This window comes from Colossoma macropomum, unplaced genomic scaffold (genome assembly GCF_904425465.1).
Source record: "Colossoma macropomum unplaced genomic scaffold, Colossoma_macropomum, whole genome shotgun sequence".
Taxonomy (NCBI): domain Eukaryota; kingdom Metazoa; phylum Chordata; class Actinopteri; order Characiformes; family Serrasalmidae; genus Colossoma; species Colossoma macropomum.
The window spans coordinates 23,015,395-23,303,752 of NW_023494803.1; the positions used below are offsets into that span (position 1 = coordinate 23,015,395).

General features: G+C 39.1%; 6 protein-coding genes and 1 long non-coding RNA gene across 10 annotated transcripts; 6 read left to right on the forward strand and 1 right to left on the reverse strand.

The window, feature by feature from the left end:
- The first annotated feature begins 64,722 nt into the window (after positions 1 to 64,722).
- On the forward strand, positions 64,723 to 116,499 carry plekhh1 (pleckstrin homology domain containing, family H (with MyTH4 domain) member 1). Its single transcript, XM_036593382.1, is given in 32 exon segments — positions 64,723 to 65,010; positions 72,346 to 72,427; positions 77,040 to 77,218; positions 85,667 to 85,729; positions 85,919 to 86,068; positions 86,179 to 86,262; positions 86,355 to 86,436; positions 87,944 to 88,114; positions 88,877 to 89,643; positions 90,511 to 90,589; positions 92,954 to 93,045; positions 93,173 to 93,320; positions 95,028 to 95,164; positions 95,303 to 95,413; positions 96,269 to 96,355; positions 96,722 to 96,880; positions 98,412 to 98,492; positions 98,636 to 98,815; positions 99,977 to 100,072; positions 100,074 to 100,089; positions 100,343 to 100,455; positions 106,366 to 106,542; positions 107,076 to 107,173; positions 107,772 to 107,949; positions 110,756 to 110,911; positions 111,081 to 111,178; positions 112,728 to 112,869; positions 112,952 to 113,091; positions 113,219 to 113,348; positions 113,480 to 113,563; positions 114,177 to 114,323; positions 114,797 to 116,499. Coding segments are annotated over 31 exon segments (4,356 nt in total). The 5' UTR covers positions 64,723 to 65,010; positions 72,346 to 72,399; the 3' UTR covers positions 114,980 to 116,499.
- A 2,252-nt stretch (positions 116,500 to 118,751) lies between these two features.
- On the forward strand, positions 118,752 to 211,787 carry slc25a21 (solute carrier family 25 member 21). Of its 3 annotated transcripts, XM_036592705.1 has the most exons (12): positions 118,752 to 118,768; positions 118,966 to 119,105; positions 119,327 to 119,400; positions 176,973 to 177,021; positions 188,037 to 188,120; positions 199,901 to 199,967; positions 202,923 to 202,982; positions 204,754 to 204,861; positions 204,991 to 205,155; positions 207,350 to 207,531; positions 210,260 to 210,312; positions 210,401 to 211,787. In XM_036592705.1, the coding sequence occupies exons 3-12, from the start codon at positions 119,334 to 119,336 to the stop codon at positions 210,460 to 210,462; spliced, it is 897 nt and encodes a 298-aa protein (XP_036448598.1). In that variant the 5' UTR covers positions 118,752 to 118,768; positions 118,966 to 119,105; positions 119,327 to 119,333; the 3' UTR covers positions 210,463 to 211,787. The 3 variants fall into 3 exon arrangements, with proteins under 3 accessions (XP_036448598.1, XP_036448597.1, XP_036448599.1); XM_036592704.1 differs by lacking the exon at positions 118,752 to 118,768 and having other exon boundaries at positions 118,940 to 119,105; XM_036592706.1 differs by lacking the exons at positions 118,752 to 118,768; positions 118,966 to 119,105 and having other exon boundaries at positions 119,220 to 119,400.
- Positions 211,788 to 213,875: 2,088 nt separating this feature from the next.
- Positions 213,876 to 216,337, forward strand: LOC118824144. The gene is made up of 3 exons (XR_005008576.1): positions 213,876 to 213,932; positions 214,732 to 214,847; positions 216,051 to 216,337. It is a non-coding gene; the product is annotated as an uncharacterized LOC118824144 (long non-coding RNA).
- Positions 216,338 to 216,345: 8 nt separating this feature from the next.
- Positions 216,346 to 224,439, reverse strand: pax9 (paired box 9). The gene is made up of 4 exons (XM_036594108.1): positions 224,236 to 224,439; positions 223,032 to 223,664; positions 220,569 to 220,708; positions 216,346 to 216,600 (listed from the first exon to the last, which is right to left on the reverse strand). Exons 1-4 carry the CDS (start codon positions 224,237 to 224,239, stop codon positions 216,346 to 216,348), a joined length of 1,032 nt encoding a protein of 343 aa, XP_036450001.1. The 5' UTR covers positions 224,240 to 224,439.
- A 15,580-nt stretch (positions 224,440 to 240,019) lies between these two features.
- Positions 240,020 to 241,597, forward strand: nkx2.9 (NK2 transcription factor related, locus 9 (Drosophila)). The gene is made up of 2 exons (XM_036593855.1): positions 240,020 to 240,173; positions 241,095 to 241,597. The coding sequence occupies exons 1-2, from the start codon at positions 240,020 to 240,022 to the stop codon at positions 241,595 to 241,597; spliced, it is 657 nt and encodes a 218-aa protein (XP_036449748.1).
- A 7,065-nt stretch (positions 241,598 to 248,662) lies between these two features.
- nkx2.1 (NK2 homeobox 1) lies at positions 248,663 to 250,502 on the forward strand. Its single transcript, XM_036593596.1, has 2 exons — positions 248,663 to 249,034; positions 249,779 to 250,502. Exons 1-2 carry the CDS (start codon positions 248,668 to 248,670, stop codon positions 250,453 to 250,455), a joined length of 1,044 nt encoding a protein of 347 aa, XP_036449489.1. The 5' UTR covers positions 248,663 to 248,667; the 3' UTR covers positions 250,456 to 250,502.
- A 17,640-nt stretch (positions 250,503 to 268,142) lies between these two features.
- Positions 268,143 to 278,328, forward strand: LOC118824047 (MAP3K12 binding inhibitory protein 1). Of its 2 annotated transcripts, XM_036593955.1 has the most exons (9): positions 268,143 to 268,329; positions 269,200 to 269,316; positions 269,479 to 269,709; positions 272,595 to 272,691; positions 275,135 to 275,200; positions 275,315 to 275,464; positions 275,625 to 275,722; positions 277,874 to 277,912; positions 277,993 to 278,328. In XM_036593955.1, exons 1-9 carry the CDS (start codon positions 268,177 to 268,179, stop codon positions 278,098 to 278,100), a joined length of 1,059 nt encoding a protein of 352 aa, XP_036449848.1. In that variant the 5' UTR covers positions 268,143 to 268,176; the 3' UTR covers positions 278,101 to 278,328. The 2 variants fall into 2 exon arrangements, with proteins under 2 accessions (XP_036449848.1, XP_036449847.1); XM_036593954.1 differs by lacking the exons at positions 277,874 to 277,912; positions 277,993 to 278,328 and having other exon boundaries at positions 275,625 to 277,850.
- The last annotated feature ends 10,030 nt before the right edge of the window (positions 278,329 to 288,358 follow it).

Genomic DNA, 288,358 nt, shown 5'->3' on the forward strand with positions numbered 1-288,358 from the left:
TTAAAACAAGAAGGTTTTTAAACCTTTGTTTATTACAAGTTGTTACTAAAAGAGGTGATGTGTACCTCATGGTCTGTTTGCTTTAGTTGTTTATCTTTGTGATTTAAGTGTACAGAATGATAACTTGTGCTTCCACTATACTTACGATTTTTCATATCTTTGTGTGAACTATTTTCATACATTTTATGTATAATAATAGATTGTCAATGGGATTGATGTCTGGACTTAAATGGGCCACCGAGACACTATTTAGTGTTTTGATTTGGAGCCATTTCAATGTTACTTTGATATTGTGCTTTGAATCATTGTATTTTGGATCATTGATCTGTCAAGCTTCAGAGAATGTCACAGTATATTACTGCCACCACCGTACTTCACTATAGGGATGTTGTTTATTGATGGACAGTGTTAGATTTGCACAATACACGGCGCTTTGAGTTTTGACCTAAAAGCTCTGTCTTGGTCTCATTTGACCAAAAACATTTTCCCGCTTCTTAGCTGGGTCATTCTCATGCTTTCTCTAATGTTTTCATGTTCTTCTTCTTGAGTAATAGCTTCTTTCGTGCCACCCTCCTGTACATGCCCATTTTTTGCAGAACTCTTGATATTGCAGACTGGTGCGCCTTTACTCCAATTTCAGCCTCTGAACTCTGTAACTCCTTCAAAGTGACTTTTCAGCCTCTCTGTGGCTTCTCTCAAAACGGATCTTGTTCAGATGCTTAGATTTAAAAGGCAGCCTTTTCTAACGTATGGGTGTTGTGATGCTGCTTCCACTTCCTAATTGATCCACAGTTCTCACTGGGAGATCTGAACCCTTTGATATTATTTTAAATTCTTTTCTTAATTTATTAATTTATATTCATGTCCCTTTTGTTTCACAACCTGACCAATGATCTTTAAACATGGTGTTTTTTTGTCTACAGCATGGCAGTTACTTTAATAGTTTATAGGTTATTTTGAATTTTTTTGGCATCTGTACAAGCATGGAGTTTCCAGAGCTCAGGGATTTGAATACTAAAGCAAATGCCATGTTTCACTTTTTAAAAAAATATTCAAAGGATCTGAAGAGAAGTAACTTGTTTTGGCCTTTTAGTGTTAGAGTATATAAGTTTATAATAAAAATATGTCAGTCTGTGTAGAAAAAATATGCTGATAACTTTTAAATGTTTTTTAAGTACTGGATCTTATACACACATAAAACATCACATATGGTGTTTAGATGTGATAGCATATCAGATATTTTGGGGGGTTTTCCAAACAACCACTGTCACAGCAAATACAGTCAGGCCTAACCAAAGAATGATCAAGTGCACCTGTGCTTGTGTATGTTTGGTTGGTTTTATTTCCATTTATTATGTATTACAATTCTGTGCAGAAGTCAGAGACTTATTTAATTTTTAGTCAAAACAGCTATTAAGAATAAGTCATTACATTTTGAAGAGGTATTTCTGAGGAGATTGGATGTAAGATAATCCACTTGTATAAGGAAGGGAAAGTCAAAGGAAAATCAGTGAAAAGAATAACAGTTTCTAAAACTCTAAAAGTCCAGAAAAAAGACAAAAGGTAGAAAATTTGCAAATCAAACAAAGAAGCTGCTGTCGTCCAGACTCCAACATCATTGAGTGTATTTGAGATTACTTGTCTCATGAAAGCAGAAAATCCAACCAACTTCTAAGACTGAACTTTGAAGGTGTGGAAAAATATTCCTGCAGTTTTCTTTGAAACTGAAAGCAAGTCTTCTGAAAAGAATGAAAGCTGTATTAAAGGCAAAGAGTGGACACACTAAATACTGAGAAAGTAAAACACATTTAGGTGTTGAGGCATCTGTGTAATTTTCTGTTGAAAAAGCTGAAAAATGAATAACTTGCACATAATGTTTATTTTGACTGGAAATGAAAGGTGGTCTCTGATTTTTGCACAGTATTGTAGATGAGGATATGTATTGCATACATGGCCCATGATTCCACTTAACCAAGCATTTTTCACTCTGACTGTGTCCGCTTTGTGACTCACCTTAAAATCAATCACTGCAGTCATCTATCAACACAAAAATGCATTTTTGTTTGTGCAGACGCATAATAGAAACATGAGGGTGGGAAGTGATGCCACGGAGAAGTGTGTAAACATCACCATGGGAAGAATGGCTCACTTTAAATAGGATAAACAGTTATGCAATCGGGTGAAGATGAAATAAGCAAGATTCTAGCTTGTTTATGTCCACTGAAACTGTGTTGTGGAACGGGTCTGAGGAACTTTGGTCTGCCACAGCAACTTTTGATGAGCTTGCTAACGTTGTTTTGTTTGTTCTGACCCCAAGCTCTTTGTTTATGGGGTACAGAAAGTGTTTGCTGTCTGCAGTGTGCACAATAGGACCTGATGGGTATGCTGGTGCCTATAGTGGGTGGAAATGTGGTTCGCTCAGCGAGAAGAGAGCTTGAATATATAATAGGCTCTGAACCCATTTTTCATTTCAATGGCTCATGCCATGGGAAATTGACTTTTCCTTGATATTCTTTTTTGTAAAAGGGTTTGGGGCAGTATGTAAACATTAATGTAGTTTTCAAAATGTACCATTCAATCCTGAGTCCATACAGTCCATATGTGGAAAAAAGCAGCAAAATACCTCTGCCTTCTACACTGTAGACTGGGGTTCAATCCCCCGGCTGGGCAAGCACCGTACACCATACCAATAAGAGTCCTTGGGCAAGACTCCTAACACTACCTTCGCCTGCCTGTGTAAAATGATCAAACTGTAAGTCGCTCTGGATAAGAGCGTCTGTCAAATGCCGTAATTGTAAACAGCCTATTTTGAATCAAATGTTTTTTCTGAAGTCACCAACACATTTACAAACAGCCTGTTTAATTCTAAGAGATAAAGCGAGGTTGAAAACTGTTCATGTAAAAATTTATTTTACCTGTTTTTGGTGTGGGTGGCACAGTGCAGTGTTGCCTTACAGCAAGAAGGGCCCGGGTTTGATTCCTGGCCGGGTGACCAAGGTCCTTTCTGTGTGGGGTTTGCATGTTCTCCCCGTGTCTGTGTGGGTTTCCTCCCGCAGTCCAAAGATATGCAGTCAGGCCAGTTGGACACGCTAACATGTGTGTGTGTGTGTGTGAATGTATATGTCTGTGTGTCTGACTGGCGACCTGTCCAGGGTGTTTCCTGTCTTCCACCCAATGAACGCTGGGATAGGCTCCAGCTCCCCCCCCGACCCAAAGGGATAAGTGGCTTAGAAAGTGTGTGTGTGTATATATACCAAAAACACACACACAAAAACACAAGCAAATTAAATAAAAGAAAATTGTACCATTTTAAATAAGACGGTTCTTCACAGGTTCTTTGGTAAAAAAATAGTTCTAGATAGATTGTTACAATATCAAGCTTGTTACAATAGAATAACCCTTTTTTGTGCTATATAAAACCCTTTTCAAAAAGGTTCCACATAGAACCATCTACAGCACATTCTCCATCAATTTAAAGAATGCTTTCAGGATGCAAGGAACCTGTTTATCATGCAAAGGGTTCTTTGAGTGTTCATGGTTCTATATAGAACTTGTGTTGGAGATGGCTCTTTAGATAAAAAAAAAAATACTGATTTTACATTTGATTTAACTCCTTAAAATATCTCCCAAACGTATTACGTGCTAATGCTTATCATTCAGTAACTGCCTGGAAGTCAGTGCTAACCAAGTGAGTAATGGAAGCCTGGACCCATCTAGCCATTTAATGAGTTTATAATAGTTTGCATGTCTATTTTCAAATGACACTGGATTGTGAAATCAAAATTCCTTAAACCCTAAGGGCATGTGTATGGGCCCAAACTTCAATGCCTCACTCTCATAACTACATAACATACAGGTTTCAGAGAGCAGCTACAGAAAAAGTAAAAGCAGTTATTGAATAATAAGTCTTAACATGATATGAAGGTTCAAGGAGTTAATTTATTGTGGTTCTTATAAGGTCAAACATTGTACAATGTTTTGGAACCTCCCTTGAAAATGAAACAGGCTTGAGATAAATGAGCTGCCTCTGGTAAGAGATTTGACATTTTCGGTGTTTTCCGAGGCAACCTCTGCCACAGTGAGTGTGATCAAACCTGACCAAAGCGTGTGTCGACATACCATATGCGTGTTTGTGTTCTATTTTGGTCGTAAAGAACTCCCCTCTCACTTCACTTCCTGTGCGCATGACCTTATCTGATGGGTAACGTTTGTGTGGTCCTTGCAAGACACCCACATGTCTGTTTATGTGGCTGTGTCTGTCTAATCTCTATAGGTGTTTAAAATGGAAGTGTGTATATATATATATATATATATATATATATATATATATATATATATATATACACTGGATTGTGAAATCAAAATTCCTTAAACCCTAAGGGCATGTGTATGGGCCCAAACTTCAATGCCTCACTCTCATAACTACATAACATACAGGTTTCAGAGAGCAGCTACAGAAAAAGTAAAAGCAGTTATTGAATAATAAGTCTTAACATGATATGAAGGTTCAAGGAGTTAATTTATTGTGGTTCTTATAAGGTCAAACATTGTACAATGTTTTGGAACCTCCCTTGAAAATGAAACAGGCGTGTGTATATATATATATATATATATATATATATATATATATATATATATATATATATATATATACACACAGTTAAATTCTGTGTGTGTTTGTTTTATATGGTGACTTGTATCTCCTGTGTGAGTGTACTTGTGTTCTATGAATGGGACTAGACTTTGTAACTTGACCTTTGCCCTTTGTCCTCACATATCCTCTGTTATCAGGCAGTGAGAGGCAGGATGACCTGGCCATGAGCTCCTTTTTTGGGGTGGGGGGTGGGGGCTGAGGGGGGAATTGGGATCAGCCGCTCTGAGTCATTCCACTGTCCTCCCCAGGCCAAAGCTCAGCTCTGTGGTCCAATCCCACTGGGCTTATTTACCAGCTCGTCTCACTATTGCTAAACGTACTCCATGGCTTTTGTCATGTGCTAAGAGCCAAACCAAACACAGCAGTGAAATGCTGACCTCATTTAAAAAAGGGCAGTCTTCATTTTTTTATTTTATTCCGAAGCACTGTCAAGATGCGCATAGCACTTTTGCAGGTAATTAGTGCTGGGTGTCCGTATCAATATACCGATATTGGTGTCACAGAACATTTTTGGTTGTAGTGATACTGATTAATAACACTGCAATATTTTGTTTACCAGGTGCTTTAGATTGTTTTAAAAGAGCTAAATAAAAAATAAATATTAATTTTCTTCCTAATTCTTTGTTGAGGGCAATGTGGTTTCTGTCCTAAAATTTTAAATACTGTGTATAGTTCCCTTTGGTGTACCATTAAGATAAGATTAAAACAGTCCATGTCAACTTTCCAAGACATCATTTTAGCAGTGTAGCAGTACTGAGGAAGCGTGGCTTCATTACCTTCACCAATGCGAATTTAAATATGATACTATGATAATATACTGTATTGTACTGTGCAAAAGTTTTAAACTAAAAGACTAAAAAATAAGAATTGACAAGCTAATTGCCTGAGCAGTAAGCGTTTATTTGAAAACAAAAATATTAGAATAAATACAAATAACATTAATAGAATCAGTAGTGAATTCACATGTCAGTGTGTTTATTTAACCATTTCCAAACCTGTGCTGCTCCTGGAATTCAAAACATCTGAGGGAAGGCTGGGACATTGAGGAGACATCTGGAACCAAGCTTTGTTCTTCTAACTAGCTCATGAGATATATAATTTATTTCAGAATAAAAAATTCTTGTTACTTTTACTTGTTACTTTATGTTACATCTGATAGATGATGTTTCTCAACAGGAGAGATTTCCCCACAAGCAAGGGAGCTTTCTTGGTACTTTCCGGGCCACTCTCACTGCTGTGAGGACCATGCAAAGGCTCAGTGTCGTATTGTTTACTTACTGCTGAGTACCATCACTATGAGTCATGCGGTGAACCTGGCCCTTAAGAGAGTTCAACAATCAACTTTAATGTTTCACAATGTGCCTGCTAGCTTCTTAGGACTCTCTCTCTCTCTCTCTCTCTCTCTCACTCTCACTCTCTCTCTCTCTCTCTCTCTGTCTCTGTCTCTCTGTCTGTCTGCTTTCCTACTCACAGGCCTGCATTGATGTCACACATGGAGCTCGGCTCTCAGAGAAATGAGTCAGTGATGACGACTCCTTGCTCGTATGCTGCACATTGTTTACGTCTCACAAAAGTCAGCACCTCACAAGCCGTACTCCCCAACACCACAGCGCACAGGGTCAACTTTGTTTGATGTAACACATACGCATAGAAATGTCAGTTCATTTAGGGGCTATTTTCCGAAAGGGGGCTGATTATTCCTCCAGTATTCTGTCATTAAAATGTGTAATTTTCCTTTATCAGTAGAGAGCTAACAGCTCAGTGGCATAGTGTGAGCAGTAAGTGGGACGCCTTGCTTTCTACTTCCTCTGGTCTTAGCAGGCCTTTTTTTAGGAAGTGAGGTCATTTCCTGCCCCAGTGTACCACGATGGAAACTGGCCTCAGAGTTCAGGCCCCTAGAATTTCCAGGGCTTTTTTCCCTTTATTTTGTTTTTGGTGTATTATTAGATACGCAACTTTAAGTAAAAAATCTTTCCCTTCAATAACATTTAAAGCTTCTTTATAAGCATGTATGCAGTGTAACTCAATATAATGTTCTGATGTGTTTTGTGACATTGGTTGAATTTTGAATTTGTTTATTGGGTGAAATAGATAATAACAATAATATATTAAAATATACTAAATATACTAGAATATAGAGCTCTTACTGAGCTGGTCATCTAAAACCTTTTTTGGTCATCTTTTAACTGACCAAATGGCAAAAGATATTTTTTTAACATAACTAAGTCATTCCAATCAGTCAGCCTTACAGCAAAATGAGTTCTTACCAGGACTGATACGTTAAGGTCATGAACAATCCTGTGAGTATGTGGACATATATTTCTAAAAGTAAGAGAAAAAATAACATAGTGGCATAATAAATATACTAGTGATATGTGAATCCTGTTTTTTTTCAGACTGAGTACAAGTAGTATTTTTAAGTACTTGCTAATGCCGATTCCGATAACATACTGAGTAACCTACTTAGAATAAGTAGTTGTTAATAAATTAGTGCAATATACCTCAACAGTTAAATCAGTAATATGTAAGTAAACTATTCATAGTTTTAATCATCTGTTTCTTTTAATAACTGTCTCTTTAGCACAGTGACAGCAGGAATCACATCGAGGCTAATGCATCCCGAATAGCTCACTTGTGCTAATCTTGATGGAATCTTTTGATTGACTGGTTGAGCCGTAGTTGAATGTCCTCTAAAGCCAGGCATACTTTTTGATGTTAGAAATCTTGTTCTTCTGTAACGTACACTGTACGTTTGAATAGACCATAGACAACTGTCCGAAAACCCTCTGTCCATGCTACGTGAAACGCAGCCTCTACAGATAGCTGTCAATGCACAATTTCCAATAAAGCTGTTTCATTCACCATAACATGCTGTTCACCCACATACTGAGCAAACACGCTGCTACTTTAGTGTTGCTAACTTTTGCTGTGCTGTGCATTGAAACTAAAACCAGACGGTGATGTACCTGGTAGAGTAATATGGTCTCTCTACAGCCTATTTTACAAACACACTTAAGTCAGTTGTTCACTAGTGTGGCAGTGTACACTAGGCCTACGTCACATGGTATCAGGAGGTTTCGGATATTGGTATCGGTATATTTTTAGGAGTATAAGTAAATGAACACGGAATAGATGTACAGAGGTGTCTGACAAAACCAGTAATTTAACATTAAAAGTGTTTTCTCAATTAAGTAAAAATCTGTAAAATTATAGTGATTTAATTTCTTAGAAAAACTGCTTTTTACCGTAATTCAATAGTTTCACTAGATATTCTGACTTACAGTATTTTACCATAATAATAACAATAACAACCATTAAAATAAATGCAAATGTCTGAAATAAAGGTCATACTTTGTCTAGCTGAGTAAGTTAAGGTCTTGTCAGCATTTCTCTCTGCACACCTGCTTGGATTTGTCCTCAATCTCCTTAAGTAGCTTTTTCATACATCTTCTTGGTGCCATCTTGATTTTTTTGCAGCTCTTGCTGCTGCTATCCATCTTCACATGATTTACATATGAAACTTGCTACATTGGTAATGCAAAAAAGTAAATAACTCTGTGAAGCACTGCATGTTGTGTCAGTCAGTACCAGATTCACACCATCACACTGAATTTGACATCCTAATCTCTCAAGGCTGATGTTCGATTCTTATTTAAATTTCTATATCCACCTTAAATACTGCAGCAGTTGCACGCTACCGCCCTTACAGGCATCTGAATGTAACTGCTACACCACTTAAAGTGTAACGGGAAGTAAGAATAAGAAACTAACCGTATATTTATATTATTTATAATACATTTTGGAAATAATCATAAAAACAGTGCCCTTTTATTATGGTCAACAAAGGTCAGACCACACTAAGGAACAGCTTATCATGGTTGATTTCAAGTCTATCATCAGTAATAAAATACAGTGCAGTGTGTATATACAGTGTACAGTGAAGAAGCAGCATTCATACAGATTAGAGCTCCATGAGCAAAAAAGTTATAATGTACCACTAGCAGCATTCTACTTGAGGAACAAACAAGGCTCACATAAAAGAGGTGAAGTCCATGGGAGATTGCGCTTTCCTTTTGTCTTTAGACAAACAAAGTGTGACTCAAAGTGTATTTATGCTGAGTCTGCTGGTGCACTTAGCAAAGCAGAGATGCTATTGGCCTAGTATGGTGTGGAAAGAGACAAACTGTTCCCTTTGACACAATGGTTGTTAGTACACAAAGTTTTAGTGTCGGATTTTTATGACACAGTTATCTCTCAGGAACTTGACGGCCCTGTTGTAACTGTGGAGGGTAAGTGAGTGAGAGAGAGTTGCACTCCTTTGTGGGCCTTCCAGCTTGTTGCAGAGCTTAGGAGAACACTTTTTTCTCCAAATTACGCCAGTTACTCATTTCAGACTTTATTCATAAGGGCTGAATGTTTTGCCCTATGTGTAATAGTGAAACAAATGTTATGACTACCTCAATTTTTAGAATTGCACCATTTCCAGGAATTTCAACTCAAATATTGTTTAATAATATGAGCATTCCTGTCATAGCTACTGTCACTACTGAATGATGTCTCTGAAATGAGTCCTTCTCATGACATTTGGGACTGCAAATGACAATATATTGTAGTATATGTCAACAATATATGGCAGTTGTTTTAGTATTTGCTGTGATGTCTGTTATATCTTTGTTTTATTTCTGTCAATTGATTTTGTAAGTAACCCTTAGCTTGGGAAAGGAACTGTATAAAGAAAGTTTTTACCATTATTACATGAATACTTCTAATCTGCATGCAGTTAATGCATCGCTATATACTGAGAGCTGCCATTGCTATATGAATGTACCTTATCATGATACGCAAATGACATTGAGTTGTAGGCATGTAAGAGTGTACAAACCTCAGTTCTAGGAAAGTTGAGGGATGCTAATGAAATGTTTAGAAGAAAATTATTAGTAAATTCTTTTTTAAATCTTTTTTTTGGCAATAAAAGAATCAGTTAGTCAATCAGTTAATCTTTTGTAAATGTACGCTCAGTCAGAATTTTATGCTTGCAACGTGTTACAAAAAAGTTGGGACATGAGCACTAAATAATCGTTTGGGGACTGAAGACACCAACTGATTCTACTGGAAAGTTTCTTCCATTACACAAGTCTTCAGCTGCACAAGCATAAGGAGCTTTTGTTGTCATATCTTGTGTTTCATAATGCGCCTCACATTTCCAGACAAATCTGGACTGTAAGCAGACCTGTCTTGCACTTGCCCTCTCTGACTACACAGTCATACTGTTGTAACATGCAGACTGTGATGTGATGTCATGTTGACATAAGCATGGACATCTTTGAAAAAGTTGTCATCTAGGAGGCAGCTTATGTTACTTCAAATTGTACATATATATTTCAGTCACAGCAAGCTACCTATGTCACGGGCGCTAATAGACCACGATACCATGACAGACAGTCACTTTTGAACTCTACACTGGTAACAGTATAGATGGTTGGCCCAGAGAACATGATGTCCATTATTTACATAAACAATCTGAAAGGTTGACTTGTCAGACCAAAATACACATTTTCATTATGTTTTATTCCATTTCAGATGATGAGCCCAGAGGTGTCTGCAGTGTTTCTGGACATTGTTGACATCCAGCTTCCGTTGAGCACAAAACACTCTTAGCTTGTAATTGTGGATGCAGCATACAATGCTGTTTATTGACAATATTTTATCAAAGTATTCCTGAGTTAATGTAGTGGAGGCCATCACAAAAGCCTGACAGTTTTTAATGCAGTGCCATCTGAGGGTTCGAAGGGGTTTCACAGGAGTGCTTGGATCTTTTGATTATATTATATTATACCCCTTAGAGGACAAATTACCTAAAATCCTTGCAATTGCCTGTTGAGGATGTTGGATTATTCGCTGATGCATTTTTGGCCAAGTGGTGAGCCTTGACCCATCCTTCCTTATAATGGACTAGATCTTTTCTGGATGTTCCTTTTATACTCAAGCGTGACTGCTTTTCTTTTTTAACATTTCACAACTTTCCTAGTCTTAAATTGCACCTGTTCCATCTTTTCTGGAAAGTGTTGCAAACATCAATTTCAGAATGAGTGTAAATGAAAAAAATGTTGATAAAAGTTGATAAAAGGGTAAAACATTAAATGTCCTGTTTTGGTTTAAATACAGGTCAAAGTGGATTTACAGTCACTGCTTTCTGTTGTTATTTGCATTGTATGTACTGTAGCAACTTTTTGGAACAATGAGGTTTGTATACATGTGTGTATGTAAACAGTACGTATCTAAGAGAAAGAGAGGTAGAGAGAGAGGGTGTCGACACTGGAGAAAGTAGCCTCAAAACATCCTGCCCTACTTCATCTCTCTCTCTCTTTCTGTCTCTCTGTCTCGCTCAGTGGAACATGCAGAGGTGGAAGCAGTTCTTTCTTGTCAGAGTGCACATGTATATACAGCTACATATGCAACCCACAGAAGCACAGAAACACATGCATTTAACCCTTTCCGTGCCCACTCAGGAATCTCCGCTTCATTTCATTTAAAAAGAAAAACACCTACAAACTTATTGGCAGTGGCTTGTTTACAGGAAGTGGGCTCCATCTAATACTGCAGAAGTATTAATGTTCCCCTGAAAAATTGAATTATCACACCATACTGTATAAATGCCTGCAAAATGTTTCCATTCCAGAGTGCTATGTGTTTAGTCTGAGAGTGATCAGAACTCACGCTCGCAGAATTACGTGGCCCTTCATTCTAGGCCATTGGGGTCAGGGACGCAGAGACAGAGACTATGTCTGTTTGTTGTTTTGCAACATTTTCTGGCGACAGAGGCTCGTAATGTCCCTTGTCTTTTCTTGTCTTGTAGTTTCCATTACCGAATCACAGAATCACTTAGAAGGCTGGGACAGAAGGTGAATGCCTGTTTTTGGGGCTAACCGCTAACACCCTTCCCAGTGATGGTCCAGCAAACATAGCGCTCTCTGGCCCCCTGTGTTTGTTCAGGAGGGTGATTACGGGAAGGGCCAGGATAAGTGGGTTTAAATAGAGCCAGAGTGGTTTCCTCTGGGAACGGGTTAATGATATAAGGAGGCCAAAAACAAGCGCTAGCAAACAAGTCATACTTTTACAAAAGTTCCTCAAATGACATCTTACAGCTCTCTGCTATCATAAATGTCAGATTGTTTTTGCATTTTTGACCTTTTCTTAGCGGATGATGGAAACTTAAGTGTTCCAAGTTTGACTGTAACTTCATAACAGTTAGCATCGTGCTAGTTCTACGAGCGTTTTTAATGTTGGCGCCGTAGATGGGGCCAGGTGTTCTGTAAGTGTGTGTGTGCTTATGCTTGCGTTTTTGGAGGGAGGGTGGAGGGTTAAATGGGTTTGGGTTTAACTGTAATGCAAATGCTAGTAAAGTAATCGGCCAAATTGCCAAAGCTAAAATAATTTCCTGTAGTGGTGCTTAGAATCAGCTATTTCTGCCTCGCCTTGTTTGTTTTGGTGGGGGGAGGGGGATGGAAGGGTAGAAGGGGTCTGTGGACACATAATCCTCCCCTAAAAAAGTGATTTATTTATGAATTCCATCCCTGAGTCCTTCCCCCCCTCCTCCTTTCTCCCCCCGCAGGCCTCTGGAGAGAGCACAATCCTGCCAGAAGTCACTGGCTGATGTTTACTGGACTGGATTGGCTATTTCCCATGATGCCTTGTGCCTGTGGTGATATCTTATTTATATAAGGCCCGATACGGGAGAACAGAGGGGTTTATTTTGGGATATTCCCCATAGATGGATTCGATTCCTCCAACTGGAGCTATTTCCTAAATACGTGCCGCCCTCCTGGTTCTGGAGTGTGTTTGCAGTCAGCACACAGAGTTTATTAATTGACACATTTAGCAGACATGGCTTCATTCTCTCTAGCTGTAAAATAATGTGCTGAATGTACAAGAGTTACTTATTACTGAAGTAGGTGTTTGTACCAGGCTATTGTTACTGTAAGGAGGCCAAAAAAAGTGTAGGCCACATACACAAATCACCAAGTTATCAGTGTTCTCAGACGATTGTGTTACTTTTAATTGGCTGAGAGAAAAGGCTGGATGGGATGTGAAAGCTGTGTTCCAAAGTAACAAACTCATAAAACAAGCTTTATAATGGCTTATTAAAGAATGATTATGAAACAATGCAAACTTTCAAAAGTTACAGCTGTGCCCAGAACCCCAGTGTACATGCAGCAAGTTTAACTCATGGGATGGACAAAATAAACCACTCATATCCATAGTAGGCCTCTGCATATGCCAGAGAAAGTTTGATGGTAATAATATTTGGTGCAATAAAGTACAATATCTAGACTTTGGCACTGTTTTCCTAAATGTTTGAGCTCTGAAGCACAAACAAACAAAAACAGAACATATTTTCAGCATTAGAACGGCCATCTGGCTTTTATAACACCTTGCGTCATGGTGCGTGGCGCTTGCTGCCGCTCCCAGCTACCCCCACTGCTGATAGTCTGCTGCTCTTTCGTTTTACTGGGTTCTCTCTCGGCGTGTAATCCGTGACAAACCCGTAGTGGGAAGTATGTTCTGGCTACAAAGACCCAGTGAGCTAATGAGCACCGCGGAGGGAACTGCGGAGGGAATTATGGGAAAGGGCTGTGCTTCCCGGCTACGTCAACACTCAGGCCCAGATGTGTATTGGCGCTGTGGAGTGTGTTTGTGTGTGCACACTTTTTGCTCATTGAGAAGGTTTAACAGTCCTATCTTCTCTCCCTTTCTCAGCTCCAGCACTACCAAGTTAGGAAGAGGAAGAGGCCGGTGTGGCATCTCCCCAGCAACAACATCTGCAACAGCGCTGTAGCTGCCTCGCTAGCCTGCCTTTCTCATCCAGCAAATTTATGAGGCCTGAATGAATTCATTACAATCGGCCTGAAAACAGCGCTCTTCACAAATACTTCAGCCAATGCAATTTGTATCGCACTCCTCCAGCTCCTCCAGCTATTTAAACCTGAAATGGATCTGTTTACACGTTTCCCTCAGGTTTACAGTTATTTGGATGGTTTACAGCACATTTATGTCTTTGAGGGATAAAATAAGGTAGAATATCCAACTTCATGTCATTTAGAGTCAAAATTGGGTCTATAGGCTTCAGATGTTTCTGCTACAAATTTCTAAGTTTCAGATACTGTATGGTAACATTAACCCTTATAACTTGCCAGTGATAACAAAAGTATGTTGCAATTTAAAAGTGCAGACCATAAACTTTCAATTGATATCATATTTGTGTTTATAAATAGAAGCACAAAATATTTTATTTTGATTTGAATTTGATGAAAAGTTACTGTTATGTATGCAGTCTTGTTTTGCGAAAAGGAAAAATATCCCTTGCGTTGTTACCACATTTTTTAAGTTATTGCTTGCCGTTGCGACAGATAGGACAACGGTGACTCAAAGCTGTTGGTACAGAATGTAAATGGTTTGTAATTGCAATTCATTGTGTGATTGCATAATTGCATTTGAACCATGTAGCAAATTGAAAGTAACTCTCAACTTCTGGAAAAATGGTGCTACCCCTACCTTGCTGTTTTACCCATTTTTTTAACCTATTTCAGACATCCTTGTTGCCGTGGTCCTTCAAATTCTCCATGGTCTAGTGCTTAAGTGCAGTCAGGGGTTTCTGAACTCTACCTCTGGGCCATTCTCCCTGTTGAGTGTCATACACTCAAGCAGTTTCATAGCCAGATCCACCGGAGGGCTGTGGGTTCAATCCCTGTTGAAACTCCTCTGACATCATTCTTCTGTGTTCAGTGCTTTAGCTGCATTATTTTTTGCATGAGAAGCAATGGGGACCAGGTGGAGCTGGTAACTAGGAGCCTCTACATCTACTAACATGTTCATAAGAGAGACAGCAAGAGCAGACCGGCCCCTTTCATATGGGCATTGGCTTCAGGGTTCAATACTAGGTCCTGCAATGGTTTCAATTTCATGGTTGATCTTCTGAACCACTGTAAGTCCTTTTGTATGAAAAGGTAATGCTGAAGGGTACCAGAGCCACTTTTGTTTCCTCCAGTACAATCTAGTTTATATCATGGTTTTTATTGGTATGGTTTTACATCAAGCCAGGGAGCATGCATCAGTCCTTGGAGAAAGATGTTGCACCACTATAGGGATGGTGTGCTTGTGTGCATATGATGGAAATTGTGACATTGATTTCCCTTATTCGCAGCATTGGCCTTTCACTAAATTTGCCCTAATTTCAGTTTGACTCAATATCCAGATAGTGACTTGATCTAAAACATGATACCAATTAACCTCGTTTTGGGTTGATGCACAGTTTTCACAGCTGTCCAAAGATGAAAAGCTAAGCAAAATGGTTAAAGTTTTCTAAGCTGTGTAAGCAGGCACAGTTGCATATTTCTACAAAACTCATGTAATGTATGAAGCCTAAAACAATCATAATTTAATTCATCTTCATACATTGACACAGTTTGTATCAGCAAAATAATTGGTTGTATCTGACTCCATTAATTTGATTCACATTTTGACTATCTTTTGGAGTATGAAGACCTAGATTTAACAAATAATCAACACAGTTATCTTTAGGTTCACTTCAAGGGGAGAATGGGAATGCCAAAATAAGTTGTTCTGTCTAGGGGAGATTGTCAAGGGCCTGCTCACAATTTTTGTTATTTATTCCAGCAAGGCTCATATTTCTGGAGTGGGTTCCAGGGTCTGGATCTAGAGTTGCATCGTTGTAAATATCACAATTCCTTAAGTACAGATTTCAGCGCCTTCCCTCTAACAATAAGCAGTTTCCCTCACAATGATAGACTTTACTCCAACTCATTATTAACTAGGGTTTTGGCTTTCTTAACCCCTGGTTTAGTATTACATATAGAGTTACTTTCACATGCATAATTTGTCCTGTTGAGAAATGACAGATGTTTTTCCCCTTCGTCTGTTCAGCTCAAGCCTGTCCATGCTGGTTGTACTAGATGTTCTTCAAGACTTTATGACTCAATGCCAAGTGCATTTTAACACAATCAGCAACGCAAATATAGAAGTATATCCCTTTTTAAAGGTTTACCACTAAAAATTCTTTCAAGTACTATCAGGATTTTAGCAGTGAGCCTTAAGATAGTAGCAAGAGTGTTGCCTCTGTTTCTTTGGAAATACAAACCTATAAAAGCTCTAGAGATGAATCTCTTTCTTCATCTCTATCAGACTGCGGATGAGCACTTGTGTGGTATTGTGAAACTTCCCCTGATTGAGAAAGTACTGGAGTTACCAACAGTGTGACTTTCATGCTTTACAACAATTTTTGGCACTTCTTATGCTGAAGCAGCACAAATTCTCTGAGGAACATATCACTCCTCTTATTTTGGCCTGAAGGGAGGCCCCAGTGATTCATTAGTATCATATTCTTACACAAACTGAAGTAGTCAGTAACATATCTGCAGTCATGTGTTTTTAGTGGAACATGCACCTAAGCATTATTTCTCTGAAGTTCTGTACTATTAATTTAGGCTGCATTTACATTGTATTAGTATTTACATTGTATTTGGGTGTTCAGGATTGCGAAAGAATTATCTTGAGTTCTTATTAAACTCTGTTGATTCTTGTTTTGATTAACCTTGCCCATCAAACATTTAGGGACAGTTTGCTTTTCAAGCTGTTTTTAATACATTAGAATAGCATTTTATTGGTTTTCAGTAACTTACTAGATAGAAAGTTGTCCAGGTATTACCATTTTCTTCTGTTAACTGCAAAATGACAAAAAGTACTACCTTGGGGAAAAAAAAACAGTGACACCCCATACAATTTATAGTGTAGCGCACAGCAGCACTCAATCAGTACTTACATATCAGTAACTACCTAGAGGTTCATATGTACACTTATGTGGTTGTGCGGATAAGGCATAGAAAAAAGTGAAATGTCACACACAGACACTTACAGTTGAAAGGGAAAAAAAACACCTTTGGGGAAAAGGCCTGTAAAATGGGCTTTTAGCAATAGGTTGGAAACTAGGCAAAACCTACTCTTCATGCCAAAGAAGACTCTTGGGAAATATACTTGTTAGTACTAGCAAATAGCTGTTTTCACATAACTTTTACAGCTGTTTTTTGTACTTAATTAAAAAGAAACAGAAAAAACTCAAAAGTGCCAATATTTATTTGGAACTTTTAAAGAAGGCAAAGTGACCCCAAACTTTTGATGAACAGTGTATATATATGTCTCATAATCTTCTCTTTTCCTCTGAGTGTATTCCAGTCATTGTGTTCCAGCTGTCTGAACTTTCCTTCCTCAAGGGAGTGTAGAATTCTAGCACTGAGGAAGGTTTATTGGCCCTGTGCCTTTGCTTATACCATGTCCAAACGTTTCTTCAGCATCCCCCGCCCCTCCGCTTTCCTCTTCGTCCGCTTCTCTGGGCCTTTTTATTTGTTTAATATGTGGAAAAAACCATAAACATTAGTGTATGATTTGTGGAAAGAGGCTTAAGAATGATTGGTGGAGCAAGACAGGAAGAGAAAGAGAAAGAAAAAAAGAAAGAAAACTTGCAGGGGTGTCCTGTGGGAGTGTAAGAGTGTGCATGAGTTTGAGTGCATGCATGTTCTTGCGTGTGTGTGTGACAGTGAAAGGACAAGCGTTTGTGGGGGTGAATTTATTTACAGGGGGTGGCTGGAGTCTGTAGAGATTCCACTGTGGCTCATATTAGTAGGTGTAGAAGGTTTGGGGAATGTGTGTGTGTGTATGTGTGTTTGACTCATTGACGAATCTGGGTCAAACAGTTCATCATAGCAGCACTTTTTCTGTCTTGCTTTTTTGTCCATTGGTTTTAGAGTGAAAGTGATAACCCAGTAAACCCTGTCTAAACTCAGTTTATCCCTTTGGAAACCTTGTAGATCTTTTATAATAAACAAAAACAGTAGCACACATAAGGCACTGATTCTGTATGCTGATGTGTTTAATTATGGCCAAACATGAACATTCACGTGCCATAAATCATCTCACGGCAGATTTAAACAATTTTAAATTGACTGTATTGTTGATTAACTACTCCACAATGAAAATGTATTTAAAAAAAAAGAAAAATTGAAGTGTGGGCCCAAATACAGACTCTCTTGGTTTTCTAGACAAGGATTAAGCCTAGTCCTGTACTACACAGAAAGGAACATATAGTCCAAGATATTCATTATTCAGTGTAAGAGTTATTGTGTTATTTATTGTGTCCTCCCTTTATTACAGCTTCTCTTCTTTTAAAAAAGACTTGCTAACAGTTTTTCAAAGAACAGATGTGTTTTCATACCTCCAAAGCTCAGAAGTTGGTTGCATTTTCTGCTTCTCGTGAGCCAAGTAATCCCAAACACATTCAGTGATGTTTAGGTGTGATTTTGGGGTGAACAATCCATTGTTCTAAAAAAGAAAAACACCCGCAGCTGCTTTGTTTGACTCACTCTTCTTTTTTTGATTTGTTCTTCTTTTTTGTCTACTTCCTTTTCTCAGTAATGGCTTCTTGACAGCTACACATCCTTTTAGACCCATATAACTGAGGTGTCTTCTCACAGTGGAAGGATGGACAGAAACACCTGTGGATTTTTTCCAGATCTGAAGCAAGAGTGGTCATTGTTATGATTATTATTATTATTGTTATTATTATTATTATTATTATTATTTTATAATTAGGACCACTTACAGTTTAAGTTAGACTAATGAATAATCAAATTCATATGCAGCTTCTTAGGCCCAATCCCATTTCACCCCTTGCACCCACCACTTAGCCTTACCCCTCTGTTTTGCACGTCCACACGTCGGGGTAGGGTGTCTCGTTTTTTGTTGAGATAGAAGGGTAGGGTGAAATATTAGGACTACATAGCCCTCCAAACAGAGGTTTTTCAGAGGCACACTCCAAACAGAGCGTTATGAGAAAAAAGAAAACTGGTAAGATGGCTGCACAAGTGACCAAATGTGAGTATTTTCTCCATTGAATATGATGGCATATGATGCCCTAAATTTAACTAAAGACCAGCAGCGAGGTTACTGAATGCTACCGCTCCACTGCTTTCACTGCAGACTGACAGGGTTGCCTACAAAGCACCGCTAGTAGCCTTTTAATGCAATGTTCTTTTTTATTTGTGGGTTGTCCCATTTCATAGGGGAAGATTTCATCCACTACCTCTTGTAACTCCCAAGGGGCAAGGTGACACTCAAAAACACAAGGTAAAAGTAAGAAAAGAAATAGAATTGGGACTTAGTCTTTAGATCTTGTTTCATGAGCTGGCAATAGGTCACACGTGTCATCTGATATACAGGTTACGTCACTGTCAGCAGGTTACGACACTGTCAGCAGGGCTGCATGATATGCACAAAATGCTAGTACTGTGTTTATTACGCTTAGCTAATCTAAATTTATACGAACAATGATTGCATAATTATTGCGATAAATTATACCAATTCAGTTACAAACTACTACATGTAGATCGTCACAGAAACATACACAATAGCTTGCATTTTCCCTAGTAATATAATTCCTATATAATTACCAACCGGGCTAACTTCTGTTGTTACGTAGTCATTTATAATGTTAACTACATCCTGCACAGACAACATGTAATGCTGCCAACATCCAGTGGTTCTCCATTTTCATCAGGTTGGAAACCAAAATATTGCCAAACTGGTGCTTTGACACCATTCCTCTGGACAAGCTCATCTGTTTTACTCTCTACTTTGTTTGTTTTATTTTCATGTTCCCCAGCATTATTTGCCAGACTGAAAATCTATTATATAACCTTTCCAAGTGTTCAAAGTACAGTAATTAGTTTGATAATATCAGTATTGGCCCAAGGCTTGTGATTATTTTGCTACGTATTGCAATTTATGATACATCTTGCAATACATTAAAAATGCTCTAGTCAATCAATAATGTGCAGTACATCTTTAAGGAAACTGAATTACTTTAGTTGGATTAAATTAATACATTGGTAAATCATAACGTGCATGGAAACACTCATCTGGAACTGATTTGTCAGAATGCTCAGTGTACAGTAAAAAACAGTGTAATTTGTTAGTGTTTGTTTACATATTGCAGAGATCATTATTGTTGAAGTCAATATCATTTTAACGTTTAATAAACAATATATTGTCTTTATGTGTGATTATTAGCCTGTTGCGTGAGTGTAATATGAGAGATCAGTGTCAGGACACTACAGGATGGACACTGCAGAAGTGTTACTAACTGAGTGGGACTATCAGTGATGCTGAACATTTCACTCTTTCTCCACCCATTACACACTCATACACACAGTCACACACACATGCTCACATGTAGACACTGGCTGTTGTGAGTGTGTTGAAACTAAGTTCCTGACCCTGCTGTTTGGACATTGCAGTGGAGTTGGTGATGACAGTGTGTGCTCAGGAAGGTCAAAGGTCAGGCCTGGGAGGGGTCAGGGTGCTGATGGACAGGCCGCAAACTCGTCTGTCAAATAACACTGTGACCTGTGTGCGTGTGGGTTTGTGGGTTTCTGTCATTTTTCTTTGTGTCAGTTTTATCTCTCGCTCTTTTTTACATTCTCTCTTATCTCTCTGTCTCGTATCTTTCTCTCTCTCTCTTTCTATATATATATATATATATATATATATATATATATATATATATATATATATATACACACACAAACTGTCCCTCTCTCTCTCCTTCTTCTCTCTCTTTCTCTCTCTTTCTGTCCCCTTCTCTCTGTTTCTTTTTCACTGTTTACTCTCTCTTTCTCTCTCTCTCCCTCTCTCTCTCTATCACGCTCTCTCTCTCTCTCTCTAACAGGAACCTCTAGTTCTGCATCATGGGAAGTAGTGCTCAGTAGTCTGACAGCATAAATATCTGTTATCTGACACTGATCAACATGCATCTTGCTGCTCATATCACTCGCAGTTTCCTTTGTATTCGTTTTCTCTCTCTTTTTCTCTCTTTCACTCACACTTGCTCTCTCACACTCTTTCTCACACTCTCTCACATTCAAACTTCTAAGCTCTTTCGTGCTTGAAGTGTTACATGTGTCTTAATTTGAGCGTTGAATGTGCTGTGTGAGTGACGGGTGTGTGACTGAGTATACTTTATGTAATCACTGTCATCGCACTGTATTGTCTGATAAAATGGCTGAGACAAACAACAAGGGCAAATGTACAACATCATAACCCATTACAGTAATATAGTAAATAGATAAGCAGTATATTATGCCAATAGTTTGTCATGATCTCTTTTTCAGAGTAGAGAAAAGCTGTTTTACAGTTAATACTTGTCATTTTAAACATGAATCAGTTTGATATTTACCTCTATATGCTTTTAGCTGATAAAATATATTAATATATTGAAGTATATGAGTGTAAGACTATACTACTTGTTGTGAGGTAAATGTTTTGTACAGTAGGCCAGAGATCTGTTTTGATGCAAGAAGGCAGCATACACTGCCAACTACTGTTAAAGCTGGGTATTGCGTCTCTACGTTGACATTTGTTGCTGAAATTCAGCAAAACATTTTGGTAACTGAATAACTAGAAAAACACATAACAAAGTAAACTTGTCCAACTCAGACACAAAGACAGATGCATACTGTTGCCATCTACAAAGTAATAATAGAACCGCTCCAGCCAAATGTTGTTTACTGACTAATCATGTATGTGCAATATTGGACTTGTCTATACTGATATACAGATAATGAACTGATGGGGATGTGATATCTTGGATCTAGTATAAAGCATGTCATTGTTTCAACTGGTTTTATCAGTTGTGCTGGCATTACTAAGGTATTGCTTGGGGCTTTTTAAGGTACCGTGGTGCTATGTGGGTCGCCAGTGGTTACATAACATTGATGGATGACTGATGTGTTGATAGCGTATCAGGACTTGCTGGGCTGAGAGGGATTGCTGGAGAGAGAGGTGTGGATATGCGCCAGGCTTTAGGGCTATTGTAATTGAGTAAAGATGATAAGGAGGTCAAGTTGAGATAACTAACCTCAAATACACTGTCATTGTGGGGCAGTGTTTGGAGAGATAGTGTTTGTGTGAATCATAGGTTACACTGGGATCGAAGGAGTCATAGCAGGTCAATGCAGCCTTTTGAGGTGGCCACATATATAGAAATGAACGAGGGGATTTTTATGAGAATTTTGGGCCTTGTTTGAGTTGAAATCAAATTATGTTTTATTAAAAGCAATACAACTCAGCTTTACTTGTATAGTGCTTTTGTACTGTAAAAGTACCATAAGGCGACTTCAGGAAATATAAAAAGTAAATAAACTATTAAAGGAAGAATGAAAATGAACATACATTACCTATGCCACTTATCCTACTGGGTCAGAGGGATGAAAATAAACATAGAATAAGGAAAACATAAGAACGGAGATGAAATAACAGATACTAAAAAACCAGACACATTCAATAAAATCAATAAAGGAGAAATTAACATGTCCAAATTCATGAAACTCAGTCTTAAGGAAAAGTCTATGTTTTAGCCTAGGTATTCAAATCATAACAGTGCCTAAAATTCAAACATCAGTTGATTGATTCCATATTTTATATAAAAGATAATACAAGACAATAACAAATAGATATATGAAGCACAATCAAGGAATAATTAAGATAAACACATTGATAAACTGTTGTTAGTTTAGATAAATTAGGTAACATTTTATTTAGATAGTACAATTTAGATGCTTTGTGTATACTTTACTTAATCCTAACCATTAATGATCCAAATAAAGTGAGACTTTTTTTCAATTGTCACAGCATCTGAAGTTTGAAAACAAGCTGGAAGATTGTTAGTACTTTCTGTGTATAAATGTCTTTTCTCATTTATATTTTTGACTTCTGTTTTTTTAAGTGTTGGAGTGAGCCTCTCAATTTTCTGAGCAGTAAATATGTTTCTGAATGATCTCTTCCTTATCTGCGTGGTCAGAGTGTCCAGCAGGATGTCTTTCCTCTAGGACAGGACAGGTGTCCGGTCTGGAGGTAAAGGGGCTGCCCCAGGCCTGGCTCCGCTGCTGTCTCACTCAGGGTCAGGGGTTAATGGAGGCAAGCGGCGCCAAGCCTCCCTCTCCCTGGATCTCTCCGGGTGGATTTGGTAAACACTGAAGCTGTCACAGCAGATTAATAATGAGAGAAGAGCACAGCGCAGGGGGCTAATGGCCTCTGCGCCAGCCATGAAACTACCTCCACTGCCCCAGAGCAGCTCCAGCTTATCATCACTGTCTTAATTCAACCTTGTAACTCCATTTATTGTATGTATTTATTTATTTATTTTTATGTTATTTTTAAAATTCCAACTGACATTTACATCATGTAACCATGCCATGAGAAATGGACCAACAGAAGTCTCTTATAAAGTATGCATTTTGGATATATTCTTACACAAGCAAAGAAAGAAAGAAAGAAAGAAAGAAAGAAAGAAAGAAAGAAAGAAAGAAAGAAAGAAAGAAAGAAAGAAAGAAAGAAAGAAAGAAAGAAAGAAAGAAAGAAAGAAAGAAAGAAAGAAAGAAAGAAAGAAAGAAAGAAAGAAAGAAAGGCCACATTAACAAGGACAAATAATCTTGGAAAATTTAGAAAATATTTTAATCACTGCAAGTAACATTAGATACATCAAATGATGATCAATCAAAAGAAGATGTTTTTTCCTCCTCCTATAAAGGTTTTTTATGATAATGATATTCCATCAGAGAGAGGGAAAGAGAAAAAGAAAAAGAAAAGACAATTTAATTACAGTAAGTACCAAACAGTATCTCAGAGGGTGATCAAGCGAATAGAATATAGATTTTCCCCTTTCCATTTTCATTTCAAGTTGACTCTAACTCGCAGTGCTTTCCTCAGAAGAAAATAATAGTAAATGCCAGTACATGCAGCTGCCACCCACTCTTTTCTGACGGCATTAGCTCAATATTAGCAGCTGTCTGTCAGGACTAGCTCGGGTGAAACTGCTCATAGCCCTGGGGCTTCATCTGAAGAAAGCTATTGAATGTCATTCAGAGAGCTCAGAACTTCGCATGACATTTTCAGCACACCTAAGGAAAGACAAGGAGGGTTAGACAGTAGACATATAAGAGACTTAGTTTCCTCAAGATCCAAGAAGACTGAAACCAGAGACGTGACACTTCATTATGTGTGGGAAACGTATACCGCATGTAAGCTCCTTTGATAAAAACTGTAAATATGCCCCAGCGAACCAGGCTTTACTGTAAGTCTTAGCCTCCCCCATTCCACTGTAAAACACACTCACACACATACACACAGAGGGAGCTCTCAGTTGGCCAGCAGGGGGTCAACTCCTCTCCTTTCTCTGTTTCTTCTAATAGCCTCCATTGTACAGGCAGCACAATGGGGAAATGAGGCTTTGATCTTTAGGGGGCCAAGCAAAAAAAAAAACCCATCCAAAGCTCTTTTTCTCTGAGTCTTGACCTTCCACCAGCATCAACCCACCAACGGGCCACTGGCAGAAATCAGGAAATTAAGAAGGCGGGAGGGGTTTTTCGTTATATAACCATTTTTAAAAACAACAGACAGAGAGTCACGACTCCCAAAGGGATTCCTGTTTCTTATTTATTACATCATATATTTTCATTATCTTATTTTTCCTCTCCTAGCCAAAAGGATTCCCTTATCCCCCTGCATTAGGGCAGGATGGAAGGGGTGGTTGGCGGGGGGCACTCTGGGGGAGAGAAAAGAGAGGTGAGGGGATATGCAGTGTTCGGTGTCTGGGACAACTCGCTCCAGTGTCTAGAGCCAACACTAACAGGTTTCTATAGTGGGCAAGGCCATAACTCTACTGATTCCCAGACTATAGCCCCCCCTTCTTCTCTCTCTCTTGGATTTGCAGGCTTCCAGCTGCCCTCACTTTCTCCTCCAATAGGCCAATGCTCCACTGAGCCTCTATAGAGGGCCCGCACCGGGTCCCGCATTGTCTCGCCCTCTTGGCCCTTTGCCAGCACCTCTCCCAGCTTTTTGGAAAAACTCGTCCCAACTCCAGCTCCCAAAACCTTTTCTTCTTCTTCTTTTCTTTCTTCCCCCTGCTCTCCTCTCCTCTCTTTTCTTTCCCTCCCTTTTTATCTCCTCTTTTCATTGAGGCTCCTTTCTCTCTCTTCCCGGCTCTGCTTTTCTTTCCTCCTCCCTGCACCGCAGAGCTGGTGAATATTTATTGATGCTGCTGTAGAACGCCATTGTGTGAATGAATAGATGGAGTACAGGAGAGGAGGGACCAAGAGAATGCTGCTCTCGCTCAATGGACAATATGTTTCCCTCGATGAACAGAGCATACATACCCACACACACACACGCACACACTCACACACTCACAATCACATAAAGAGTTAGTTACAAATTCAGGTTGCTAGTCTATGCTTGTCACATTCAGCGCCCCTCTCCATTCATCCCTCTCTTTATGCCTCCTTCTCTTTTCTTTTATCTCATTCCTTCTTTTTTTCTCTCAAGAACACACTGCAGTGTGTGCACATGGCCCGTGTCTCCTCAGGGCAGCTCCGTGGAGTGCATTGAGAGCCTGTGGATTTGTCCTCTTGCTCATGTCCCTGTTCACCCCCTTTTGACACAATGGTTTGGTCCCCTCAGGCTTTTTCTATGCTCTGTCAGTGACACCATCCTTCCACATGCTGGGGGGTGGTTGGTTATCAGTGCACCCCCTTCACACCTGAAGTAAACATCGGTGACAAATGACAAATGAGCCTGCAGTATCAGGTGTCAGAAGGGAGGGAAATTTATAAGGTAACAAAGACCAAAAAACACACAAAACCCGTATCTGCCATTACAGACTCCCTCTATTACACACCTTTCAGTGAATGGTTCTTTGAAAAATGTTTTGTTTTTTTTTTTGTAAAAGTGTGAGTGCGTGAGTGTGAACGTCGACGTGGTGTAAAGGTTCTACCAGAGCCTATCCTTTTTTTGTGCACAAATGCATTATTTCATTGTTAGGTTCATCGAGCTCTTTAGAACTTTGGCAAAATCCCATTCAATCTGAAGAGAAATATGCCTGTGATAGATTATGCTGTTAGGATGGCCCTTTTTGTTTTGGTAATTAAACTAACGTCAGCATGGTGGTAAATTCATCATTGTCATTTCCAGCCTGTCTAGTACTCAGGCTGAGGGTAATAAAAAAAAAAACAAAAAACAAAAAACATCTGAATCTTGAGGAATCCACCTGTTACAGAAAGCACAGAAGAAGTGGAGCGGATTTCCCTGGATGGTGTTATGGGCAGGAAGCTAGACAGTACTAGACAGCTGTCCAGGCTTCCTGCATCACAGTAAATGGACAGACTTAAGAAACTAGTACTTGTTGTGTTTGTTTCTGGTGGAGAAAGAGAGGGAGAAAAAAGAAAAACTCCATCAAATTTTTTAAATTACTGCATATTTCAGTGTTTTTTTTGCCTCACAACGCCCTGCATGTACCACTCCGCCATAATGGATTCAAATAAATGGATTAATAAGACGTTTCAGGCCAAAACTTTATAACAAAACTATTGTTAAACAATGTCTCAGGCATTAGGCAACATAACCACATACACACACACACACACACACACACATTTTCTAAGCCGCTTATCCTTCTGGGTTGCCGGGGGGAGCTGGAGCTTAACCCAGCAGTCATTGGGCGGAAGGCAGAAAACACCCTGGGCTTTGACCATTTTTAAACTCGATCTATGGGAACCTGTGGCAAAATGAGGGGACCCTGCACAATCCATGCTGTGGCACAGATTATTATGGAGTGTTGGGGCGGAATAAGCTCCACCATCTCAGCGCAGTCTCAATAAAAACCACAGTAACTTAGTCCAATTTGGTAGCGTAGCATTTTAGACTGGAAACTCTCTGTGACTCCAAAGTTTGCTACAGTTTCTCATTAGGTTGAGTGGGAGTTTTGCCAACATGCTGTAAAGCTTGTCCAACTTTGTAACAGCTATGAAACAACACATTTCTGGGCGGAACATGGACAGGTCAATCAAAGGATTTTGCTAGATCCATTTGACCAAGCCAAAAACCATTCAGGAACCTTTATTTTTAAGAGTGTATCCATGGAGTTGGATTGCTTTCTCATGCTCTATCCTGTTTGTGCAAAGCAACAGTTCACCAGGATGGCTCTGATTGAAGCCAGACGGCTGGACACAGCACAAGGACCTCTCTCATGGCGCCTCAGTCTCTCCCTCTCTCTCTCTCTCTCTCTCACTCTCTCTCTTTCTCTCTTGCTTTCTATCTCCATCTATCTCTCTCGTATGAGGTCTGGCTGGAGACCCTCGCTGAGCAGGAAGTTGTGGGTCAGCCACACAGCCGGGCTGGGACAGACTCTCAATTGTCTTTGTCTTCCAGTCTCTGCTGGTGGTCACGTTTCTTGGGCGGCTGATTGTAGTCGTTGGAGAGGAGGATGTATGACTGAAGTATTGTGAAAGACACTTCTTCAAATGCTTGCGAGTGGCCTTTTGAGTCAGAATGTCATCTGTGGACATTCTGGACTCGGTTTGCTCTGTTTACAGGAACTGCAAGGCCTTGCAGAGGTCAAAGGTCAGTATGCCTCCTCTGGCCTTTGGGTTTAAGAACTCCATTAGTTGTGCTGTGGTGTGTTTCCTGATTGCTAGCAGCCAGTGATTAGTCAGCTTTAGCACTCAACATGGAGGGTAACATAGTCATCCACACAGAGCAAAATCATCAGGCTGCTGGAGTCTTACTGAACAAGATGATGACGATACATTCAGAGACTCTGATGTTGTCCTCTTTAACTCATTACAATCTGCTGCCAGGTTAGTTGGGGCATGTTTATTCACATTGGGCAAAATAAATTGGATCAGCATGTGGAGCTTGAGCTTTCCATGTAACCATGTATTCCATTGCTATATAAAAGAAGCATGATGCTGCCTACAGTGTTGCACTGCAAAAGTTTAAAGTGAGCATGCATACAAATTCAGAATGAAATTTAGTTACTATGGAAATGTGTTTTATGGATTTGATTAACCAATAAAAGGTGGCTGAAGGGAAAATATATTTCTATGCAGCTTTATTCTCAAAAAGGTAGTTTGTACAACACTCAAAAAAATTCCAAAAGAATTTGTCTGTGTTGCATACACTTTACTTGTCAAAATAATGAGACGTCAAAATAATGAGAAATCACATTATTAAGAAAAAGAGTATATTAAAAGGTGGAAACAGCATCTCTTCTGCCTCTACATTAAAAGGATATACAACATACTGTTTGACAGTACTGTTCAAAAGTCAGATCACCCTTCTTTTATTAAATTGCATAATACATGTCAAAAGGCCATTTATTCAAGTTATTAAAGTTTTTAGCATCTGGTAAAAAAAGAAAGCCAGAAAAGACATATGTAACAGGAAATTACACAGAAGTTTATTTTTACTTTATTACAGCTTCTCTTCTTTTCAGGAGACTTCAAAGAAATATGCAGGGATATTTTTCCACACCTCCAAAGTTCAGTCTTGGAAGTTGGTTGCGTTTTCTGCTTCTGCTCCTGTTTTTTGACTTATTTTCCTTTGATTCTATCCTTTCCTATGCAAGTGGATTATCATATATCTAATCTCCTCAAATATATGCATAAAAATACATAACGTGTACTTCATAGCCATTTTGACTAGAAATTAAATAAATAAAGGGAGTTTTGCTCTTTTACAGTACACAACAGTAAAGTTGCTCTATTTTTCTTGTGATGGAAGTCTTATGTATTTTCTGAGCAGCTTTATTTTCATGCTGCATTGGTTTTACTATATGTATTCTCTATGTGTACTATATGTGTACTATATATATTTTACTATATGTGTTCTCTTTCATTTCCTCAAATGTTCATGAACTGTGCCAAAGGCCAAAGACTTGCTGTTAGTGTCAAATAGAGGAGGCTGACCTGCTCAGAAGAGGCAGGGAGTGGGAGTCTTTCTTTCAGCCACTGAGATTTACCCTGCAAAAGTCCCTCTGTTTTTTAATGACATTCAAGCCTGCTTTTGTTACATAGTGAACAGGCTGAAGGCCCAACGAGGAAAACACAAAAGCAGCCAGGCCCAGGGCCAAACACTCACCTCACCCCACCCAGAGCAGCCGTCAGTGGAGATGAAACCGGAAACCCTCACAAACACATATACTGTACAGAGAAGTAGAGTGTTCCATGGGGAGTGAGTTCATCTACAGTCTCACACCATTGACTATAGAATGTGTTTTTGATAGGTGGGGCCAGACATCAGCAAACCCTCCCCACCACCCGCCAACAAACACACATACATAGACACACACACGCCACTACCAACAACTACTACATAACATGCGTACCTAAACTTATTAAATAGAAGTAAGTTGTTCTTCAGTGCTGGTTGTCACAGTTACATCTCAGACTTTCTTTGAAGAAATCAGTTTTCATTTTACAGCACATCATTCTTGTGTTTCACTTTCCTTTACTATAGCTTTCTTCTCTATTGAGATTATTGATATTTTGGCTGCTGTGATCATAACATGCTTAACAGTGAATAAGAATTCCACAGATTTTTCAATGTTGTTGAGATGTAAACAAAGTTCTGTAAGTTAGTTTTTTATGCCATTTAAAGCTGCACTATAAGATTTTTTTGCTTTTTTTTTTGGTTAAAAGTATTAGTACAGAAAAAAAACACTTAAATATTGTGTCTGAATGCTGATGCGAGTCACCCTGTAAAGCCTGAAATAATAAATTAAAAGTGAGTGGCGTCAGGTCGAATTTCGCAGGACTTTTACATCACATAATACATCTTTACGTATTAGCATAAAAGCAAAGGCTAAAAAAACAAAGATCCAACTAGATATTTAGGTCTCAAATACAAAATCAACATTATACTGATGAGGATATGATGAAAATAGTAGATAATTCACTCATATCTTTGGAAGGTACATCCTTCACCAAGAGTTCTCTTTGAACTCTCAAATGTGCGTGCAAGCATCAAATGCATGTCCTCAGGGGGAGGGGTCCAAAACACAACCAGTGTTCTTTTACACATTCTGCGCAACTACACGTTTCCACCACATGGTCTCCAAATCACCAAAACTTATATAGTAGAGCTTAAATGTTTCAGATGTCCGGTTCCTATTACTACCACTGTGAACAATTCTGACTCAGTAAGATTCTCTAGAATGGAAGATTTCACATCAAACCTCTGTGAATGACTTTGTTGACCTCATCTCAAAGATTTAATTATCTATACATTTGGGAAAAATGGTGAAAATCCCCTTTACTCTGCTTCCTTGAAGATTTGTCACTGTTTGCAGAGTGTGATCTGATTGGTTAAACTCAAATCAAAGCAGAATTAAACCATTGGCTGCAGCTTTTAGCTTTTCCTTTCCTACAAAGCAGGAGCACATATAATCAATTGTTTTAAGACTGAGACCAACTGATTAAACAAGGAAATCAGGTGTGCTTAGGCTTGATTGGAATGAAAACCTACAGCCACACTGGTCCTTGTGCAGACAAGATTGGACACCCTTGTGCTAGAGGATCACTACAAACTGTGCATAGGCAAAGATGAGGGTTGCTGGAATTGTGCACCTCAGTATACCAGCAAGGGAGGTGATTCAAATAAAGTGGCCAGCAAGTGAATTCCAGAATAAAAACTTTACTTCTTCTGATCTTCGTTAAATTAGAATATCCCTAACAGAGATGTCAGTTGATGAGAGAATTGAGTGTCTGTGTTTCATTACAAAGCACCTTTGTCTGTTCCACATGTTTAGCCAATCAAGAGGTCAACCTCTTTGCAGTCTGACCATTAGCTGTGGGCTGTGTAGTAGGCCATGTTGCAGTTTGTGGGTGTTGTTGGCTGATTGGGTGAGGTGAAGTGTGTGAGTGGCAGCCTGTCAGAGGGGATTGTGGTAGGCCCGTTGGGCGCAGTGAGAGGTTGAGGGGGGTCAGACGGGGCAGGGCAGGGTTAATAACTGCCCCACTACTGGAGTTTGCTTTGCTGTGAAGGGCTGCTCTTTCATGTGTGCCATTTATTACTGCGTCTCCCGCTGCTATCGCCAGGAGATCTTATGTGTGTGTGTGTGTGTGTGTGTGGGTGTGTGGGTGGGGTGGGTGTGGGTGTGTGCGTACATTTCTTTGTGGATTTTTACCAATCCGTGTTGAATGGGCCCTTTCTGTGACAATGAAGGGAACACAACAGCAAATCACATAATGATTGACCTGAGCGTATCAAAGGGCCGGGTGAGTTTGGGTTAAACTGGGCCACATAACCCTCTTTGTCTCTCACTGTCACATCTTCTTTCATTGGCACCGATGCTCAACGGAGACTGTACTCAGCCTCAAGCCGACAACAAATAAGCTGAGTTAGAACCACAAACAGGGATTCATTACTCTCTATATAATGCTATATCATTACTGCACTGTGTTCTCATACCTAAGAAAAGGACCTAAGAAAAAGCTTTCTTGTGGAACGTTCCTGTGTAATTATGATTACACAAGAGCGTGCTTTATAAACACACTAGGTGCCTGGCTTGTTTGGAGTATGCTGTAGGTTCTTTATCTCTCAAAAGCCTTGAGGTGAGTTTGCAGTGTGTGTGTTAGTCTGTGTTGTATTAAGGCATGAAGCACAACTTCATTGTGAGTTTGGAGGAAAAGAACTACCATTCAGTCTAGAATCATTTGTCATAATAATTTCTGTAATTCATTCAACAATAATTTATACAGTGTGAATTAAAATCCTAGCCTGACACTGTAAGATATTTTTTGAGGAACATCAAGACTTAAATAATAATACAGTGTAATTATTAATTTACAGTAGTGTCTTGATATGTTATCTGCCTTGAGATTTTATCACCACTTTTCAAATACAAGCCATTGTGGATGCTCACTTTATTATAACTTAATTCTCAATGTTATACAGCTTTATCAATCACCATAGAACCATCTTCTCTGTATAATCTGGACACATCTAAACTTTCTTCAGTTTTTATAGATTCCTGTAAATAAGGTCAAACATTTGAAGTTGCAGATTAGTAGCATCTTAATAGATATTTTATACATGTATCTTTAACAAATGATTTTATTTATCCTTTTAAATGGTACCATATGTTCATTCGATTATGGGCTGCCCATAGTTGACGCACAGGCTAAAGTTGGCCCATGAAGACCTATGATTTGGCCTGCCAGAAAGTTACCCCAGCCTCACCCCCTCACCCAATAATATTGGAATAATAATTTTTCTGCTATATATAACTTATTAAATTCTGATTTTCCTTTTAAAACTACTTAAAAGGTCTGATTTTCCTTTAAACTTACATTCTTTATTTGTATATATTTTTTATCTTTCTGGACCTCAGCCCACCACACACATTGCATTTTGGCCCATTGAAACAAAAGTTTTGGGCACCCCGATATATATTATTCACTTTATTTATAATACTTATAAAAGGTGTCATGGGTTTATTAGGGTCACCTAGAAGAGAGTTGGTCACTAACACAATTCATTACGCAGGACACAGTCAATTAACTTGTAACGTAACTTAAAACTTTAATTTGTGATTATAAGGGCATGCATATGCACAACTGTTTTTAATTTCAAGAAGTGCTGTTTTTACTGATTTATATTGCCATTATGAGATCATATATAAGTGCTTCAGTGCTCATAACATTCTTGGTTTATGAAAGTGTTTTTTTTATATTATAACACTTTAGGCCAAACAATACACTATTGTAATACACAGTTTCATCTACTGAACATCCAAAATGCAAAACATTTGTTTCATCATTCTTTACGATTGATATTAACAGACCAAAAACCAAAAGATGTTAAATGTTTTTGATTTGCTGTATTTGAAACTGCAGAGTGTGTCTATGTGTATGTGTGTGTAGAGGGAGAGAGAGAGAGAGAGAGAGAGAGAGAGAAGAAAGGCCTCCACTGTCCCATGCCTCTGTGAGTTCATGGCCTAGGCTAAAGGGTTGTGTTTCAGTCTCTCTGGACTATTATTACAGCTGCTCCAGCCGTGAGCACTGCAGAGACCCTCGGCCCTCACCCTGCCTGAGACACACACCTCCGCTTCCCGCCCACTGGGGTCACCACCTTCGACCCCTCACCCTGGGGTCACTCGTTTAGAGACCATCATTAAAGAGAATTGTTTTGTTTCAGACATCTCTCTCTCTCAGGCTCTCTGAGTTTTGGCCGCTGTCATTGTTACTATTGATCTGTTCTGGGTGAGCTGATTAGCAGGCCTGTGATTGGTTCTGAGGGGTCAGAGCACTCACACTGGCCCACATTTTGCCCCCGTTTCCAAACACACTCTCAGAAACAGGTACATTACAGTTCATGTTTACAGGCTGTACTCATGCTTTAGCCAGGTACGTTCTGCTGAAGCTCTGTGCACGTGAAGGTACACTGAAAAAAGGAAAAAAGCACAATTTACTCAATTCATTTATTATTTCCTGATGAACGGAATATGTTACATCAACAGAACCTTGTTTTTGAGTTAACTTACATTTGGCAATAATTGTGCAAATGTAATGTTTTATGAATGTGAAAATGATACAGTCGTATGCAAAAAGTTTGACATCCTCGGAATTTAAACAGGGTAATGTTTTGTTGAGTAAAAAAAGGTTAACACATTCTACTCATTATCTAATGATTTTCCCTAAAATTTTCACTGTAACTGTTTGCCAATCAATTTAAATGCAAGACTAAAGGCCAGTTCTCAGAACACTGTGCCCTCCAAACCGTCCAAGCATACTGATGTTCTGTTTTTTTCATGTTATTACATTGGGCTAAGAATTACATACAGAAAATACAGGGTATTTTCTTATACAGGCAATATAAATAATACTATTAAGCACATTAATGAGCACATTATTTAAGGTATTATGGCTCTTGTATATGTGTGTGTGCATGTGTGTAGCAGCAAACATGTAGCTGTGTGACTACGTGTGTCTGTGGATGCAACCTTGAGCATGTCTTCACTGCGTATGTATGTGTGTGTGTGTGTGTGTGTGTGTGTGTGTGTGTGTGTGTGTAATTACAGCCTGCAGGTAATGTAAAACCGCAGCCACTCCCAGTAGAAAGCCTGTGTGTTTGGCCCTTGTTTATTAGAATGAGGAGTTTAACAGAGGTTGGGCAATAACAATAGAACACTGGATGAGCAGTAGCTGAAATTCTCCTGAGGCTCTCCTCACAGTCTCAGACTAGATCTTACTCACAGATTACATGTGAACAGTGTTGGTCAGAAAAAAGTAATCCATTACAAATGATTACTAATGTCTCTCAAACTATAATGAGATTACTTAATTACTTCTTGGAAAATGTAACCTTACTACTCATTACTTTACTTCTGTATTATTCTCTAAAACCTATACAAATCAATGCCAACTGGAAAGTACAAGGGAAAATCCAATAGTTGTTTCACTTTAGAAGGAAATAGGCAATCACAATCATTTCAAAGACCTGTCCCTGTCCCTGCTTTTGAACAAGACACAATCAGCTGCCTTGAAATAAAACCTTTAAGAATGAAATGTAAAGCTTACCAGGACATAGCTAGAACTTTTTGAATGGGGTGGCTAGGTAGGGCTCAGAGATTTTATTGGGGTGGCACCACTGCTAGGAAAAAAAGTTAAAAAAAAAAATAGTATTAATACATTAAAATTACATAAAAAGTGATGCCTTGTTTTTACTCTGTAAATAATTAAATTTGTCCATCATTTCCGCATAAACAAAGTAGTACAAGAATACATTTCATTTCATATGATGAAAAATGATGATACAAAAATGATGTAAATGCATTAAGTGCATTTAGTATAACATTAAGTACAAAAAATTCATAGAGACTGACCATAGAAATCATTCATTTAGGCTGCCCTTGCTATAGGTTATACAAGAGTCTAATAATCAGAAAGCCAGACAGCACTGTATGAGGTAACGTGCAACACATGCACATATTCATCTGTAAAAAGAAAGTATTCACATGATAAACAATTATAGCTGACTTTTTAATAGTTAACTCATCATACCATTGCATAGCCTACTTTATAATGTAGCTCACAGAACAATAGTGCTAAAGGGACCCAGCACACATTCACTCACCAGTTTGCAAGGCAAATTAGCCACACAGCTTACTGGTAACTACCCTGTAGCAAATTTTTACCATAAGCACATATGATGCTTTATTGATGATGGCTGACTGTCTCACTTTCTATGACTGGGGTGGCCAGAAGTGTGGCTGTGCTTTATTGGCTATGCCTTGAGCCTGGTCTGTTAGCTCTCTCTTCTTCAGCACAGAGATCTTCAACCATCAGATCATGCAGTCGGCTGACACAGGTTGCACCCTTGTGTGCTAATTACAAATAAGGACAGTTATGGATATTAGGAGAAGAAATCAATTTACTGTCAATGTAGAGGAAAGTTGTTGTGTCAGTGTTATGAGTAACACAAGTAACACAATTCATATTAAGTCAGTAACTTTAATGTGATCATAAGAATTTAAATTGTAATGCGTTACACTTCCTAGTTACAGGAAACCGCCTTGCCCTAGCACTGCTTGTGAATTATCAAACTTTAACCTATTTAGACAGACCTATACATGATTGTGAAAAAAATATTGTGAATTCTTTGCAATGATCTAGATTTCTACATAAACAGCTCCTAAAATATAATCTGATCTGTGATAATAAACAGCTTCTTATTTAACAAGCCATTTTACACTCAAATGTGTTTAAACAATTAGTTTAAGCAATCAAGGTCACTGAAGGAAAACATATGTGAACCTCTAGGATAGTAACTTTTTGAGCTGTGCTTGTCAGTAAAACACACAAAGACACAACTGATTTTCAAAACAGCATTATGTTGCAACATGTGCAGTATGACTCAATAAGTACGATATGACTCAATCATAGATTAACAACAGATCACAGTTCAGGAGCCAGATCATTCCCAAGAGTTCACTTGTTTTCTCACAACTGTCTATCGTGTAAGAAATGCGAAAACCAGAGACCAAACTCAGCTCCTGGGTGAATGTTCATTCAGAAATTAAAAAAAGGACCAAATCAAAGATGATATTGCTTCCATCAGACCTTTGCCTGTTTAAATGGTCCTCTATGAGACATGTGAAAAACATCAAGATTAAGGCAACTTTAACAAAAGTCCTCATCAGTTCTCTCAACTCTCTCACAAGTGGAGAGTTTGGCATGTGCTGTTGCACTGAATTAAAGCCATTTTCCTGAGTGCATTCATAAATGTCAGACTAAAGCTACCACAGCAGAACATTTTAATGAGATAAAGCTCAGAAGTCATGAGGAATGAGAGAAGACGTCTGTTTTTCAGCTGCAGTCTGCAAGCAAAAACAACCTTTACTTGGAGTACAAAACTTCTGGAGATTTGTGTTTAATGTTTGGAGTGTTACAAGCTGGTGTTGACTTCCTCTCTCTCTCTCTTTCTCTCTCTCTCTCTCTCTCTCTCTCATTCTCTCTCTCCCTCTCTCTCTCTCTCTCTCTCATTCTCTATCTCTCAGGTCAGGGGGCAGAGGTGGAGTTGCTCATGATGTTCCAGTGCTCCATCTGTCTTCATTAACTGTCTGGAACTTCTCAACTCCTCTGGAGCTCCGTCACACAACAGTTTAGTTCCTTGTACACATACATGACAACACAGCACACAACAGACAACACACAGACTCGCATGTTACATTGTAGTTAACTATTCTTTTCTACAAGTGAAGGCTGAAGTATTGTCATTACACTAGAATGTTCATGTTTTACAAAGACTGTGTGAACATTTGGAATGCCCACTTTTCCTATAGCCGTACGGACATGTACAGAAACAATATTTCTGTCCACTACAGGAATTTGGCGTCTCTTTAAGGCATAATCACAAGCCCAATTTTCATATTTACTCTATCAAACTGTTCAATTATATTTTTATGACTCTACATATAGTGATTTGGGCAGCAGCCCTAAGTCCCTGTATCTTTAGAAATGTTTTCAATGAGGTCCTTTTGTGAGTGTATTTATAGTAACGTGTGAAATTATTCTGCCTATGAGTCGGCTCTTTGGTTTGGCTCTGGGAGTTGGCTCTGTTTATCGCTGCGTCTTTTGGCAAACATTACATTCAACAGAGCGCTGTTGTTTTCCACTCACACTTGACCTGTCATTGGACAGACCTTGTATTTACCAACACTGAGAATGACCACCAGGGCCTGTATAATAAGTCTAACTGAGGTGAACATGTCATTTGAATATGAGGTTCAGGCTGATTTCTTTGTAGTATGGTGCTTCTGACACAGCACAAAAGTGACTAGAGTAGCCTGTAAGCATCCTTCTATTGTTAGTGATTGCGCACTGCAAAGCAATGCACAACACTTTTGTAATCAGACAGTGTATACTTCTTATAGTTTTTGGGATATCAGTACCGTTCCAGCTCCATAATGTTTGGTCTAATCGGGCATAGTGGGCTATTACACAGCTTTTTAATTGGACATATGGTTTTTGTACAATCATTGTTAAATTACAAATTTTTACCCATAAGAATGAATGGAGTGCAAAAGTGTGTGCACACAGCTTTTATTATGATGATGGATGTCCATTATTAACATCCTATTAACCCTGTAGGATATCATAGCAACCACCAGCATCCACCTAGCAACCACAAGAGATACCACAGCAACTGCCTAGCAACACCCTAGTGATCACCTGGAATACCATAGCAATGGCATAGCAACAACACCCTATCAGTTATGCAGGAGATCATTGCAACCACCTAGCAATACCCTAGCAGCCACCTGGGATACCATAGCAACTGGCTAGCAACATCCTAGCAACCATATGGAACACCATAGCAACCACCTAGCAACACACTAGCAACCACCTGGAATACCATAGCAATCACATAACAATGCCATAGCAACCGCCAGGAGTACCAAAGCAGCCGCCTAGCAATAGCCAAGCAACCACATAGGATACCATAGCAACCGCATAGCAACACTCTAGCAACCATCTGGGATACCATAACAACCACCTAGCAACACCCTAGTAACCACCTTGAATACCATAGCAACCACCTAGCAACATCTTAGCAAGCATAATCTGTGTAATCACTCAAGAAATGCACTTTTCTAGTTACTTGATGAAATCGCTGTAGAACTCAAGTAGAAGTACCCTAGCAAAAATCAGCTGAATCACCTATAGAACTGCAAGGGACCCTCTCAAGCATGCATCTACAGGCATAGAAACTGTTTTGTTAGCTGCTGTTCTCTTTTGGGAAGCTTTTAGTCTAAAATGAAATGCTATAGCTCAAAAATGACAGGAATATACACCATCAGGTGCTAAACCAACAGAAAAGTTAAACACAAAGTAAGCAACTAAATAGGAATGGCTAAGTAAAAACTCAGATTACTGCCCACACAAAATATACTTGAGCAGAAAAGTACTAAGTCTGTATATCCATCAAAATTATAGGTAATTACTGAGTAAATGGACTAGTTACTACACCACTGTTGCGAGAGAAGGTCATACTGAATGAAATGGATAATTAAACAAGAGCTACAGAGGCTCAAGAGTAGAATGATGACAAGAAGACGATGAAGAAGAAAAAGCAGAAGAAGAAGTGAGTGAACAAGAGAAAGGAGTGAGAGAGCTAGCTCTGATCGGTGGCTTGGCTGAACTCACCATGAACCAGGACAGATTTATTTTCTCCGGAGCCTTTCTCTCTCCCAGAGGGAGCCAGAATTTACATGCCTCTCTCTCTCTTTCTCTGTCTTTCTCTCTCTCTCTCCCTCTCCCCTCCTCACTGTCTCTCTCTGTTAGTGGGGGTATCAGTAGGCCTGGAGGACGCAGACAGGAAGACAGAAATTGTGGGAGGTTGGGGGGCTTGTTTTTTAGGTCCAGCACTGAACTATATGTGTCCACCACATATCCACCACACATAGTCTGCATAGGGGTGTAAACGTAAAGCTAGGTGAACACAAAGTGCACTTAACATGATATCATATGTGATGATGTCTAATGCTTTATATGTCAACATTCAAACACAAAAACCAAAGTGTTTTATTAACAGGAATAATAATGGCATGTATTTTTAGAGATTAAATTCTATTGTCTATTACAATGATATTATTTTTCTTTCTTTTTTGTCACTGGAACTCTCAGTCTTATTTTCATGTTGCTAGAAATACTATTGTAATATTATTGTATTAGACAGAAAAACATTCTCATGTGAGGCGATTGAAGGATCTGCTTCTGCTAAGAAGCTAATGCTCCATATGTGGTCACTTTGTAGTGTAGACAGACAAAAATGATATAATGCTGATACAAATAAAAGGTATACAAAGGTATACAAATTAAAGGTCAAATTAGTTGTTACGGCTGACCAAAATGTGGCCCTCAGGCCCATGAGGACATTTCCACCCCTCTCACACAATGACTGAACATATTTATTATACTGTATTTAACTAATTAGCCCTTCTATGCCTTAGCCAAAAATGCCCTTTCTGACTATAATGGTATAAAATACATTTTTAAAACTTGATTTAAAACCTGCCTGCCTTCTTTGCTTATAAGCGGTTTTGTCTTTTTGGTTCTTGGCCCACCACAAACATTTCCCTTTGGCTCCCCAAGAGAAAACGCTGATTCACACCTTTTTAGCCAAAACTCAGTGTGCATGTTGCATGTGTATCCACTCCAAATACCAGACTGTTTTAGTTTCCAATGACACACTGGTGTGGGAGATTTTATGGAAAAGTCACTCTGAAAAATATGATGTCAGTATGTACTTTCTTCAAAAAGCATTCTTCAGCCAGCCAAAACCATCTTGCGTAATATGAAAAGGTGTGTACACACACACATACAAACGTGAGGCATCTCCCTCCGCTGAGATTTTATGGCAGTAAGTCCACATATGATGTTGGTAAAACTCATCTTTACCTACAGTCTTAAAAATAGTGTTTTTTAAATGGGTCTTGGCTTGAATGTATGGTTCTAGAACAAACTTGTATTGTTATTCAAATGGTTATTTAAGCTTTAAAAATATTCTTCACATGTGCATATCTCATGTATAACAACGGTTCCTTAGAACTATCCACTGACAGGTTCTTTACACAACAACAAAAAGTGGTTCTTCTGTAACATCTCACTGGCATAAGTCATATGTGAATAGACTCAGGTGATCTTATCTCAACACAGTCTATCATGTGTATTGCTTTATATGAGGCAGTAAAGCAGTGGCGCAGGCATCAGGAGTGATGTATGTGTGGTTAGTGGGGGGTATATGGTGTGTGTGCTGTAGTTTGTGGGTGATGGATACTGAATTATATGGAGAGACCCTCCACCCTATATTCATGTGGAGGTTGAGTAAATATGCCGGCACAAGATATGGCTAGGTAAGGAGAGTGTGCTGAGTGAGTGAGGGGTCACATTCACACTGACTTTATACTATGTGTGTGCATGTGTGTGTGTGTGAGTGAGTGAGTGAAAGAGGGGCTGTCAAAGTGTTTTCTCTCCTCACTTATACTGTTAACCCCTTCAACTGTAGGATTATTATTCAGCTATAAATCTTAAGATTTATTTTTCACTAATTACTATAAATAATTCAGTAAGTACTATAAATGATTCAACAGCTTCTATAAATGATTCCATAGCTCCTAAAATGATTCAGTAACTACTTTAAATGATCCAGTAACTTCCAAAATGATTCAGTAACTACTTTAAATGATCCAGTAACTTCCAAAATGATTCAGTAACTACTTTATACAGTATCTATTATAAATGATTCCATAACTACTAAAATGATTCAGTAACTACTTTAAATTATACTATATCTATTATAAATGATTCAATAACTACTAAAATGATTCAGTAACTACTTTATATGATCCAATAACTTCCAAAATGATTCAGTAACTACTTTAAATGATCCAATAACTGCTAAAATGATTCAGTAACTACTTTAAATGATTCAATAACTACTATGAATGGTTCAGTCACTACCGCAAACAATTCAGCAACTACTTTAAGTGATTCAGCAATTACTATAAACGATTCAAAATCTACTGTTAATGACGGAGTAGCTACTATAAATGATTCAATAATTGCTACAAATGATTCAGTACCTACTCCAAATGAACCAGTAGCTACTGTAAGTGATTCAGTAACTAGTGTTCATGATTCAGTTACTACTACAACTATGACTGATTCAGTAACAACTATAAAATATTCAGTAACTTCTTTAAATCTAATATGTAAGTACTGTCGTTGAGTTAATTGATGTTTGGGCCTACAAAGAGTCACTTACAGATCATAGAATTCTCATCCTCTACAGATAATCTTTTTAATTTAACCCCTTAAATCGCCAGCCCACCGGTGGGCCCAAAGTTTTAATACACACCTCTATAACCTAAAAATAGCTCAGCTAGTTTGTATTAAAGTCCCTGTAGTCACTGAATAATAAGCCTTAGTATGTTATAAGCCTGGGATTTTAAGGGGTTACCTGCAGACACATCTTGTTTGTGCATTGCACATTCTACACTAGTACATCCTGTCCAATGATGGGACATCTTGCCTTCTTCGTGAACTTTCCAAGTAATATTTTGATTTTCATTGTTACTTTAAAGTAATAATTAAAGTACAAAAAAATGGCCTGCAAAACTTCACTTACCATGAAACAACTATTTACTAATACTTTGTATATATTTTGCAACATTCATGTTCATCAAAGTGTCTTCTTTGGTATGAAGAGAGAGTCTTGCCTAAATAATGATTTAACAGTTTTCTTTCCCAAACTACTATTAAAAGCACATGAAAATATTTTGGCCCAAACCGGAGAGGTTTGAAAGCTGACATCACAGCAAGGGGATAAAATGTGTGGGGTGTGTCATTCTTCATAAGGTAGTATTATTGTCAGATGTTTCTCCAGTTTTGCAAAGAAAAATTGTAAGCTCGAGCTTTATATTTGATACATTAAGTTATTGCAGCCAACAAAGAAAACATGCTGGGTTATTAAAAGCATTGTAAGAGTTTTAATAACCTCAGTTTAACTGCATACACATCATTAGCATGCATATATACAGTAGCACATAGTTACTGTAACACTTCTATATTTTACATTACAAGAACTAATATGTGTCATTCTTTAAACTCCTTTTCTTTTACACACACACCCACACACACCTATGCTCCTTGGGGCAGTGGAGCATATGAAAGGAGGCTGTGGTTTTATCTAAAAGGACAGAGCGCTCCGCCCAGCTGAGCAGAGACAGGGGGATATCTTTACAGAAGTTGGAGAAGTGCAGGCCTCCTGCACTTTTTTTTGTTTTTTTCCAGCTTAATGCACACCACACAAGGCCGGAAAGCTGCAGCAAAATCATTAATTACTCTAATCACTACGTGAGCGCCTGTTCACTCTCTCATTCAGCCAGTGAAAGAGGAAGGTGGGGCTGTTCTGCTCTCACAGAATAGAGCACACACACTCGCCTCAAATGCATACGGCACACACACATATACACACATGGACAGATGCACAGTCAGGCAGAGACATGCTGATACACACTCAGAATTGTTTTTACACAATGACATGAAATCATACATATGATACGAATCATATATACGTAACTGATAACAAGTCGCACATGCACACACAAAAACAAACGTATATGTAATAACGTCCCATATGTATCATACATATGTAAATATGTACTTACATCAGTGTTGACAAAATTAACGTGTAAATAATGTGTTACTGTGGTAAATTATTAACGCCATTGATTTTTTGTAAACGCTGCTAACACATTTACCTAATCTGACCCTTCTAACCGTCTGTAGTTTCACCCTGAAGCGCCGGTGTTCATGTGCTGGTTCTACAACTCTGCTACTGTAGTGTTCTTATTCAAATACAACTTCATTGCAACTTCTGTTGATGGCTGTTTTGATAAAAAAATGTTTCCAGTTACTGCCATGCCATGAATTTATTCATGCCTGAAGTGTATAGTCTGAAGTATCATTTACATGTGTTTATATGTTTTTTTTTCCACAGTCTTGGAGGCATACAACTGTAAAGGCTGGGACACGGGAAATGTACAGTGAAAAATGGTTTGTCTGTTCAGCCTAAAAAAATTTACTTTGTGTGATAAGTAAATGAAGTAATTTTATTTAAACGAAACATTTGTTCATTCGTCATATTTATTTGAGTTGAATGAATACAACCCTTTCAATTGCTTGTTACCAGATGAAATTTTTTGTTTCAATGGACAAATCATTTTACATGGTGTAGTGTAAAACGCTTTAAACTTTAGACAATTAACATTAAAAACGTTCACATTCAGGATTGTTTTCCCTTTTTGTTTTATTGCACTTACTAAATAATGTGCCTAGACTGTGGGTGGTAATCTAATATATATGAAATTTTGTTATTGCATGCAAGCTGTACACAGACAAAACAAAACAGATATTGTTACATGAGAAACAGGCCAGTCTATCAGAGCATCACTCCCCAGAAATGAAAACAGAGTTGCGCTGTAATAATCAGGTCATCAACAGAGGGATGAAAATTTAGAATCTCTCGTGACACAAAGCTGCAATAATAAAGATTTAGCAAAGACATTTACTCCTCAATCTCATCCTGCACGTTATGTTGTACACTAAAGCAAATAAAGTAAACATAAAATTTCTTTTTCTGTGTGAAATAATTGGCATGATTACCAGAGGAATATATTATAGTAAAGAAAATCAAAATAGGTTAAATTGCTGTTGTTGCTAATGATTTTAAGGTTACAAATGTTCTATACGGTGATGAGTGAATTTATATTGGAAGCTGTTTGGAAGCTGTTTCTAGAGCTTGATATCTGTGTGGATGATTCTACCAAATTGGTTTAAAGACAGAGTTGAAAACACATTTCAGACTTTTTAACTGACTTGGACTTAAGACTAAAATCTGTTTGCTTTGAATAACCCTATACTTTAATTATATTTATTTTATTAATATAAGCTGGCTAGCTGTTTTGGGTTAAAATTGTCACTACCAAAGCCATTATGATGCTACTAAAACTTTACCAGATGTTTCAGCAGTGACTGTTTCGGTGACAACTGCAGCTAATTTTGATCAAAACTCAAAAACTCTAGCTACCACATGACTTTCTAACACAGCTTTGAACAGTTATACATACATCATTCACACATACAAAATCATACATTATACAAATCATAATATTTTTATTAAAACACAAAAAGTTTACTTAATTACAGAAAATATTTGTTTTGGTGGTGACAGTTCTTAATGTTATACACTGATTTTGAAGCTATGAGACACACTTACTTCAAAACACTGTAGTGTTCTTATTCAAATACAACTTCATTGCAACTTCTGTTGATGGCTGTTTTGTTACTGCCATGCCATTAATTTATTCATGCCTTAAGTGTATAGTCTGAAGTATCATTTACATGTGTTTATGGGATAACTGCTCACCATGTGGCCATGAGGGCAAGGGATACAATTTCACTTCCTGCTCTTAAATGCAGGAGATTGGCTAAAATAAGGCTCCACCTGCGGACTTAAACTTTGTTTCGGTAGCGATATGTTTTTTTATTCAAAAATTAAACTAATGAAAAATCTAAATCTTTGAACTTCACTTTATAAGAAATCAAGGATTTAAATAAAAAATATAAAATATGTAATTATTATTTTCCCAAGTTGTAGTTTAGGGGTTAGGGTTTAGGACAGTTACCTCTCTACATAAATTACCCTATAAATGATAAATTTGGATATTTTTAGCTTATTACCATGTTAAAGCTTTTGGTTTAAACAGATCAAAACATAATAGGTCTGTATATCTTATTGTTTATTTTAAATGTTTTTTTAATGTGGGACTGCAGTTTGAACTAATTCAGAAGAGAGGTCCAAATACACTCACTGGTATTAACATGCAGCTACTATTGCTTTCACTAGTTGGTGATGAAAATGGAAATTACATGATTTTCATGTTCAGGTTCATCTGAAATCTATGTTCACACAATGAAAATAATGTTACTGAATTATTAAAAGTAAAAGATACATGCTGATGAAGAATATTTTGTCCACTCATATACCTAAAACAACATACACTGCCTTTAAATGAGGGGAAAGCTTTATTTAGGGTTAAATTTGGGCAAATAAGACAAGTGCTATAACTCACGATTAACTACACAAAAGAATGTGTGTGTGTGTGTGTGTGTGTGTGTGTGTTTGATTCAGTCAGTGTCAGTGAGTGACACTGAAGTATGAAGGCCATCTCTCAGTAGCTTCAGCGAGTGTTTATCTTTCCTCCTGCTTTTGCCTCCCCTCTTAGGCTTCAGAGGTCTGTTCTCTTCTCCAGCAGCCCCCTATGCACATACATACAGAAACACATGGGAGGACATTTGCCCTCCAGCTCCCTCCACTGACTGATTAGAGCAAATGAGTATGATTCACTCAGTGGAGTGGAAATTTGCTCATACACAATTTCAGAAGCACGAAAGTACACTGTGTGACTTGCAGAAGACTTTCAGTTTTCTCTGGGCTTAACCGCCAACTCCATTTCACCTGAAGAATTTTACACTGCATGTTTATGAGCTGGAATTCACCTGCAGCATCGCTGACAATCACTGCAACTTTTTTTCATGTGTTTTTTCTCTGCTCAACATCCTCATTCTCCTGCAGTTGTGTCACAGGTTACCAGGCATTGGAGTACTTTGAGTGTCAGGAAGCAGCAGTGATGTTCTTTTTGGTACCTTAACTCGCTCAACAACATTCTCTTCTCTTATTACTGCTTTAAAGCCATTAAGAACCATACCTGAGCTTAATGGCATCCAAGCCATTAACAGCCTATGTGCACGAAATCCAGCAAGCACACGTGAGTGATGCTGTCGTTTTTGGATGTGAAGCACTTCACGAACCTGTATTGTAACTTTAGTGAAATCAAGTAGAAGTAAGTTATAACACTGAAGTGGAGCTTCTTAGTACATCCAGCATCTATCAGCACAAGAGGTCAAAAAGCAAGAGAGGGAGCAACAGCAAAGCAGTCCATGGTCAAAACAAAATGAGTTAATCACACACACATTTATTTTAGGAAATGTGCTGGAGCCTATCCCAGCTGTCATTGGGAGGAAGGCAGGATACACAATGGACAGGTCGCCAGTCCATCGCAGGGCAGACAGACAGACATATACATTCACACTCACAATCACACCTAGGGGCAATGTAGCATATCCACTTGGCCTGACTGCATGTGTTTGGACTGTGGGAGGAAACTGGAGTACCTGGAGGAAACCCACGCAGACACGGGGAGAACATGCAAACTCCACACAGAAAGGAACCTGGTCGCCCGACCGGGAATTGAACCCAGGCCCTTCTTGCTGTGAGGCGACCGCACTAATGATTTAATCAGAAAAAGAGAAATATTAACTCAGTGTAATTAGCTAAGATGGAGCTGAGTAAAGGTAGATTACTCTCCTCATCAATATAATGGAATATATCTTTTGTAAAGAGTACAAATCCATTAAAAACCTTTCTTAACCGGTTTTCCCAGTAGCCATAAAATGCTATTTTATCTGTGCATTTTTTTCCTTCAGTAATGTTGTTGGAATATATCTTGATGGAAATGTATACGATTTACAAAGCTGGAAGTAAACTGGATTTTCGTCTTTGTAGGTGAGCAAACAAGTCAACATTTATAAAAGTGTTTTTACTTTGTGTTTTCATTACAATGCCTTTTTTTTGCATATTTTAAAATATATCTTAAAGAAAACATTTTTATCATAGCAGTTGTTCTTGTATCCCTCTCATTTCACCCTTCAGTTCTTTGCTAGCTGCTCAACACTGGGTCACAACATTTGACACACAGAGAACCAACTGTGTCCTAGTTAATCTGACAGCAGAGTAAGGGGAAAAAAACATTTATTTGATTATATTCACTAAAATATCTGATTCCACTAGTGCAATGGCCACTTGAGATCCAGAAGAAAGAGGCACAGTACATGTACTGAAGAAATGTAGGCTAACTACTTACTACCCATATTTCCCACCTGCATATTTAACACCAGTCCTGCAGTGAAATGGAATAACACTTTATTTTTCACCATCACCAACATGTAAATGCAGCATTACCCTTCTCAAATGTTTCTCCTGATTATGAGAACTTATGCTAGTTCCTATGGCATAGGCTACTACTTACCTAGCTAGCGAGTGTAGCATTTAACTCTGGTAGTGACAAGTAACCAATGCATTAATACTGTATTTTAAAGTGGAAAAAAGAGAAAATTGCAGTGTTCTAAAATTCACCCTAGACATCTATGCCTAGAGCTGTTAAGAGCAGGTCTGTGATTAATTAGCCTATACCCACTGTGGTATGCTGTCAGTCATAATAGTAGCTAGGCAGTTAAATGTGACATAAGCAACTATGTATTGTGTTTAAAAAATGTTTTTCCTCCACTGGTTTGGTAATGGGCCCATACTTGTCTAGATCTAGCTACAGTGAAATGGGCTAGTTGGTGGTTCTCATTCTCACTACCGCAATGATGCTGCTGCCAGTGCAGTGAAAGTAACACGGGAAACGTTCACTTTATCAGAGTAATGACACTCCAGCTAGTCTATAGAGACCACAGGCAAGAGAGCATGAGAGGGGTATTTCACAAAGCAGGATTTTTCATTTGCCTAGATAACTTAAGCTAAAATCAAGCTTGTCCAATACGAGAAGAGCAATATTATCTCTAGAATCAGATGTAATTTGTTTGCTTAAATGTCGTTCTTTCACTCAGCACTTTCTGAGTTCGTGCCCCAGGATCTGTAGCTGTACCAGCTCTGCTTAGGGCTGGGAGTAATGAGTTTGTTCAGCACTGTGTGTGCTCCAGACACACTCCTCTGCGCCTGGACGTGAGTCACCAGCCCCTCACTCACTCACTCAGTGACCCAGCACCCTGCTCCTCGTTCTGTTTGTGCTCTTGAGGCCTGTGAGCTGTTACTGCAGCTATGAAGAGAAGTTAACTCCATATGTGCTGGTTTGGTTCTCGCTGAGCTTTTCTGGAGGTTTCATGTACCACACATGGAGCACAAGTGCCACCTGGTGGAAAGAACCAGAGAAAGAACCAGACTTCAACAGCAAACAACTGAGTGCAAAAAAGCCAAGAACATGCTTGTCAGGCTAAGAATATTGTCCAAAGTTCATTCGCATAGGCTGTTTTAGTGAATGAAGCATCGCTGATGTTAACAGTTGACATGGGACTTTTAACGACCTATGTGCATAAATTTCTTACAGAGGTACTCATGTTATGTCAATGGTGGTAATATTAAGCTATCAGGTTTTTAATTTAAATGAAATGAGTGATCAAGTGGTATGGCAAAGGGGAAAAATCAGGAGAAATATCACATGCGGGGGGAAATAAATTGACTTTTAAATAAATAATAGTTAAATGTTTTGCCGAATAATACAATTGCAAAATAAACAGATATAGTAATTCCAGTGTAACAATACATTTCAGGGCATCAGTAACAGTTACAATGCATTTGTAACCTTTTTTTAATGTAACAACTTAAATCACATTCAGTGTAGGCTTTTTCAGCTATGTTAAAGGGCACCCCTGGAAATCTAGGGGCTCCTATGCTTTAAATGTCTAATTACGCCCAGACTGCTCTGACTGGCCAGTTGAATCCTGCCATCTGACTGACTGTTTGAATACTACAACCTAAGTGTCTGCTCCATTATTGCACTCTGATTGGCTAGTACAGTCATACCATTTGATTGGCTACACAGTTTATAAGCTCTGATATGTTAGTTGAATCCTGCTATCTGATTGGCAGCTTGAACCCTACCCCTGACCGGATGTTTGAATTCTGTGCCCTGATTGTCTAGTTGAATCCTGCCATCTGACTGGCAACTTAAAACCCTCATTTATGCAGTCCAGTTAAACTCTTTTGATTTGCTCACTTTCTTCACTTAAGCTTAACCTGGTTCACACATACTGTGTGACGATTTAGGGATATTATCCATGTGATCATATTGTAGGAGGACATTGGAACACCTGGAAGAAACCCACACATGCCTGTGGTGAGAATATTGAACCGGAGTCCCCAACCCTGACAGGATAGCCCCTAGAACACTCTGCTCCAATTATACTGCTCAGGTCCCCAGCCCTCCAAAATGTCACTGGAAGTGAGCTGCTTAGGCACAAGAGGACCATTTGAGAGAAGCTCTTTATTCACCTTCATTCATTTTGGGCTGATTTCAGTTGAAAAATAAAGCCACACCTGAACCATTTTGATCACCTAATGGCCCTATCTGCTTCTAGAGAGAATGAACTGTCTGTCATTTGATCTACAGGCCTGTCCATGCTTTTATTAGTTTCCAAATAAATGTTTATCCATGACAGTACAGAAAATTATGTAATAAAGCAAAGACTGTAATATTTAAAGAAGAAGCTGTTCAATAATACAAAGCACACCACGTGGCAATACAATAATTACAATAAATTACTTTATTTAAAATTGTTATTATTATTTATTTGTTTATTTTATGATGAGTATTACAACAAATGTTCGCTGAGGCTGTTTGTTTCCACTCATCTTTCTTCATGCTCTATTGTTCATATCTCTGTTCTGCAGTATGTTTTACACAAACAGCTAATAATGAAAGTTGTAACAATTTTTTTTTTCATTATGTGTTAAAAAATGTGCTGCCGTTCTGAATGGTTGCAATGATTTATGTTCAGTTCAACACATTCACAAAACTTTGCTGGGCAGCTCCTACAAGCAGTATGATTATTTGCACCACACACTTTAGATTTGTGTCATTAACATGCCTACACAGTCACACGTGTTCCCATCCCTCCAAAAGCAAAAGCCATCTGAAGTTGATTGTATTTTTCAGAATTATTACAAGATTGTACAGTAATTTGTTTTGCTATCTTATGAATAGTCAATCCCTTTCATTAGTTTTAGTGTAGTTATAGAGCTGGGCGATATGGCCAAAAATGTTATCACGATAAACAAAATTTATATTGTTCGATATCGATACATATCGCGATAAATGTCAAATCATCATTTCTTTCAAGTTTGAAGGCTGATTTTTGCTCCTGGGTGGTTAATTGCTGTTTTAAACTATCCTTTATGGTCGGAACACAACAAACACTCGCCAAACAGTGGAACATTTCACAAATCTGTCATGGGAGAGTGGGAGAAAGTGTCTGGTGAGCTGTTTTTACCAGCTGGAAAAGCATGGCTATTTTGTAATAGTCATAATTTAAGAAAGAAAACAGATTATTTTTAGCTGGTGACGAGCGCTCGGCTACCCCGTTACAAATGATATCACAGTATTCAGACACCAGCTAGCGACGACTGGATATTCAGTTGTAGTAGTTTAAGGGGTGAACCGCAAAATATCAACACCAGACAAACGGAGTCCTCCTTTTAGGTATGTTTAAACTGAAAGCGGTGCTTTGTGTCATGTTTGATCTACAGTATCATTAATTCGCCGTGTCGTGCAGTGACGAAGCGCTGCTTTAAGTTAGCCAGCTGCTAAAAACAGCTAGCCTGGAAAGCTAGCGCTCTCCCGCTTTCCAATGCCTCACAGCTTCCTCAGTTTACTTTTGTTTACATCAGGGCCGTAACTGCATGAACCCACTTCTTTTTTTCACTTTCGTTGCTTGGGAATGCACTCATACTTAAATATGACTGTCCGAGCGCTGTAACAGCGCTGTAGTTGTGAGGATTGTGATTTGACGCTGCTAAAGCTGGTTAGGATGAACAGAAAGAGGTGAGTTCGCTGTAGGACAGTACAGTTACTCCACTGACCTCGTCACTCACACTCGGTCACAGGAGATCAGATCGCCGGTCGCTCCACTCAAACAGGGAATGTATAACTCCGCGTTTCAGCCGTTGCTAAAGACTCATCTTACTCGTGGCCCCCTCCCTCTCTAATCATGTAGAAAAACTCGGAAGTGCTCCCTCTCCTGGTGACAGCACAGTAGTGTCGCTTTCCTTGCAGTAGAAAACGCCACCAAGGCTTTCGCTGAACGTGGGAGTGTGAAAACGGTGTATTATATCGAACATTTATCGAACATGTCGTATCGCTCTATCGAGGAAAAGTTATATCGCGATAATTATCATTATCGTTTTATCGCCCAGCCCTATGTAGTTACATTTTATTCTCTATGTGGTAGCTTTGTTATCTGATGAGCACTGCTATTGGGAGTATTTAGTGACTGATTTAGCATAATTTTGGAGCAGGTTTCCTGCAACTGATCTTTGTGGAAAAAGTCAGAGCTCCCAGCGTGTGGGGATTTCTTGTTATTCTTGTTATCCAAACTCATGAGATGAATAGCCAAATTGTTGTTGCTGTTTAGACCTTATCTCTTTTTCTTAAATTACTTTTTCAGTTACACTCATTGGCCTTTAATCCTGATGTATGATTTTTCTTTACCTTCAACACTGATCTACTCCTCCATCTCTCTCTCTCTCTCTTTCTCCCTCTCTCTCTGGCTGATGCAGCAGCTGTGGGGCAGATGTGGAGACAGTTCCTCTTGAGACTGAGTTTGGCATTCCCTGTTTGCTCAAAAGAAAAGCCCCCTCCCTGCCCCGTCAACCAAGAACCCTTTAGCTCCGAGTCATGCTAGCCCGTTAGCAGTTTATCAAATTACTTATCAAATTACTTACTATTGCTTAAGGCGGCTTTACTGTAAGTATGCATCATTGGAATGCTTCCGTTTGAAATTGGTTCCATTAGAAAGGATTCGGGGGCCATTTGCACGGTGGCTCTGATTTCAGGGAGATAAACTGCTGAACTGGCTTGTTTAAAATGTTCATGTCCTCTCAGCAAGCAGAGTGCACTGGGCTCCCACATTAGTCTCGCCTGCTGGAGTACTGATAACCTGATCTAAATATGAATGGGTGGAGTCAGCACATTTACAAAAGTGTACAAAAATGAGAATGAGACAACTAAAACATAAAAAACAGCTGTGTCACCTGTGTCAGCTGTGTTATCTTGGTGAATGCACACTTTTTAACATGCAATATAGTAAACAGACTAAGCAAGCATGCAAGTCTATTAATAATAGACTTATTACAATAAGATACAGGCATAATAGCATAGTGGTGTATGCGAGTTTTCATGAGCACTTCCAGGGAAATTCAAGAGCACTTCCAGGGAAAGTGAATCAGTGAAGACTGCGGACACCATATCTTGAAAAATGTAAAAATGAATGCAATGAAGTAAGAAAAAACTACGTACAATTGTTTTGTTAGCATAAAATTGCCAACTTTTTTCGGTATATTTTACATGAACATTCAGCTTCATGTTCATCAATGTGTCTTCTTTGGTATGTAGAGCAGTTCTACCTAAATATTGATTTGACAGTTTTCCTTTCCAACCTGTTATAAGCAAATATACATTTTTTTGCCCAAAGGTGGTTTAAACATCTGAAAGGTTTGAGAGCTGATATCAGAGGATAGGATGTGGGGTTTGAAATTATTGTCAATGGAGTACTGTTACAAATTTGGTCACAAATATACATACATTCATACAGTGATATTTTCCTTGAAAGCGGCCTGTTTAGTCAGTAGTATGTGAAAGTGTTTCAAAACAACTATGAAAATATGCACAGTCAGGTTAAAAAGAATTTCATGCAAACCGATACACATTTAATAGTCCATGTATGAGACAAAAATATTTTCAGAATATCATAATATGGATCAGGGGATATTGACAAAACCATTGAACCACAGACCCCCACACAAACACACACACACATCTGCTTTCCCAAGTTGGAGGCCATTGCTTTGGTATTCCCTCTGGAGAACAAACAGAACTGAATCAGGGACTTAAATAAATCCTCTGTATGGCTAGTCTAGGATTAGCTTCCAAAAAGCACTGTAATGATGAGATTTTCTTAGCCTTTAGAGAGAGCTTTAGTATGTTCATTACACTAGCTTCAGTATGATGATATATAATAATATGACACTTTTTATATTGCACAGTGTGTTATAGGCATAAATACAGCGTAAATTTCTTTGGCGCCACCTTGTGGTCTTTTTTTGTTAACATGATCATTTTACATGCTTTTACACACTAGTTTCTCTTTTACACACACACACCACACACATGCAAGAATGCATTTTTGTCAAGGAACGGAATTTGTTTTTTTTTTCTTGGGCAGACACCAAAATCCAGGATGATCCAGGAAAATCCTGGATGGTTGGCAACCCTAGTACGGATAAAAGCTGGGTTTCAACATGGCTATATGACATCATTTTTCTATTTTATAGATACAATTATCTAAATGTCATACAATGTCTGAAAATACTAAAGCCTGTTGACTCATGACTCACCATGGTTTGAGGCAAGTGTGATGATTGAGACATGCAGTTAGCACAATGCTAATTGATGCTCATAGCTTTCATTACTTGTTAGCTACATTAAACTTGTAGCTCCAGTACAAAAGTAAAGAAGTGAAGTTCAGATACCAAACGTGTCTACGTGATTACAATCAGGAGTAAGAGAAAATTGTGTAAATCTTTCTGGCGAACTATTTTTTTATCTTTTCGAGACTGAAGCTGGACTAAAGTGAAGATGGACTGAAGGGGCAGTGTGTGATGGAATCAGTGAGGACTAAATGTGGACGTCTGGACGTCTGTTGCTGAAGAATGTTGTGTATAGCAGAGTCGTGTAGTGAGGTCGCCATGTGAGTGAAAACAGACTGTTTATGGCACATTCAGACATTTATTAGGCCTGTAATATTCTTTCTCTGTTTCTGTCTGTCTGTCTGTCTCTCTCTCTCTCTCTCTCTCTCTCTCTCTCTCTCTCTCTCTCTCCCTTTTCTTTCTGTCTCTCTCTCCCTTTTTCACTCCTTTCACAGGCACAAATACATGTACATACACTCAGAGCAGACTTGTTTTTAGCTCTACACTCTATAAAGTGTACTGTTTTTCCTCTCCTCCCCCAGTGCTCATTCCATCTGCCTGGGTCTGCTAAAGCCATCACCCTGCTCCCTTCATCCCTCCCTTCTCTCTCTCTCTCTCCTTCTCTCTGTCTCTCCTTTCTCCTTTGCCTATTCTTTTTGTCATTAATACATTGTAGTATAAAGTTAACCCCTCAAACTGCAGACTTATTATTCATTTATTTATCTCAGTCTGTATTATTCAGTAATGACTATACAATACTTGGTAGCTACAATAAAACTAATACATAAGTTATAAATGAAGTAATATAAGATATGTAATAAGTATGAAGTGTGGGCCTGCATTCAGACTTTTGGTGTTCAAAGTGTTAATAGAGTCGAATCACTTCAGTAACTTGATAAAATGACATCATCTCACCTACAGTGTACCTGTGTGCTCCTCTCTCAGTGCCGCAGGGGATGAAGGAGATAGCTTGTCCTGATAGTGGAGAACGAAGAGCAGTATGTGAAGAGGCTGCTCCACTTTGGCTTCCTGCTCTTCAGTGTTAAACAGCTGAACAGTGGACACTGACAGGCCAGTATCGAGAGGCATCAGCACACGATCTGATGTAGGACGAAGAAGGAGCAACAGCAGCTGAAGGGAGCAAGTTGAGGTAAGAATCAGCAGTTTAGCTGCATCAATTCACACTGAAGTTATAAGTTTTTTAGCCCAGACTGCTTTTTGAATGAGGAACAATACAGGGCAGCCAGTCTGAATCTATGTAATTATTGACATCAGGGGTGTCCAATCTTAGCCACAAAGGGCCAATGTGGCTGCAGTGTGCTTAAGTAAGTTCTATAATCTTTCTGGAGCCACAGATGTCCTCAGTTCTAAACTTATATTTAGAGTCTTACTGAAGAAGGTTATTGTTGCTGTCATAAGAAAAACAAGCACTAAACAAATACAACATATTCCTAATATTAATGTAGGTTAATGTAACAAGATTTTATTTAGTATTTATGGACCATTTCTATTGATCCATTGATCATGAAATATATACACAATGTAAGGGGCAGCTTTACATTACATATACATTTGTGAAAACTGAACTTTTACTAATTTTGAAATGGTGTAAAAATTAAAACAAGGAAAAAAAATATTTTCATATGACAACATGTGTATCCAAAGACAGAGGAAATGCACAAACCATTTCAACCTATAGATTCATTAGCATAATCACTAAAGGGCACCTCTGCTGTAGTGTCTCTCTCAAATAAACACTAAGCTGTAGCTCTGTCAACTTCTCCTCTCCTCTGCTCTGACTGAGACCCCCCCTGCCCCCCTCCACAAACCCCACCCCGCCCCCCTCCACAAACCCCACCCCCCTGGCTGCTTATTCCTTTAGCATGCTGGAACATAAACACATGCGTGTGTCCACAGACAGATCTCATCTGTCCTCAGCAGCTATGTCAAGCGCTGATGTGTTTTGTCTGAGAGAAACAGCATGATGGACAGTGAGGGGATGTGTGTGTGTGCAGTTCTTCCTCAGCTCCTCTGTCTCTTCTCTCACTCTGCAAACAAAAGCACTGTTTGGTTTAGTCAACCACCGTCCCTCAGATGTGGAGCTGTCCTGCTTTTTTGTGATGACATTTGAAATGAGGGGTGAGTGAGTGATTGAGTATGTGTGTATGTGTGCGTATGAGTGTGTGTGTATGTGGGGCTGTGAACGTGGCAGGTTACACAGACGTGGCCAGGAAGTTGAATAGTTTTGACATAGGGGGAGCAATTGAGTGATAGAGAGCATCTATGTGTGTGAGTATGTGTGTGTGTGGGTGTGTGGGTATTTATTAGTTTATTTTTATTCATTTTCAGGTTACAAATGTCTTATGTTTGTGTTTATTGATTTCCAGGATAAAAATGATTTTGTACATATTTCAGTTGTTTAAAACTGAAAGGGCAAAACCATTTCTTTTAGTTACAAATACAACTAGTACAACTAATCAGTCCTTTATTAAATTTAGTTAGATGCGCTGGCATATTCTTCTATCAAAGATTTAATTTTTTTCTTAAGCAATATACTTAATAAATAATAAAATAATACAAGTTTTACTGTATTCACATGTCATTGTTTTACTGTAGTCACGTCATTGTAGTCAGATCAAAACCTCATATCCCAATATTTTACTATTATCAATCGATCAATCAATAAATCAACCCTTTTTAAAACTAAGACTACTCTGAGAGTGATCCACAGTGATGGGTGATGAACAATAACCAGCAAACAAAGAACAGAGAACAAAGGATTAAAATGATTAATAAACAAAAATAAAAAGCATATCAAAAACATATCAAAGTAAAATAAAATGTAAAAATAGGAAGAAGCTAGTTTTAAAAAGTGTTATTTATTAATATCACTGCTGTCGGGACAAAATCTCATATCTCCATTTTCGTTTTTCGGTTTTTGACATAATTTGAAAATGCCTGTTGCTTTTTACATTGTTTGTAAATTTCATGATGAATGGACCAAAAAAATGGCCAAAAATTACAGGGGAAATAAATCTGGTTCCATTGACTTACACTGAAAGCAAAGTATGTTTTTTCCTTCTCCTGTAAAGTTTTCATTTTGGAGATATAAGGTTTTGTTCTGACAACAGCGATATATTTATTACATGATCTGAAAGCAGCTGCTGCCCTTGAGTGATGATTTCATGAGGAATTGACCATAGAAAATGTCCAAAATTACTTGGAAAAAGATTAACATTTTGAAAACATCAGAAGAAAAAAGGTTGAAAAAAAAGAAGAACACAGGTTGGTTCCTGACTGCACTCCTTGGTGCACTCCAGCCACTGTGTAGATTTGTTTAATTCATTCAACAGCACACATCTTCTAAGCCGCTCTACCTTCTGTGTCGTGGGGGGAGCTGGAACCTATCCCAGTGGTCATTGGGTGGAAGGCAGGAAACACCCTGGACAGGTCATTCAGCAGGACACGTAATTTAATATAATGAAGGATTGATTTGCTGAAGGAGGTATTGGATGGTAGCTGTAAATACTGAGTTTCATTGATGAGTGGATGGCGTAATGTTTATTTGTATTTATTCCACTTTATCAGTGTTTTTGAACAAATAGTTGCTTACTATTCATAGTACATTATTGGTCAGCCATGTCCTGAAATTGTATAAAAACAAATCTGTGTGTGTGTATGTGTGTGTTGGGTTCTGGCTTGGACACCTTCAGTCAGTCACTAAACAGCAAATCCACAAGATTTAAGGGAGCATTGTAGCTGAGCCTTGTGCATTTATACTATAATTTTCAGAGGATCCAAAGCTTAAGGAGATAGACTGACACACAGACGCAGTCATACACTCACACACACGCTCGCACACACCACTGCAGGGACAATAGCAGAGCCGGTAAAGTACAGTGGGAGCTGCAGAAATGAGGGGCTTGAGAGAAGGCGATAAACAACCATCAATCTTGCGGCCTGTGATTTAAGGATCACCGTCTAGCCGCACTAACAGTCTTCATCCACACACTTCGGTCGTGCGCTGGGCCTTATCTGATCCAGCATGAGTTTCCATTACTTTAAACTCTAAAACCTCAGCCGGGCCTGCTCCAGCACTTGCTCTCCAGCAGACTCTCAGTGGAGACAGTGCGTCCCCCCTGGAAGCACACACTACAGCTGAGTCAGCCCATAGTGAACTCCCTGCGCGTGTGGTAACGATCATGTGGCCATAGTCATTCCTCCCTGAATGTCAGTTGACCGTTCATAGCCTCAGCTGACCTTCACCTCTGGCTGAGGCCTTCACCTATCACACTGCACACAGAGGCCAGGTAGAATAGACCTGTGATAAAGTAATAAACTACTTGTTAACACATAAATACTTAATGTGATAACAAATAGTTTACCTGGTGCGCAACTGTTTGAGGGTTTAGAATCGAATCGTTTTTAATAAAATAAATAATTTGGTTACAGATAATGAGTACGAAAATGAAAATCTGAAAAAATATATTTAAAAAAAAAGACAAATTTGATGTGTCCAGAATGATGAACAGAGCTGTAGATTGTTTTAAAACAACTGGGAAAGCTGTAGAGCATCAACAGTGAAGTCATAATAAAATTAATATTCAAAATATCTCGTTTCAAAAGTGATGATCAAATCTTGAGGTAGACAAATTGATCAAAAATAATTCTAAATACATAATCACAGTATTTTGTTCATTTTATAGTTTCTTGTTGTTCCCAAAATACTTGAAATATTGAGTAAAACATCTAAAAACACCTCATGATGTGTTGTGCTGTTACATTTAAATCTTCGTTGTATTGCAGCATAACAATGTGACACAAAAAATGATCAAAGGTCTTCTCATTCAGGAAATCTGGCCTTTTTGCAACATACAGCACATTCCTAATTCAGCCAGTACAGAGTGATGCATAAAAACCCTTCTGTGTTATCGATGTAGCCTTTTATACCGGTAGTAGCATGCACAAACTTTACCTTCACTTTAGTTTTAGCCACTTGCCACTGTAAAATCATGTATAAAAAGTAATGGGTTTCTTGGGGCATGAAGATTGGTTGGTGGGACACTGCCCCATTAGATGACCCTCTGATACCAGGCCTGCCCATAAATATCAAACTCCTCAGAGTGATCTAGAATCGGTCTTTTTGCATAACTGAACAGAATTATGTGAATTGGTAAGACCTGATATTAGACCTACTTTGAGACTAGGGGTGCGGGAAAAACTCGATTCTTAGATGCATCGCGATGCGGACGTGAACGATTCTGAATCGATTCACAAATGTCAAAAATCGATTTTCTAAATATTTAATTTATAACGTAACGTTGACGGAACGCAAAAGATGGAATTTGGAAGTGGGAAAGTGCAGCGCCCGGACAGTCTGTGGCGGCACATAACAAAAACACTACTGGATGAGTGAGAAATCCGACCGGCTCCCTCTGCATTAAAGCCAGGTTAGATCAGGAGTCACAACACAAATGTTAATAAGAGCCGTTTTGTCCTTTCAACAAAGTCAAACCACCTTGGGAGCCGCAACATTTAATGTCCAGTATGTGTAAATGTCGTAGTATGGGCTAAAAATATAAACGAGAGCGCAGATTTACTTTGCTGTACTTTAAGCTTCAGCTATAGCCGCTTTCCTCCCATCTCCGCCAGAAAACCTTTCTTCTAAAATGTCTCAGCATCCGGCTGTTTTACGAAGCTGAGGTCGCTTCTCATTCGCCAGCTTCTCGTTCTAATTTTCCCGTTTCACCTTAAATTCTGCATTCTGCATAAATTCGGCGCCGAATGTAACTGCGGCACCATTTAAGGTGGAATGGGAAAATTCGAAAGAGAAGCGAGTTCATTTTCGCAGCTTTTTTTAACTCTCGTTGCAGATTTAACCAACCGCGCTGCTTATAAATGCGAATAAGTCCTCCAGATGCAAATGTTCGTCTTAATCTCTGTTTTTTTCGTTCGCTGCTAGCGAGGCCAGACCTCGGGGCTGTGTGACCTGCTGTCTGCTGTCTGTTCTCAGTCGTTGAGAACCAGGGCTTTCGCGCTATGCTGCACACTTTGGAGCCGAGATTCAGCGTCCAGTCTCTTTATGGATCATTACAAATACTTTGCTTTAAATCCTCAGACAGTAGGAAGATAGAGATCCTGTATAGAGAAAAAAGATAATCGTTTTATAATCGCATCGCAGCCCTCTGAATCGTAATCGAATCGAATCGTGAGGTGCCAAAAGATTCCCACCCCTATTTGAGACTCTTAAAAATTGGCCAATTTTTACAATGTAGCCTTTTCTGACCCTGCTTACAAGGCCACTCATCCTGTTCCACTACAACAGCTCTGAGTAAAAGAGGCTCATTTCTTCAACAAATTAGAAATGTTGAAACATTACCTCAGTGGCTCCAACAGGAAATTCACAAACCATGTCCGCCCTCCGCACAGCATGTAAACACCATCCAGCTTAAGTTCTCTACCACTGACTGACTGCTCTCCTGCAGTTACTGAAGAACGTTTTATAATTAGATGTCATTTTATATGCCGTTTCATGTTCATCTCCGTCATCTCCATAGTCTGTTCCATTGCTTACTAGGCAACATTTAATTATAAGAAAAGAATAGAAAATGATTCACATTGTTACCATTTCAGTCTATGTTGTGGGAAGTCTCGTGATCGCCTCAGCTTGACACGCCACTTATTTTCTGGTTTGTTTTCTCCCCCTCTTTTTACTTAATGGAGTTTCCATCATGTTCCACCCTCTGTGGTTCCAGCGAGGCTGGCCAAATGGCAATAAAATGCTCAGAGGACATCACAGAGAGAAAGTGAGAGAGAGAGAGAGAGAGAGAAAGCAAGAGTGGGAACCTGTTTGTTGACCTGCATCATGCCTCTAAGAGTAGATTGGATCTGTGTAGAAGAGAACGGACTGATTCTCACTCTTAGAGCTCCTCTATACACATAGCACACTGTAATCTACCATTACGTTCTCTGTCTCTGTGCAGTTTGTCTGAGCAGCAGTGGAACAGGCAATGCAGACCAACTGCGTCGGCCTGTCAAGAGTTGTTTTGACTGAGAGCAATGGAGCACTCTTTCTCCCTTACTCTCTTACTCAATACCATGCAGACGCCAGGGATGAAGCAGTTAGAGCACAGAGAACAAGGCCACATCACTCCACTGACAAGTACAGGAAAATACATTCGGACTAGAAGGCTCATGAATGCTGTATGTCACTGTTTTTTAAACATTTTACCAACGAACCCATATTTGTTAAATGAGACTTAAACATATCAATTGGCTTCTCATTGTTTACTTGATTTGTTTATATAGCACTGCAAAAATTCTAGGCACCTGAGAAATTTTAGCTGATACATTATGTATATAGTGCAGTGAAGTGCAGTGAAAAAAATACAAAATGCGTTTGTTCAAAATTACTATTTTAATTATTTAAGGAGCGAAGAGATCCAAGTTGTTGCATGCTCCTTAGCAGCAATAACGGCAACCAGCAATTTCCCATAATTTGATATTTTCAGTTCACGCTGTTATGGAATCCACTCTTCTTTGCAGAACTGCTTTAATTCAGACATATTTTTTTTTCAAGCATGAACTGCCTGTTCAAGGCCCAGCCACAGCACCTCTATTGGGTTCAAAACAGGACCTTGGCCATTCATTAAATAACATTATTATTATTTTTTTTTTTTCAGCCATTCAGATGTGGATTTGCTTTTCTGCTTTGAATCAGTGTCGTTCTGTATAACCTGATTATGTTTCAGCTTCTGCTCATGGACAGATGAACAGACACTTTCCTTAAGAATTATCTGATCCAGAACAGAATTCCTGGTTCCATGCAAGTTGTCCAGGTCTCAAGGCAGCATGGCAGCATGATGTTTCCAGTGTGAAATGCATAAAAAGAGACCAGGATATAAAGGGGCCTATCCACACTTCTGACTGGTCTGTCCGTATGACATTATCCTAAAACACTGAGGGATTGTGTTTTGTTTTTGTGTGATTGTGTTTCCAGGTGTTTTCTTTTTTTTTTTTCGCAAATTTGAGTTGAGTCCTGATGTTTCTTTTGGTTAGCAGTGATTTCTGCCTTCCTTGCACTTCCATGAATTCCATTTTGGCCAGTCTCTTTCTTACTGTGGAATCATGTGCACTGAACCTTCGGTGATTTCCTGGATGATTTGCCTTTGCCTTTTGGGATAATATTTTGTGGACTAATAAGTCAAAGTTAGTGCTAACACCGCATTCCACCATAGGACTACCATACCAACAGTCAAACATGGTGGTGGTAGTGTGATGGTCTGGGGCTGCTTTGCTTCTCCAGGATGCAGGAAGGAAGACTTGTCATAAATGATGGAGCCATGAATTCTGCTCTCTATCAGGAAATCCTGAAGGAGAATTTAAACCTGTCAGTTTGTGATCTAAAGCTCAAGTGCAGTTGGGTTATGCAGCAGGATAGTGGTCCAAAGCAGACAAGCAAGCCAACCTCTCAGTGGCTCAAAAGAAACAAATTTAACGTTTTGAAGTGGCCAAGTCCTGACCTAAATTCTATTGAGATGCTCTGCTTGAGATGCAAGACCATAAAGTGGCAGTTCATGCTCAAAAACCCTCCAATGTAGCTGAATTAAAACAATTGTGCAAAGAAGAGTGGGCAAAATACCTCCCTGGCGATGTAAAAGACTCATTGCAAGTTGCTGCAAAAAATTTACTGAAATTGTTACTACCAGTGGTGGCACAAGCAGTCATTAGGTTTAGAGGGGCAGTTACTTTTTCACATAGGTGATATAGGTTTATCTTTAATAAATGGAACGATTGTTTTAAAGCTGTGTTTTGTGTGCACAAAATCAAAGAATATATACAGCTTACACAGAACACAAAGTATAGCCAGATGCTTTTTGTTTTTTTCTAAACTACCCCGACCCACAAGAAGGTTTTGACCCCAGGTTTGAAAACCAGAGCTATATTAGAATCTATAACATTATAGAACTGGAACATGAAATATTCATACATCAGCATCATCAGCTATTGAAAACATAACATCATATAAATTACTGTAGTCAGGGCTGCATATGTTCTTGCATTCTGCAAAAAAAAGCTTAATGTAATTCTTGTTTTATTCCTTAGCTGCACGCTCCAACTGAGCATTCCACTGAAGAAATGTTGTGAGGAGGCGTCCTGCAGAATGACAGAACTGCCAAAGTGCCCCTGTGCTGTACAGAAGGGTGCGGCTGACAATGACCTCACCACTCCACATTTTATACAGCAAGAGAAAGGCCTGTAAAGCCAGCACAAACAGCCTTACCCGAGTGAGAGAGAGAGAAAGAGAGAGAGAGAGAGAGAGAGAGAAAAAGACGCCCTACTTATCTTCCAAACAGCTGCAGGCTTTCAGAGAGTTAAATCTGTGAACTTTATTTACTTGGGTGTTGCCCTGTGAGGCCACAGTGCACTGTTAGGAAACCCACAGATGGGATACTGGAAGTGTAATAGCTGATAATGACATCAGATGGCACAAGAAGGATAGTAGTAGCTCTTTCTAAGTATCTCAGCATAAGAAAAGTTAACAGCAGCAGGTATGCAGTTAGACAGATTATATGAACAGCATGCAAATGATGCGGTGGCCATTTACCTCCGTTATGTCCAGTGTAATGTCAGTAAATTAGGAGAAAGTTTTTTTGTCTAAAAAAACACAATAAATAAGTAATTAGATTTTGTGTGGAAGCTCATTAATGTTAATAACACTTATTGGTAAAACAGAGTCCCTCACAAACCTGCTTTAATTGTACCCTCACAAACTTTTTATTGCTCAATAATGAGTCATGATCACTTATAATAGTGAACTTTCACACTATGATTTAACAGCATGAAACTGTGTGCATTGGCTAAGCGTGAAAAGCTAGTTCTTTAAAAAAGAGCTCTCACTCTCAATGTGTACATTTAAAGAGGAAAGCAACCCTGCTAAAAAAGACCATTAAAACCATTAGGATTAAAACCTAATGGATTAGCTTTCTAATGGGAATTGGCTTGTTTACCACCAGAGACCACCAGTTTCCTGTAGGACATCTTTAAATCACATTAGGAAACCATCAAATGCATCTGAAATCAGTCGGAGGTCACCTATTAGGCCACAAAAAGCCCAAACACATTGCAAAACCACCAAGAACCGACAGAAACACTTACAGGAGAACTTTTTTCCAAATTTCAACATAATTAAATGGTTAAGATGTAAACAAAGTTATTCAGAGTGGTTTGGTGTAAAATGCTTTGTTCTAGAAAAACGTACAGAGTCAGAATTGTTCACAGCAATGGTGATAGGAACCAAATGTCCACCTCTGAAAGCTCCCTCACAGAAGGTTATTACATGACATGGTTATGAGTACTCAGTGTGCTGTCTGCGACAATGAGTGTGTTTGCGTGCACTCAATAATCTGATCATAATCAGATTTCTGCAGTTATCTGATTATTCAAATGGTCATGTAAACAGCATACTCTGATTTCTTAGAGTATGGTCTAGAAATCTGATTAAGAAATCTGATAAAGAGAGCTGGTTTTTAGCTCAGTTATCAGATTTCTCAGTGCATGTAAACTCTTACCCGGATTTCTTTCAGATTTCTCAGTCTGCGCATATGTGAAACAGACTGCGGTACCGTAAATAAGCAAACAGCGTTGTTGCGAGACAGCAGCAAAACACTTTTGGAGTGACGCTGAAACCAACTACATGCTTGATGAAATGAAGAATTTAAATATTCTTCATCTTCTAGTACGATGAAGATGTATGTGCATATTTTCAGGCAAAGTTCAGGATGTTAAGCCGCAGCATGAACTTTAAGTTTTACATTGTGTTTATATCACGTTTCCTCTGTGAGTTTATTGGCCCGTTGCAAAGCAGAAATCCGATCACTGTCTGACTCATGTAGACCTGGAGTTTTCACATTACTCAAGTGCATGTAAACACATTGATTGGATTACTGACAAAATCTGATTTTCTGCAGTTATCAGATTATTAAGTGCATTTAAACGCACTCACTGTTTTACGGTAGTTTTGTGATAATGCTTTGGCCTAAAACATATTATAATCTATTTATTTTAATCTATTCATGGTGGATACATGAGGGGTCTTCTAAGGCAAAATAGTCCCCACAGAAAAAGGTTTACTGGTTTAAAATAGATTTGTGTGGTAGACATTTCAGCCCCTGGTTCCTATCACCACCACTGTAAAGGAATCGGAGTCGGTAAGTTTCACTACAAATTAACTATTTCACATCAAATCACTCTGAACGTTTTATGCATTATGTATGAATTATGCAGACATTTCGAAAAATCAGTGGAATTCCCCTTTAATGGCTTCTATGTTGTTGTTTTTTTCAGCAGGAAACGTCAATGATCTCCAAAGGCCTCTTCAAAGAAATGGCTAGAACATGTTCAAAACTCTGGGGTGTGATTTAAAGCCAAAAACAGGGAACAGGTTGGTTTAGAATAAAAAAAATCACAAAAATGACACAAAAAAGACAGATTACAGAAAATGAAATAGGGATGGCAGAAATAAATCCTTTAAATAAATAATAATAAAAAAGCAAGACAAAAAGTAAACAAAGAAGAAGAGTTATGAGGCATTCAAAAGGTCAACATAAATCTGAACTGTTTCTAGACACTAATCACTGTTTTGGGGACGAGCAGGAGAACTCTGATGCAACTTCCGGGCTCGTGTTGTGGGGGGGCGGGTAGAAGGGGCAGTAAGTGGGGTTTGGCTAGAGTTCGGGGGGCATGGCTACCGGCGTCATTTGATCCTGCCTCTGGCTCTTTAAAGGAATGAAGGATGAACTTAGTGAATGGGGACCAGGAACTGTGTTCTGTGGACGAGAGAACATTAAACGAGCGCGAGCGAGAATGAGCGCCTCGCAGCAGCAGGTCGCGTTCAGAAAGCAGCGCGAGTGAGAGTGAAAGGGTGAGAAAGTGAAGGAGCTCGGAGGTCTCAGCCCTGCAGCCGCGATGTGATGATGTGCCGGCTGGAGAAGCGGAGCGAGAGCGAATAGAGAAAGGACAGTCGTAAGGTAGGTAACGCTAAATCAGTGTTTTCACTCCACATGACTGCAGACACGACGAGGTCGGAGGAGTAATGACGCGTGTCTGCAGAGTTTGCTATGTTACAACACACAGTGTTTAGTGCTTTTGTATGGACTTCGCTTTTTTTAGCCACGAAGTTCGGAGAGCGAAGGGGCAGGCAGCAGACTGTAGCTTTAGCTGGGATGAGCTGATTAGTCAGACTGTGTGTGGAGGAGCTCAGCTTGTGTGGGGCACACACCTGTGTGGAGTGACCGTTTTTGGACAAAATGAATGGCAGGAATGGCAGGAGCCGCAGTGGAAGAGCTGCTCCATCCTTGCGCATGCATGCACCCTTCAGACAGTGTGTTAAAGAGGTGAGAGGGTCTTGCATTCAGGAATAAGGCTGTTGTTTTCAGAGTAATTGTGGAAAGAATTGTCCCTTTGGTCTCTCTCGTGGTCGCTTGTCCAATCCTTGCTCAAGGAAAGTTAAGCTTTAGCAACTCTGTGTATGGTTATGTCAGTGTCACTAAACAGAAAAAAAGAACTGTTGGTCATTTGACCAACAGTTGGACAATGACCCTTTGGTCATTTTTCTGCTCACTTGTCCAATCCTACTCTTTTTTTTATATACTGTACAGTCATGCCAATGATTATTGCAGGGAGAGAGAGTTGTTCCCCTTGGTCATCTTTGTGGTCACTTACCCAGCTTTGCTTGAGTAAAGAAAGCTTTAGAGAATATATGCTCATGTCATGGTCAGTTGTCTTAGGGAGAAAAAATTCGCCCTTTTTGTCTTCTGTGGTCATTTGTCCAGTCCTACTAGCCTTGAGTAAAGAAGGCTTTAGAAACTCTTTGTACAGAGCGTGTGCTGTGGTCACTTGTTGTGGGGAGAGAGAATTTTTCCCCTTTGGTTTCTTTCATGGTCACTTGTCCAGTCCTATGTGCCTTGAGTAAGGAAGGCTTTAGAAGCTCTTTATACAGAGTGCATGCTGTGGACACTTTTGCTTGGAGAAAGAATTGTTCTCCTTTGCTCTTTTTTATGGCCACTTGTCCAGCCTTACTGGCCTTGAGTAAGACACTCTTTATACAGAGTGTATGCTCATGCAAGTCTTTCACACACTAGCATGTTCTTTAGCATGTTTAACCGTGTGGACGGACCTGCTTTATTGAGCTTGCTCACTGCTTAACCTCGGTGACCCCAGAGTGTGGCCACTCATTCATGGAGAGGACGCCTGGACTTTTCCTTTGCGTCGTGCCCAAACCCAGCCTTGCGTTTCACCACAGCAACCGAGGAAATTCAAGGGAAATGTTTCTGTGACTCGTTCAGGGTCCAGCATCAAAGCGTGTGCTAAATCATAACTTGTTTCATGTACACATCACATAGACATCACATGCCAGTACTCTTTTTGCTGGCTTCCCAAAATGAGGTGATGTGGCTCTTGGAGGTTTTATTGTGTGTTAGTACACACACATACACGCACACACACAAACACACGCACACCATCACATGCTGTTTGAAGCTTGAGTGGGTCCCTGTCCCTCACAAGCACCCAGGATGTGTGTGTGTGTGTGTGTGTGTGTGTGCTAGGACTGCATGGTAAAGACATACTACATTGCAATTAGGAAGGAGTCTGAATCCTCAAATATTTGAATAGGCATAAAAGTCATAAATCAAAATCAAATAGTAAATTAGTATTTTGTATGTTTTGCATTCTTGTACTGAAGAAGCATGAGATGTCTGAACTCTATACTCCTCTAGAGGGCAGTGTAGAACCTGCATCTTATGTATTGGTCAGAGTTTATTGTCTTTTTAGTCCAAAGAATGAAGCATAGAAAGACTACTGCAGCCGGCTAAAGGCTGTTGCATACTGTACAAGAAATGCTGTGCAACAGATAGTACAGAGTGCAGCTATACCACATATATAACATCACAGAAAAAGTGCCAGTAAACAGTTCATTTTACACTCTATTTGTGTATATTTAACGGAATCAAATTTACAAACATAAGCATTAAAGATAAGATCACTAAATTTATATTGAAACGTTTCTCTGTGTAGATTTCTGCAATAGATTAGTGCTCAGGGTCTGGGTTTAGTATAATACAGTAATAGTAAGATGCTGAATAGGGTCACACGCTTTTTCTGGGTGGCTGGGGGGTATTATTTGAATATATTTTCCTAATAATGTCTTACAAGTTGATTATCCAATCTGCCTGAGGTTGCAGTTGCTGCTACATATTGCCATTGTTTGGGTCATGTGAATGCACTGATTTGTCAAAACACCCACAAAAACACTAAAAAATCTGTCATTGGTTATAGCGCTCATTTGCATATTGCAGTCCTCTGTGATGTCAGTATAGCCAACGTAACATTAACAATTAACAAACAAAATATTGTGCAGCCCCTCTGTGTGGTGTTTGCATGTGTTGGTCAGTGCTGAAAATGTTTACATCTCAGCACCCTGGAATGTCTTGGGCTATATTTACTACTTCAACTGATAATGAGGGTGGCCACTTTACAGTAGTCTGTTATTAGCTTGTGCATGGTGCTTCCTTTAGAGCAGAGGAGGAGAAGAAGGAGAGAAAAGACAGAGCAGAGAAGAGGGGATGCAGGAGAGACAAAGCCAAAAGGATTTCAGGAGCCTCCATGCATCATCTGCAGCTGTTCACCACTCAGATACACCATGATGGACTGTAGTGTGCAGTTGTGCTAGCACTAAGTGTATTTTAGCCTGCAACATATGTTCATTTTCCAGAAATATGAAAATCCCAAGGCTGAAGGTGCTCTGTTGTACTGTATTCAGTGATGCATTTAAGGTGTAAATCTCAGACCTGGAATTTGAAATATGGTCTTTTATAGTTCCACATTTCTAATACCTAAGCAGTCAGTCTTATCTGTGTCAGTGAGCCAATAAACATGCTCGTTCTAAAATGTGATTGGCTGTCTAAATTACATCCTGTACACTTACTATTATCATCAGCACTTCTTAAGTGCTGCATGCTGCACCTTTGGTTATTCTGCAGTCTGTTGTGGTCAGTAAATACTCACTTCCAGCACCTCATGCAAATACAAATGATTTTGTTTGTTGAATATTTATTAGTATGAATGCAATCAGCAGCAGTGTTTCTGAACACCCTCCGCACAGTCTTCAAAATCCAACGCTGCTAGATGCTAATGCAAATTTTGGAACAGATTTTTTTGGTAACCCTTTCATCTCTATTTTTGTTGTTTCATAGTTTTACATAATTTGAACACACCAGCTGCCCTTTACATCGTGTGAGTTGCTTGATTACTAAGTCAAAATAGGTCCAAAATGTCTAGGCAAAACTACTTATATTTCCATTATAAGTTAATAACCTTTTATTTGGTTTTACTTCTTATGTAAAGTTACCATTTTGGAGATATGAGGTTTGTTCTGACAGTGATGCTTATACAGTGTTGTTTTATTTTATTTTATTTTTTGCAAAAAGTATAACTCTGTATTTAAAAGAAGGTATCGAGGTCAAGATATTGATTTTGAAAACTGTTAATGATCCCCAGCTCTAATTATGATTCTTTAATGAACTATTCAGTGTATCGTGAAATCGTAACTTTTACCATGATTAGATTTGATTCATATATTGTGGTATGATTCAGAATTATTCAGCATATTTTTAAAATTTGAAAACAGCATTAGAATATAACTTTGACAAAAATGCATATTTTGCATACTTCACTGACTATTGTAAATTATTACAATTTGTAATCAATTATTATAGCAATATTCCACAAGAAGCCATGGGTTACAGTGATTTTACTATGTTACTCCAACGCAAAGTGGGCAAAATAGAATGTGATAAAATACACAGGTGTTCAGTAAATAATTTAGTTCATTATTAAATGATAAACAATTCAGCTGCCAAGCAGTGTAGTTTGTTAACAGTAGGCTATGTTTGCAAAGCAATATAATGGTTATCCACGTGTACATGTCTGCTGATGCCAATTTCAGTACATAAACATGTATGAAATGTAGAAATTGGGCTTAACAGTGCAGTTAAATGAACAAAATGCAGATATTGTAGCACAATGTTGCCTAAACATTCTGCTGCACCAGATACAATAAATCTCAAATATCAGTTTGATATCAGTTAAATTGAAACGTCTATGCGATACCGATATTATTCCAGTATCATTGTGCATCTCTTATTCTAACATTCCATGTTCTCAGAGCAGACTGTCTGTTTAAGCTGCACGTGTCATGCCGACTACCTCAAGCCAAAAGAGAAAGGGCTACGGTTGAGTCTTTGTGCCATTGTTTTTGTGAACAGTTGCAAAGTTACGTGTACTTTACGGTTAGACAGCTCTCCAGTGCTAATGTTACGCAGTGGCCATAAATTGTGGCGCAGGCACCGAGTGGAAACTTTGCTGCTGACTGGAGAGACAGAAACAAAAGCAGTGAGACTTGGTTTCAGTGTGTGTGTGTGTGTGTGTGTGTGTGTGTGTGTGTGTGTGTGTGTGTGTGTGTGTGTGAGGCTCTTTTCAGTTCTCTCTGTGAGATATATGGGCTACACTGGAGTAGAGAGTTGGAGGGTTCACAGATTACATGCTGAAGCATGTAGTTCGGCTGTTTATGTGGAAGACGCACACATCACATGCTCACATGCACACACACACACACACACACAGACACCACATGCTGACCCAGATCCACACACGTTTTTTTCTGCTGATTTGAGTAATTGGGATGAAATGCCAAATTCTTAGGAAAGAGGTTGGATCTTGACGGGCAATCCGAAAAAACAACTACGGGGATTTCAAATGTCTGATAGGATGATATCACCTAATCATCTAATCACTTACATCATCACAGCTGCATGCTCACCAGAGAGTATGTGGTGTGTCTGTGTGTGTGTACAGTGGAAAAAGTAATGCATTCGGTTTAGGAACCTGAATCTGTTTAATCTTGGTCTTGTGGGCACACCATATACATATACAACGTATATCCTGTAAATAACTTTCCAATATCCATTCTTTCAATATAAATTACATTTTGGATCATGCGTACATAAGCAGTATGCTCAATCAGAAGGGTGATGTGGCTTATTCCACCCAGTTTTGCTTTAATAAAACTTTGTTCACCTGTGGACTCGTGCTTGAGTCAGAGAAACTTACAGAGCGAAAGCTAACAACAAAGCGAAAGCTCATCTGTGATGGTCTCTGCTTATCATCTGTCTGACTATCCGTATGTTCTTTCAAGTGGCTATGCACACATTCACTGGATGCACTTCAAGCTGTAGAGTGAACAAGAACCGTCTTTAAAACGTCACCATATAAAAGCTGAATAATGTTTTTAGCGAGTCATGGATACAGTGGAGATATCATCAGAACACTAAGATCACACCCAGATAGTTTTCAGATAGTTTTGTTAAATGTTTTATAAGTTATATTTTACTATATTTCTGCCTTGTTTTTTCATTCAGATTTTGCTGGATGTTTAATATAATTCTGAATAAAACACTTGTATTCCCCTGGACAAAATACAAATAAATTAAAAACTGTTTTGATATCTTGTTTGTGTGGAAGTGATAATTGACTCAAGTATGTTCACTGCATTGCTTTTTTGTGTGGGTATGTGTGCATGTAACTCCATGAGAATGAGAGCATGGAATAATAGAAGAGTTTCTGCCCAACTAAATGATACACCAGAGAGTTCTGTGTGTTTCTGCTTTGGACCTTAGTGACCCCCACACACCCTCTCACCTAGTTAGCTCACTCTCAGCTGCCTCACCAGAGAGTGGAGCGTGCCAGATGCATTAGGCCGTGACTTTTAAGGGGAAGATCAGATATTGGAAGCTTGCTGAAGTTCATGAATCAAAAGTAGTTGTATCAACCATAAAAGGTTATAGAAGCTTTGGTACATCTCTCACTACTGTATGCTTATCATTTGATTATAACAGTTTGATTACATGTAATAGAGCAGTACACATTCCTCCTAGAGTTTACAGGATGAATTGTCCAGCCTAAACCTTATTGTTGCTCCTTGCCCAAATGTTAAATGTCAGTTAAGTAGTAAAAATAACCTTGGTTTCTGCACTGTCCTCAAAGTGGCTACTCAGCAGTTTCTGTTTATTTCATGTGATTATAAAGCTTGAATGACAACTCTACCCTGTCTAGAAGACTAGGCCTGAAGACACTGCAGGCCAAAAAATGAGAAGAGAAATGAGCAGTGAAATATTTTGCAATCCACCCACAAATGTTTTTTTTCATAGTAACTGTTGCCAGGTTAGACAAACTTTACACACCACTGGCAAAATCCCATTCAACATAGTGAGAAATTGTAGCACACAGCTCAGTTCTGTCAAAATACGTACATTTAGGGTGCATGATTAGTTTGAAATTTGTTTTTTTTTTGTATGTGTGAAAGGTTTTGCTGGTGGCATAGATTGAGTTAACATCAGCATGGTGGCAAATTTATTGTTGTAGCTTCCAACCTTGCTGGTTTTGATTAGCTACAGCAATACATTCCAGCTTAGTAGCATAGCATTTTAAACTCAGAACTCAAAGTTATGTACCAGATCCAAATGCTAACTTAAATTCATTAGGTTCAGTAGTATTTTGCCAACGTTCTGTAAAGCTTCTTCAATATATTTGTGTGCAAAGCGTGGAAATGTCAAGTCTGTCTTTTAACACCTAGTTCAAACAAATATTGGTTTGCAGGAATGTACTTATACTCTAATGTTTAATATGGGACAAGCCTTTATGCTCTTTATTAATTATGGACCATTTCAGTGACTAGTTTTTAAATTATTTACAAACTCCTAATGTAACACACTTAATTCCATTCATCAAGCCTCCAGGAGCATCTGAGTGTGAGGATCAGGTGATTATGACTAGAACTGGAATAAATATTTGATAAAAAGATTGCTGTTCATTATCTTTTTGAAAAATGTTATGTTTACTTTTACAAAGTTAATGTTGTTTCCAAACTTCTGGCCTGTAGTCTAGATCCTTTGCTTGGATTTATATGGCCTGTGTGTTGCTGTGTTTGTGGACAGAGTGTAGGAGATGGGCAGACTTTTCAGAGAGCTTGTCATGTGTGTTTATTCTGTAGAGGTGAATCTGGAGGTCTCATTCATCCCTCTTCTGTTTACAGAGTGGAAGAAGCTCCCTGAGAGAGAGAGAGAGAGAGAGAGAGAGCTAAAGAGAGAGGGAGAGGATGAGTCACAGTCTTCAGCAGCAGGGTTCAGTGCTGCGCTGGAGGCCGGGTGGCCCCCATCATGAAATCCAGCTCTGGCTGTTTTGATGGAAACTCTGTTGTGCAGTTTTTGAGTTTAGTGTGTGCCTCAGCAGCATCTTTCTCCTTACAGTTGCAGAAAAAGCCATGCTAGGAAAAGATGTGGGGATTCTAAAAGAGGGATTGTATGGAGAGATCATCCTTTTCATTCAAAGGTGAAGATTTTTAACCCTTGTGTGTTGCCGTTATGGCTGACGACAATGAAAGCATGCTGAAATTTTACATTATTACTCACTCATACACTCTTAGCGAAATGGTTCTATGAATGGTTCTGTATATTACATATCTATATCAATAGTGATGTTTCAATGTTGGGGCCCCTTTTTGGTGCGATATTGATCTCTTTTCAAAAACATTCTATATAGAAGCTTCCCCAATCTGAAAAAAACTCTCATGATGCAAAGAACCTTTTAATCATGATGCAAAGAACCTTTTAATCTTGCAAAGGGTTCTTTGAGTGTTTATTGTTTATATAGAACCATTTTCTTTACTAAAGAACCCTTAAAGAACCATCTTTTTCACCATTTTTAAGAGCTAGATATTGTAAACAGTTGGAGAAAGGTTTGAATTCTAAATTTTAAATTAATATCCCATAATTAAAGAGGAGGTTTTATTGAGATTTAAGTGCACTTCTTTACTTTTTTGTTATGTTTTTATCAGTGTTCAAGACATTGAGAAGATGGAAGAATTGTGAGGCACAGACTCAAACCTGTCAATACAGGTGTAAAGTAATTAATTGTGTAATTAAAGGCCCATGTAACTATATATCATAGATTTTATTATATGTATTGGGTAATATATAATTACATAATGTAACCACATGAATATATAAAATGTAACAAAATGGCAGTTGTAATTTTAGACTTGTTAGTGTTAAATCAGAAAAAATTCTAGAAGATCCATTGACATTTGTTTGGGGAATCTGCCACCTTACCACATTCCTGTTTCCCACAGGACATGCTTGAATCTCTAACTCTAACTCTAGCGTGTGGGTGATCTTCTGTCCTCCCTGTGTTAAACAACAGCTCAGGGTGCAAAAGCCCTTGTCCCCTGGGGCATTAGAAAAGCTCTGCCAAGCGAGCTTCACAAGCAAATGGGTTATTTGCACCCCGCTGTTGTATTTGGCAGCACTGGTGGATGTGGGCTGAGCTAACAGAAGCGCCGGCTTCATCTGACCCTTCTTCCTGACCATGCAGGGCCGTGGCTCCGAAACCTCACGTCTTGGCTGTACAGAGAGCCTGTATGGAACTGGACGTTGAGTTTTGGTCAACGAGCAGAACCTGTTCTGTAATTTGCCAGAAGGGCTGTAGTTAGTAGGCTGCTAATTGCAGAGCGCCACATGGCACTGTTGTGGTGCTGTGCACTCCCTGAGCCTGCTGCTCCACCTCCAGCTCCTCTCCAACAGCCTGCTTTTATTGTCCGACAGAGGAACCATAACGCTTATGAAGTTATTGCTTTGGAATCAAAGAGGAGCATTTGACTGTGTTTGCTATGGACATATGAACTGGGTCTAGGACTGTTTTGAGGTTGTATTTAGTATCTTAACAGTGTCTCTTCTTACTTTCCACTGCTGTGTTAGAATATCATTATCTTTAATCATTTTTGCACTTGCAGGCCAGAATGTTGTTAATGCCATGTAGAATTTAGCTGCTGTTTGGAGTTGATTTAGATCCCCTGCATTCATTAATATGTTTTTTATATGGTTAACTTCTCTTGGATGGCTTGGTGTGAGTATAAAGACTGATATGTGTATCAGGTGTGTTATAGAGCAAAGTTCACATTTTTGCTTTTAAAACACTGGCTTTCTCCGAACATCCGAAACAAAAAATTGTGGGGCGCTGTGTGAGCGTAGTTTTGTAGACCACAAATTAGCCTGAACCTATCATGGTCCAGTATACTAAAATATGCTAATGAGAGGATCATGATGTGCCAGTAAGAAACTTGCTTACTGCTACATGCCTGTGCTAACAAAGCTTAACATAGCTTACTTCTTTGAGATGTTAGGACAGTGCAGTAAGCTGTTAGCTAAAATAAATAAATGTGGGTATTTAAAGTGGGTGGTGTGTCAAATGTGGTATGTAGTGCCATAGTTGAACTGTTCTAATAGCAGGCAGCATGCTAATACAGTAGCTTAGCATGCTACAGCTTCACATCGCAGTACAGGTTCATTCCTTCTCACTGAAGCTTCATTGATAAAGACTCAAATCTAAGCAGGTAAACTTATGTATTTGCATGTGAAGCTACTTTTGCTTCAGTATCCTCATTAGCACCAGAGCCTAGCGTTATCTTAGCGAGAAGGCCTAAATAGCTTTACGTACAGCCACACAGGTCCTTTCCATCTCATGAAGTTTCACTGATGCAAATGGAGAATAAAGGCTAAAATCTTTAGCAGGTAAACCTATGTTTTTGTTTGTGGGGCTGTTAGCTTAAGCTATTTTTAAATCTTATCCTTGATAGCACCAGAGGCTAACATTAGCCTAATGAGAAGGCTAAACTACCAGCAATTCTGGCTCACTGGTGTTGCAGTGGGGCTAGTTTAGAGGATAAAGCATCTGAGTGAAATCGAGTGACTGATGCCACAGTGACAGAAAGACGTTTTTCTGATTATTGACGTTAAAGTGGGAGTTTTATATCTGCTCCACCTTGTCTCATCTGTTTAGTCTGCAACATGGAGACAGAGTGCAGGGTAGTGGAGGGAGGGGTTGGGGTTTAGTAACAGGGTGGCAATGGGACATTTGCAATTAGTAATAGTTGTGCATATTCATACATCTTTGCATTCTTAGTGTTGAGATTAGGGATGCTCCTGTGCCATTTTTAGTAGTTTCTTGGCCTTGACAAAATACATACAAATATATAGTCATTTAAATAAAAATATGCAGATGTTTATGACATTAAATAAATAACCCAGTGTTTTCTGCCACATCTGTATTTATCTGTATATTGGCATGGACACTTGTAATAGATGCCATTGAGTGATTGCTGAAATGTTGAGTCAGTTGATACACTACAAGGAAATGATGTAATTATCGTCCATGGTGATCAACCTTATGCTACAGATACAGCACATAGACTGGTTTAAAAAATGCTGGAGTGTTCTTTTAATGCCCTGGTACTGATTAACTTGTATTTTATAACCATATCCATTATAAGGTTTTTGCTTTGAAATGAGTAAATTACCTTACGCAGTGTGGAGCTTTGAGTTGGGCATGGGCTGTTTATTAGCACCTAGGGACGTCTGCTTTCCTAGAGCCATGGTAGAATGTTCTTATCTTTAATCATTTTTGCACAGCCCAGTTTTTAAAGCTGGATAGAATTTAGCCACTATATAGCCATAAAGCCGTGCTGCTTTGATTGACTGTTCCCCACAGGACCCCGGGAGCCCTCAACAGGCCACTTGTGAGACCCTTTAGAAAATGGCTGCCAGGCAGCCCCTCACAGGTAAAAAAAATAACTTTGGAGCTCCATTTTCCCACATTCAGAGTCCTTTCCATTGAGCCTGACACATTCTTTATTCCTCTTTCTGAGGGGGAAGCGGAGAGAGGGAGAAAGAGAGAAAGACCCCCTCCTCCCTCGCTCATGTCCGTAATGGCACTGTCATGCAGAAAGACTGCATTGTGTGGGCCTGGATCCTGTTTCTCCCGGGGCCTGTAATTAAGAAGGGATTGCATGGGCTGGGATATTTGGGTGCTTGCTTCGGGGGAAGGGATCGGTCTGGTTTGGTAAACTGTCTACAAAGCGCATAGTTGGACCTGCCCTGCTGCTGCTGTCCTGGAGCCCTACGCACTCTTACTGTTCAACACCCACACACAACCACAGAGTGCCAGCTCAGGCCCAGCTGGAGCTCACCAGAAAATGCTGTCTGCTCGGCATACGTTCGGAGAGGAAGAGAGAGAAAGGGAGAGGATCTCAGAAAAAAAGGAAACCTTTTGTTTAGCGTTGTCATTGTAGCATTCAGTTTGCTTTTCTCCAGTTACCAAGGTGATCCTTAAGAAGTGTGCTCTCCTTTTGACAGAAGGAAACAATAAAAGGAGGTGAGAAAGCTTTGGGCCAAAGGCTGTGATGTCAGCGTGTGTGTTTCACCTTCTAGGAAATGTCAGTCTGAGAAAGGCAGAGCAGAACACAGTCCTGGCTTAGATCCTCCAGATACTTTGGCTATTGTTGTAGTACATTGTTTGGCAATATTAGACTGTCTTCAACTGCTCCAGCGCTGTCTAGTCTGCAGAGTTTCTCTCTCGCTCTCTCTCTCAGTTGGGTGGTGTGTGAGAGCTGTTGTAATGAAATGTTGTTAAAGTAAAAAAAGAACAAGGCCTTGTGCTGGAAAACTCCTTCACAGACGAGCACTACTACACTTTACCACAGATGCAGAGAAGTCTGCAGGTCAGCTGGTAGAGAAAACAAATGCCAAGCCTGTTTCCATTATTGTTTGTTGGTCCACCACTTACACTGTAATCAAGAAGACTTTTTCATTTAAAGAGTGTCTTTTTCTCTCTGTCTTTATATCTGTAAAAGTTCATTAAGTTTGTTGTAACCGACTCCATTTCGTTACTGGTTCATGTTTGGTTGATCTTGGTGTTCTCTCTTTTCTCCTTTCGCTCTCTCTCCCTCTCTCTCTTTCTCTTTCGCTCTCTCTCTTCCCCTGTGTTTCTTCCTGTCTGTCTTTTTTCACTCTCTTATTCTCTCTTCTCTCTCTCTCTCTCTCTCTCTCTCTCCCTCTCTCTCTCTCTCTCTCTCTCTCTCTCTCTCTCTCTCTCTCTCTCTGTGGTGCAGGTTGGTACAGTGGTCTGTGGGCACAGATGGCAGAGGTGATGGAGGGTGGTGCAGTGGGTGCAGTGGTGACTGTGTCCGGTGCCAGTGTGGATTGGCAGAAGAGATGTGTCGCTCTGGAGATGCAGCTGCTCCGCTTCCGACTGCAGGCGGGCAAAATCCGGCAGCTACTGGCTGAGAAGGTATGTAGTGTGGCTGTGTGTGTGTGTGTGTGTGTGTGTGTGGTGGTAGGATAATTTAGCTATGCTTGTTGATATTTCCACACTCAAATACTCGTTTTTCCACACTCACATACTCAAATACAATATTTTAAGTGTTTTTAGTTGTCTGTCTGGCGGAACAGATACACTTCCATTTCAGTAATTTTTTGTTGCACACTGGCTCTGCTAGACGTGCTTACAGCTGTCAAAATGCAAGCCTTTTTTTCCTACTTGTGTGGTAGATGGATAAAGATCACACTACTTAATTATTTGAGATGATCTCTCAAACTTTTTAGCCTCATGATATAGAATCAGAATCAGAATTTTTATTTGCCAAGTACCAGATGTACAAGAAATGTTATACCATTTTACCACAAACTTTTCACTTACCGATTTTCTTGTAATTTCTCATTTATCTGTGCTCTTTCAGCTTCAGTGGCCACATAGAAAGTGGTGCAGTTTGTTGCATTGAGGCAAAGTGATGTGGATGTCTGGCATACATTTTTGATGCATTCAGTTAAACCAGCTTATTTATTTAGTTAAAAATCCATGTACATACCAGTGACTGTTATATCTAATGGCCTTTGATCATGAAATTTATTTAAGCTATATTATCTGTAGCTTAAAAAAGACTAAACTTCCAAAAAGAGAAATGAATTCTCACATAACAAACAAATACTTGAGTATCCAAATTATTCGGGCCAGCCCTGCTTTCCTTTTTTAGATTTTTATTTTTTTTAAACCATTTGAGAACACCAGCTGTGCTTTACACTGTATAAATATGTTTTGAAAAGCAAACCTTTCAGGCTAAGCTTGTGTTTTTTTAAGTTACATTAACAGATGGTGAGGTAACATTTTCTCTTTTTCGTGTGATGTTACTGTTTTGTAGATGTGAATATTTCTTACTACAGCACTGATGCATATTAAATTTGGCTTTCTTAGCTTAGTTTAAACTGGCATAGTGCTGTATGTGCTTTTAAAGCATTATAATAACAGTCTCTTCTGCTCCTTTTGCCATACTTGTCCTCCTCTTCAGGCAGAGAGTAGTTCTCCTCCCTTCTCCTTTACTTTCCTCTCTTCTTCCCTGTCTCCCCCGCACACACTCATGCTGCACTGACCTCGCTGGTGCAAGAAACGGTCAACTGTGTGACTTGGCAGGGAGCCCTGCAAAGAGAGTCAGGGGACACAACTGTGTGAATGTATACTTGAGTGAATATACAGGTGTGTGTATGTGTGAGAGAGATACAGTTTTATTGAAAGTACAATGGTGTATGTGTCCATCTCCGTTCTAAACAGTGGAGCAGGAGAAGCTCTTAACCCCATAAATGGCCAGGGCCCACTGGCAAGCCTAGTTTTATTACACACTTATATAGCCTAAGAATAGCTCAACCAGTTTGCATTGAAGTTCCTGTAGTTACTGAACAATAAGCCATAGTGTGTAATAAGCCTGTGATTTTAAGGGGTTAAAGTGGAAGAGCAATACTCGGTGTTAGATACACTTGTGGTCTTAAGGATGGAAAAGACTTGATATATAAAATAGTCGGTTCACCATAATCATGTGCATAGTGATACTCATGTTTACACAGATGATAAGAGTCCCAAAAGTAACAGTGCTGACAGGACATTCGCTTTATGGCTTTTGTTTTTGTTCATCTCAACTAGGGAGTGGGCCAGAGTCTCTCGCTATGTGTTTGACTCTTTAAGGCTGTTTCTCCCTTTAAGCTTCTTGTCCTGTAATTAAATTGATTTTACAGTGCTATTGTCATATTTGTTTTGGTATGTAAAAAATATTTTCAGATTTGTGAATTTTTATTCTGTCTCACAAACTATCGTTTCGCATATCGCTGAATGGATATATACAGTCAGAAATTCAAAAATAATTCAAAGATATGGATAAAATGGGACTCCTAACAACTTTGTGAGACCATCAAAACTGTCACCATCAGATAAACAGTATGTAAAGCTTTCATCTTTGAGAGAGAGAGGAGAAAATCAACAGACAAACAGAAGAATTTGTGTTACAACCCTGAAACTAGACTGGACTGATTTGTTTACATTTGAGATCTTTGGAAATAACAGAAGGCAGTGTTTTTCCTGAGGAAGCCATAAAAGACTCTTTTATGGAGTTGGTGATTTGTTTTTTGATTGAAGGCATCATGAATGCTGATAAGTACAAACAAATTTTAATACGTCATGCAGTATCATCTGGAAAATGTTTGAGATTAAATTCGTTCTTCTGCAAGATAACATCCCCAAGCACACTGCTGAGAAGATCATGGCATATTTATCAAATAAATAAGCTGCTGGTGTTCTCAGCACAATGAAGTTGCCACCCCAGAGCCAGGGCCTCAACGTCATTGAATTTGTTTGCATGGCTGCACACAGAAAACTCCAGTTTCTCATGTCGATACATTTTACTGTGCCCAACATTGACCAGCACATCCCAACTATTATGGTGGCAGGATATAATGAGTTAAAGGAGACAAAAGCATTCCTTAAATGTATTACAGCTGATAAATTAGGTAGGGAAAGGTTAAAAGTATGTGTGTACCTTCTTTCTATAGCTCTCTCTTTTTCCATCAGCAGGATGTTTGCTGTCTAAACACAGTTCACAGTGATAAGGTCTCCTCGTGGCCTGCATCAGGTCTTTCACTCCTCTCATATCATCTATCCTTCCACCCCCTCCAGTTAAGGGCAGGATTAAATCTTACCCTATCTGGCTCTCTGTGTATTTTGTAAATGAGGATGGAGGGAGTAGAGAGAGAGAGAGAGAGAGAGAGAGATGTTGATATTGCCAGAAAGACTGCTTCTCACACTTCTCCTCTGTCTCTGCAGGCCAAGTTAGGAGTGTTTTACACATTGACCCACTTTGCAGCTTGAGAATAGGACCCTGGCATGTGACAGGGGAGTGAGCGCTCGGGGTTTTGGACTGAAATGATTTCTGTGTCATCTGCTCAAGTGGCAGCACATGACTGCTGTGACTACAGAAAAGTGCACCACTACTGACGACTACATAGAAATACAAAATCAATGGTCGGTAAAATCAGTGGGTGGTCAGTGGTTGGACAGGTGGTTGGATAACTATGGACAATGTGTGAGAATGCTCTGATTTTACTTGTGGAGACAAAATATAGATAAGATGAAAACCTTCCATAAAAGATGGTTAAATTTTCATATTCTTAACTATTTCATGTAATAACTTTCTGCAAGGGGGCTTTTAGAGGCATTTAATGCTTTGGACGTCTGGTTCCTGTCAATACCACTGTGAACAATTCTGACTTGGCAAGTTTCTCTGCAACAAAGCATTCCACGTCAAACCGATCTGAATGGCTTTGTTTACATCTTAATAATTAAGTCATACAGAATTTGTCGAACTTCCCTTCGAGTTTAGACGTAAGAAAAAGCAGTTATGTTACTACATTAGTCAACCTAAAATTAAAGTGATTTTTTTTACCTTGTTAGTTCATATCATGGTCTTTTTAAACACAATTAATCATACCATACCATGTTTTTAGGATGACATTCTTATTTTCTCTTAATCTTCAGTCAAAATGTGATGACTATTGCCCTGCCTATAAAATGTCTTCTGAGCTTGGGATGGGGAAAAATATTACCCAATATCATGTTTCACCTCCCCCCAACTAACCTCCATCAACAGCATTATTCTATCTCTGTACCTCTGTCCAACTCTCTCTCCATTTCTGCCCATATTGCCCCTTTGTCTCCAGTCTTCTTTCTGTCTCGGCCTGGATTTAATAATTGAGCTTAGTTTAGAGCATGGCTGTATGTGAAATGGTTAATGATTGCTCTGCTAGGCAGCAGTTTCACTGTGGAAAGGGTTATGCTTTAATAGAGGACAGCAGTGGATCAGTTGCAATGCTCTTGGCACCCAGACCCAAACATGCGGTATTCCCCCTGTTCTCACATCTTTATTTTGATTTCCTTTTCTAAACAGGACAGTAATATATCTTATGTTTTGAATGGCATGAATGAATTTTGCTGTTTTAGGAGTTAGAGGTTAGATTTAAGCCAAAAATACAAGCCAGCCTAATGTTCCCAGTGGCAACTGCAAGTGCAGTTGGTAAATGTCCGACATGCCTGTGTTCGGCCTATTGGCCACCTGTCCAACGTACAGCCTGGCCTCTGCTGAGTCAGGAAGACAGGAATAAATGGGCTTTAGCTTATCTTGTGTCTTAATTGTGGCTGATGTTGGTATTTTTGGAAAGTAAATGTTGTTGGGTATCTTTCAGCCTTTAACCTTTTAATGCTGAGTCAGAAAGCGGCAATTCCCGCCCTTCAATCTAAAGTTCTTCTTGAATAATGTAATTTCTTAACACTGTGGTCTCATTTAGAAGGTAAAATTCTTGTTTTCTCTTAATCTTTAATAAAAATGTAACGAGTTTTGCTGCCTTTTTCAACATTTTCTGATTGATGGCTACATTGCCACATAGCAGTAGGTGTGGAAAAAATAAGATTAACCAATGATATCATGTTTCACCTTCTTTCTCTCACCACCCATCACCATTCATCAAGTGAAACACCTCAACTAGATTAGAAAACTCCCTGATAGACCATTAAATACATCACAGTATGGAAAATGTATAATTGCTAAAATATAAAATCTTATATATAAATGTTATAATTTCCCATTCACATTGCATCCGTTACAGTCCAGCCATCGGTAAAGGCAGTGTTATGCTTCTTTTATGTAGTGATAAACACAATAGCACACAGAAAACTCCAATTCTATGTGCTGATACATTTCACTATAGGTGACATGGACATACACCTGTCAACTTCTCTGAGGCCAGATTTTAAGGTGCTAAAGGGGACAAAAGCCGAGTCTCTGGCTATAGTGCTAGCAACATGTTAGGTCTTTATTAAAACTTGGTGTTTAAATTTATATATCCTGTTGAGTGTTCACTCTGGTGCAGTCTGCTCATTTTTTTGGTGAATCATGCCTCAGTTGAGGCCTAGTGTCTCATTTACCGTGATTAAACTGCCTCAGTAGCACTTAATGCACAGTGAGTCATTGCTCATTGCAGAGGGCTGTGGTGAGGCGAGTGCGTGGGCCTCAGTCCAGCACTAATTGTAATTGGTCTGTGTGCGTGTGTATGTGAGCCTGCTAGGGGACTGGTTTACGGTGGCAATCCTGAAGACTGATCTAAGACCGGGTATGAATGAGGCTTAGATCTGATCTGAAAAGATCCAATTTCATGTTCACACAGCTGTGAAAGAATCAGATTTGTGTCCCATTTATGCAAAGAAATCTCATTCATACCACCTCAGTCCTCTAATGTGAATGTGTTCATACATGGTGAGGGCATTCTGGTAAGCCTTGGCCTAGGGCTGTTGGAAGTGGGGCAAGGGGATTGAGAAACAGGAGAGGAGAACAAAAGTATAGTGGAACAAAGCAGACAAAGCTATGGTCATGCAGAGGGAATTCATTAGTCCTGCTTTCTGCTAGGTCACTGAGCCCAGGAAAGGGAGCACTGCCTCCAGCCCCAGGAACATGTGTGTGTATATGTAGTTTTGCACTGTATTTTTAGTTAAATCTGTAAATCTGTGTGCGCAGTGCTTTGCAAATGTCAGAGACCATCTTTTCGTTTGTTCAATTTCCAGTCAAAATGGCTGTTCAATTTTTATTTTTTAGGGAGAAAATGTAGGACAGATATTTAACAAAAAATTACACAAAAGCCTCCAACACCGAGCACATCAGTGCTGTCAGTGTTTAATTTGTACATTTGTTTTTACTTTTGTGCACCAATCTGCAATTGTTCCATCCTTACAGTCTTATAATCAATTTTGTCCTCTCAACAAAAGTTGTTGTTAAAGGAGTCACTGTTATTATGTTAGTGTTAGTGTTCAAAGAGACACTAACATTCATGCAAGCAAGTACCCAAACACACCTCAGCTGCCTTGCAGATTTTTCCCATGTACATGTAAAATTGCTAAATAAGGTATTTCTGATTAGATATAAGATAATTCACTTGCATAACAAAGGGTAAAGTCAAAGGAAATTATGTGAAAAAGGAGTTTCCAAAAGTTTAAAAAATGATTAAAAGATACTGAGAGAATGGGACTACTAACAACCATGCCAGACCAGATAGACCATCATAACTGTCTCCATCAGGTAAACAGTACTTAAAGTTTTCATCTTAGAGAAAGAGGAGAAAATCAAGCTCCACTCTTGCATTAGATCTGAAAAAATCCACAGGTGTTTCTGTCCATCCTTCCACTATCAGAAGACAACTTAACACTATGGGTCTGAAAGGATGTGCAGCTTTCAAGAAGCCGTTACTTAGAAAAGGAAATAGACAGAAAATTTGCAGTAGAACACCAAAACTGGATAAACTGTAATAAAGGCAAAGGATGGACACTAAATACTGAAAAAGTATCAAATTATGAAAAAGTATTCTAGTTCTGACTAGAAATTAAACAAATGAAAAGGTGGTCTCTGACTTTTGAACACTACAGTATGTGTTTGTGAGTAGTGTGTGTGTGTATGTGGAGTATAGCATGTTTAAAGAAGTCCTATGAAAGCAAGTTTTAGAATTAAAAGTATGCTGCAGAATCTTTTCCCACATCTGTCTTTTGAGCTCTACCTACAGACTCACTGGTGCCAAGAGTTTACTTTAACATGCCTTTAACTGCACGTTCCTCTTTAGGTGTATAAAAACAGCTGATCCCAGCACAGATTAGCATTCATCTGAGCCACTTTTCTCTCTTTTGTGCTCACTTTCTCCTCTACTTATGTTTAAGATGTGGGTTTCTTTCCAACCATAAAAAGCTTTTATAAAACTCTATATGCCGTACAGTCCTGTAGTTGGGAAAAGTTCTTCATTCCCAGTTAAAAGCCTGACAAATACAAGCTCTGCTTCATCCTAAACCGTCATCAGTTGAACATCTGTGCTCTATATGTGTTCAAGTGTGTGTGTGCAACTGTTGTGAGTGATGAGTGGGAGGTAAGTTTATAATGGCGAGGTGCAGTCAGACATGCCCTGACCACCTCTCTCCTGTCAGCTGGTCATGGTGGTCTGCTAGAGTACTGTGGCAGACTGTGGTGGGAACATGTCCAGCCTTGCACTGATAAACCACAGGCTAAATTTAGTGCCGTCCATTGACTGAAAATCAGTTTAAAGGTTAACAAGGACCCTTGCTCAGCATCCACGACAGGTGAACCTCTCACCTTTTATTTTGATTTTATTTCATTCCTCACTCTCATACAGCCATATGCAAAGATTTGAACACCACTGGTCAAATTACTTGTTTTGTTGATTGTCTAAGTGAAAAGAATTTCCACAGAGAACAAACCAAAAAATGCAGATTTCTGCAGATTTTAGTGCACAATTTCTATTTATTTGCTAACATATTGTAAAAAATGAAACATAAGGTATAAAATGTTCTGTAACTTTGGCACAGGCCATATTTTATGTTTTTTTTTTTCGAATGTGAAACACGGTGGGTTCATGGTGTCCCGAGAAAATCCAGTTTTGTTTAAATCTAAAAAAGATTTCCTATGGTGTAAGAAACCACAAAGTCTGTGTGAGATTACTTGACCCCTTGTCATGGTTTGAGGGAAGTGTGATGATTTAGTTGTGCAGTTTGAATGCTGCTAATTGGTTGGGTATAGCCATGACTTGCTAGCTGCATTAGCCTTACAGCTTATAGAGCAAAACTGAAGACAACAAACATGTCTTGGCTGATCGATAGGCATGTCGCCCTGGATTTTGAATGTCTGTCCAGGTAAAAAATTTATTCCATTCCTGGAATCCAAGCATTTTCATATGTTATGTTATTTTTTGTGCAATTTTTTAAAAATGATTTTTTAATAAACCATGCAACCAAGTACAAAGTACAAACAACAAAAAAGCGCGGAGCAACAATGTGAGAAAAATAATGAGATGTATATATGGATCCATTATTAACTAAGACACTGTTCTAATATGAATGAGAATATTCTGTATAACACAGTAAGAGTGGGGGAAGAGGAAGAAATGGCGCACATTTAGTGGGTTCATATGTTATCATTTATTATGAAGTTTAAACAGCTTCTTTACATCCAGTCAGACTATTTATAAAAAACGGGTTTGGTTCAGACTGCCCTCAATATAGGCGCTAAATGTTTTGGAAAGGTGCACGGCTAGTGACGTGTTTAGGCACAAGGCAGCACTAGTATGTAGGTGAGCATAGCTACCTGTACACTGAATTTAGTAAAAAATCAAGCCACTGTTCAAGTACCCATGTTTTTCACAGGCCTGAGGTGGCAACCCTACTGATCGATTATATTTGGGTGTAAATGGAAAACTGAGCAAATTTTATGTTTTTGCCTAAATATTCCTTTAAAATCAGTAATACAAGATCGTCCAGTTCAAGGTACTTTACAAGCAGGTTTAAATCACCATGGCGTTCATGTGTGTCTACGTGCAGATGCAAGAGCTGGAGCAGAGAGTGACCGAGGCTGACCAGCGGGCTGAGAATGCTGAGAAACAGGTACGATCATTACAGCGGACTGTCCTCTTCAGCTAGAGCTGATTAGTGCCTGTCACTGCTAAAAAAAAGGCTTCTCATTTGGTTCGTTTCTCCAACATGAGCCTAATAAACTGCCTCATCATTTAAACTTGAGGCTTTATCAGCAAGGGAGTGCTCACTCAAAGATATGGCTAATCTTCTTCACTCAAGGTACAAATAATGGAAGAGAAGCTTAAATCAGCAAATGTGCAACCCAGCGAATCAGAAAGCTCCTTATACAGACGATATCAAGAGCTGACCAGTCAGATGCAGGAGAAAGATGTGATGATGAAGAGACTTGAAACACAGCTGGAAAAACAGGTATGTGGAGATTAGAGGGAGACAGATGGCCATGTATGTCCATAAAACTCACAGGCAGGGATGAGCCTGACCTTTTCAGATGCACAAAATTGTTTTCTCCTCCTCCTCAGAGTCTGGTTCGGGCCCAAGAAGCCAAGATTATAGAGGAGAAGGCAGCCAAAATCAAAGACTGGGTCACATTCAAGTTAAGAGAAGTGAGTTATGTGTTAGGTTGTACAGTTACCATACTAGCTTTTCTCTAAAACATTTTAATGAAATATTTTATTCCTCTTACTTTCTCTTTTAGATGGAGATAGAGAACCAGCAGTTAAAAATGGCCAACCTGAAGCAGGCGGAGCAGATTGTCCTACTCCAGGACAAGCTCCAAAGTAAATACACAGCTCTTCATCTTTAATGCTCCATTCTACTCTCCTCTTTTTTTAAATAAGGTCTTCCCTCATAGATCTGGCAGGAAACTAACTGACTGACTAACTGCTATATTTACTAAACAGTCTACAAAATCAAAATATTTAGTGTGTGAAACTGGCTCCACTCATGCAACTGATCTGTTGTGACCTGCTGTTTAAATTACATCAACTGCAAACTGGCTAATTTCAACATCAGAGGTGCTAATATACACTTTCACTCACAGCACATCTAAAACTGCTGTATGCAGGAGAAACTGAGAATGGCTCGATTCTGTCTAGAAGAGCTAGAAGTTTTGACAGGAAATGAGTCCCAGCTGCTAATAGATGAGCAGTTTGGAAAATAAGTGTGAAGAAAATAAATGCAATTGGAATAACTAGTCTGTGGATACACAATAAAAAGACCAGCGTGACCATCTGTCTGGCATTTCGCAAGACAGTTCTGAAAACCAGTACAAACAAAACAATTTCCTACTTTTCAAATAGGGAGAAACTAAAAATATTTTATTGTGTATATTTTTGTAGGTTTTTTTATTAGATAAAAACATTAAAACATTACCATTTACAGTGTGTAAAGCCTAAAAATGACATATGTAGTTCATATAAGGCCTTGTTCCAATGATCATACTCATTCACTAAAATATGTCATTGAGGAAATGCCATTGACCGGGGGGAAAAAAGAGAAAAATACATACATTTTATGTATATTCCACATATGCACTTCAGATTTTTGGCCATTTTCATACATTTTAAATATATTCGATAAATACACATTGTATCTTTTTTGTATGCTAAGGTGCAAGAGCTAATGTGCACCTTAAAGTGAAAGAGAAAGAGACAGTAAAAGAAAATTGGTAAATGCAGAAAATGAAGTAGAATTATGTTATATGCAGAATGTTTTTGCCTAAATATTGCAGAAAAGCTTGCTTTTAATAAGAAATCTGTCTTCTCTCAAGCCTTTAGTGAGGTTGGCATTTCTAAAATAATTATGCATCCTTCTTTTGGCCTTTAAAATCGTGCAGTTTTTCCAGTGAGTTCATAGTAGTAAATCAGTCCACATTGATATTTATAGCCTATTTTATGCCTCAACAGTTCCACAGCCCAAAATGCATATTCCTTAAGCCAGACACACTAAAACCTGCAGCTCAGTGGTGGCCTCTGTGCATAAAATAGCTCCACAAAATGTTTAGTGCTTATAGCCCTAAATGACTCACTCACTCGCTCAAGGTTTAGCAGGCTAAAGGTTGTCCACACTGGGGAGCTGTTAGCACTCCAGAAGCTTTGTTTGGACTTTTTTCTGTTATGGGAAATGTTCAATTGACAAAAGCCACTATACTTCTGCTACGTGTTGAGATGACAAAAACCAGCCCTGGAGATGCTATGAAAGAGTGGTACTTTGCACCAGTGACTCTGTGTGTCATTATTACAGATCTGTTTCAACTGATATTTCAAAAGCTGTGGTCTATTATAGCTCTGCTGGAGAGACCCACGTCTCCTGCTTCTCCCCGGTCTCCAGTGCTTGATGCTCACCTGGTTCCTTCCAGCCCTCTGCACCCCCCCAGCTGCCCTGGAACACCCCCAATACAGGATGAGGGCTGGAGACTGACAGGCTCACGCATGCCTTTGTCCAGTTTTACTACAGGTACACTGCCCATGGACAGCTTGAGGACACGTAGCTTTCCAAAAAACATTCTTAAATAAACAATAATGTTTTCTTTGCAATACCTTACAGAAAGTTACCTTGTTTATTTAGAGAAAAGCATACATGGAAATATTTCATTGCTATTATAAGAAAATTCATTTTGTTCTAATTTTTTTCACACCATTGGAAAACACCAGCTGCCCTTTACAATGTGTAAATATGCCATGATGAATGGACCAATTAAAATAAAATTTAAAAAAGGAAACATTACAAGTCACATTCATTTCTTCTTGAGCTATTGTTTCAGATATGCAACATTTTCTAATGACATCTGCAATTGGGACAATAGCTGAAATGAACTAAATCTCTCTTTATAACTATAACTGCTGAAAACACTTTTCTTTTTATGAACAGTGAGAAATGCCTGGGTGAAAAAACTGCAGTTAAAGCAGTTATAGCTATAGTTATAACTAAGAGAGGGATTTCTTTAAGCAGGTATAGTTACTCTTGTGCACGTTATTTAATTATTGTCATAAATATTTGTGATTTGTAAAAATATTGTTTTTCTTTAAATATACCTAGTTAAACTTTAACTTTGGTTAGACTTACTTTTACATTTATTCAAAATGTTTTAAAAAGCTAGATGTCCCCAGACCTTTCATGTTTAAGGTACATCTTCCTGTTTACTTGCCCATCACAACATACTGTGTAAATGTGCAATGTTTGACCTTGTCACAGTAAGTGTTTGTGTGTTTGCTGCAGATGCTAAGCGGAAGGCTGTGGATGGTTTAGACTCTCCTTACCACACTGCACCCAAACACCTGCCTTTACATGACAGAGGAGACAGTTCTCTGAAGCCTGGCCTGGACAGAGGTGATCCTATAGCAACAGAAGAGCAAGATGGGCTAGAGCCTTCTGTGGCTGTGCCCCGGGAGAGGGGAACTGGAGGAGGTTCGGACAGAGACCACTCCTCTGACGAGCTCAACAGCAAGTTCCGCTCTCAGCGCCTTCGCTCTTCTTCCTCATCATCTTCCTCTTCCTCCTCTGCCTATGAAACCACTGGCCCTAGTGGCTTTGACACACCTACCCCAACTCCCAAAAGCCCTCTCCCTATGTGTATCCCTTCCTCTGTGGGCCGTGGTCCTCAGTCAGGCACCAGTATGACTTTGCCCAAAGTGCGCACCCCTCTGACACCCCGGGACAGCATCCAACTGGTAAAGAAGCACCACAGTCAGCCCCAGCCAGGCCTGGAGCGCCTCCACCAAGTCAACGTAAGCATAGATATTGGATCCTGCCTAGCCTTGTCATGCCGCAGCCTGGCCCCAGCTTCTGTATCGACACCGGGAGTGGAGGAGACTGACATTGATGAAGGACCGCCCGAGAGCATGGAGGGGGTGGTGGAAGGGCCAGCTGCAGAAACTGTGCCCCATGATGGAGTCTCGTTTGTGGGATTGGCTGAGGAGCTGGAGATGCTTGATACGGAGGCTTTGAAACCACCAACACCACCTCTGCACCGCTTTCCTTCCTGGGTAGGATAGGGAACAAGAGAAACTAGGGATGTGATATGAAAGATGAAGGAATAGTGATAACAATGCATTGAAGATAGTAGGCACTAATTAGCATGCTCTCAATTGCATCATGCTGACTAAACTATCCTTTAACTATCCTTTAATGGACAGTTCCTTTAATATACCTGCTATATTTAGCCTGGGCCAATCCTTTGTCAAGGATCCTTTATTTACTCCTGGCACATGTTCAAAAGTTGAAAAGCCTTTGAAATGCTTGCACTGGGAATAGAAAACAACCCAGCATCCATTTAAAATACCTGTAGTGCCAGTGATTTCACTGTGGTTAAGCCCCTTTTGTCATAATATAGTTAACCTAGTAGCATATAAAACGTGAGGGCACAGCAAACAATTGGGTTTCATCAGCACATTCAATATTCAGAAGTAAATGCAGGCTACATCACACATGTTAGAACAACTTGAAATGTGAAAGTATTCAAGACAATATAAAATTGTCAGTTAAAAAAAAATAGTGCAAAAACACAAAACATAGTTTAAATTGTGTCTCATCTTCCTCACACTACACATGATGTGATTTTACAGTACCATTTTCAATGAATTATATGCTTTGTATATGATACGTTAATTGGCTTGGTTTTACTAACGTAAATCGACATTGTGGGCTTGTGCTATGTATGTAAAGACAAATATCAGCTCAGGGCTTGGTATCAGCTGATAATCAGTATTAAATGACTCAGTTTACGATTACGAACAAGAAAATTTAAACTTGAGACTAAAATGTATTCTGTATTTATAAAAAGCACAGACTGAATCAGACAAAGCTTATGCTCACTCCTGCGTTGTTATTGACTGTCATCTTGTGTTCTGCAGGAGAGCCGCATCTATGCAGTGGCAAAATCTGGCATGAGAGTGTCTGAGGCAAGCCCTGGAGCCAGAAGTACAGGGAGAGGTCAGATAACCAATTATTAACAAATACCAGTCCAGCATTAACCAATCACAATCATTCATCTCTCAGTCACCAAACAGTTACCAGCAACACCACTCCATCACCAGCCCAAGCACCACACCCCACTCACATGGTGCCATCGTAAACAGATGTGCTTTGGGGGGGGATTGTGCTAGAATGTGTCTGTGATTTTGCTCCTCTTGATCTGTCAGTGAGAGGCCAGGGTTTGTTTGATGTCACTTCCTTTCACCTGGGGGAACACATACACACCTGTGCAGGTGAGGCCACCATTCATTGAAGCTTTTAGAAGCTTTTAGAGGAGTGTCAGAGTACAGGGTGAGAATGGAAAAGCTTCTTTCTAATTAACCTTGATGAAAGGACGAAAGCAGTATGTAATTATCACTCCCTCCCCTCCTTCTCTCTCTACCAACAAAGAAGAGCAATCTGTAGAACTGGGTTACAGATTCTTAACCTGATCCATTGCCCTTAAGAGTCAAGTTCCAAAATGAATCCAAAGCTGGATTAGTTTTACCAGAGGGTGTTCTGCAATGTAATTTGTGGGATTTGACTGTCCGATTTATACAGGATATAGGTTCTATGTCTTTTCTCCAAATTCCCACAGAAAAACGTAAAGAATTAAAACATCAAGGCCTGGATGTACATTTCAGTGAGGTGCCTCACTCAAAAACAATAACAACACTGACATTACAGACATTACATACTCCAGACAATCATAAGCTCTGTTCACACTTTTTACTTGCGTTATCATTTTAGCTGGTCATAAGTGGACAGTGAGATGTATAGTCATTTGCAAATGTCATCTCCATATGCCTCGAGTATGTTTTCAGTCACCACATGTGATCAGATATTGTGACTGGAGGAAGGATGCCACACACACTTTCAATTGTATTCAAAAGTTTGAACATCCCTGGTAAAATTACATGTCTTGTTCATGTTCTCTAAATGAAAATAAGTTACACATCCTCTACAGACAACAAACCTAAATATTACATTATTCAGCAAATTTGCTGAAACATTTGAGAAAAAAAACATACAACAATATTTGCATAGGCCACAGTTTGTGTTTGTTTTTTCCAATATGTTACATTTAACAAATAAACAGTAATGGTGATATGAAATGTGCAGGTGTTCTCTAGTGTTCTCTGTAGAGTAAGTACTTCCCTGCATTTGTAAGCAGACAGAAATGTACAGTGAGTAAACATTTGTAACTGCTTGTACATGTGCATCAACAAGGTGTTGATGCACATGTACAAGCAGTTACAAATGTTTAAAGCGCATTTATGAACAAGTGGGAGAGGAGATGTAGAATGCAGCTGCTTTTGTTTCTGCTGTGATGACATAGTTGATTTATCATTCCTTCAGGATGCTTTTCACGTTCACACTACAAATATGTGGCCATATCCGTCCCTGATCACCTTCAAAGGTGATTTAAATGACACATTGGGCCCTGTGCACACCTGTGTTTAGCTCTGTCCACTTATGATCAGATCACCCAAGATGTATGTTAATACCAGAGATGAAAGGAGCCAAAGGTGTTTAGAATATGAATATTAGAACCAGCTTCTTAAAACCTGGGGTCATGGCTAATCTCAGCAGGCAGGAAGCAGTGTTGGACACCTTGTAGAATGTATTGTCTATTTTTCTTACTGTGACAGTCTGCTTCACTGATGTTTTTTCTTGTCACATTCACCAAGCACCATTCAGAAAGGTCTTTTCATGAAGGTCTTTAAAGTCTTGATAATCTTAATCATAAGCAAGACATGTAGGCAGTACTTCAAGTAACACTGAATCAGTGAGATTATTTCATGATACCTTGTAAGGTGACAGCATTGACAACTATATGTAATATTGTACTGTGGCATATGGTACTGTATGGGCGATCCTATATATAATTCCTAAATATAAGGCCTAATATTCGCCATTAACAGCAAGTATGAGCCATTAACTATGGAAAATCATCAGTTGATCTATGTATTCTTGCAGTTTAAAGCAGAGATTTTTTGTATCTTATTTCTGAATGTAAATACATCCCTAAACACGCACCAATTATTACTAGCATGTTACACATACATAACTATATGCTGAGAAGCCATGGATCAGTCATAGTGCAATGCTGCCGTAGCCACCTTAGTGAGACTCCACCAATTCATTCTCTACCAAGTGGACAGGACCAAATTCCTGTCATGTTCTTTCTTGCAATCATGGTTCATGTCTAGCTGTATTTTATCCAGAAAAGCTAGGCAATGCAAAATGTAAAAAAAATGACTTTGCTCTACTGTATTTTTCAGTAATGTTCTTTTAGTATTGTCTTTCTAAATGTCATTTTTGATTAATTGTACTCTGCAGTATCCACTCTGCCTCAGTACCCTGCAGCTGGTCCTTTCACACATCTCATCTACAAGAACATCAGTGTGCCGGTCTACTCCACACTCAAAGGGGTGAGACAGTGCATTCATATTTTTATCTTAGTGCCTACAGTTCATCAGTTGTCACATCAATAAGGTGTCCATTGGTAGAGGGTGAAATTGTCTTCACTGTATGCCGTGTATGTGTGTTCTGTCCCAGAAAGCCACTCAGATCAGTAGTGTTCCTCTCCCTGATGATGACTCAGGTTCAGAGGATGACAGCAGCTCGCTGGCCAGCCTGCGCACATCAGCAGTGGGGCCAGAGAGAAAGGGCAGCACCCCTGGAAGCCCTCGTGCTGTGAAGAGAGGTAAGGAAGTTTAATGCTACTTGGGATATGTTACTTTTACCAGGAAAAGTTCTGTAACATAATCTGTTAAGGATTTGACTATCCAGTTTGTATGGGATAAAGTTTCCGTAAATAACTCAGATAAATTGAGATATCGGTGTTATGCTACAGGCAGCATGCTCAATAACAATAACAATACTGCTGTGTCAATAAAAGGTTTTGTTATTAAATTACAGTAAGGTCAAGTGTGCAGTACTACTATTATAAGCTTGTAAAAACTACAGATGTTGCTGATTAATACTAGATTGAAAATACATATCTTATTGCTAATTACTTGAATTATAAAAAATTCTCATGTAAGACTAATCCACATAAGCTATAAAAGGGCTTATGACTATCTAAAATTCCTTTCGACCCATTTATTAATTTCCAGAAAAGTTGCCGCCTTCTCTGGGCCTGAGCTCATTTAAAATGGACTGACGGGAAGTGGAAAAGTGTTATGTGGGCCGACGAATCAAAATTTGAAATTCTTCTTGGAAATCATGGACGTTGCGTCCTCCGGGCTAAAGACCGCTCAGCTTGTTATCAGTGCACAGTTCAAAAGCCAGTATTCATGATGGTATATGGGGGCATTTGTGCACATGGCATGGGTAACTGGCACATCTGTGAAGGCACCATTATGCTGAACGATGTATACATGTTTTGGCAATATATGCTGCCATTCAGACGTTGTCTTTTTTAGGGAAGGCCTTGCTTATTTCAGCAAGACAATGTCAAACCACATTCTGCATGTATTACAGCAGCATGGCTCTGTAGTAAAAGAGTCCGGGTGCTAAACTGACCTGCCTGAAGTCCAGACCTATCACCCACTGAAAACATTTGTCACATTATTAAACAAAAATATTTTCCTTTAAAAAATATGAAAACATGATTTGCAAATCATTGCATTCTATTTTTATTTACATTTTGCACAGCATCCCAACTTTTTTGGAAATGGGGTTGGCAGTGCTATCCACAGAAAGTAAAGGTTGGACTAGTAGTGGGTGGTATAGCCAAAAACCATCATATAATTCAAGTTTCTGATGGTTTCTGTACATATATTTTGAAATAAAAGCATTTCAGATGCTAAAATCTACTTAACAGTGTTAACAGTGGCTTATTGTTCAGGGATATCTTTCACTTTTTAATAAGAAACATTTTAAACAACTAAAGTAAATCTGAGACATTTTAGTGTGTAAAACAGTAAAAACAGAACTGAGCAATATATAGATAAACCTATGTCAACATTGCTTTCTAAAACAAGCCCTGCAAGTCTGGCAAAAACAGTGCTAAATGTTGTTTCATGTCTGAATTTCTCCAATGCTGAAGTTGGTTTCCTGTTTGGCAGCTTTTTGTTTTTGTTCCACCTTTTACAATTCACATGTCTCATATGTAATTGAGAATATGGTGTGTTTTCATTTTCATTTGAAATGTGACTGAAACATTGATGGGCTAACATGAGCATGGTTGTATATCTCGTTATCTGTACTTATTTGTGGGATTACTTTATAACAGTTATGACAGCTTATATCTGGTTAAGAATTTCAACCAATATACCTGGTGAACTGGTATACATTTACCACCCACATCTAGGTAGAACAATATATTAATGGAGAGAAATGAAAAGATAATGTTGTGTAAATATATATGTGAGCAACTTTTTCTTACCTCCTTTCTCTTGTTTTCTAGGGGTGTCTATGTCTTCTGTCAGTTCAGAAAGCGATTATGCCATCCCTCCAGATGCCTATTCACTGGACAGTGACTACTCTGAGCCTGAGCAGAAAGTACAGCGCACTTCATCATACTCCTGCGAGAGCGTTGGACCTGTACGTCTCCTGCTAATATAATCACTCACTTATCACTCTCTGTTTCTTGTCATGCTTTTGATTACAGTGATTTGTGTATCACTGGAACATGCAGATGTGCAAAGGTTGAGGTGCTGATGTGTGTTTGTGTTTCTGTAGGAGACTCTAGAGAAGTCAGGCTATCTGCTGAAGATGGGCAGCCAGGTGAAGGCATGGAAGAGGCGCTGGTTTATCCTGAGGAATGGAGAAATCCTGTATTTTAAATCTCCAGTGAGTAAACACTGACGCTCTACAGCACTGTGCCAGCTTTTGAGATAGTGGTAGACTTTGTTTCAAGCCCTCTGGTCTATTTCTAGTCTGTGGTGTTTGGCAGGAAAATAGTGAACAGATGGACCTGATATTCTGGGGAAATGGAGTGAGGCAGCGTAGTTGCAGGAGCAGCAGAAGAGGACATGACAGATATAATACACTGTAACAGTGGTTCTCAATAACTTTGTTCATCACCAGTCTTTCTGTCAAATTTCTGTTGCAATGGTATTGTGGTGGCACTTCCCCCTGCTGCTCTGCATATGGGGAGAGGACATTGTTTAGCTGGGGTGCCACTGGGCTCAGTTTAGTTATGGCATTGTGGAAATTCAAGTTTAGTGCACTGTATATTTTTTTAAATTTGGGTTCACTGCAGTGTCACTCTTCTTCACTGTTATCTCTTCAATATTATGAGCAAAAACAGAGTAGCTGCGTTAGAGAAGTTCTTATGCCTTTATTACAAAAAGCTACAGAACATCAATTGCGTGTACCACAATCATGAGTTCCACTGCGTATAATGTAGGGGTAAGAAATCTATGGTAGGTCTTTCCGAAGGAGCCACATATTCAGAAGAGAATTAACAGGAGAGCCACATTTACAGCAGATCACTAATGGTCTACCCATTTAAGAAGTCTCTTCTCACAACATACAGTGCATCTCTGAAAGTGATACATGGATCCCATGTGCTTGTTGACGAAGCCTTTACACTAAGCACACACAAGAAGTGTAGCACCACAAGGCAGAATTATTCTCCGTGAGCAGGTAGTGGGTACACTTACAGGACTAATGATGTGTTGTTTGGTTCCTTTGTGCTCTCAGAGTGACGTGATCCGAAAGCCTCAGGGCCAGATTGAGCTCAACTCTTCCTGTCGTATAGCCCGCGGAGAGGGAGCACAGACATTCCAGGTGAGAAACATGCACATTTCATTTTGCTTCTAAAACCCTTTAACAAAATCTGTCAACCATGAGTTTACCATCAAAAGATGCTGTAGGTAGTCTGTCTGCTTGATGTTTTAAGTTTTGTTTGAGCAGTGTTTTTGTCATAGAAATGAGTGTTTATCCTTGGAGTGTTTATATTATTGGATTACCAGAGTTGCCGTGGTAGCAATTATGTTTAATACTCTTAAGTCATTATACACTAGTTATCTAATCTTTCCACCGTTTGGAAATCCCCTTTCGGCTCTGAACTTCTGACAGTATTAATGTGTTTAATTTCTGGGTCAAAATGTAACAAAAATGGTCTGTTTGTGTGTGTGTGTGTGTGTGTGCTAGTTAATCACAGAAAAGAAGACATTCTACCTGACTGCAGACTCCCCCAACATCCTGGAGGAGTGGATCAGAGTTCTCCAGAGCATTCTTAAAGTCCAGGCCAGCGGACCCATCTCAGTAGAGACGCAAACTAAGCCCACAGTTCGGGGCTGGCTGACTAAGGTCGGAGTTCACACACTGTGCACACTAAGCCCTCTGATTGCTTAGCTGAGGGCTAGAGTTTCCGCCACAGCATTCTCAGGACACCAACTATCAAACACTTAAAGGGTTTATTTTCATTCACCCGAGAACAGCTGTTTGAAAGCATCTGATCTGGTACGATTAGACTGTAATGCACATGGCTGTTATTAAACAGGATTTGTCAGGTTTCCGGTAGTTGCTTGTCTCCGGAGTGGGAGGTGGTCTGATTAGGCCAGGCTGTTTGTGAGTGGGTGTGTGTAAAGAGGGGGGAGTGTTGATGAGGTAAGGCTGAAGAGGCTCTGAGGAAGATTCCTGGGTGACTAGCACACGTTCAGACAGAACTGAGGTCAGCATGCCTGGAATTTTACTAAAGCACAGAACCTTTTCTCAAGCTGTGTGTGCTCTCTAGCATGTGTTTGTTTTTGTACATTTTTGGGGCATAAATGTGGTGATTTCATAGGAAAATAGGGGTAACCTACAATGTGAAAACCAAGAGAATGATTTTGACTTTGTAAAGCATTTGGCACTGTTGGAATAAAACTTTGTATTGCTGAAATTTATATTTACAGAGGAAAGATAAGAGCTTCTTCACTTGTAATGTATGTTTATATACTTCAAATTGTTTGGGACCATTCTATTGGTTCATTCTTCATGAACTGTCAAATGTCAAGGGCAGCTGGCATTTTCAAATGGTGTAAAAAAAGGTTTTAATAGGATGCGACACGAAAAGTGTTTTACTGACTTACTTTCTTTGTTATTTAAGGGGGTTTAAGTTAGGTTAAGTTAGGTTTAGGATTAGGCTATACTCTTATCACATATAGGCACTGACATATTGTTGCTTTCCAAAGAAAAACGTATATCTCCAAAATAGCACAGGAGAAGGCATAAACATTCTTAACTTTTAATGCAAGTTTATGTTTTGGAGCATTTCTGCTGGTCCATTCATTATTTTTTTTTACATAATGAAAAGGTCATCTGCGGTGATGAAATGATCAGAAAATGAAAATTGAAACAAATGGAAGTACATGTTTTTTTTGGACAGTGACTATGTGTCAAAAAGGGCTTAGTGGCTGTTTTGAGTGGAAATCACATAAATAAAGGGTCTCTGAATTGTGCACAGTGCTCTAGGTACTTTAAAAATACAATACACCAGGGACATATATATTACTTCATGTCCTCACATTGTATAAAAACAGACTTTTGTGTATATGCATGCATGACCTCACCACATCAGAGGAGCGTGGCTGTGCATCTCCAACAGCTGAGTGACAGCTGAGGCTGTAATGTATGGCCTTTTCCTGTGTGAGGGCTTTGATGTGCTCTGTGAGAATCCACTGCTGTTCCTTCTCTGGCTGTAATTTGTGTGTACATCTGTGTACAGCTGGTGGTGTTGACACATTTGTGAAGTAACCATTGCCCTTCTACGTGTCTTTTTTTTTTCTCCTCACCTCTCACCTCCTTCTGCCTCTCTTACCATCTCTGTTCTTCTTTCTGCGCCTTATTTAATCTGTAGGTTAAACATGGCCATTCAAAGCTAGTGTGGTGCACTTTAATAGGGAAAGTTTTCTACTATTACCGCAACCAGGACGACAAGGTGAGCTAATTCTAATCTCAATTATTTAATATGTTGTTTTTTTTTTATTTTACTGTTTTGTCCTGTTGCCTGAAATTTTGCTGGTATATTGAGTCATGGTGTGTGTATGTGTGTGTGTGTGTGTGTGTGTGTGTGTACATCAGTTCCCATTGGGCCAGCTCCGTGTGAGAGAGGCACGAGTGGAGGAGGTGGACAGGTCATGTGACTCTGATGAAGATTATGAAGCAGGAGGGCGTGGCTTTCTTTCTTCTCACTGTACACTGGTGGTCCATCCCAAAGAGCAAAGCCCCACCTACCTGCTCATTGGCACCAAGCAAGAAAAAGTAATATTCATATTACACCACTTAGTAAATGGTTAAAACCAGAATATACATAGATGATCGGCTACAGAGGGCTTTTTCATACCATATTTTTATATCATACCTACTCATGAACATAACGCTGACTTTTAAAGTACATGTAACTGAAAGCCGTGCAAGGACCTTAAATAGAGCCTGGCCAATTTTGTGACTGATACAGATAGCAAATTTAAGGGGAATTCCACTCATTTTTCAGATGTAAATAAATCATTTAGAGTGGTTTAATGAGGAATGGTTTATTGTAAAGAGACTTACAGACTTGGATTTCCTTACAGTGGTGGTGATAGGAACCAGGGGTCGCCATGTCTACAACACAACATAGCCATTTCATTTACTATCCAAAACAGTGAACCTACATATTTTTATATGTAAATGTTGATGATGGTAAATCTGAAAAAAAAATTCTTTGGAGATTTTTTTCCTTATAATGTTCTGCATGTACCTCTCTGCCATGAATGAGTTTTAAAAAATATGTTTTTGGCCTTGAAGCTTGTCTCAGGCATAAGGCAGTGTGTTCATAACTATTCCATGTAATAACTCAGGTAATAACTGAATAACTGAAGCTTTTAGAGGTTTTAAACTCTTCAGACGTCTGGTTCCTATCACCACCACTATGAACAATTCTGACTCAATAAGCTGTTCTAGAACAGAGCATTTCACATCAAACCACTCTGAATGCCTTTGTTTACATCTTAAAAATTTAATTATAAATTAAAAAAAAATAGAATTCCCCTATAAGGAGCTAAAAATTCTACTAACTGATAATATTGGTTGATAAAATGTATAAATTATAAGCTTATTGTTCTTGTTTTTTATTTCTATTTATAGAGATTTAACAGAATTTATGTTATGTTATGCTAAAGGTTAGTTTTGGATGTTTTTTTTAAATCATGATGGTGTTCTGCTGCTGGCTTAGCTATGTTTTTTTGCTGTTAGCAGATTTTTTGCCTGTGCTGATAAATCTGTGGGACATCAACCAATTTAAATAAATTTGAAACAACAGAGTCCCTAGGTTTTGTTAACATTGTATGGGTCTAGGAAGATGTTCTAAGAAAAATAAACATCTGAGTTGCTTTTCATGTGTGAGTGTGCTCAAACTCCTTCTTCTCTGTGTCTTTCTCTCAGGACACCTGGCTGTACCACTTGACAGTGGCAGCAGGCAGCTGTGCTAGTCTTAAAGTGGGTACAGAATATGAGCAGCTGATCGGCAAACTGCTGGATTTCGGATGGAGACCCAGGTGAAAGAGCATTTTGGAGTGAACCTCTATAAAAGTATCTCTATTAAAGTGGGCACAAATGTTTGGTGTCCTGCCATGTAACAAGCAGGAGGGGTTTGTTGTGTAATGTCGTTTTAAATTAAAGCTGACAGTTTCAATGACTCCATGCAGACCTCAGACAGTGTTTATGGCCATTCCCTAGGGTTTGAAGTCAGCTGTCATGCCATTTTAATTTGTAACTGAATCTTCCCATGGTGTGTGTGTGTGTGTGTAGACTCTTCACTGTGGAAACACGAGGTGCTGTGCTTCAGTAAGGACGGCCTGCGATCACCTCTGACCACTCTGCCCTCGGAGGCACTTCAAACAGAGGCACTCAAACTCTTTAAGGTTTGCATGTTTTCTTTCTTTCACCCTCTCAGACCCCATCCACAGGTATACAGGTATTTTTGGAAATATAAGTCTTTTTTTGCTATGTGGATGTGTAAAACGCTCTTTTTGATTTTTTGGCTTATATCATGGTGTCACCTTGTGCATATTCACATTATATTTTTCTTTACTGCATTGAGCATACTTTAAGACTCAGGACTCAGAATTTAATGTCTTTGGTTGTAGCGACGATGACGATCACAAACAAGTAAGAAAAATACTCCTCTATTACACAACCGGAGAGTGAACAAAAATTTAAACGTAACACACAATTGCTTAAGTCACATTTAACTGCCTGTGGGTATTGGCTAATTAACTACAGGCCTACCTTTTACAGCACTAGGTGTAGATTTTTACAGCCAGTATTTTAAGACTGCCATTTTCTTTTTTTCCTTTACAAAAAAACCCACAGTATTGATACTGGCTAGCTAGGTATGTACTCGCCTATGCCAGGAATAAGCACACTACAATCAGGAGAAAGGGTCAAGCAGGATATGCTGTATTTACATGTTGGAAAAAATGAGTGTCACTCGATTAGTTTTTGTAGAAGTGGTGTTAAACAGCAATGGTACGCATCTGATGCCATGTAAATGCTACATAGTGATAGCTGCCAAAAATTGATGATAATCAGTGGAGAGCATCGACAGTCTGTATTATTTATTCTATTTTATTTATATTCAACATAAGTGACAAACTGTATCAACATTTTATCTGCGTCAACTTTAAATTATTAGCTAATTACTCTACAAGGCAAAATGAAATTAAAGCCAAAATAGGTGCTGAGGCATGCCTCTCCATGGGTTAAAAGCCAAAACAATTTTCTTAAAAAAAGTCAATCAGATTTCGTGCATGTTATTTATTGGATGTTATATAGCTTCATGTGTTTTGCAGCTTGTGATAATTAGTAATGTGTTTATGTCTGCAGCACACTTGCAGCTTATTTGTTGCCTGCCCATCTGCTTTTACAAGCAGCCAATAATTGTCCAAGCCCGCTAGACCCAGCTAGCCAAAATGCACCCCAACACGTGCCCACAACCTGTTGGCTGTTTACCCACAATGACCACAGTGCCTCAAAACAAATCCTGCCTGCAAATTATTTTGCAGATCACGCGAGTCCCATGGGTGAGCCTGCCTTGTGCAGATCTCTATTTAGCAAACAGAAGATTCATGTGGGCCACCCTATAGCAATAACACTGCTGAATTCCCCTTTTGTTGTAATTTGTTGATTTTTTGAGGCTTTTAGATTTAGCCGCTGTATGGTTGCATTTGCAACATGCCATCATGCCCACTCTTCAACTTTGTGCTCTACATTTCATGCAAAACACAGGCTCATAGTATGTTTCTCAAGATATTTGACCAAATTTGAAGACATTTTATAAAGTATTATTGCTTCATCCTGGGCTGGCATGCTCTTATGAGTCTTTTCAAGTTGTTTTTGTGTATATGAATGGACAATGGCAGGGTTTTTGTGTGTACAGTGGCGGGGGAAAAACATGTTTTTAAAAAAAATATCCGGGTACGTGTGGATGAGACACACACACACACACACACACACACACATATACACACGCACACACACAACCACTTTGCTCTTTCATTATGGCCTCTTATTCTATTTCTGTTCTTTTTCTGTGTTCTCTTTCTGTTACTACTTCTCTCTGTCCCTCTTACATATAAATGTTCTTTTCTTTGAGGGTCCTCTTGTTCTCTCTCCTGGCCTCCGTTGACTTACTCGTTATCTCCTCCACACTTCTTTTATTTTTTTATCTCTCCTCTTTTTTGTCCTTCATCCCCTCTTTAGGGCTGATAGTGTTGCCCAGTGTGTTCTCAGAGTAACAGAGAGAGCAGCTGTCTCTCCCACAGTCACATCAAAGGCAGAGCTGTGAGGCCCGCAACTCATTAGAGCAGCATGAGAAGATAATGGGCTGGATTAAGCACTGATTGAGACAGAGCTCCTCAAAAAAACACTGCCTCAGCTCGCTGTATAGAGTACCGCACCAACACTGTACAGCAAGAAAAACGTTCAGCTTGGGCTCAAAGAGGAACTATAAATTTACTCTGGTCTACTCCAGTTGTCTTTTTACTCCATAACTCATCGCTTATTTTGTTACCACTTTTTTCTTCTGAACCCCAGTGGCCTCGCCTTGAGGTTTACACAGTTGACATAGTTTGTATTCAGCTCTGTACACCCACTGGGCTAGCTGCACAGGTCTTTTTTAAAAGAAAATCAGGCCTTTATAATAACATTTGATACTAGGGTAGAAAGCCTCCCACTCGGTAATGGAGGGCTGTTAGACAGCTACATCCTGACTTGATTTAATTTACATTGTAATTTCTGTTGGAGCATAAATGGAACACTAATGGGAAAGAAAAACTTGTCCCATGCGCATACTAACCGCAAAGCAAACTTTGTACACAAGCATACTGGATGTGTGGAGCCTGCCATCTAGTGGCAGAGCAGATGAATGACAGTATTACTCTCTGAAGTTAATGTGATAGTGCTGATAAGCTCAATGAAGAATATTAACTCTGATTGCAGAGAGTCTATTGCTTGAAGGATCAAAGGGTCCATAGCACATAAAAACATTTAGTTGTAAAACAGAACTAAGTACTTATTCTACAACGTCAAAGCAAGGAGTTACCCAAATATCTGTAGGTGCTTGTTTTCAGAAAAAAACAGAAAACGTATGTTCAATAGAAAATTACACAGAAGACCAAACAACTAAATATATCTATTTTTTCAGTATTCATGTTCATCCTTTGCCTTTAGTACAGATTTCATTCTTTTCAGGAGACTTGCTTTCAGTTTTTCAGAGAAATCTGCAGTGATATTTTTCTATTTTCAAAGTTCACTCTTAGAAGTTGGTTGCATTTTCTGCTTTTTAAAATCTAAATAATGACAAACACATTTAATGATGTCGAGGTCTGGACTTTTCAGTCTATTTCCTTTTCTCAGTAATGGCTTCTTGACAGCTATGCATCCTTTTAGACTCATAGCATTGAATTCTCACATAAATTAAAGCTTGCTGTTTAACTGATGGTTAAAGTTTGAGTGTCTACCAGGTCTTTCAAGGTTGTTACGAGTCCCATTTTCTCTGTATCTTTTAATAATTTCTCAATTTATCATTTATTTAATTTCATTTTATTTAATTTATTCCTTGGACTTTTCCCTTCCTTAACTTATATCTAATCTCTTCTGAAAAAAAATCTTCTACTTAATGGCTGTCTTGACTGGAAATAAATAAATGAAGGGTAGTCTCTGAATTTTGCACAGTACTGTAAGTTACTGCAACCTTGAATTAAGAATAAATGTTTAGCATAATCTTAGAGATATGGGGTCAGTACAGCTCCTCAGCTTCTTTAGTGTTTATTATGAGGTGTGCTGTATTATGTTCTATATTATGATTGTATTCTGCTGTTATTGTGAGCCTGTTTCTCACTGATCATGTATCGTAGGCTACCTTTCTTTCTGCTTGGCCCTTATACTTGTTTTCGGCCCTTAGCCCTGCCCCCAGTACTGTTCAGAGCAAAGATATGCCCATAAGACATCTTAAAGATGCCTTACTCACTCATCGCCGCGCATGGTGGTACTGACAGCATGATTGACAGTTATATCTTTGCTGTGAGTCATGAATCAGTATACAACCCTGTTTCCAAAAAAGTTGGGACACTGTGCAGAATGTAAATAAAAATAGAATGCAATGATGTGCAAATCATGTAAACCACATTTTTAAAGGAATGTACTACAAAGACAACATATCAAATGTTGAAACTGAGAAATTTTATTGTAATATGCACATTTTGAATTTGATGCCAACAAATTCCTTAAAAAGTAATTAATGGTCAAAATGTAAAGATCTAATGGCCATGGGCCCTTTTCACAAAGAGTCACGATTATGTCCGGATTAAGCATTAGCAGTGAACTATAATGCTCAAATACTGAGCTACAACAGACATATGTTAGTTTTCGTGCACTATCATGACAAAATGGCCATTAGATCTTTACATTTTGACCATTAATTACTTCTTAAATTCCTCTTACTTAACCATTAATTACTGATTTTGTGTTGTCACTTTACTTGGAGGGACACAAAAGCAGTAATTAATGGTTAAGTAAGAGGAATTTAAGAAGTAATTAATGATTAAGTATGAGGAATTTAAGAAGCAATGAATGGTTGATTAAGTGGAATTTAAGAAGTAATTAATGGTCAAAATGTAAAGATCTAATGGCCATTAATCATCAAAGTAAAAAAGAACACCTTTTTTTTGCCTTTTATACGGTATGAACTGCTCTGCGTCTGATTCATAACAGTTTTGTATGATGTGGAAACAAGTGGAGATTTGAGCATAAATGATAAATCAGCTTCAGTGCATGAAACCAGCCTACCAGCACCTCATTTACATATCATTTACATGAAGCACACACTAATTTATGCAGATGTTTCAGTAGCCAGCCAATAAAACGGCAGTGTTTGGCATGAAAGCTAATGGCCATGCTCGTGGGTGGAGTTTGATGTCCAGCAGTGAGTGCACTCCTCCGCTGCTGACCAAACTTCTTAGTATTAAAATGAAAACAACTGGAAAAAATAAAATGTGAAATAAAACAAAATACTCAGTGTTGTTAACACAGTAGAGTGATTGTTTAGTGTAATTAATTCCCTAAAATAAACGCTGTATTATTGCAGTGTATGACCGAAGCTGTGTTTATGAGTCAGTAGTATGAAACAAAAGCACAGTGTAATGTGTCTTTAAATGGAACATGAAATAGTTGCAGCACTTGTTCATATCAATGTGCATGTAAAGTAAGTACATCCACTTTTGTACTGGACTGTCATGCACACAAATTAGTATTATTGAAATTTTCTATTGTTGTTCTTATTTTTGCAATTACAGATTATGTTGATAATAGTTTTGGTTAATTAGCCACATATCCAGCATTTATGCCCAAATTTACATGCACTCCTACCAGATATGAGTACAGATATGCCAAGATGAACGTGATGAATAACAAAACCGTCCATGAATTTGTGTGCGTCCCTTCACAGATGTGCACGTCACCCATGCCATATGCACTAATGCCCCCAATACCATCATGAATACTGGCTTTTGAACTGTGCACTGATAACAAGCTGGGTGGTCTTTAGCCCAGAGGACACTTTTCCACTTCCCGTCAGTCCATTTTAAATGAGCTCAGACCCAGAGAAGGTGGAAGCGTTTCTGGATCCTGTTTATATATGGTTTCTTCTTTGCGTTTTGGAATTTTAACTTGCGTTTGTGGATGCAACCAAACTGTGTTCACAGGCAGTTTTTTTTAGAATTTTTTCTGAGCCCATGCATTTCCACTAGAGACTCATGTCTGTTTTTAATGCAGTGCTGCCTGAGGGATTTCTCTGGATTCTTTGAATCTTTTAATGTTATTGTATATTGTAGATGATGAAAAGCAAAAGCTCTTTGCTGTTTTACATTGAGAAACACTGTACAATTGCTGCACTTTTGATCTTTCAGAGTGGTGAACCTTCTGAAAGACTCAGCCTCTCTGGGATGTTTTTATATACCCAGTCATGTTACTGACCTGTTGCCTATTAACTCCCCAGTTGTTTTTTTTAGCATTACACAACTTTACCAGCCTTTTGTTGCCCCCGTTCCCAACTTTTTTGGAACATGTTGTTTATATAGAGGAAAGCGCCAACCGCCAGATCTGTTACGTCAGCTAACATCATTGCATTTTGTTTTTATTTACATTTTGCACAGCGTCCCACATTTTTTGGAAATGGGGTTGTATAATTTTAAATGAAATAGCTAGAAAACCATTTGCACACACAGATAATTATGATCAGAAACATTTTATGTTATTTATCTCTTCCTTCTTAGTCCTGTCAGCTATTCATCAATGTTCTGGTGGAAGCGCCCTCCATAGACTACCACACCTCACTGGCCCAGAGTGCACTACAGGTCTGTCTGACACACACTGAGCTGCAGAATGAGATGTACTGTCAGCTCATCAAGCAGACCAACTGCCGCACGCCCAGCAACTACTCTCTCACACAGGTCAGACACATGCACACACAGTGCCTCATTGGTTTCATCCCAAATGGCTCCCTACTCTCTATGTTGTACACTATGTAGGTTAGGGGTGTCCAAAGTCTGCGGCATTTAGTCAAGACTACAGCCACAAAGCACAAACTCAACACTGAGAACCAGCAAGTTTAGCGAGATGGAAATTTGAATACTTTTTCATGAAGAGCGACAACAAGTGTGCCCTCATATATCAAAAGACTGTAATGAATTTAATATCAGTAGACAAACAAAGCATGGACATTACAAAAAATATTCAGGAGAGAAAGTAAAGCAATTACAGCTGCCTGAGTCTCACAGCACCAACTTCTTTTCAGAGCAAATTCAGTAGTTCAGTTAATATTAACCCTTTAAGGCCAGACAATAACGTGGCTGTTTATGCTGTTTAATCTGCCTTCTTGTTTAATAGACTGATTTCTGAATTCTGTTGCTGCATTCATTTGATATGTAAAGAACATGATCTAACAAAACAGTAAACACACTCTAAATTCTCTCGTGTCTTCCAGTGTTGGCAGCTGTTATCGGTATGTGTGGCCCTTTTCCTGCCCCAGCATCACTTCCTTTGGTACCTGAGGCAGTACCTGCAGAGAAATGCTGATCCCAAGTCAGTTGGAATGCATATTCATGTACATATAACCCCATTCTCAGTAAACACGAGGCTATGATAAATATGGCTGTGTATTGCTTACCAGGTTTGTCATGATCATAATATGTTAGCTTATTAATTCCATAAAATAAGTGTGATTAACAATTTAATTGCCTTTTTTAAACTATAAATTGTATTACAGTACCAGCCTAAAATGGCCCAGTTAGCTGATTATCTGTCTTGCTGCCTAGCTATCGATACTAAGTAGCTCCCAACAGACAACAGAAAGCTCAAATAAACAAACATTACTCACCACTACCCTCCTGTTGCACCAATCAAATGTTAGAACTTTTGTTTTCATAAGACCCATGGTGTGTTTCAATAAAGGTGGAAAAAGAGGAAGACACACCCAATTTAATTCTGTTTATTGCAACTTAAACTTATGATTGTGAAAGCTAACAACCATGGAAAATAATTGCAGTCAGCTCAAACAATTGTGATCAAATAATTATGTATTAATTGTTAAAAGGCCTATTCCTTATGCTGTTTTTTTATATTGTATAAATGCTGCCATAATAAATTGTGTATGTTCATGTTGCTCTCTGTGTTTGTACAGAAGTGAAGTGGGGAAGTATGCAGTGTACTGTCAGCGGTCAGTAGAGAGAGCGCTGCAGAATGGAGAGCGAGAGGCCAAGCCTTCTCGTATGGAGATTGTGTCTATTCTGCTAAGAAACCCGTACCATCACTCACTACCTTTCAGCATACCTGTCCACTTCATGAACAATACCTACCAGGTAAACACACGCAAACACACATAGTGATTTAAAAATATCTATCCCCTATCCTTTGGGACTATGAACAATTGACTATAGACCAAATAACAATACTGATTTTGTACAAGTCAATTTTTTTCTAAGGGTAATATGTCCAGTAACACTGAACAAAAGGGTCTGACTAAATGTCAGTGCAGCATTTGGTTCTTAATCTGTTTTGCTCCTGGTGATTCTCCTGCAGAACAGAAAAGTAGAAAACATATAGTTATTAGAAAATTACACAGAAGCCTCAATTACTACATATCCAATTTCTCAGTATTTTTTGTGTTCACACTTTGCCTTTATTACAGCTTCCAAACTTTTTGGGAGATTTCTTTTTTCCAAAGAAATCTGGTTTTCCAAAGAAATCTGCAGAGATATTTTCCCACACCTCCAAAGTTCAGCATTTTCTGCTTCTCAGTGATGTTGTGTTAAGGACTCTGTGGTTATTTGTTTGAGCTTATTTGTTTGATTTGATAAATATTTTATTTGTTTATTTCTTTTTCTCAGTAATGGCTTCTTGACAGCTACCCATCCTTTTAGACCCATAGCACTGAGTTGTTTTCTCACAGTGGAAAGATGAAAAACACCTGTAGATTTTTTTTTCGTTTCCGAAGCAAGAGTGGAGCTCAGAAATAACTTTAAGTACTGTTTATCTGATGATGACAATTTTGGTGATCTACCAGGTGTTGCACAGTTGTTAGGAATCCCATTTTCATGTCTTTTAATAATTTTTTCATAGTGGTCGAAATACCATTTTGAGGTAATTGGCATCGGCTGATGTCTGTGCTCACAAGGCCGATAATCAAAAAATGTCCGCAGACACGGCTGCAGGTAGTTTTTGTCAGTGTGGCTACTGTGGAACAACGGGCAGGTGTGCTGTGAGACAGTTGGAAACATGCCCACGTCCTGAATGTAACGTTTCTGGGTGAAAAAAAAACATTAAGACTTAAATTCCTAGCTTTATATTTCATAGCTATGTATTTAGTTGGCCACTCTTAATAATACATGTTTATTGTCTGTGTATAATTAGATTCTGGTCTTTTAGTGAGTGCAAATAACCATAGTTGGAAATTGTAATGTTAACGGTTGCAAACCTTCAACCAGCTAAACTAGCTTACAAGGCTCAAAAATCTATTGTTCTTGTCTCAAGTCAACAATGTGCTATCATAAGCGATTGATTTGATAGTTATAAGATGCCCAACATTAGTTACAGTCGGTTGCATTAGCTGATGGGCTAGAGATAGCCTTGATTTAACAAGGTGGCTTAGAGTCTGAAAGCCAGCGTTAGTGTGATTAACTTGTTTTGGGGAACAAACATACAGGAAGTCGAGTCAGCTTCTTGCTCTGATTTTTACCATTTCACCTTAAATGGAGAATGTAATTGCTGCACCATTTAAGGTGGAAAATTCAAACAAGAGGCTGGCAAATATAAAGCCAAAACTTCAGCCTTGTCACATAGTTTCTGCACTTGTGTGCATGTCTCTCTCCCCCTGTGTGTCTCTCTTTCTCTGTGTCTCTCTCCCTCTGCGTGTCACTCTCCCTGTGCGCATATCTCTCTCTCTGTCTGTGTGTTCGTCTGTGTTTCAATACATCAAACTAACTTGTCACAGTGTTTAATGACAGACAATAGTGGACTTGTGAGACAGAATCTCTGCTCTAGCACATTGTTGTCACCTGTAGTCACTTGGTAGATGATATGAACAGGATGTGTAATGCGCGAGAAAAAAATTATTAATTTTTTTAATGTGTTTGATTCCTTAGATTGGCTATATGGCTTGTAATCTAATGTGTCAACAAACGTAAACAAACATACAAAAATATGCGTTGGGACAGTTTTGGAAAGGTGGTGAAAAAGTTAGAGCCCTGTACTATAACTCTCATGCACCCTGCTATAAACATTTGCATAAATTTCATCAGTTACTATCGTCTTTTCTAAATGTTAACATGTTTTTCTAATCCTAAATAACAGCAAATCTAATCAAAAACCATTGCTAGCATTAAACATATATATATATATATATATATATATACATATATATATATATATATATATATATATATATATATACATATACACACATATATATATATATATATATATATATATATATATATATATATATGTATATGTATATATATATATATATATATATGTATATATATATATATAGATAGATAGATAGATAGATAGATATTATTATGTATAGAATAATGCAGTTGCCTGATGTAGACAGAGTGCAGATCTACTTAAACAAACAGAGACCATACAGACAATAACAGTGCTAATTTAATGCAATTTTGTGTCTCATTTATTATTATTATCATTATTATTATTATTATTATTATTAAATTGTTTTATCAAATGCAAAAAACAACAACAGCAACAACAAACAATAACATGATATTGGCATTGTATATTGGCCATCGGCCGCTCTGTTCTCTAACTATTGCCATCAGCCACTGAAAAGCCCATACTGGTCGGCCATTATTTTTTTAACTCCAGTTTTAGAAACTTATTTTACCTTTTTTGACTTCCCCCCCTTACTTATGCAAGTGGATTACCTTGTATCTAATCTCCTCAGAAATATCTCCTGAAAATGAAAAACTCATACTTAATCGCAAGTTTGATTTTAAATTTAATAAAGAAGGGTGGTCTCTGACTTTGGCATAGAATTGTACATAACCCTGATGCCAAAGACAAAACTTTCATAAACTGATTTCCAGAAAAAAACTCTTTGTTTCTGAATAGTGCTTTTTCTCTCTTTTCTTCTTGAATGCACTGTAGGTGGTGGGGTTTGATGGTTCCACAACAGTGGAGGAATTTGTGAACACGCTGAACCAAAGAGCAGGCATGAGGAAGCCTCAGCTCTCTGGCTTCGCCCTCTTCACCGACGACCCCTCAGGAAAAGACCTGGAGCACTGCCTGCAGCCTGCTGCCAAGGTAACACACTCTGTCACACTCTAAAATTGCTGGAATAACCATCGCTTAGCTTTTGGCCCATGGCTCACAGATGCAGGAACTGGCCCTCCACTGATCCATACAGTGGAAGACCGCATTGACTGTATTTACTGCTTTTTCAAGTAAACTTTTTTTTTGTTGTTTTTGTTAGATATGTGATGTGATCTCAAAGTGGGAACAGGCCCTGAAAGAACTGCAACCTGGGAAGTATGAGGGGACACGCATTGTTCGTTTAACATACAAAAGCAGGTATGGCATTAATATTTGTTTTCTCTCGTACATATTATAATTAGTGATGATACAATTATTTTCTGCCCCTGATTCTGATCATATAATATTAAACATCTTCCAATAACCTTACATCCTGATCTGAAATTTGTATTTTTGTAGATAATACTTCAAGTACTACTTCAAGTTTAAAATGCAAGTGTCATTCCACACTATCTCACCTAGGGGCTGTGTGGTCACATCATATATTTAAATCCCATTTAAAAAATAAAGCAAAAAATAAAGCAAAAACTAAATCATGTAAAGTTTCAAAGCTGTTTTTCAAGTAGTTTCTAGTTCTGAATTTGCCCCATCAGGTTCTAAATTGCATTTTAAGTATTGACATTAATTGTTTACAACATCATTGAACTGTAATACAACACCAGGAATAATGTTTCACTTTAAATCAATTGGTTTGATTTTAATAAATGCGTTTTACAGGTTAATCTACTAGAGGATGTACTTTTTTGTGTCAGAGCTCCGTAACACTTCATAATTATGCAATATTTCATCTTTGATTTTTAATCTTTTAGCTTTAAAAATTATTTTCTGCAAAATGTAGGTTTTATGTAGTGTGCCTACATTTTAGCAAATGTATTAATTATTAATTTCTCAGGATTTGAAACTACATCTTGAATTTAAAGACTACAAGGATGAAGAGGATGAAAAGAAAATACTAAGACATCTCTATCATCTGAAGTTTAGAGATGGCATCCTCCATTTTCCATCAAATCAAAAGGCAATGTTCTTTCCTGGGATACAGTCTTTCCCTATTACTATTCTGCTGATTTCACCTGAATTTCCATTTCCTGCTGCTGGTGTCACTGACATTTTCAAAATGCAGGTGATGTAAAATTGATGTCACCTGATATTCTCATAAATTTCAAGATCCTTCCTGCAGCTGAATGTAGAAAAAGTTGTACTAATTTGTATATTGTGCTTCAACACAATAAACTAAACCGTGAAAGAGTCATAGCATATCTATATTGTTGTAAGTTTGAAGGGAATAGGTTTAGTCGATTTAGGGACTAATATTTTTCTTTTTACATTTTTTTTTAAAGAAAAAAATACTGCAGAATTTAACATAAAAGTACATCCTCCATCCAGACATCCAGACTTTAAAACTACCTGGAGCACAGCTGTGAACCTTTGCAAGGTTTCATGACTTAAACTGAAATTTTCTTGAAATTTTTTGATCTGCCTACACATGGCTGGGCAGGGCTAAGGTGAGTTGACATGTATTGTTCCTACAGTAAATTATTTTGTATTTAGTATTCACATTGCGTGGCATCTTTTTGGACTACTTTTTAAAAAATATTTCGTATTTCAAGATTATCTAACTCTTACATATTCCGTGTAGCCTATATCTCTTGGACAAAAGGTGGCTAGCTTAACCGCAGTTATAAAAACATGCTTCATCATAAACGGTGGATGTTCTTCAGATCAGATCAGGAAATCCCTACATTAAATGAACTGTATTTAACATGCAAATATAACAGGTAGCAATAGGCTTCTGTGCTTTGTTGTCTAGGCTGTGGTTCCGAGCACAGGCGAAAGGGGAAACTGAGAGAGAGCGCCTCCTGCTGGCATATCAAGTGAATGAAGAGGTGCATCAAAGCCATTTTCCTGTCAACAAGGAGTTGGCCCTGGAGGTGGCAGCGTTAATGGCCCAGGTGTGCAAAAGTCGACTGTGTCAGAGTTTTTATGTCTGTGTGTTGAAATATGAAAGCCCTGTATGGTGTTTCTGTGGTGCAGGTGGAACATGGGGACTTGGATCGAACACCTGCATCTCCCAGCGGCTCTCCCCAGTCTAAGATCCAACAGATACTGCTGCAGGTTCTGGAACGGTTCTATCCCAAACGCTACAAACAAGACTGCAGCATGGAGCAACTCAGGTAAAACCACATCTGGCATAATTACTTTGTATAAAGCTGCATATTACAGATGAAACAATGAACATAAATCTGTGTGTAAAAAAGGAAGACAGAAAAAGATGATTTTCGGTTGCCATATATTCCACAGGGAGCTGGCTGAGCGGCTGGCCGCTAAGTGGTCTGTTCTGCGGGGTTGCTCTGCTGCCGAATGTGTGAGGATCTATTTGACTGTGGCTCGCAAATGGCCCCTGTTTGGAGCCAAACTATTCAGTGCCAAAGTAAGTGTACTTCTACAGCCTTGAACGTGCTCTGTGAAATATAAATGCTGTTTTGATGGCTTTTTCAGGCTTATTTTAAAAGTGCCAATCACGTATCTTTTCCTTCCAATCTCTCACTCTTTTTCCTGTAGCCAGTGCCTCCCTCTGCGTTACAGCAGACACAAGTGTGGCTTGCTGTCAGCGAGGATGGGTTAAGTGTGTTAGATTACTCCATGGTGAGTGGAAACATGTTCACAAATAAAATGGAAATGCATGACTATTACCATTTATCATCACAGATGTTTAGCACACTCTACTGGAGGATGGGCGAATTGTTTTTTATGGCAGCACTTGCCATTCGTTTTCTGGCCTGTTCTTCAAGTTAAGAGTATTTAAGGTTAAGGCCTTTTTCTTGGCCCTGCAAACCTCCCAGAAACAGGCCTGCTGGTCTGGAATGATTTTCTGCAGCAGTGCTTCCAAAAGTTCCTTCTCTACAGAGTGGCCCAAATAGCCGCTTGTTGGCATGACTGATCTTCTCTGCTTGCAGAAATGCAGTCATTTAGAGCAGGAATAAACAGTGTCGGCATGACTCTGTAATTTGCTGCAGCTTTTACTCTTCCATTTTCGGTTTGGCTTAGGCCCATCCACTTGCCACTCTCAGCAGCTCCCTCTTTAAAATCTTTAAGAGACTGGAAACTCTGTCCATTTTCTTTATGCCAAAATGACATTTTAGAAATCAGAAATCAGTGCATGAATATTATTTTAGCTCTGCAGCACCCGTTCTTCTCTGGGTCATTTGACACCTATTGATGACTGCTCAGATATGTGCATATGTTTATTTGTATGTAGCACCTGTTGGTCACTTACCCATACCAGTCAGTGATCACCTTTGGAGGGTGCAAGGAGGACTTCATGGTGGTGGTCAGCCAGACTAAAGACCAGGCTTTGGGGAAGAGGACTGTGGACAAGCTTGTTTTCGCGATGGCTAAACCAAAGGTAAAAGATAAGATTGGTCATTAAATACATTTTAACTGTTCTGCCAATCAGCACTCTGCACTAAACCAGCTCATTCTGATATATCAGTTTCTTTAATCATAATTTTATGGGGTGGGAAAGAAAGTTAATCTACCATATGTGGGGGTGAACTCTGATGTTGAAAATCACTTAAAATCAAAAAATCAAAGCTACCCTCCTGCTCCTTCACTCAGCTTTGATATATCAGGCTGACAGATGCTTAAAACAGGTTTTCTTATACTGAGCGAGGTTTCAGATTCACTTTCTGGAACTGAGTCACCTCAAAGCCTTACAGCATTATATATGACACAGGAAGTGCTAACAAGCTCTTTGTGTTAGCAGCAACTGGACCTTTACCCTGTGGGGCTACAATTCTTTTGGCTAGTAATGTTGTGATGCCCAGGTGACACATATTATTTTTTAGATTCAATTTTCTCTCTGTTGTGATTGTTCAGATCTTAGAATTGACTCTGCTGATGGCCAGCTATATCAACTACTGGACGTCAGGCCTTCCAACAGCTGTGAATCAGACGCAGCCCTCCGCACTGGCGTCTCGAGGAGACAGGAAGCTGTGGGACATTGACAGCAGACACTTCCCCTCAATGACATACACAACCAAAGGCCCCACACTTTTGTGAGGGCTTAACAGTTCCGATAACAGACACTCCAAACATGTCCACAGGGTACTGAGAGAGCTAAAGCCGAAGATTTCCTCTGTCTTGCGTAAACACCCTCTGGTGGTCATCATGGTCTTTACGCAGTATTTGCAATTGCACAGACCTCAAACTTCTGAGTGGGGAGTGGGATGAAAAGCCAGAACATGAATTATTTTTGTCATTCATCACGTGAAAAGATCAAATACTTGCAAAAAAAGGACAAGCAGTCCTTTTATTTATAAGCTACACATTCCTTAGACCTTTACTGTGAGCCGCGCTGCGAGTGGGATTTCAGGGTCACGCAGCCCCTCTACTCCTAGCTTCCTCTCTTTCCTACCACTTCTCTACTCAATTAAGATGGAAAAGAGGTTTTGCCAGTGCCTGAAAAGGGAGAGTACAGACCACTAGCAAAGGTACTTTGCTTAAAATATTGGCCGAGGCATAAAGGAAGAAGACAGTATGTAAATCATTAATGCTTTTAACAAGGGCTTCTAGCTGGAGTTCTGTGCCCCTTTTTAAAATTCTGCTTTGATTTTCTTAGCTGATTTTCTTACCTCTGTTTTGCATTATTTTTTATTTTTAAGTTTTTTTGTTTTTTTTTGGTTGTCTATTTGAATAGTTTATTTACCCGAGTCTGTCTCAATATTTGTACCATTTCATGTACATTTCTACACCTTATATTTAAAATTTCAAGTACAAATAGTTATGTGGAGACAACTTTTTGATTAAAGTAGCATGGAAATTTTACAAAATTAAACCACAAAAATTTTGGGTCTGGATGACTGCAAACATTGGCACTTCTGTTCCCTTATAACTGAATTATTACCCATAATTAACTGAATTAATATTTAGTTAATTCAATTATTCTCACTGACATCAACTATTATTCTTATTTTTAAAAAAAAGAACATTACATTTTTAATTTTCATCCCTTAAAATGAAATGAAATGGAACAGACTCTGATGAACAGACTACTTTGGTTGCCATTCACCACTGTTACAACCATGCATTGGAAAATGTGGATTTTTTTCTGGTCAAGAAAGTACAGATCTATTATACAGCACAGTCACAAATCAAACATGTTTACACCTGTTTAAATCTGTAATGGCAACTGTTGACAGGGCTGTAGCATAGAATAATGGGACATATTACAACATGCTGCGCTGATATGAAGACTTTAAGAAGGAGACGTTGATCTTCTGATGTGCTTATGTAGAAATTAATCTGCAAAAGAGCTATCAAATTATTGAGTGACTTGAATTGTTCTATGGATCAAACCACTGTCTGAGTTTTAGGTATTTATTTTGTTTTCATAACATTGCTGCTTTTAGTGAAAAACAGCTTGCTTTTCTAAGCCAGTCCTTGCTGCGTTTTCTTGAGCAGTTCCAAGAAGCTAAGGAATAATGCCTTCTTTTTCTGCAAATAGGCTGTCCATAGACAGAAACTAAGAGCGCTGTGAAGGCATCAAATCTTTCATGCATAAATAATTTGTGTGTTGAAAATAAAAGGTACGTTGTTCTCATCTAATTGGATGTTCTTTCTTTTCTTGCTAAATTATTAAAATGCTAAGTTGATTAATAAAAGACCTATGTGGAATAATATAGTTTAAGTGAAATGGCTTAAACCTTCAGAGCATAGAAATGTAATGTTTTTTTTTTACGTGTGGTCATAGTTTCACAAGCAATTTAGAGATAATCATTTTAATGCATATTGTTGTATTACTTAAAATTACTTTTGCATTCTTAAAAGTGCACTTGCATTCTCTTATTACAGGAACAAGTACTTCTCAATTCACACACTTATTTTTGTACTTCTCCCTAATGGTGAAGAACAGATTATTGCATCTCTATGGATACGTAGCTGTTTGCTGCACATAAATGATATTAATGCAAGCCTTTTATAGAGAGAAACATTTTATGATCATACACAATTCATTCAGATCTCATTACTGTTGTATTCCATAATTAAGCAAATGTGTAAATAAATAAGTAAAAACAAATAAAAGAAGGATCAATACACACGCTGGCCAGCACACCAGTTTATGGCAAGGGTGGGATCCCTCTGCATGAAGCCAGGTCAAAGTGCTAATGGCATTTTCCTGCCAACGGCATGCTATAAATTCAACATTTTAAAATTAAATCAGGGAGGAAAAAAATCTCATTCTGAAGTAACACAGCAGTGTGGTTGTTGCTCTGCATGCCTGTCTCTATGTCCACTTTCATACAGGAAAAGAAACTATTTTATTGTGCATTGTGAAGAAGCAAAACTAGAGCAGCTTCTTGCGCAGTCTGGTAAAATCTCTCTGCATAATGTATTTTTGTTTTATGTTGACCTGTGATGTTAAATGACAGCTTTAAGTTTATGAGACATCAAACAAATAAGAAATGTTAAGCTTTGCTTTGTTTTATTAAAGGACGAGAGCCAGTTTCTCAAAATAGAAAGTCTTTTAGTGATGATATGGTAATTCCAGAGGATATCAGGCCTTTTATATGGCTGCTGTTTAGGTTAACCAGGTTGACTACTGCCTCATCTTTCATGGGTTTTAACTACATTAAACAGTTCCTAAAAATCCAAGAGTTTTCCACCCGATGAACTTAGTATGGTACTAAATTCACAATTTAACAGCAGCTTCCTGAAATGCTCAATTTTGAATTGTTCAGTTATTTTGCCACTGAGCATAGATTTACATCTGAGATAAATGTTGATCCAGGTTAGACAGGACATGTAAATGCAGGCATCTCAGTCGAGATGAGTGGGGCAATTCAGATTCTGTTTCAGTTGTCTAAAGTGATTAGGGCCTATGCAACAAATGCGCTATAACAGCAACATACAGCATATGATGTACAGTTAACTCATTAATGTCCACATCTGAATTTGTAAACTTATATTTTAATTCAATTAAACAATGTGGCTAAAAAGTACGTTTTTATCCATTTCTTAAGAAATTTAGTCGTTTGGTTACATGAATGTGGCTGGGCCATTTTGTCAAGTACTGTTAATTGTTAATACAAGATTTAACTGTACAAAATTGTTTTATTTGGACCAATTAGAATGGGTGGGATTTTTCGTTATACTAAACTTGGGATAGTTTGGGTTTAATGGGATAGTTTGGGTTTAATAAACACGAGAGAAAAGTGCCTTCCTGCAAATTCTTTAATTCTTTGTTCACCATGTTGATACAGTCCAAGTGCAACACAAACATTAGCTAATGATTTGGCTTTACAGAAGCAGTGAAAACGTAACTGCGCGCGCCACGCGCCAAATGACTTGTGGCTCAGTAGCTGATAACGGCCGGAAAATACATTTCTCACGAAAAACAAAAAAAAAAAACTTAACTGCAACTTGATAACAAAAACGGTTTTTCTAAGGATACGATGGTAACGTACATACATTTCCTCACAGAAGCAACCGCGGTCAGTTCACTCTTAAATAAGTGACTCGAGCCGTCGTTCAGTTAAAATGCTGAAGGCTAACGTTTACGCTACATGTTTTAACTTTTAGCCAATAGGCTAAAAAATAGCCTAAAAATGAACGTCAATGTTAGTATGCAGACTGACATCCTCCGCCCAAATTAACACAAAATAGTTTTAAAACCAGTCTCCCGCTTTTTTCAAACTAGCATTTAATGTCAGCTTAACGCAAATAGCCTCGACCGTTATTAGCCTTACCCACAAAGCCTTTTACTTATTGGACGATTATAGCGTTACCTTCAGTTTTATCGTGCAACTGTCAAAACAACCTGATTTACCTCGACAAAATGGATGTCATAAGGTAAGAAATAGTATTCACGGTGTGGATATTTTTCCTCAAATCAACTGTATGTGTAAAAACATGGTTCTGTAAATGTCTTATCGTAAATGATTAGAGCTTTTAGCTCGTATATTTGCTGCCTGGTCCTTCTGCTGCTGATCTGTCACGTCCAGCAATCGATATCTTCCTCTGTAACGTTAGTTAAAATTAAACTCCAGGCACTAGGTTAGGAGTGTGCTGGGTTAGACAGAGACTGGACCTCCGGGCTTCTGAGCAGCTGAAACTCGGAACGAGACCTGAGAAGCTTCCTGCACACACGGCGTGTGGTGTTCACTTCACCAGCACAGCCCAAGATCAGGTAACCCTGCGTAAAACTCACAAATATGAAACTGAAATACTGAAAACTCGACTCATCTCAGTGTTTTAAAAAGACACACACATAGCCTGTTAATATTAACTATTTGTATTCAGGTTAAAGTACAACTAAAACAGTCAGTTTGTTTAAAACTCTGGATTTGGATGTGTGGACCTATAGGTTAGTCTGCCTATTAAGTTTCGCTGTTTTCCCCGCTTGAACAGATCGATCATGAGCCCCACTAAAAAGAGTTTGCTACGGGAGGCATCTCATCAGATCATTGCTGGTGGATCTGCAGGTAGGTGGTTGAGAAGAAGCAGCTTTCCGTTCAGTAGAGAGTTTAGTACAGTGTTTAGCGAGCTAAGGCTGAGTTAGCCTGCATGCCTGCCTGAGTCCTCCAGCAGCGCAGTCCAGACATTTCACCGAGAAAACTCGGACACTCTTCATAACTGTTGGTTGGGCGTGAATGTCGGCGATTAAAAAGATATTTTAATGTGTAGTTTTAAGCCAAGGCCGTGTGAACATGTATTTTAAAACAGCAAATTTGCTAAAAATGAGTAGCCTCTGGACCGGATGGTCTGAGCACTGTCTTCGGAAAACACGGCGCACTAAGAAGTAGTTCCGCTATGTAAATGTTCCTTTGGAGAAATCACGTTTGGTAGACGTCAGAAAGTGCTTAGACTAATGTATTATTAAAGGGAGTCAGTCTGCTTTTTACATTCGGAGCATCTGCAGTCCTTCTGTTATATCTGCATGTTTCTATTGCCAGACCCGGTCATTCTCGTCTCAAGCACCTGATTAAACGTGCTACTTCATTAAGGAGAACATTGGAGCACAAATAAGCAGAGCTTAAAGTTCCCAATGACCCACTGGGCTAAAAAACGTGTTGAAGGCTGCTAGGATTTTGATATGAGCATTGCTTTCAGGGCAGTTCCTATATCTTGTTCTCAGAGAAACATTTTTATTCAGTGATGATAAAATTATGGTTTTGATATCCATTGTTTACAGACTTGTGCTAAAAAGAAAGTGGGGAAAAATTCAGTGACCACATAAAAGCACTGAGGTTGTTGGCAGAATTTTGCATCTGGAGCAATTTGGTATGGGCAGCATGTCGCCGACCTCTTTCTTGAACTGCACAGGGAATCATGTTGTGGAATCGTAGGTTTGTGAAATTTAAAAATCTGAACATTTCTCTAACTGCAGCTGAGTGTGGATCGAATGTTTGGCTTTCTTCAAAAATAAACCATCCAAATGATTACACTGTTCCTTAGAGTTTTAGTGATGTAAGAATAAATCATGTCAGTGAGTTGACAGTTTTTTTTCTTTTTAATACTGAATTCTATTACTAAATAAGACTGGAATTTTTTTCAGAAACCACATAATAGCTTATATAATTAATACGCTTAATTAATTTGCTTCTGTAAATCCCATTTGTGTAGGCCATTATTCATTTGTTTTTCACTTGTTGCTGACAAAGCTGATTACTCACCTTGATTACGTTTGTACATTACAGCTTTAGGGAAATGTTTCTACAGTACACAGATGATGTGGATACTGGAGACATGCAAGATCTTGTTTTATTTCCTTACATATATGTTTTTTTCTTCATTTAAGTTGCAGTACCTAAATTTAAAAATAAAAATTGCTGACAAAATTGACGTGAGCATAAGGATAGCTGTGCTCTGAGTTTAAGTGTTTCTTAAGAATGCTAACAGGCTAATTAGGCTAATTAGTTCTCTATCATATGCACACTCTGTAGTAGTCAAATAGTCTTAATATTATACCAGTATGGATATTTTAAGCAGTTATTTTCTGATACAAACATGGTAGCGTTATTTTTATGCTGCTTGATGCAGTGGCATTTCAGAGAGTTTGAATGATAGTTTTATTTTGGCGATTGAAAACAAAATTCGCTAGAAATGAATAGATGAATTACAGTTTTTGAAATCCGTGTCAGTTCATTTCTTGATCTTTTTGCTGAAGTGAAATTGAATGGACCCAACTGTAATATGTATTTGGCCCTTTGCAAGTATTCAGCAATCTCATAAAATGTGCTATAATTTTTACCACGAAAACACTGCAATAGGACTTGTGAAGGCTTTGCTTACATCTTGTATAGACACTCTGTTTCACAAGGCCTGCTTCCATAAAATCTTACTCTCTAATCTAATTCCGTCTCTCTAAAATCATGCCAGTTCTACTTCATGCTCTTATGTAGGCTGCATGTAGTCCTGTGCTCTCCATTTTCCTGTTATGATTAAATGTTTGTAAACAGAGACTAGAAATCGCCAGCGACGATAAATGGTATATTTTCTTAAAGCTCCAGTGTAACTTAAGTAAGGACGACTGTTCCTACCTTAGCTATTATGGTGTCCTTCGTGAACTCTGCACTGTAGTCATATTTAGAGGTCATCTGGGACTATGGAGTTCTCTCTCTATCTGTCTCTCTCTCTCTCTCTGCGGACAGTTTGTAAGATTTTATTAGGCTGCCTGAGTGCAGTCGTGGCTTCTCCTGTAGAATGATCTACCCTCAGTTCATGTGTACGTTCTCCTGTTCTGGTCGCATTCCCCGTAAAACCCCAGTTAATGGGGCTTGGTTCAGTTGTGTGTCCTGGTCATGGGGCTGGGCTGGGTGTAAGTGTAATTTTCTTCAAGGCTGCCATTGTTAGGGTTTCCTTGCTGAGCTGCCAGTCACTGTGACCTTTAGATGGATGCTTGTGTTGGTTACTGATCTTTATTTCATCCATCTAAAAACCAAATTCCTTTGGAGATGGTATTTTCTTTCACATTACTTATAGGGATGGAACAGATTCCACACAGATGTTTGATTTGTGTGACCCCATTGCAGCATTTTATATTTATCCATGACATCAGGTCAGTGTTTCATCACATTCGGCCTTTTGCCACAAGGTGGAAGCATTGTATCTTTTAATTTTAGGCTACATGCTCAACCAGTAAGCTCATTCTCACTTTGGGTAACTTTTAGTGCTTGTTGATGAGACAGCTATTTCAGTATCTTTCAGATAAGCTCATGAAATTTTGTTAGTAATTTAGCCTAGTTGCCTAAACTAAAACGCTCAATTGTTATTAATCTGTTCTTAATTGTAAATGTTTATTACATGCCATCATATGTTGGTTCAGCCTTAGTTACACGAGCTCACGTGAAGTTAAGAAGATAAAGTTTCAGTTCTATTATTCATTCTGTTATTACTGTTGTTGTTGTTTGTTGCTGCTGCTGCTAAACATTTATTTATTTTTAAATAAATAATACTGTAATTGACAACCTGTCCAATAAATTAGGTAACATCTTTTTAACGTACCAGATCCCTTCAACAGATATGTACATTTTATGTTTTGAGTGAAAAATTACAAATTTTTGTTCTGTGTAGTTTTTTTCTTCATCAAAGAGAAACTAGTTTCCATTGAACCAATTATCTCAGTCATTACCAGAATGTCAGGAAAAACTGTCAGATGTAACCTTAAGTGTTTTTGGTATTGATTTCCTCTCTACTTCCCTGTTGCGCCATGTAATTTGGTAAGATTTACACAGAAATGTTTAAGTTATGATTAGTTTCTGTGTAAACGTATCCGCTGACTGCAAATGGAGTGTGTCGAGAAAAGACAGACAGCCTAAGTATGATTGAACTCAGTCCACTTGTCTGCAGCAGACTGTCAGGCCTGCACTTAAAATGCACTCAGACTTCACTAATTGTAATGGTCTTAAACTGTGAAACAAGGTTTAGGCAACATCGAACAAATAAATCCACTTATTTGGACTAAGGCAGGAAGAAAAAAGTGCCTAAAAGAAGATCAAATAAATGTAGGCGAAGGGAACAGGCGACTCAGGGAAGGATTATTCTCTGACATGAGATATCTGCTCCAAATGAGCGTTTCCTCTCAGAGCCACAATTGGCTGCCATAATCAGAGCTGAATTAGGCCTAATATTTATTTCCAGAAACAATTGTACATGCTTTAGAAGGGCTTTGATTAAGCTCTGCATAGCCATGTTGTAGACAGATGTTTAAATGACCTCATGTTTGAAGTAATGTTGATTTTGGAAGAATACTTCACTGTGTCTCTTCTAAATCTGCTCCCACCTCTTCCATGTCACAGTTTGGGATAATCCCTTATGCATGCGATTTGACTTACTGAGAAGCTTTGCATTACTTTTACATCAAGCTACTGTTCTATATAGACACAGGAGTGGACAGAAAGAATAAGCTTCTTTATTTCATGAGTTTTTGCAATATACATTGAAGTGGTAGGGTAATAATTTTCCTATTTTTATGAATTTGACTTTTATAATTAAGTAACTAAGATAATAACATAATTTTTGCATATCACATGCTCTCTTGTTTGCATATTAAAAGCTGACCTTGAGATTGGAGGCTCTCAAGTAAACCACAGCAAACACTGCAAAAACAAACAGAGGAGATTTATTGACCACTGTGACTAATTACACATGAGGAAATGTGCAGGATCATGATGTCACAAGAAATCAGTTGACTGCAACCAGGCATAAAGCATAATGGTAACACACAGCAAGGGGCTTAGCCTCTAAAAGCTATACAGATTGTATGGTTCTGCCTGCCTCTAGATTCCATAAACCATGACAGCGGTGGGATTTTTATATAAATGGCAACAAAATACAGTATGAGAAAGTAGTTAATATTAATTGTTAATAATAAAAAAATTATAGTTATTATTGATAAAAATCCTATCAAAATTATTCTGCCAATGAGTGTAGTTCATTAACAGTAGGCTTTACAAAATTGCAACATTACAACATTGCCATATAACATTATGGTTAAAAGATTTTCCATGAACAGTTTGGGGTCTTTATAATACCTCGCCACGTTAATAAAGAATTGTGTATATTGAGTATTTTCCAGTGTTCTTGGCTGTAGCTCAGCCAGTCGTATTTCAGCACTACAGCTATCCGTTTCTTAATCTGTGAATAGTGGTGTATCCTGTTAGATTACTTCGATGCCACCCCTTGTCTAGTGGGGAGGGACTGTTGTTAAACTGCTGTAGGATTGTGCTGGGTTGGGAAACATTCCTATTGGATTAGCTCTGTGTCAGAGATTAGCCTTTTATCTGAGCTGATGGGGCTTTATTCTGCCTGTGTAATGTATGAGCTGGTCAGAGGCTGCTGACGTTATCTTAATGACGTGATTTATGGCACTTGTTGACCTAGTGGACCAGGACAAACGCGCGTGGGAGACATCTCTATTGTAGGCTGTGTAGGAATTGAAGACATTTATGCACACACACAAGCACACATATTCATCCAATCCATCATGCATGTTAAGTTGCTGTAAGCAATAAGGATAATTGCAATGTTATGTTAAGAGCAGAATCAGCAGCGTAATTATGATTGTTCAACATGGGAGGCTGTCTCTGGACCATTACACCCACACTCAATTACAGGCAGCAATTATTAAAATCAGTCCAGTGGAGCTGTAGATGGAAAAATGCATCAGAATCAGCATCACTAAACATGCCCAGGTATATCACTCACCTAACTCCTTTACTGGGACTCTCTCTAAATGAGAGAAATTAAATCTGCTCAAACTTCCACGTTATTTGGTTTCATGTATCTGCTGTGTTATAGTTGTTTTGCAACATCACCATACCTTGCAGCTCTTGAAAAACCCCTGTAGATTATTTGTTATTTTATTTTTTAAAGTTTTAGTTTTTAGATAAAAAAACACCCTGTCGTTCTCTCAGCTAATGACACAATTGCAGAGATAAAGACTTTATTCCAAATAAAGGCGTAGAATGCACTGTAAAAGAAAGTCTTACAGAATCTGTTTCATGGAAGGAAGAGTTAAAATACTAAAAAAAACTATTCCAAAACAACAGACTCAGAAAACAGGAACGCATTGCATGTCAGCCCCAAGCTTAAGTATACATGCACTAATACAGCACATGGCAGCAATAACATAACTGGCTAGGAAATCAGCTGAACAAGCTATGCTTAATTGAGCGCTTCGTCTAAGTAGTCAAGGGCCATAGTCTGAATAACCCTGTAAGAAAATGAAACTGCACTGTTGGTTTTGTGTTCTGTTTGTGTGTTGTGTGTGTGTGTGTGTGTGTGTGCGTGTGTGTGTGTGCGTGCACGCGTGGTGGTTTGCGTGCAAGCATTCCCTTTTTTGCAAGACTTGGGTGTCCTGTTGGCCGTTTTCAAACATTATAATTAAGTTGGAGCATAGAAAGACCTTTTGGCTGAAGAGCATTTGATTGTGCAGAGTTATCACAAAGCTGTATTCCAATGTAAAAAAAACCCATAAGTACTTGAATTTCCATACACAGTCAGCTCTAAGAATAAGATCATACCTCACTCCCATATTACTCATTTTGTCTGCTGTTGGATAAAAGTTGACCTTTCTGTTGAACTCGTTCCAAACAATAGAGTTTTCTGGGTCTCTCTAGTCTGTATATGATTTTTTTCTGAGTTCAGTGCCCATTGGATATGTTCTTTGCCTCTGAGTGTGAGAGATTTACTACTGTTTTCATATTCTGCTGCTCACTGTCCGGAAATCGTGGGTGAATCTGCCCTTAGATTACAGTAATGCCATTTTTGTAAGCTTCTATTTTCTTTTAGAAACCAGAATGTTCTACTTGAGAGAGCGAAGAAGGATTGCTCTAATATAGACATCATAGTCAAAACTGAGGCAAGGTTAACTGAACCTAATTTGAGAATCAAGCATGTAGAAAATTACAAACCTGATGATTTTTGAGAAGAAACTTTTGAATTATAAATAAACATAATAAGTAGTGTCAAAGAAAAAGGGATTATGAAGTAAGAAGCCTTTGATTTATGAGACTGCATGTGTGCATTTATGTAGATACTTGAGTATTTATATGTCAAGAGTATCGCAACTACTCTGCTTTTTCTTCTCTCCTTCAGCAGAAAGACAGCCTCTTGAGATAGTTAGCCTGGTCTAACTATCTCAAGATGAGGGGCACTGGGGCTAGTGTGGTCCTGAGGATTTGTTGTGCTTAGGAGCCAATTTGAGTCTTTGAAAGGAAAAAGTATTCAGCCTGGTTACTCATGGTGGTATGCCTTGAGAAAAGGCCCTTAATTAGGGAATCTCAGATTTATACACACTTCAGATTATTTCTGATCTTGAGCAGTAAAAGAGTGACATTTCTTGGGAAGGGGACATTAGTAGAGAAAACAGCAGAATTTGATAATGAGAACCAAAGCTGAGAAGAGAGGCTTGTTTTGAATTTGTTTACAGTTTTATTATCCTTTCAAAAGGAGGGAGTCATCCAATAAAATCAGGACAGACACAAACGTCACAATTGTGAGAGAGCAAGAGAAAGATGGGGGGGAAATGCAGCGATTTCCTTTATTGTGTTTGAAATATGGGAAATTATACAATGGAATAAAGCTATAAAAATTACACTGGATCACGGAAAAGTGCACAGTCTATACGTCTAGGATTCCTATTTGCTCATGTTATCCACTGGCACTGGATGGGTCCTAACATGCTAACAGGTTTCAACAGGGGAATAGCCCAGTTGTCTTGCTTATTCATTCACATTCTGACACATTCTTCTTCTAGTAGAGAGTTGTGTGAGATAAAAAGCAGTAATGATTTCAGCAAATCTACTACACTTATCTACACCAAGAGTTATTTTAAATTATCCTTGTGGTTGCTGTACTGATTTATAAAGGCTCAAGTATTGGTGATGAAATGAAATTACTACCTACCTTTCAGTAGTTACTAGGGATGAACATTTTGGCGAATTCTTTTGACCAGTAACTAACTGTCTAAGTCTGGTTATTTATCATTAACCGACTAGCCTAAAATCAAGAGTGCGACCCATCAAAATATCAGTTATGATATGGAAAGTTCCAGATCTGAATGAGCTATGTTTAGATCCATTGTAAAATACTACATGCATCAACTGAATTCTGTATTAAATATACTCTATGTAAGAACATGATTTTATATATTATGTACTATATGTTTATATTTAAATAAAAAATTACAGTATACAGTAAATATACAATGAAAATGAAAGTTCTTAGGTTGTTTGTTGTATATGGCAATTATTATTAATATTAAAATACTTTTTTATTTAAGCACCTCTTACCCATGGTAAAATCAGTTTATGCTTTAGCATAGCACTTTGTTTTATGGCTTTAGGCTTTGGGTTTTATTGAATGAAAAATGTTGCCTAGTAATATTTACCACGCATTACTACTAAGGTAAAATGAACCTTAAAACCGAGACTGTGGCTAGCCTGCCATTCAGAAAGTGCATTTAAGCTATAAATAAACAGTTTGGCTCAATGTACCACAGTAGCTTTCGAAAGCCATCACCATCCACCATCTATTATTTTGCACACCCATGTGTCATTTCAACTTCCGTGCATCATGCTTTCTTCCTGAGAATATGGATGAAATAGTTGGCAATACTTGGAAGTAGTTATCTTACTGCTTGCAGATGTTTGCTTTTGATATGGTGCATCATTGTAGTAGCTTCACGTAACATAATTTACATCAAACCACTTTGTCTTTTTGAAAATAATAGTCCTACACAGCTGCACGTTTGATTTTTTTTTTTTTGATTAGGGTTGTCTACTGGAACCGGTTGCCTGTTGCTCCCACAAGCACATAGTTCAAAAATATATCTCAATATTGAATGTTAAACTCAATTATTCAAATAGAAATTGTTGTTTATTGGAAATTAAATACAATTAACAGATAGCATTGATCGAATAGTTGTTTCTTAATCATTTTATCATTGTCATCCTATCATTACCAAAGAGGTTTTTTTCTTAGCTTCCTTTCAAAAGCCTCAACATTTTGCCATGAATGCAGTGCGACCACTACTAGGGAAAAGATTATCAGTCAGGCTTAGACATTCTCTGTCACAATAACCCGCCATAAAACATGTCGAAAAAGGTTTTGAATAGTGTAACTTAAACCTGTAAATTTTCAACCTTAAAAAAAATATTCTTTTTCATAAGCCTATGCGTCATGTGCTTCATGGCTCTCTGTTTGTATCTTTTTTTTTCTGTGCTGCCAGTCAGTGGTGTAACTCCCACTGTCTCATTGTTTCTGGACTGTGTGACTAGGGGGCAGTAGAGAGCTATGATAGTGCTTCACTTCTGTTCTACATTCCAAACTCTGCAAATGTTTCACATAGAGTTGACATTAAATGTGGGGGTTTTGCTATGATTGCCCCAGAGCGAAAAAATTAGAAAAACTTCCTGTGGTGAATATTTATCTAGCAGTAAATGATAGGCCTACTAGAAATAATAACAGAGGATAGGGATGTTACAGTCTATCAGGAAACTACTTTGTTAATTGCATTTGTATGAGGAAATTATGATGATAAAGGACCAAACATATTAATGGTTCATTGCTGTTGCAGATTGTGCTTAGCTAATCAATACAGAGAGACCAATGTCTGTATTACAGAATTTCTCTTTTGTGGGCAAACTGTAATTTATTGACTTATTTCTATGAATGGCTTTAGTGCGGATACATTTTTTAATAGAAATAAATGTTTTTAAAAAAGAGAATCTTCAGGATTTTAGAGGGGATAGAAAATGTTTTTCTTATTCTAGTGATTTTATACAAGCATAAATATGTTTCACAACTTCTTTATTAGAATTGTGACAGAAACCTCATGAAAACGGTGGAGATGGTAGTGTTCAAGCCCACAGTGTGATGCAGCATATTGACATGTTTTGTTATCATGACTGCAGAGAATTCAGGCTAACTTGGACGACAGAAATAACTTTGACAGACAAAAGAGAAAAATGGCAGGTGTCTCTATCCTGTGCTCGATCTTGCAGAATGGAGCGTTCATTCAGAGAGCAGTGGAGCGGAGAGAGCGGACCACACAGGGTGGGAGTCTTGGGATTGTGTCTGTGTTTTGAAGTGCAGAACGGGGAAAGGTTAAGTTATCAGTCTGCTGACAGAGGGAGCATGGGGCAGCAAAGGCCCATGATGAGATATGACAGATGCTTTCTCGATAAAACCTCTCTGGCAGGGCACACGGACTGCTCTGTCGTCTCCATAGAGAAGAATGAGAGGGATGAGGATTGAGAATGTCTTCAAATGGAAAAACAAGCCACTGCGTCATTTAAGTGTTTCTCTGGCTAACAATATGTTCATTCATGTGGGATCCTGTTCACATTTACTGTGTGTTCAAAGGGAAGAAAAAGAATTTTAAAATGTGTCTTAGCAAATGGCACAGTTGCGTCAAAACCTTGTAACTTTTTAAAAAAGAAATTTGGTGTTTAATTTTTTTTACGCTGACTGCTTTGTGTGAACTTATCTTGACCAGTGGACCAAGAGAAATGGACCAAGAGAAATGGTCCAGAAATGCTGGGAAGGAAATCTCACTTTAAATCTAAAACCTTTTTTATATATCAGTATTAATTATATTATTTAGCATAACAGAAATATAGCATGTACAACATTTTACATTTGTTAGCTGTAGGCAGTTTTTGCCCTCTGTATTGTACTGTGCTGCAAGTATGGCTTGCACAGTATCCCTTATCTTAGCAGGTGTGTGTGTTTGAACATCTGGGTTAAAGTAGAGGAGACGAGATCAAAGATATATCTTCTTCTCCGTAACCACTTGTTCCTCTCTGGGAGCCCATCACCGCCCATGTTGAGCCGGATCCAGAATGGCCCTGGTGTCAGACTCTCTCATGCGTGGCTGAGCTCTGGGGTGCTTTTGAAAATGGCCCTCTCTGTTGCATTCAGCTGAATGGATGGTGCCCAAGGGGCAATTTGCAGCAGCCACCAATTTATCAGCCCACATCCAGACCAATGCAGGCTGACATTGCCCGTGCTTTCCCTGTTTGTCCCCCTACATGTTTATAAATGGCTTTGAGTGGATGGTAAGGGCTTGCCATAGAGGAAATGTCTTACTGTGATTATATGCAGGTCGCTGCCGTTTTCTTGAGTCTGTTTGTGTTTTGATTGCTTGAGGAAATGTTTTGTTTGGTAATTTTTTCAACCCACCCACCCACAGATTTAATTTCATTTGTATGTTTTTTTTTTTTATTTCAATGTTCAAAAGAGTTATGTAGTGCAGCATTTTTAATAGAATTTAAATAGTATTTTAGACGACAACAACAATGACAATAATGACAATAATAATAATATTTTTTATTTAGTGCAGTAGGATGATTGCTCCTGAATCCCTTTAATAGCTAAAGAGAGAGGGTTACAAAAATTACCCCCGGGGCAAGTACCAAAAAGGCTGAAGGAGCGGCAAAGTCATTTTCTAAGCCAAACATCCTGATGCTAGGGCAATGGTGGCCAGGCAGCTTGCGGGAAGCATTTTGTGGGGAACTGGATCAGGGTTTGTTTTCTTTCACTGGGAGTCAGCCTCTGAGAGCTCTGCCAGATGAGCAGCACCTGAACTTTAAACTCCCTTTATCCCCTCCCTAAATGTCCGTGGAGTCAAGTCTGCTGTTGGACTGGTCATTCAATGTGAACACCCTTATACATGCTAATGCACTGCCCTGTATTAAATAAAATTGATAATAATAATTTTAAATCCTTTTTTTTTTAAAGCCCTTTTCATACTATAGATCGCTTTACAATTGGGTGAGAGAATCAATACACAGAATTGTGCAAAGACCTTAAGACAAAAAGAATAACAAACAGGAGACATGGAAACAAATACAGTAATTTCACAGAGGAGAACTTAAAACGACATTTAAATTTCATGTATATCAGGATGTATTGTTAAAATAATTCATAGAGAAATATGTTTGTAAAACATCTATAGTGTCCAATTAAATTAATTGACTGATTGAAGTAATTTGAATTTGAATAGATAAGTGTGTGTATGTGAGTGTGTGTGTGGAGGAAGGGGGCAAGGATGTTTTTACAGCTATCTAAAGGGCATTCATATGTCCGTTGTGCAGAATTTGCACAATTTAGGTTGGACAGTGGTTGTATTACCCTTCATAGTTTTCCTGTTAGAGAAGTCAGTATTCTGAGAATAGTAGAAAGCGTTTTTTAAGCTTTAGAGCATGATTTGTGTCTTCCACACAGAGCAATAAATAGAGTGATAGAGTGGATGAAGGAATGCAGAATGAGATTAAGGATGTCAGAGGAGATTTTCAGGACAAGGAGAAAGGTGAGAGGCAGAGTGATCAGTAGTGGAGCAGCGATCTCGCAGTGTCCGGTTCTAAGTCACACTGATGACATGTGAATGGGTGATGTTTCAGTGCCAGAGCAAGTCTAAACTTTATAAACCAGAAGCTCTCAGAAGCTAAACAGCGCATAAGTGCTATCCATCATCACAGGAGCCCAGCTGAAAGACCTGTCTTTGAAAAGCGAAGAAAGCTTGCATGAAAAATGGAGTGGTGTGGGAAAAATGAGAGCGAAATGAGCATTTTGCGTGTGGGTAAATCAAACGTCATTCCATCTGAAGCACAGAGCTGCCTAAACGACAGAGCCAATCCATTTATTAGTCATGCTAGAAGAGCAGATTATTTTTCCCCTTCTTCGTTATTTCACATCGTACTAATCTGAGTGTAATTTCCCCGAGTCAAAAACTGAGAGAGAAAAAGCACAAGGCTCATATTTGCCCTTACGACTGAATGCAAATTATTCTTGGCCATAGACCAGGAATGGCTAATGAGCAAACAGCAAATGACATCATCCTGGTGTTGTCAGAGAATTAACTTGATTAGAATAACCCTTCACTCTCACCTTGGCAAGGAATCCCAAAATTCTGCAAGAAGGCTGTCAGAGGAGTTCCCTAGACTTATTTTGAGTTTTTTTCCCTCTACCTCCTTTGCTGTGGTGCTTTTTATGTGGAATAAAATCACTTTGGGAGGGAAAGAAAAATGAACACTACTCCGTCATTTTGTTTGGTTCCATTGCATTTTTTGTTTAGCTTTCTGTGTGTTGGGGGAGGGTCATGGGGTGTATTTGTCACTCTTGAGCTAGTACAGTCTCTTTTGGCTGGGATGAGTGAGGTTTGCCATCGGCCCTCTAAAAACAACATGCCTCTCCTGCCAAACTTCCTAGTTAATTAGCAAAGCATTTCACACGCCGCACAACATCAAAAAGGAAATGGAAAATTGACAAATTAAAGAAAGAGTGCTCAACAGGGTGAGAGTTTTGGGTTGCATTTGACATTTCCCAAGTACTCTGTTTCTTGATTTAACCGCACAGGTACTGTGCTAAATTAATTTTTGCCAGTTAGTCTTTTTATTTACTAGCAGGTCCCCATTACTGATTGTTACCACTGAGATAGGAACAAAAGGAACATGCTGAATTGAAGTTTAATGAAACCACAAATTGAAACTTAAGCAAGAGGCATGTTTTAAAATTTTGTTTTGGTATTTCCTAAGAATGTCTAGATAGTGTTTTAAATTTAGATTAAATGGATCTGGATAAAACGTAATCAAACAGTGTCTGGCTTCTTTAAGTGATAATTAATTTCCATCCGCTTACACGATGTGAAACACTCGTCACTGATAGCGTGCCATGCTCACTAGTGTTGTCTAGCCTTAAGTAATAACTATTTTAATGCCTCTTAACAACCTAATTGCTGATGGAATTTCAATATCAAGTAACTTTACCATCGTTTGATCGCCTTGTTCATGTCTGTATGGTTAGAAATGCAAGTTTGAGAAAAATAAAAATGTTCATGGTCTTGTTATGTACTAGCCTCATCTGCATTTTCTGCTCCAGAATTGCAGGCAGGAGAATCCAGACCTGTGAACCTTTTCTTGAACCTTTTCAATATCAACTGAGCTTTCAGTTTGTGATGCTTCTCCCGCCTGTCTGCGCATTACCTGATCAGTCTGTATCCTCGTCCAACCCCCCTTTTACACTGCACACTCCACAATCCCCATGCCTCTCAGCCAAGCTAAACTGTCACCGCATCAGCCACAGCAGTCTGGGGAGTTGAACTTGACTGGAACATATGTCTTCAATTTTAATAGCCCCCCATTCCCCCAGATGGCCTGGAGGGGGGAAGGTTGCCTGAGAAGCGGCGTTTCATGTAAGAATAATTTGTGTTAAGTAGCTGGGCGATCGGTTTGTTACGCTAGAGCTGACAGTTTGTTTATGTTTCTTGAGGAGTATGATGGATGGGGCAGGAGTTGATGCTAATTAGGCTAAATTGTCACTAAGAATGCAGCGGACCCACGCCGCACTGCACAGGCCAGCTTCCATTGTTACTGTCTCTTCGCACTCGGGGTGTAATTGAATGGAGCTTGAGCCCATTTATCATTGTAGCGGGCAGCAGGAACAGGAAGTGAGACACTGAAGCAGTAGTTAAAGGGATAGCTGGGGACAGATCTGATTGGATAGATGACGTTGAGGTGACATCACAAATTTTTTTGTTTGTTTTTTTTTTCCCCGTGAGCTGAAATATTTACATTAATGTTTACTTTATAATGAAGTAGATTATGAAGATTGAGACACTGTTATAATTAGGGGTGTTATGTTTTTTACCCTTCAGAGGGATCCTACAAATTCTTTGAGTATCAGCCGATACTGAGTCTGATCTGATATTTGAGTTTTAGTTGATAATGCAGCAACACATTGTACAACTGAAGTACATTCATGTTTAAAATTTTGGTAAGACATGCCCGACTGCCATTTGATGGGACACTCTGAGCCAAACTTATTTTTTTGGGACTGACTCATTTGAAATTAAGTTATGATCCACTTTCCTGTTTCTGTCTGCCAGTTACTATGAACTGACATTGCACTATGCTTTGAACTGACATATTTGTTTTTCTGGTGCTTGTGAAAAAATAATCATTTTATAGTGCTATGATTTGCTATGAGTTTATATTACTCTATCATGCATGAAATAACCTGTTCCCTCTCTCTCCTCTGAATGCACTGCTACTGCTGTTTCAGAGCAGAAGCAGTGTGGCATGGCCCATAAAGCAAAACATTTTTGGAATAGTTGAGTCTTCAGAGTGTATTTTGTATGTGCTCGTAATGACATTCCACTCAGGGCAAGTGGCAAAAAAGATTGCACGCTCATATTTAATGTGCAACTATGTGAAGTGAATTGTATCTGTATCAGAATTGTGTCAGGCTTCAGAGTAATTCGGGACATCCCTGATTAGAGTTTCAGAGCTGTGACAAAAGGCCTTTAACCATTAGGAGAGAAGAGCGGTCACAGTCTTTGCATCAAGACTAGTAGTCTTTCTAGAAATAACTAGAAACCAGGGCAATGTGTCTCTGTGGTCAAAGAGAAGATCCTTCAAGCTGACATAGTCTTGTAGTGTAAGCGTTCGCCTCACTCGCCCTGCTCCTTTGCCATCTCCCCAAATTTCATACCTTTCCATTTTTTACTTTCATTCTGTAGTACATAGCTGGTGGGATCCATTCTATCAGTGTCGCTCACCTTAATTTGTTTTCACTCATTTCCCTCCTCGTTTATTTTCCCTGGTCTGCTGTTTTTCCTGCTGCAGGAAAGTGAGGAAATGACTTTCTCAAATGCTTCGACCTGTAGCCTGTAGGCCGCCAGGCCTGGACCCTTACCCCCAATCATCCACTCTATACACACGCACTCCTGGTGTCCACCCTAATGACCTCCACGCAGACAGGAACTCTTACTGTAAGGGGCCATGGAGCTCTTCATGCTCTTTTTAAGCCGACTTAAAACATGTTCACGGCATCTCTGTGTAGTGTTCAGAAATACAGAGCCTAGCATATTGCACTGAACCCAAGCACCCAACATGCTTGACCTGCTCAACCTGCTTGCTCTTGAGAAACATGGAGCTTAGCGATGTTTATAACGCGCTGTGCGTGTTTGAGTAGAAACACGGCACAAGCCAGCTGTTAGCTGTTAGTCTTAAACACATACACATAGCATACAACAATAGTATCTGCAAACAACGGCATTGAGACAGCTCTGAATGGATGTGCTGGGTGATGACAGAAAGCAGAGCAGAGGGAGACTGTTGGGGTTTGACGTCAGAAGGGTTGACTGATGTTGTTCTGGGTGTCCGTCACAGGGCAGCTCTCTGAGTGGCAGTCCGGTTTCATGCCATACTGATGTTTCTTTTAACTTGGGTTGTCTTGCTTTAGTTGAGGTAAAGGAAGCTTACGGCAAGACTTTGTTCCCACAGTTCATCAACCTAGCGGGTCCCTCTAATTCCAACTTTCAAGCCAAGCTACCTCACAAATAGTGACATTTAAAAGCAGACAAGGTGTGGCTGCTCTCTTCTTGGTCTCCTGGGACCAATGAACCCCACAAAAAGTATTTTACCGATTTCCAATTTTAGCCAACAAAGATTTTGATGTAGCTATCACATTTAGACAGTGCTGAGCATATTTTTGTGTGCTGGAGGGAGCGGCTCTGTGATGGCTGTGGTTTAGGGCTGGGGGGGAGTAGTTTGGAGGAGGAAGTGAGTTGTGCTTCGATGGGCGAGAGTGAAACCTGAGCATGATTGAGTTAGAGAAAGGAGAAGAAGCCCTTGGGCTCTGGGTTTTGTGTGTGTGTGTGTGTGTGTGTGTGTGTGTGTGTGTACAGGAGTCTTGTCATGCTACCTTTTAAGCATGAGGAGACAAACCCACAAATTGCAAAGGGACTTTTGTGAATGCCAGAGGTAGTTGTCTGTGTCATGCAGTGTATTAGGGAGGTGCATGTGTGTACGCTTGTACTCTTACTCTTGGGTCAGCAGACAGAGTAACATCTAAATTCCTATTATAATATGTTTGCATAAATTTATTAAAAACTTTGACTGTAGATGTTGCGTGATCAGATAATCATAACTTGATCTTGGTTGGATCTTGATTTCATCCTGTGTACTTTATCAGCTTAAATAAAAAAGTACCACAAGTTATTTGAAAACTATTACCTGACCCTTGCCTTCAAAAGGAGTTTCTTATACTTTTTTTTTACACACAGTTGCAGGAGTATGTTACTGCTTTTCGCTCTGCCATTGTGGGTCTTTGATTCCGCACAGCGTGTGAGGTGCTTTTTAAACTGTGGGAAAAACGTCTTGAGCGAAGAGCAGAGTGGAGGCGCCGCTCGGAGCTGCACCGACGCTAAGCAAAAGCAGATGTTATAAAGTTTACAGAAATCAGAACATTATTTTCCTGTTTCCATCGCATTCTTCTAAACACTTAGTGAACAAGCTTTGAAGTCACCCAAGAAATCTAGTCTGCGGAGGAACGATAGGATCTCCTGGAGCAACAGAGCGAGGGAGGGGACGAAGGACAAGGAGGGCCCACCTCTCCGCTAGCATCGCTCTGTCAGAATCGGTTTTACATTGACTTAGACAGAACTGTTCATGGCCATGCTGCAGGCTGCCTCCCACACATCAGCACTGCTGTGGTCCTCTGTATGTGTGTTTGTGAGCGAGAAAGAGATCAGTGAGAACGATAAGCCCCAAATCTAAGATAAGCGTACTTCAGGCAGTGGTTGGAAGGCCCATGCAGTTTATTCCTGTTTTGCAGTCAGACATCAGAGTGTATACATAATCTAAGTCCAGTACTGACTAACATGAATCATAACAGTAATGTGGTAAGCATTTGGTACATTAGTCGAATGCACGATTTTATGACTAACAGGATCTTTCTCCATTGTTAGACCTGCTTTTGTGTTAGAGGAAGGCGAATGGATGAAAGTGTCCTTTTATATCTCTAATGCGAAGCATGTTTGAGAGCCTTTATGTCGTTCTCGCAACGTCGAAATTCATTTTGCTTGCACTTGCTTTTGATTTAACTGTGCAAATCACTCGTTACCTTGAATTTTGGGGGGAAAGAGGGAACACACACGTGTGTTTTTCCGCTCTGCGTCTTTGTGGGCGAGCTCTGGGTCCTCTCAGTGCTTGTAGTGCAGTGATTTACTGTGGCGTGGGAACGCTGCAGATGGCCCTGTTGTCTCGGGCTGCGAGGATGTCCAACAATTCTTGAATTCCATACAGCGTGCTTACTTATAACATTGTCTCTGTATTCTGTGTTTTATGATGTTGCGTGTTATCTCTGAATTTTCTGTCTTCTTCAGCAGTTAAATTCCTATGTTTAATTGGAGAGCTCACTGGAATCTGCTTTTGTTTTATGTTTCTTTTTTTGTGGTCAGTGAGTTGGTAGTTAGAGGTAGGTTCCTTTTTTTTCAGGGGTGCTGTTGCACTTTTAAACAATATGTTGTGTTACATATGTTTCATACATTTCTTTCGCTTCTTCATATTCTTCCTCTTCAGCAAAAATCTATTCATGTGAACCTACATCCTTAGTAGGAGCTCATGAATAATGAGGTGCTTTTATCCGGTATCTGTGAGAAAGGGGATGGAATCTTGCACGGTTCAATTAGTGCTGTAAGTCATTAGCAGAGAGGCTAAATGGGGATCCCTGTGTGTGTGTGTGTGTGTGTGTGTGTGTGTGTGTGTGTGTGTGTGTGTGTGTGTATGCTAGCCTCAGAAGGTTGTGGAAAGAGAGATGATGTAGAAAAAGGGGCCTGCAGGCATTTCCGCTACGGAGAGCTTCTCCTGATGTGTTTGGATTGCTTCTCCACGCGCATCAGCCTGTTATCATTGGCTGGGCGGATTGTGATGCTGCTCCACTGGAAAGCTCTGGTGTGAATTTTACTGGAGGACAGGGAGCACAGACCATAAACCATGCCTCAGTTTTCCGTCCTGAGTCCAGACAGCCTGCCGCATCTCTCAGTTTCCCTTCCCGGCAGCAGCTCTCCAGCCTGTGTGCTGCAGGAGAGAGAAGGGAAAAGAGAGAGGGAGCGAATGAGTATGGGTGTGAATGAAGGGAGAGAACAGGGGGGAATCTTACCTCACACATGTGGATCCTGAGCTGTATTTTGACTGCAAGCACCATAAAGCATGTTCCTCCGTGCCGGTGGCTCATGACATCATGACCCAAATATGTTTTGAGCGCGATCCGTTTATGGGTCGGCATAAACGGCCAGTGGGGGAATCGCAGGGGATAATAAAACAACAGCCTGCCTCTGGCTCCTCCGGCCTGCACTCCTCAATGCTCCCCCTAATGCCTCGGCATTAGGTGTCCAGATGCAGTGGCCACCCTGAGAGCTCATCCATCTCTCCAGCTCTTACTTTTTCTCACCCGTCCCAGCCTGCGAGTTCTGGTAGGACAGCCAGTGCCAGAGGATTGGCGGCAATAAGTATTTTGCTTACGATAGTTTTGCCAGAAGAGTCTTTGTTCTACTGATAATACAGTACTATACTGTACTATGGGACAGACTATACTTTGTGTGCTACCTTAACTATCACTGTCATGCACTGTAGTTGCATGTTCCGTACTGCATAGGAGAATAAAAATGGTGGTGATTTAACTATATCAAAATAATATTTTGGAATCTTATAGTAGTTTATAATCTGTAATAACAGTATTTATTAAAGTAGTTTGTTTTGGCCAAAATAAAATTCTTGGGCAATTTTCAAACAAAAAACAAAATAACAAAAAAAGCCTTGAAGTGTGTATAAACATACTAAAGTGTAAATAGTTTATCTATTGTCTTGTGTATTGAGTTCATTTTTAAAAATCATATCAAATTCAATTGTGATGAAATTTGAGTTTTCTTGATTCATGGAATAATTTCCTAAAGAGTCGTTGTGCAATTTTTGTGAGATTTTGTCTGTTAGTCGTGCTACACCAGTGAGAATTCCTTTCATTACGCCGTTCTGGTATTATGGCAATATAGTTAAATTGAATTTAATTGATTTGGCTCAACACAGTGGAGGCAAAAGCAGATGGAGTTCTCTTCCTCGCTGGGTGACTCAGCACCCTGCAGTCATCCTAGCATATGCGGGGCTGTGAGAGTGGCCCAGAGCCCATCAGCCCTGGTGGGAGGAGGTGGCAGGGTCAGGGCCCTGTCGTGACCGAGGGCCAGAGGTGAGCGTCGACTGCGAGGTCAGCAGGAGGAAGAGGCTTCCGCTGCCTGCTGGCTCTGGGTGTGAAGAGAGGAAAATCGAAGGGTGAAAGATGGCCCCGGAGAACCCGAGCCAAGCCGTGAAAGTTTAAACAAATACGAGGGGAGAGAGTCGCCCTGGTGGTCCTGCACTGTTCCCCCAGCTGATGTTTGCTCTTTGGACTGGCCTTGTTTTGAGAGCCAGAGATAGAGCCCCTTCAGTGCCAGCGTGAGCCGTAATGAGTGAGTCATCATCCTCATGCTGTACTAGAGCAACACCACTGATCTAAGGCACATTTGTTACTAACACATACCTGCATTTCCCACCATGTGGGGAGATTCTTCTTGTAAACATTACCTTATTATACCTTTTGGCATATGCTGGAAAAATGTGACATGCATGTTTTTTGTTGCTCTTTTTTTCTTTTTCTATGCTGCTACATGTGTGCAGTTTGATGTCATGGATGATAATTATTAAAATGTGAGGTCTCAGTGGGTGGTATGGGTGTCGTGCATGGTGCTAGCTTAAGTATATGTTTGTGAATAGTAAAGTACAGTATGGTTTCCTTGAGAGCAGTGTGTAACTTAATCGTTGGATTTTTAAAAGAAGATGGTAGATGCTGATGAAACAGCCAACTGAGAACAGGGAACCTTTTATGAATTTGAAAACCAGTTATGAATTGACTACTAATAAAGTGACTGGATCTTGCTAAAATAGCTTTTACCTGTACCAATTGCAAATACTATTAAAGTCCAGCTGTGTCTATACCAAACTGAATGAATACATGCACTATAACTGAAGAGTTTCATACCAAAGTGCACTGTATCCATTTGTTACAATTTTGGATATTACAAGTTTTTGAAAAGGATAACAACTGATGTACATGCTTTATTTTTCTAATAAGGGTGGTATTAATCACAATGTAGCATTGATATTTCTTGTATGCATAAAGCTTACTACGAATAACATTTATCATGTGAGAAAAAAGAACAAAATCCTTCAGCTGCACTTATCACTAAACTGACTATTGAAGCTGTCTTCGCTGATATAAATATGGCGATTGAGACTTTTAATTGTGAGTCTTTGTTATTTTATAACACTCACAGCCGGCTCTTTGGGAATGCATGTCATTTGCAAGACCACAAAATTGAAATCACTTAGATAACTCGTTATGGTCACATTCAACAGAACTTCCTGTGATTCAGTAGAGCTGTCATTTCCTTGATAGCACTGTTTATATCCTGGAATGCAACCTGCATACTGTTAAATGGAACACACTGAATTCCATCAAGACATTTAAATACTGTAATTATCAATAAATAATTAATTTTTCAACTCTATTGACTTAAATGGCCTTCACAGGCAGCAAAAATAGGCTAGTATTATTACATACATTACCCTGCAGAAATCCTGGGACAGTACACTCATAGGCTTCAAAGCATGTCTCATATTGTGCCGCAACAGCTTCCTTACTTGAGGATTGTAAAGGCAAATAAAAGACAAAATTGCAAAATGCGAGTCTTTATTTTTACAGTTCTGTGTGCATTTTAGATCAGTATAAATATTGTAACATTAATTAAAGTAATTAATACGGTTAGTGTTTACTTCAGAATGCTTTGCATATAGTAACGAAATAGGGCCCACATCACCATATTCCCACAGTTTTCCTTTGAAATTCTTTGCCAGGCTTTTTCTCTAGTATTGCAAATTAGGCATAATGCTTTAGACTTTCTGTATTTTCAGAAATTAAGACAAATGTATTTTCCTTAATTTTTTCGATTGATACATATCCATAAAACAGTGTTTCACACACTTTCTTCTTTGAGTTAATAGTATCTGATCTTCCTGTTTTTTGTGTCGTTGAGAAGTTCACAGCTCGCAGTAGTTTATCTTCTGTTGAAGTACATTGTTCCTGAACACTGGAGGTCCTTGGTGATTGCAATGACACATATTTTTAAGGTTTTCTTTATAGCTCTGGTAATGTTTATATTCTTAATTGCAGTTTTTCTTTTCTCAGCTGACCTGTACATTGCTGATTATTAAATACACCAGTCTCCTTTTCTTTTCTTTGTATTTTTCTTTGGCTATGTGAAATTGTTGATTTTGCTATGCCCAATTTGCATGCTGTGGATTTGATATAAGTTCTTTCTGTTCTCCGTCCAAGTTCTCAAGACCTTGTGTTGGTTTATGCATAACAACACCAAAGACAGAAGCTTGGTGATGTCAGTGGGTTCAGTGTGGTTATTGGGTTCAAGAGATATGAAATAAATAATAACTTTATAACTACTTTAAGTTAATTTGTCCCAATTCCTATGCTCATCTAAAGCAGTGGTACCAAACACAAAGGTGTTATTACAAAAAACACCTCAGATGTTGTGATTTAGCTTCTCACTTATGCTTTTTATCTTTGGTCCTGACCCTGAGTATAAAGCCAAACTTATATTCTGTAAATATTGATGAAAATTTTGATGTTCAGATAAAAAAAATCATTTTCTCCAATAATCGTTCTATTATGTATATTTTTCTGTCACTGAATTGCTAAAAAATAAATAATAAACAAAATCTTGATAAAGAAAATTCTATGCAGTGGAAAGTGTGAGCAACTGGCAGAGAGGAGGTTTTTGATTAAGATGTAGTAGTCCATCCTCAGTGTCTGCCAGTGAGTAGTGGCTAAAACTGAAGCAGTTCTAATGCGGGTCCCTGTGGAAGCGATGAAACTTTAGCTCTAAATCTGCACAGTTTATGTAGGGAGAGGAGGATGGAAGAATAACAGAACGTGCACTTTGTTCACCCCAGCCTGCAGTAAAATATAAAGAATTACGCAGTGAGAGGCAGTTTAACTCTGGGTCGTAAATAAGTGTTTGCCTCTCGCTTTCTCTTTCTCCCTTAGATATTAAGTGAGGCTACCTTTTGGTGCCTGCTTGAAGGTTCCTTGACTTTAAAATGATGTGATGTGGTCACATGGGGCTTCAACCATGCATCTACACATAAATGACACATGTACACATGCACAATAGTGTTTAGTGTGTGAGAAAGACTTGGGTGTGCTATCTTGTTTCCAGCCTGTGGGAGCGTCTCTTCCCAAACCGCAGCAGGGTAATAATCACTTAACCCAAATCAGAGGCAATCAGAGCCTGGCCTGCAGCTGGGAGAAGCACAGAGCCTCAGCAGAAGCAGGGATCGAGAAGTAGTTTACTCAAGAAAAGAGGAAGATGAGGAAGATGAGTTTAGCAAAAGGAAATGAGTGCTTCATGGTATATATAGTTTTACACAGTTCCAGTTCAACAAATTATTGAGCTGTCTATTGTTACCCCATTCCCAGTTTGTCAGTACGTTGAAATCGGTCTGGATCCACACTGTTTCTGTATCTTTGTGTTTCACAAGACATCACACTGTATAATCGCTGAATTTTTGAGGACTGAATAGAGGGCTAACTATGCTAGCTAATGAGATGCCTTTCTATTTGTTGCGCTGTTGGTTGCAATAATTGCAAAGTAAACAAGGGATTACAACTTTCCATAAATTCTGTCGCTCCCTCGCACGTATGCAGCTGCAAAGTATATTCACAGTAGCCTTAGCTAATTCCAGGATTTGTCAGAACAATCTGGCTGACCATGATAATCCTGCTTCATTCCCTTGTGTTGTGATTGAACCTACACGTACACATACATTGATTTTAGCCACCTATTATTGGTATGTCCTGCTGAAAAAAGTATGTGCAGTGAGATGTTAAACAATTTCTTGATGTGGCATGTTCTACTGGAGACCGTCATATGCCAGGGGGTGAGGGGTGTCAATTTTACCAAACTCTCACTTTAAGGAAAAAGCCTGTTGAACCAAAATAACCCAAAATGCACAGTGTGGCAAGTATTGTAAGAGGCAGTGCATAGATTAATTATCGATACATTATCCTGCCCTTCCAAACCCCTGCAGCCTCTTGTTCTCTGTAATCCACCATCTGATCTCTGTGTGTACTGAAGTGGTTGGCTATTGTCTGCTGTGTGATGTGCAGCCATGATAACGCGCACTCTGCTCTCTATGGCCACAGTTAACATGGACCCTGAGGTGAAGTTCCTCCACAGCCAAGACCTTCAGAATATCAGCCTCAGTCTGATTCCGAGCCCTTCCGCCTGTCCCCCTTATCTCTGCACATTCTCTACTTAGCAGGCCGGCCTGCTCTTAATCAACTGGAGATTACAGCAATAAGATACCAAGCAGAGAAATCTGGGTGATTTTGTGTGTGTGTGTTTGAGGGTTCTCTCTTCTTTTCTCTCGTGTTTCTCTCTGTCTCTGTGTCTCTCTCTCTTGTTCTGAGGCCATTTAGAAAGGTCTTGCTGCTGCTTATACCCTTCCTCACAGCATCTGCCATTCATTTAGAGTGGAAGACAAACACGCTGATGAAAATGCCGGAGACCGCAGTATTTACCCCCCCTTCTCTCTCTCTCTCTCTCTCTCTCTTTCTCTCTCTCTCTCTCTCTCTCTCTCTCTCTCTCGCTCTGTCTCTCTTTTTCTCTCTCTGTCTCTCTCTCTGTCTGTCTCTCTCTCTCTCTCTCTCTCTCTCTCTCTCTCTCTCTCTCTCTTTGTCTCTCTCTCTCTCTCTCTCTTTCTCTCTCTGGGAGGGAGAGCACAACAGGCATTCCCACTCGTTTGTATATATTTAGAAAGTTATATGTTACGCTGCAGATGGGTCACATTTTAAAATTAAATCTAGAGAATTTAATTTTACATTGTTTAAATACAAGCTTATGAGATTGTGGAGGTTAGTCTTAACTTGAGCTCTGGAGGCAGTGCTGTGTGTGTATGTATGTACAGTATGTAAGTGTGCGTGTGTGTGCACTTAAATGGCTTCAGGTTTTCAAAGGCTGCGATTCTGTCTCTGATAATGGATCTGAGCTCTGATGGTGTATGTACTGCAGTGCTGCAACAAATCAGGTTTTTCCAAAAACGTTAGAGTGGGCCACACATGCGAGATTCAACTTCCAGACTTGTTCACATGATTCTAAAACCCAACCAAGAGCAGTTGGCTTGTAGGATATTTTGAGAAAAGATTCCAGTCTTTATTTTCACATTGATGGGAGTTTATTAATGACCTCCCTGTACCCTAATTAACCTCAAGAATGGAATCTCACACGCATTCTCTCACAATCATGGACACAGCTGCACACACAGTTCTTTCTTCGTTTTTTTTTTTAAAGAAAAGTTCATTTCAGTCACTGTCTCTTGTTTTGATTTGGACCCATACTTTCACTGGCATTCATTTGCTTCAGTTGCGAATAACCTGTCTTCTGCCTGAAATGATTGAGAAGTTAGTGTAGATCTCCAAGACAAAGAAAATAGAGAGAGAGAGAGTTGTTTAATGATGAGGTGTTGAAGTAGAACAGCACATAGATCAGTGAGGGACACCTGCTCCCCCTACTCAGTGACCCTGAACCCCCAAATCCTCTCACACACTCACTAATGGCTGACTAATAGAGGAGGACACACCCCCACCCATATGCTCTCTCTCTCTGTTGCTGTTGCTCAGTACTGTTCTCTCTCTCTCTCTCTGTTTCTCTCTCCATCTTTCTCTCTTTCTTTTTCTCTCTGTCACTCTCTTGCTCCAAGTCCCCTTCTTCACCCTCTCTATGTATCTCTGTATTGTTCTGTCTCTATCTCTCTCTGTCTGTCTTTCTGTCTGTCTTTTTGTCTGTCTCTCTCTCTCTCTCTCTCTCTCTCACTCTCTCTCTCTCACTCTCTCTCTCATCTGAAGGCCATTTGTTGCTGTTAGACTGTGTGTGAGGTATTTTTGATAAGATAATGGTGTGGGCTGAGCTGCGGGTGCTCAGAGACTCCTGACCCTTAAATGGGTGCTGAGTGGAGCCGCGCTGCGCTTTCATTCGCTCAGGACGGCCCGGACGTGCTCATGCGCTGTTGACTTAAGCGTTCTGCCTCGGCCATCAATCATCGGTCTGGTGACGTGTGCGGCTGCTAAAACCCACCAATACTTTATCTGCCAGCAATCCCTCTCCGCAGCCTCTACATGTAGCGACCAGCTCCTTCCAGCAGAAGCAGTGGAAACAGCCCCTCTTCTCACACACACGCACACACACACACTGTGTCTGTAACCTTGTGGACACACACACAGTTAACAGACAGAACCACCCCCCCCAACCAAACTCGTTCAAAGACAAAAAAATGACTCCTAAATCCTTCCTTCCCAGCTTTTTTCCAGACCGCCAAGGCATTTGGAAGAGGTTTTTTTGCAATTATATTTAATCATACGCCGCCGTCCCAATCAGCGAGAGCGGGAGTGATCACATTTGCATGGGTTTCAGGTTCTCCCCCTCACGTCACAGTGCTCTGCTCTGCCCAGCAGCCGCAGGGGCACACAGGACCACCTGGGCGAACCCACTTCATCCAGTCGTTCACTCTTTCCATTCCTCTCCTTCACTCGTGCTGTTTTCTGCCATTTGGCTTTTAAAAAGGGAGATGTGACACACAAGCACACACACGGTCATTGTGCTCAGGACCATGGAAGAGCTACACTATGCTGCATCAAATGTTAAGTAATTTAGGTGGAGTTGTGTTTATTTCTGGTTTGAATTTTTTGTTTTCTTTACTGTTATTTTGTTTTGAGTTAGTGGAGAATGAGGCACAAACTAACGCAGCGTAATGTAACATGGATAATTTATATAGCTAAACAGGTTCAAGTGCTTTTGGTCACCTTCTTGTATACCCATTGCAACATCATCTGCAAATTTTGACAGAAATTTCCCAAGATTTACACTGAGGACTGTTTTGTACTATAAAAATAACTTTCTTTATGATGTTTGTTTTTTGTATTTTTTTTTGTTTTTTTTTCAGTTACTTTGTACTGTGTGTACTGTGTATTTTAATCATTTCTTGGTGGCTGTAATGTCACACTCTTTTAAAGCATGTGAGGTTTTTGTGCACAGATTCATCAAAAACATATGGAATTAATGTAAATAAAAATGTATAGATTGGAAATCTCATCTTGTTCAAACAACATAAAACAGCATTGAATAATTATATTTGTATCAATTTATCAGATCCTCTTAGTGACTGTTACAACTGGCACCTCAGGCTGGTTTTGGCTGATTTTTTTCATAAATAGCAGGTGCTACAAATAAAGTTTACGTTTTCATTTGTAATAGATATGCCTATATAAAAAGTATTAATCTTGTTCAGATACTTTTAAAATTGTTTAGGCAAAATCTAAATGTGTTAGGTTGTGCCACACTTTCCCTACTTCTGATTTAGTACTCAAATACAAGAGGTGGTTTTTGAAGCAGGTGGACAGTTTTTGCACTTTGTATGATGAAACATGCCTGTATGCTTGGAGTCTTGATTTTTGTGTGTGTGTGTGTGTGTGTATGTGTGTGTGTGTGTGTGTGTGTGTGTGTGTGCTTGGTTTGGTATGTAGAATTAATGTATTAACTCCCTAATGCTCATCCAGCATACAGCGGTTAACCAGCCCACCCAGTCTGTGTAATCCTTCATTTTTCTTTCTTCTGCACAACATACAGATGTATGTATGTGTGTGTGTGTGTGTGTGTGTGTGTGTGTGTTTGTGTGTGTGTGTGTGAGGGAGAGAGGAAAGGCCCTGTCTGATCCCCTTGCTCCTCTCATTTTCCCTGGTGAAAGGCTGCATTATAAGGCATTTCCATGACCTCAAGCCAAGCCCTTGTTGCCATCTCCTTAGCTTATGTAGCCATGTGTGCACACACACACTCGCACATTCTAACTGCTTTCCATGTCCTGCAGCCAGAGCCCTCCTCTGCGGCCTGCCTTGCAGCGCTTGTTTAGACAACAGTGGCGCACATGTTGGCTGAAATACGGCCGTTCGGCTCGTTTGCTCGGGTGAATTAAGCTATGGCATGTGTGCTTAAACCTAGACAGCTTGCTGATTTAGCCCTGGATTCGAATGATTGATTTAAGAGCACGGCAGCCCGCACTTGCTGAAGAGATGACCTTTTAGAGCCTAGGTGGGACTGGGTGATGGGAAGCAAGGAGGAGAGAATTCACAGCTAGAAACACACCCACCTCCTCACAGGTTGTTATGCTTACATTATCCATACAGGGCCTCCGGAATATTTGATTCCAAAAGCATGTGTTATGTGTGTGGCTTTTCTCCCCACCGCTCACCGCTAAGATGGATTTTAAATGTGATTTATTGATTGAGTCGTCACATCTTAAATTAATGGGCTTACAATGTTTATTATGGTTCAGAACAACAGCCTTTTTTGTGTAACCTAGCATGAAGCCGAGAGAGAAGTGTGAAGGAAAAAAAAAACAAAAAAAAAAGTTTTATCCATGAGACTGATATTTGTATTTTATGAGCTGTCTAATTATTAAATGTGTTGGGGGTGGGCTCAGCTAGGACAGAACATTCCAGTACTGTTAATGTCTCCCTGACGTCCCCGCTCTCTCTCTCTCCCTCTCTCCCTCTTTCCCTCTTTGATAATACATTTCCTTATGAGCCCATAAAACGCCTGTTTTTGGCTACACAGCACCTTTTCCCCCCTTTTTGCCTTGTTTCATAACATCCCTCTGCTGATCTGTCTTGCTGGCCTAGAAAACCATTTGAATTCCTTTAATCTATGCTCTGTAATCCCAGGCTTCATTTGAGACTAAATCATGAAATGCTGAATCAGCCATGCACTTTTTAAAATGATAATCTGGCATATTTATTAAAATTTTGTTTATTTGCTGTCATTTTCATCAGGGGATAAAAAAAGATTCTTCTAAAAAAACAGGTAGTCTGTAAATCTCTCTCTCTCTGTCTCTCTCTCTCTCTCTCTCTCTCTCTCTCTCTCTCTCTCTCTCTAGTCTAGTACACGACTGAGTAAGGCATAAGCGAATAATTAGGTAATTGCCCCCTTGATTGAGCCCAATAGGAAACGTTTCAATTAAGCTAAAACTGCACTAGGAGGAAGTAGGCTCTTACAAAGGGAAACATTCCTTGTCATGCAACTGTCAGCCCTGAGCCCACACCACGAGCCAGGATTTACTGGACACGAGAAGAGGAAACACTCTGAAAAAAGGGAGAGAGAGGGAGAAAAACGTGCAAGGAGGGAAGGGCCAGAGGAAAGGAAAAAAGAAAGACGGCAAGAAATGATTGCAGTAATTATGGCTATATTTAAACAGGCTTTTTCTCTGATATGATTTGCTGGTGATCCCCTGTCCAGATAAGAAGAGGACCTCTCAGCCCGCCCGCCTGGCCGCCTGTTACAAATTACAATCTTCCAGCCATGGAAGAGACACAGTTCCTAGTAAGAGAAAAAGAGGGAGAGCGGGAGGCCTTTGGCCACAGGCTGAGTGAACAGACAGAGGGGAGGAAAGCTAAAGAAGAGATGAGACTAGCACAAGAACAAATATGTTGTAGTCAGCAAGCCAGTAGCAGAATTTAGACAAGTAGCGAATAAACTGAATTTGTAGTTTCTCGTGAGATGTAGGTGTGATAGTGATGATTTTGTTTTTTATTGTTTTTTGATTTCTTTTGTGTTTACAGAGTTGAATGTACCCCATTTCCAAAAAAGTTGGTACACTGTGCAAAATGTGAATAAAAACAAAATGCAATGATGTCCAAATAATTTAAACCCTATATTTAATTGAAAATAGTACAAAGACAGCATATCAAATGTTGAAACTTGTTGAAAATGTATTGTTTTTTGAAAAATATATGCCCATTTTGAATTTGATGCCAACAAGAAGTTCCAAAAAAGTTGGGACGGTGGCAACAAAAGGCTGGGAAAGTTGTGTAATGCTAAAAAAAAAAAAAACACCTGGGGGTTAATTGGAAGCAGGTCAGTAACATGATTGGGTATAAAAAAAAGCATCCCAAAGAGGCTGAGTCTTTCGAAAGTCAAGATGAGGAGGGATTCACCACTCTATGAAAGACTGCACGAGCAAATAGTGCAACAATTCAAGAATAATGTTTCTCAACGTACAACAGCAAAGAACTTAAGTTTTTCATCACCTACATAATAACATTAAAAGATTCAGAGAATCTGGAGAAATCTCTGTATTCATCGGACAATGCCAAAAACCAGTATTTGCTGGCCGTGGTCTTTGGGCCCTCAGGCGACACTGCATTGAAAACAGACGTGATCCTGTAATGGAAATCACTGCATGTGTTCAGAAACACTTCTGAAAACCACTGTCTATGAAAACAGTTCGTCTCTGCATCAACAAATGCAAGTTAAAACTCTAAAACACAAAGAAGAAACCATATATAAACAGGATCCAGAAATGCTGCCACCTTCTCTGGGCCCGAGCTCATTTAAAATGGACTGAGGGGAAGTGGAAAAGTGTCCTGTGGTCTGACAAATCAACATTTGATATTCTTTTTGAAAATCATGGACACTGTGTCCTCTGGGCTAAAGACCACTCAGCTTGTTATCAGTGCACAGTTCAAAAGCCAGTATTCATGATGGTATAGGGGTGCATTAGTGTGCATGGCATGGGTGACGTGCACATCTGTGAAGAGACCATTAATGCTGAACGCTATATACATGTTTTGACAACATATGCTGCCATCCAGACGATGTCAAGACAATGTCAAACCACATTCTGCATGTATTACAACAGCATTGCTCCATATCAAAAGAGTCTGGGTGCTAAATTAACCTGCCTGCAGTCCAGACCTGTTACCCCTAAAAACATTTGGAGCATTATGAAATGGGAAATATGACAAATGAGCCCCCGAGCTGATGAGCAGTTGAAATCCTGTATCAAACAAGAATGGTAAAATATTTTACTTTCAAAACTACAGCAGTTGGACTCCTCAGTTCCCAAATGCTTACAGAGTGTTGTTAAAAGAAGAGGTGAAGAAACACAGTGGTAAACATGCCCTGTCTCAACTTTTTTGGAACGTGTTGTTGGCTTTAAATTCAAAATGGCCATAAACTTTTCAAAAAACAATAAAATTTCTCAGATTCAAATTTTGATTTGTTGTCTTTGTAGTATTTTCCCCTTTAAAAAGAGGGTTTACATTATTTGCACATCATTGCATTCTATTTTTATTTACATTCTGCACAGTGTCCCAGCTTTTTTGATCTCAGTATTTGTATTTTCTGTTACTTATTACCTCTTATTTGTATTTCTATTATTATCGAGTGGCTTCATAGAATGATCCAAGTTTTTTAACTCCATGAACAGCGACAAAATTGATTTTAAGTAGTTAAACATTTCCTGCAGACATTACGTAGCTTGTATTTGAAGTAGTTCTTCACTAAAATACAATAAAAGAACGTAACATACAGTTGTGGCATGAAAAGCTTCACCAAGGTTGCACCAAAGCCTGGAAATGACTACAGAAAAACAAGTTTCAAGCCTGGCTGTGGAAACGAGGCTATTAAGAACTTTGCCCATTTCATCCTCAGGGATTTCTAGCTATGGATGGCACATGGTGCAGCTGCTGCTCAAACCAGAATCCCAGTTGTAAGGCAATGCGCAGCTAAATAGTGCATTCAGCGTTGTCTGCTTTATTAAAGATAAGAAGGTGAGAACAACTTAACCATCAGTGGCTCTGAAGGAATTCCCATAGGGAGTGAATTAGGGTCAATAATGATTGGTCTCATGTGAATAAGAGTAGTATGAACAAGAAGGCATTTGATCCTGGATCAGCACAACAAATTTGAGATTTTTTGCGATTGCTGATTTCCTGTCCTTATTTCTGATTGTGTGGTGATTTTAGTAAGAAAGATCAGTACACTCTAAACCCATTAAGGCTTACACAAAAATGTGGCTATTTCTGTGGTTTTATCTACTGTTTTTGTTAATAATGCGATTTCTGAATGCTGCTGTTGAGTTTATTTGATGAGTATTTTTAATGTGTTTGTGTTACAAACTACAACTTTTAGTATTAAAATGATGTTAAAATGAATAGAAATATACTTCACACATCGGTTGTGCTTTATTGCTACTCTGATTAAACAAAATACTAAGCACTTACTCATCTGGACTATATTCTAAAAGAGCTTACACTCAGCTCCCAATATTTATAAAAGATCCCAATATATATAAAACATGGTAGCTCTCAGAAAGCTCTGATTCTACACAAAGAAATTTACAAAAAGATTTAGCATCAGGGAGATTCTGTTGCCACTGGCTACAGGGTTTTGTACTTTGTTTTTCCAGGGCCTTGTACCAGGCTTTTCCTGTTCGCATGGTTAAAAAGAAAAAAATCAGTGGTTCCTAAATGGTTGCTTGGATGTACCGTTCTAGTAAAATCCTTAAATTGGTATGATGTGGAAGTTCTTTAAACTTTCAAAAGGCTCTTCACACTTGCAAATAGGTCTGTAAAGAACCTTCTTCAGAAAGATAGATAGAAAAATAGTTCTTCTATGGCATCAGCAAGAATGCCATGGATTTTGGCCCTTTTATTTTTTAGTGTGCACTGCAGCACACATCATAGATCAACACTATGCCTCTAAGATGTTTTAGATGAGCAGCAGCTCAGTGGAGGAAACTAGTGGAGAAACATGCACAATTTCACATATAAAAAGCAATGAGTGTTTATGACTGACTTGGTACGTGACCATGTTTTATTTGGGTGTTTATGGATTGTGTGACTGTGTGTATGAAAGAATATTAGCAGCATGAAATGTGGGAGAAGCTGTGTGTGTGTGTGTGTGTGTGTGTGTGTGTGTGTGTGTGTGTGTGTGTGCACGTGTGTGTGTATGCATGTGTATGTAAACAGACTCTACCCTCCAGCTCTGTCCCACAGGGCCACAGTGTGGTTAGCAGAGTAAACTGTGGTCAGTGTTAATATGTTTCCTGTGTCTGACTGACATACCTGAGCAGTTCACACATTAAAGAATGTCTCATTCTGTCCTGTTAGTCACTCATTCCCCCCTCGTTCTCATTTTCACTCGTTCTCTCTGAGTGATGCCCCTAAACTTCATTCGGGATGTGTTCAGTGGTGGACTATCTGTCTTTCAGTCCATAAGCTGTTCTTTTTTTCCCTGTTGACTCTACATGGTAACTTTCAGTACGTCTAAGCATTACTGCTGTAGAGTTTGGAGACTGGACACACACCACAGAGACCCTCATTTTTGTTTAGGTTGTGTGTGACAGTTGTGACTAATGAGTGCCCCTGGAGTCATATGCCAGCCTGACTCTCCACTTCCTCTCTCTGGTGAGCCACTGGGCTCAGGTGAGCCTGACTTAGCTGTCTAAAGGGGTGTGTGCGTTAGGATCACACAGTGTACCATTTTCTAAGCTTTATCACAATACTTGCTTTTGCAGTACTGATATCACAGGTTGCTGACTTACAAAAATGAGCCCTCTGTCCACTAACGTTACTCTTTACTGTGTGCTGTGAGCATCCTGACTGATCACGGTTCCAGACGGGCGTTCTGATTAATTAACTTCTTCTATAGTGCAATAAAAGTAAAATTTAAGGCCAATCTTTAACCATTTCAGTTTATTTGGTTTGTCAATTCATTTTTAATATATTGGAAGGCATATCACAGTTACAGTATGTAGCAGTGTCATTGCAATGATGATGCTTTGTTCATATCTTGCAGCCCAAATATGTACTGATGTCATCGGACACAAGCATGCACACACATACGCTGTAATCATTTCATCATTTTCCAGCCCCTACATTTACATTTCCCAGGGCATTTTTCACTGTAAGTGCATTCTGTCATCAATTCTTCAGCCTGTGGGACAGACTGAGTGGCAGCATCAGTGCTGGAGCTTAGCGGAACACAGAGCCCATTATAGGAGGAGAGGAGGGATGGGAGGAGCAGTGCTGGTAATGTTTTAGCTCCCAAAATGAGTTCCATTTGCTGTAGAGTCAGGGATGTAATACTCATATGGAGAAGTTTATGAGGATTAAGAGCTTTTATTTAGTCTACATGACCAGCCCCACACTCTGGCCACTCTCATGTCTCTTTCACTCTCTCACACACACTCTCGCCCACTCTCACTCTCTATCTCTCTCTCTGACACTGTATAGTTGGGTTGGCTCATTAGTGTACGGTGACTTGGGGGCACAGCTTGACTATGTCCAACCTTGAAACTGTGGCCTGGTGTTAATGACAATTTGCTATCTTTATACTTTTATTCTCTTTAAGAGTGAGTAGTACACAGCTTATTACAGTGCTAATAAAATCAAAAAGTCTGTTTACATCTTGCATTAACGTGTTTCGTGTCTGAATTGTATCTAGATAAACTTGGACTGGATTCGGTGTAGACTTTTCACTAAAATACATCCCCACTGTGGCCAGACGAGATCTGATTGGACTTTTCCTGCATATAAAGTATGTTAACACATATATGTTGTTTGTGTTATTTTTGTTTACTCTTTTCCCTTTTACAATACAAGTGGATAAGCTTGGCCTGGAGGCTTTCATCTCCTTGGAGTGGAAGCTGGCTCTTGGTTTGGGGCTAACTTCAGTGTGGCGCATCCTCCATCTTTCGTTTGATTGTTTATTCTCTCACCTGCTAGTCAGCGCTCTTGGCATTTCTGCTCACCTAATTGTAAACGGACAATGAAAACTCATTCTGTTTACGCTTATATTAAATGTGGTCAAGATCCGTTTCTGACCATCTTTGAATGTGGTTTGGGTGATCCGATTGTAATCCACTCACAATGTGTCCTGGGGGTTTACACCTGGCTTTTAATGCATTCAAGTGGAATCTGCACATGATCTGATCATCAAAAGTGCATGTTAATGCACGACATACACAGGGCCAAAGTGCTCAAGCTTTGGCCTGCTTGCTGAGACACTTAAAGAAACATATTTGCAGGCAAAATATCATATTGTGATATATTTTTGTGATTTGCTTTTTAGTTTTTATAACAAACATTATTGAGAATTTTTTAATACATATATATCTTCAAACAGAGCACAAAATACAAAAGCATACGATAGTCATCAACATCTTACTAAATACTTTACATCTTACACAATTTCATCAAATATGAAAGACTATTAAAATGTCAGTGATTTGCCTTGTAATATATTACTTCATTTAAAACAGGGGTTCCCAATCCTAGTTGTGTGCCTCTAGTATTTAGCGTCTACCTGATTCAATTACTTAACAAATTATTTAATTAACAAGCTCCTCGTGGGTTGGCTCAGGCATGTTTATTGTAGATATGTTTAGCTTAACCTCACACACTATTAATTATTAACTATTAATGTATTGTGTGAAATATCTTGACTTGACAAGACACCTACATGACAGTGAATGGCAACATCTGAAGCAACATCCAATACTGATGGTCAGGATGCTGGCAGACCAAAATAAAATAAAATAACATTTTTTTTGTTCATTTATGTATTTGTGAAGTGTCATTATTTCAACCTTTGGAGCATTGTGCACATCAGTATAGCAGAAGCCTATATTTAAACAGTTAGCAAATGAGAATTTACAGCTGCCTAAAAAATGCCTACCTTTTGGGTCCACTTTGCTAATGTACAGTTTTAGACTAAAGCCCATCTGTTGCCATGGGCAGTTAGTTTGTTTTATTTTGTTCACCAGGCCAAACAATAACTTCTACATCAGAATCACAGAATAGAAATTTATTTTGTGTTTATACCCTTAGCTCAAACTTCTGTCACTGGCCAGCGTTCAGGAGATGAGACCCAGTCAAGACGACTAGGACTGGATAAAGGGTTTTTCAGAATATAATGAAAGGGAAAAATGACTGAAATTTCCATGTAGTTCAGTTTACTTGATGGTAATAATAATAATAATAATAATAATAATAATAATAAATCCTAACAGTACCAGAAACTATTTCCCCCCATTATCTAATCTTATTTCAAATATGCATTTTTCTCTGTTTGAAGGCATTGTTGATGTTAGGGCTGATAACAAAGCTTTTAGCACAGTGATATACAATGTACATCACTGAACATAAAATCTCAGCAGATTAATCTGACTTAAACTTGTTTTATACCAAAAATCATGCAGAGTAATGGCAGATTAAGTAGAACATAACCCATGTTTATACCAGGCACTTATGAGTGGATGAGTGAAACGCTGGGGAGGCAAAAAATAGACAAAGCTGTTTCATGCACTGTTGTTGCAGGTATTGTGTTAATATTGTTTACCATTTGAACATATTTTATTTTTCTTTCTTATTTTTGAGTCAGTTAGTTTTTTCAGTGATTTTTATTTATTTATTTTTTTTATGACAGAGTGGCATTACTGGCTCAGTAGGGACCACTGGCTTACCCTCAGTATCAACCTGAGGACCACCAGCAGGTGCTTCACTGCCCACTTGTGGTCTGTGTCCCAGTGGTTTAGACGCCCTCCTCTAGGCCTTCATAAAAGGACAGTTTTTGAGCACATAACACTTCTTATGACACCGTGGTACCTCTGCTCTGCTTGATACTCTTGTACCCACTCCAACCACACTACCATGCCACTACAATGTTGGTATCACTGCTGTGTTGAGAATGGTCCACCACCCAAATATCTGGTTAACAGCAGCCTTGTGCCCAGAAAGTGACCAATGATGGATTGTAAGTACAAGATAGGGCTTTCTGAAAAAGAGGACTGTGAGTATTTGGTAGGTATAGCTTGCTATTTTGTTCTGATCTGTTTATTTATTTGTTTGTTTGCTTGCTTGTTTGTTTTTTGTTTGTTTAGAAATGCCAGCTGCCCTTTACGTTGTGTGAATATTTCATGACGAATAGACCTATATATATGTGTGTGTGTGTGTGTGTGTGTGTGTGTGTGTCTGTGTGTGTGTGTGTATTTTTTTTATGTCTTATTTTTATTTATTTTGTAGGTCTGTTTGAGCATGTATGCTAATATAGCTGAGCCGGCAGTGTGTGTGTGTGTGTGTGTGTGGCTTTTCCCCCCCTGCTCTCTCCCAGAAGGGAAAGTTTCATGTTCACTCTCTAACTCGTCCCTGTAGAGGGTCAATTGCAACCAGTTGGCCGCCAGTCTGGTCCAAAATAAACATTTGGAGAGAAGGGACTGTACAGGCAGGTACCTGGGGCCTCTGTGTGTTCTTTTCCTCCTTTTACACACACACGCACACACATACTTTTCCTGCTTCTCTCTCTCTCTCTCCTGCTCTCTCACTCAGTCTCTTTTTTATAATAGCTTTTTTTATGTATGAGACACAGTTTCCCTACAGCTGTGTGTGTGTCTTATGAGCATAAGTAGTGTTCTAAGATAGCATCTGCTGTCCAATATCACGCAGAAGTACGGTGCCTAAGTCAGCAACACAGTCTGTGATATCACATTTATACTTTTTGTGAGAATATATAATGTTTAAAACAACAGTAGTTGGGCAGTAGTTTCTCTCACTTTTTTAGATGCCATGGCTGTGTGTATGATGTGGGATGAAGGTTGTGTTTATAGAGTTGCGTGGGTTTGATTTGTGCTGTTCAGACTTTGAGTTTGAGGCTGATGGCGGGCGACTGGTTTAACTGGGACAGGGGAACGGCCTGCATGGCTCAATTTTGCCCCCATTAATCACACTGCCATTTCCTCACATCAGGCCGTCCGTCCGTTAGCCCTGCTAGCGCTTTAGCATAATGAGCTCAGGTGACTGTGGAGAGAGGGCTGCTCTGTTCTCCTCCACTGCAGCTGCTGAGTGCCGGTTGCGCTCATTAGTAACTCTAGGTGGTTGAGTTAAGACGTGTACCTCACCAGTGCCATAGGTTGCTCTGTTTTAGTCAACAATGAGATGTACATATAAACTTCGGCAGTTAATATCTGTTTGATATTGGAATCTATTAGTTATTTTGATGATTAATCAAGTAATCAGAGATTTTAAAAAAAGGCCAAACAATGAAAATGTGTTCAGTTGATCCATAACAATCATATAGCCTTTTAAAGATCGCAAAATACGTAAGTGGAAGAAGATTAACTAGGAAGCCTGTAATATATAAAAACAATATGTACGGAAAATGCATATACACCTGTGTGCCATTCTTTCTGTAAGAGAGAGCAGTAGGATAATAGAAAATATATACATTATTTACACAAATTGACAGTCATTGTTTATCGATTAATAGTTTTAATTGTACCCACTTCATATTTTAAAGCCCTATTTTAAATCCCCATTTTGTTGTAAACACCAAGACTTGTAAATTAATTGACTAAAATAGCATTATGAAGAACATAAACAAACCCTTTTGACCTGGTTCATAGTCTAAAGTAGAACAATTGATATGTACATAGAATTTTATAAAGATACAGTGTATTCATCTAATCTGATCATGACCCCTATCTTTGTCCACTTCAAATATTGACTGCACTCTGTGCAAGCATGGGTGTATGTAAATTTGCGTGTTTAAGGGACTCTGTCATCAGAAGCGAGACAGACAGAAAGTGAAGTATGTGTCTGTCAAAGTTTGTGAGGGTGAAGGCATGTCTGAGGAGGAGGGGTAGTCAGGGACCCTCGCACAGGTGCTTATAATTTGCAGTATGTGATTAATCATTGTGTTTGTGGGTGACATCTTGTTTAATGGATCTGTCCATCTTCTCTCTCCCCGTCCTGGACCAACAGACCATAGCACACTGGGTGTCACTGAGAGGTTAACGTATATATGAATGCATATTCTCTCATTTTAAGAGTTAAGAATTGTATACATGCTTACAGAACACAAACGCTGTACTCGAGACCACAAGGCCAACAAGTTAGGGTAGTATACTGAAAGCTGTCATAAAGCCCTTGTGTATGCTGTGTGTGTGTGTGTTAGAGTTCTTTACGGGCATGAATTTGAAACCTGAACCTGACCCATCTTTGAGACCCGACTCAACCAGGCCCAACTGGTGCTGCTAAATTTGAAACTTGAACCAGACCTGAGTCCACTTGCACAAATTAACAGAGATGGATTGTCCTAGACATGGTTTCACAGTGCTTTGCTTTATTACTAAGCTCTTGAGCTGATTGACAAAAATGTAATGTTGGGATAAACTGGTATTTTACACATTTGTAAAAACACAGTATTTATTATCAGTATATTTTTGTAGTGTTACTGATTACACCTGGCAGAGAACAGCACCCCCCACCTCTGATCACCTGTTAGCCCCACTGCACTAAAGTTCCTCTCACTCTACTGCTGCTACTTGCTGCTTAACACACTTTGGGCAAGCTGAACGATCAAGTGTGACCTTTCCACCAATCTAGCCTGTCCATCTCATCATCTGTGGTGTGACTGCGACTGATATACTGTTGAACTAATGTACTGTTTGTCCACTTCTCAAACTCTGGAGCCAATCCGAACACAGCTATACTATAATGAATGAAAGAGAGTGTGTGTTTGTGTTTGTGTGTGTGTGTGTGTGTTTGTGAAAAAGAGAAAATGTGTGAGTATGCAAAATTTATGTAGATATATTCTTTTATATAGGGGTTGGGCTCATCAGCCTCGGGTCATGTCGGGGTCATGTCGGGCCTGCACAATAAAGACAAAATTTCATGTTGCAATTACTACTACTCAGAGAAATCTTACAATATATTAAAGATTGACTTGCAGTATTTAAACTAAAATTATTTATGTTTGTTGAATCATGTAAATGCCATCATTCATTAATTGCCCACAGAAACTCACTTGGATTGTCTGAGATTTAGTCAGGATGCACATAGCAAGACATTTTGTCATGTATTACAGTCTCATTTGCATATCTGCAGCATAGGACTGTAAAAAGCCAATATCACAATAATAATTAATTGAATGTATTTTGTGCAGCCAGTCATACCTGCAGAACAGACACTGTGCATTGGGAGGGTAGTAGACAGAATGCTCTCACTATGGCCATGCACATATGTGTGATGTGTTCTGTGTGTGTGTTTGCTTTGGGTACAGGGCATGCAGGCTGGTCATGAAGGCTGTAAATCAGCTGCTTCCTGATGGATCTCTGACAGACAGGAAGCTAATCTGTCCCTTGTGTGTCATTACACCTAACCTCCCAGATCGCCACATATCCTGCTGCTCCCCTCATCTTCCACACACGCACACACTCATCCACATGGCCAGAGACAGTAACAACACACACTTACACACACACACATGTTGAACATAAAGTGACTTAGTGTCAAGAGTTCATTGTCCACATCTGTCCCAGAGAAAGACACAAACAGCCGTTAACTTTATTTCCCATAGTCTGAATCTCTGCACATCGTTACCATTACACCTCCACACTAAATTACTGCACCGTACAATTAGTCCAAATGATTGCTAGTTGTCCTTTTTCAGCACATGCGTAATCCATTGACTTTTCCTAACCACATGCTCCTCTTTCGCTCCTCAGTGATGTCACAGTTCTATCTGCTTCTTGTGGATAGATCTCTTTCATTTAAGGTTTTTTGTGTACCATGCTATACCTATTTGTACTAAAAGCTGGCCTCCAGAGATGTTCCATATTTTGTGTGGGTGTGCTGTGCCGCTTACTCATTTTCATTCAAAGCTTGCTATTTCAGGCTCCTAAGCAGTCCGACCAAATGCTCCAGAGTGTAATTATGAGTGCGATTGTGTGTATGTGTGTGTTTTGATTTGATCAGCCATTTTTCCTCTATGAGCGGACCATCACACGTTTTCATATTTCAGCCCAGTGCTTACATTACTGCACTGCTAAAATATCACAGCCTTATGAACAATTTCACCCTGACAGTTTTAAATACTCCTTTCGATTTTTTGACAAATTGCTGGTTGAAAAAGCCCTGGGCATAATTGTCTGGTCTGGAGCGTGTCCAGCATTAGGAGCTCGACCCTTCAATTATGGAGTTATGGTGCTTGTTTTCATGCGTGATGCTGAATTTCATTAGTGGTTCCTTTGAAGACCTACCATGGTGAGGTCCACAGCCAGGCTCCTCCACCTCTCAGATTTGTTGAGCTGGACTTGTCACTGTCCTGCCGTGTGTGTTCCAGATCTCAGCACGCCTCTTTTGTGGCCTGTAAAACAAGTCATGTGTTGGAGCGGTATGCTTTGTTGCCTCTTTTGTTTGGATAGATACTGAACTTGCTCAGAGTTCACAACTGCTCTGATAAAGTGAAGAGTGCTCCCTCATGTGCGGAATGTTATGATTTATTTTAAAATTAAGCACTCTTCTTTAAATCCTGAGCACGGATGCATAGATAATGGCATGGTTTAAAAAGGAAAGTATTGTTTATCTATACTGTTTTAGTGTACTATTTAAATGAAAATGCATAACTAACTATATGGTTGCATAGTGAATTATATTTATACAGCTTTTTTTCTGTCTGCTTCAATGCCAAAATTGATGAACATGGCAAAAAATGTGAAATACAAAGTTTCCTTCTGCTAAACAACGCTGTACCTAGAACTATTACGTTTTATCAAATTCATGTTCTTATAGTAATCACAGTAAAATGTCCCCTGAATAAATGTGGCGTCCATGTAAAGTTCTGGACCTGCACTTTTGATAGAATTCAGTTCAATAAGCTAAGAATGAGAAATATTTAATATAAATGTGTTTTAGACTACTTTATATACAGTACAGTGCAAATGTCAGAAACCACCCTTAATTTTTTGAATCTTCAGTCAAAATGGTCAGTAAAATATTTATTTTTCAGCAGCAATGAAAAAAAAAAAAACATATATTTATCAGAAATGTACACAGAAGCCCCAATAACCTTCACCTTTATTACAGCTGCCATTCATTTTGGGAGAATTGCTTGCAGTTTTTCAGAGAAATCTGCAGCCATGTTTTACGACACCTCCTATTCTAAGTTTAATCTTAGAATAGTTGCATTTTCTGCTTTCTCATATTTTAAGTAATTCCTTACACATTCAGTGATGTTGAGGTCTGGTGCTTCATTTGCAAAACTCAATTTATTTAACTTTTTGCATACTTGTATAATATTTATAAGATTTATAAATACAGTGTATTTATTTTATTTATTAATTTTATTATTAGAATTGAATAGATTATTTAATGTAATTTTTGAAAATAATTGTTATAAATATAGCATTATTTATATACATAATTATAAATACCATTTATAATATTAACATAAGTAATATTATAATTAAATATATATTAATTAAATATTATATGTAGCTTAATATAAATCTATATGCGTTTAATAAAAAATAGTATTTTTTATTAAATGTATTATAATTTATAATAAATGTGTATGTTTATAATATTTATTAAGATTTCTAATGACAATTTTCACAAATCACATCACCTACATCACACTCACACTACTGTTTGTATGTCAACAAGAAATCTTGCGTTCATCTATGCACATTTTCATGTCAAATTCACTATTTTATAAGTAGTTTTCAAATGTGAATTTTCATGTATGATCATTTTAAGGCCAGATCTGTGTGCGCAAATGTTATATAATGGGGTGGTCAGTCCATCATTCTGTGAAGAAGCAGTAGCTCCGTTGATGCCTTTTTCTCAGTAAAGGCTTCTTGGCAGCTACACATCCTTTTAGAACAACAGTGTTGATGTTTTTTTTACAGTGGAAGAATGGACAAATGCCTGTGGATCTCTAAAAGATAAAAGCTTACAGTGCTGCTTATCTATCGGTGACAGTTTTGGTGGTCCACCAGGTCTTAGGAAATTCATTTTCTCTGTATCTTTTAAGGATGAACTCCAGGTTTGGGACTTACTTTTTCCCCTTTGACTTTAGGCACTTTGATTATCTTATATCTAATCTCCTCTGCACTATCTCCTGAATAATGAGTAACTTGGACTGAATGGCTATTTTGACTGGAAATTAAATAGATGAAGGGTGGCTCTATAATTGTACTTTACAATACATATATCGTTTAAATGCATGATGAGTGTGCCTTTGAAGAGTTAAAGGCTGTGGCAGCTTATCAGCACTGCTGCAGTTTTTGTTGTGTGTGCATGCTGTGCCAGGGTACTAGGGCTTATGAGTGTGAGTACTGTTTTTATGTCAGTGTGTTCAGACAGACGAGGGCATAGGGTGGTGCCAAGTTGGTGTCAAAAATATCATCTCACCACAGCACTTTCTTGTCAGCTCCTGCTGCTCAGAGCAATTTATTACTCTGATCTCAATAATGACTATCATACACACACACACATTCACTCACTCACAAATACAAGGCAGGGCCACACTACTGATTATATAATTACTGCATCAAACCGCCGCCGTGTGTAACATAATAACTCTCTCTCATCAGCCTCAAACCGCCACCATGCCTGACCCAAACTGCTTATGTAATGTTTGAAGAGAGAGAGAGAGAGAGAGAGAGAGAGAGAGTGAGAGAGAGTGAGAGTGAGTGTGTGTCACGAGAGGAGGAGAATTCAGTGGAACTCTATGGCTTTGAGGGTGTATGAGTGTGTTGCTCTGAAAAGCAGGGTGGTGAAACATGTTCCTTCTGTGTTTGGCCAGTGCTGGCTGAGTGCGTTTACACTTCAGTAATGGCTTCCTGCTTCAGTCTCTCACGCCAAAGCCGGGGAGGGGGGCATACTACAGCACTCTAATACTGCTCCTAGATGCACACAACCCAACAAAGCATACACCAGTCACCCTCCTGATCACCCTGTGCCCCAGTACCACATACCTTCTCACAACTTGTTCTGTGTATCAGAGTGCTCAAGACTCAAGGACGGCTGATATGGGGTTTCTTTTAAATGTTGGATTTTCAAGGGATGATACCAATGTCAGTATTTTAAAAGCAGCGTGCCCAGAGGCTGACATACTGGTGATATTGTGGTGTTCTTAACCCTTTTATGCAGACCTCCCTAAAGGTCTAGACGCCAGTGTCAGCACTTTAAGGGAAAGTATCACACTTATTAAATCATACATTTAAACGATTGTGACACAGAGGGCCCATCGTTGGTGAAAGGAACACATAAGCACAGATATTACTGCACAATTTGCTTTGAGACAGTGCTGCATCAGCTTGGCATTCTTGTTAAATGCAGAGAGGCAGTTGCTGAATAAGCGTGTGCATACATTGAGGACATCTAAGTCTGAACTAAATTTTTTATCAGTTTGCTTACTTGCTCTAAATGGTAGTTTATTACCAAAATATATTAATGTTTACTTTTGTTACATAATTTTTCTTTCATTTTAAAAAGGGTACAATGCGCAAAATGGTTGAGGAATGTCTCTGCGTGTGTGTGTTTGTGTGGTTGTGCCTGCAATGCCTGTTTTCCTCTGCAGGTCCCAAGAGAAGGAATAGATTGTATCATTCTCAAAGAATGTCTCTTGTTCTTTTCTGTCATTCTCATCAGCATGTGCACCTTACAGGCAGGAAGCTGAGCTCAGCCCTGCTCTCTGTTCCTCTCTGCTATGAGTGTCTCTCACACTGTTCTGTGATTTGCCATTGTATAGTGATGTGCCTTCAAAGGTGAGTCCCTCATAACCTTCTCTCCTCCTTGAGGGCCTCCAGCCAGTCCACATCCAGGGGGCCTGCTCTGCACTTGTCCAAAGAGACATGGGGTGTTAACAAGTAATTAAAGCATTTACTGCCCCACTAAAGGTCTATTATTGCTGTTCCTGGCCCATAATTGGGTTCATTATCAGCTTTTATGGACTATAGGTGAGCATTTCAGAAGCACTGGACAGACTCTGGTGTTTCTGTGTCCTGACCATGTGAAGAAGCTGAATGTAGCTTTGTGAGAGGCCAAATATTTGATGGCTGTCTGGTTCTGGCATTTCCACTTTTTCATGCGTGATAAGAAGTGCCTACACGGAACACTTAAATGACCTTCCTTGCGTGAGGTGCAGAAGTAAATTTCTTTGTAAATGCTTTTTTTGTTAAAGGGAGACAAAAGTAATAAAAGTGTGTTTTAAGCTACTCTCTTTCTGCTTTCCTCATTTCTCTCTTCATTGTCCACTAGGTGACAGCAATGACACAGAACAGCTCATCCTTTTGAGTGATTTGTTGTAAGAAATATACACTCACACACACCAGTGGAAAGCAAGAGACACTCTGGAATGGTTTGGCCATTCACGTGCCAGCTTCATTTGCTGTTTGTCCAATCATGACCTTCAAGACACCTTCCTTAAACTAACACTGAAAAAATGCACACTATATATGAAATATGACAACTACACTGTTTTTTTTTATCAGATTTAATACAAGCTATAGAGAAAACATACTTATCTACAAAACACAGTAATTGTTAAAGATTGCATCAGTCCAGCACACCTTATCAGCCCAACTCAGCTACTTTTCTTGTAAAAGTGTCAAACATGAACAGATTGATCCTATTGATATCAATACAAACAATACATTATTACTCTGATGTCTCTTGACACGTTTGATGAGCTACAACCCTGTCAAGTTTCAGATTGAGCAAAGACAAAGCCAGTTCAACAATGTGCCCTATTAACGACGTCATGCCCTCCAGGGCACCTTCTGTGGAAATACAGATGTAAATGTAAACGGAGTTTGTGCTCATGCCTGGCTGAAGCACCAGGAACAGCTACTGTGGGCTGCTTTACATCACTCAGCCTTATCTGGCATTTGAGGTTCTTTCAGTGAGGGCTGAACAACAGAGGCTGTTAAGACTCGACACCATACACAGATCCTAAAAAGAAAAAAAAAAACATTTCTATCTCTCCTGGAATCTCAGCCTGAAATAAACATGCCTATGACATACATAGACAGGAGATATTAGTGTTAGTTCTAAGTGTATTCCAGTATCCTTATTGCTTTATACAGTAAATCAGTTAGTGATCTAGACAATTTAATGTTGATTAAAAAGTAGATAAATTTTGATTAGAAAGTAGATAAAGTAAATAAATCAATTTAAGTAATATTGATGAAGAGCTATGTGTGTTGTGAGTTATGTAATCACTTTTCTGTGTGTTTTTTGTTTTCTTGGTACTGTTTTAGTGCATTTCTATTGTTCCTCAATGATTTAGTATACAGCGGTGCTTGAAAGTTTGTGAACCCTTTAGAATTTTCCATATTTCTACATATATCTGACCTAAAGCTTCATCAGATTTTCACAGAAGTCCTAATAGATAAAGAGAACCAGATTAAACAAATGAGGTAAAAATATTAGACATGATCATTTATTGATATTGATTTATTAAGGAAAATGATCCAATATAACGTATCTGTGAGTGGCAAAAGTATGTGAACCTTTGCTTTTAGTATCTGGTGTGACCCCCTTGTGCAGCAAAAACTGCAACTAAACGTTTCCGGTCCCTGTTGATTTAGTCCTGCATATCGGCTTGGTGGAATTTTGGCCCATTCCTCCGTACACAACAGTTTCAACTCTGTTATGTTGGTGGGTTTCCTCCCATGAACTGCTTGCTTCAGGTCCTTTCACAACATTTCTATAGGATTAAGGTCAGGACTGAAAACAACATTAAATTTATTCTTCTTCAACCATTCTTTGGTTGAAGAAGAATAACCCACATTTTCTTGAGTTTCAGCTCATGGACAGATGTTCTGACATTTTCCTTTAGAATTTGCTGGTATAATTCAGACTTCATTGTTACGTCAATGATGGCAATCCGTCCTGGCCCAGATGCAGCAAAACAGGCCCAAACCATGATACTATCACCACTGTGTTTCACAGATGGGATAAAGTTTTTATGCTGGAATGCAGTATTTTCCTTTCTCCAAACATAACATTTTTCATTTAAACCAAAAAAGATTTATTTTGGTCTCATCCGCCCACAAAACATTGTTACAATAGCCTCCTGGCTTGTCCATGTGATCTTTAGCAAACTGCAGACTTTGTTCTTTTTGGGGAGCATCGGGTTTCTCCTTGCAACCCTGCTATGTACACCATTGTTGTTCATTAACACATTAACATTAGCCACTGTGAGACAGGCCTTTAGTTGTTTTGAAGTTACCCTGGGTTCCTTTGTGACCTCGCAGACTATTACACGCATTGCTTGGAGTGATCTCTGTTGATCGACCACTCCCGGGGAGCATAACAACGGTCTTGAATTGAATTTTGCTCCATTTGTACATGACCTTTCTGACTGTGGATTGGTGGAGTTCAAGATGGTTTTGTAATCTTTTCCAGCCTGACGAGCATCAACAACTGTTCTTCTGAGGTCCTTAAAAATCTCCTTTGTTCGTGCCATGATACATTTCCACAAACATGTGCTGTAAAGATCAGACTGTGATAGATCCCTGTTCTTTAAATAAAACAGGGTGGTCACTCACACCTGTTCGCCACCCCATTGATTGAAAACACGTGACTCTAATTTCACCATCACATGATCTGTTGATCCTAAAGGTTGACATACTTTAGCCACTCACAGATATGTAATATTATATTATAATGATTTTCCTCAATAAATAAATGACCATGTCCAATATTTTTGTCTCATTTATTTAATTTGGTTCTCTTTATCTACTATTAGGACTTAACATCTGATGAAGTTTTAGATCAAATTTATGCAGAAATGTAGAAAATTATAAAGGGGTCACAAACTTTCAAGCACCATTGTACATGTAATATTTCAAGTTTGAACATTGTAGAGAATAGTTTTAGATTGTTTGCTTGTGGACTATGTGAAATTCATCTGAAAATGCTTCTTTCATTTGTGTTTTATCCCCTGTTCAGATGGGGCCTTTTGCCTCAGTCTAAGATCCTACTGATGTAGTCCTTCATGAGTGGAGGGAGGCTGCAACAGGTGCCAAGAGTTCATTTGGTTAGAAGTTTTCCAGAGAATGAGTGAGGGTTCTGTAGAGAGGGCACATCTTAATATATCAGTTACAACAAGATTTGCATATCATAATCCTCATTCTTTCTCCTCTGTCACTCATCCGCTTCTGTGTGGTTGCCTTTGTCATGATATTTGAGTTTTGTGTTAAAAATTATCTGTGCAGGCCTTTAGACCAGGGGTTCTCAATCTATGCCGTCCAGCATTATCTGTTATCTGTTATTGCTTCTATTTGAAATTCTGTCAACTTGTTTTGGCTGTGCTTAGTATTTAGTTTTCTCTGTGCAGGGCAAGAATCAGAAGGCGTACTTGGTAAAAGGTCTGCTTAGTAGTGCAGTGTTTGCTGCTGTGATTGAGGTTTAGGTGCATGTTTTCTGATTAAAAAGCCCATTCATAATTTATGAGTGGTAAAAGAAGCAATATCTGGTCATAAAACCACTCCAATGCTTGGTTACTTTACAAAGACTTTGGTGCTAATCTTTTTTGGGTGTCGGGGTGGGATACTTTTAGTCTAAAATAGCATGGTAAAGCATGATAAAGGGGTACACAACAGTAAAGCAGCTCATGTGCTGATACAGCAGAACAGTATGAAATTCTGAAAAGAAGAAATTAAATTATTTCTATCATTATGTAAATGACTAAAATCTGACCTTGATTATAAATGTACTGGATCATTAGTAAATTTAAATTAGTAAAATTATAACCTATATTCATGAAACTTCATGTAAATAACTAGCTAACTAACTACCCACAGCTAACAAAACGAATCTCACAATCTTTTTGGATTTACTGATAGCCTACAACAGCGGTCTGTGTGTTGCTCCTGGAGTTTTTAAACACCTCAGTGTCTCTGCTGGACTGAGAATAGTCCACCAACCAAAAATATCCAGCCAAAAGCGTCCTGTGGGCAGCGTCCTGTGACCACTGATGTCTAGAGGATGACCAGCACAAACTGTGCAGCAGCAGATGAGCCATCGTCTCTGACTTTACGTCTACAAGGTGGACTGACAAGGTAGGAGGGTCTAATAGAGTGGACAGTGAGTGTTTAAAAACTCCAGCAGCACTGCTGTGTCTGATCCACTCGTACCAGCACAACACACACTAACACACCATCACCACGTCAGTGTTACTGCAGTGCTGAGAATGACCCACCACCCAAATAGTACCTGCTCTGTGACTTTGAATTTTATCAGTGCCGCCCAGCACTATCATAAGCAATTCACGTTTTTTATTAGTTGTTTTTTTTTTCCTTCTTCACTTCTCAAATGTGCTCTTTAGTTTGTCTCTTTAAGCTCTTTATCCCTCTTTGCCTACCCACCTGAATACAGTCCTTAAAAAAACAAGTTTAGATACTTAACACTTAATTAAATGTCTTATCTGTGTGGTAGCTCAGAAAAAAACTGACTGGAGGTCCTCAAAAACTGATCTGGACTACAATATTTATTTTTTGTATTATTTACATATTTATTTTGCACACTCCGCTCATCATTAAAAGCTATTATTCATCCACTTCCTTACGGGATTTTCAAAATAATCAGCAAGAAGAAGCTGTTACTCATGTTCATCATTTTATACAGTGGTTAAGAAGAGTAATTGCTGCTCTGCTCTATGCTGCTGAGGTGAACTTAGCAGTGGCATAAATCACTACTCATAATGACTGCCTGCCTCTGCATTAATGAACTTCTTTCCTCTGCAAAAGCCTTTAATTGCCTTTTAATATCCCTGGCTGTGTTTGTACCTCCTGAAATACATTTTTATATCTTTCTCTCCTAAAATTAATGTTATTTATACTTTTAACAGATCTGTCTGATACCTCTTTCATTTACATTGCAATTACAGTTTAGCAGGATTAGATCCAAATATTTGGTTTGACTGTGGACAAGTTTGACTTTGCTCCATAGTAATATTATTTAAAGTAAAAGGTTGTGCCAGTTGCCCATGTCCTGATAGACATATCAGGACATGGACTGTATCAACGACATGGGCTGTATCAACGATTCTCAATTCTGTTTCGATTTAAAAGACTGCAGAAGTGCAAATATAGTAATAGCACAGCCTATAATCATTAAATTGTTCAAATGAATCCTTTCAAGGGACTCAAACTGTGCAAGCACGACAAAATTTGTAACAAAAAAATAATAAAAAATAAAAGAACCATCTTAATTAGTGATATTCTTTTAAGAATAGCAAGCAGCTTCATTAAAGCTCACAAGCAACTCTCACTTTAAATAATGTGCCAGTATGACCTCCTTAATGTCCTCACCAAGAAAAAAAGCAATAGAATTTTTTTGTATTTTTTATTTGTTTGGGGCAATAATAAAAACAATTGGTGTTTATATTTGTTCGTTTTTTTTGATCCCACAGTTTTTAAAATATTCACGTCTACCAAATGGTTGAGATGGCACTTTGTGGCATGTATAATGTGCTCTACCAAATGGTTTAGCAGAACATTAAAGGGTTAAGAAAAGTGCAAAACCACAAAGTTCTTTACGGGTTTCTTGAAAGGAACACAAGCCTATCTGCTGTTTCAGGCTGAAAAGACACTCTGACAAGTAACAACGTTCCCAGCCGCACTGAAAATCCAGACTAATATTAATAGAATATTAAAATACTTTTGCAGGCCGGATTAGGCCCGCAGGCCTTGTGTTTGACACATGGGTTCTAGTACAAAAGACAATGTTAAGATCTCAGATTTGACATTCTGATGAGGTAGTTCTTCTAAGAGCCCCTTACGTGTGACATATTTTTGTTATGAACTGATTTTTAGCTGAAGAGCTCACTCTTCACCTAGTTCTTATATTTAATAAATTTTTGTTCTGTTTGACAGTAGTGGAACCTGATGCCTGTGTCAGTCTCGCAATGTCTGATGGCTAATCAGATTTGCATTGTTACACAGGATGACAAATGGGGCAGTGCAGCAGCATTGTCTGTTTGTTTAGCATTCCTGCACTGACGTGTTTTGAGTAGTTGTATTCATGAAGGTGAGCGTGGAGGCGTAAGGAACGATGAGGGTTTTCACAACCTGCTACTGGTTCACTCGGAACTCTGCCAAACCTCTGGGCTTCAGGGCTGGTGTGAACACGATTGACTGATGCCCCAACATCACTCACTCAGCATGTATCCCTTGCAGACTACATCCAGAAGTTCACTCCATGTAAAATTTTCACTGGAAACATATCTGCCCTTATGCATTTCAATTGTGTAAGTTATTTGAATATTCTGAATAACATTTTTGCATTATTTTTGCATATGATCATTTGTGTCATTTTTGGCTGCAGTATGTAGTTATTTCTGGCTTGATGAAGAAAGCATTACAGGCAAGTCCAGCATATTTCTGTTGTCTGCCTGCAGGCTATACCAGTCTAAGCTCTTTCTTGATCTTCACACCAACTGAAGAGGAACCAATTACCACTATCTCCAATCACTCAAACGTGTAAATGTCACAAGGACAACTTTCCTTGTGTTTTCTTGTGTCTTAATACACAAGGCCACAGGCATTTTCTGCATGATTTGGAGGAGCTTAAGTGTGGCTATAACCTGAGGAGCTGGATGGCTCATTGCAGCAATGCCAGCAGCTGTGCTTATATAGTAATACTGATAACAGTTGTGGCAGTGGCAGTTACCCTCAATTAAAACTGCAAAGGCATGTAGATTGTGCACCATCTAAATCTGTAAAATCATGTGCAAATTGCTCTCCCCCCGCCTCTCTTGTTTAACCTTTTCTCCAAGGCTTGGGGAAAATTTGCGTGCTCAGTCTCTGTCTTGGTATGATTGATGACACCTGTGCATGTTGTGCAATCGCTTACTGTCACTATGCTATTTTCTTTTCTCATTTATGCGTGGGAGTGAGAGCCGGGTACTTGCCCAAGCCAAAACTAACTGCAGATAGCAATCTCATTGTGGTGATATATGATCTCCACCCAGCGAAGTTATCAGAAAATTAGGAATGCAAACTGAGGACGAGCTGCCTTATTTTTGGCATTTTTTGTTTGAATCTGTAATTGCCTTGTTTTGGTCCAGAATGAATGACCACTGTTCCGCTTCTTGTCATAACTTTGACCAGGCACATATTATGCCTGATGTAGGTTAAGATCAATTTTTAACCATACAAATCTAGAGATCTAGAGATCAGATCTAGTGACCAAGCAGTCTTTTGATGGAGTATGCTGCTGCCTGGTCACCAGTGACTCTCCATTTGCGCTTCTTTTTCCTACACTTAGGCTAAGCCCAATCCTCACATAAGATTTTACACAGGATAAAGATAATATTAAATGATCATAACATATGGATGTTTAGTCAAAACAAACCAAAAGTTCAGTCTTTTCAAACATTGAGCAGTTTCTTTATCTTGTGTGGAATATCTTGAGTTACATATGCGTTATGATCTGACTCGCCTTAGAGGTGGTTGGCCATACGTGTCAAGTGAATGTGGCACTGCCTCTTCTTGTCAGTCTGTAATACTGAGTAGTGTTTGTGTACCTACATGAACAGTCTATGTGTGTATGTGTGAGTTTGTGAGTGTGTCTATGGGTGCAGCAGCCACAGATGACAGGAGCTGTCAGAGCCATTGTGGTTCAGAGACAAAAGGTAATGCCAAATAATGGAACGCAGTAATATTTCATTCGGTGATGCAGAACTAAGCTTCAAACAGCAACCAGATGGCAGAGCACTGGCTGCAGTTCTATTACTAAATGTATACGCCAGATGAATAACTGCTGGGGTGGGGGTGGTCTCTTCAGTCTCTCACTCAAACAGGACACTGTTCCTTTCCCTGACAGTAGGTATAACTCTGTTGTTAAGTGCTATATGAACTATGTGTGCATCGCTGCTGAACACTGCGATTAAACAGTAGTGTGTGTTGACAGCCAAAGAAGTCTCTTGATGCAACACTGAGCTTTTTGTTGGTTCTCTCAAAGACAGAGAACTGGCAGAAGCATCCGTTGCTTGGAGAAACTCTGAACTTTTTAGAACTGTCTTTGCTGATATAAAATTTCAAATCGTTATAATAATCAAAAACATATTTGCAACATTAATTAAAGCTGCATCTGTTGTGCTCATGAATTGAATCTCTTCAGTGTTTGAAAGTGCAGCAAGATGACTTGAATGGCAAAAATACTATTCAGTCTGCTGAATTTAGCTTGGTGTTACGATTCACTACATACCATTGAGTTACTGTTGGACTTTGGTGTAGCTAATTGGAACTTGGAACTTCAGGTCCTGTGGGGCCAGACCAGACCCCGTAATGCACTGTTAGACTTGTTAAGGTGAGAGCAGCCTTTGTAATTTCTAAACCAATCCAGTGCCATCTGAAGGCAGAACTTAAAGAAAAGTACAATTATTGAAATGAAATAATGCTGGTGCTCTTGTCATTGTTTTCTGACTGACAACAAGGCTGTCATTAGTGCCATAAATGTATGCTAAATGGCTAAATGCAATTTTTGCCAGTGAGCCTGAATAGGTATATATGGAATCTACAGATTTCTGGATGAATCTTCTCATTTCCACTACACAAAGCAATCCTAAGATACAGCAGACATAGCTGGTATTTTGCATGCATTGAATATAGTCAGTATTTTCAGTCATGGCTGAATTACAATTTGATAAATCAGACTATTTGGATGTTTTTATGGGTTATTTTGTGACTTTGAGCCACTAATCATTAAAGTAATGTTTTCTTTTTGCAACTTACTCATGCTCTAAGAGAATGCATTCAGCTCATACAGCAGAGCTTTAGAGCTATGCTCTCCACTGCCAACCATTTCAGTCTTAAGCTCCATCCATGTTAATACAGTGTGATGGACGTTCCTCACTGACTCACTGGTAGCACACAGACTGCTCACTCCTAGCAAGTTTTATTTGCTGTCATAGTGATCATGTGGAGGAAATGTCCCGCTATCTCTTTTGGTCTATCCATCTCTCCCCCTCCCTTCCTGCAAGCTTAAATCCATCCATATGGAACACAGTAAAAATGGCCATGGTTTATTCTTGCCTCTTTTCACCTTGTTTGTGCGTTTCCCTTTTTCTGTGGGCGACAATAACTCTTGTCTCGGTGCTTAAGTGGGGAGCTTTTCCCTTAAGATGGAGTTCATTAGAGTCAAATGAGTGACAGGCACTCGTGGCCTCTTGCTGGTTTGTACCTTTGATCTGCTGCCTCTGTTAGGCCGTCTCGTGCAGGACTGAGCGATTGAAGGGCTTCCACAGTGAGAGGCTCCTATGGCACGCTTACATGCCCTTGTGCTTACTCACTGAGTTGCTCACTGCTCAAATTGTGTTATGTATTTAGGTATAGACTATATTAAAGTGGGCCAGATGTTTATGGCATGTTTTCATTGGACTGACAGTGGAGATAACAGAAGTTTCTTTTGGGTTTGTTCTATTGCTATAGTGATGGCATATTCTTGTTTTTCTTTTTTCTTTATTTTGCTGTACCTTGGTGGCATTTTATCTCAGTTGGCATATTAATGACTGAACAATAGCTGGAGAGATTTCCACAGGACCATATTCTTGCAGCACCTTCAGATGGAAAGCTGAAATGGTTTTGCCAGGCCACAACTACTTAATTTCTCTCTACTCTGCTGGATAGATGGAGCACTTAGATGAAAAGTGTTTGTATTCTGAGAACGCTACATTATACTATCCCTATAGTATAATGCTATACTATAATACTATAATATTCTAGCAGCTTTGATTAATTGGTGATAAACTTCAGTGTATTGTTGACCCTTCGGAGACAAAGGGATTATGACCTATTCTTCAGGATCTTTTTTCTGTTCTCATTGTTAAACAAGGATTGGAATTAGCTACTGAACTTAACATCTTCTTATACCACTTCATGTTTGTTTAAGAAGACGCCATATCTGTTAAAATCTTTTGATTTTCTTTGACAGGAGATTAACAGTGAACTGCATTTGATGCTTTTGTAACTTTGGCTGCTGACAGTGTGTTAATATTAGCTAACGGTGCCCAGATTAAGACAAAACAGTGAACTGTAATTCTTCTCTGGTATTTCTCCTGATAATTACTTTCCTGGAAATCCCCGAAGGAGACAGTGTCTTGTTTATGGACAATATATTTAATGGAGCAAATTAGAATGAGGGCCGCATTGCTGAACAGCTGTGTACACATAGAGGAATCTGTGAGGGAAGCCATTAAAGTGAACAGCGGAATGGCAGTGAGAATCTCTAAAGAGTTTAGAGGCTCGACTGAGAAAGAGTGCCTCTGTTCTACAATCTCAATGAGACTCTTAACCTCTTTACTCTAGGGATCTCACTTATCTTCATCCTCTGTTTGAGCAGTCAAACCTTTGTCTGTGGTACTGCCAGATAGCCTAGCTGTGAGCATCTCTCAAACAATAAAAAGCTTTTTCCAATTCCTCACTGTCATGTAGTGTTTGGTGCAAAACAGGCATTCAAACTGGCTATTACCTATTTACATAGCACATAGCTGACAGAGATAAAGTTTCAACCGTTGTTCAGTTTGCACCCAGTGGAACCTGATCTGTGTGGTTGCCACTTTGAACATCAAGTCAAGAGTTGCCTTTCACGGTGTGAAATTAGTGTTATTTGCCATACTAAAATGACCATCCTGTGTCCTTTCACAACTATAAATCTGATGCACTGAAATGCTGGTGTGGAATAGCTGAGTACCTCCTCTACTTGCTGATGCACACAGAGCAGAATTCACAAACACACTGGAGTACAAAGGAAGGTGAAAAATGGCACAGTGTCTGTTTCAGCTCTGTACTTCAGCACATTTAGATTTAGAATGAAATGGTTGCTTACATGGTCCTCCTATTTTAATGGACAATGAGATGGCCTGAGAATTTAGAATGCATAGAAGATATCATTAATATATTGAATATGGTAAAAATAAATTGCTACTAATAAACTGCTGGTTTAACTATAACCTGGCTGTTCTATTCTTAAGGTCAGTGGTATGCATCTTTGGTCAAACCCACCAATGTCTTGCTTAGGTGTTGTTCTCATAGTAGTTTTTGACACATCTGTGAGTATGATTAAAATTAATCCTGTATAGTTGTCCCGGTGCAAAGGTTGCAGATGCCAATATTCCATGCCTTAACCTCATAGTCATTGATTTGTTTCAAATCCAGTGTAGTAGGATGCAGAACCAGAGAGAGAGAGAGCAAGAGAAAGAAATTGTGTCACTCTCCAATTACTTACAGTTTCGGCAGCCTGGTCAAATTACATGTTTTGTTAATTTTCTAAGTATTGGGAATAATAAACTTCTGGCATGTGCAACAGTTATGTTATATTTTATGTTTTATTTTTTCTTAACATGTTAAACTCAGCAAATAAATGGAAATATTGCACAAAAATCTGCCATTTTAGGCTTATTCTCTGTAGAGGATATCCTAACTTGTTTTCACAACAAAACTAATTTTACCAGGAGTATTCAAACCTTTTCATGCGACTGCATGTGCCACACTGTATGTGGTCATTTTGATCTATCAGCGCACTGGAGTGATGAAAATGCATGATGGTAATGAGTTGCAGGCTAGGCAAGTGCTGCATTCCATGCCATTTGCCACAGCTCTGTATTGAGACCATTTTGTGCCAAGGGCCTCACCACATGCTTGTCAGTTGCAGTGGAGTGGCAAGGAGGCAAAAACAGGATCTGAGTGATGAAGGCATTTGCCAGCCCAAGTAGCTCCTGTCAGATGTGAGGTTGGGGAACTGTTGCAGAAAATTTTTTGAGGGAAAACCCTTCCGCTTACTCATGGCATGTGAACACGCACACATCCAACACATGATATTTGCATATAGTTCACAGACATCTGTAATTCTGTATTTGTAGTTACAAGTGTATGTATTTTGGTATATAATTCCCACATATTTTATGTGATGGAATATTGCAGATGTACAAATGGGTGACAAATTAAAGCAAAAAAAAGTCTTTGAAAGAGTTTAACCGCTTAAGTGCACCTTGGCATAGATTCTGCAAGTCTGTATGGGAGGGATGAAGCACCATTTTTCTGAAATATATTTTTGAAAGATGGTGTTGGAACGTGCTGTCTTCATATGTGGTGTTCATGTGTGTCATTTGGGTTGACATCTGGTAACTGCAGGCCTGAGCATATAATTTGTGTCATTTTCGTACTCATCAAATCATTCAGTGACTCCTTGTGTCCTGTGGATAAGAACATTGTCATAAATTGTCAAAGAAATCAGTCAGAATAACTTTGTATTGGATTTTCAGTGATTCTTCAGTCTAGAGGGACAAGTGAACACAAACGCTGCCTGCAGAATGCCTCTGCAGTATATCAGAGCAATTTATTTTGTTTCTCCACTCATTTATTCTGATTTTTCCTTTAATTTGTCACCCATCAGTGACGAATAGAGATGGTGCCTATTTTGATGAAAGTCTTTGAATAAATAAACTTTAAGATGGAAAATGGTGTAAGGGTCAAAAAATGCAAATATTGCATTTTTAATATAACTTAAATGCATTTGACAGTAGACGTATAAATCATTAAACTCTCGAGAAATGTTACTGAATTGTACATATGACAAATAAAAACTTTGACATTCTTAATTTATGAAAGAGTTTTACAATCACCCGTGGAACTCATCACCTGACATTTCTGTTTTATCACAATATTGATAGGAATTATTTTGGAAATGATAACATTTGCATAACATGGATAACGTTATGTTTTCAAACTTCTTTTTCAAATGAAATCAGTTTTTTTTTTTTAACTTTTCCTACAGTTAGACAATTTGACTTGGAAACCTTGCTATGTCATTAAAAAGTCAAATTTTCAGATTGAAAGTCTTACCCAACTTCACACACAACCATGAGGGTCTTCAGGGGTCTGTTTGTGATATCATTTACTAAATGTTGTATACACCATGCTGCATCATGCTTTTGAGGCTTCTGGTGACTTTGCAAACAAATGTTTTTAAAACAGTAATAATGGTTAAAAATACAATCATTTCACCATGTTTTTTTTCTGTTTACATTTTAGTGTACAATTTTGCCAGACCATAATAATTTTTAATAATTTAATCTTTAGAAGATTGTAAGCCTTTAAATGGCAGTTTTGTTTTTAGTGCAAATTTGGAGTATTACACCTCTTCTTGATTGAAAAAATTACAAAATGTAATGAATTGAACTGGCCTTTGAGTAATATTTCTATATTAAATATTTTCCATGAATGTTTTTTTAAGATGTTAATGAATATGGAAACAAAAATGAGTGTCACATCATTGCCCCATATATATTCAATATTTGCTTTTTTCTCCTGTTTCGGTGTAACAATTTGTATTTACAGTAAAATAATTTACACTGTTATGTATTTCTGTTACAATTTTAATGCTACTGCATGATTGCTTTTGTCATGTTTGTTCAAAAAGATGAGTCAGGGAGCCAAAATTACTAATACATTTGTAATGTTACTGTTTCTTTTCTCTATAGGTCTGGTGGAAATTTGTTTGATGCACCCTCTAGACGTAGTGAAAACCAGGTAATAAAAATGTTTTGTCTTTAAATAAATCTTACACATCAGTCCTCTGCGGGCCTGCAGAAGCTACTCAAGCCTATATTTGGACGAAATGCTTTTCATGCAGTTCCTTTTTTTTTTTCTCTGTTTCTGCCAAAGTTGGCCTGGCCAAGGCTGCACTCTCTACTGTGGGCACTGGTGCCAAGAGCCTAAATCATTTTGTGGAAAATGAAATGCATCATTTACCCATTCGCCCCCAAAATGTTTAAGTAATACTCTTTAATGTTTTGCAAATCGCTCAAATTTTTACTTCATTATACCATTTAATTCTGTTCCTCGTTTGAGGCCTGTAGTTGTAAAACTGAAAGAAACATGAATGAGAGGCTCTTGAAAAGTTCATGGCGAATGTTGGGTCTCCTGACTGCCTTCCCTTTCTCTGTGTTATTTGACGGAGAATATATAAGTAAGATTGAGAGGACGGGGGTGGAGGGTGATCATGGCCCTCACACCAGCACTGCTTAGTGGGTAGTAAACAGGTCGTAGGCCACTCCTAAACCTTAACAGCTTCTGCGTGCCCTGCCAAGACCCTAGCTCTGCTGCTAACATGCATACATGCCTGCACATACATACACATTTGCATGCACATGCATATAAACACACAGGCATATACACAAGCTTTGCTATTGTTATATCCCAGTCAATAACCTTCAAGTAAGAGTATTTTTGAATGAAAAGCCACAAATACAAGAAGGTGGAAGTAGATCAAGGGTGAGTATGTGAACTTGTACAAAGGGGATATGTGATACTCCAGAGTGCTGTAGGGTGATTTAGGGTCTGGTGCTGAAGGTTTGGGGTTTATTACAGGTAAGGCCACAGTTTGGCCACTCTCTCTTCACACAGGGTCAGGGTTAAAAGTGCACACTCTATTTTCTTTGTAATGCACTTCTTTAAAAAGTGATAAAAGTCTTACTACAGCATGGCAGCTTTATTTTTTGGGGTGTGTGTGAGAGGGACATATGTAGTGCTATGCATCTTTGTGCTTTCAGAATTTTGTCACTCTAAAGAATCATCTCTAAAGAATAATTCAATAATTTGTTCATTTAAGGATAAGAAATCGTGCAGTAAGAGGGCTTTGACATATATTTGCAGTAGATGTATTACTCATCCCCCTTTCTCCCTTTTTCTCCCCACCTCCTCCCTTCTTTCCTAAAGCATGCTAGCAGGCTAATTAGCAGAGTGAGTAGAGCTGAAATCTATTAGTGCGAGTCTTGGAGCCGTTGAAGTAGCTGTACCCAGCACACCTCCTTTCTGACGCTAGTTGCAGGAATGGCTCTTATTAGTACCTGGCTGCTGCTTTAATGTCCACTGCCCCAAATTGGATGCCAACTAGAGTGAACCTTTTTTTCTTTCTATTCATCAAGCCGCCTTAGAAAAATCAAAGGGATTTTTTAGAGGGGAACCTGACAAAATGTATACTTTAGAATACATATTTACCCTGAGCAAAGGAGGGCACTAGAGCCATATGGAAGAATGAGGGCTTGAGGTAGCTCTTTAAACGTAATTCTCTCTCTCTCTCTCTCTCTCTCTCTCTCTCTCTCTCTCTCTCTCTCTCTGTGTCTGCTGTGTGTGTGTGCATATATATATATATATATATATACACGTCTGTGTGTGTGTCAACCCTAAAAATGTTGGCTCCTCACTATAGGCATGTGATGTTTAAATATGTTCAAGGTTGCTCATTTTTTTGCAGGTTTGTTGACATTTTTTGAAAATGGCTTGTTTGGGAGTGGGTTGGCTTTGGGAGTGTTGGTGTGTAGTTAGCCTTCCAGGGAGATGGTGGGACTGCAGTTACAGCTTTTCATTAACCTGGAAACCACCTAGTTACATGGTTCATGGGCTAGTCTCAGCTCACTTGGAGGTAACAAAGGGTGTCGGGCGGCACTTTCGGCGGGGGGCAGTGCGCTCGGGGCTCGCCATCTGACTCTGATCAGCCTGACAGCCTCGCTGCCGCTCTCATTAGAGACCAGGAAGGAGCCCAGATTGTCCTTTATGTGGAGATCCGGTTACGCAGCCTCACTCCACCCCAAACACATTCTCGGCCCCTCCCACAGGCTCAGACATCGCTGTCTATTCATACCCTCCTTTTCTGCTTTTCACCCCTGTCACAGTTTAAACACTTTTCACTGGTTAGCCTTGTACTAGCTTGAGCCTTTGTTCCCTCTGTGTGTTGGTGCTTTTAAAAGTTTGGTGGCTTGTTGTGTAATTTTCTGAAACCTCAGGCACCTACGTGTGACCACCTTGTTCAGTCTAGCACTGTGCTGTAGAACTAGTGTCCAGCGCGTATACAAATTTCATTTAAGGACCTAAAAATTCTAATAACTGATAATGTTAGCTGATAGAGTCTGTGGGCAGAATAGGGTCAAAAATTAAACAGACTCCAATAGTTTTAGTTAAATGGTGCTTTTCTGACCGATATGTCATAGTTTACCATTTGTTTCGCCTGCAGTTTTCACTCTTATAAGTACAGGATCCTGTGCATTATGCACAAAAAATGTTGAAGTGGAGTATGTACTGGGGTTTATGATGTTTTTATTACCATATTCTCAGCCAATTAGACTGCTTGTCTCAGACATGTTACATAGTTGCATTGTGCACTGGTGCAACATGAAAATAACTTCAATAAAGAGGGAGAGAAAAGTGAGCCAGCAGAATAAAACCAGACATACTAGACCAAGTCATACTTAGAGCAGGTGTGAGATATAAAATATGAATGTGAAGATTGGAGATGCACTGCCATATGTTTTGAATACATATGGTGTTATTAAAGTGCTTCTATATGTGTCAGTAGAAGACGCACAAAAAATCCTTCATGAGGTTAAAGGATCCTGTATGAAGTTTGAAAAAAGTCCAGAAGAAGAGACAAAATCTTGATAAAAGGTAAAAGACAGTCCAAGTGTTTGGATCTCTCAGTGAGAACTAGTGGATCCATAACCAGGAAGTGGAAGCTGCATCACACCCCCTAGACACTACAAATGGCTGATTTGCAAAATATGCTAAATTTATGAGAGAACCCAGGGAAAGGCTAACAAGCATTTTGAAGGAGTCCACAGAAGGAGTTCAGTGACTGTATATGAGTAAAGGTGCCTCAGTCAGCCGTATCCAGAACTCAGCATAAAACCGGCCTATATGGAAGGGTGGCAAGAAAGAAGCCATTACTCAAGGAAAAACGTCACATATGAAAAACACATCAGATGCAATCAAGAGGTTTTAGCAACAATTCAAAGCACAATGTGGGGCACAAACCTGACCCTGGCCAATAAATGTCATCCACACAAAAAGTTTGATGGTGACAGGATCATCCTGTGGGACATCCTTTTAAAAATTAAAGTAAAAATGGACAGCAACAAATACAGGGAAATACTGAAAGATAACTAGCTGAGAAGTCAAAGCTTAGGAGAAAGTTCACCTTTCAGCAAGACAGTGAAAACAAGCACAATGCCCCAGCATCACTGGAGTGGCTCAGACACCATGGTCCTACTGTGGTGAATTCTAAGTAAATTAGTTTATTTGCAGAAGGCAAAATCATACAATGACATTCAGGGCATCAGTTTTCTTTCCTCTTGGCGATTGCACAGGTGTCCTACCTGTGGCATGCGTGTGGTTTATTGAACAGAATCTGACATTCCTTACATTTCCTAGGGAAGTAGCTATACTGCTAACCCTTAAGTAAGTTACTAAACCATGTTAGCTGCTAGGCTAAGTTACATACATCTGAGAGAGGAAGATTCTGTTTGTGAGACAGTGGGAGGAGTTTCTGTTTATGAGACAGTGGGAGGAGTATGACGGTGACTGCATCTTCAAGAGTATCACAGCCACCGAGGGTGAGACATACCATGAGACGTAAGTGCCCTCAGTCCATTAAAGAGAAAAAAAGCTCCACTTACGTACGCTGCGGCTGTAGCCGACAACAGCTACAAAGTAAAGCGTGACCTTAACTTGTGCGAAAGCAATGCCTCTTTTAATAGTGGTTCAGTTTTACAATTTTATAGCCAAAATTCCCCATCCCCCATTCTTCTCTCTTTACATCATTTGGGGGAATAAATGATCATTTAAGGAGATCAAATGACCCCCTTCTCACATGTTAAAGCAGTCTTTTCCTTGTAAGCTGCAAAGAAGTGTTTAACCTCAGTTTGCTTGTTGTTCATGTAGGTAAGCAACTTTTTAGGTAGAATAGTACTGAGCCTGTCCTTGATGTCTGTGTGTTGTTTCACTTTCAATCTACCATTGCAGCTTAGTACACAAACATGTCTGAGCTCTTTCCACCAGCAGGTGGTTTGGAAAAAGCTGGGGTTGCCTCTTGTGGCAACCACTGTGATGACACTGCCTGCGTTTGATCACAGCATGTTTGAAAGCAACATTTGCATGGAGGGAAGGAGAGTGCTGTTTGATAAGGGCAGTGACTGATGACGTTTGAGAAGTGGATGACAGTGAGAGAGAAGCCTCCAGGCCTCCACCCTCCGACTGTTGTCTGAACCGGTGGACTCTCGATGGAATCCGTCAACCAGCCCTTAAACAGCAGGGCTCAAAGCTCTTTGGCCTGGAAGCTGATCTGGTCCAGTAAAGCAGCATGCCACTAAGCTGTACTGTCCTGATCTTCTAATCCTACCCTGCCATGGCCCTGTCGTCCTGATGGAAGACACTCTGTCCATGTTTGTATTTCCTGACATTTGTGAAAATGCCTTTAGTAACTGGTGTCAGGGTTTTGGTGTTTGTAACATGTAACATCTAGGGTGATTTTTATACACAAATAATATATAAGTGGTGCATGTGTAGGAAAACATGCTGGTGCTTTGACTACTTCAGTTTAACCAAATTGTAGATTATTCTTCAGCTGTACGGTAAGAGCTCATGCCTCTATGGCCCTTTTGCTATCTGTGTGACCTCCTGCTGATGTGCCTGCCATTGCACATTAGGACCTCGTATTAAATAGGTTTGCTGGAAGGAGGTGTCCCAAACACATTATATTACAAAACATTGAAATAAAGCAGAAGTGTCCCAGTGTGCTGAAATGACCCGTTTTAGAGAAGTAGTAAAGTGCCTGATGAAAACTCATTTGTCTCTAGCGCCTGTCGGACGCCTCACAGCATCTGTGGCCCACTCCAAGACTGCCTCATGTGCCTTGTTCCTGCTAGGCAGGGGTGAGGAGCATAAACACAGAGCTGTAATGCACAGTCTCAGGTTTCGGACTGAAGAGCAGCCCTATAGGAGCCCTGATGGCTGTGTCCTGCCCTGTCTTGACCGTCTGTGTAATGGCCGACGGTTGCCTGCTGACCGAGGAGTCTCCACTATCCTCAACCATTTCCTTACTTCAAAGCATCCCAAACAACTCTGTGCAAGGGCTATCCCCAGCTCTTCCACACTGACATTAACTAATGACACATATTTTGTGTTTGTTCCCAAAAACTACATTTGGAGCTTTGAAGGTCTTAAAGATTTAAGTCAAAAAATCTGAGACCACTAGTGAAAATGTTTGTATTTTGTTCTGTATTCTATATTCACTTATACTTTTAATAACAACAACAATAATAACAATAATAAAAATAATAATAATAATAATAATAATACATATTAAGTTTATATAGTGCCTTTCTCATACCCAATGTTGCTTTACAGAGGCAGGACAAAAAAAAAAACATTTAATGATCTCCTTTCTACTTATTCTGGTGCTATCAATATTTTTCCGCTCTTAAATGTAAGTGCTACATTTGGCACTGTTAATCATGACATACTTATCTCCTGCCTTTCAGCTATTGACATTACTGATGCTGCCCTTGCCTGGTTGATATCCTATATCACTAATAGACTTCACTTTGTTGCCCTTGGTAAGCATAATTCTGTTTTCAGTGCTGTTGTACAAGGTGTCCCTCAAGGATCAGTCCTTGGCCCTCTGCTCTTCATCATCTATGTTTTACCTCTCGGTCAGATTATCTGCCGTTGTGGATTTTCACTGTTATGCAGATGATATTCAGATCTATGTAACACTACCACTCACCTTCCACACACTGCTATAATTTCTTGTATTCAAGACCTCAGACAATGGATGCAGAGTAACTTTCTGAAACTGAGCACTGATAAATTTAAGTTCTACTCAATGGCCCTAAGTCTTTGATTGCAAATTTCATTGACTTTACATTTGGACAGTATGATTCCTTCAACAGTAGTCCGTAACAGGTGTACTTTGTGATCCTGTATTTTCTTCTGAACCTTATATTAGGGCTTTGGTCAAAACAGCTTTTTCCATCTTTCATATTGCTCGTCTTTGCCCCTTGCTCTCCATGAAAGATAATGAAACTCTGGTTCATACTTTAATATCATCCTGCTTAGACTACTGCAGCTACCTTCTCATTGGTGTCCTATACAAAACTATCCACCCTCTTCAGTATTTGTGAAACTCAGGAGCTGGTATACTCACTCTGAAAAATCAGCTCCTGTCATGACATGCACTCTACAACTTTCTGCAAAAGCCTCTGATGATTAGATTAAATCAACACAAGAGTCATCTGATCACATGCTTGAATAGAAGAGATAAGATGTTTAAAAATCTGACCTTTTTTGCAGAGGTGTTAACATCAGTGTCATAAATTTGCTAAAATTTAAATAGTGACCTAGAAATAGTACAGAATATTAAATATTTTTTTTCATTTCACTTGTCATTTCTTCCTTTCTTCACTTCTTCTTATCCATTTTTGTCCACAGTTCTAAAACTTTTTGTTGTTTGCTTCCAGGTTTAAATTAAACAAATATAAGATTTTAAATGTGCTCTCAGACTTTGGACCCCTCATTGTATATTGTTATCAGTAATAACAATTGTTTTAAAATCATCAGATGTCTATCATGCAAGAGCTGAGTAGACGACACACAAAGTGACACAATATCATCTACAATTTGGAAGTCCCATAGGCAAAGATGAATAACCTTATAGGGAGGCAGTCATTTTCCACTCCTTTTAGGTTGTCTTCATTACTCCAGTCACAGTGGGTCCAGTGAGCCTGTGGTGCTGCTGAAACCCAAGCTGCTCTAACCCAGACCGAGCCCTAGGAGCCTGCCGTGTCACAAGCGCCACTGCTTTATCACTTCCCCTCTGCCTCATCTCCCATTTTCCTCTTTATCTCCTTCCCTCCACTGGCTCTGCTTTATTGGCTTCCTTTGGCTACAAAGAGGGCAGTACCAGATTGCCTAAAAACAGAGTTAAGGTCAGTACTATTTTGAAAGTCCATTGTTTTGAATTCTATGCAGTACACACTGAAGGATTTTGTCAGTAATACAGTAAGTAAAATGAACTCCAACTCCTAGTATGCAGTTTCATGAATCGTTGAAGAATATTGTCCTGTTTTACTGAACATTCATGAGTAGTTGAACTGTGCAAGCCTTATCTTGAGAAGTCCTCCTTGTTTCAAGTTTGATCGAGAGCCTGCATCTGCCATGTTGGATCATTTAGGTTAGAAAGAGCTTTTAACCTTGCGTACCATTGCAATGGACTTCTGCCATCTTTATGATCCTGCTCATTAAAATTAACTGTTCGGTTGTAAAAAATAGATTTCCTTTTAATGCAGCCTTCTGGATTTCCTTATGTACTGCTCATTGTATGTGAAGCGAAGCTGTGCTTTCACGCTTGTTTCTCTCTTTCTCTCCCTAGACTTCTTTCTTCAGCACCCCTTTCATTTCTGCTTCTGATGAAGGTCTTGTTGAAATCACAGGCGGTTAATGGAAAACTTGTTAGCTGGCCAGTTTAAGGGTTTTCTAAAATAGTGAATGATTCAGTTGGTAAAGTATTTATTAGGAGCTCTTGTTGAAGGAGTGTTTAAGCTATTTTGTATCATTTAAAATAATGGGGAGTATAGATTATAGCTGCCAGAGTGAGAACTTAGATGACATGGCAGTGGGGTCAGCTACCTCATTTTTCCCAGATAATATATTGGTACCTCCAAATAATGACGTTGTCTTTTATCTAGTTCAGTACTTTATGACATGTCATGCAATTTGTCATATTATTATTTACTTTCAATATGCAAATATGCCATTCCAATAGTTGCATTGTGTCATTTATATTGTCAGCTTCTGCAAGATGCTCTTTCACTCATTTATTTTTTGTTGAATCAGTGTCCTCTAAATTAGTCAGTACAATTCTTAAGACTTCACTGGGGGAATACCCCAAATTTTAACAAGGCAAATTTAAGAGACCTTTTTAAAACTTCAGCGTGCCCTTTTAAAGGCAACACCATCAAACTGAAGCCTTTTGATCAACCCAGTAACCTTCCACCCTTCCCAAAGGGTTGTTTTTTAACACCATCATTATTGGGCCTCAGCCCATCGGCTTGTCCTTTAGAGTGGCACAGCCCCCCGTTGGACTCGAAGCGGGCCCATTACCAGCAGGGTCTCAGAGGGGACAAGGCCCTAGTGCTTGGCCTGGCCCTGAAACATTGTGTGCCTGTCTGTAAAAATACAAAGAGGGGGTTCACCCAGCCCCTCAATGTTATTTACCCTCTTTTGTGGGTGCCTAGAATCTGCACTTTTACAGGGACTTCAGGGTCAGGTAGAGACTCCAGGATTATATACCCCCTAGCGCTCATCTTGCTTACAGAAGCAGCAGCCTGCCCTCACCTTCACCCTCACCTGGTTGTCCGTGGCTCTGGGGGCTAGTAAAAGCAAGGTACAAGGGGATTGTCTATGAACTCAGAGACATCATCACCTCGGAGTACATCATCTTTTTTTGGACTTGAACGAGAGAGATTCTGAGTGTTTCATCTTTTAATGAAGCCCCTCGGAATAATCTAGTCCCTCTGTCTGCTGACTTTACAGCAGGACTGGCTCCAAGGCCAAGTGTATCAGTGAGTGTTGCTGGCAGTTTTTACCTTTTCCCCTTACATTTCTGACTGTAAAATTATCATCATCATCATCATCAACATCATCATCATCATCATCATCATCATTATTATTATTATTATTATTATTTTGCTCAGCACAGAAAATGTGTGCTGGGCAGAGAAATTAACCTTGCTTGCTGGGAAGATCTCTAGCATGGCTTAGTATTTGTCTTCTCAGCTCTTCCTAGTGTGATGGGGCAGCATGGTGACACGTTCTGAGAGGCCTGAGGCATCCTCTGCTGCCACAAGCCCCTCATGTCCTCCCTATTATCTCTTACACCCCGGGCCAAGCCGTTTGGTCCAAGGCTTTTATGACAGGGTAGGGAAGGGACACAAGGAAATGAGGTGACCCCAGGGTCATGTGTGGAGTCAGGGGGCTGAGAGTGGACTGTGGGCCAGCCACCTCTCTCTCTTGGCCAGTGTGGGTCAGGCCAGCCCTGCAAACCAAACATGGGGTACTGGGCAATGGGTGAATGGGACTCCTGCAATCCTTGACCCAGCACTCATGTGCCTTTAATTAAGGCCGATTTAAATTTGTTTACAAGCTCCACTGGTCTTAAATCTTCCAGGTCTCTGCCCCCACCCCTTAGCCTGCTCCCCTCCCAGCATTGCCCCACTGGCCTAGACTGCCTGCCCTTTTAGCTTCCTTTTTTTCTTCTCTCTCTTTAATATGGTGTTGGACGTTCGTTTATGATGCTATTTTAACTGGTTTTCAAGCATGGGTTACAAGCTATTTGGGAATCTACAAAATTGGATGCTAGGGGACACCCCTCCAAGATGTTAATCTGTTGACTATATGAAAGGCTGCTCACCTCAGTAAGCCCTCCCCCCTGATAGAACCAAGGCTCTTTACGGCCCCATCAGGCACCCGCCTGGACGACTAACTGCTGACCTCTTGACTTGGCAGTCAAAGCCATATGAGGGGAATCTTTGCTCCTCTGCTCCTGACTACCCCCACCCCATCCTCTCTTATCTTTCTTCTCTTTTTCTGTGTTCTTGTCAAATAATGGTGATTTTCATTTGAAGTTCAAATGCTTTGATATGTTTCTTCATGACTGAAAGATATTAATTAATTGATAGAGCTTGTGAACATACATTAGGTTGCATTAAAGCTGTATTGGAGTTTGAAAAATTATGTTTCAAAATGTGAAAAGTTTGATTGTGTTAGAAGTTCTTCATGCACCAGTATCTGTAGCTTTAGCCTAAGAGGGGGTGAAGCAGTAAATTCCTGTGGCAGCGCACTCTCCAGGTTCACCTTCATGTGTAACATTTACACAGAGCTTGATGCCGTTTATTAGGGAGTTACTAGCATGTTTGTAGCTACAAAAAGTTCCTTGACCAGTTCCATCACATTAAAAATTTACACGTAACTACAGAGCTGTTACTAGTAGGTTACTAGCGTATTAGCATAGAGTTTGCAGCCTGAAGGCCTGGCACAGGGGGAGACAGGGCTAATTGGAAAAGATGTGTTAAGTAAATGTTTGACTTCTCTGCTGTGCTAGAGGAACCAGAACAGTGACCAGAGCCTCGTAGAGATCAGAGGATGAATGAAGGCAGGAAAAGAAAGATTTGCCTTTTGACAAATGTTTGAGAAATGTGCCAGATTAGCAAATGTCCCATTTCATTTTTTTTCATTCAACTGTCAGTGAATTAATTTATAATTTCCAAAAAAGTATGTGTAATGAAGTTTCTTTTGTATATTCTTTGGTGTCTCTTGCACCTTTGTTGCCTTTAAGATGTAATGAGTCTATGCAATAAAGCTGCTGATCAGTTGTAAAAGTATTTACAGAGCTAGCTTTGCTATGTTTGATATTGACACTAACAATATTGACATTTTTGTACATATAAATTAGTTTTATTGGATTTACAAATTTTGTGGAAGTTTGAAGTTTTAAGGTCTAATAATTTTCACTAACCACAACTTGGCATGGACAGCAGTATTGCTGCTGCCATAGTTTTTATTGTTGATATCTAGCCTTCCAAGCCATCAAAAATATGTAAACCTTTCTTTCTGTAATTTAATTTGATTATGACAGGTAAATGATATTCTCCATTGTTCCAGTCTTTTTTAGCAGTCAACATTATCAATAATAAACTGCCGATATGTTCTTAAAGGTTCCAGATTCAGCGAGGAGCCAGTGACCCTAACAGCTACAAAGGTCTAGGAGACTGTTTCAGGACCATATTTCGCAATGAGGGGTGAGTTCATCTTTCACCTGTCACCAGTGTTTGTTTTTTTCAACCCCCAAAGCCATTTGTACAGATGACACTGTGAGTAATTATATGACCTTGTTTTTTAACCTTGACTGTGCTGTACTGTATGTGTCCTAAAATTTGGGTGTTCTCCCAATACTCAGAAATGTATTGTGCTTCACGGTCACCTGCATGTATGAGTGTACATTAGTGAGTACAGGTAAAACATATGGAAGACATGCACCTGGTGAGAGGAGGTGTTTGGGTCTGTTAAAAAGAGGGGGGGGGATGGCATGCAGTCATCCCACCTGTTGTGGAACATGTAACGTGCACTAAAAATTCAGAGAGTTAAGTCATTGATTGATTTTATACACTTAGCAGTCTCTTGCTTTTTTGTGCCAGGTGATTTTTTTGAACAAAGTGCTCATTTGTGACATAGTGTTAAAGTAGAGATAGAGAGAGAGAAGGATAGAAGTTTATTCTTTCCTTATCTCTTTCTATTTTTCTGTTGCCTTGCCTTCTTTTTATGCCATCTGTTAAACAAATCTTTTCCATGTTTTAATTCCATTATCATGTTAGCCCCTCTAGCACACATTCACAAACACTCAAACACACATGCACACACTGCATTGAGGTATCTGTCAGACCCTGCTGACAGAGTGCAGAGCTGGAAGAAAGTGATTACCATTTTGTCTGTTTATGGTGAGTCGACAGTTTTATAGTGGATCTAAAACCGATCTCATGTAAGGTGTGTGTGTGAGCGCATGTGTGGCCCCAGGTGACAGTGAAGCAGCAGCTCGTTAGTGGATACGGGGGGGGTTGACTGCTGCGAGATCCTTCACCAACTCACATCTCACTCTCCCTCTCTGCTGAGCTGTCATCAGCTCTATCCCCATGCGCCTCCCCTGCGGACTACAGCTCTTCTTTCCTCAACGCCAATTATCACCCTGGTATATTTGTGCTGTGGCTGGAATTACCGCCCATTAGCCAGTAGCAGGGTAGACCCCAGGCTGAACCACTTAGTTATAATTTACACAAATGGTGGTGGCAACCACTGTTGTAGAATTATTATTAAAAACAAACTTGCTCTAACATTATGAACCAGCACTGCTCTCTCGCGCTCTGGTTTTGCTTTGGTTCTTTGCTCTGTGCGGTAGAAACTTGAGCCCCTCTGATCCAACTTGGCAATTAACTGACGGCAAGTTATCCGTCTGTGAATGAGATCGTTAAAGACATATTACATATTACAATTATATTGTACATACAGTAGCTATATTGCTATTTCATGACAGGCTATATGCCGTGATTAACAGGTTTTTTCCGTCAATGTAGCTGTCTGTGCCCAAGGAACCATTTTAATGTGCAAATATATGAACGTGCATTCTGGGTGGATGAGGATGTGCGTGTGTGTGTGTGTGTGTGTGTGTGTGTGTGTGTGTGTGTGTGTGTGTTTGTATTACTTGCTTCTTAGGCATGTTTCACACATGCAACTTGTGTGTGACATAAGTCATGCTTCAGTGTTTGTGTTTTGTTTTCATTGTTTTCCATAGTTAATTTTACTATTACTGCACAGCGTGTGTGAAATATGATAAAAGTAGGCTCAATGCATATTCTCTGTATGCCACTTTGACTGTGCTCTTTCGCAGAAGAATGCACTAACCTGTGAACATGGCGGCCGTACTGAAGAGCAACACGTTCTGCGTCGTTAACAGTGTAACAGTGTGTCTGGCTTATGGCAGCAGTGTGAGTTTAAGTGTAGGAGGTGCATGTCATGATTTGTACTTTCCTGTAAGCAGGTAAGAAAAAAAGTCACTTTCTGAGTATTCTCAAATTCTAACAAATACATGTTTCTTCTGAATGAATAAACAGGAGTCAGTAGCTAAATACAATTTTTGAATTTCAAATGGAGAAAACACACTTTGTAAAGTAAACAGTATTTTTATTATAAAATACAAAGATCTTTTTTAACACAATTTTGCTGATTAATATAACACCATATTTTGTTCAGACATAGTACAAGATACTGTTATTTGTACTTTAATGTTCAAAATTATTTTGGAATGCCAAATTAGAGATTGATTGACTGGCAGCAAGAAAAAAGCTTATACCTTAATTCAACTTCACTTTCTCGCTGCGTGCATTTAAAAATAATTAAACATGAAATTTTGCTAAGAATGTCATACAAAGCACAGTGATTATTCCTTTGAAACCTACACGTTAAAATGTAATATGAAAAAAAAGTCATGCTGTGACATGACGTGTGACGCAGCAATACAATTGCCTTGCTCACATGGAAGATATCATCCCATGTGAATATCCACTCCTAGATTTTGATTAATGGCCAGCCGCAGACCAATAGTACCAAATTTTCATTAAACTTGGATTTCGTTTAATTTCTGCTTACCACCAGAATCAGCGCAAAGTGCAGTGGATGCTGAATACAAACAAAATCCCAAGAAATTAAACTGACTAGTTAGCACTGCCAAGCATATTGCATGAGGGAAGGCCACATTATAGAACTGGGAGAATATCCAAGGCTACACACATTACAAAGTAGCTCTGGCACATATGTCTGCCTTACACAGTGCAACCATAGAAAAGATCCAGGATGAGGGGACAGCTGGACTTTATAGAAATTACCTCTGTTCTTGTCACTAAAGCAAATAAATAATTGGTCTGTCTGATGAATGTCAATGATCAAGTCCACATAATATCTCAAAGCCTAGATTGGGCATAACAGAAAATGTCAGTTCTGTGAATTAAGCCAGTTCAACACACTGATTTACATATTAAGGCAGGAATGCTGGATTGGCCATAACATGATGCTAGAGTGATATGGGCTCCTTGCCAGGCATAGCAGGCTCACAAAGAGTGCTGGCTGCCTTCCTGCCCATTTAGCTGAAGTAATGGCCTGAAGAAAGGTCTTAATGAAATCCACTCAAGCCCTACTTGTGACAGTGTGACAGTGGAAATAACAGCCATGCAGACTTTAAGCATGGATGGCTGATCTTTATCCAGTGCCACAGAGACCAAACATTGCACTAGGCTACATAGTATCAGTATCTGCATATCAGTTAGAAAACATTTTTCAGGAGAGGCTTTTCAGTAAGGCTCTTGCAAGCTAGATGGTCTCCAACCTGGCAATTCTCAGTCTGTCTGCTACAAGTCTGGTCCACAGACATAACTGAAGACACAGTCTACCTCCCAGCTCTAATGGGATATTCTTCATGAGCAAGAGCTTCCATGTTTATCTCCTTAGCAGGCACAACAGCAGTGGCACCATGCTCTGTCAGTCCATCATGGAGCCACTAGTACAGGATGGTGGTTACCACCCATTATGGCTTGACTCGTTAAGGGACAAGCTTTTCACGCCCTTGATTTTAGTGTGCACTGTAGGGATTGGTATCATTAGGATTTTATTGATACCGATATTGCTCATCGATACCAATGCTTATCAGTACTCTTATTGATACTACTCTCCATAATTTGGTGCATAAAATAGAAACATGATATGAAAAAAATGTGAAAAGATTCAAAATGAAAATATGTGAAAAGTCTATGGTTATCTTCCTGCAGTTGAAAATATTAACAAACACAAGCAAAACAAAATTAGTTACCCCTGGTTATCAGGATAGCTCAAACTAATTTCAAATTTAGGCTACCTAGCTAGCAGGTAGGTCTTTATGCTATGCTATCTACCGAATTACCCAGGAGGCTGCTAAAGCAAACACGCTGCACTGCTTCAGATTTATAGCCTGTTGTATTTGTAAGTATTTCATGAGATTTCTAACCCCCTAATATTTTACATATATTGTATTTAGCTGCATTATCATTAAATTGAGTAAAAATGAGCCCACACTTTTGAACATCTTATACTTTCAGCCATGACTGGAGAGCACAGAATGACACTCATTTAAAATGGTTAAGGTAGTCAGAGGCTTGTAAACACATTCATCATACAGAGCAGAGCACCCCTCCTGCTGATCATATATAGCACCAACCATTTGAAAATACTTGCTATGTAGAAGGAATTAAAGTTGCACGAATACCATTAGCAGCACTGTTTGTCCAGGAGCTTGTCGATATTTCGGTACTGAGCAATTTAGTACCGGTTCTCAATACCCATCCCTAGTGCACAGTGTAGCCTTATACACAGTAATCGTATTACTTTATTACTTCCAGGAAAAGATAATCTTACTTATCATCAGTGGTGGACAGTAACTAAGTAAATGTAATTCGTTACTGTACTTAAGTAGTTTTTTTGTGTATCTGTACTTTACTGAAGTATTTCCATTTTGGGTGACTTTTTACTTTCACTCCACTACATTTCAAAGTCTAATATCTTACTTTTTACTCCACTGCATTGTATGAAATCTGTCGTTCCTTTTGTCTTATGTGTGTATAAAAACATAACGTCAAAACAAAAGAAGCGCCAAGCAAGAACACCAATCAGGGTACAGTGCACACTTTGTTTTCAGCTTGTTTTGACCTGTTGGACATACCGACCTAGTGCAAGCGTACGGTTCTACGACTGCACCAGTGTAAAATTTTGGGAGTGTCTATTCCAACATAAATGATGGAACTAACCTAACTTCGTGTAAATACACCACAATATAGAAATATGTACACACATGCAGTTGTGACTGTGTCTTTTTTCTGAATTTTTTCTGAAAACACTTTCATTTTATAGTAAATTTGTTTTGGCTAGTTTATTTTTATGAACAGAGACCTACAGAAGCAATATAGTAAAGGAAAACCCATTTGTGAACCTGTGTTTAAAGCAAATTTTTATTAAACTTAAACTTGTAACTAAATTGCAAATAAATCTTAAACTGAAACTTTGCATGTTTGCAAAAAAGTTATTTCAGAGCCACTTGGTTCTACCTAATGGAAATTGTTTGCCTTCAGTGTTTTGTTCTTATGAATATTTTAATAGACATCAGTGTCAAACTAATTAATGACATTCTATTAAAAGATTGCTTTACCGAGAGTGACACTGGAGTTTTTTCATCTAAAATGAGTTAATGAAGCCATTGCCATGTAAAAACGGTAATAGGACATTAGTCATAATTAATCTTTTAGTACTTTTACTTTCCTTAAGTATAATTGAAGGTAATTTGTGTACTTCGTCCACCACTGCTAATCATTACCATCCTATAGCCAGCAATAAGAGAGCAGAACCTCAAACTAATTGCCTGTTGTCAAGGGCAAAGGGTACATGGGGGGAAAAAAAGAGTCTGCCAAAGTCTAAAATGATGTAGTAAGACAGTAATATGGGGACCCTGAATCATGCGTTTGTATAAAATATGCTGACACTGATAGCAGCATGTGCCATTCTGATGCTTCAAACAGTTGCTGAGATACTAAAGGACAACCCAGCCATACTTGGTGATTGCCAAGACAGACAAACCAACAACCTGTAATGAAGATCAGTGGTTGAAGTAAGGCATCAAGGAGTTCTCTGGAGGGTCCAAAATTCTCCAAACATACCATAGCGTTGTAGGTCTTCACTAATTATATCCTAGTATTTTATTATGCAAAGCTGTTGTAAGTGTTAAGTGAGGAAATTTAACGTAATAATGCAGAGCTCATGAACTGGGAGCTTAATTTATAGGAAATAAATCACATTTCAGTTGTAATATTGGTACAAAAAAATAGTAATAATAACAAGTCTTACTTGCTTGTCCACTGATAATACTTATTTAGAATGAAGTCAAAAAAACAATGTATAGCCATTTTCGTAAGCTTTCAGGGTCTTATTAAAAAAAAAATAGGGTTATAGCAGTATAGTCATCATATTGAGACAAGCCTCTTAAATTTAAAAGACTGCAGCAATATACATATATATATATATATATATATATATATATATATATATATTATATATATATATATATATTATATGTGGACTGAACACATCTGTAAAGAAGCTTCTTCTAGTTTACCTTGAAATAAAATACGGCGGGAGGAAAGGCATACTCATTATATTTACTTGTGGCTAGCATGTTAAATCTGTTTTAAGAATATTCAGTTTTTGATTGCTTTGATGAACTTATTTAAGTTATAACAAGTCAAGTTATAACATTTAGTGTTTGTATAATATGCAGTCATAAAATCCTGAATTTGCCAGCGTATCAGTGTTTAATGCAGAAATCTCTTTAGTTTGCTTTATCAGTTCATTAAATTCCTATGTTAGCATAGTGCTACTTTTTACCACTGGCTCTATTAGATTTCCAATGTTATGTTAGCATTGAATCATGGAGTGTAAATAACCTAGATTTTACTGTGTGCTTTAGTTTTACAGTTTCTTATTCAGGAGAGTTTAATGTCTATCAATGATAATCATATTGTTACTTGTTTACAGTGGCCCTTTAATCTGTGTTTCCCATGTGTAGTACAATATAATTTGGTTCTGAAGAGTAGCAGCATCCTAATATTAATGTTATAATGTTTCTGTACATTTTTGTAAAGTCATTGCATGAACACAAACCAAATTTACAATGATAATTGCATTTAAACAATGGAGTTATAAGGAATAAAGTAGAGCTTCAAAACTTTTGACACACATACATATGTCTGCACGTAAGTGTATGCAGGGTTGGGATAGCTACTGAAAAATTTGTAGTTAGCTACTTTGTAGCTACTTTCCCAAAATGTGTAGCTAGCTACAATTTAGCTACTTTTCCAGATAAGTAGTGGCTACTTTTTAGCTACTTTTTGAAAAGTGGTGCACCACTTTTTAGCTACTTTCAAAGCGCGATTGTCAGAATGTTTGTGAATCTCCACCTGACACACCAAATAAGCCCAACTGAACGTACTGTAACGTACATTCTGGCACCTCATGCACCATTTAAGGTGAAACGGGACAATTCAAACAAGAAGCTCTGGTAAATGAGAATCTGACTAAAGGCTTGGAAAAAGCCGAACATTCTGAAGCTTAAAGCAGAGCAAAGTAAGTCTGCCTTTTCGTTTATATTAAGTTTTTTAGCCGATACTAGCACGTTAGCATACACTGAGACTTATTTACAGTCAAGATGGTAAAACGGATATAAAATGCTTCGGTTGCCAACCCCTGAGCTAAGCCTACTAGTAAGGGGTGATCAGTACGTGCCGTGTGGTTCAGATTTTGTGCGGATTGCCTGAAGTCTGCAGCGAAATTATAGTGAAAATTATCGCTTTAGCTACACAAAAATTTGTAGGCGCTACAGCTACCAGCTACATTTCATAAAACTGTAGCGGCTACAGCTATTAGCTACAAATATTTGTAGCTAACTACAAAAAGTAGCGCGCTACTTAGCTACTCCCCCATCCCTGAGTGTATGTATGCGTTAGAGATGTGCTTGTGTACATTGTATGTCTGTTTGTGTGTGCAGGTGTGTGTAAGCATGTATGCAGTGCACATAGCAGAAACATTAGCTTATTCTTATATATCTTATCAGCATATTAACACAAGGAATATATTTGGGCACTCATTTTTTCTGTGTATCAAAATGCCTTATATTGAGACACTGCCATGTCTAATTGAATTTTTAATTTTGTGAATGTGTCTAATGTTTAAATCTTTCAACATTGTGTATTTTTTAACTACAACAATTTATTTACAATATTTTGGGGGCAGGGTAGCCAGTTCTAATTTGTGTTTTCTCTGCTTGCTGAATTACAGTTGTGTTACTCTCAGGTAGTGTCAAGGTTAGAGCTTCATGTAGTAAATAGTAATATTTGCAGATCAAGCATGCAGGCTGTTGACAGACTGCAGGGCGCCTAAGCCAGTAAGCTTTATTCTCAGCAATGTTAGATTACAACTGTACACACTTAAGACACTAGACTAAGAGAAATAAACTACTTAAACAGAAAATTATTCTTTCTCATAATGTCCACTCCTTCATCTGTCCATTAATCATTTGAAGTCAGATTCATAACTCAGACCGGAATTAAACATTTTGTCCCATTATCCAATTTGGTTAATGTGTCATTTCCTTCCTCTCTTTTTGTTATGTTGAGTTATGTGGCTCTGTGTTGAATGGGAGAAAATGGGTTTTATGGAAATCAAAGACAAATCACACCTATACAAACACAAGCAGCTGGACCCACACAGATCCTAAATGGGGATGGATTTGCTTATGAGGGACTAGTGGGGACCTTGTGTGTGCTTTACATTTAGAGTCAAATCAGCATTCAAACCATGTTCAGTCAAATGGGGCCTTGAGTGTGTGTGTTACAAATCTGAGCTTTATCTCACCACCTGATGGTTTCTCAGACTAACCACTCCCGGGAAACGAGTGGCCAGTGTTTGCATGCATCGGAGAGGGGGCTTCCGTTTCAACCATAAACTCCCACACTCACGAAAGACCTCTGCTGTCAGTCTCACTGTCAGTAAAGTGGCCTTTCATCTAACATATCCTGATGTTGATGAAAGAGCAGTTATTTGTCACCCTGTGTGATGAGTGGGAGTATTTAGTTGTAGTTCATAGCACTTTAAGGTGCTGTTGCGGCATGGGCATATTGCCCCAGAGCTCGAGGTAATCAGCCCATCTTTGTTTGCTGAAACAATAATATTTACACCCTGACGCAATCAGCCGAGAACATCTCTGTTGACTACTGGGTCGTGTTTTCACAATAAAGTTGTGTTGGAGGGGAGTTCACATGCAGGAGTCACGCTACACTGTACTCTCTGTCCACAAGTGTGTATTCAATATCAATACATGCGTGGGCTGGTACTCTGAAACACTCCCCTTGCTTACTACTTTTCTCTTTCTATCCCCTCATTTTTTCTTTACATCTCACTCACACCGATTCACCTGAAAGCAGTATATATCTTATACCTACCATAATGTAACTGATCTACATAGTTTAGGCAATAGAGGTGTTTTTGTGGAGCTTTGACATTCTTGACACTGCTGATTGCTTTTGGCATCTCCTAAGCTTTGTTACAACAGTCCCTGTGTTAGGATGTAATCACCCCAAGCTTTGCATTGGACTGCTACACAGAAAATAGACTTTGTACATGCAGAAGATCTGATACTTGTCAGAAACAAATAATTATTTTCATTTGTCAAATTGACAATTTGTATTAGATTTATGCATAATAAATCTTGTGAAACAGTACTTGCAACCTTGAAAATGAAGCTAGGAATCTTACTACGGAGCTGTTGTTGCAGACAGTGAAAGAGATGTTTCCCGTGCTCAGGCTTGTCCTGACATTAAGATTAAGAAAACAGAGTCGGGTTTCAACTGCAGAAATGTATATGTGTGGTGTCTAAACAATGGCTGCTTCTTGTCTGCCTGGGGAAAGTGAAAATGTGCTGTAGCATTTACATGACTGGGACACATTGCTATTTGCTATGTTGTTTGGTTACTGTATGGTCACAATATTTGGCATTCTTTTTTACTAAGAGGTCTGTATATATCGCCTAAAAGAGGTATTATTATGTGCTTATTAGCTGTCTTATATTTTAGCTGTTTTTTCCCAATATCTTAGTACATTTGTTTATGTTTATGATGAAGCACAGGAGGGTAAGGTCTTTTTATAAAAAATGTATATGAGCCCCCAGAGGTGGGAACAAGTCATTGCGTTGCAAGTAATAAATAAATCTTGACATTCAAGTCCCAAGTCAGGACAGGCCAGTCTGAGTCAAGTCCTGAGTCAAGACAGGCTAGTCCCAAGTCCTAAACTTGAAATCCTAAATATGTCAGAATACATTCTTCACCACACTTAATTCCATTTTAACATATAAGACCAGCAATGGTAATAATAGCCATATATTAAAATGGTGGTATGTTAAAATACCATGCTAATGCAAGTATAAATTTACAGCATTTTTGCGGTATGTATTTATTGCCCTTCCATAAGTTCCCATTACTATTTGGCTGCAGAATGTCTGATTGCTAGGTATGGATAATTAGATGCTTATGGTATATTAGATAGAAATGGATAAATAGAGTTGACTAACAGCTTGACTTGCCTGTGTTTCCCAGTGCTACCTATCAGCGTAAGCAATACAAACAAAGGGTCAGCTGTGATTACTTTTATATGGTGAAATTATTGCTTGTGTTTTGATGTGACTATGACGTGTCAGTAGCAATTACATGGCTAATGCTAATGAAAAATAAGGATGGACATGATTATTGTGGTATGGATATTCAGATACAGCTTACTTCTATTGCTTACTCAAGTAATTGAATAAGACATGAGTAGTTTGTTATAAAATAGTGTGTGTTATCTTGTAATTTGCATTTTTGACTGAGTGTGAGGTACTTGCACATTGCTAGGAAGATAGCTAACAGGCTAACTGGCTCCTTGAAGAATTTTCAGTTAGGCTTTATTTTGAATTCTTAAAATTCGTAAAATTCACTGAAAAACTGCAGCATACAAAGTAAAGGATATGTTACATGAATAAAGGCTACTTAAAGTAAATGTTTCTACATTAAAGCTGCTGTATAATACAACGTGACTGGCGCATAGAATAAACTGTGCTAATATATTGATCTGCTGATGTGACAAAAAATGAAAGTTTATGTTGTTATAGGTAGTGCTAGAGACTGTGCTTCAAGTTACTTTGTCTTTGTGATTGTTGAGAGTCTTGAGTTGTCCTAAGACTGAAATCCAAGTCAGAGTCGTTGATGTTAAAGTCAAGTTTTAAAGTCAATATTTTTAATTCAGTCAAATCTGAATTCATCATATTGAGTCATGTAACTAAAGTGCACATCTCTGTGAGCCCCCATAATTAATTTACCTATCAAGCAGTGCTGTTTCCCTTGAGGATGTTGTGACTCCAGTAAGTGTGTTTAGTAAATGAAACTGATCTGATGCCTAGTAGGATGAGACTGCAGAAATCTTGCCGGTGATTGTAGAGATGAGCTTTTTGTGTCCACTGTTTCCACTTTCTATTGCAGTTTTGCTTGTTGAAGCTTTTAGACCAGTTGAACCTGTTTCTGGGCAGGAAACAATTGCTTTGAGACAAACAGCCAAGAACAGTTGAAGCTCTGTCAAGCTAATCAGTAGTATGTGTCAGTGATGATGGGGGTGGATTTCCATGGAATTGATGCAGTGGAACTGACTACCATGCACAATCTTGTTATCAGCAGATGAAATCACTGTAAATTCTTGCCGTAAACAGTTTTCCCTTTTGTGCACAAAATACAGTCTGTAATATTCTGAAACAAAATTTGATGTGTCATTTTGTCATTTCATAGTGTTTTGTTCTGTCATGTTCTGTCATGTTCTGTCATGTGAAGGTGCACTATTGCAGTATTTGTACTGAAGTAGATTTATTGTACCTGAACAGCGACCTCCTCCATTCATTGTAGGGGCATCTGGTCACCAGTGCAAATTTCCATGGAATTCCCTGCCATATTGAAGGCTTGTACATTATGTTGCCGCATGAGTTAGGTCTGAATGATGAACAGGTGTGCTCATGGATGGAGTCTGTAAGCACTGTTTGTGAAATGTTTAGATAGTTGCGCACAGCCTAAAAATCCCAGAAGAAACAGAGATTGGTCATTGGCCACTGGGTTTCCATGCTCAGTTTCTTTCTTCAGTGCTGACCATGATTCAAATAAATACACTGTAATGTGTTGCCAGTGTGATCACACTTTAATGCCCCTATAGCTCATTTTTATCTATCTATAAATTGTTAACAACTTTTCTGGTGAAACTCAGTTGATATTTAGATAAATACTAAGAGTTCAGGCGAATACAACGACAAGGTGAACATCGGTAAATCATCTACAGTGGACCTTCGTCAGTGCTGTTAGAATGCTAATAATCTGTCTTCTTCTGTTCATAGAGTGTATGGATTTTACAAGGGAATCCTGCCCCCTATTCTAGCTGAGACACCCAAGAGAGCAGTTAAGGTAAGAGACACACCATCTTTGGCAGGGGTTCCTGAACTTTTTCATGCCAGGACCCACACGTAGACGTTGTGTATTTGTCTTAGGACTCACATCATGTTTTTGGGAGAAAAATAAGACATAAACTCATGAAAGCAAAAACAAGTAAGAATAACACTTGCATAAGCCTACACTGTTACACACATGGTGAGATTGTGCAATAGAAAAATAATAAAATAATGACATATAAGTGATCACATCCATTTAGATGTGATCAGTTATAACCTTCATTATTAATCTAGTAATTACTGTTTATTTTTTCAAATGTTAATATTCAGTAATATTGATAAAGAAATATTTCTTATTTTAAAACTGCTTGAGTATTTTGTACATGCTTCTAGTGGCACTGTAGTTCAATGTAAGCAACAAAAAACAGACTTGAAGCTTTGACCATGGTGACCGCAGATCACTTCTGCCAAAACTTAACGTTGTGTGTGTGAGGGCTGCACCAGTGCTTGCTGCATGTGCCTGATAAAAACACACTGATAACATAGGAACGCTTTACAAATGCCACCATTGTGTTGCAGAATCAACCTGGTTGTTTTTGACCTAAAATGCATTTCATTTCCCTCTGCTCAATGAAAACAAACAAAAAAGAGTAGGCATTGATGCAGCTTCTTCATGACACACTCTTCCCCACATTAAGAATCACATTTAAAAAAAAAAACACTGGTCTACGACATGCATAAGCATAGACCCGAGTCTGTCCTAGTAGTAGTTTATAGTGTTCCATCACTAGCAAGTAGGATCAAACACGGGCTTGTTTGTCCTCATGCCATGTGTGTTTGCTGTGGAGAAGTCTCAATATTGACCTACATGACCAGGGATTTCTCCAGCCCTCCTCTCGGCATCACACATCCTAATGCTGTGGGAGGCAGACCGAGCTATGTGCTCTGTGATGATAGGCTTTAGGCCTTGTGTGAAAGTAAACAGGGAGGGAGGGAACAAGAAAATACAGCTAATGGATTAGGTTCAACAGTCTAATGTGAAAGACATCTGGATCTAGGTGTTAATTAGATAATACTGAAGCATGGGCACAGTTGACAAACAAAATTTCTCTCTCTCTCTCTCTCTCTCTCTCTCTCTCTTCTACTACTACTACTACTAAACAGTGCAATAGTTTATACAGTGTAATAGTAATCTTTAGGCTTTGATTCATTGTGTTTCAAACATTATGTCCCTGTCTCCGTCTACAACAAATCTTTTTATTGCTTTTAAGTGTATTTTACATTCAAATGCATTCATTACATTTTTCTTAGTTTTTTTCTTTGTTTTATTTGTTTATAATACATGTACCATATATTTCATCAGACGTCTACAATAATTTAAAACAGCCAGATAAATGTTGCTGCTTTCAAGTCAATCACTACAAGCTCCTCAGAATGTGCTCATTCTGCTACATGTCTATTTACTGCAACTGCTTTTCTGACCATCAGAAAACAGAATATATAGTATATTTTATTATATACAGTACTCTGACAAAAGTCAGAGATAACCAATTCATTTTTTTATTTTCCAGTCAAAATGGCCATTAAGCAATGTTATCAGCATCAGGAAGAAAACATACATTTAAATTACACAGAAGGCCTAACAACCACCCTTTTTTCAGTATTTATTGTGTCCATACTTGGCCTTTATTACAGCTTTCATTATTTTCAGGAGACTTGCTTTCAGTTTTTCAAAGAAATCTGCATGAATATTTTTCCACACCTACAAAGCTCAGTCTTAGAAGTTGGTTACGTTTCCTGCTTCTCACTATCCAAGAAATCCCAAACACATTCTGCGATGTTGAGGTCTGGGCTCTGGTGTGGCCACTTCTTTGCTTCTTTCTTTGCTTCTTTCTTTGATTAATATCTTCTCAGCAGTGTGCTTGGGGCCATTATCTTGCTGTAGATTAATTTCAGATTTGCATGATGTATTAAACTTTATTTGTACTTACCAGCATTCACCATGCCTCAGAAACAAATTGCCAACTCTCCAAGCTTGCACTAATGGTACACCATTTTTAACTGTTGTCTACTTTTATTCTATCTGTATCTTGTTCTGATTTAGACTAATCAGTTCCTAAACCTTACTCCCCATCTCAGATGTCCAGTTTTAGTGTTGTAGAGCAAATTCTTCCTTTTTTGTCTCTCTCCCTTTCTCTGTATCTTTTTAATCATTTTTAAATTTCCCTTTTGGAAACTTGTGTTTTTTCTCTTATTTTCCTTTGACTTTCCTCCCTCCTTATGCAAGTGGATTATCTTATATTAACTTCCTCAGAAATATCTCCTTTTAAGATGCAATTGAGAAAGAAATTTTCAAGGCAGCTAAGGTATGTTTGGGTAGTTGCCTGTGTGAGTGATAATGTCTCTGTGAAGGGTAACAATGTCAGTGACTCCTTTGGGAACATCTTTTTTGGGAAGACACAGCTGTAAGTCACTGTTTTTAAGATTGGAGGGATGAAGGTGCTAAAGTAATTAGACACATTAAATACTGATAGATAAATATAGATAGATTATATCGTAAATATTGGAGACTGTGTAATGTCTTGTTAAATATATGTGAAAAATGAATTACGTGCTTAATGACCATTTTGACGGGACACTTGACAGGAATGTCTTAGTTTTATTGGAAAATTTACTTGGAGAAGCACAGTACTTTGTTTCAAGTAGATTGTTCCTTAAAATAACAGTGTTTCTATTTGAGAATGACCACTGTACTTAGCTGGTTTTCTTGTCTGTGTGCACACAGGAACATGTTTGTGTGTCATAATCTTGATGGTCTGTGTGAGCTTGCTCTTACAAAACAGTGCATAAGAGTTGTGTTTGCTCAGGGTAGTGACATGTCTTGGATGTGTGTGTGTGTGTATGGGTGTGTGTGTCGGTCTAAATACACTTCCTGACAATGACAGCTCATTTGTCCTGATCTGCTCTACAGTTTTTCACCTTCGAGCAATACAAGAAACTGCTGAGTTTCACTCCCTTATCTCAGGGCCTGGTAAGTCATCTCCTATGCCACAACTAAACACATTCTGTTTTTAATGATACTATTAATAATGAATCAAAGGTAATTTGCAGGCTATTTTAAAACTTGCCTGGGGAGAATGACACACATCCACACACGGTCACAGACAATGTACACTCAGTCATCAGCTAATACGTTTCCACAGTCTGACTATAAGCCTGGTGTTGTCTTCAGCATTACTAAAGCTGCTGGCAGAGTGAAAGAGGTGTAAAGTGAGGCGTGTGCAGGCCAGCAAGGCTTGAGCGATGGCCCATTATGGGGACAGTGTTCTGTCAGAACGGCCACAGGCCTGATGGATGAGCTCTTTCTCGCTCAGCTGTGACTCACTCACACACTCTTTCTCTTTCTCTCTCTCTTTCTCTCTTCTCTCTCTCTCTCTCTCTCTCTCTCTCTCTCTTTCTCTCTCTCTCTCTCTGTCTCTGTCTGAGCACATCTCCTGTCCACAACCTGTTCGTACAGCCAAAGCAAGGGAAATATTTACCTGGCCCATCCATCACAGCCCGCACCCCACCCGCCTCCTTCTCTGGACATGTCATGCCCAGAGGAGGTAAAGGATGTGGTGTACTGTATGTAACATATGAGGCAGAGAGCTTGAGTAAGATCATTAGGTCCAGACTGACTGTTTAAGTAGCATGGCGGAGCCCCCCTCCTCCTATTCAGCACAGCTGAGAGGGCTCAGAGTGATTGATGACGACATGTAGAGTAATAATACAAATAAGGAATGAAAGAGTGAATGGCTGGCTGTGTAAACACGGCTGAGGCCTGTTTGAGGAGATGGTCCGGCACAGTGTGACGGGGGGATAGAGACGAAAGGAGAGTAATGAGACTCGTGTACAAGCCTGACGTTTTCCCATTACACCAGTACAGCAACGCTCACAGACACATACTTACCTGAAAACGCACACACACACACACACACACACATACATACATACACACATATATATATATATATATATATATATATATATACATACACATATATATATATATATATATATATATATATATATATATATATATATATATATATATATATGTGTACAATTTGTCTGACATACAGTAAGTATACATCATTGTGCTTATGTACACACAGTTTGTCTGTAAACTAGCACATGTATGTACTTTAAGCATGATGATGGAGTGTACTTAACTATAAGTCTCGGTAGACATCTGACCCATATGTTATTTCAGAAATCATGCTGACTGAAATTGATAACAATTGATAAAATAAAGAAATTATGAGGAAGGAACAAACAACATAAAATCAACCATTTATTTAACAATGGAAGTCTAAAAATGAAATCCCTTCTCCAGTTTTTTTGATGTTAAACTTTTATCACCATCTAAACAAATTGACATTTATTTCAGTCTGTTTGTATATGCCAGTTCATTCATCTGCCTTTGTGTGTGAACCCATTATTTTCTGTAGAAATGAATGACAAAAGCAGTTTCATTCAGTTAGTAGGTTAAAGTCAAGCCTTCTGTCTGGACAAACACGTTCTTAAGAAGTTAAATGTCACTGTCAAATTGTGCAGTTTGAAATATGATGTTGTTCCGACTTTTATACCTCTAGCTTTGACTGGTTGTCCAAAATATACAGTGTGTTTGAATATGACTCAATCATGACTTTTCACCTGCAGTTCTTGCAAACTGTCTTTATTGTACCTCTTCTGGCCTCATTCCTCATCTTATGTCTTGGCACTATGTAACGTAAGCCTGTCTGTGTGTCTGTCTGGGTCAGGCTCTCTCTGTGGCTGGCCTGGGCTCAGGCTTAACTGAAGCTCTGGTGGTTAATCCATTTGAGGTAGTGAAAGTGAGCCTACAGGCCAACCGAGATTCCTTCAAAGTGGTAAGACACAACCCTGTTTGAGGCATGTAGTGTTATTATCTCATGTGCATGGAGGCGTCTTCTTAATTTGCTCTCAATGCATGTTCACCTCCTGTTAATATGACTTTCTGTCTTTGTTTCCCAATGCAGCAGCCCTCCACGTTTGCCCAGGCTAGAATGATCATTAATGCAGATGGCTTCGGCCTCCGTGGGCTTAATAAGGGTCTTACCTCCACACTGGGACGCCATGGCGTCTTCAACATGATCTACTTCGGCTTCTACTTTAACGTTAAAGACGCTATTCCTGCCAGCCAGGTAAAACACAGCAGTGACACTGAGTGGTTGATGTCCAAAAGATGTGTCCTCGGTTTTTTAACAATATCCATGAAGAAATAACTGAAGTCTAATTTGTACACTGTAGTTTGAATTAAACTAGAATTGGATGTATTTAGCTGTGTGGGTGTATGCGTTGAGAGAGAGAGAGGGAGAGGGGAGGTGAATGGGGGAAAGGGAGAGGTTGAAGAAAGGAGCTGCTAAGATCAACTGTATTAATACCTTCTTTGTTTGCTCTCTGTCACATCCTCAAAGGTTCACGTTACACATCCGGCAGGGCTCTCTACTCCCAAACAAAAGTTAATTTTGTTTAATGGAACTGGTACCATACGGCTGCTCCACATGTATAAACTGAAGCATTAGATTAACTCCACTGAACTAATTGGAAGCAGGCAGTGGTATTATTTTAGTAGGAGAGAGCTACAGTGTAAGGCCTCCTCAGGATTTCATGTTTCCCTCCTAAATTTGGCCTGAGAATGTCATTGCCTGAGAAGCTGCTTGACGGAGCCTGAAGCTACCTAGACCTGATTTGGCCATCCATTAGAGAAAGGAGCCAAACAGGCGGGAACGGCACGCGATGCTCTTGGGGAGAGCTGGCCTTTGAGGCCTTTGAGGTTTTAGGTGGAGCATCTGATTTTCCCCTGTGATTACCAGATGGGCCAAGTCATTGTACGGAGATTAGGATCCACGTAGCCAGATCGGGATTAATCAGTGATTCATCTTCTCCAGTGGTTTCTGGCCACATGAGAGCATGCTAGTTTTGACTGTGTGGGCTCTGTGCTGTTGTACAGTAATGCTGGATTGAGAGGTCCTTCCCCAGTCACAGTTCAGCACTTCATTTTACTTTAGAAGGCATTTGGTATGGTACATATAATGTAGTAATATTTGAATGAGGGGTGCTAGAAAAGGTAAATGGTCTGATGTTATGTAGGCGTAGGTCTGAGCACTGTTTGTTTAGAATGTTGCTCCTCCCCCATGCAGTAAACTTTAGCTCTTGATTCAATTTGTCGCTCAGGGTGTCCGCTACTTTGAGAAAGGCCGGACCCAGCGAGACTGCTGTCATTTGTAAAAATATCCTGACCAATTAGCTGTCAGAGCTGCGTGGGTCTGGGCTTCTTTTGGTACTGTAATACCCCGGTGCCGAGTCACAGCCCAATTACCCAAATTGTCCCCATATGCCTCCCCAGTCTGCCTGCATGAACCCTGTTTATAAATCCTCTCCCCAAAGCCTGGCTTGTGCCATGTGATCCACCACAGCCAATAGGAAAGCTGCTCTCTTCTCAGGAAACTCTAATCTGCCCCCCGCTACCATAAAATGATCTGAGCTTTCATGCCAGCTTTGCAATCATATCCACAACCCACCCCTTCCCTTCCTTTCTCACTCTCTGTCTTTTTCCTACTCTGCCACTCTTTCGTTTAGTTCACGTATCAATGAGGACTGCCCCTCAGTGGTGCATTCCTCATTCTTCATTGACTCCACATTTGCTGGTCTATGTTTTCAAACAAGATAATTAAGTCAAATTCAGAACTATAGAATATATGCCATTGCATAGTGAGGCAGCTGTTTTATGTTCTGTATGTCTGGTGTATGCCTGAAGTTTTTAAATGTTAGCTCTAAAATCCGTGTTCTTATACATAAACATTAGAATGCTCAGATTTCTAAAACAATGCGTACTTGTTACCAAACACCATATTATTCCAAATGTCTATGTTCTAAGTGTTTCTAATCCCCTGTTGAAATGAATCATTTATGTTGTGGGTCATAAATCCTGCAGCCTACTTTCTTAAATACTAAATTACTCATCCTCTCCCAAATGTCTGTTTTTATCTCATGTTATTGCTATTGATGTGTTTTATTTTTTGTGTTGAACTCCAACCATATATGTTGGCATGACAATAATTATACTATACTATCATTGAGCCCAAAAAAGAAAAAAGGAGTATCTCAAAAATGTTAACTTTACAGGAGAGAGCAAAAACCTTTACTTTTAATGTAAATTTAGATTAATATATTCCAAGTACTTTTGAACTATTTCACACAATGTTGAGGACAACTGCTGTACTCAAATCATGTAGAAAAAAGCGCAAAAATGGAAATACATGTTTTTTTTGTTTATTTTTTGTTTGTTTTTTGGGCAGTGATGCTATTTTATCCAATTTTTTTCCTCTCTGGTAGGACTCTCGACTGGAGTTTATGAGAAAGTTTGCTATAGGTTTGCTGTCTGGAACCATTTCATCCTGTGTGAACATCCCTTTTGACGTGGCTAAGAGCCGTATCCAAGGTCCTCAGCCAATCCCAGGGGAGATAAAATACCGTAGCTGCTTCCAAACCATGGCCTTGGTGTACCGTGAGGAGGGGTGAGCATCACTGTCAGGTGTCACAGTGAGACAGACAAACTGACCAGAAATGCAGACAGGTTTACAGATGCAAGAACCGGTCTGAAAGGAATTCCTGAGGCAACATAGACATGGCTGTGGGATTTTCATCACTGCAACCCTTTTTTTATTCAGTGATGTCTTCGGTTGCTTTAATAACCAATATTTGTATTGTTTGTTATTTTATTTGAACCACTTTCCTCTGTCTGGGCCTTGTTACAAGCCAAATAAGTAGCAAACAACTCTTGTTTACATGCTAAATATTGACATCCATGTGAGATACCAGCATTCTTTTTCATTAAACTGGCATTTATCAACTTTGTTTGTCCAACGTGCCAGATTGGCAGAGTGAAAGCAGTTCGTCATACTCTAAAAGTGTGACTGCTTATGTGCTGGTGTGTTGTGCTGATTAATCCAATGCACTGGTTTCTGAGGTCAGGGATGCAGTCCCTGTAGTAGATGAAGAAGTCTCTTTTGGTTGACAGGCCTCATGGGAAGCTTTATGGGTGAAATCATTGCTTTTATGAGTCTTCAGGACCTTGATTTGCTACTTTCACTTTGCTCTTAGAGACTGGTAAGCTGCTCCTTATTAGATGTGTTGGGGTAGGGTTGTGTGTGTGTGTGTGTGTGTGTGTGTATCTGTTTCTGTCTATGTGAGTGAGACACTGTAACCATTCGAGCTTTGGGGGTGCTGAGAGGGTTCCCCCCACCCCCATCCTGTCCTGTTCAGGCCTCTAACACAACACAGTCCTAGCTAATTAGTAGTCCCCATGGGAGACATTGTTAAGCAGGTCCTAACGAGGAGCGCGGCGCTCGGCAGGTCAGTTTAATCAGACAGCGGGGCAGAGAGGAAGTGGCTCGAGCCTTATTAACGCCAGCAGAAGCAGGGGACAGGGGCTAGGACAGGGAGATTGCCAGGCTCCTAGCCAGAGATCAGCTTGAACACATTAGGGGCAGGTACACAATACGGCCAATTTTTAGGGCCCTGTACCTGCCTAAGCATCACAGAGAGAAAGAGTGCATGGGAGGGGTTGTGTGATTAGATGGATCTTTACTGTGCCAGTCCTCTATTGTTGTAGCAAAACATCATTCGTGTGGACAAATTGTGCATTGATATATCATTCATTACTCTTATGTAGTACAATTAACTTTCATGTCTTAACAAAGTCATTACCTTGAGATACTTTTGACCACTGAATTAAAATCCTTTGCATTTGGAAATTTGGAAATAGCCTTTTCCAAGATGGTCGAAACACAGACAGAACCTTTTAATACTGAGAGCTCTCTTTATGTTTAGAATTAAAAGGTTCTGTCTGCAAATAAACCTGAGCTGAAACTTCACGGGGCTCTTTCAGATAAACCCGTCTTTTCTAAGAAATGCTGAAAATGCATGAGATGTAGGTCAATGCAAAGTCAGCTATTTTAGTGTAATGTGATGTGTAACATTGTATTATATTAATTTTATTTATAAATATTTGCACAGTTTTTCATAAGCCATGTCAATATCATCAGCACATTCATTATAATTTATCCACATTAAAACGATAGTAAGTCATCACAAAATCAAAATTCAAAATTGGAACAGGTTTATAGTACAAATCTGTTGGGCTACATCAGTATGAGATATAGGAATAGTGTAAATGTATTGTACCATGTGTACCTATGGGAAAATGTAGTATGACGATAGGATCAGAAAAATTTTCCATATCATTAATTATGAGTGGAAAGAACCAGCATTAAGAATCAAGAGGCTCAACCGTTAATTTCTTTAAACCAGCTAGCCAAATTATATCTAGCAAACTGGTAACCTCCAAAGATGAGAATATTAGCTGATTAGCTGATCAATTAACTGCATTCCTGGGACTCAGCTTTTTGTTAGCTAATTCTCTGTTTTGTAGAGATGATAATTTAACTAGCTGACTAGCTAATAGTAGCAGTGGGTATAGGTAACAGTAATAGTATAGTATGGTGACTATATTGTTTTTGCTAATTTATGTAAAAAGTCTAAAAGCCATTTTTACTTTAGTAGTTTGCAAGCCATCATCATAGCTGGTCTTCTAAGACCTCTAAACAGGCTAATTCTGAGCTTGAGCACATGGGTAAAACATGAATTCTTGTTGGTTATCCCACATTCATCAGCCATAGTGATTTGACTGCAGATATAACCTTATAAAAAATGAATAATTTTTAAAAAAGGAATCCTTTACTTTTAAAAAGATAGAAACTGTACAACTGTTTTTTTTGTTTGTTTGTTTTTTGTTTTTTTGTTTTTTTTAAACAGTGAAGCACAAATAATCAGCACTAAATGATTATTTATTTGCACATAACTCATCACAAGGATGTTAAAATCACCCAGAAGGATAAGCGGTTTAGATAGGGTGTGTGTGTGTATGTGTGTCTTAGATAGAATCCTATAATTCGAAGCCCATGACATATAAATGTAAAGTGCCAAAACTCTATTTGTTGTAAATTCAGTTACACAAAAAAGGGATATTAACTACTGAATATTGTTTAACTAACTTTAACTACTAATTGCAGCTCTATTGTTTATTCTGTTGTGCTATATCTCTGTATATGTTAAACTGTACTGTGTTGTATATAAATTGTATCATGAAGGTTTACAGAGAAAGTTTGCCATATTGTCACCTAGTGTATTGATTTTTAAGACCATAAGTTCACACTTTTTTTTCTTCAATTATTATTTTTGTAGATATCTCGCATTATACAAAGGATTGATACCCAAGATCATGAGACTTGGACCAGGTAATCTAAAACCAGTGCATATGTTCCCATTCATTTCAACTACAAACATGATGTAGACTGATTCTAACGCACTGTTCCTTGTGTGTAGGAGGTGCAGTCATGTTGCTAGTGTATGAGTACGTCTCCAACTGGCTTCAAAGAAACTGGTGATGAGATGCATCGCAAAGCAAGCAGCGTGCCAGCCATGTACCTCAGCACTCTGCTCTTAGGCCTTAATTCACAAAGTCAAACCAATTTCAGTCTGTGCACCACAAACCATGAACACCACAACTTTCACAACATACTGCTATCATATTCCAAAGGTAAAACAGTTAAATAGAAACTGAATTGGCCCATACTTCAAGGAATATCCACAACTGTGCTTCACTAGATTGACATTAATTCTGCTCAGGAGTCTTACCTTCATTTTACAATAACATTGTTGCACCACATCTCATTCCACTCCTTGTTGATTTTGACGCAAGATAATTACAGGGAAATTCTCATGACATATTCTTACCCATGACGTTAGGGTGCCAGTGTGTGTGTGTGTGTGTGTGTGTATGTGGGGGGGGTGTATCACAGTTAATTCACTGGCATTGCAGTGCTGCACACCCAGTCACAGTCTACACTCTCCCACACTCACAACTCCCTCACCATTAAAGGCAACCCAGCAGGAAATGGCAACGCTTTAAGTTTACATCAAACCAAATTTAACATACCTTACCATTTCTAATGGAGGGCCACTTCCATGCTTATGGAACACCAACCGTGAGCCTAAAAAATGTAATGATGAGCACAGAGTCATTTCAGAAGCACTTCATTCAGGTGTGTTGTCAGATGTTTTAGTAATTGTTTGTATTCTTCTTCTTAAACATAATTTCTGACACGTCTTGTGACACAAATTATGAATTTGAGATTTGTATTTCTTGTTAGTCTGAATTGAAATTTATATTTCTTTAGTCATTATTACTTGCACATTAATGTGTCATTATTACTTTTTAGACACCTCTGACTGGATTTTTTTTTAGATTCCATGTTTAAAAATAAATAATTTACAAAAAGTTTTTTTTTATATTTTGACAAACATCAGTGTTTCAGTGGCATAATAAGTTTACCATGTGTGATAACACTAATAGTCACAAATCAGTAGCAAACAATAAAATTCACCAAACATTGTGATGGGAACAACAGTATGTATGTATTATAAAAAGTGTTGGTGGATTCCAAAGGTCAGTTTAATTGCTGAACTTAATTAATTGGCAAAGTTATTATTTCCGTTTTTATCAATGTAGTCATTCTCATGTGCTTTTAATTGCAGTTTTCATAGAAATATTGTTGCTAAGTTAGTATTATGGATGAACATTTTAAAAGAGCATATGAAATGAATGAAATGTGATGATGTGTCTCTATTGTTCCCCAGTACTCTTGATGAAAAAGGACATTAATGGAAATGTTTGTTGGAGCTTTTTTTGAAATAAAATGCTTAATTTTAACATTTACAGTCCTTTTCATTTTAACATTGACATCTCTTTTTTGTAATCCCAACAGCAATGTCTTAGCTCCTTAGTCTTTTTACCTTTATTTTCTGAATGTGGTTGATCAAGACAACACTAGTAATAGTGAATCAGTTAATTTTTTCGCTTGTGTCCTTTCTTTCTCTTCTCAGATCTTCATGCTGAAGCCTTGTAGATGCCTGTCAGCCATCGCAGCTGCATGAGCTAACAACAAGTTGTCAGTCAGCTCTTTTAGCCTGCAGGGTGATGCAGCGTAACTCAGCACGAGTTAAAATAACAAAACCCAAAAGTGCAAATATGTGAACAGGGAACCTCTCTTTCTCTCTTGTAACTACTTAAGGTTTTTTTTGTTTGTTTTTGTTTTTTTTTGTTTTTTTTTGTTGTTTTTTTTTATTTTCACTAAAAAATAGCAGTTTTTGAGTGTTTTGATGGGGTGACATTTAAATTTTTTCATCAATAAACATTTTTAGTATATTAGTACTGAATATCACATTTTTTAACAGTGCTGTCTAATTTGTCTATCTAGCCTGGCTTTTGGAGGCATTTCACTTACTGGCATGAAATATTTAGTGCATAATTTAATCTTGGCCTGAAATCCCATCTTCTTTGGAGGAAAGCAGTGAGACCTGGCCTGTGAACCATGCTGGCATTTACATGCACTTGGTAAAGTGATTTGTTGGTTGCATTTTTTGCAGTTTTGGTAAAACAGTGAATCTACATTAAGCATTATCTAAGTATATGTATAATGTATATGTATATGTATAATACTACCAAGCCCTTTAAGTTTCTAAGTGTTTCTCTCTTTTTTTAGTCCCATCTCAGTTCCTGTCTTTCCTTACTCTTACTACCAGATCTGGACTGTTATGATGGAAAACAAAATGGCTGAGGCCCTTTTTAGCCACTGTATATATGGGTAACAACCTGTAGTTTGTATTTTCTTCTCTTCATACCTCCTTCTCCTTAATGTCATATTTTGTTTTAGGCCTGTCATAGAATGAGTCACTAGCCTCATTAATGTGAGAAGATTTGTTTCTTGTTCTCTTTTAACTAGGGAGGCTGAGACAGACTAACCACTGGGAATGCGGAGGCTTGATGGATGTTTTGAACATTGTGCTCAGTGTTGGAATGCCGTGTTATAGGATCAATCATGGTGTCTTGTCTGCATGCTTGTTTTGTGCATTCTGATTTTCCGCAGCTTTTCATTGGTATAGTTAAGTCTCTTTATTGTTTGTATTAGTATCTTGTTACTTTCCATCATATAAATCTTCTGAATTCCTAACAACTACATAGATAGAACCTCTCTATCTTCTGTATTATATTTATTCTGTTTAGACAGAATTACTATTATTATTAAATCAGCTCTCCTTCACCCCACACTTAAACTTGATTACACTGTATACAGGTGCTGGGGTTTCTCCCTAGCAATCTCAAAGTGAGCAGTGTGAAATGTCTGGGCCTCTGTGTTATAACATCACCATAGACAGCCAAGCTGGGCTTTCCGTGAGTGGATCTGCTCAGACTAGGAGACCTAAACTCACCTGTGTGTGTTTAGAACATGCTGTTCTAATACACCAGGGAAAACAGTCTGCTTATGGTCAGCCACCCCTCTAAATCAGGCTAGCACCTTAGCCATGTTCTCCACTATTGTTGTAGACCCTGCTTAGTGTTAGCATACAGCACACTCCTGTCTTAAGCCTGATTGCACACAGTCAGCTAAAGATAACCATGTGACATTTGACTTGGCTTTCCATAGGAATTAATTCTAAACAGATGTGTGTGTGTGTGTGTGTGCATGAGCATGTGGTTTTTTTTTCGTTTTCTGTTTCAGCGGTGGCTTTGAGATTAAGGTGTTTGTCATATCCCGTTTGCCTCGCCTTTTCCTGTGCGTTTCAGCTCCTTAGGAAAATTGCCTTGTTTCCATGTTGTTATACAAAATTTTTTACAAAGATTAAAGGCACAGTGGAAGTGGATTATTGCTCATGTTTTGCATCTTTCTTTCTGTCTATGCAGATCTCCCCCCCCCCCATCTACAGTCTGTTTCATATGAGGAAAAGCAAGCATTATACCTGGAAATATGACTGTGTGGTAGCTTTCTCCAGGCATATGAATATAGACTGAGTTTTGGTAAGAACCAACATAATTATCAGTGCTGTTCATCCTATATTGTGTTACATAGAGACAAATGTGCATGACACTGCATGTCGCTGTTGTCGGAGCAAAACCTTGTATTTCCATTTTTGTAGCTTTTCGGTTTTTGGCATAATTTGAAAAATCCTGTTGTCCTTTACATTGTTTGTACATTTTATGATGAACGGACCAAAAGAAATGGCCCAAAATGGCTTGAAAAAATGTCTGGTTCCATTGACTTGCATAAAAATTGTTTTTTCCTTCTCCTTTAAAGTTATCATTTTGGAGGTACAAGGTTTTGTTCTGACAGCAGCAATATACAAAGCATGTGGATTCTGCATAGAATACATTGTAGTATCAACGTCTTTGTCAGTGAACTCAGCACACGTAAATAGCATTCAAAGCATCTCATTTGAATAGAATAGGGTCGCCAGAATGTGTTTGGTGGGCTATGAGGCAGTGTACATGTGCTTACTTGGTGGTTCACATACGGTCAAAACAGGACTGCGATTCCAAAGCAACGGTCCGTGACCACTGTGCCAGAGTGCAAGTGTTTTCCAAGTCAAATCAACAGCAGCACCACGTTGGCTGTTTACTTTGTACCATGTGGGGACTGTTTAAATGACACAAGAGCTGGTGTCATATTATACAGAGGAAAAATAGAAAAACTGATATTAATTGATCGCTGTTTTTGTAATGTATTTATTTAGATATTTATTTAAATATTATGTATTTATCACTTGCTCCTGAAATGCTTGAAGTTGCAGCCTTTACTGGTGTTCACTTTGCTATTTAGGACCAGAGAGACATGGTTTATGTGCAAAAGGCAGGCTAGAATCGCTAAGAAAACTTGCTCTGCATCAGCTCTGTGTGTGGACAAAGAGGCTCAGAAGAACTTCCAGAATATCCTTCGTAAGTATTCTGCTGACTGCTGTGTTAAAGCAGTGTGTTTGTGTGTGCATTTTCCCCAACCTAATGTTAAAACGACCTCTTAATTCTGCATAGTATGTATGTATGTGTATATATATATATATATATATATATACACATTTTTTTTCTGTCTACTGAACAACAAGAATAACTATTGGCAAAAACATAAAACGGATATATTTATTTTCTTAAAATATTAAATATTTAATGGGCTTTAATATTAGTAATGTATTATTTGTTATTAATAGTATAACATTTTTATTTTGTTTAAAGCTGTTGCAAAACCAGCAACTTTTAGTCTAATCCGAACTTGCAAGTCTGATGTGCTGACCTGCAATCCCTTAAGGTTATAAACTAAAGGCTTAGTTCAACAAAGCTGCCAAATATCTGGAACATATCAGGGAGAGCAATAATGGTATTAAAATACTTGGTCACTGCACCCAAAAATGATGTCAGCATGTTTGTCCTGTCCTATAAAGGCAGGTTATTGGCACAAAGCTGTATGTTTAGTTGTAACATTCCAATTTTCTGCTGCAAACTTATATTATAAAGCAAGAATAGACATAATGAATTTGGCTCAGTCTAATAGTATAAAATATTAGTAATTTAAAATCTTTTATTAAATCCCATTTTCTTTACAGCCACTACAAATTATTATTATTATTATTATTATTATTATTATTATTATTAAATCAATTCTATTTGATGTAGGAGTAACTTGGAAAAAAATCCATAAATTGAGGTCTGTCATTTGTGTCCTTTAATAAGATACATTCAGTTCATTGTGCAATGTTTGGAAGTGTGCAGCTTCACTGGTATTTAATGTAGCATGAATGAATGCTGGTGGTGTCAGAATGTGCATCACAGTCCCACACTGACTCTACTCACATCCATCTCTAATAATTGCACGGCATTCAACGTACCTTACAGTCTAATAAATTAATGTAATAACTTCTCCCAAAAGTTCTGGCATACATTATAAGAGAAGTAAAATTGGCATTCTAAATTTTATCAAAAACGTGACAGAGAAACAAAACGAAGCAAAACATCTGGACTTTAGCTGTTTATAACACCCTGAAACATTTAAATGCAAACTGAATGGTTCTTTTACATAATGCTTATTTAGTTAGTACTATTTGGACCCATTTTCTCAAAGTAAAAAAAATTATATATGTATATTCACAGAAAGCTGAAACTGAACTAGCAGTGAAACCATTTGATGATTTGATGAGGAAGGTCAACTGCTGTCAGATCTCAGTGACCTAAAACTGCAATGCCGTCTATAAGAACACTCTCCTCTGTAGTGTGGACAGAGAGGACTACCATTGACATGTCAAATTGAGTGGACTCCTCAGGCAAGTCGTTTATAAATATATCAAAGGGCTGACATTAGTCCATTCCAGCAATTTTTTTTTTTTCTGGAAAGTCTTGACTTGTGTGTACCATCCCTTCTTGGTCTAAAAAACCCTCTACTCCAGAATCACAGAGCAGAGGCTGTGACAGAGTGGACAGATTCCCGGGAGGCTGTCATGCCCTTGAAGGCCAGCGGGGCGGCGATGTCACAGCTGTGGGGAGAGAGAGCACTGCCACTGTGCGGCTGCCATGTGGGGCCGGTCACATAGGCCGACGTGGTGCCGCTGTACCCCATGTAAGGCGACACTTGGGTGGGAGGATGGTAGGGATGGATGCTGGGAGCTGTGACATAGCTGTTCACTGTGGGCAATCCATTCGGCATCTACGAGAACGAAGAGAGACAGAGTTAGGAGTGAGATTGACTAAACACAATGAGAGATCATATCATACACTCTTAAATATTCCTAAATGGTTGGACATACCATACTAGGAAAAACCATTAATTGATATGGAACTTTTACATTATATGTTGGTTCTTTAAACACTAAAATTATTCTTCATACTTGCATATCTCATTTACAAAAAAATGGTTCCTAAAAGAAGTTCTTTAGGGAACTCAAAGTGGTTTGTCCATGTCATCGCTCTAAAGAACCCTTCTTGGCACCTTTAGGCTAGGACTTTGTAGTTTAGAAGAATATGTGAGAGTAAGATTGTCATAAAGAGATGAAACATGATGAAAGACTTAAGACTTTTCATGGAAAATGGAAACACTGTATAGAGAATGTCAGAATCAGAGGATGAGGAATGTCTGTAAGCATTTGGCAGAAAGGCACTGCAACTGGAGGAATTTACCAAGCTTCTTTAACATGAAGTAAAGATACTCAGACTCTGGGTGGTCCTTGACTACTGAAATCCTTTCCACAGATAAAATATCCTTTATTCCTCTGGATTTACCCATTACAAATCTTGACCGCTCTGGCTGTGAGTTGTGCACCCTTCACCTACACATGGCGCTCAAAGACAGATGACTTTGACAGTACATTTTCAAAAAAAAAAAAACATCTGGATTTAGCTACATATCTCTGAACTACAAAACTCTAATAGGTCCAACATTCATCCATCACATAAAAAGGTAACATCAGCAAGCCACATATGCAAAATCTGTTACTGGGTGCTTGATATTATATCCTTATTAACTAGTTTGCATGGAAAGCAACCAGAATGGCTGATAAAAACACTAGAATGTAGTACAACACTATGGATTTCAGGCATGGCAGAGAACATTTCATATAATAGCTTAACCATCACCGCAGCGGTACAGTGGACAAGAAAGAGAAAATAAAATCCTACTGCTGTTTTGCGTATTACGAAGAAAAGGTTCTTCTTGGTGGCGAGCTGATGTGAGAGTAACGGTATCTGTAGCTAAACACTGATTGTGAGGCGGGTTTTTACATGCCCTCTGCGCGTGTTTCTCAACGCTCTTTTTCTCGGCCACGTTTCTCTTTCTGCTGTAATTGTGAAATGATTCTGAGCGATACAGACGGGCTTCCTAAATACGCTTACATACTTACATATTCGATTCGGACAAGCAGATACTCGAAGTACGACGGAAAGAAAATGAGAAAAAAAAGATCGATCCCTTCTGACACGACTCGTCTTGCTGTCTCTCAGATTATCAGTCCAAGAAATTAAATGAAAGTGGGTTTCAGATGAGAAATTAGTAATCAAAGTATGATAAAAATAAATCTATAAAAAATAAAATCATGATAATATGAATAAGTACTAAAAACTAGTGTCTGTCTACAATGAGAAAATAAATCATTGTTTTAATGCAGTAGTTATTGTTTATTTTATTCTATTTATGTTTTGTGTTTTCCTTTTTCTTTAATAATAAAAAGGTCTTGTGCAGTTTAATTCTCGCTCTTGTCTCCAAAGATCTGAGCCTGTATTAAGGCACTAACGCAGCGCCGCTGCTTATTAGATTTTAATATTATCGTTACTATGAACTCATTTCTACATTACACGAGACATTCACCAAGCAGCGAAAAAACTCGTGTGACTAAATAAATTCAACAAGGCTTCTTGGTTTCGCTGAGTGTTTTCTCCTCCTCCTCCTCCTTATTATTGTTATTATTATTATTATTATTATTATTATTATTATTAATACTGCTACTATTGTCGTTGTTGTTATTAATAATAATACATATTTCTAGCATTATTCTTATTCGCATTCTTCTTATCATTATTCCTATTAGTTATTCAAAAATCGTGTTAATTAGCTGAATTATGAATTGAGCACTATTTTGTACAGCAGTGCGTCACACCAGAAACGACCTGCATGTACATAAATTATTGTAACGCCTTTTTAAATTTTAATTTAATCACAACGCTCATGTTGTGAGAAAAAAGAAGCCTCTGATTCTAATTCTAATAAGCAGCCTTTTCAGATTTCTCGCGCATTAACCGATTTATCAGTGAGCTTCCTTTATTATTGTTAATCAAACATTTATGTTTCCATTGTGTTCAGACTGTTAATCTTCCTGACAGATATGACTAACTGAATTAGAGGCGAACCATCGATCTCCATTAGGTTATGTAATCCAGGCTGATTGGAGAGATCTGCTCATTCATCGTGAATGACAAACTAAGCCGCGCTGCTTCACACTCTTCTATAACTCTGCTATAGAGGCATCGCACAGATACTGGACTTTAAAGTCGAGCGGATTGTGAAGAGGCATGTTAAGCGTGCAGGTAATGCCCGATCATCAGTAATGAAGATTTATTCCGTCGTATTCCACGAGACATAAACCTCTAAGCCCCCCTAATAAACGATTCATCAATCGCCTGGTGGCGGCTCAGCCGAGCCGAACGGATCACGCCGTAGCCTTCCCTCCGGGTCTCACGTCATCACGTAGCTCGCGCCCCTTTCTTTAACCGGCTGTTACCCTCTCGCGTAACGAAAACGTGGCCTACCTGCGCGCGAGCATCTTCACGCACGCGCGCACCTTTGGTACGGATAGCGCATCATGAGTGACCGCAGGTTTTTCCCTTCAGGTCAAAAGAGATGATTTTAACTCCATTTCGGGGTTTAAAAATCTATTGTTAAAGTTAAAAAACTGCACAGTTTCATACAAGAGGATTACCTGTCAATAAGACAGACACTTTGGAGAAGAAGAGACCACTTTAATCTGTGAAAGAAAGAGACAGATGACCGAAAGGCCCAGAACTGAGTTCAGGGAAACGAGGGCGCCATCACGTTTGCCGTGTTTGTAGCCACAATCAACACTGAGTGGGCTTACTCACACCCAAAAAGAGAAAACTGGGATAAAAATGTTCCTTCGGTTTAGCCCGTAAGAGCACGTTAATACGCGCAATGAATCATACTTAATAATCAAACAATAATCCGTTTGGGCGCACTTTTAACTGCTCATTGAGCTGATTTGAGTGTTTTATTTAAACACCTTTTACAGGGCGGAAATTGAAATGGTACTCTGGTATGCGGAGGTCTAACAGAAAAAATATCATTTTACAAATTAGATGTGTTCAAACTTTATTGTAGTTAAAACGGATAAATGATGCATAACTTGCTGACGTAGCAAAAATACGAGCTTAGAGGAAGGTGTGACGCAGAGTTTTCAAAACCTCTTCAAAACTCAACAAAGTAACGCAGGGCATCTGCAACAGCTGTTCTTAGACAGGATTAGTTTTCAAACAGAAGAAGCTCTAATTTCAATGTCACGAGGTAACATTTTAAAATACACAAAAAGAAACACACACACACATACATACAGTTTATATATATGGCGGGTGCTAAATTTTATACGCACCCACACGTTTTATCTATAAAGAACACACACACACACACATATATATATATATATATATATATATATATATATATATATATATATATATGTATGTATATGTATATATATATATATATATATGTTCTTTAAACATTAGCACCTACCATATGTTTTAAGTTTTAATTAAATTAAAAATGATACAGATTTTTTACATTTTGTCTCTGAAATGAGTCTATTTTGAAGCAATAATAAAAATAGTAATAATAACAACAATACACAACATTTGTGTCTAAAACAAATATGTTCGGTTCCAATGTTCATAGTCGCGCCAGAGAGCTATTTTGAGAATACTGCGCGCGCACATTCACTCACATACACTCACGCACTTCACAAGTTCATTCTCAGTTATGATAAGCATTCACTCTTGGCATGCTGGTGAGTACTGACAGGATTAACATGGTTTCTGAAACTGTGCTCGTCCCTTTCTGTTTAAGAGGAGGACTCATTAATTCTGTCTGACAGTACAGGAGGTGATCTCTTTTACCTGTGAGTATTTTGCGTCAGCTTCTAAGTGAGGCTTATCCACGCCATTGACTAGTGGAGAGCTCGCTGACGAGAAATTACTCCTGCTAATAGCGCTCCATTCTTCTAGTTTGGCGCTGGGAAAGGACGGACTGTCACTAACTGGGGGCAAAACAGAGACAGGGAAGAGGGAAGTCAGAGAGGACAAGCGTTGGGTACAGCACTTCTACAGCACAACAGCTTAGTCCGTACTAACCCCTACTGATCATGACCTTCACCCTCAGCAGGCCACTGAACTAACAGCAAAAGCTGCTGCTCTCACCGCTGTCAGAGCGCTGCGACCCAGCCACCCGTAAAGCACCCATAAGCGTGGATGGTCGATAATCGCTCAGATCTCTCAGCCTTTAGATGAACAGAGTAAAACTCTAAATGGTCCCTCGAGAATACATACAGCACGTGTTTGCGCTGAAGTATGGCCCTGCTTAAAATACAGTACTGCATTTATACATTCAAATCCACCCTGCGTGTGCGTCTCGCTGATCAAACTGCGCTCGCAGCATAACGGAATATAAGACGATTCTTTGGTGTAATGAGCAGGACCATTTACCCAGCGCCTTCCTGTGCGGACAAATTAGATTTACTCTAACCGTTTCCTTTTTGTCCGTGATGGATATTATATTATACACGGTTCCTAACGTTTGAAATTGGAAAAGTAAGGCCACCAGGGCTGTAACCTGAGAGGACTAGAGGAGAATATCATGAGAATCACATTTTGTCGCCGTTGTTCTCTCACGAAATCCACATGTATGTATTTGAGTTCATATATTATACATATATTATTATACATGTATTGTTGTATACCAGTTCACTGTCATTGTAACTTTATTTGTGTGTGTGTGTGTGTGTGTGTGTGCCCGCCGTGTTAGGGGGTGGGGTTGTGACAGGCTATGTAGGCCTTACCAACCATATAGAGTTCCTGCTCCAAATGACTGAAGGCCCAAAAGTTAGCAGTCTCTCTCTCTCTCTCGCTCTCGCTCTCCCTCTCTCTCTCTCTCTCTCTCTCTCTCTCTCTCTCTCCCTCTCAGATCATAAGTAGGTGTTCTAGACGTATTATAAGTGATCGCTTTCATCAAACAGACTGCCTTGTACAGCAGTAGTCACAGAGTGTACGTTACACTTTATTCCAGCTTTCAAAACCTGCCGCAAAACATCTGCTAATCATTTAGAAATGCATAAATTGTTTAGAAAGTCTGCCTCGGTCCTCTCTAGTAGTTCTTGTTCGCTACGAATGGCTACGTGGCCGCTGAACAGCGGTACAGCAGACTGTCTGAAGCTGCTTTAAGTAGTGCGGCCTTCAGGAACACAAACATGTTTCTGCACGGCACCGTCAACACACACACACACACTGAGCAGACACTGAGGGTGCATGCTCTCCTGGACAAAACATTCGATTTGCTAAATGACCGCTGCTCTCAAGCATGATTTTATTTCGTTTAAATGTGTAAAACGTCTGTGAGTTATTTGAGTATTTGAGAGGCTTAGCGAGTATTTAAGCGGCCTGGTCATTTTACGTTTGAATAATCTTACATTTAAAATCGTATAAACATGACTGCAGTGTGATGGTCTGCGATGGAAGTTCATCTCTGCATTCCTTAAAGTTAGAACTACCTAGAAGTACGTCAACGAGTGAGATCCCAAGATCCCCAACTGCACTAAAGAAAAATAAACTTTTATTATTTATTTTATTTTGTAGTATTTTCTTCTTCTTGTTGTTATTTTATTATTATTATTATTAATAAAATTATTATTCTGTAATGCATGTGTTAGTGAATCTGTAAACTTTGATCACTTCATTTAAGTTTCGTCTTGAGCTCTTTGTTATTATATATATATATATATATATATATATATATATATATATATATATATATGGAAAAGACTATGTTCTATGTATATATACATACACGAGCTCCTCAACCATTTATTTTAGGGCTCAGATATATATATATTCTCTACAACGAAAATCTTAAAAGAGCACATCATCCTTTATCATTTAATTTCTTTCGTATGACCTTGTTCTGTGCGCCGCCTGTAGAATAAATATGATATTTCAAATGAAACTGTTTTGTTCTGTTAAAAGCGAATAGACTACAGTCTATAACATTTTTCATCTGCTCTTCCTTTACCAAAATTACTGAAGGCTGCGCGCGCACACACTTACATATATACACATACAATCCAAACCCAAATAAGGCTTTTTACAGCCAGTTTCCCTGACGTAGATTAAGTCTAGTCTAGTCTTACACTAAACTGTAGTGCCAGCTGGTGAATCGCCATTTAAAGTTAGGCTTAATCAGAGTCTAGGAAACTGGCCCATAGAAACGTACAGAGAGGCTAGGCCTGCACACATACACGCACACACATCAAGTCATAAGGGTGCCAATAAAAAGCGTTTTCCATTACCAATAATTGAGAGTATGCTTACTTTGCTGCTCCGTTATTGACCGAATGCCCAAAATGTCTGTAACAGAATGAGAAGAAGGCCATATTCTGTGCATAGCCATATGTCCAGGGAGAGTGGGCATGCCGGGGGGAGTGGGCACTTTAGTCCCTGTCGCTGCGATCGGAGTCGGATAAGAGTACAAGTGGTTGTAGGGCAGCGCAGGCTGCGGCTGAGGGTGAGAAGTCTGTTTGCTCGACTCGTACTGGTTCTGCTGGGCTACGTTTCCGATCTTGTTGCGGAGGATCCGGCTGATCGAGCTGACGGAAGGCAGGTTGAACTTGTCGCACACGCCGTCGGCGAGCAGCCTGTCTCTGATCTCCCAGGCGAAAATGCCCGGGTCTCGCTGCTTGTAAGTCCGAATGTGCTTCACCACAGTCGGGGTGGTGACCCGCGGCTTGCTGCCACCGATCGCGCCGGGCAGGATCGAGCCAGTCTCGTTATAACGGGCCAAGATCTTACTCACACAGCCGTGAGAGACACGCAGCTGTCTGCTGATGTCGCAAGGCCTGATGCCCAGCTGGGCCAGCTCTACAATCCTGAGGCGGACGGCGTTGGGCAGGGGTCTTCCGTTTACAAAAACACCACCGAGCTGGTTCACCTCCCCAAAGGCTGGTTCTGGGCGTGCAGAAACACACGGAAAGAAAAAGCAGAGTAAGTTAACACTTTGGCGGTTTTTGCATCAGACCATGTTTACGATGTGTAAAACTTAACGCTCAAATCTCAGCCCAAAGTCTCAGCAAGTATTCAGGATAGGCCTAGACTTAGTCATCTTATACGTTTTGTTAAGGAGCTGATCCACCTCCACCTTTTGTTTTACATCTATCATATTCAGCAGTGAAGAACCAGCGTGTAATTTAGTTGCAATTCTGATACAGCGACGTGTTTATGGCACTTTTTCTATTACATTCTGCAGCGTTTTCCAGCAACTCCGTCGGTCATAATTACCAAACGCATTTACTATGCCGATTCAAGCGTGTTCATGCAGTACCGCCGCTGTAGGGCTACTGAAGTAGCGATCGCACCAGTACTGAAGAAAGAATGCGCAAAACGCCATTTTAGGACTACCAGCAAATTAAAACAATGCAACACGAGATCAAGGATCTGCTCGCTGAACAGGATCATTTGTTTATGAAGGTTCCGGCTTCACAGCTCCAGGAGTAAAAGAAAGACAATCTCCAGCTCTTACCCATTGCGTGTAACCCTCCGATGATAAAAGAAAACCCAGAGTGACGTCCTCTGACCAGCTCTGAGTCCAGTTTAGCTGGTCTAGCCGCCGGCCTGCAGTCGAAGCGGGAGGAAAAATCAATCGTTTCACGCAGATGCGATAGCGAATAGTTACAAGGGAGGCAAATTCGCGTTCTGTTTCCTGATGGCAGAGAGGACAGGCTTACATTTTCGGTCCGCAGAAATCGGGGACGGCCTTCCAAACTTTCCTCCACGGTGAGCGCTCGCCGTCCAATCACATTGCGCCGTTGTCGGACGCCGTGCTCCTATTGGCGGAAAGTGTTGACGTGACGAGCGGTTGCCGTGGCTAGGGCTTCCCCTCTCGCGTTTGATCCACTGGACGGGATTTCCTCAAAAGAGAATTTGGTTTAGACCTCAGATAAAAATGGTGAGTTTTCTACGCCTCGAATTGAGCCGTAATTCTGTTTCATAAGCAGGACTAAAAAGTGAAATTAGGAGTAGTTGAAGGGACCTATGTAAATGCTGGTTTTTGAAGAATTATAAAATCTGTCGATGATATATGTCTTTATAACTGCACCACACTGTGGCACGTAAACCTATCACACGCACCTTCGTCGAACTTGGTCAAAAGAAAACGTGGTAAAAAACAGCGTGTCAACGGGAAACGACGTGAAGAAATGCTTGTACTTTCTATACAGAAATCGGCGCGATCGTGCTATTGTGAACTTTTGTAGGTTGTCCCTATAGAAAGGAAGCTAAACATGTTTACACACCTTTGGCAATGGAGTACTAACCAAGGTTCGCCAGCTGGTGTCTTGTTCCGTCACCATGCATGCTTATTTTTCCTGTTTGTCAATGTCCATTTTTACACATACATTGTGTGTATAATATTCGGCTAAAATTAATAATAAAAAACTAGTCAATATTTGAATCGTTTAGAGTGTAACTGACACTTGTTGATGCTCATCTCAGAGAGTGTATGACTGGCCTGCTCCAGGCCTATTTCAACGTTATAATTGCAAAAATATTTGTCTAAAGCGATGCATCCAGATTACACTTTATCCGTGAAATGAAATCACCCTGATCCATGATAATCTCAGAAGCCTTGTTTTTTGTTTTCTGACAGCTCATCGAGCAGTGTGGAGGTGTCCTCCTCTGAGACCCTGGTGTCAGGTGTAAAAGGCTATTGTTCTGCTGCACTTAGGTCTGTTTGAACAGTTTGACAGTCTTTGCATAGAGACCCTCAGATACTCCCAAGTCATTTGTATCTCTGTTTCCTGTTTACCCAAGAGAGCATTTTCGCTGGACATCTATCGCTGTCGCTATCGTTTCATTTGCTTTCACCTGTCTAAGCGCCTATCTCCATCTCTCATCTTACTCCATGGGTCAGTTTACATTCTAGTCGCCGAGGACCTCAATCAGTCACAGCTTAGTTTATTGCTTTGTTGCTTGCATCTTTATTTCTCGGGGCTCAGCTTGATTAAAACGTTTGAATACAAAATTTATTTAGAAAAAAAAAAGTTTATTATGGTTTGTTTTAGGTGGAAAATATGCTGACTTATTTAGAGTTCAGCGTGTTGATCTGATTATCAGAGTTTCGTTTTAATCACCGAAATGGACCCAATACATTTGCAAAACATTCGCGGAATCTCACTTACGGTAAACTGAGACGATGAACGGCGCGCCCGAGCTGCCTTTCTCTTTCTTCATCTAGAAAAGGAAACCGTGGCGCGAGGGGCTCCGAAAGAGAAAGACTTGAACATGCGCTTAAGGTGAGATACATCAGGAGACGAACAGAGAGAGAGAGAGAGTCAGAGAGAGAGAGCGAGGCCTCGGCCAGAGAGTTGATATTTCTCCTAAAGGCTGAGCTGGGGATCTTGTGATGCTGGTCTATTTGCAAGTGCAGTTTATTTACTTTGAGGCAAATATTCGATACTCTCGCTTTGCTTAAGACGAGACATAAATCTGGGGTGTTAATTGACCACTGAAAGATGAGGAGACGCGCTGTGTGCGTTAATGAACCGTAGAAAAGAATGCGACAGAGACAGACAGCTGGTTCTCCATTTTCAGCCTTTGTAAGAACCCTGACACTGACGTTCACGCTTTCACGTAAGATACTACATTTCATATTATTCGAATATTACTTGCCAAGTGCGTTGTTTTTCGATAATATCAAGCCGCCGTGTGAGTTCTGTGAATTATTATTATTATTATTATTATTATTATTATTATTATTATTATTATTATTGTCGTTGTTGTTATTATGATGATGATGATGATGATTATTATTATACATCATCTAATATATGAAATAAATTATTAATTGACCGAATACCGAAAGCTCCAAGAAATAAATACATTTATCGAAATAAATTTAAATTATATTGCTAATACGTCTGTCAGCATTGTGCATTAATATGCATGATCTACGCGCTGTAATACGAGACTTTCTTTTTTCTCACCCAATACTAATACTATAACACAATTAGATCAGCTCTAGTTTGGTGTATTCAGAATTTGTTAGCATTTATTCAAGAAAACGTTCTTATTCAGTGTGTATTTTTGTTTGGACTAGGTACAAATTAAGGGAAGCTGACACGTAATTTCGACAAAAAATGTGTCATCAGATGCCTTCAGGCTATGGTTATCGTAATGGCCGTTATTATTTTAATGATGAGATGCTAAGAATGAGTTCTCGGCGGTCATCTGGCCGTGACGCACGGATTGTGTTGATGTGGAGGCTCGCGGCCCAAACACTGCCTGAGCCCTGAGCATTCTCCACATTACAACGACCTGAAGTGCCGTGTTACTACTATGTGAGTGATTTGATAAGCAGTCTTTAAATAGCGTAGAAGAACAGGTACAATAGACTTGAAGAGTTAGTAGGAGAAATAAAATAAAAATAATCATCAAGATCTATCATTAGCAACTATAATTCCACTGATGTATTTGATTTGTCATAATTTACTGCTACTGCAAATTACTGAACTTAATACCATTCAGTTCTATACGGTATTAAAGTTATCATCGAATTCACTCGTGCGGTTGAGTTATGAAGATGAATGCTCTCCTCTAATTCGGAACAGTAGTTGTCTTTCAGTAGTCTATAGCAGGCTGAGATGATCCGCGTGTCTTTTTTTTCCGGACCACCACAAGTCAATGCATCACATCAGTCTTAAGCGCTGGAATTGATTAGCTCAGTTAAGAACCGTGAACGGTACCTTCACGTACAGCTCTCTTTAAATATTTTCGTTTCTCTCCAGTGAATGCCATCAGACAGCCTTCATTTTACGCTGCTGATCCGGCAGAACAATTAGAGCCGCTCCATGCGCTCTTTATGAAGGCCACTTTCTCTGAGTTCAAGACTGAGGAAATGAATAGAGTAACGTGCATGATCGTTATGCTCAGATATAGACACCTATAGAAATGTCTTCATACTCTTTTAGAAATATTTCAGCTGAAATTTTCTGAAGGAACATTCAATATAAGTGTGATTACAGGACGCGCCGCTATATTTCGGTGATCAAACGAAAAAGTACGTCATGCGCTCATGGCTTGAATATACATCCTCTGATAATGCCACTCGAATGGAAATCGTGAGTTTATTTTCAATGCGTTAGGCAGGCTTTGATTGCTAAGCCCCCCTCAGTCTTTCATCTTGGATTCATCTCATGCTCTGATAGTAATGACTTAGTACATTACGGCTAGTTTACATCACTATAAGTAAGACTCAAAGAATTCGGGGAGAGGAGATTAACACAACGCCAAATTCGGAAATTGTCTCTCAGTCATCTACACTGTCTCGGGGACAGTGATGTCATTCACGCAGAGAGCGGCCCACTCTCTTGGGGAGGAGGCGGGGGGGTCAGGAAGTTTTCAAAGTTTATCTGGTATGTGTTAGTAACGATGCGCTGGAAGTCAACCTTCTCAAATAGGTCCCCCACCAGCAATCAGCCCATACAGAGACTGTGGTGAACGCGCTGTAGTCAAATATGCATGTCAATGTCTAGATATGTTTGTAGAATGTAATAAAACACACAATATATAAAAGTGCATATATTTTGTAAAGTACTGACTAGTGATTGCAGAATAAAATCATTCGATGCTTTGGCATCGCTGACAGTATTTACGCGAAGATTTGAGACCCCATTGTCCTCTCCATGTTGTAAAGCCGCTAGAAATCCAAAATAGCTCTGCAAATGCTGGCTGCATAGTGGGTTTAGGCCACCCACTCTAAAGATACCTCTACTATAGGCTAAGAAAAGACGAGGAGTTTGAATATCCATAAAAGTTCAACAGGCATTGCCATCAACAATATATACATTTTTGGCATTGCCTGTAACCAATTAGACCTCACGCCACATGCCTGTCAAACAGTAGGGTTTGTCTTAGGGGACCCCATAACACGCAAGGCCTACTGGGGAAAGATAACGTGATCACGACGCTTATTTTCTCAGCGCATCTGTTTTATACAGCAGGTTTACTTTTGCGTGGAGCTGCACAATGGTTGAGTTTTTTTTCCAGCCGGTGCTCCAATGTCAGCTCACTTACCTGTGTTTTCATACACAGCTAGCCCACCGCAATCACCCGCATTCAGACGTTTACTTCAGTTCCTTTGCTGAACGTAAAGATCTGACGAAGGAGTTGGTGGAAACAGGCCTGTGTTAATTAGACTATGCTAATGAGCTTGTATCCAATACTTACCTGATTTAAACACGTTCAATAGGAAAACTCAGCGCTACATGTTTGGTTCTTGATTTCATGTGATGCAGACGATCATTTAATAACACACGACTGCAACTTTGTTTCAGTTAAGCCGTTAATTACTTTTAAACACTCAAAATTAATCCCTAAAAGCTCAGTGCAGCCTTCGCTCGGGCGCCGTTTCGTTGTGTAGATGTGATATGAGGTGATATATGCGCTTAGCCTGCTAAGAATAACAGCTCCACAGCCCGATTCCAGATCCAAATGAAAGTGAGGTCGAATTCATTAGGAGTGTGGAAAGAACGGCTGAAAAGGTAATAGAGTATGGCGAAGCTTTCGTTACCTCTCATTTCTAAGCTTTATTACAAAACAGTCATTTTAATGAAACTAAGTTTCAATAGGCTGTTCGCTGAATAAAGTATTAGTGAAGAGCTTATCTACTCACATTAGTAGAAGTACTTAACCAGAGGGCATTAATGGAGCTATATAAAGGTATATAAATGACGTTCGTTAACATTATTAACATATTTGGCTGGTCAGATTCGTTGGAGAGCATAGCATGCTTTGAGGACAATCTGACAATATTGCATAAATTATTTTTTCGATTCCTCGAATTTTTTCATTTATATACATCCGCTGTATTAGCATCCCACGATTATCCATTCAGTACTGACTGCTTGTTTTAACACATCAAATGTGTTAATTTATTAATGCACCGCGAGGGCTCATTCGTCCAATAAAGATGAATATGTTAATATTTGGCAGAGTTGAAATCAAAAAGTCTCGGATGTAATGCGTTATTCTGGTAGTGATGTAGGCTCCAACGTATTCTATGCTGTGGTTTAGATTGTGTCAAACAAAGGCTGTAGTGCATCAGTGCGACCCACAGTTTCGTAAACATCACTATAGTGAGCGCTTACAGCAGCTGACCATGTGCCCATTTTATCTGTTCATTACTCTCTTTAAACAAATGTGTTAAAAAACAACACATTCTGTCTCTAACTAGACACATCAGTGTGTTCAGTTGGAAACACACATTTCGGGTTATGTGTTGAAAAATGTGTTGAAATATTTTATATCTAGTGATGAATAACACATTTTGGGTTACTTTGACACAAAATGTGTTGAAATATTTCTATATACAGTTTTTTTGAACATTTTGGGTTGTTTCAACGCAGAATGTACTCAATCAGAAAACATGACACAAAAGGTGTTAAAATGGGTAACACAAGTTAGTGCGTTGTTATTTAACGCATCACTGTATCTGATGTATCTGATGTTTTTGATGTTTTGCGTTCAGTCTGGTCCAGCATTAGACTGGAGCCTGAAAGAGCGCATTGTTATTTTTATAAGCATTATTAAACTATAATTAAAATCGGCTAATAGCGAGGAAAAATGCTTCAGAAAGAAGATGCGCTCCTCAGTCTTCAAAATCGAAAATCGAAATTTCGCGTATCAGCGCGAGTATTCGGGGAAATGTATCCCTAGACGATGGAGGGGCGTGGCATTTGAATTTCACAATAGCCTTTTTGTTATTATTATTATTTTTTATTTTTATCGGTTATTTTTTTTTTATGAAAACGCGCATCGATTCAAGGAAATGTTCCAGCGAACTAATTCAAACGTTTGTGCGCTCACTGAAAAACAAATCATAAGCCGTCGACCCGTTAAAAACAAACACACTACGTAATACACTTATTATGAATAATGGTAAGAAAATCCTCATGCCCCATATCCTCAGGTTCCATGTTATTCTAATATGAATTTATTGTAATATCTGAACGACTGAGTTCTAAAGAAGCTTTCTATTTATCATAAAGCAAAGTAGTTCACTATATTTAATAAATAACACTAAAATGCTATTTTTTTATTTGCAACATTCACCCATAAGCTCAGCGCATGGACACGCGCCTGATTACTATAACATTTTTAAAGGATCCATGGATGACTGTAACCTTTATCTTCTAAACTGGGCTGACACCATTAAAGGGATTTGCAGGTTAACACCTCTGAAAGGTTGACTGCTCCTGTAACTTAAGTCCAGCCGTAATGAGGACGACAGCGGGTTAACGACGTGTGTATGGGTGTTTTCGGGGCCACTTCGGGATTTCGCGTTAGAGGGACAAAAGCAACAATATTTACGACGCTTTTAAGCATCGATCACACTGACGGCTCTTAGTCCCGCCAGCTGGACTTCATTAGCTTTAAAGATTACATTCCACTTTAATTTACCTGTATTTTCCAATCAAAAAGGGGTGAAGGCTGCTTTCAATTCATAACCTTAATAAGACGTATTAAGGTTTAATAATCAATGGATGAAAGTTTTAAGCGCGCTGCTGGGTGTCGATAGTTATTTTAAATAGAATTGTCTGCTTTAAACACAGTTCAGTTCAGAAGTGATCAATACGGGTTTAAAGGAAATCCTCTCACAGAGACATTTTACAGTGTTAACGGTTTAGTTTAAACACAATGACCTTTTCACAGCTTTTCCACGTCACTATCTGCATCATACAAGAAAAAGCTATATTGCCAAGATTATTTTAGAGGTGAACAGCCTTTTCCTGGCATGGGGACAAGCCCAAAATAGTAAAGCCTGCTTATGTGTTTGATGGAAAAGCAGCGCCTCCTGCTGCTCTTCATATGACAGTGCGAGGACGAAGATTAAGACTAGATCAATGTTTCCCATCTCTGGCACTGGAGGCTTTTTCAGGTAAAGAAAGACTTGATAATTACCTAATGATATGACTTAAGTGTAGGGAAAACACAGAAATCTAAAAGACGGTTCTTTTCTTTAGTAAAGAAAACGGTTCTATGTAGAACGATGACGTGCTGTAGATGGTTCTAAAACCTTTTTGAAAATGGTTCTATATAGCACTAAAAGGGTTCTGCCATTGTTACAGTGTCAAGCTTGTATACAATAGAAGAACGCTTTTGGGTGCTATATAGAGTCATTTTCAAAAAAGGTTCTGTATAGAACCATCTACAGCACATTCATCAGTCAGAGGAGCCTGTTCACGATGCATAGAACCCTTTAATCATGCAAAGGGTTCTTTGAGGGTTCATGGTTCTAAATAGAATGCATGTATAGTGTTCAAGAATTGAATGAGTAGCAGGTCTCCTTATAGTTTATGCACTGTGTAATGTATGCTTTTAACAGTACTTGGAAACATGCGCGTGTTGGTATGTACCTGTGTTGTTTGAGCATCGTTCACATGGATATAGGTTGAAGATTCTGACCTGTGGAGGTGGACTGGAAGAAGGGAGCTCAGGTAAGTGTAATGCAATAATGTACTTAAGTGCTTCTGTTAACTGTCTGTAGTGGAGATTTTCTCTGAATGATAATATATACAATTTTATTTCTGACTCGACTTCATTTGTGCATTTTTTTTGTCCATTTGTAAGGGCACAATGGGCATTTTAATTGGATAAATGCCTTACACCCAATAGCCATTACAATGCTGAGTGAAGTTGTACACTGTATCCAAAGCTAATGTGCAGTCTGAGCGACCACAGCCAGAGCGCCACAGTTCTGGACCTTCTTCATCTATAGGCTACAATCGATTACAAAAGCCATGACCATAATTAAATAAAGAAAGAATTATTTGTTTTCAAACACCTGTTCTCAGAGTTTAATGTCTGCATGTAACAGATCTGCGTGTTAGAGCCATTTAAAACGGAAAAGTTCAGTTAGACGAATGAATATGCAGTACTGTGCAAAAGTCAGAGACCCCTCATCTATTTAATTTCCAGTACAAACAGCAGTGAGTACAAGTGATTCGTTTTTCAGAATATATTTATGAGGATATTATATATAAGATAACCCACTTGCAGACGGGAGGGGAGAGTCAAGAGATGAATAAAAAAGAGGGGTTTCTGGAACTGGAGTTTCAAAAGTGATTAAATGATGTAGAGAAAATTGGACAACAATTGCACCAACAATTGCAAGACCTGGTAGACCACTCAGCATTTAAAGCGAGTGTTGTAGTCAAGACCAAGAATCGGACACATCGAGTCCGAGTCAAGACCAAGACTTTGTGGTGGTCAAGTCCGTGTCACGATCGAGACCAGGACTGGCGAGACTGAGACCAGATTAAGATTTTTCAGAATACAAAAATAAATAGAAGAAAGGGGAAAATTTAAATTCGTTTTGTGTTCATTGTAAATTCAATATGATTATTTATACATGGTGTATATTAATATATAATATTATACTTAATCGTATATTTTGTAAACTGTACAATTAAGTAACATATAGCGTAAAACAATTTTAATTATTTTCATATTACAGACTTAGTCCAACTTTCCATTGTAACTGGAACGGGGGGGTGGCGCAGTCTGGGGCTCATGGTAGAAGGGGTTACCCATTTTTTATTGGGCCCCTCTATGCTCGGGCTGCCCATCGGGAGTGTCAGAAAACTTTCAGGATTTTCTGGCCGGTATAGTTGGGCCGTCCAGGCCAATTGTACTAAAGAAGATCTAAACTAAAACACAGCGCGGCCACATCCATTAATATCCACACATCCACCAACAAACCCCCTCCCTGCCCCCTGATCTCTCATGCGTTTGGTCTTCTTAAAGCCCGGGTTTTGTGTAATAAACAGTATTAAATCAGAGTGTAGCAGAACTAGCGGGCGAGTTAACTAGACAACAGCAGTGTGGTTTGTGTTCACAGCTTCACAAAACGGATAAGTAAAAAGAATGGAACTGAGAGAAAAAGAGAGAGTGTGCTCAGGATAACTCAGTCTTCAGCCACCTCTACTCACTGGGTCACTCTAGCGAGCTGCTGTAGGCTTTTTCCTGCCGTCAGGAAATCTCAGATTAATCCACCGGCGACTGACATTAATTGTTTTTGGGTGGGCATTAATTATTTTTGCAGCGGGGCCTAAAAGATCTTGTAGTAATTAATCTAATCTAATTACTAATTAATTAATCTTGCAGTAATTAATCTAATTAATTATTTCCAGTAACTGGAAATAATTAATTAGATTCTCTAAGAACTGACAGCTAACAGATTTGATTTAAACACATAGCAGGGGTCTCAAAAAGATTACCTAGGGTCCACTAGCCAGGTGGTCTTCTCCAAGAGGGAGGCAGGGAATATTTTTTTTGTTGTTGTTCCAAAAATGAATTTTTGCAACATAGCCTATCTGCACTCACTTGAGCGCATCTTAGTCAAAGATTATTAGCAAATCTTCTGTCAACACAAACCATTACTACTACTACTTACGATGACGATGATGATGATGACGATGATGATGATGATGATGATTGTTATTATTATCATTTACAATAATGGAATTGGAATTGCGAAAGACTCTCATTATGATAGCATTGCCGTTCCTGCTTAACGCAAGTGAAACGAAGCGTTGTGAATGGAGAGCGGTTAATTCTGCGTTCTCAGTTTATTAGTTTGATAACTCTGTTAATTTCTTAATCCGTATCTTCTGCTGTGTCCTGAATGAATGAATGATCGGTAGAAAAAATCTTTTAATTACCACAGGCGGAGAAAAATGTCCGAGTCCACCTTAAAACGAGACCGAGACAAGACCAAATGACGTCGAGGCCGAGACCTGACTCGAGTACTATAACAGCACTTAAAGCTTTCATCTTTGAGAGAAAATCAGGCTCTACGTTGCTTCAAATCTAAAACTCCACAGGTGTTTCTGTCCATCCTTCCACTGTTAGAAAACAACTCAACACTGTGACTCTGAAAGGATGTGTAGCTGTCAAGATGCTGTTACTGAGAAAATAGACAACAAAAAGAAGAACGTTTGCAAACCAAAGAATCAAAGAAGCTGCTTGTGTTCTCAGAACTATGGACTGACCACCCCAGAGTCCAGACCACAACATCACTGAATCTTTACAGAAAATGCAACCAACTTCTAAGACTGAACTTTACTATATGTCTGCAGTTTTTCCATGAAAAACTGAAAGCAAGTCTCCGACAAGAATGGAAGCTGTAATAAAGGCCAAGGCTGTAATACTAAACACTGAAAATATTTTATACTATATTTAGTTGCTGCGGCTTCGGTGTAAATGTCTGTGATTATTTAATTATCTATTTTTCTGGAAAATAATGAACAGCTTATACATAATGGCCATTTTGACATACAATTAAAGACATGCAGGGTGGGAATTTTACACAGTGCTGTACACAATTACATAAATAATATAACAAAAATACATCCATGCTAAATCACAGTGCTTTTGGTATGCAAGTTAATTGAAAAACAAATACTTTTTTTGCATTTTCACTCAAGAACAGGATTCGGTTGTTTGTCCAGCAGTTAAACAGACCCTTTATGGGTTGATCTCTTTGCTTCACTGAACCACATCTCAGTAGCTCAGCTGAGTATCTGAGCATGTAATACTCAAATTAGCATTAGTGAGAAGGTGTCTGATTCTAGTAGAACTCATCCTGTGACTGCTGTATTATTTTTGTTTTCTTTTTTCTTCAGAACCCTATCTAACAGAGTGAAACAGGGGTGGGGAACTCTAGCTCTGGAGGGCCGGATTCCTGCAGTTTGGTGATTTTCCTACTCAAGCACACCTAATTCAACTCCTCAACTAATTACCTTGGTTGCTTTTAAATTGGTGGTGTGCTCTCTAAACATACTATGTATTATGGTAGTAAATGGCTTTGAAAGTAGCCTAGGTTGAGTTGGTGTGCTAGAACAGGGAAATCTCTAAAACTTTGTTTAGTTCTCCACCACTGCTATAAAATAGCAGAGGGGAATAGCCTCACAAATAACTCTGTTTACACTCTTAAAAAAGATGGTTCTTTGAGGATTCTTTAGTAAAGGAAATGTTCTATTTAGAACCTTGAGTTCTATATGGAACCATTTCATGCTTAAATGGTTCTTTGTATGATGAAATGGTTCTTCAGATTGGTGGAGAATGGGTAGTATATGGTTTTATATTGAAGCAAGAATGGTTCTTCCATTGTTACAAGCTTGACATCATAACGATAGCAGAACCCTTCTTGGTGCTATACAGAACCATTTTCAAAAAGGTTCTGTATAGAACCACATGTAACATAACACATTCTCCATTAATCAGAAGAACAATTTAAGTATGAAATGGGTCTATATAGAACTCTTGATTCTATATAAAACAATTCTCTTTACTAAAGACCCTTACAGAACCATCGTTTTTAAAAGTGTAAACAGAGTTATTTGGGGTGATAGCACTTTTTGTTTTCTAAAGAATTACTCTTTAAAGACCCATTCTGTAAATGAGATGTGCATGTTTGAAGAACCTTTTAAAAAGTCTAAAGAACCTCCGCAAAATGTTTACAACCTAAATATTATTCTTAGAACCATCCATTAACTTGGCTCAGATTACCGTCTGTAGCTGTGTTTGTAGGTTTGTAAGTTACCTCAAATGTCCAACAGGGGGCGGTGCTGTATCACAGGTCTGGTGATTGATAATTGAGCTCCCTACTCACTCTAATCTGGGCAGATTCACAGATCTTCAAACTGAGGCGAGTAGAGAAGAATTTACCCTGACTCAAGTGAAAATAATGTTACTGTGAACTAAAGATTGCAGTAAAAGTTAAAAAAGAGTTCATTTCCAGAAAACCAGTTTACACAGAAGTGCAGAAATAGCAGGTTAAGCACTGAGGAATTTACAGAACTGTAGAACTTCTTAATACATCCAGCGCTGTTCTGCTCTTTTTGGGAGCTGTTTGTTTTAAAATGACTAACAGTCAGAGATGCGGTCAAAAAGCAGTCCAGTTGCCGTTACCGCTATGACGAATTTAATACAAAGGAATTAGTAACTGTTACTGACTGAAATTCTAGCAAAAGTATCTTTTCACAAATCTACTTGAGCATGAATGCATTTGATTAGAAAATACTTAGGAAAGTGCAAATCCATCAAAATGAGGCTATGAGATGTGTGGTACAGGCATTGAAGGCCAGACCCCTGGATGCAGCTTCAAAACTCATTTCCAAATGTAATATAGCCTCAGTACCCGAGAACCACTGATCGATGCTACAGGACCACCAGTGTAATACATATGTGTGGACCAAATATATCTAATAGTCGTTGCTTGCTTTTTGTAGATGTTTGCTTCTAAATGCTCCTGTTTCGGTGACAGTTTATAGGTTCCAGAGTAACTGTCTTTTAAGCAGATCTATACTGGTGATTAGCAGGGGTGCAAATTTGGCCCGAAAAGTGGGAAGGAACGCCGGGAGGCCAAAGCCTGCACAGTAAATCACACGAAAACTAGGTGGAAAACTAGAGATACTATACTGTCATATATCTAACGGCATGTAAATTAATATGAAAAAGAAACAAAAACAATCATTACTTACATGAATAACGTATTTCTGATACATATTCAGTGTGTCAGTTTTGCGCAGATCTTGTTTCATTGTCTGCCACTGAAATACACTAAAATGTCTTAGCTGACAGTAACAAGTCGATATCACCGATGTAGATTTTATAAAGGCCACTTTGAAAGTGTTTAAGAAAGAGGTGATTAGAATTCATAAGATCTTGACTTTTCTTGTGTTCCTGTTTTTATTGTCTGATCATTGCTGAATTTTCTTAAAACCAAGAACTGTATTTTCTTGAAACCAGTGACTGCAGAATTAAGTGTACTGTAATGTCTTTCTATTGATTGTGCGTGTGTTGGTGGTGGGGTGGGGGGCATGAGTTGGGGGTCTTCTGAGATTCGTGAAAGGGAACGTCAAAGTGTTCTGACAGATCTACTTTATTAAAAAAACACAACTACTGTAATAATAATAATAATAATATAAAAATTTTAAAATTCTAAATTAAAACGCAGGACTTTTACTGTGTATTTCAGCTGAAATAAATAAATAAATAAATAAATAGCCGTTTTACTATTTCGGAGAAAGACTTAAGCAAAAAAACACACAAACAAAAAAAAACGTAAAGCTCGAATCAAGATCCTTAACTAGGCCTACATATTTACAAGCCTTTATTAAACTTCTGGATAATTTTACAACCCATGAAGAGTGTCTGCTATTCTCAGAAGTGCATCATTAGTCGTAGTTAAACTGAATTTGGTAAGATCTGTCTTGCATTTCACCTCTGCTGTTTGACGGATTGTCCGTGGTTTGCGTTGGCTCCATCCTGCTGAGCAGCGCAGTGTTTTCTTTCCAAGATCTTCATCTTATTTGAGTCTAGAGAGTCTAACAACGAGGGTAAATATTTGGCTGTGGAGAGAAGAGTGTGTAAGCTCTCCTTCTAGCCGTGGGTGTGTAATAGATTAAAGGGGATACAAGAGGTCGTGTAGAAACAAACTTCTGCGTGCACAAGAGCCTTCATTTGGTCCCTGAGAGTTTGCTCTTATGCAGAGAGCTTGGCAAACTTTTTGACACGCGCTGCATAAAGCTCTACTGTAATCTATTCATCGCTGCTCTCTGAAGAGCTCGCGGTCAAGCGCGCGGCATTATATTTGCAAAATGAACCACTGCGGACAGCAGGTAGACCCGCACGCACCAGAGGCCTTTACTTATTTATTGGAAACTAAAATGAAGATCCCTTCTTTCTGTTTTATGGCTGTTCTTCATTCTCTTTCGCAACCTGTGAAACTGCTATGAAGTACTGCCTAATAATGAGCTCCTGATTGTTTTAATTTATCTCAAATTAAAGGCGAATCAGAACGAAAAGCCTTTTGATTGTGTTTGGAAGCGCAGAACTAATAATTCAGTATAGACTTGGCTGGCCAGTGGACGCGGAGCAGTACATAGTGGCCCAGATCCCATTCGGCCCCATTCAAAACCATGACAACAAGGAACAAGCACGGATTTATCCGAGAAAGTTAAAGGACATTGTGCGCGGGCGTCAATCAAGCATTATTTTCGTCACTGAACAAATGCAAAATCTTGACTGGAACAAATGCTTCCAACGGGTCTCGGACGCGGGGCTACATTTCCCTCTTTTGTTCCCGCTCGCTGCTTGGCATGTATTTGTGTTCCCTTTTTTTCTTCGTCCGACCACCCAGGACGTCCAGAAAGAGAAGGGCTGGCCGCCGGGCTGGGAGAGTCCCGGCGCGCGATCCCAGGCAGGGAAGGCCGCAGGCCGAGGCGCGCGCGCTGGCCGATGAAGGGCGTGTCGCGAGGCGGCTAGAAGCAGACCCTCTTCTCTGCTTAGCATGTGAGCATGTGAGTCCAGAAATAAACCAAACTGCACTGTTTACTCATGATCTTCTTCTGAACTCCTCCTCAAAGCATCCAGCACTGGATGGATTGTGGGTTCAAGCCATCTCGCAGTGACAGGTGCAGTAAGCTGTGGAGATACAGACCTCTTAAATGCTCTAGAAGGTGACTGGATGGTCATGGTTTTGGTTTGAATATGAGGAAATTAGACTGGCTTTGAACATCCATGTAGTGAATATCTGCTCTGATCTACGACCACTGATCATTCTAATGAAGTGATGATGGTTTTCACGCTTTGGACACTAAGCTTTCTTATTAAAACCTCCTTTGAACAAAGTCTTGAGTATCAGTTTCAGTCTCAAAACTCATTCACACCTGCGCTAACGTGCCGTTTCTGGTGTATTTGACACTAACCCCATCAACATGTACCAACAGCCCCAATAAACGAGTAAGAAAAACCAACTCGAGGACACTAATGGATCACTTTGTATGCAAATATCCAATATGTTATTTGGGCGGGGGAGGGAGTGGAGGGGAGGGGATGGGAGGGGGCGAGGTCTCTTGTTGTCACTTGCCACCCAAGACGTGATTCATCCTCAACAATTACCATTATCTGTTTGCCCGCTTTTCACGAATTCGGACGAATCGGTAATGATGAAGAGTGTTTCCTTCAGTCATTGTGGACGTAGCTGGACCATTCTTCGGCGAGTTCACACCTACCCCTGACTGGGACTTAAGCACTCGAGTCACAGAGGTACTTAGGAAGGACCGGGAGGAGAGGCCACTGTTTAGCAGCTCTAAGTGCTGTTTATATAAACAGCGGCGCATCAGTGTACACACACTGTCACTGATCGAGCCTCGCCACTCCACTCACTGCTCCTCCTCGGATAAAGCTCTTCAGGACTGAGCATCATCTGGAATTAGAGCAAAGTCAAACAAACCCACCTAATGGCTGTGCCCACCAAGTTCAGCTTCACCGTGAGGAGGATTTTGGATTTACCAGAAAATGAGGGTGAGAGCGCGGCGCGCCTTCCGCCGCTTCACGCGCCCTCCGGATCTCCGTGCTCGTCGTGGTCGGACAGCGACAGGGGCCACTGCGTGTGTAAGTCCTCACCACACACTGCTCACCTGCTTAGGGAGTCTGCAAAGAGGAAAAGGATGTATCTGTTTCATTAGGATACTCGAGTTGATTATGCACGTGGAAAAAAGGCCTGCATTTAGTCCACTTTTGAAGTTTACAGCTAAATTCCCAGTCATTGGGAAACCAAACTCACTCTGAAAAACGTCGTTCGTTTTATCTTGTAGATTTTTTGTGCAAAATGTAATCGTTAATGTAATAGACCTCCACTGGCTAAACAACAGCTCTATGCAAACGTTTGGGCACCTCTAGTTAAATTACATGTTTTGTTTATTTTCTAAGTGATACTATATTAACACACCCTCTACAGAGAACACTCTGCTGCACATTTTAATGCACAATTACTGTTAAAGTTATGGCACATTTAACGATTTTATGTTTTTTTTTTCCCAAAAGGTTAAACTCAGCAAATAAATAGAAATCATGCACTACAATTAACAGAAAAAGGATGGATTTGTTCACTTAGAAAATCGACAAACCCTGCACATTGACCAGGAGTGTTCATCCTTCTGCATATAGGACTATAACTGATTCATTCATTCGTTTATTTATTTATTTAGTTAGTTCTCAAAAAAAAAACTTTTTGTTTTATCTTGTAGCTTTTTTTCTGCCGAGGCCTTCATATGATTATGGCCTTCATTGGATTACGGCCTTACTCTTCGAGTAAGATATAGCAGTAAAACCAAACTCACTCTCAGAAACTTAGTTGATAAATGTCAAGTATTCGTTTTGTTTCCTCTTGTAGATTTTTGCTGCTAAAATACACTATTTGTGTCGTGTGTAATTGAATGCATGTGCTCCAATGTTTGTCCTCAGTTCTCATGTTAAAAAATAAACTACGCTCGTGCTCCGAAAAAGCATATTAACCGGTTTCCCTTTCTCCAGCCTCAGATGAGAGTAACTCGGAGACGACCCCCGACTCCACCGGCCCCAGCGAGGGGGCAACGGAAGAAGATCAGAATCAGAAGAAGAAGAAGCGGCGCGTGCTCTTCTCCAAGGCGCAGACTTACGAGCTGGAGCGGCGCTTCCGCCAGCAGCGCTACCTGTCTGCGCCCGAACGGGAGCACCTGGCGCGCGTGCTGCGCCTCACGCCCACGCAGGTCAAGATCTGGTTCCAGAACCACAGGTACAAGATGAAGAGAGCGCGTGCGGAGCGCGGGGCACAGGAGGCCGCTCAGCCCCCGGCGCTGCGCAGGGTCCTGGTGCCGGTTCTAGTTCGGGATGGGAAGCCTTTTCACACGTGCGTCGCGGATGCAGAGAAAGGAGGCTGCGTGGTGCCGCCTTACGGCCTCCAGGGCTTCCAGAGCTTCCAGCACATCCCACCGTTTGCCCTTCTGCCCCAGTACCAGCACTTTACACACGAACCCAGACCCCACTTCATCTGGTGAGGCCGCACGGCGGGGACCTGCGGGGGATTACGCACGGATCCAACATGCAAGACGCGCTTTCCAGAGCCTGCTTTGGACTATTTAAAAACTCTTCTTTACATAGCGACTGAGGACATGCAATTTGCACATATTATATTTTATATTTAGAAATTAGAGTATTTTCTTTTCTGGTGTGTTTGGCAGCGATTGTGGCGCAGTAGGCCTGCAGTATTGGGAATACGGTTAACGTTTAAATCGTTTGACCTGTTATTTTTGTTTTAAGCCAAATGTTTACATAGTAGTTGAGAAGAAAGAGGCTTTTAAGTTTTCATATAGATTAAACGAAATATTGCGTTGAGCAAACAACTGTATTTTTTACAGAAGACAGGTGTCATCAGATCAGTGTTAGAGCTTCTGTAAGCTCACATCCCTTTATTCTCTTCATTGTACATAAAATAAACTTTCTTAATAATACCTGTATCTGTTGTTATGTGAACTCTTAAACTGAATATTCAAAAATCAATAATGAAAAATCCCCACTTTGGAAGCAGTGATGATTATAATGAGAAGATTTAAACGGTAAAATCCTGTCGTTTGAGGAGAGTCGTCCAACTCACGTGATACAATATCTCATAATAAAGTTAAAACCAATCTGTGTCATTGTTATGTAATATGAAAGATGTGATGGTGCTGAATAAAAGCACAGCGCTCAGCAAGACATGAGACGCTTTTCTAATGTTAAGACTTTCACTTCCACCCAACAGAGAGGAGCAAATAACAATCTAGAAGCTGAAAACTTATCTGAGGACTCAGCATAAGAATAGAAGGTAAACAGAGGGGGATTAGGCCTGGGCACAGATCAAGATCTTTGTCTGAGCAGCTGAACCTCAACACTTTTACAGATAGCAGCTTCTGTAGTGTCTTTTTAATTTGACGTATAAGCACACAAACATAGTAGCCTTAAAGCCTTACTTTAAAAAAAGGCAAGCAAAAATAGATAGATAGATAGATAGATAGATAGATAGATAGATAGATAGATAGATAGATAGGCAAAGTAAAAACAAAGCAAAATGCAGATCTACATGAAATGGTCAAATAAAATAAATCTGGACTGCGGTGTCTTTGTCTCTGTCAGGCGCTGTTTCAGCCCCAGAGAGCTCTTCTTCTTCATTAATTGTGAGGGCAGTCGCGCATCGTCCGTCACCTGGCCTTTTGTCCAGTCTCGGACCACCTTGCCCCGCATATGGAGGCCGGAGCGCTGCTGACTGGAGCGCTCTGAAGCGCCGCAGCTCATCTTCTCCACTTTTTTGTCTGCGTCTCCATGTGAAAGGACCATTGTGCGCGCTCTAAAAAGACCTAGACAAAATCCTCAGTGTTTCAATTCTCGTGATGTTTAATCAGTCCCTGCTGACAAATTTATGGGGTTTAACGAGACAATGGCGTTTAAAACTTGGTGGGCTTTGAGAGCTACAAAGACAGGCTTTCAGAGATCTCTGCTGTTTTACAGGGGGAGAGAGAGTCCTGCCTCTGACTTTTACTCACATTCTTTTTTAATGTATTGTTAATTGATAAACAAAGTATAAAAAAGCACACACACACAAAAAAGAATCGCACATGCTGTAGAAATCAGAACGAGCCAAAGCTGGGCAGAAATACTCAGCCCATTCATCAGACATGCTAGTTTGTCATATTGTGAATAGAAATACCACAAAATGATCAAACAGGAGCGAAGAGGCTGTAAACGTAGTCTATGGGGTCAGCACCATGAAGACAATAAAGACGAAAAGTAGTGAATATTAAGATAAAAAAAATAATAACAACAAAAAATTGCATTTACAATGGATGTAATAAAAGCTGATATCTGCAATATATTAAATGTTTTTCATGACGCCACGGAAACAGTGAATTCACACCTGCCTGTTTTTCCAGCTTTATGGACTGTATCGACTGAGGAGTGAACAGGCTCTTTTGAAACTTTTATATGTTTATATGTTTACGGACTACATTACACTTTCAGGAAAGCGACGAAAATGTACTTTTTCATGATATGGGCCCTTTGGGACTTATTATCTACTATTAATTAAACTGCTATGAAGCTAATGTGTAAGTTATATTTACGATAGTGAAGAACTGAAGCATGGATCCATATAACGACACTTCAGTTCAAGAGGCTAAACTTCCCACACTGTTATACACACCTTATTAACTAAAGAACTGCATTAGTAAGTGCAGAGAAATGCATTAATGACTATTTAACCGTCTATTCAGCCTATAACAGTTTAACACTGAAGTTATAAGGAGTGTTTCAGTCTGGACTGCTTTGTGAATGAGGCGCAGTACATGGCAGCCAATCAGAACAGAGGTCATTTACATTTTTCAGTCTTTAAAAAAAGCAATAACAAAAACAGCCTATATAACTATATCATTCTAATGGATATATAGAGGTCATATGAAATGATTTGTGACTGTTTTTGGCACATAAATGCCAGAAGTGGACCTCAGCGAAAAAGAAAAAAAGAAAAAAAAAATAAGACACTGGCCCTTTAAGCTTAAAAATTAATCAATACGTCTAAGGTTAAATATATATAACTGTAGAGTGAAAATACACCACACTGTAAAAAACAGAACATGCATTAATTTGAAGTATTTATTTGAGAGTTGATATTAATTGATATTATTAAAAAATAGTATTAAGTATTGCTTTTGCTCATATAAACTATTTATTTATTTATTTATTTATTTATTTATTCATTCATTCATTCATTCATTCAACTTTACTCAGTTTTACTGAAACCATCTTTTACAGTGACATTTATATGGCTCCACTTTATACACTTTCAGTACGCAAAAGTTTGAACTAAGTGAAAATAAGTGAATACATCCTCTACAGAGAACATGCTTACTTGCTGAATTTAACATATTGGGTATAAACAACACAGAAAATATGGCTTATATGGTTTATATTTTTTCCCAAAATGCTAAACTCAGCAAATAAATATAAATTGTGTACTACATTTTTAAGTTTGTTTCTTGTAGAAGATGTGTTAACTTATTTTCATTTTGAACATAAGTCCTGAAGAAGTTGATAAGCTTCAGGTGGGCAGATTGTAGTTAGAACTAGACTCTGCAGGAAGGTAGACCACCGGGGCTGCTGGCGATCACAGACCATGAAATTTGATTGGGGTGTTTAAACTTTTGCATACGATCTGATGTGCATAATAACCATATACATTTCACAGATATATACATTATGCCTGTCCACTGCCTCATTATTGCTTTGTTAAGACTTCAGTGCATGGATTCAGCCATAATGGGGCAGGGGACAGGCACAATATGCTAGAAGTGTTGATTCATTAGCTGAGCCACTGGCTCCATCTTGAGGTCAGCTTTCTCGATGTGGACTTCTTCTGATAAAGTGATAAGAAAGGCTCCAGAGTCCTCAATCTTCTGCCCCAACGAAACTGCATGACATTGCCCACTAGGTGTCAGACCTGCACTGTGGTCTCCTTCGCACACAGGGGCCAGACACAGGCCTCCAGGCTAGAAAGGGTTTTCAGTGGCCAATCAGCCCTGACAGAGCTCTCCATTAGACATAAGGAGACACCAGCATCTACCTCACTACCTTAACAGCATTTCCATCAAACGGTCTTTTCGATCTCTTGAAGTGAGATGAAGAACGTAGATCTCATTAGGTAATCAGACACATACATTTCCACTGATCGACAATGTGCTGTTCACCGTACTGTACTCTACGAACTGGAATACAGTAAAAGATTGTTTTAGAACTGAAGAAAAGCTCGTAGGTGTCCAGATATAGCGCCTGCAATATACGTCGATTTGATACAAGCGAAGGAGTGAAAGCATTCTGTCTAATTGCGGTTAATTGACCATGATAGCCGTGCTCCAGCACAGAGGAGCCTGCCTGATTTAGATAATTAAGAGAGCCTTTTGACGGCTGGATTAAGGAGGCCCAAGACTTCGAAGGAAGCACGTTATGAGTCTAATTGTGATAATTGCATGTGCAGAGTACACTTCATTATCAGCTCGAGGTGCACAAGGTGCCTTCACCTGCTTCCAGGCCGAGCAGATAAACCCACAGGCGAGGACAACCTGCATTCAACTGCCATTGCAACTGTGTCTGGAGCTGGAGTGAACGCAGGTGACGCGTAGAGAAAAGTGAGAAGACAAAGACAGTCGCCAACTGAGTGAAACTGTAAAGAAATGTTAGAGTTATTACAGCAAATGAACGCTCACATGCAAAATACATTGTAGCCCATTTCTGTCCTTTCTAAACCGAGTTCGAGTTACGACCACCAGAAGACGCTGTCTACCCTCCAGACAAACTGCAGTGAGATGGGGGGTGGGGGGTGGTGGAATAAAGCTTTCTTAATTTCTCTATATTTTCGCATGCCCTCTGTGGCCGCCGTTTAGTTTAAACTGCTATCATTTACAGCTCTTTATAAGAGCTGCAGCTCGAGCTCTTTGACTGAGACTCTACAGAGAAGATTCATTTAAATATGCCACTGAATAAAAAATATAGCATCATTTCAGTTTGTTCAGTTTATCTTCAAATTGAGATGTAATGGAAGCTAATGAAGAAATAAGAAGCTTAAAGCTTTTATTTCATCTTTATATTTTGTTGTGTTGTTAACATGAATAGGTTGCGAAAATATGTTTTACTCGTTAACAAATCTATCTTTTTAATTACATTAGATACCGCTATATGTGACATTCATTATTTTATGTACTCATATGTCGCGGACAGACTGTCGGACACGAAGTGGTAAAAGTGGTTGGATCATAAACTTATGAACAAATCTACAATAAATCTTCATTACAGACCAGAAATAAACACTCATCTGTTTATTATGATACAGGCCCAATAAATATGATCAGATGTATATAAATATTTATTATAATATTATAATATAAATATTATTATTACTATTATTATTATTATTATTATTATTGTTGTTGTTGTTGTTGTTGTGGTTGTTGTGGTAGTAATTCTGTGCTCGTGTTAACTGTAACAGTCTATATTAAGGCTGTTTAGTTCAGCTGGCGCTGCGCAGGACTGAGAGGAGTCTCTGCTCTTTAGTGAGAGGCCGGTTCTACAGTCTTACCTCTGTTTTCCGGCGCGGTGGTTTTAGGGCGCTGTTAATAAAGCAGACTGCACATACACTCGGCTGTGGTCCTTCACTCCGCCCGCGGATTTAAACCGCTTCTGTTCCGTCTGTATCGGAGGGTGAAATATCAAATTTACCCCTCTGCGTCTTGCTCGCGCTCCTGATCGCCATCGCTGACTGATCTGAGCTGAAGTTACTGATTCTGTAGCTATTCATGTTCACACCTAAACGGAAAACAAGCGGTTAGCAGTTTGATGGCTGTACTTTAAAGAGTCTCTAAATTTGCGACCAAAAATAAATAAATAAATAAATAAACTGACATAAGGACGAAAAAAACGAGGACCAGTTACAGATAATAATAATAATAATAATAATAATAAATTAGTAATAATAATATATTATATATACTATATTAATATATATTATATATAAATATATAATGTATATAATCTATAATAATAGGAAAAAGTAATAATAATAATAATGTAGTAAACAGTAAAATTATATAATATATAATATAGTAAAAGCAATAATATACTAGTAAAATTTAGATACATAAGAAATAGAAGAATAATAATATTAATAATATAGTAAATAGTAAAGCAGCAATATAATACTGAAAAATAAATAATAATAATAATAATAATATAATAATAATAATATACACAGATATGTAAAGTTACTGGAAATTGTAATTGTCACTCCTCAATATTATTGATGTTATTGTTATTATTAGCGCTGTTGGTGGTCATGTTATTATTATTATTATTATTATTATATTCGTTCTTACTCGTTCGTATATTTGTTATTATTAATACCATTCTGATGTTATCATGTTTTTCTAAAATGATCCATTCTAATCTCGTTCTAGTCAGTGAAGCTGAAATCTGCAGTTCAGCTTCTCCTGACAGTCTCTCGGCCACAGAAGGCCACTGACAGCGGTGTGTGCTGAGCGGGCTGAGCGGAGCGGAGCTCCGTGTACCTGCGCTGAGCAGTCTGAGAGCTGCAGGCTACTTGAGCGCCGTTAACTTCACCTGAGAGCCTCTCCTCCTCCTTCCGAGCGCCTTCCTCTAACACTGCGCGGCTGAGCGGAGTGGAGGGGAATTTGGACAACACGCTGCTCACGCCCAATAATATATCACACCGAAAAAAGAGGGAGTTAATCATTCACGCAGCCTCTTAACACGCGCATATGTATTTATTTATTTATCAGTCAGCGCTCCTTCCTCGTCGCAAGGGCACTTTTGCATGTCTGAGTACGATGGGGCATAATGTAAACACGCCTGCAATCACCACAAGCCTCTTGTGGCCATTAAAAGTCAGGAGTTCAACTCAAGCTTTGCCTCTTTCTCTCTCTCTGTGTGTGTGTATATGTGTGTATGTGTGTGTGTGTGTGTGTGTGTGTGTGTGTGTGTGTGTGTGTGTGTTTTTCGCCAACTGAGTGGGTTCTCGAAGATTCAAGTCTGCGTGTGCACTCCTCATTAAGGGGCCCCTCATAAACATCACTCCAACTGTCAATATTTCATCCATCCCTTTGTTCCCATCTCTGCCCTTATAAGCCGCACAGACATTTACACCTTGAACGTGAAATCAGCACACCTTTGAGCGCCGATGGGGGGTTGCATGTGTGCGCGTTTGCGGGGTTGGGGGGGATGGCAGGGGCAGCTCGCGACCACGTAATGGGGCTCTTTGCGTTTGCTGCACAGATGACAGCGTTGCTTTGTATTGTTGCCCTCGCTGCTGCTGATGCCCCGCCTCTGATGGTAGCCTTAAACCTGGCACCCAGCTAAAACAAACGAAAGTCAGCCTCGAGCTCCCACTCAAGCCAATTAAGGCGGACTCCAGGCTCCCTCTTACGTGTCCAGCTCGCTGCCCGAAGCAACAGGAACCAGAGGAAGCTGGCCAACGACAAGAAGGGACGGCTTTGCTTTGGCTTCTAATTTCTTTCCTCTCCAGCACAGAACAATGTCGATGAGCCCCAAGCATACGACTCCCTTTTCTGTGTCCGATATCTTGAGTCCTCTTGAGGAGAGCTACAAAAAAGTAAGTATGGAGAGCAGCAACTTGGGGGCTCCTCTCGCCTCGTACAGACAGCCGCAAGTCACGCAGGCGGCCATGCAGCAGCACCACATGGGCCACAACGGGACGGTGCCCGCTGCCTACCACATGACAGCGGCCGGGGTCTCGCAGCTGTCCCACACGGCCATGGGAGGCTACTGCAACGGCAACCTGGGCAACATGAGCGAGCTGCCGGCTTATCAGGACGGAATGAGGGGCAGCACGACAGCCACCAGCTGGTACGGAGCAAACCCTGACCCGCGCTTTTCTACAAGTAAGTGCCCTCGAGAACACATGGCGTCGTCGGCGGATGCTGCAGCGCGCAGCCTGTTTTCTACTTTTGACATCAGGAACGATTTTGTTACTCAGTGTAAACGGAAGCTTGTAGCTTTTGCCTTTGAGCTAATCTAAACGAACACCTAGCAAACGGCTCGGGTTTTAAACCAACACTGAAAGTCAGAGAGGGCAAGTGTTTGGATATTAGGTGCTTGGTGAATGTACACTGCTCGCGCCTCTTTTCACGGATTTAAATTAGCCAGGTGTGGGAGCTCAACCAAATCCACTCAGCCCATTAACGAGCTCTCACGCGCTGACCCTGCTTTAGGCGAACATAAGGAAAGAGAGTGGCGACTGGGCGAGCATCATGCATGCATAATTGGCGTAATTGGGAATATTCGCCGTGTGGTTAGCTAGAAAATGAATTGTCAACCGAATTCTATTTTTTTTATTTTATTATGTATTTATTGTTTGTATTTTTATATAAAGTAATCCTTATATTATTATTATTATTATTATTATTATTATTATTGTTGTTGTTGTTATTGTTATTATTATTGTTGTTGTTGTTGTTGTTGTTGCTGCTGTTGTTGTGGTTGTTTTGTTGTTGTTTCTGTTCTGTGCATTATTTTCGATAGTAGTATTATTTCTTTTTTATTGCTCATCATTTCTACTGTCCATCAATCTTCTACTAGCCCTTGTGCACTAGTCCCTGTCTCTAACGAGCACTCTCTCCTTTCAGTCTCTCGTTTCATGGGTTCTTCATCCGGGATGAACATGGGCAGTATGAGCAGTCTGGGCTCGTTAGCGGATGTTGGGAAAGGCATGGGCTCTCTGAGCAGCGCGCCCAGGAGAAAGAGGCGCGTGCTCTTCTCGCAGGCGCAGGTCTACGAGTTGGAGCGGCGCTTCAAGCAGCAGAAGTACCTGTCTGCGCCCGAGAGGGAGCACCTGGCCAGCATGATCCACCTGACCCCGACCCAGGTCAAGATCTGGTTCCAGAACCACCGCTACAAAATGAAACGGCAGGCCAAAGACAAGGTGTCCCAGCAGCAGATGCAACAAGAGGGCAGCTCGTGTCAGCAGCAGCAGCAGCAGCAGTCTCCGCGGAGGGTGGCCGTGCCAGTGCTGGTGAAGGACGGCAAGCCGTGCCAGGGCAGCGGCCACACGCCCACCAGCGCCGTGCAAAGCCACCACCACCAGGGAGCCAACGTCATGATCATGTCCAGCAACGGCTCGATGGGCCAGCATCAGAGCCAGCAGGTAGGCAGCGCCGGACAGTCCCCAGATTTGGGGCAGCACGGCGCGAGCCCCCCTTCCCTACAAACGCAGGTGTCCGGCCTTTCACACCTGAACTCATCCGGCACCGACTACGGCACGGCCTTGCCCTGTTCCGCTCTGCTTTACGGCAGGACGTGGTGACGACGGCGCGAACAATAAGAACGCGACAGACAGACGCACAGACGGACGGACGGACAGACAGACAGACAGCAACTGTAAGCTACATAGTCTCGACGTCTGTCCATCAAACCAACAAGAAAAGTAACAAAATAAAAATAAAGTCAGATACTGTAGCCATTCGAACTGCGGCTCTGTTGCTCCATCTGGTGCTTGGCCCCCTAAAATTTCTCCAGACTGGAGGGGGATGGCAACAAAAAACACAGGCAGCGAGCAACACAGCCATTTCAGACTGAGAAAGATAGCCTTTCCAGTCTCTTATTGCGAGGATGTGCGTCCAAAGATCGTGAAGAAGATGGAATTATTTATAATAGCTTTTAAACGGAGACAATAAAAGCCCACATTCCCGACGGATTAAAGCAAAAAGCCACGTTTGCCCCCATTAAGACGCCACCTCCCAGTCTGACTGATTATTCTTATAGATTGCAATGTAAGCCGTAGCTTGTACATTTCTGTAAAAGGTTTGGATTGAATACATAGTTTTTAGCGATATGTATATTGTATAAAATTTTTATCGATATTGAGGGTAACATGTTATTTGAGTTCCATTTGTATTTGTACGTTTCATTTCCTTGTAACTTATAGATATTTGACTTAAATGCAGTCATACAATCATATTAATAAATTATGAAAAAAGTAACGCTTTTGGTTGCGAGAATTAATGGTAGATTACACCCACTAGATAGAGGCTTAAGAAAATATACAGGCTGTCCTTTGAAAGGAAAAAGAAAAAAGTGTTTGAGCACATTTAAACTATATATTCATTAGAATTTAGAATTTAGAATGATTAGCTACAAAGCGATTTATGTCAAAATTGCAGGACAAATTTCATGCGGTTATTTCGACATTCCCCGAATGTTCTGATGGAAATACTCTTAAATTAACTCTTGTTCTTCAGGGGTTCTTTTGTAAATGGAATGGTTCTATTTAGAACCACGAGTTCATGCTCAATGTTTCTTCGCATGGTGAAATGGTTCTTTAGCTTTATGGTGAATGTTTTGTAAATGGTTCTATATAGCACCAAAAAAGAGTTCTTCTATTGTGACGATGTCAAGCTTGTAACAAAAGAAGAACACTTTTCGGTGCTTTATAGGATCATTTAAAAAATGTCTATCTAGGACCATTTACAACACATTCTCTTTAAAGCTAAAGCTAGAATATATAACACATTCCCCATCAAACTGAACAACAATTTCAACATGCAAAGAACTCATGGTTCTAAATAGAGCCAGTGCCTTTACTAAAGAACTCTTAAAGAACCATCTTTTTATGCTTGTTCTGGGGAGAGCCCAAAAGAGAAAAAGCCAGAAAGCGAGGACTGCAGCCAAACATGGAGTGACCAAAAGATCTGCATTTTTTTCTCTGCTAGGATGGTTCTCCCCTCATTCTGACCTGCACGTGTGCAGTAATAGCTCACATCCTCCCTCGCAGGAGAAAATCGGCTGAAATGGCCATATGCATTCTAAACGCTCACTTACCCGCAGAATACCGCACATTATTTTATACTTGTTACCTTCAGTGATATTTGAAAGGCCTAATCTTGTTTGTCTTTTGCACAAGGTAAACCGAAAGCCGGGCTTTTGTCAAGTCGGCGTCCTTTGGGCTTTTTCTTTTCTTTTTACCGCGAGCGTTTGTCTGGGAGGGAGTGAGTCAGTAAAGGTGAGGTCTGCGCTCCTTTTAAAGCTGCGCACATCAAACAAACGCTCCTAAAAGCAAGCTTATCAATCAGATCCCTGACCAAACAACAGAGCCTTCCCAAATAACTGTGCAAGACAATCTACACAGAGTTATCGGGCCAGTCTCTATCAATACAGTGCTGGGGAGAAGCAGGGGTAAATCCAATGGCCCACTTGTTTACGTATTGATAAAGTGTATAAACATCAGAGGGGCGAGTGAGTGTGTGCGTGTGTGAGCTATAACTGAGCGAGCACTGGCCTGAATTCAACAACTTCACATCCAACTGATCTTCTTTTAAGTGATTTATTTTAAATATCTAAGAAATATAGAAGAATCTAAAAAACTTTAAAAATGTCAGGTCATCAGGCTCGTATAGGGGCTAGTAAAAAGTTATAGAGTGACCAAACGACTGGTGACCAATACGAAACAATAAAGAACAAACGAGAAAGCGTCCTTACTGCTGAGGTTCAGTATTGGCTGTATAGGCTACAAACTGCATTGGGACACCTAATGACCTCGCACATAGCAACAGTTTCGCCTAAAACAGATGCCTTTGACAGGAACACCTGACAGTGAGAGTCCCTGCCCCTGTCTTCCACACTGAACGCCTCATTGTTAAACACTCTACTGACTAAGTTTGAACCACTGCCCACGTATTACATGTGAAAAGTAATTTTAGTCATTTAAATGTGTAATATTCTCTGTTACAAAGCCCTTCTCTAAACACCAAAGCCAAAATACAGTGGATTTTGACAGGGGAGTATTACACTGAAGTATTGAGTATTAACCTTATTTATGATTTGGAATATTTGCACTTGCGCATTATGAAATATTATGAAATGCTTGAATTTATACTCAACTTTTTCCATGAGGAAAAAAACATGCTTTTTACTCCTTACATTTTAATTTAAACCTTCAACAAAGTATAAATTAAACAAGAGAAAAACTTTAAATGTATCTACTAAAACATTTAACGTTTATACTCAAATGTTTCAACATGACTTTCACTGTAACACTTAAGTTTAGCTCCACTTTTACTTGAGTGAAACTTCTATACAGTGCCCATTTTTAAGCAGAGTTGTCTGATTTTTCCTCATCATTACTTTGAAACAAAGCTCTAAACTGAAACCACAACTGGACGCGTAAACCACCATCGTTGGAATCACGTCAATGTCAAGCTTATTTCATGTGTACAAAGGCAAAGTGGTCTGGTTTTAGAAGAACGCTGTAGTTTTATTGTTCGTGTAATAGCGTGTTTGAATTGGCCAGTTAAAAAAATATGTGTTTACATTTCCTGACAGCTCATTAGTAGATGTCAGCGCTCGTGAAAAGCTAACAGCTTTGCATGTTAGATTCAGGTTGGGTAAAATGAAATGGACAGCTGATAAAGGCTTATGCCCGGGGAGCATGTGTAGTGGATGGAGGCGCAGTGCTGTATGTGTAGTGAGGGATTGGAGTTTTTCCTTTTTCCATTCTGTTCTGGCACCCATTTAGTCTGAATGCTGGCAGCTGTTTATTCCACCTGGCGGCTTGTTTGTTGACAGCTTATTGTACTTGCATATAAATGGGTTTTAGAGAGAGAGGTTAATGCCTCCAATTCTTTTATATGGAGGAGGCCGACATTCTAAACTCTGTGCTGGAAATGAGTTCGGCTGCTCCCCAGTTTTAGGACGAAGATAAGTCCAACACAAGCGGAGCGGGCTGAAAGAAATCCAGGGACAATTAAAAGCTCTAAGATGCGTGTAGAGATGCGTATTCGGGCTCCATTTATAAACCATTCCAATGTTTCTAAATCCAACAAGCGGCCCCGATGAAGATGTTTGAGGTGGATGTGGAGGCCCAGCTAGCAGCGGCGACTTTGCGCCACGACTTGGGCGTTTTAATGAGTCGCTGATTGTAATGGCGCACTTCTTTTAGATGAAGGGTCGTTAAATCAGCGACTCGCTTTAAATCAACAGTCGTTTATGTCCAAAATGATATTGTCATGGCCTTAAAGGAGCTCTTTTTCTTTTAGCTTTTTATTAAATTATCTATACAGTTACTATGGGCTACTATAGAAATTCTGCACTTGCAAAGTGTATAAAGTATGTCACAACTGACCTCATATATATTTAGATGGACCGTTACTTACCTAAGATGTATTGTTAATATGTTACTTCCATTACGCGAAACCTAATCTTAACCCTCATATGTTTTTGATGTTACTGAGAGTCCGTTGAGTGTTTCATCTAGGACCACTCAAAATAAAGTGTCACCATGTATATATATATATATATATATATATAACTTGTTTTGTGGACATTTTATGTCGTCATTTCCCTATTTAAACGTCCACATGCCCTTTCGTTTCCATGTACGATATCGTTTTAGGTGAGGTTGCGCTCCAACAATGGGTCCTTAAATGTGCAAAAAACATAAAATCCCACGCATTTAGTGTAAGACATCATAATATAATGGACAGCACTGTTTAGAAAAAATGCGGCTATAAAGTGCTAAGAACGCTGGCAACTCAATGAAACCACTCGCTCAGCTTCAATCACGTGAGCTGACCAAATATACCAGAAACATACTCACTCGCAAGAGTTTCGCTTTTACTCTTTGGGCAAAAGAGACCATTTTCCACCGTAATCCTGATGCGCCCAGAGACTCTATTAGGTTTTCGGGACTTTTTTGTTGAATCCGCTGTGAAAGACTGCAGATTACATTTACATGTCTGAGGCTCGGTGTGTGGTCTTTGTGTGGAACTTGTCGCTGTTGAAAATAACTCGTTGGAAGCGTGCGTGCTCTCATCGCTGTCTTTCAACACATACGATCTACAACTACGGACAGTCCTCGCGGCTTTAGGAGCAAAGGTCTCAGTTACCCCCTTCAATTAGACCCTAATCTCAGCGCAATCATACGAGAGTTAGGCTGTCCTGGGCTTTGCTTCTCTGCGCCACTCTCATTCAGAATTCCACAGTGGAGATGAGCGGGAGGAAGAGCTTAGTAACCGTTTCTGATCAGTTTTGCCATTAGGCTCAATGTTTTATGAACGCCAACCAATAAGACCACCAACTTGAGTGCTAGTGCTAAGCCACGGAGGAAAATGAGGACCACTTTTTCAATTATGGAATTTAAATGGATCTGAAGCGATAGTGATGAATCTGTAATTTTTATTGTTATTTATTTGAGGCAATGGTTCTTTTTAGAACCATTAGTTCTGTATAGAACTATTTCATACTTAAACGGATCTTTGCATGATGAAATAGTTCTCCAGATTGATGGAAAATGTGTTGTATATGGTATATGGTTCTGTATAGAACCTTTTTAAAAATGCTCTTATATATAGCACAAAAAAGGGTTCTGCTATTGTAACAATGTCAAGAAGAAGCCTTTGAGAACCATGCATTTACTAAAGAACCATCTTTTAAGTGGGACTGTACAGAACTTCTAAATGAACGGTTATAATTGAGTATGTATTGTTTACTGTATGTGTTCACCAGCTTTGATGTCTAGAGTGGATGGTGCGTTTAAAGTGATGCGGCAGTGAAGTGGTGTCTCTAATTGTGAATGATATATTTCAAATGAACAGTGTGGGTGCAATTCTTTAAAATCAGATTGCTTTCATATTGCTAACGCCATTATCTATAATGAACTCATCACAGGCAAGAACTTTCATTACGGCACTTACTCTGTGCTTAGGTGACCCTTTCTGCAGATCAGGTAAATAACACTGCTGCTATTTGAAAAATCATTGGATGCCAGTTCTGCTCTGATTGTCGAAAAATCGATTCGAGCAGACAAGCACTGAAAGTTATTTACGCGCCTGGCGCTGTTTGTGCGCTGTCCGAGGTGCTGAAAACTTTCAGCAGTACTTTGTTACAGGACACGTTTAATTCCTTTCCGTTGGCATCCACTTGGAATAAACTAACAAAAACATTTTATCATTAAAGTTGACTGCAACGTTTGTCGAAAGCAGAAAATTGATCGTGCAGTTGAGGCAAATGAAAGGTCCACAGGATGGGTCAAGGTCTTAACCACACTTACTATATATGTTAACAACACCACAACAGAAATCACTTTATATACGTCTTTTTGAGAAGACAGTGTAAAATTATTCATTTAGGTCGAATAATTCAGCACAATAATCGACTAATCTGATTCGATAGTTTTACTATTGACGTAGAAGGCGACAATCTGTTATATACCATGTGTGATAAACCTACACACGCGCACACACAGCCTACACACAGTTAAAACTGTGTAAAAGGGCATCGACGATAATCAGCGCTATCTGTCTTGTTGTGGAACCATTTAAACGGCGCTACGTGCAGCTCGTTTAAATGCAAATACGGGATAAAGTTACTTTGAAATTGCGTTTGGTCCGTTAGGTCACCTATTGTCGAGCAGAGCGCGCAAAACAACTGGTGGCCCATGATTAAAATCGAAATACACATCGCTTTTAACTAATCTATCATGGCTGTACCGGGTTAATAGAGTCCTTAAAATACAACGGCGGCACTTCACGATAGTGGGACGCAGCCGCTGAGTGTGATTACACTTCTGCTATAGGCTGCCGAAGAAACAGGTCATCCAGCCAAGCCTCTGTCTGCATCCGCATCTATTCCCACCCTGCTTAACTTTGGCGATTGATTTGGAAATGCAAGACAAGGAAAAATTAAGGGAATAAAGAGGAGATGTCTCCTCCTTTCTCCAACAGCCTCATTGTAGCTTACATTCCAAGATGTACACCACAAATTGCACAATTACGCATCACCTGCAATCACATCCTTTAGTACATCTTACTGTCAACTAGTCGCAAAAAAATATCTTTAATTGTCCGGCGTCTGCTTCTTCAGGCTATTGTACTGTGCGCTCAGAAGCGGGTCATTTGCGAGGAGGAATACTTAGCATGCAAAGCGGAACACAAGATGCTGTAATACTTGACCTTTCAGTGTAATTGTGGCAGCAGTGAAATGCAGCGCATTCAGCGCTATCTGAATGGAGCCTTTTTTCCATCCGTTGAACAACACCCACATTTTCATACCTCCCCCCTTTTCTTTATTGCTTTAGGTTTTTGTTTCTCTTCAGAGAAAATGATTCTTTTAATGACTACAACTGTTAAATCCACATTTCAAATGGATAGATCTGCACCGCAAGTGCTTGTGAATTGCGCGGGCTCTCGGGCTTTATTTTTTACGCTTTATTTCGAGAAAGAGACTCGCAAACTGATTTCCACGCGCGTTATTAAGTGATAAAACACTCGGCCCACAATCATTTGGCGCATCCTTCACTTGCTTTTGAAGTGCAGCCTTTGCCCACTTTCAGCTGAGGATCGAGCCTTCATTAAGTGTCTGAAACATCTGGAACAGGTTTGTTTCTCTTTATTATTCAGCTCAAAGTAACGCAATTCACTCAGAGACTTCCAGTAACTGATGAAGGAGCAACATGACGCATTTAGCCAGCTGCCAATTATTGGAATGGGTTATCATGTCTGGACAGTGAGAGATGGGGTCAGTTTGTTATACAGTTTAATCTAACCCCGGCATTATTTACTTTCAGTCTCAAAAACTCTAAAAAAATCAAACTGGCCCGTGCGATTAGGCGCGAGCTGAAATGCTAAGCAGACAAGTGGTACTCATCCCTGTTCTTATACTGTACCAGCGGGGGTCCTTTGGTGGTCACCGAACCATTACTAACCGTGTTAACACCAGGTCCCTCGCTAAATAGCGTGTAATCACCTCACCCACTGCTTTTCTCGATCATTTTTTGTCGCTTAAACAGCGGCCGTTTTGCTTTCGCATGTTTCGAAAAGAAAAAGTCCATTAACACAATGTGTATTCCGGTTAAACTTAATTGATCTAAACAGCGCGCGGTGTTACTGAACTGGAGAACCGACTCAGGACTGGCGGCAGTGAAGCCCGTCCAGAGAGCTGCTCAGACGTCTCATTGCGGACTTTATGTACTTACTTTATGTATTATGTATTTACTGTAATGTGCCAAAGCGCTGAAAGATTGTCCTCGAGCACGCAGGACTGTCACTGACATAGTGAAAGGGGAAATCCACCGAAATTTCTAAAAATGACATAATTGAGGGGTTGAAATGTAAACAAAGTCATTTAGAGTGGTTAGATGTGTAGGCTCATTGGGAAGGAAATCAGATTTCTTTCCAGAAGTGGTGACAGGAACCAGGGGTCGCGATGTCTACAGCGCAAATATAGCTGTTTCATTTAGTGAATCTATACGTGTCTTCTGAGTTGTACACGTGTTACTGATTGCGGTAAAAAAAAAGTGATAAAAATACTAATCTGCCATATAAAGCTATGCATCTCAGGCACCAGGCAGCATATTTACAACCATTTCATATAATAACCTTGTGTGAGGAGGCGTTTAGAGGCATTCAACTCAAGAAATTCGTTTTAGACCAAAACCTTGTTGCAGAACTACCTTAAAACAATGTCTCGGGCATCAAGCAGAGTGTACTTAACCATTTCATGCAATAACTTTCTGTGAGATACAGCGTTTAAAGGCATTAGACTTCTCAGACGTCTGGTTCCTATTACCACCACTGTGAACAATTCTGACTCGGTAAGATTCTCTAGAACGGAGCATCAAAGCACTCTGAATGACCTCGTTACAATGTGAACGATTTATTTATGGAGAAATTTCGAAAAACCGGTGGAATTCCCTTTTAAAAATCATTTAGTAGTCAACGACGTCATGAGTCCTACTTAAAAAAAACTGCGACAAACATGACGCATTAGGGGAGCCCATTTTTTTTGTGGAATTTTTCTTTATTTGGACATAACATTTATATTCGATGTATGTATTTGCAAATGGTATCTCTCTCTCTCTCTCTCTCTCTCTCTCTCTCTCTCTCTCTCTATATATATATATATATATATATATATATATATATATATATATATATATTCAGTTATAAGTCGTCCGTTGTCTCTCGCCTCTCGTGATGCAGTCTACTTTCTTAAACTAAGACCCCAATGCGAAACGGCCATCCCATAATGTCAAACTGAATCTCTAATAAGACCCACACGCATATAACCAGACAATCAAGGGATTTTGTTCCAAATAAATCCGCACATGCCGGCGAGGCGACAGGCCGGTGATTTCAGCAAAGAAAATCACTTTAAATACATGTTTGACCAATACATCATTTGAGTTGCGACATAAATAGGTAGGAGCAATAAATAGGCCACATTAGGATCCCTACAAGAACGCGAGGCTGCCACAGACGCAGCCTGCTCTGCAGTATGGCCAGCTTAACATTAAGACCTGTTGAGATGATGCCTTTTTCTGCAGAACCAAGAGGAGGTATGCTATTTGCCCCCTAATAAAATATGTCATTAGGAAGAATTCATCCGGCACAAAAGAAACGGCAGTCAAAATTGCCCCACTGCTGTTCAGTAATTATATAGTTTGCCCGGGCAGCGGGCTGTCGCGCGTCGAGGCAGGTGGCAAGTCCATCATGCAAATGGCTTGGCGGAGCCGCCACAATTAGCCAGTGCGAAGTCGCCCAAATTAACAATTAGCTAACATGCAATTCCCTCCGTGCAGCGCGGAGGCTCGCCGTTGTGTGACCATTGTATTACGCAGGCAATTGCACGTATGTCGTATCATTTATCATTTCCACGCTCCATTCACAACTTGGAGGCAAAGGAAATCAGGGTGAACGCTCGTCATTAGAGTCCCTCTGATTGGTACTGTTTCCGGGATATTCACAACAGTCTGCAAAAATCAAATGGCTCTATTTTACTGGTCTAATAGATGCCCCCTCCTCACCCCCCTCCCTGGCAAAGAATCGCGAAAAGTTAGCCTCGAAACCAAATGTTAAACTGAATAAAATCTTGAAATCTTGCTTAATAACTTTTGCAAGATTTCCAGATTTCCAGTTTGTTCTATACTGAATTACAGATTTCCCTTTCATCTTTGTGAACAGAAATTTGTTGGCTGGCTGCATCAGATTGCAGAGGTTTCATACACCACACACACACACACACACACATATATATATATATATATATATATATATATATATATATATATATATATATATGCATATATATATATATATATATATATATATATACACGCACGCACACACGCACGCACGCACATGTACATATACACAAATGCATATACATACATACAAATACATATATGTATATATTTTATATTGCATAGTCATGTTGATTGATAGAAGTGGAAGTAAAAGGTTAATTAAACGTATGAGGCATAGAAATAAACGTTAATTTTCAGAATCATGACAAGCGCTTTCTCCCATAAAAGTATTTTACTATATGTTATTTACAGAATTTGTTCTACGGGGTTGTGTTCTGGACTCATTTGCAGGACAAATTCAACAACAGATAAGACATTTTCTTGTGGTCTGCTTCAGATTGGACCTTAAAGTGTTAGACCAACTGAAATGTATGAATCTTCATCCCGCACTGTCCGGCCGGTACAGGCTATCCAGACCCTAGAGGTCCTGCTATTCTAACCCATCCACAGATCCCCTTGGAAGCTGCAGCCTAAAATGCCTGCAGCACTGATGGGCAAAACACAGCCCACCCACCTACTCATTACTGCGGCTGCCCTCCGACATGACACGAGAACAAAGTAGACATTAGGCCGCATTAGAGCCGGGAATGGCAGTCATCAGTAACCCGTTATCTGTTAATGAAGGGAAACACATGCAGGGCGATACACTGGAGCCGATCAATAGCGCGCCTGGACAATGACGAGCCGCGCACAAAACAGGCAAATGCAAATCAATTCCAGCCCGTGTTTGCTTTGAGACCGCTAAGTCCATCCCAAGCAATTACATGTTCATTAAAGCCAATTTAACATGGATGCTGCCGCGAAAGCAACAACAGTTTGTTTGTTTCTCTGTTCGTTTTTTTAGGGCAGAGACTGACAGCTTAATTCTGCCCACTAATCCACCTGGATATTTTAGGACGTGCTTTTTATACTTATGGAGCATAAAAAACAACACCCAACAAAGACAACTGACACTCTGAAAATTAAAGTCCCAGGAGTGACCAGAAGAAGTATTGTTGGTTTAATAAAGAACTTTTCAGTTGGTTCTTCAAAGAACCATTTTTTGTAAATGTTTTTGTAAATGAGGTGTGTGAGTGTAAAGAACCTAGTTGAAGGTTGAAGAACCTGTAAAGGTTCTACGCTAATTAAAGATTTTTTTTAGATCCATACACTCAAACTAAGAACCATTCAAGAACTTCAATTTCACTGTTAAATGAGAAAAAAAGAATTTGAGAGATAAGAGTAAAAAAATGCAAAAAGTAGACTTATTTCTACTAAACCAATATCTGGTCCAACTGGAACATCACTCTGCTTTTTTGTGGGTTATTCCACTTCTCAGGTGCCATTTCTCACTGATGTTACATTTACAAATATATATGTAAAGTGATGGCAAAATATATTTTAAAGTGTTCACAGCATCCTGTGTGCATGTTTAAGATAACTTAAAACATAAATTATAATTTTTACATCAATGTGTTAATTTAACATTTTATGCCAGAAACATCCATTTTTAAGAATTATCCATTATATGTTATGAAAAATGTACATTTTAGGTGAGTCTTACAACATTCAGTCAAACCTTTTACCTGAACATTCACCCCTGTGAAATACATGGAATATTCCACGTCACATGGGAAGAATAAAAGTTCTCTCAATCTTTTACCTTCACTTACAGTGATAGTGTGATAATGACTGATGAGGGAACAACCTTGTTACCCAAAGACTGAAACTGAATTATTTGTAAAAAAAATAAAATAAAATAAGTAATCAGTAGAATGTTCTTCATGGATGCTACTGCATTTTCTGCCTTTGCTAATATAGTGAAAAACTCAACACTGTTACTTTCAACTCTGTTACTCATTTAAGCCACTGTGAAAATAAATAAGATAATGTTGGAAAGGGTTAACATATTTTCTGAATGGTAGCATGCTTGTTTTTAGATTCAGTGTTGAAACATTATTTTTTAAGAGCTACAAAGGCTAAATGGCACCCTAATCGTGGAATCACCCTTGTAGTCACTTTGTGAAATCAAATCGCATAACTGCCGATATTTTCAGCAAAGCAGGCACTGGGGAAGGTCCCTGATTGGCCAGCTAATCGAGCATGTATGCCCATAGAGCGACAACCACCTCCACACAAACAAGTTTGGCAGGGAACGTGTGAACTTGAATCAGCCCTTTTATTGTGAGTTGATCTTTGCCAAATTCACAACCAATTGAGAGTCATTCTGAGCACTTGACATCAGCTATGTAATGACACACTTAAATTCATTTGGCGGATGGTAAACAAAAGAGGTTAAAGTAAATCATTCAGATGACTGTATAGTTATTCTGTGTACAAATCTTTATGTGGTGGGATAATGACAAACTGGAATGAACACAGTCTAGTTGAGTAGGACAGAAATGAGCAGAAACAACTCAATCATTTAATGTTTCTCTTCAGCTTGTAATACAGCATAAACTGATAATCTCTAGCAACCTCGCTGAAAAACCTAAGAAGAGAATCAGAACACTTTTTCAATCTTCTGCAAGACAAATATATCTTCAAAATGTTAAAAATCCTGCACCGCACCACTCTGCACATCTGTGTTCAAAATCTGAAATAGGTCAAGGGCAACACCTCCATTAACAAATCCAAAAATTAATGTACAATCATCAACTTATGATGGGACTAGCAGTTCTGCTATAACTGTGGGACATTTACTACACAAAACCATTTCCAGCTTCCAATCAAAGAGCTCTTTTTTACACTGCACATCATCTCAGCAACTCAATGCTGAATGATGCTATTTTTATTGACCTGTGCTGCTTAAGAGAACAGAATGGTTTTACAGCAGTGGTAGAAAAATAGAGACTTCATCATTGTTATTTTTACACACATTGACAGGCAAGGTCATTGGGTCAATGTGACCCTTTAAATGTATATCCATCTTGAAATTTCCCATTAATTACTCCATCTCATCTCCCTGACTCTCAGAAACGACATGATTCCAACCCTTCACCTCAAAATGGAGGTGAGCAGACACATTTTGCTTCACGAACACATTACTTCCCATAAACCCACGTCCCCCTCCCAAGCCCTGTTAGCTTTCCAGTACAGGACCGTGGCATGCTGTGTTTTGGCAGGAAATCAATAAAGGGGAAAATCTGCTCTAATCATCCGTACATTTACCATCACAATCAACAATCAAAGCCAAGACCTGAGTCTTTATTTGTAGGCCTGAGCTGCCCAATTTTCCCACTGTGAAAGGCAGGCTAAATTAGAACCCTTGGTTCCTGTTAGCAGCTCTTAATGGCTCTGATTTGTGAACTGCTAAATGAGGTTATGTAAATTGATCCTGAGTGCAGGCAGGGGCCCCCAGGTGACAGGTGCAGTCACCCAAGAGTGGGGGCAGAGGGGGGGAGGCATGAGACAAGGAGGTAGAAAACTTAGCAACGTTTAGAATCTATAAGCCACCACTACCCCACCCCACCCAAAAAGAAGGAATGTTTTAGATGGATTTTGAAATAAATTCCCAACAAAGTATATTTGACTTTCTTTAGTGGAGGAAAAATAGACTTTTTTTCTAATTGTGCAAACAGAGAAGTTAAGAGGTTTCTAAATATCAAACTCCTCATTCCATAACACCTCTATAGGAGTAGAAAGAACGGCAATAGAACATCTATGAACTTAGCTCACCATCTCCTGCTCCGTCCTCTACAGCATCGTCTTCGTATATACAACTGGTCACGGTCTGCTTCCCCATGTCTTTCATAGAAAAATATATATATTTCATCATAAACATAAAAAAGACTTGAAGAAATGTAGTACGTAGTCTTTCTATCACATGCAATATCTTGTAGTTACATTGTTTACTCCAACTGAATGTCTTTAATAATCTAATAGAAAATCAATGTAAACAATGTAACATCAATGTAACTTAATTCTCACGGAACAGCAGCCTTTTTTTAGCATCTCCATTGCCCTGAAAAAACAGAGAGAGAGAGAAAGAGAAAGAGAAAGAGAGAGAGAGAGAGAGAGAGAGAGAGAGGGGGGGGGGAGAGAGAAAGAGAGAGTGATAGAGAGAGAGACTGAATTTTAGACTAGCTTATCTGAAGCAAATGGAAGAACATGAAATAAACTAATTAGTAAGCTATTAGTAGACAGGAGAGAACAAGGATAAAAAAAACGTTATTTAAAAAAATAAATAAATAAACAAAACAATGCATTGCATAACTGTCGCTGTTTTTATGAGTTCTAAGGTTCAGCAACATAATGATAAACCCTCAACCAGTAAAGCTGAACATCTCAGCTTGTTTTGGATACTAAAATGAGCAGTTTTATCATTATTTTTCTGTCTTGCAGCGTGGGAATATGCACTAACAGCAAAATGTCAAAAGATGTCAAGTGTTACAGTTCCCTCCCCACACTGGAAGAATTAAACAGCACCCCAGAAAGGACCGGAGCTGAAAGGTTTGTCTCAAAACCCTTCCTAAAATGATTAACCTGTCCAGAGAACATTTCGGAGTTCAGTACTGAGAGCTTTGTGGTTGATGGTAATTGTTCTTTTTTTGTCCCCCTGTTGTTGCGTTCATCAGTCTCCCCTCATTATATGAACAGAGGAAGAAAAAAAATGTATGAATAGCGCAGGGAGATTTTCCCACAGTCCTTCAGCACAGAAAAATACACCATTGTGGGCCGCTTCCCATCCCTGACGCCCTTCCACATTTGTTTGACAGTCAGTATTGCTATAAATGGGGGAAAGCCTTTTCAGAGAGTTGCTTGGAAAAAAAACACAAATGTAAAAATTGAAGTGATTTAGAGGACAGAATCTGACAGTATCACCAAGAGGGGGACACTGGACACGGTCGATACTGAATCAGTGTCACATTCATCAGCCCCTAGTAAAGGTCAGGTCACCTTGATGGACACAATTCACAAGTTCATCCAACTTAGCAATAATGCTTGATTGGCAGCGGAGGTCATTAGCTAGAGCTGCAGTGTCATCAAATGAAAGCTGGGAGCTCCAGAGTGGCACAACTGGCTAAGGTTGGCTTTATGTTTGGGAGACTGTGAGTTTAGTCCCTGGTGATGCTACAGCCATCTGCAGCCAGGAGTCCCAGAGAGCATAACTGACCGTGCTTGGAGGAAAATCGCTAGTCTTCAACCTCCCAGCTAGGTCGCATCATGTGATAGGGACACCTAGCTAGCAGGTAGGAGTTGTACGTGACTAAATTAGGTGAGAAACTGGGTAAGAACAAAAAGCTGAATATGACAGGCTAAATTTCTTATAAAAAATTTAACAACATTTTAAATGGCATTAAATGGTTGTTAAGTACTTTATATGTTTTGTCCTAGTATAAAATTTAACTGTGGATCTTGGTAAGTTCATTGATTCATAATGGATTTTTATAGTACATGCAGCCTGCTAGCTTCAATACAATACTAAGGCACAACTCTGAAGTATAAAATTTCTTTAGTGCTGTACAGAGGTGAACAATCACTATTAGAGCTAGACTGTCATTTTTTGGGGCCATAAATGTCAAAACAAGGAAAAAACATCTATGATAAATGCTAATTTCTGCCAGCGCCCCTACAGGATTGTAGTACTATGCTTCATAGTCTGAGTCAAATGAACACTATTAGGTTGTTCTAGATTAAACATATGCATTTGAAGCTTGCATGTTTTATTTAAAGCTTGTAACAGACATATGAACATATAGTTTCCCTGTTATGTTGCAGTTCTACCACTGACACATTCTTGACTTCCAGAAGGTCTAGAGTGAGCTTTTTCTCACAAAATTGGCCCCACCTACTAAAAATCAAACCATGATTGTTTAATTCTTCAGTAACTTCCCACTCAAGCTAGCAGTTAATCTGACTCATTAGGCCCTCAGTTCAGCTCCAAGATGTAATGAATGGGAAAGCTAACTTGGCTGTAGCTATCTAGATACCACAGAGAAAATAAATCCTGATTGGTTAATTTTCTATTGAGCAACTGAATAATTTAATACATTTTTTCAACCTAAACAATGAACTAAGAGTATTACTGCAATATGTGTAGAGTTTAAACACAACAAGCATGATGATTACATAAAAAAAATACAATACAATGCAATACAGTACAATAATATAGAAAAAAGATACCTAAACATGTATTGTTCATTTCACAGAAATCGTTAGATCTTCTCTGGAGGCTTAGATGGCCCTAAGGGTTCTATACTGGTGCCGTAAAACAATTCTATGGTAATCTATAATATTTTCACCTTTTCATACAATAATGCTGTACTACTATTATATAGTAATTTATAATGCTTGTATAGCATCCTGTAGTAACCTATAATAACTGCCTAAAGTTACCGTTGCATTCTCACATGAAATGTAAAAAGTCTTGTAGCATAATTATTATTCTTTTTTACAATTGTTGGTATTTAATCTATACCCAAATTAGAAAGAGTCCACTGCACAGACATAGGGATAGAGGGAGGGAGAGAGAGACAGAGAGAGAGAGAGAGAGACAAAAATTTACAGAAGCGGGTAGAGTAGGCTAAATGCATTCTCAAGTAAAAGTTTTGTTACTTCAATGAAAAAATGACTAAGTTTAAAGTATCTTTCAAAACAGAACTTCAGTAAAAGTACAAAAGTACCCAGCAAAAGTACTGAGTAACTCAGAGACCTGCAATAAAACATCTAAGTACATCCAGCATTTATGAGCATCAAAACTGAGAGTTTGTTAGGCATTATTCTTCTCTTTTTGTAATCCTTTTTGTCTAAAATAAAAGTCATTGGTGTGAGCAAGAGCAAAGCAGTCAAGGACCTGAACTACTGTCACATAAAATTAAACCCAAAATAGGAATAAGTAAATAAAAGTTAAAGGGTTATATTTCATTTTTTTCCCTTAGGTACACTTATGATATTTGTGTGGATTTATGTACCAAAAAGGTACAGTTCATGTTTTTGCATGACCATTTTCTTTATCCCTTAGAATTAAATAGGCTGTTTTAGTTATTCTGGCTTTAGGACTAATGTAAATGACCTCCCTGTATTTTGAATCATTCAAAATGCAGTTTAGACTGAAACACCCCTTATAACTTCAATATAGATGGGTTAGTCTAATAATTCAGGACATCATGTTTGGAGAAAGAAGGGTTGCATGTATGTTCCCAAGAAGATCATACCCTTCATGATAACTGGCTGCTTCTCTGCAAACAGTGTTGGGGCATAACATGTCATCGAAGGAAACGTTAATGGAGCAATGTACCAGACATATTAGAAGTGAATTTAATGTCATCAGCCAAGAAACTGAATCTGGGAAGACTTTCCAACAAAACAACTGTAAACATTTGGCCAAAATAACTCAACACTGGTTTTTAAAAACAGAAACTGTTTTCATCTCCTGACTCATTGAAAATGTACAGAGGATTTTGAAATCGCAAGTCTGTCAAAGAGACCGTTGTACACTTGTGGAACTGAATACTGTTTGCCTAGAGGAATGGGGCCAAAATTTAACCATAGTGCTGAAACAAAGTACTCATAATTGGACCTGAATGCTTCCCTACCAATTTAATTTTTTAAAAATGCTTTTGTTTATGTTTATGAATACATAAGTACGAGCTGAATATATCCAAATTGTGATGTTATTTATCACGATAACGATATTGTCATATTGCCCAACAGAACAACAAAAACAGAAGTGTCTGAATACTAGTTTCCCCTCACTGTAACTGAGCAGAAGAATCCTCATTTTGAATATGAAAATACTGATAAATAAAATACTGAAAGTACAATTCCACCGAACTGTTCCATGACTACATATAAATGAGTAAACCTGATGTATTTAATCCCTACCTCCGGTCATTTGACTGTTTTTTTTTCTCTTTTGACTGTTTTTGATTGTTGCCTCTCTCACTCTGAGGGGCGCTTCCGGTTGTGACGTAACCAAAAAGAGAACGCTTCCCACCAATCAGCAGCGCCGTGTGACGCGGAAGTGCAATGGCGGCGAATAGAGCGGGTCTGGAGTCCGGCAAAGAGAGTAAACAAGGCATTAACCACAGCGGACAAACGAGTCATAACGAGGAGCTTAAAAGCTCTTTCAAAGACTGTTTCTCTTCCCTCCTCGACTCCATCGCCGAGTTCGGTCCTGAGGTTGGTTATAATGATTTATTTTGTAGTGTACATGACTGTGTGAAATGAACGGAGCTGCCTGAGTGTGAAGAAGCTAGTTTTCTTTCCTTTCTGAAATTTTCTGTTTCAAATACAGACACATGCATACAGAAGAACAACGCCAGCACTCAGAGCGTGTTATGTGTCTTGTGAAGACACATCTGGAAATAAACATCCTTTCACATCTAGTCCATTATCTGTTTCTCTGTTGCTTCAAACCGCTACAAATGTGTGTGCTGGTGATACAGAATGTGCAAAATAAGAGACCAGTGTGCGTTTCTGTAACAGAGCACTTTACAGAGAAAGTCCATCGATTTATCAGAATTAAAAGGTTAAGGTGTAATCAGAGTCATTCAGAGTGGTCTGATGTAGCTAAAATGCTCCGTTACAGAGAAACATACCAAGTCAGAATTGTTGACAGTGATAGGAACCAGACCTCTGACGAGTTTAATGGCTCTGAAAGGCATTTCACCCGAAAATATTACACAAACTGTTTATTAAAACATTGCCAGATGCCTGAGACATGCTTTTACCATTGTTTTGTAAAGAGTTTGGTTGAATAAATGTATGTGTACGTGTTTTATTCCTTTCATGGCGGAGAGGTACATGCAGGGTGTTGTAAAGCAAAATAGTACCCAAAGAAAACTTATTTTCTAGGATTTTACCATTGTCAGCATTACATATAAAACCTCTAAAGACACCTGTAGGCTCACTGGTGTTTTTGGATAGTAAACAAAATGGTTATATGTGTGTTGTAGACATTACAACTCCTGGTTCCTATCAACTGAATTATGCAGAAATTTTAAAAATATGGTGGAATTCCCCTTTAATCAAGCTTCACTTGTTTTCCAGCTCAAAGTATGTGCTGGAGTGTTAAGCATCACTGCCAACGTGAGCACTGTTAACTTCTCTGACCTGAAGCCATCCCATGTGTACAACTGTTTACAAAGGCACATTGCCAAGTTACAGGTAAGTAGTCTAGATAACCAGTTTTTAATAGCTCAAAAAAAAGAAATAAATACTAGCTTTTGGGTATTCCCAGATAATTAAGTACTTCAGAAAGCTTTTACCTCATGAAGATGAGTATAGCCTTTTATAACTTTTATATTATGTGTTTTTTCCCTCTCCCAGGTAATATCTTCAAATCTTAAGCAAATTGTGGAATTAGAGAGCCTGTCTACCTCAGTCAATAGTAAAACAACAGGAACATCTAGCAAAGAGCTAGCAACAACAACTGAAAAAGAGATGGAGGTAGACGCAGTGCACATTCCAACCACATCACAAGATCACACTGCCTCCACAAAAACTGGGAAGGCCCAGGTTGATGACAGCAGTGTTCAGATCAAAGCTGGGAAAGCTGAGGTAAAATATTGTGATACTGTGATGTAACAATAGTAATCAGAAGAAGCAATGCAGTTATTCTAGAGTGGTTCACTGTTTTTTATATATTATATATATATATATATATATATATATATATATATATATATATATATATATATAAATATCCAATCTGAAAAATGTATGTTGAACCTGGAACTGCGCAATATAATTGTTTTACAATACTTTATTTCTAGAGTATCATAAAATAATACTCTGCCTGATGACTGAGACATTGTTTTACAATAGTTGTTAGATACGCTTTTGGGCTACAGTGTATATATTTTCCATTAATGGTGAAGAAGTACATGCAGGGTGTTGTGAGGCAAAATAGTCCCCAAATAAAAAGGCTGCATTGGTAGACATTGTGACCCCTGGTTCCTATTACCATCACTCTAAAGAAATCTGAGTCTGTACGTTTCTCCACAATGAACCATTTCACATCAGACTACTCTAAATGACTTTGTTTACATCTGAACGATTGAATTATTTAGAAAATTTGGTTCCCCTTTAAAGTAGTTGCTGTACAGTTCAAAATATACATGTGTAAGTGAGACGTTAGAACTGACAGCAAAGTTTTGAAAACCTGGACCATGGGTTCCCCAAGGGTGGGACTACAATAATGTCACATTAAATCACAGAATGCTTTTCGGGAATGTATTGTGGATGTTGTCAGTACTGGACACTGATCATCTACAATTTTAATTACAAAGAGAACATACGTGGTTCTTTTTAATAGAATTTAGCGTAATACAGAGTGTGAAACAGTATTAAACAATCATTACACTCAGTGTATCATTTTATATATATATATACTTTTCAAACCTCAGAAAAAATAAATATGGTGATGGATATCATTTATCTTGAAAAGTAATGTTTTATTTTTATTATAGTGTGCAGTTCTAGGTTCAACATACATTTTTCAGATTTTTCAGATTGACTCCAAGTAAGCATTTTAAGTGTTCAAAATGTTTATAGTGTCTTTTATATAAGTATCTACAATTTGGGCGGTTAACAGTTTCAGTATAATTCTAAAAAAAATGTTAATACTTGAAGGAACACTACTTTAGGGGAGCTAAACTGGACCAGAATTCAGAAGATTTAAAATTTTCACCAGCTTGAAAGTATGTCTTTCAAATATAAAACAAGCTGTTATTTTGCCTGTGAGGGGATACTGCATTAGACCAAAATGTTAATATAGTGACCTGCATTACAGTATGCCTGGTCATAATAACAATAACTTGCTGACATTTGCAGCGTGGCTCATATAAAATTCATCAGCATGATAAATTTGCATTTTTATTTTCTTAATTTGTTTGTTGCTAACTTTGAGTTCACTGTTTATTTTCAACCACTAAACAAATTTTGTAGAGTTCTTTTCTGAGCTGTTTAGGTCTTGGAGTCCCATCGATTGTTGAAATCCAAAGAAAGACATTCAGAGTGTTCTGATGTGAAATGGTATTTTGCAGAGAAATTCATGGACTCATGGACTCATGGATTTCTTTACAGTGGTGGTAATAGGAACCATCACAATATCTGCAGTGCAAATATAGCCATTTTATTTACTGTACAAAACGACCAGATAACCTACATGCACGTTTTAATGTACTATTGGTAATAGTAAAATATAGCTAAAGCTGAAAAAAAAGATTTTTTTACGGGACTAGTTTGCCTTACAGTGCCTTGCGTATATACCGTTCGAGAATGAATGAATGTATTTAAAAAAAAAAGGTTTTAGGCCAAAACCTTGTTGCAGAACTATCATAAAACAATGTCTTAGGCATCATGCAGTATACATAACCACTTCATGTAATAACTTTTTGTAAGGGAGCTTTTAGAGGCATTAAACTCTTCAGATGACTGGTTCCTGTCACCACCACTGTGAACAATTCTGACTTGGTAAGTTTGTCTAGAATCAATTTCACATCAAACCACTCTGAGTGACTATGTTTACATTTAAATAATTTACTTATGCAGAAATTTTGAAAATCTGCAGAGTCCGGTCTGGTCTGGTAATAATTGGCTGGAAACCAAGACATCTAGAGGAAGCAACAGTGGTGGCATTGAAATGTATGTAAATCAAAAAATGACAGTATTTGTAGGATCAGAAAAGATTAACATCAGTGAAGTTTCAAAACTGTTCTCTTCTGAACTTTAATTTTTACATGGTATTGATTTAATCAGCGTTTGCAGTTAAGTGGTGTTGTGTTCAAAAGTAGTTAAGGTTGATTTGTCCAGCATTACCTGTTGCTTGTCTAAATCTAATCAACCCTAGGTGGTCTCCCATGTAATGTCTGAATTATTCTGATTCTTGCCGTGGGTCTTGGAGGTAGCTCAGTCCAGTCTGAATGGAGGGCTCTCTCGGCGCTTGCTCTCCCTCAGTGAGAAATGAATAGCCGCCCTGTTGGAGAGTCCTGAGAGAGGTCCAGGCCCTCACTGCATTATGAAGTGGATGCTCATTACTCTGTGAAATTGCATGTGGGTGAAAGACAAGGAGGCCTTTATTTTTATATTGTTGTAACTTACAGCCGCTGCAACAAACAGCCAGAGCAATCTGTGCTGTCTGAAATAGCTGAGAGTATAAAATGTTTTGATAGTTGGCATAATTGTGTCCACTGCTCTCAACTCATTATTCATGTAGCCCCCACAGCATTCTGTTCCTCGTTATCACTAAACAGCAAAAAGACGACTCTGGATTGATTTCCCTCAATAGCTCATCAATTCACAGCTCATTTCTCTCTCTCTCTCTCTCTCTCTCTCTCTCTCTCTCTCTCTCTCTCTCTCTCTCGTTCTCTCTCTCTCTCTCTCTCTCTCTCTCTCTCTCTCTCTCTCTCTCTCTCTCTCTCTCTCGTTCTCCCCCCCCCCAGATTGAACGGAGGATATCTGCATTTATAGAGCGCAAACAGCTGGAGATCAATGAAAACAATGTGCGGGAGTTTTGCAATGTGATCGACTGCAATCAGGGTGAGAATCGGAGGGCACCAGAGGAGTGATGTGGGGGGGTTGGGGGTTGGGGGGTTGGGGAAGAGGTCTACTGAGTGACTGCCAATGTTTGGGAGAGTGCTGATTTTCCACTGGCAAGAGGTCAGACTGCACCACTCACACAGCAGCCTGAAAGACTGCAGCTTCAAAATATGTCTAGTTTTGGCCTCTTTGAAGTGGAACTGGGCTCACACTCATAACATTGAAATAACAGACAAAATCAAGGCAGAGGGGAGAGCGAGGCACATCCTAACAAATTTTAGTTCTTATTAAACAATTTAAACATTATTTGAGTAAGACTAATATTTTTACATGCAGTCTACACAGCTCTGCTATAAGTGAAACTGTAAACTTTGTTTCCAGTGTCAGTCGTTCTTGAACAATTCAGCCATAAGCGCTGCAAGTTCAAATGTTACTTACAGTACTGTGCAAAAGGTTAGGTGCCACCCTTCATATATTTAATTTCCAGTCATTATATCTAATAAATGCAAGTTGTTAATTTTAAGAATTAGGGGAAAAAAGCAGGAAACATGTATTTAACAAAAAATGATACAGAAGTCTCAGTAACTAAATATAATATCAGATTTTTCAGTGTGTCCACTCTTTGCTTTTTTTTACAGCTTCCATTTGTTTCCTGAGACTTGCTTTCATTTTTTCAAAGAAATCTGCAGGGATATTTTTCCACACCTGCAAAGTTCACTCTTAGAAGTAGGTTGCATTTTCTGCTTCTCATAATCCAAGTAATCCCAAACACATTCAGTGATGCTGAGGGTGACATTTTCGGTGGTCTACTAGATGTTGCACAGTTGTCAGGAGTCCCATTTTCTTTGTATCTTTTAATCATTTTTTGAACTCCAGTTTTGAAAATTTTTGTTTGCCTTTCTACTTCCTTATGCAAGTGGATTATCTTATATCTAATCTCCTCAGAAACACACTATATCCAAAAGTATACAGACACCCGTTTTGATGAGTGTATTCGGCTAAGGGGCACTGATTGCAAACACAGGTGTACAAGTTACAAACATGCAGTTTATATAATTTCCATATGAAAGTATTGTCAAGAGAATGGGACACCATGGTGCAGCTGCACGTGAGCCTAAGCATCAGCTAGAGGATTACAAGGCCATCATCGAGGTGTGGAGCAGTAAAACTACACGTAACTTCTTGAGTGATGAAGCACCAACCAGTACCCTTGGGAAGAGTTAGAGTGGCATTTTTTATCCGGAGCTAATCAACCAGCATCACTACCTGGCCTCACTAACACTCTTGTGGCTAAATGCAGTCAAATTAAGCATTGTTCTAGCAAGTGTAAGGCCTTCCTAGAAGAGTAAACGCTATTGGGGGGGGGTGAAACTTAAATTGAAACACTTGATTTCAGAAGAAATGTTGGACATATAGAGTGTCATGGGTAAAATGAACTTGTACTTTATAACCATTTGGACTGGAAATTAAGTAAATGTAAGGTGGTCTTTGACTTTTGCACAGCACTGTACCCTATTGGTGGGGTTAATTAGAACAGACTGAGAGGCTAGTTGTAAAAGTCACTAAAAAGTCTGGTAAATCAGTCCAAACACAAATTGTTCAATACGGTTTCATGTAGTTTGAACCAGATGAATTTTTCATTCTAAATATATAAAAATATATGCATCAAAATAATATTTTGGAGTGAAATAATCTAGTAAAAAGGCTATTTATTTATTTTATTATGAATAGGTTTTTGACCACAGATTAGAAGAACAGATATCAGTGTGATAAAACTGAAATATATTTGATATGCATTTCACCTATAGTACATTTTTTAAGAATCTGTGCATAATTTCCAAATATAACGGGTTTATATGTATATGGCGGGAAATGGACTTCTCTAATGGTTTACCACTGGAGGCTTAGTTGTAACACTTCATTACAGTTAACGCTGACACATGGAGGCTGTATTTTAGCCTGACTAACTCTTGCTGTGAATATATTTACATGCTTCATGTTACAGGCACCTAGAGGCTGATTGAAGTAATATACTTGTGAATTCTGAAAAAAACACTTATCATGAAAAAAGTTACTTTTATGGTACAAAAATAGTTTTCAGGGTGAATCTCAAGAAATGTTGGTGTGATTGTTTGTAAAATTTGCAGATGACTTTGTTATGGGAATTTGAGAAGGTGATGAAAAGCACATTCTACTTGAACCTTTTTAACTGCATGAAATACCCATAATCTTCCCCCCATGTTAAGTGCCATGCTGCCCCTATATCAGGGAGATTCATATTTGCATTCAGTGTAATCAGGTCTGTTGTGCCATTGTACTTGTTATATTTGAATTTCATTGATTTACCTGTTATTCCCATTACTTGATGTGGGAAGGTAGGATTTGAGTGTATTTTTGTTTTGTTCTTGAGATTTTTCTTAAATGGTTTATTAATTCTCTACAGAAAACAGTTGTGCCAGAACAGATGCTGTCTTCACACCATATCCTGGTTTCAAGAGTCATGTCAAAGGTCAGAGTGATATTGTACTTGTCTACTTCCAGCCACAATTAAGGTAGAATTTGCTGGGTTAAAATGTGAAAATTGCTTGTGCAGACTATGTTGTTAATGATTTTGCCCTTGCAGTGACACGAGTGGTGAATACATATGGCCCCCAGACTAGAGGGGGGCGCTCTGAACAGGGAGAGCAGCTGGGCTCATTCAGTAGAGACTGTGGAAACCCCGCCATTGAAGAGCGACTGCACAACATAGAGGCCCACCTGAAGCTAACAGCAGGTCAGTGGAATCTACAAGAAGAGCTAACATCCCTGAGAAGTTGTTCTCACATGCACGCCACATGATAAAATTGCCTGGAAAATATAGTCATACTGTAGTTCCAGACATTTATAATTGCTTTAAAGTGGATCCAGTGTGACTCTGACTGTCTGTCTTGTAGCGGGTCCCGTACCACAGAGCATTTACCAGCGGCTGAAGAAGCTAGAGGATCGAATTCTGGAGCTTGAGGGTCTTTCCCCAGAGTACTTCCACTCCACAGTGAGTAGCGAGGAGAGAAGCGGAGAGGATGTGTTTGTATGTTGTAGGGGGGGAAATAAATACAAATTGAATTCTTCAGAGGAGCGTAGCACTGTGGAATTGTATAGGTTTCAAATCAGTTTGTTTGAAGCAGTCACAATACATGTTGAAAACTCAAAGTAATTTCTGTAGCAGGATGAGTTATTATGAAACATGTCTCAAGTATCATGGAAGAACTCGCAAGTGTTTTCTTAATTTATAAAATCCTAGACACCTTTATTAGTTTAGCTGTACAATGCGCAAAGCCCATGGAAATAACAGTAGAAGACAATCATTGATTTCACAAACTTCAGCTTGTGTGTAAAGACAATGTTTTGGAGATTTTGCCTAGATTAGCATTAATAGAGGCTTCCTGATGCCGGTGGCTTTTGAAGAGCTTGGCCACTTTAGCTTCTGTGTGCCACTCTTTCTCTTACAGTATACATATACTTGCCATCCTGCAGACTTTTGGCTTATGTGTATTTTTTCCTCCACTCACGACAGTCAACCAGAGAGTTCTTCAAAGCCATTAAAAGCTGATATGAGTGATATTTTTTCCCCTCTCTTCAGAATTTGTTATCCATGTCAGATTGTAGCCCATCAAAGTTAGCTGAGTAAGTGCTCTTGAACCATTCTACGCCTCCTCACACTGGCTTCACTTAGTTCAGTGCAGAGCTGAGAGCTAGCTGATTTCCATGTCCTTTAGTAAGTGTGTGTGTGTGTGTGTAGTGCCTATAAAGTGGGGCATTGAGTACACTGTAAAATATGCTGATCTTTTTACTTTGTGCCATTGCTTTTAGCACGTCCAGTGAATTAATTAAACCGCTGCGGTGGGGGCCATTTGATCTCGTTCCCAAATGTGTTTATATCCACGCTGAAAAGTGATTGAAATTAAGCTGAGTTGCTAGTAGCTGATGAGAGGAGATGGACAGAATAGATGAGGGGGACACTGGGTGTCAGAATGAATGTTGATGGCCTCTTCTGCACAGCGCCAATCAGTACTGTGCAAAGATTGGCTTGCCTGGCTACTGTTGATGAAAGTCAGTTAACAGTAACTGTTAATGTTGATTGCCTTACAGTAATATAAAATATTGAATGATACAAGTTTATGTCCCGTAGCAGGATGTCTATGCTGGCAGCTGCAATCTCCCACTTTATAATTACTATATAATTATAATAATAATATAATTACATTATAATGATGTCAGATAAGCTCTTGATCTACACTTATGTCCAAAAGTTTTAAACACTTGATTATCCAGAGTTTCTTATGAAATTGAGGGTATTAATAAGGAGTTTGTCCCAATGTTGCTGCAGTAACAGCCTTTGGGAACTCTTGTGGGAAAGCTTCATGCTAGATGTTGGAACATTGCTGTGAGTATTGGATTGTATTCAGCCTCAAGTGTGAGGTCAGGTTCTGGTGATGGGTGATTAGTTCTGGATCACAAACATGCACTTTAAGTCATTCCAAACGTTTTGGGTAGGATTCCAGAGAATGCAGTTATATTGCTCTCTGGTCCAATGCTATGGGGCTTTATTATACCTCCTCTAACCGATGCTTGTCATTGGGCACAGTGACCTCAGGCTCATGTGCAGCTTCTCCAGAGCATCCCATTGTATTGGCAGTGCTTTTCTGTGGAGATTGAACAAGCTATGTGTGCACAAACGAATGCCTGTATCAGCAATGCATGCACTTTAGAGTACCTGAGTTCACTAAAAGGGCTGTCTGTATACTTTGGGACATATAGTTTAGTTTGAGTAGCCTGTTTTGAGTGGCATGGTGTCTTTTGTCCCAGTTTTCTACATCAGTAGTAGAAGATTGTTTTGATGTTTGTGTTGGTAGATCAAAGAGTACTTAGAGGTATATATTTACATTTTATGTGTTTGGCAGACACTCTTATCCAAAGCAGCTGACAGTCATGTTGCTAAGGTAGGCGTAGCATTGAGAGTCTCCTCTTGGTGTAGTGTGGCGTGTTTGCCCATGCTGGGAATCGAACCCTACCCCAATGAAGGGCAGCGATATTACCCACTATGCCACACCAACTGCAGTTTTCTGGAGAATTTTTTTCTTCTTGGAGAATCTATGCAGTTTTGTTTTTCCTTTCACTTAATCAGCATAATTTTTAATTTCAGAGTTACTCACACAAACGCCCGAAAGCTTCAGTTTCTCAGGTAAGTTTTATTTGTATTGTCTTTATGAAGGGCTCTGACAGAATCTTTGTAGAGACTGAAAAGCTGTCTTGTTTTTGCAGAGCTACAGCTTGACTGAGTTGGATGGGAAGATCAACGCAGTTAAATCTGCCTTGTTAAAGAGAGCGAGCGAGTTCCAGGCCACAGAAGTGAGGGAATTTCCATTTTGATGCATCTGTCTGTGTACATACATTCAAAAGCAAAAAGGCCTTCACTCCTAAAACACAGACTCTACATGTGAATCTGCAATGAGGAACAGTATCATTTTTTTGTTATCTTTGTTTGATGTGTAGATGGACAGCTATCTTAGTTCACAGTTTGTTTGAAGTAGTAATTGAGAGAACAAATCCATGCTGTCGTTTTTCATTTTTGTAAATATATCTTTTCTGTAAGACGTATTCTGAGTATTTCTTTTTTTCTACACAAATTCCTCCCTTACAGACAAACATACACTGGGTGTTTCTATAAGTCTTCAGCCTTGAAATACCTTGCCTTTATTTCTTAGAGCTGAATTTTGTTCCTTTTGTAGAATAGAAACATAAATTCAAAAGAAAAAAATTAAATGTTGGTAGGATTTTAGTGGAGTAAAAAGAGAACTACACTTACAACAAGCAAAAGACTTTCGCGACAGCTGCCTTAACTTTGATGCAGATCATATCACAGTGTGAATTTAGTTCTCAAAACCAGCTTGAAAAAGCACATCACTCATGCTATCACTGTCACAAACATATTGGAAAATTAATTATTTTTGTGATGTAAAGATAAACAGTTGTGGTGTAATGTTGAAAGATGCCATTTAGATAAATTATGTACATTTACAGTACTGTGCACCAGTCAAAGACTGCCCTTTTTTTATTTACCTTTAATTTCCAGTCAAACAGCCATGAAGTACAACATATTTATTTTTCAGCGTCAGCAAAGGAAAAAAAAACATTTACAGAAAATGACACGGAAGCCTCAGCAACTAAACATGCCACATGTTTCAGTAATTAGTGTGTTCACTCTTTATTACAGCTTCCATTCTTTTTGAGAGACTTGCTTTCAGTTTAAAAAAAAAGTATTTTTCGATACCTCCAAAGTTCAGTCTTAGAGATTAGTTGCATGTTCTGCTTCTCACTATCCAAGTAATCCCAAACACATTCAATGATGTTGAGGTCTGGACTCTGAGGTGGTCAGTCCATTGTTCTGAGAACACCAGCAGCTTCTTTGTTTGAACACATCCTTTAAAGACCTATAGTATTGAGTTGTCTTCTCACAGTGGAAGATTTCATCTCTCGAAGATGAAGTACTGTTTTTCTGATGTTGACAGTTTTGGTGGTCTGCCAGGTCTTACACGGTTTTGTTCAGAGTCTTACACGATTTTCTCTGTATCTTTTAATATTCTCCAGTTTTGAAGACTCCTGCTTTTTTTTCTTTGATTTTCCCCTTTCTTATTCAAATGGATTATCTTATATCTAATCTCCTCAGAAATATCTCTAGAAAAATAAATAACTTGTACTTTCTGAAAGGTTAGACTGGAATTTAAATAAATGAAGTTTAATCTCTGACTTATCTGTATATAAAAATAAACCCTCAGATGACCACCAGGACAGAAACTGTCTGTGTGTGCGTGCATGTGTGGAAAAGAAAGCTTGATTGCAGGGTGGCAGGCAGTGTGTGATCAGACTGCTGCTGTGCGTCTGTGCTCACCTCTGCAGCCTGTCATTGCAACAAATGACCTGATTACAGATTCCCCAAGCTATGAACAGACAATTAGTCTGGAAGATTGCTCCTTTTCTCCTGACCAAAAGCCTGTGTGAGGCCACATGCAAGGCAGTTCACCTGTGATCTACAGTCACATTTTGACCTTCTAAGCACGTTTGATTACAGTGATTTTAGCAGTGCTGTGTTCAATACATTATCCACTGACCACCGTCTGTTGTGGTTGCGAATGGTGACTAATAAGACGATTCTTTCGCTGTCGCAAAAAATAGGATTTGCACTGTAGTGAGACGAGTGTGATGGTAGAATTAGCACAACAAAGACTAATCAGGGCAGAATCACATTTGAAGCTGATGGACAGTGCTATCAAAGATGGAAAGGCTTTGATTTGGTGTAGATGCATGTGCCACTTGGAATGAACAAAAAATTTACAATGTAAAGGAAGATTATTCCACCTTAATTAAGGTATATGTTGTTGCTCGGTGCTTACATGATTGCATCATATACAAGTACTTTACTAGAAACATGGCAAGTTAAAGCAATAGTTTGGTGAAAGTTTAAACATATACTTTTGCTATATATTGGTGTTCAAATTTTGGTTTTTTTTAGTTTTGCACTGGAGATATGGAGTTAATGTAGCTACCCAATAGTGGAAGATTATGGGGCCTGTCTACAATTAGCATTTAATGTTATTTGTCATGTTATATAAAATTCTTTAGCCCAGAATTGTGTCCCTTGGCCTCATCGCTTTGACAGAATTCATGTTTTTGTACATTTTATGTGTTTTCCTCCTTTAATGTTGTCTCATTACAATACCCAGCATGCATTACACAAATACAACATACAACCACTCAGAATCTCCCTCACAGTGATAAACAAATCCTGACTGCTAGTACTGCCACTGACATAGAGGCTAATAAATACCGACATGATTATTCAGCTTCTTAGCAGTATCCTAAGCTATCTGATTTCCTTTAGGGCAACCCCCCAAAAAACACCCCATAGCAGATGTCCACTATCCACTGTGCAAACTGCATGCCTAATTCTCGTACACTTGCCTCAGATTGTGTCAAGTTGTTAAGTACTTAAGTACATATACTTGCTTATGTGGTTTCTGACACTCTATGACAGTAGTAGGTATTAAATAAAATAGTACAAAGTGTTTTTTTTGGGGGGGGGGTTGTTTTTGTTTTTTGCTTGAGACTTTATTCCTTTTCACTGTCTACAGTTCTACTGTAGTGTTCTCTTTCTGCAAATCGAGCGCTTCATTCAGGCTCTAACTTCTCCAGTCTGACAGGTTATCAAATGCGCCTGAGTGCAGGCTTGTCAAAACACAGGACTTGTTGCCGTTCTCTGTGTGAGGGCTTGCAGTCTCTTCTTCCAGTGAGGAGGGAAGTGAAAGCTGTCTTTTCCAGGTGTTCCTCCAGGCCTCTTTCGCTCTCCCTCTGCCTCTCACTTTTCTCTGAGCCCCCCAAAAAAGGGCCCGCAATGCACCCTGGGAGGCGAATACTTGAACGCGGGGACAAAGCAAACGGGGAGTCGGCCATTGTTCCCCCTGCAGCTTTTGTCTCAGTCTTGGGCCCCTTATGTAGCTTAACGAGAACAAATTGGTCGGACAATAACAGATGGATTATGAATGTGAATAAAAGCTTTTGTTCGGAGATATGCCCAGCCAGGATCCATCCTGACCCATGGCCATTGAGCTGAGAATGCGGCTTAATAGGCAGGTGAAGTACCTCTCATTGAATGTCAATTTTATCTTTTGTGGAAATTTGGTTCAGCATTTTGCCACTAATTTTGGAGGTGTCAGGGCATGGAAGTGTATTTTTGAGGGTGATAGGTACACACTAAAATTTTCAGCAGTGCTTTCACAATCACATTAAAAAAAAAAGATTTCCAAAAAAATGGAATTGTTGGAATAGAAAATTAAGCAATGTAAGCCATACGATAGAATTTAAGTTGTTTGTGTTCATAGAGCGACACTGTTTTTAGTTAATGATTGACTTCATTATTGATGACAGCCATATTGGTGTGGATGTTAAGGGCAGCAGAGGCCGGTTTTGTGTCCAGGAGGGTTAACTCTCTTCTCCCACCCCCACCCACTCCACTCCACTCTACTCCTCCATTCTGCTCGTGGCAATAGGTGCTTCCGCCCTGATTCGCCCTCTGCTTTCTCTCTCTTTGTCCCACACTTTCTCGCTCTCTCCCTTCTGCTATCTCTTATGTTCTCCCTGTATGTGATTAAGACTTTTTGGCAGTCTCAAAAAAAGCCAGTCAGCTTTTCCTTTTTTTGCCCGAGTCCCCCTACATTGTGTGGGGGAGAGGGAGAGACTCATAACCATTCATAACTCACCAACTCTTAATAGGCTTCAACCCTCCAGAAAGAAGGAGTGAAGCCCCCCCTCCCTTCCTTCTCCTGTGACTAGTCAGCCTCAGTCTTTCTTCCCCCATGGCTCTGTGTCAAAAAAGACTGTTGCTCGTTTGTGTGGGGAACAATGAGGAACAAGGCTGAATCTCTAGCGTCGAACAAAGGGGAGAAAAACAGCTTTTTCATTCTGCGGAACATTAGATTCTGACACATTTTAGCATGGTGGTTTTTTTTTCTCCTCTCTCTGGCCTGAGTGCAGTGGCTGGGCTCTTTAAAAAGGACCACCTGTTGGCTAGCAGGCTGCTCTTCATTACGCCAGCAGCTATTATCACAGAGAGAGGAGCTCCACGGGGGAGTTCTGAAGTTAACCCTGGCAGCCTGAAGCTGCACACTCCCTGCCATGCATCAGGAAGTCACAGACACACGCACGCACATGCTTTTACCTATGCATCCACTTTTAAAAAATACTTCATTTTCACATTTGCAATGAAAAATACAGTTAAATGAATCATGTTTTGTTGATTTTCTTAGAGAAAATAAATCGTATACAGGGAATAAGTGTAAATATGGCATTTTTGTTGCAAATTTTAGTGAATGTTTCTATTCATTATCTGAGTTTAACATATTGGAAAAAAAAGTAAAGTATAAAATGTGTCACTTTTGAATAGCCACATTTTATGCTTTATTTTTTCTTGTGATAAATGCAGCAAAGAAACAGTACTTGTGTATTAAAATGTGCAGAAGCATGTTCTCTGTACAGAATGTGTACTTATTTTCAATAAACAAAACATAATTTGACAGGGGGTGCCCAAAGTTTTGCATATAACTGGTATCTATGAATTGTAGAGACCTTTACACAGATCAGAGTTTAATATTCAAAATATAAATATTGCTAGTATGCAAAACATGGCTAAATATGATTAATATTGGATGAATTAATCTGACACTTTTAAAATGCCTTTATAGCAATGTATGTATTTTACTATAAGCTACAAGAAAAATAAATGACAGTGGTAATGAAAGAACAAACATGTATGTTAAACCTATGACAAAAAAGACACTAGTCCTATGATTATAAATTGAATTTTAAAGTTTGTTTTTTAAAGTGAGCTCTTTGGAAAAAGGATGGTTTAACCCTATATATGTATATATATATATATACATATATATACATATAGGAAAAGTTTGACCCTGTAGAACAGAGGCTGCTGTAGTGGAGTTCAGCACAGAGGGCCCCTCCTAAGAGCACTGGAGCTATGCGGTGGTGGCTCGGCTTTCTGGGGTTAAAATGTGGCAGTTATATTGCCAGGATGAAGCAGCAGGAGCCGAATTCAGGCAATTACAATCAAGTCAGGGCGCAGTTAGAGCGTGGGCCTGGAGCCTGAGTAGGATGCTGATGAGACACTTAGCCACACAGCCTCAGCCATTGGCCCTCTCCCTCTCCTTTGACTGCCAACCCCCCCTGCTGGACAGCCATGAATACCTGAAACTTACTCACACGCCACTGTACTGCCCTCGACATACAGCTACACTCCATCCCGCACTGGAGATCACTTATAGCTATAAGGATTGGTCAAGATTATAACTGCAATAGACAGCTTACTGCTGAAATACAGCTGTCTGTACACTCTTAAAAATAAAGGCCCAAAGCGATTCCTTGGAGTGATGCCTTAGAAGAACAACTTGAGGTTCCCTAAAAAAGTTTTTTTTTTGCACAATTACAATTTTTTACTTGATGGCTCCTTAAAAACCGGGTTTATAAATTAGGTGTGAGTGTGAAGACTTTTTAAAAGTTTAAAGAACCTCTACGCATAACATAAATGTTCTCTACCAATCCAATTTTTTCCTAGACTCTTAAAAAAAAGATGCCAAAAAGGGTTTTTGGAGTAATGCTGCAGAAGAAGAACTTTGGGCTGCCTAAAGAACCTTTCAGTGGATGGTTCTTTAAACCGTTGTTCTCAAACCAGTTGTCAAGGCCCCCCAGATGCTTCACATCTCTCCTTTGTCATTATGGGTTGTCAGTTGAATTGGAGCAAAAATTTGGACTGTCTTGGTGGCCCTGAGCACCAGTTTGAGAACCACTGCTTAAAAAAGACTTATGAGTTATGTGATAAAGAGATATGCAAGTGTGAAAAAGCTTTTTAAAGTTTAAAGAATCTTCACATATTGTAAATATTTAGTACCAAATACAGGTTTTCCTAACTAAAAGTGGCAAAAATGATTCTTTGTGCACTGCAATAGAAGAACCACTTTTGGTTAGGTAAAAAAAAACTCTCAAAAGATGGTTCTTTAGATACGTAGATAGTTAGAACATTTAAGTTCGAATGGAACCACTGCATTATCCAGAAGTTCTTCAAACCTTTAAAATGTTCTTTATACTCACAAACCTCTTTTTCAAACATGATTCTTTAGGGAACTTAACATGCTTCTCCTATGGCTTTGCTCATCGAACCCTTTGTGGCACCTTTATTTAAGAGTCTAGAACTGTACAGCCAAGAATAATTTACAAACCTTTATTTTTAAGAGTGTACCATAATAACGTTATTGGTGTCACACAGCAATATTCGTCTTTTAATTTTAGCTGTATTGATAGTGAATAAAACTTAGTTAACTAAAATATGTCATTTTATTCATGCCTCAGACTTCAAAATGCTCAAAAAACAATTCAAAATACTTAAAAACTGAACAGATAATTAAGTTTCCATTCTGGAAATTTGGTTTCTAGTTAACATTACAGTACAATAGGATTAAGTATAAGTACAAAAGCATCAGGTCATCAAGGTCTGAGTAACTTATAGAACTTCACTGGAACTTCAGCTCCTATCAGTATAGAAACTAAAGGTTGTACGGTTCTATTATTCTCTTTTTCAGACTATTTGGTTAAAAAGTCCTAAAGTCAGCAGTCTGACCAATCACGAATCAGTATAAAATGCTAAAGCTCCAAAGTCAGCAGTGTGACCAATCACAAAACAGTATAAAATGCTAAAGCTCCAAAGTCAGCGGTGTGACCAATCACAAAGCAGTATAGAATGCTAAAGCTCCAAAGTCAGTGATGTGACCAAATCACAAAAAAAATTAAATGCTAAAGCTCCAAAGTTAGTGGTGTGACCAATCACAAATCTCTACTGATGTCACCAACAAAACATACTGAATTTAAACACCAAAAAAGGAATTAGAAAGTAAGTATGAATGGCTCAAATGTAGCTACAGTGTAGATTCCTTTACTCACTACTACACTTGAGTAGAAGTAAAAGTATTATGTTTTTCAAATAGTAGAGTACAAAACCATTAGTATTTTACTTAATTACCTGTATTTGAGTAAATGTAACTAGTTACTGTCCACCTCTGCAGTCAAATGACACTGGCTTTAGGAAACTGTAAGCCAAACATATTGTACTTACACTTGGAGAAAAGATAATAACCTTTTGTAAAGGTACACTGTCATTTTTCTAAACAAAGTAAGACTTGAACTCATCATCCATGTCACACCATGTTCACATGTTCACACTCCAGCACGTGTATACCTGGGGTTACTGGAGTATTAGGCTGCACACCTGAGGCCTGCCTGCTCAGCGTGAGCTCTAATCTCTGGGCCATTCCGCAGCGAGGGCCTGCGTGACACACGGCACCGAGAGGCAGGGATGTGTTCCCCATCCTGATTACTCCAGCCCCCCCTCCACCTCCAGCCCCTATCTCCTCTGGCCTCCTACAATGCCAGCATCTACACAAATCACTTCTGCCCCCCCTTCCAGTGACAGTGCCACAGTTGTGTTGTTTTTTATTTATTTATTTATTTTTTGCAGCATCTGAAGGGAGGGAGACACCTGAAAGCAATTAGACATTTCTGCTTGTTAATTTTTGCCAAAGAAAACTCTGTGATTTTTGGAGAGCTCCTTGTATATTTTGTGTGCACCCTCGCCGCGCTCCGTCTGACTGGTGTATTTTGTGCCACACACCTGATTCCTCATACTCATTTTCAGTTTAAAGTGCTTGGATACGCAAAGATAACATTGATTTTGTTAACACTATTGCAAATATTATGTTACTGTTGACAGTATTTCTGTTGCAGAGACAGTGAGACTGTCTCTGCTAGGTGCCTGGAGATCCTGCAGGTTGTAGAGAAAGGTAGAATGAGGGAAAAAAGGCCACTCTAAAGTCTCTCCAAAGCCCATTTCTCTTTAACCAAGCTGTAATCCACATAAAGTATGTAGCTGCATGTCTCTTTTTATATTTGCTGCTCGTTTGTTTCCCCCTTTTTAGGTGTTGGGGGCTAGATTACTGGTTTTGGTCCCTCAATTTTACCCATGGCTATCTATTGCTCGATGTGCTTGCGAGCAATCCTCCACCTCCTGTTGGTATTGCCTGCTATGGGGAAGGTTGTCGTCAACCCCCTCTCGCCCAATTCCTCTAGTAATGGCTGTTTTTTTAACAGTGCTTTATCATTCCCTGGACCCCAGACACTGCTTTCTCTCTCCCTCTCCCTCTCTCTCACTCTCTCTCTCTCTCTCACTCTCTCTCTCTCACTCTGTCTCTCTCTCTCTCAGCAGCTCTAGCTCTGTCCCCCTGGCAAATTATTCCATCTTTGCAGAGAAAGAGAAATTGGATTGTGCTGATCCTGTTTTTGTGGCAGCGAGGGCAGCCGCAGCATTATCCTCGGTTGACACTAGTGACGGAGAGGCAATCACACATGGCCACACTCTGACAAAAACACTCCAGGAAATCATACCACAATAAGCTCTGACTCTGCCTACAGGCCAGCTACAGCCACACACACACATACACACACACTCAAAACACAGCTACTACCACTACTACTGCTGCTATTACAGGGCTGTTGTCACCTACTCACTCAGCAGTCTCACATGCTTATGTTTGTTTGCTGTGACCATCAGACAGTGTTTCAGACATTCATTGGGGTTTGGACTTAGTAAGTAATAATACCAACATACCATGTTATATGCACTTACGGGAATATTCTGTAATAGGATATTGTCGCTGTTGTGCAAAAACGTTTTATCCTGTTAAGGTTTGCATAATTTGAAAACACCAGCCGCCCTTTACACTATGTTAAAATTTCATCTTGTTACATTAACATCCAACTTGTTTTTCCTTACCATTATGGAGTTCTGATAGCGACGATATGCTGTAATAGAGGTCTGAATATATTTTAAAACTAAACATTTCTGACCAGTTACAGCAATTCAAGAGAATAGAACAGCACATTCCCATTGTGCACAATGCGAAATACAATTAGATTAGTGGCTTACAATTAGTATCTTATAAACAGCTTCAGGTGAACAGACTATGATAAATGTTAAAAACAGAGCTGTGCCTACCTATTAAGCAACATAACTGGCTGCTTAGGGCCCTGCAACCACCAGGGGGCCCCCTAACAACTTTTAGGTAATTGCTCTAAGTTACCATTATGTTAAAGAGGGGATAAGGTGACTGGTTAATCGTGTCTTAAACAAGAGAAGATGAGGAGAAAACACTAAAGATAAAGATGTTTTGGGTTCATTTATAGGTGTTAATGTTATCCCATTTTTATTGGCTTTTGGTCAGAAAACAAGAAGTAGTCAATCTGGGTGGAGAATGCTGGGATGCTGTTAGCGTTCAATCATCTACAATATTCAAAATTGCCTTTTTTTTACATAATTTACACCACTTGTGGTAATTATTATTATTAGTCAGCCTTTAATTTTACAGTACATCAGCTAGTAATCTAACTGGTTTGCTAATGTTATGTAAACAAGGTTAGAATTCATAAATTAGGAACATTTAAGACTCTACATAAGATTTCTATGTATAGATGTTTGGATTACATTACGACTGGTCCTTCACACAATAATTCAGCAAATATTTTGCATATTAAACATAAACAAAATTAGACTGAAAGTAAACAAACTTTCCTTGACAGGATACAGTCAAATAGACGGCTAAAATACAAATAGCACACATCAGTCAATAGTCAATAACATTAATAACCCAAAAGATAGCCTGAGGCCTCAGAGGAAAAATAATTCTCAGTGCTTTCTTTTTTACCCTTTACAATGTATAGGTCTGGGAGAGTGCCTAGGCTCATGGGACAAAAGACCTGCTTAGGGCCCCAAAAATGCATCCTAACATGATGTGAGAATAAATAAAAATGTAAATAATCTGCATTGTGGGAATGTTTAAATGCTTTTGTGCCGATGTTGAGTTTATCTTTAGCCTACATGACTTACTTAGGCTAATAAAGACACTTCATTTTCAGTGTTTCAGTTTTGTTCACACTGTCAGGTACAGGCATAAAACCATAAGCAGTGCCATCACATAGCATTACACAGTTTAATGTAGAAATTTATAAATTTATATATATA

Bases quoted from the DNA above. Each gene is read 5' to 3' on its own strand.
- slc25a21 (XM_036592705.1), top strand. From the start codon at position 119,334: ATGAGCCCCACTAAAAAGAGTTTGCTACGGGAGGCATCTCATCAGATC. The intron at 199,968-202,922 runs GTAAGAGACACA...TCTGCTCTACAG, and splicing joins CACCCAAGAGAGCAGTTAAG to TTTTTCACCTTCGAGCAATA. The intron at 205,156-207,349 runs GTAAAACACAGC...CCTCTCTGGTAG, and splicing joins ACGCTATTCCTGCCAGCCAG to GACTCTCGACTGGAGTTTAT.
- pax9 (XM_036594108.1), bottom strand. The intron at 220,709-223,031 runs GTAAGCATACTC...TTTTGCCCCCAG, and splicing joins GTCAATAACGGAGCAGCAAA to TTAGTGACAGTCCGTCCTTT. The intron at 216,601-220,568 runs GTAAAAGAGATC...TCGTTCTCGTAG, and splicing joins CTGACGCAAAATACTCACAG to ATGCCGAATGGATTGCCCAC.
- nkx2.9 (XM_036593855.1), top strand. From the start codon at position 240,020: ATGGCTGTGCCCACCAAGTTCAGCTTCACCGTGAGGAGGATTTTGGAT. The intron at 240,174-241,094 runs GTAAGTCCTCAC...CCCTTTCTCCAG, and splicing joins CGACAGGGGCCACTGCGTGT to CCTCAGATGAGAGTAACTCG.
- nkx2.1 (XM_036593596.1), top strand. From the start codon at position 248,668: ATGTCGATGAGCCCCAAGCATACGACTCCCTTTTCTGTGTCCGATATC. The intron at 249,035-249,778 runs GTAAGTGCCCTC...CTCTCCTTTCAG, and splicing joins TGACCCGCGCTTTTCTACAA to TCTCTCGTTTCATGGGTTCT.
- LOC118824047 (XM_036593954.1), top strand. From the start codon at position 268,177: ATGGCGGCGAATAGAGCGGGTCTGGAGTCCGGCAAAGAGAGTAAACAA. The intron at 268,330-269,199 runs GTTGGTTATAAT...CTTGTTTTCCAG, and splicing joins TCGCCGAGTTCGGTCCTGAG to CTCAAAGTATGTGCTGGAGT. The intron at 272,692-275,134 runs GTGAGAATCGGA...AATTCTCTACAG, and splicing joins TGTGATCGACTGCAATCAGG to AAAACAGTTGTGCCAGAACA.